Here is a 222753-nt window from a genome sequence, read left to right on the forward strand (position 1 = left end):
GTTCAGGCATTGATTACATCAAACAATGGATTTCATGGGATGCACTTTTAATGTAATTTCGACTTCAATCTGACGAACAAATAAGAAGTTATTGAGTAATTCTTCAAGCAAAGGAATCTGATCATCCATTAACATACCCAAACTAACCACCCAACAGAGTCTAATGCACCCTTTCAATGCAGTTTTAGCCTTAAATAAAATAAACGTAAACACAAAGGAAAAAGATTATTATGGGAAATATTAAACAATATGAGTTAATTTTTACAAGATATGATCAATAACAAATAGACCCAAACAGCACACAAAGCATCACATAAATGTAAGTGCTGAAGGGTATAGGTTAACTACTTAGCTAATGTTAAGGGAGAGAGAGAGAGAGAGAGAGAGAGAGAGAGAGAGAGAGGCCCAATCCAATATGAAATACCATTTCGTGCAAAACATGTGAAACGGTTATCTCAACCGTCCAATCAACAGTTATATCATATCGGATTGCTGAGATAGCCGTTTCGCATGTTTCGCACTATGTATATATTACATGGATTAGCAATACTACAACTCAAGCAGCCTAATGAAATTAGCAATATGACATGGATTCTAAACCACAAAAACTATTCATGTGCTGTTAAAATAATTATCTTTGGCCATTACTCCAACTAGTGCCTTAAAAAAACCAGTTCTAATGTAGTCCATTCATCATATAGCAATACCACAAAAGTGGAAGACAAGTAGGATTCTGTCAATTAAGAACTTGAACCCTTTTTCTTTTATAGCCTTTTGGTGCAGTGTGAACAAGCGCTGCAGTTTTTTACCTTCTCCCCACCTGTCTGTGGCATGACTAACATAATGGGTTTTGGTCAAAATCCATTCAATTTGTCACTATATTTGAAGTGGTGCCCAGGGCATTAACTGCTCCAATTGAAATTCAAAAGAAACAGAAGTGAAGATGGTTCAGTAAGGGCATATTTTGGACCCCACAGAAAAGAAAAGAAAAGAGAGAGAAAATTATTTTTTAAGTGTATCCAAATAATACAAACTATATTTCTCTTCCATTTTCTTTCTTTTCTTCTCTTCCTTTTATTTTCTCTCCATTTTCGGTGTTCCAAACACAACCTAAAGACATAAATTGAGAGACAACCGTTTCATTAGCTTTGGTGAAGAAAGAAAATTTTCCCATCTAACTCATTATTTACTGAAGTTAATATGGGGTTAAAATGTTTACTTGACACAATTAGTGAGAACATGGCTTTATTGATTTAGTGATTAGTGCTTTTGTAGCTTTAGTGGTGGCTTTTCAATTGTTCTAAATATTTTGATCATAATGAAGAAAAGTTCCATTTGCAATGAGAGGGAGCTTAAAAGGGTATTAAACAACCTTAATTGTTTGGAATTTTTTGGGCATTAAGAATAAAAGTTCCATTTGCAATGGGAGGGAGGCTAAAAAGGGTATTAATTAGTATTAATTGATCTATTAATGTTATCATTGAGAATAAGAATTCAATTAGGAATGAGAGGGAGGTTAAAAGAGTATTAATTAGGGAGTTACAAAATTAATCCAACATAAAACACCTTAAAGACACCCTAATATGAAATTTACTAGATCAGGCCAACTATCAATAATCTCCATGGACCTTGTAAGTTCTAGGGTATGTAATTGTACAAGAATAATTATTAGACAATTAGCCTTCATTTAAAAATTGATTAAAACGAGTTAATCAATAAATTGTAAGGGATAATCAATAGAAAAGTTAAAGCTATGATAGAAACATTGAATGTGTCATATAATTACCATAAATCCCACCTAAAACCCTTTGCCATGAAAGCCTGTATCAAGTTTAGAAACCAACTCCTTTCCCACCTAGTGACAGTTTTAGTGATAATGGATACTTTTTGTTTTAATTTGGCTGGTAATGAATATAATATATAAAAATAAATATAAAACTAATAATAATTGATGGGAATAATCCATATATATCAATTAAATTAACATTTAACAATAAAACCAATAATTTTTTCCTTGTTAAACTTATATACGACTTTTAAAATACACTATGCAAGTAGGCTCAACAGTTCGGTTTTAGGGCACAGATGGAAATACCTATCTCTGCGTAATAATCCATATATATCAATTAAATTAACATTTAACAATAAAACCAATAATTTTTTCCTTGTTAAACTTATATACGACTTTTAAAATATACCATGCAAGTAGGCTCAACAGTTCGATTTTAGGGCGCAGATGGAAAAACCAATCTCTGCTCTATATTAGCATCAAGTTTTTTTTCTCTCTCTCTCCATTTCCGACATATGGGGTGAAGGAAAATTCTAGTCACACAAAAATTGATTCAAAGTTCCCCATTTAACCCAATTTGGGAACTCTTACTTATTCATAATTTTTTTTTTAAATGACATAAAGAAAGAGAGCATGACTCTATAAAATGATGATATAAACCATAACAGTGACAAATTTTATCATCAAAGAAATATTCCAACAATTCTTAACATAAGAAGAAGAACGAAACATTACTATAAGAAATCTCTCATATATTGCACCTATGCTTAAAAGTGACTAATGAAATGGGATTTGTGGAGACTGGTACGTCTAACTGACTAATCAGCCTGCACAAATGGAATCGAGTACCCAAATTACTTAATTGGGTGTGGACAAAATCGATTTCCACCATATTTTCTGACTCGGTTTCGAACTTCGGAGACAGAGGGAGGGCGAGACGAGACGAGCAGGCAGGCGAAGAGGGAAGAATGAAGAAAAGGAAAACGAAAGCGGAGGTTGTTGAGGTAAAATCTTCTTCAGAGCACGAAGAAGAAGAAGAGTACGACGAAAACATTACAGCTAAGGACCACAGCAACGGTAGCCTTTCCACCACTACAAACACCATCATCAACCACCGTTCTGCTTCCCAAGGGAAAACCTCTGAGGAGTGCCTTGAATGCTTCTCCATGCCTCGGGTCAGACGACTCATGAAGACTCAAGCCGACTTGCGTACGAACCGAGAGTCGCTGTTCCTCATCTCGGCAACAACTGTAGGCTTTCGATTATCAACATTTTTATACCCAATGTTGGATGTATTTTTTTGTATCTGTTCATACTGTTGGAAACTGAAATGGGTTTCGTTTATTTGGTTGTGTTGCAGGCTATGTTTCTTCAACAACTAGTCCAGGATGCCTATGAAGAGGAACCTCGGCCTCACAAAAAGTCTGGTATTTCTTACAAAAATTTGTGTGAGTAATACCTATTCTCTTTCATGTTCGGGCCCTTCCACTATTTCTTGTTGGGTTGAATGTTTCTCATGCAAAATGTTTCTGTTTATGAGTTTATTGGCTGCATTGAAGACTCACTCAGAAGTGGTGTTTTTTTCTTAATGTAGAGTACTAATTTTGTCTTTTTTATGAAGTATTATTTTCTTTTATTCCATCTTTTTGTCTAGTTGAAAGCTAACTGAAATTCGCTGGGGATGGCTTATAGCAAAACAATCAGTTTCATTTTTAAAAAAATTAATTTTGTTTTGGTAAGGTGTTTCCGAGCACCTGGAGATCATCTCGAGATCTCTGTAGAACAACTAGAGCTGATTTGCTTTCAACCTTTATATGTTTGTATAAAAAGAAATTGAGTTAGTTTACATCTCTTGCAAATTTGTAGAAGATAGCTGAATTTTTTTTCCTCATGATATATGTATAACAAAGTTTTATTTCCGTGAAGTTTGAAAGAGTAAATTTTGAATGTATAGTTCAGCTGATACTAGTGTCCATGCAATAAGTAGTGGCAAATTGTTTGCCAAGACTAGCTTCCAGATGTCTTTGTTCCACTAGAAAAAGTAGTAATGGTAGTTGGGAATTATTGCTCAGTGAATGAGGAAAATTGATGCTGCTTGGTCATTTTTGCTGTCGTGGTTGGTTTCAAAGGACAGGATTTTGATTATGATGAGTTCATCAGATCCTAAGCTAGGTTAAGAGCTTATTTTCTCATAAATAAATGTGGTAGGCCTTTTCAGAAAAAAAAGTGATAAAAAATTATGAGTAGATATTTTACCAAGATGTTCATCATATGAACCCTTCCTATTCTGTACATATTCTCTTTTTTTTTTTTTTGTCTTCCCTTCTCCTTATCTTCCTTATGATCAAAGATTAGCATGAATCTGACATTTTGTTACACCACGAACCGGTGTAATTTTAACATACTTGATCTATTCTGTTTGAGTTGATAAACCCATATTTTTTTCATCGTTGAGGTTGCGTGAAGTAGAGCTTCTGGTGAGGAAGCTGTTCTTATGAAGTTAATAAACGTGCACAACTCTGTAATTTCAGTGGTAAATTTTGTCCTAGCGATATCCTCCTTCCCAAACATTTTTTGTCAATCAGCTTGCGCTTTCTTGTAGTGACACTGATCCAAAGATTGGAAGACTTGGACTGTGCCAGTTTGGCCTTTACAACCTAAAAAATTGAACTCTTTCTATTAGGTGGCAAGTAAATCTCAGTTAATGTATGACTTGGGGTCTTTGGCTCAATGGTCAGATGGGGGTTTTCTAGTGTGAGACCTTGGGCACAAATGGAAAATATCAGTTGATGCATCAATTGGAAGAATTTAACATCATATCCTAAGGAATCTTTAGAAATGTTATATGATAAATAAGATTTCTGTTGAATGGCATGTCTTCTAATAGCAGCTTTTGTTATATGGATGCTTAGTTATGATGATGATTTATATCATTGGTTGAAGTAGCAATTAATTAGAAATTCAGATAATTACTCATTGAGAAGAAGAAGGTTTTTCCACCATTTTCAACTGCACATTTTATGAACGACCAAAGAAGGTAGAGCCATGCTATATGGTTCTGATTTGTAAATAAAGTAAATATAACAAGGCAAAGTATTAAGTAGAAACAGAGTATGTACTACAGAAGTCTATATAAGTTAGGTGCACAAAAAATTTAATTTAGTTATTAGATTTATCTATAATTTTGTTCATTCTTATTCTCTGTTTTTTTCCTTTCCAATGTGCCATGGTTGACGTTAATTTCAAGTTTTTCCTTTATTTTCTCACTTTCTAATGAGAAAACTGATAGTCAATTACTATACTGCAGATTAAGTGGCAATAGTGTCAATACTTTAGAAGAAAAGAGTCGTTGCTGTCAACTTGAGTCCAGTCTTCTCTAAAATTAAAGCAATCATCTATTCTAGATACCAACCTTATGAAATGGACTTGAAAATCAAATCTTATATTTACAATTACAAAGCCATTATAAAAGTAAAAAAAAAAAAATTGAAAAGCAGAAAGTGATGCTGCTGGTGTCAAATAAGTTTTTAGGGCCCATTCGAACAAAAACATGGTTTTCCCCTCTTTTTCTTTTGGGTCATGATGTCTCTCTCGTTTCAGCCAAAGTGTTGGCCAAGACCTCCTGTTCATGTCTAGGTGCTACCACCCTGTCGGCTACCATGACCATCATCATCTGAATGATTGCTATACCTTGTTGATGATTCCATAGAGCTACCTTTCAAAAAAAGAAAAGCTCTCTCTTTCTCTCTCTCTCTCTCTCTCTCTCTCTCTCTCTATATATATATATATATATATATATATATTTAATGTATGTATATATGTACATACATATAGGTATTCTCTTCTTGCTTGTTTCAGAAAAAAAATGCAAAACTGAAATTGGGGGGCTAGGAATTGTCAGAGTTTACTGGACATCTGCAGCCTGATTACAGCAGGACATGCTTATGGGGATTGTTTTAAGTTGGTTCTATTTACATCTATAAACTTTTTTTCTCAAAGGCACATCTATGTACTTCCTATACTGTTTCTTTCTTGTTTTCATTTCCTTATTTCCTCAAATATGAAAATATGAGAAAGGCCACTAAAATGTCATACACACAGGAGACTTCCAGCACCAGTGACACTTGAATTCATTGATTACACTCGTACTGGGTTTTTTACTTTTGATGTGAAAACATTAGATCATGTGAATGTATAACAATAGAAAAATAAGTTTATCAATATGAGTAAATGTGAATTGTGACTAGTAATAGTAAAAAAAAATAGTTATACAATTGTAAAGATGCTTCAGAACGTGACTTCTACAATTTTTCATTGTTATGTTGCCCTGGCTAGAAAATAATTCATCCTTCACATTCTTGTGTATCTGTAGTTGATAGAGTGAGAGTAGCTACTTGACAAGTCCCACTAAGTTTCTCTATTTCATTCTGATTGTTTTAGCATCAGTTGTTTCCAAGCAGAAGAGGTACGAGTTCCTTTCAGGTAGGTTTCCCCCCCATAAACTTTTTGCTTGGAGCTAAAAGATAACGTTTATGACAATTCAGATCCTAGTGTTCTTGCTTGTTCTGTTGGCTGTTGCAGATTTTGTGCCTGAAAGACTAAAAGCCAAGGTTGCCTTATCTGAAAGAGCAGCATTGGAGGAGGAAATGGGATGAATTATCTCTCAACCTTTAAGCTTCGGATTTGAAAGACATCTTGTTCTATCATTTTGATCACCAAATGCATGATTAGGATACTCTGGTTTGAGTTCATTCATGGAAAAGCTTCACAGTTGTGAAAGTTGTTCTATGGTGATCTATGACATGCTTTTTGGTGTTAGTGTCTGTAGATGAAAAGTATAATTGTATGAACTAGGATATGAGGATAAGATTATGTGATTTCATATCACTTTAATTTTCTTTAAAGAAACGTAGCCACTGGTATCAGTAGTACTTGGGTATTGAACATAAAATTGTCCTCCTATTAATTTTTTTCCAATATTTCAAGAGAATGTTGGGAGGAGCATGTGAGTTTCAGTTATCTGCACTACCAAAGAAAAAGAAAGGGAAGGCAAACAAAGAGAAGCAAAACAAAGACCCTTCAACATTCACTTCATGATCTCTACTTTTGTCCGAACAAGTAGAGACAATATTCTTTACAAGAACTCAAACTACATCATCCTGCACATATTAAATTGAGGAAACATGAAGAACCGGTTCTGTGAGATTGCCTCTGTTGCCAAATGCAATGAAAGCCTACCCAGCATTTGCAGCTGAGTGTAAAAAAGGAGTATCATTTTACACTGAGGCTCCCACTACAGTAATAGGTCAGTCTGTGCTATCAGACGACAAAAGAATGTCCACCATGGGTTAAGAATGCAAATGATAATCCAGAACAAATCCGCGGGGATCGGATGGACTCGAGCCCAGTCTGCAAAAACAAAAACAAGGCCATTGTATAAATCTCTCAGCATGAAATAGAGCTGTTATGTACTTTTAACTAGTTGACCACTTTTGCTGGAAAGATATTTTTTCTGTGATCTAATGTCACTGAAGTAATTGATCTAGTTTTGATAACCAAAAAGATAACAAGCTCCGGGAAAAAAAACTCAAAAGAAATTAAATATTCAGAAGATCTCAGAATCATAGCAGAATGACCATTACAGTGGTAAAGATAGTATTCTGTAGTAAATCACAGATTGATGACAAAAGCTCCAACTAGTCCCTACTCAGACAGCCATTAGACTTTAGTCTCAAGAGCTCTGTTTTCTGCATCATATAATTAAATTTGAGACTGTCAACAGCACCTAAAATTATGAAGGTTAAGTTCTCCAGACAACGTTATACTACTTCTGATGTAATGATCATAATTACCCTTTATTAATGATTTTGAGGTCCTTTAGGGAATTTACACCACCTACAAGGCCCTTCCGATATTTCAAGTAAAACTATTGTATCCTATGGCGATGTCCCCTTAAACTGGGCACATTACATAATCGAATGCCCATATGGAACTTAGATCTGTTCATTGAGACAATTTAATACTAGAATTGTGGGGATGGGCAGATAACAAAAGAAAAAGGTCACCAGCTGCAAGGTGCAAAATCCATCTTGTATTTGCCTGAAACCTATTGCATCACTTCTAAATGCTTAGGCTAGATGCATGGCATTTGGTGAGGGAACGCATTTCTCCAGCACATGCTCTAGAATGCACAGGCTCAGTTTCAAAAATAAAGATGGGTCATTTCTTTTACAGAAGAACTTTAGTCAGTGGCTACCCTGCATCTTACCTCTTATTTATGGTGCAGTAGTGAAACTTAAAAACTCCAGCCTTCACATCTTCAATGTACTGCAACAAAAGAAGAAAGGAAAAGTTTATGAGGAACATGGGGGACACTCTAGGAGACACAATATCCGTTTAGATAATCCAGTGAACTATTTAACCTGTGTTTACCACAGGATGAAAAATAAGACAGTTCAAAACAACAGCAACCTCTTAATAGAAACGGAACTGATAAGCTACCATGGTCAATTTACATGAAAGCCTTGTTTGGGCAACAACATACCATCTTTAATGTAACATATATTGAAGAAAACGCCAGAGAATCAAATGGTATTTCATCCAAAGAAAACAGTGCACACTCGAGGGACTCAGGCCCAGGTGAAAATTGGGGCTTCTTTAGTTTTGCTCGAAAGATTATGTAACTCTGTACTGCATATGACATCCAAAAGAAAATGAGGATCTGTGGTAAGTCCAAATTCAGAAAAAACTCCAAAAATTTTAAATAAATTTAGATGACTCCATGCATCATCAACATCATCAAAGCCTTGTCTCGGGCATGTTGAAGTCAGTTACATAATTCCTCCTCCATTCTGCTTTGTAATTTGCTAGTCCAATGCAAGGTTGGCCTTCCTCAAGTCCATTCCTCTGCTGCCATCCATGCCTCCTGTCTTCTTCAGTTTTACACTTCCAATACCCTATCAGACATACCCAAGCCATTTCAGAGAACTCGATTTGCTTGTCTATAGGTGCCACTCAGCCTGTTCCTTTATACATACATCTTCAACTCTTTCTAGCTTTGCTACACCTCCAATGCTACATTCTCATCTCCTTCACTCATTTTCTGTAGATGTTGCTCATTTGCATTCCAACACCATGTGCCATAAAGCATGACTATTCCAGCAGTTCTCTTGTGAGTTTACCTTCTCTCGATTCAAAAGACCTATTGCATAGTCCCAGGTGCTAATCTCCACGTCAGCCAACCAGCATTTTTTCATGTGTTATTCTTTGGTCTCCCTTCTTTTGAATGATGAAGCTTGGGTAACGAAGCTACTATTTCAACACTTGAGAAGATTCTTTACACAGCTCTCACCCGGATGCAAACATTGTTCTTTACCAAGCTAAGGATCACTAGTTAAGACCAACTAACAGAGTTAATTAAATTAAGGTGCAGAAAGGAATCAGTCACATGACTGATCTAAGCCTTCTTTTTATCATTAAATAAAATTTCATCATTTTCTCAACACAGATAGGCAGAAAGGGGAAAAATAGTTAAAGAGCACATTTTTTTCCTCACTTGACCAATACGTGGAATATCTAGCTGTGCAAATGGTGACACCACCTCCACTTCTGCACAGGCTTCTTCAAAGGTTTCCCTGGTTGCCCCTTCTGCAGCTGACTCCCCAATTTCCTGGTAGCCAGCAGGCAGGGTCCTATAAAAATTCATCCATTACTAAAAAATAATTCAGCAACCAATACAATCATCAATCTAACAGGAATGTTTAAATATGCCCCTTCCAACGAAATAACAAATTAACAGAGGGGACAATGACAAATCATACCACAACCCATAAGATGGTTGAATCCTGCGTTTGCAGAGGAGGACCTTATTGTTATGTTCAACAAGGCAACCAACAACCTGGAGAAAGAGTAAAAGTCAGCAAGTCCAAATGTCCCTTGAGAATAAAAGAGAAAAACATGTAGACCACACTTGAAAGAGCATCACCAGTCTGTAATGCAAAGTTCAATCTTTCTTAAACTACCATGCTTCTGTAATAGAAATTGTAATCAACAAAAGCAATGGTAAATTATAAAAAAATTATTTTGATACAAATAGCTCAAGGTAGATTCCAACCTCAATGTATTCAGTAAAACTCAACAATAGCTTCAACAATAACAATCCATCATAGATTATAAAATTCATCATCGTTAGCTCAAAGCTGTGTCCTAACTATGCCCGCGTCAACGATATGAATCTTTTTCCTCCATTTAGACCTAGCATTTGACAACTCCTTTTGCTGTGTCCACCTACTCCAATTCTCTTTTTCACAACTTCCACTGATGCATACACTTTCTCTATAATAAACAATGCCTTACTGGTGTCATATTAGGTCACATACATTCAAAACATCTCATGTCTCTCTCTCTTACTTTCTCCTCTGGTAGTGCTCTTCTTGAGTTCATTTTATAGTTCCCTTGTTTTGTCATATTGCCTCTTACATTGAAGATAAAGTTACATCCAGTAGCCTATCTCATGTGGTGCATATCCAGCATCCCTTGTAGTGTGTCATGACAGTAACCTGATTTTGTCACCTGAATTGTTTAAAGCTAGATTGCTTTAGGTGTCACAAATTAGGCAACGTTAATCTCACTGAAACAGTTTATGAATTCAACACATGTCATCAGGTTTCTCTAACAATACCTCACTGCAAGGCTGCGAGTCTTCCAGGAACTGACAAATTGTATATGTTAACAAGGCAAAAAAATAGACAAGGAGATACTACCTAAAGAATAAAACAGGTAATAAAGTAGGTGGATTAAGCCTTTACCTCAGTGGCCACATGGGTGTGTGTGGGGGGGGGGGGGGGGGATTTGTCATCAGGAACTAAGGGTGGCATCCTCCTTGTTTAATCTGCTCCTTTTAGCCAAGGTGACATGTGACAGTGGTGGAGGGGAGGGCTCTCCTTTAGGGGGCCTCAGGCTCTATGCAAGCCACTCCTCCCTGCCCATTGCTGAAGGGGATTGTTTGGTAGTCATCAGCTAGGCTAATAGAAGCAAGAGCCCGCCAGAAAGATTTTTAAAGTACATTACTGAGTTAGAGGATATTAGTCATCTCATATTTTAGCAAAAAATGTACATAAACAACATTTATGTCCTCCCACCCTGAAGTACATTAGTGAGTTAGAGGATATTTGATGTACCCTTAGGATTACTTGGCCTCATACACCTAGGTGAACCAATGTCACTGCTGATGGATTGGCTAGAGAGGAAATCACCTGGCAAAACTTCGATGTCAGGTTCTCCCTTCCCCATTGACTTTCTGTATTTTTTTGTTTTTCCTTTGGATTTTGTTTCCCCTTCTTGTCATTCTCCTCCAAGGATCTCCTTCTTAATGAATTCTCTTTTCTCTCACTTCAGAAAAATTAGTTTGAAGGATATTGGACCAAAAACCATGAGCAGCAGTGGTGAGATAGCTCAACAATAGAGCATGAAAAATGGGACCAACACCATGTAAGTAACCGATAACATCATAAAGAAATTCAGATGTTTTAAGAGAGCAGCAGAAAGATGAATTTCATATACTAATTAAACACCTACCATTTTTGGGTTTTCATAGTAAATTTTCCCGCAAAGACTGCAAACTGCTCTCATCTTCTCCTCTCCCTCTGGCATAACATGCTTAGTAGGTCCCCCACAAGATTGGCAGAAGTTGACTTTAGACTTATGTGCCTAAAACAAAGGAGAGCAACAGTTACAACTCAAAAAGATAAAAGATCCAGAAGAAAATAGCAAAATCCACTTTATTGCCCCTTCCTGTCAGAATTGGTTAGGCTTTGACAGTAGAAGTCTGCATTTTTATGGATCACAATGGAGCCCTTTTTCTCACGTAGTTCTGACATTCAGTTGAATTTTATACAAGAAAAAATTATCCACAAAAAATGGAAGCAACTAGATCACATAGCGAACTCCAAAGAAAGTTGTTTTTGCTATAGTATCGTAGTAAACTATAAAACCATAGAGAAAAACTAGGAGATTTAGGAAAGCATAGAATTAACTAGTTTGTGAAGCAATATATCAAATTGATCAACTATTAATACAATATTAGTAATACAAGCAAACAAATCTGTGAAAGAAAAACTACAAGCCCACCATGTACATAAAAATTAATGTCACAGCAATATAAGTGCGCACAAATAGTATATGAAAATCATATCCACTATCAACTACAGAATCGAGATAATAATTCTGATCCATACTTTTTATTTTAAGGACCATGACATTATAGCAACAAATAGAGCAGAAGATATATCAGAATCATACATAGGTATGACAGTGTCTGTGTTCGGGAGAGGTTATGCAAAACCTGATCCCATCCCATCCATGTTTCCTGACAGGACATTTTTCAAAATCTATAGAATACTCGAGTCATAATGATATATGGTTATAGGGGTTTCAAGGGGCGGGTAAGCAGGCAACCGCTCTGTCCTCCCTTGTTTATTGCCCCACAAATCCTTGTCTGTAGTGCTCCCGCTCTTGCAGAAGCATCAAATAATATATTTTGTATCCAATACCCTCACAATGAAAATCAGAGAAGACTATGGGAGCAAAATTATTCTGCACGAAGTGACTCAACTTCCATGACGAGCTATAATGGTGAAAACCAAAAAGGTAGCAGGGCTACTAACAGTGAAGTCGTTTAGAGAATATAGAGCTCCCACTGCCTCCTATTGATCTGCTAAAAAATCTTGTCTTTACAATACGAGGCCGTGGGCGCACCATGGAATTCGTTCTCATATTACAACAAACAAGCAGAATGGGAAAGAAAAAAACGTCTGGAAAATAACGATTTGAGCAAACAACCAGACAGCAAAAGACGGGCAAAAGTTAAAGCAACCAAATTCATTGCAGTAGAAATCTACCGTCGACGCCAGCACTGCTGATGAAGAATTATAAGAAGAAGAAGACGCTACATCTGCATCCGGGTTGGACTCAGACCGTCCCGCGGACATCTTTAACCCTCTAAAACAATTACTTGGTTGAAGAGAAACTGCTGGAGGGGAAAATTCAGCTGGATAATTTGCCGGATTCGAGATTGGTATCAATTGTGGAAAGAAATGCAGCGAGCGGGTCTTCCATTTGCATGGAAAGACCGCAAAGCCGAGTGATTGAAATACCCTTAGCATGGTCCGATAAGGTCTGAGAGTAGGGTTGCTGTGATTAATGGAAGGAGAAATCGTGTTTGATGTTCACACAGATCGCCATCGGAACGCGTGGCTCAAAATCTGTACCCTCAGCATGGTCCTATTCAATTAATTAACTCTGAATATTAACATATTTTTCTTGCCACCTGTAATTTTTTTATTGGGAGAAATTCTGTCATATCTGTGCGCCACGTGTCAGATATTGAGACATGGGCATTATCTTCGCGCTCTTGGGCGTCCAAACGGTTGGAGCTAACGAACGGAAGTTCTCCATCGCCTCCCAGCAGAAATGGCGATTGAAGCTGCCAAGCTAGGATTTCCGTGTGGATTCCTGAATCATACAATGTCACCTCGCTCGAGTGATCAACTTAGGCTGAAGGTAGTTTTCGAATCGAATTGCAGGAAGCTGGTGTGTTGCCGCATTTCGTCGTCATTGGTGGACGAGCAGCAGCAGCTTTCTGTCACGGAACCCGAAGCGGTCCTTATTGAAGGTCTTATCGGAATTCAAGGAAGGGGTCGTTCTGCTTCTCCGCAACAACTCAAGGTCTCTAAATTGTATAGGTTATTTACTTTCCGATGTTCTTTAGGAGCTTTCATGTCGAAGTTTGGTGAAATGGTTGAAGATACATTCAAGTCTCTTCGTCTTGTATCTTTCGTACTTTAATAAGGCTTTCTCTGTGGGAAAATTGATGATTGAGGTATGTGCAGGATGTGGAACGCGCTATACGGGTACTGGAAGATCTACAAGCAGTGCCGGATCCCGTGAGTTTTCGTCTTCTGGTTATCTGAAGAACTTTTAGCGTTCTAATCCTCCGGTTTATTCAAGCTGGTGGCTGTTGAGTATCAGAATTATTCTGTGCTTGCATTAATTGTTCATCCATTCAATTCGAAAAAATAGCTTGTGTTCCTTCTGTTTTGCTCTTAAGCTGAGTTACCATTATGGGTTTTATATGTGAGGAACCCAAACTGGAGATAAGAACTTTATTTGTCTACCGCAGACAAGTTCAAGCTTGGTAGAAGGTAGCTGGCAGCTTATGTTCACGACGAGGCCTGGAACAGCGTCACCCATTCAAGTGAGATTTTTCCTTTCCTTTTCTTTGTGTTTATTAATTTTCATACATGATGGCATTAATTGATAGAGATAAAAGACAAAGATAGTGATGATATAAAGATAATGATAGAGATACAAATAATTGGTGATTGAATTAGAGATAGACTCAAATTGTAGAGTTCTACTCACCTACAGTCTTTGTGTAATTCTATAAATAGTTTACACCTGATCAATGATAATCATGACAATATTATTCTTTATTCTTATATTTTAGATAGTATCAGAGCTTCCGATCGATTAATCAGAACTAGTCTGCTATTGCTGGAAATCCTTATCAAAATCAGTCTCCGTAGCTACAACCCACTGCCGCCGCCCATACCTATTACTTTTCTCTTCCCTTCTCCGTGTAATATTACCGGAGATATTTTTGAGAAAAAAAACCCTGCCGCGAACCACCCTAGCCGTCGCTGCTGCCCCTGTCGCCACTTCGCCCGACGTCCTCGTCATCGTCCATCTTCACCATCGCTGCCGTCCGCTCTGTCGACGACCACTCTCCTCTGTTTTCAAACTTCCCTGAGTCGTCACCGTCGCCATTGCCGCCGTCTGCTCCTCTGACAACCACCCTTGCCAGCGCAGCACAAAACCCCATGCACTTCCTTGCTCTACCTTCGCTCTTCTGTGGTTGTCGATTTCCCGCCGAAATTTGTCCACCCTGCCACTATCATCTGCTTTGCCAGCAACCACCATCGTCAATGCCACAACACAGAACCCCCCACCGTCCACCCTGTTCAACATTTCGCTGAACAAGATTGCTCGTTGCCAGATTTTCACCTCCATCGCCGATCAACCATAGCCATTGTCGTTGCTCTCTCGGCAGCACCGAGATGACCTAAGTTTTGGGGGAAAATTATCCCCCCCCCCTGGATGCATGGTCCTGCGCACTTACGTGCGTAGTGTGCAAACTCGCACGTGCGACAATATTTTTTATTAAAAAAAAATAAAAACCTCACTGAAGAACCTCTTCATCCTATCTGGAAGATGTGATTCCGTCCACCCCAGCCGCTACCTTTCCACTGGACAATGCGATTCCGTCTGCCCCAACAACTGCCTTTCCACCGGACAATGCAATTCTGCCCGCCCCAGCCACTGCCCTTCATTCGGACGATGCGATTCCGTCCGCCCCAGCCACCTCTAGTGCCACTGCTCTTCCACCAGGCAATGCAATTCCGTCCGCACCAACCACCTGCAGTATTGCTGCTCTTCCACCGGACGATGCGATTCCAACCGCTCCAGCCGCTGCTCTCCTCAGCCGTTACTAGTGCCGTTGCTCTCCTCAGCTACTACCAGTGCCACTGCTCTCTCCAAACTACTTCCGAGAACACGCTTTCTCTTTTTGAAAATCAAAATTACTCTCCTCTCGAAGCTCCATCTTGCGGGGGCATGATAGAGATAAAAGATAAAGATAGTGATAGATATAATGATAATGATAGAGATAAAGGTAATTGGTGATTGAATTAGAGACAAACTCAAATTGTAGAGTTCTAATCACCTACAGTCTCTGTGTAATTCTATATATAGTTTACACTTGATCAATGATAATCACGGCAATATTATTCTTCATTCCTATATTTTACATTAGTATGCTTGGATTATCTTGCAATGTTGTTTATTTCTAGACTTTTCTTATCTTAAAAATGAACTCTTTCTGATTTGCTCGACTCTGTTCTTCCCTCTGATTCTTGATCTCCAATTTTTTAGCAACATTTTTTTTATGGTTGACGACAATCGTGTTTTATTATATTCTTCTTGTCTGTGTTGATGTGCTTATTGTCTTTTTCTCTCGCTGAGCTTTTTGTACCAAATAAAATTGATATGGATGCTTCCAGAGAACATTTGTTGGAGTTGACAAGTTTAGTGTGTTTCAAGAAGTGTACCTGAAGACAGATGATCCAAGAGTGACTAATGTTGTCAAATTTTCAGATGCTGTAGGGGAGCTACGAGTAGAGGTAGTTGGTCATTTCTATTAAGTATTCCAAAGCCAAAATATATTAGTTTTTTCTTCTTAAGTTACTTATTTGTAGAGAAGGGCCTAAATGTTTATTTCTAATCAGGCAGCTGCAACTGTTAAAGATGGAAAACGCATCCTCTTCCAGTTTGACAGAGCAGCGTTCTCCTTTAATTTTTTGCCATTTAAGGTTCCATATCCAGTACCTTTCAGACTCCTAGGAGATGAAGCAAAGGGATGGTTGGATATAACATATTTGTCTACTTCTGGAAATATTCGTATTTCGAGAGGGAATAAGGTACTGCTGTACAAGAATCTGTTTACCTTTAACTAAAACATTGTTTTTTTTTTTTTTTTCCTGAATGAATGCTTCTGAACTTCTTGGATGTGTATCTATATGTTTTACACTTGACTAAGTATATCCAGAAACTTCTCTATAGTGCAGGGCACTACATTTGTCCTACAGAAGAGAACTGAACCAAGGCAGAGATTACTTTCAGCCATTTCCACTGGGACAGGAATAACTGAGGTTAGATTGTTCATACAGAAGCTTTAACTAATCTCTCCTTTCATGTGAGGTTAAACTTTATTTTCTTTTAGTTGGGTTATGTACAGTATGTTCTGGAAGATTGTATTTGTTGTTGATGATTTACTATATATCTATACATATCTTTTAATTTATCATTTTCGTGATCGGTTGTTACTGTTATTTGAAGGTCATAGATGAGCTCATCTCCCTCAATCAGACTGAAGTAAATGGGGAAGCAGAAATTTTAGGGGACTGGCAGCTATTATGGAGCTCACAGGTTTATTTACAGAGGATAAGCTTTAAAACGCCCTTCATCTAGAAGCTTTAAAAGAAACCTGAAACATTTAATTAGAACTTAAGAATCCACTGAGTGCATCCACCCAGGAAAATTATTTTCTTGTCTTCTTTTTTGGCTCCTTAGAAATGGCTGTTTCCCATTATTAAACAATAGAAGTAACAATTTTTAATTATAATATAACAGCTTTCTGTTTTAACTTTATCTGAATGAATGTCTTACAGACTGAGGCTGAAATTTGGTTTGATCTTGTCAGTTATGGTCTTGAAGGGTCTCAGGTAAGCTTCGATTCAAAGATCTGTAGTTCTTAATTTCAACAAACCAGAAGGTGTTTTCTGATTAAGGGTTTGGTTAGTTGCTAATGCATCAAATATTGTCCTTTCAGGTTCTCAACAAATATAAACAAGTGGAGAATATGGTCAACATTTTGCCTGGTATTAAGATTCGTGCAATTGGAAACTTCGAGTAAGTTTTTTTGACTTTCAGATCATCTTGACAAAGATTATTGCTTTTCTGATTGAAAGGTTGGTTCGTTGAATGATAACACTTCAACAATCTTTCAGGTTCTTTATCTGTTGAGGCCAGCATTTTGGTTTTTTTCTTTCTAACAAGATTTATCAAGGAAAAAAGAAATGAACTCCAAGTTGATATAAGTTTGGTGCAGTTAATTTTTCATTTCAGCATGATATTTGAAGTGAATAAGTTAAAACTTGGCTTATTCTTAGTCCTACATGTATTGTTATCCCATGTATTCACAATTGATGTTAATTTTCCTATTTTTATCAATTTTTAATAATAAAATGGAGTAATGCTATTATTTTAAATATGATGAAGTACACGACATTCTTGTAAATAACATAACCTTTAAAAAAAAAAAGTTGGGTGCAGCAATAGTTGGCTGTACTTGAGTCCAACCTCCTTTCGCTCTTTTATTAACACATTTTCTTAAGATGATTTTTAAATCACCCTTTATGTCAACTTCAATGAAGAAGTTCACTGTTGCCGCATCCATATGTTATGGCAAGCTATTCTCTAATGTCCTCCTCATTAGATGTTATCCTTTTGGCTTCCAAAAGCAAGCAGCATGAAACTACATGATGACCTCGAGTTTGCCCAATGGCACTTTTACAGGACATCTGGCTCTAATATGTATAGCGTGACCATGGATTTTGTATCCATCCTGTTTGGAATTTTCGAACTTCCAGTGGAAACAACAATAAGAAGGTCCAATCTTGAAGTTCTGTAAGTCTTTCTTTTCTGATTATACTGTGACCATCTCTAACAACAATAAATACTCTCTTGAATACTTTAGTGTTTTCCAAAAGCTTCTGATCATTTGCAAGTGATTTTTATTTATTTTTGTTTCTTATGCTGGATTTTTAATTTCTTACTGAGCAGCAGGGTGAGAAAAACATTTACATAACTCTGTGTTCTCTTATAATTGCCTTAGAACTTCACGATGAGAGTTAGGTGTTTAGAGTTTTTTATTTTTTATTTGTATGTTTGTTTTTTCTTTGGGAAGAAATTTTGGAGAGGACTAGAAAATCAATCATGAATTATATATGATTTGTTATGCATTTTGAACTTGTTTCCATCTGGGCATGTCGATATTAATGAGGTTCATGTAGTTTGCAGCAGGGAATGTTTAGTTTATATCGACATTATCTATTATCTAATTCCTGATTTCAACATTTGAAGTAATTCTCACTTGGATCTTGGCTTTTACCAACACCTACAGGTATCTGGATAGCAAGATCAGAATAACCAGAGGTTTCAGAAATCTTCTATTTGTCCACCTACGCATTGAAGGCTCAAAGAAATAGAAGATACCTCGAAAATGCCAATTAAGGACACAAAAGAAACTTTTATGTCATAGTGTGGAATTTGAATCATGAACCTGAGTACCAATACTCGATTTCTCTTGGTGTATGTAAGAGGAAAAATGTAAGGGATCTCTGATTATCAAAAACCAGGTGTAGATATGGTAAGCGAAGTGCATCTGGCAGTCATTTTGATAGTGAGATTCCTGTGGACCAAAAACAATAAGCAAGACACCAAAAACTAATTCCAAAGCGTTCTGTTTCATCAATTTCAATGGATAGTCTGGAAAACAAAATCTCTCTGGTAATGAGGTTCCAGTCGTTGATGTCTTGACCATTGTAAATGAATCAAATTTTGGTGTTTGTCATGTATAGAAAGATAAACCAGAAAGAATTTGATGAATTAACACGAGCACTATAAATATGAAGTATTATTACATTCTTAAACAAAAACTATAGTGATATGGTTAAAAAGAAAAGGAGAACTATGGAAATAACACTTGCTCCATGGCCAAAGCAAAATTAAATTGTAAAGACTACAGGCAAAGCTTGTAATTCGGGCTTACTTAACAAGGTGTTGCTCTCAGACATTCTCATATGGTGAATTCAAAGCTAAGCATGGAAACAGGCCTCTGAACAGCCAGCCACACCACCTCCTTTTGGTCAAGCCACAGCTAACTTGTCACATAGAGATTTATATGCTGCACTGCAGAGCTTGAATTTTTCTTCAGCCACAGCCTGGTAACACCAGCTGAAAACATAAGAAAATCGAGGGGCAAGAATCTGGCTCAAGAATGGAAGAAAAAAATTACCTTTGCGGAACCTTGGTGCCGATCTGGATGCCATTTTAAAGCACAAGCTCGATACCTGGAGAATGAATTAATATTCTTGATAAGAGTTCAGACTCCCCTGTTCTCAGTCTACAGACAGCACTAGGAGCAAAATATTTTTAAGAGGACTTACGCGCTCTTAACTTCTTCTAGTTGAAGTGGACCAGTTGCACTTAGTCCTAGAGCCAGGCGTTCCGAAGCTGAATCTGACAATGGAGCGTAATGGTAGCCCGAACTATGATCATATTCGTCCTCAAACCTCAACCTTGAATAATCAGTCCAGGAACTTTTCCAGTGAAAATTTCCTCCACTGGAATGGGACCAGTAGTAGATATTTTCCCCTCTAAATGCAGATCGCAATATATTTTCAACGTCTTCATCATCACTGTAGCAGAACTGGGTATATCCTCTGCCTGAATTATGGACAATGATAACTCATTATGTTTAAGAATCAATAATACAACTGACTTGCTAGAGACTATTTAAATTTTTTTTCCATCAAAGTTTAGAATGATATTTGGTTATTGGTGGAAGTGCTACATCAGCTGAAACTTGATGGTTAAAGGCAACTCTGCACTGGCCTTGCTGATAATCTCGCTAAGGAGGGAAGCACTGTCCTTGTTTGCTTTCTTTAATAAATTCAACCATTAATTTTTTTTTTTTTTTTGTGTTTTCTGTTATTCATGTCCAAGCACAAAAATTAACTTCATTGGCCCGTAAAAACCACTTGTCCCAATAAGACCCCATACTGAAGTTTCAACCAAGACAAAAGAAGGACCAGGTGGTGAGTTTTGTCTACCTAATCAACCATCTGCAAGGCCCACATAAACAGATATTTAAGCACACTCATGCTTCTTGAGTCTTTCGGAATTGCAGTTCCTTTTTGGTTATTCTACCAGCTACTCAGATTGTGGCAGGTACATAAAAGGTCAGTTTTAAGCCTTAAGAGAATGCAGGCATCTGATTTCAAGTGAACATTCACTGTAACTACGTTTTATACAATGGGAATCTTTATTGATTTCTTCTTTTGTAACTCTGATTTGCTGTGAGTGGAAAGACAAGGTATCATTACCTGTACTTCTGTAGCTGCCCCACTGAGATTCCTTAGGACCACTTGAGGTCCATTTGGTTTCTCTGGCTGAGTATCGTTTTGTGAACCATGAGGGACCTCTATCAGATGACCAGTCACGTTCATCATCCCCAGCTTTCCAGTTCTGACATCAGAAAGTAGAACCAGAAAGATAATTAGCAAACAGCACAGGAACAAGCAGTTCAAGTAACTAGGTATCACCGGATATTACGATTATGTTGAAGAATGCACTGTATTGCAATTACATGTGAGAAATGAAATTGATTGCATTTTGTTCATAAAGTCTTCAAGATAGACAAAAGAATAAGCACACAGAGATCAACATCATGAAATAGCTCATACATTGCATTTCATAGGATAGAGAGAAACCTGAAATAGGCGCTCTGCATAAGCAGAGACATTACGCAATAATGTGCGTTTTGCATCCATTCTTCTTGATGTCTTTGCATGTTTATTGAAACCCTGTAAACAACAACTCTTAGCTGTCAAGACATAAGTCCTTCTGCCTTTAATTATAAGGTATATATTGTCATGACCAAGCTAAACGTAAGAATCGCTAGAGAATTCCTCCAAGAAGGTCCAATATTCAGTTCAGAGATAAAGCAGAAAGAACGATTTAAATGAGAAAATTTCATCTAATATGAGAATAACGAGAGGATATATGTGCCCTAATTGAGAGACACAGAAAACTTGGTTTCTATCAAAGGCTAGCAAGTTCAGGGGTCCATTTACAAAAAATTTCTCCCTTGTGAAAAAACTGGCCAGCTTGGGTAGGAGGGGCTAAAATAAGGTTATTAGTAAACAGAGTGGAAATTCGATAGTCATTTTGTTTTTCAGGTAAGGGCTTGAACATCAATATATGCACCCACAGAGCTACAATAAAAGTTACAGAGTTCCATCTAAAACTATCAACACTTAGTTCTTCACCACTGTGTGATGTCCATCAATATCTGCAGATTACACGTGAAACAAGAAATGCTTTTGACTCAATTGCCACATCAAGTGCTTCTTAATATGCAGCCTTGGGCTCAAGTCTCTGAGGGTTGTTTAGGGTATTCCAGAAAAGAATTAGCTTCAAGTCAAAAAGTTGAGAGAGAATCTTGTCTCTTTATTTCCGCAAACTATGATGGTAATCATCAAGAGCAGTAGAACAGCCTCGTTGCAACCGTTCTAGGGTTGGCATTTTCCTCCATTCCAGCTCCTTTTTGGTCAGTTCCATTGCTAGGTTGGCCTTCTTCAAGTATTTTTCACCACCTCCAATTTCTTAATTATTTCTTAATTTATAATATACCAATCAAAAAGTCACAGAGGTATGTGAAAAAAGAAGACATCAGAAACATAAGACTTGAATAAAATCTCCAAACCTCTAAACACTGTCCCCATTTCTGAAAGGGTAGACTAGTCAAATGGAGCATAGGGAACATATTAGAACTGTAAAGAGAGATGCAGGAGGAGACATATAGTGATAAATGAAAAAAAAAAAACCATAATTAACCGACCAGGGAGGAAAGACAAATTTCATCATTTTTTTTTTGAAAAAAAATAAAAAATGAAAACCATAAAAACTATATAGCCAATGCCCAATCCATGACCTGATACTATCATTATACTGAAATAAAGCTTATTTATCCAAAAAAAAAAAAAGAGGGACTGAAGAAATCTAGAATTTGATTGTTGTGCGGGATGAGAAGTGCAACATAGCAGTAGCATCATTTAAGAAGGCTGGTCGCCTCAGTGCACCAGTTTTTGTGAAAACCAAGGAATCTGCTCTACCACCCAGTGCAGTAAGAAGACTCAGGCCACCTCTTCAATTGAAATCTAAAGGGTGGCATCTTTCTGGAATCCGGACTTCATAGGAGTCCAATTAGCCGGCGGTGTCCAATGGCTGTAAGTATCTAACTGAACTGCTAAGAACCAGGTTTTGGCCTGATAAATGCAAGAACTTGACAAATTTGTGCACTTGCAGAAGTCGTAACATTTAGTCATGGAGTATCCACGGCAAAGTCATAATGCCTAACACCCATTTGGCAGTCTCTCTTAGTTCACGTTATGTTAACTTTTCCTATCTAACATACTAAATTTCGCCATTTTTCAGCCTCGTACCAAGCCAATCAAACATAAAAAAACATCGAGCGGGAAGAAACCCAATTGGAAAAAAAAATCCGCTGAAAAGAAAACAGAAAAAAGATAATCAAGTGTGAATTTTGGATTGAGAGGGAAACTAAACTGACCGAATCCCAACTCGTTCTCCTCCTCCTCTCCGAAACTGGGGTCGAATGAAACGAAGCCACTCTCAGTGGGGCAGAGACGAACTGACAGTTCTTCAACGAGGTCTTCACCGTAGAAGTCATGTCGTTGCAGTAAAGAAAGACGAAAACTAAACAACTTTTTTCTCATACTACAGCCATCACCGGGCCTCTAAGAAAAACCGTTAGAAGGGATTCAGACTACGATCGGCACATTCAGCAGCAAGGAACAAGGGAAATCATCTCCAGGAAATCATGTCTTCTGTTTGGAATTCTCGACAGAGAGAACGTGGAACTGAATCAAGGGGGCATTCATGTTACCAATCAACTTCACACTAAATTCTCAGCTCGACCGGGGCTTGTTAGAGAAATGAACATAGACGAGACGGGGCTTTCTCCGTTTTTTGCATATAAAAAGTAATTTGTATTTAACCTTTTTATTAATTAGTTAAGATAGATTTTAACTTGTCTAGATTAATAAATAATTAAAAATTAATTAAATTTATTTTATTTTATTAAAAATATAAAAAATAAAATACTTAAACCCAATTTACTTTTATAATATCCAAATGTTTAATCAAAATTTTATTTTTTAATACTAAATTCTCACTCTTACAATATTAATTAAATATATTATTAAAAATCATAAATTTATGTATGTAAAAAAAGGATATTTTATTATATTAGATTAAATTTTATAAGATAGTTTTATTCGACTAAAATGAATATTTTAACTTTTTAAAATTAATAAATATATAAAATAAAATCGATTAAACTAATCCTTACTTTTATATTATCCAACTGTTAATTAAATTATTACTTTTACAATATCTAAATTCTCACTCTTAAAATAGTCATTAAATATAATATTAAAAATCATAAATTTATATAAATACTATGATAGATTAAATTTATATGAAATAATTTTATTTACATATTCTGTTAATAAACTAAGATAATTTTCAACTTGTTTAAATGAATAAATAATTAAAAATTAAATTAAGAATTTTTAATTTATAAATATATAAAATCAAATATTTATATAATATAAAATAAAAACTTAAACAAATATTAATTTTATAATATCCAAAGGCAAGAATGATAGGGGCAGTACAAAAGTGAGAGGAGAGTGAACACACAAGTGAAAGTGAATTCTCTAGCTTTAAAGAGTGATTTTACTTCCCCTTACTGGTATACACTAACAAGTTTGGATCATTTTCACTAATGTGATACTTTCACTCTCACTTTCAGAGTGCATTAACAAGGCCTAAGTTTCAGAGCCTTATCTGTGTAGCGAAAAATAAGGGAGGGTAAGATCTACCACACTCCTGCCCAATGGAGGAGGAGCGAAAAACTAAGGGAGGGTAAGATCTACCACACTCCTGCCCCATGGAGGAGGATCATGTTGAGTTCCTTACAACTATGTAGCAAAACCGAAAGACCCAAAAAAGCCTCGGCTAATTCCTCCTCCCTGTGTTGGCATAGAGAAAGAGAAAAAGCCTATTACCTTCTTCTCACATTGGGCCTCTTTCTCTACAGCCAAAAACGAGGAGGGATTCACATCTCAGAAACAAAAGAGGGGCAAAGAAGAGGAGAGCACAGCTTCCACCCGCATGGCAAAAAGGATCCATCACCAAACCAACAACTCATATCGGTATTAACTACTCCATTAAGACCCCTAAATTCCAACATCAAATCAATACATACTGATCGGATATATGCATAAAAACAAAATATATCACATCGCCCAACGCGTATCAATTAATATGCCGACACACTCAACAATTCGATTAAATTTCTTTCTCCTCTTCATCGTGTAGTGGGTAACTTTTGCATCATTTTCTATAACCCAGGAGGAGTTCCTCCAACCCCTACTTGCCTCATTCACTTCAACTCGACCCTGGTAAACAACTACAATCTAGCGTGCCCTTAATGGACCCTAAACCCAAGTCCCACACAGGCTTTTTTTCTCATTTGCTTCGTTTCAAATCCGTGGAATAAAAGTGGAGAGCGATCATGGCCATCCCTTTTATTTGCTTTTTAACCAATTTTCTGGTTTCCTCCACCCACTAAAAAAAGGTCGATTCCAATTTTTTCTTTTCCCACTTTTCATGTTTCGCCCAGTTTTCCCCGAAGATTCTACAGTGATGTTAGGCCCATTTTCCCCTTTCCTGTCATGTTTAATGGTAAGAAAATTGCAGAACCACAGGAAGGCCGAGACTGATAACGATCAACATCAAGCATTCTCCTTCATACGACAAGACCTGACACCATTAATCTCAGGCAGCCCGACTCGGTGAGGTTATTTGTTCTAGTGAGTCAGCTACTGCCGAGCCGACTGTAAGCACATTTCGGGCACTCTTCTAATTCCGATTCCTGAGCAGAAGTTCAACCAGGCAGCCCAACATTATCAGGCGGAGCCTCCATAACCTTGGCTCTATTTTAAGCTCCGGCAGTAACTGACAAGGAGAGAACGACGGATCGGACCCGACCTCCGCTTTTTTCAGTCCTTGGATTCAGACACACATTGAACTGCGTGTCCTAATGCCATTGCAGCTGCTGTCTCGGCAGCAATCAAAGGAGCTCACCCCTTTCACGGCTGCCAAGAGGCAGACCTCCCAGAACAAACATTTCAACCACAAGTTCCAATCAACGCAGGTCTGAGGAGGAGAAGCCAATAGCAGCCGAGTAAAAGAAGAAAAGAAGGGTCGAGCGCCCGCTGCAAGGAGACACTCCCAAACTGCAAAATGTTCAGAATATATAAAAGACAACAGAATAGCACTCAGCTGATTCAGTTAAACATTACTACTAAAACACACCAATTTCATCAAATCTAATCTATCATCCATTACAACTAAGATTGTGCCAACAATAACAGCACGCTGACTAAAAATAAATAAATAATAAAGAACCACAAAAATCTGTAACCAAGACAAGCAAATGGAGCAGGAAAAAGAACCCATATTAAATCCAAACAAGTTAAATATATATTCGAATAAGTTTCAAGTTTGGAAAGTACATACTAACATTCAGAAGAAAAGAAAAAAAGATGAAAAAAAGAATTGTCTAGTATGTTCATATTCAGGAACACAGACAAAAGAACATATATACAAGCAAGCGAGAAAGGTTAACCACCTTGCACAGCAAAGGACCATAAACTACTCCGCGTCTCCAACTACTTCTACCCCATCACCCACACTCTTCTCATTTTCTGATCCTTCCTCTTGATTTTTTTCCTTGGCATGGTTCTCAGTCTCCAAACTCTGGCACCTCCTCCGTAAATCCGCCAATTCATTCTCCATCAAAAAGAGTCTCTCTTTCAAAGTCAGGTTCTCTTCCTCAAGTTGAGCAATATGGGTATCTTGATCATCCACACGATTCTCCAAAATATTAGCATGTTCATCAGAAAAACAAGGGTACACCATTTCAAAACGGCTCAAATCATGGTCCAACCTCCTCTCCACTTCAGCGTGCTCCTCGACATCACTTTCACTGGACCCCTCGTCTTCTTCATCGTCTTCTTCACGGTCTTCACGAATTTCATGCTCATGCCCAGGAGATCTCAAACGAATCAAACCCTTCATCGTTCCATAACCGTCAAGGCCCCATTCCTCCTTTACCATATCGGCCAAAACTTCTCGAGAAGGTGCGAGGACTGGAGTGGGAAGAATAGCCGGAGTCACTGGACACGGGGACACAAGAGAAGCGATTCCCCCAGACTTTTTGGCACGAATTATGAATGAAGTGGTATTTCTTGGTGCATAGGGGGCGAACCGGTTGAACTTCTTCTTGGGATAAAATCTCCGGGCCTTCATGCGGTTCTGCGTTTGCAGCTCGTTAAGCGTAGGAGGCTTATACCCACTCCCACCACCGTTCCCACCGATGGGTACGACAGATCCCATATCTTTCCGACGCATGTCTTTTCTCTTGTCCATACCCTTTTTCCCCTTCCAGACGCCTCGACCAGGCTTCCCAGCGACGAATCCATGCTGCGAATTCGTATACCCCATATGATTCTCCTGCATCGGCTGCTGGTGCGGTGCCGGCTGTGGCCACAATCCAAAATTCCGATTCATCATTAGTGACTGATTCATCATCTTCAACTGCTCGTTCATCGTACCAGGAAGATCCAACAAACCCTAATTAACTCCCAAACTTGAAACCCTATAAAACCCTTTTCCTCCCTCCGCAATAAAAGCGAGGAAAACCAAAATCCCTGGAAACAACAAAAGATTAACCGCGCCCAAATATCAGATCTGCGAAAAAAAAAAACCCTAAACCCGTCTTTTAGATAAAAAACGGGAAGGAAATTAGGCTCTTGTACAGAAAAAATTCTATTCCAAGAGAGAAGAGTCGGGCAGTATTTCTCTCTGTACCCCGAGAAAATCCCTTCGAGCCAAAAATCCGAAAGAAAAAAAACCCAGTTTACGATGTTAAACAGCTTCTGCCCAACGACGCCTTTATAGAGACGGAAGAGGCGACTGTACGGTCCGATCTGCTTTTGTTTTTTGACGGTCGATATTGAAAGATGCTTGTGTTGGAGGCTTCGTGTGGGTGCTACGTGTTAGAAAGTCGGTTACGAAAGAAGATATGGAAGTAGGCTTATAATACAATTTATTTACGGAAAGACCATTACTTTACGTAGAGCGATTCTGTTCCCCTTTCTAGGTCTTTTTATTTGGAATATAGGAAAGACTTTTTCATTTTTAATAAAAATTAAATAAGTATAATAAATAAATAAAAATAAAAAAATTAGCATATTTGACAGGATTTATTGTTAAATAATAAAAATTAGGTTTTTTGATAATTTTTCTTTACATTTCCTCTCAAGTTTCCCCTTTTATATTAATGATTCCGTTGATATAACCAGTGTAGAAGACTAATACCCATTTCGAAGATGAAGTTCATGTAGATGCATGAAATAAAAATGAAGATTATCTTCAAATTTTATGTTTATTGACTAACCCTCCCTTAGGGCAATCGTTGTTTCTGAGATGAAAAAGTGGATTTCTAGTAATTCAAAGCAACTTGTAGAAAGGGCAAGCCCAATCCCTTGGTTATAACCCTCCAAAATTTGATGACTTATGCCTCATATGAAACACGGCATGTGACCATTGATTTGAAAAAATAATTGATCCTAAATGGACCAAAAGTGATTGGTGTTGTGAGTCTCGCGGTATGTTTGGTTGACTTTACATATCGTGGTCAAAGGAAAGTAGTGGTTTTCTATGGTCACAAGCAGGGTTAATGGCTACAGGGTAGATTCATATAGCTACCATTGGTTACAATTCGGGGTCATAGCTCATTCCCATCTCCATTATAACCAAGTTTTTTGTTTACTTGGGATGGAGGCTCCTAGGGCTTCTTCAAAACTTGACTTGGATGGATTGAATCAGGTCGGCTCAACCTAAGTCCAAGACTGAATTGCAAGCAAGTCCGAAGAGACTCGCCCAAAATAAAAAAGGGTTTAGGGTTTAGGGTTTAAGATTTACTTGGATAAAAAATATATTTTTTTTTTACTTTATTTAGCCAACACCTAAAGGAGCAACTTTGACAAACTTTACAAAATAAAGAAATAAGAATCTTTGGTACAATAAATAATCAGACAAGAGATATCCCTTCATGTCTCAAGCAAGTAGATGGTTACAATGTAAACCCATGTTGTCAAGACCAAATTGAACCAACCGTTTCAACTATCTTGACCTATAATCTTCTTCATATTTTCTATTCAGATGAGTTGTTTCTTTCAGAAAAAAAAAAGGCTGAATGGACTGGTCCAATTTAGCGAACAACCCATAAATTGGCTTAAGCAATTCCAACTCCAAACTGAAGTTTAAAAATCCATTTGCAACTTCAACCCATACTATTTGCACTAGAATAATATAAGTAGTCTCTGTATCACATTCTGCTCTGAATTGTAACAATACCACAGATATAACTGTGGAAAATTTGAATATTAGTTTGGAAACTAAATCTCGTCGAACCAGGTTATACAGGAACTTGAGAAAGTATATCTGAGAAGTACGTCTGCTTCTAGTTCTGCAGGCAATTTTGATGACAGCTCCCCTAAGGAGATGACAACCAGCAATCCGGACTAGATATTTTCTCCTAGTGGTGTGTTTCTTTGAGGCATTTCTGATACTTGAGAAAGTATATATGAGATGTACGTCTACTTCTAGTTCTGCAGGCAATTTTGATGATGGTTCCCTAAGAAGATGACAACCAGAGGCAATTAATCAAGAAATACAAAAGAAACAACCAGACTCAAAATTAACCTCCACATAACAAAAGAAAGCAGGGTCTCTTCTGCTGATTCACCAATAATAAATGAATTATGGAACTGCTTATCCATTTTAAGTTGAAGAAGAAGGACCAAAAGAAAGGAAATTCATTGCACTCGCTTTCTTACCCTTATATTTTTGTCTGAAAGAAAAATAAATGCCTCTCATATGTTAAACTATATTAAATTAAGTATATAACAAAAGGAAGCCATCACCTCTTCCACGGCATTCACTCCTAGTGCCACGAGAGAAGACAGAGGAAAAGGCAGGCCCTTTCTCACTTCTCTTCTCTAAAGAGAAAAGTGGCTTGGGGGGAAAGCCTCCACTCTCTCTCTGATCAAACACAGCAATTTCACAAATATTTAGCACCACAATAATTTAAGGCTTTCCCTGAACCTCATATATCAGAAAGCCAGAGACTTTTGAGGAAGGAAGGAAACAAAGTGAAAATACATTAAGAAGCAAATCTTGACACCCTCAGTGCTCAGTAACAGAGTAAGTTGTGAAGAACATATAGTTAAGCTTTAGTAGAAAAGCAACCCATTCAATCCATTTCCAAACTGAATCAGCAATAGGGTTAGACAGCTATCAACCTCATGTACCAGCATGCTCACAATGTGCTTTAAAATTCACTCCTGCACTGACCAAAACCAGCTTAAAGCAAGCCAGTTTTTAACTGGTAAGGATCAGCCTGATTCAAGATATTTTCATCAAACAATCTTCATTCCTTTTAAAAAGACGCAGAGAATTCTGCTACATGTTTGTGATATTTCAAGTAGAGAAGGCTGTTGAAATTTTAAACTCAAATCACCAATGTCTCTTGTAAAGCAAGGTCTGAATCTGATCTGCTCAACCCCAGTAACTTTTAGTGGCTATTTATACTCCTAAAAATTTAGGACACTTGAAAAGCAAATCATTAGCCAAATTCAATCGCAACCATTTCAATTTTTTGGTGCTGGGAAATTCTATTCCACTCATCCATAGTTATGTCACTATTAGATAGTGGGCAGCCCATTTATCAAATCATTCTCTTAAGCAAACACAAATATCAACTGGTTAAGCACTGATGAAGTCCTAGTTCAAACACTTTGCTTCATATACTCAGATTATTATTGAAAACATGACTACTGAAAGGAAATGAACTGCAAAACAAGAAAAATACCTACTTCTCAAAGACTTTATAAGCTAGCATTAGTGACCAATCAATTCACCAATCTTCACAATCCCTGCCTGACTAAGCATTTCACTCTCTTCACCTAGGTCAGCTCCTTCATCCAAGACTGGAGAAGCAAAACAGGCAATGCAGTCAGCATACCAAGGATTATGCAATTCACAAGAAAATATTACAATTGCCTTAGGTCTTATTTTTTGCAAACAAATCCAGGCAGTGATATAGTGACAGTAAGACTTATGTGAATTTTCCAGCCAACAAAACTTTACAGCATAGTTTCTAAGTGAAGATACTATGAGGTAACAAAAATCTAGTAGTATCAAACTCCTGCTCCCTAATTAGAACAAAAAATCAAACCAAAATATAAACGCACAATGTTGCAATATTCAATAGGATTTACCAGGAGAACATTCTAATGTTAAAAAAAAAAAAAAAACTACTTATCCAACATTCAATTTTTTTGGGGAATTCTCATGTAGCTTACCGTACTTTTGAGCCATTCTCTTTCTATTTCTTAATATTTAGCAGCACATAAAAAAGTGTGAACAATATGTAAGCCACTCTAAGGACATTGCATCAGATGTTGAGGGTTTGCAAACACCCTCAAAAGCTTCCAAGCACAAATAGGTATTGTAAACCCACTTTTCATTAAAACACACAAAAACTCTAGAAAGACAATGATTTTTTTTTGGCAAAGCCAAAGACTATAATATAGTTAAGGACAAAAACTTAAACTATGTTTTTGATAAGTACAGGAACAAAACTTCTCTTTTTCTTCTTTTTTGTCTTTTAATGTAGGTGCAAACAGCATGTTGATGTGGAATTAAAAAGGTATATTTCTCTTATGCATAACAAATCTCCCGCTACTTGGAGATCCTGGTTTATTTGACAGTTTTAAACATACATACTAACTCCCACCCAAACTGCCAGATGCCAGATATTTAGATGGAATAATCTTCTCTAAGCTGTAAATTGCTCAGTGTCTTCTGACAATTCTAAGAATGTAATTGAGTTCATTGCTATTCCAGTCCGATGGAAGATGTTATCACTTACTCTCAGAATATCCCTTCAAAAAATTTCACCCTTCTATGCTCTATAAATTGAGTTCTCTTCTCTGAGCAATAAACTAATGTAGCGCCAAATGCCCTGGCTTTTCACTATGCCGAACTGTACCTTCCCTTTTCTCATCCTATACTTAGCAATCATAAACCTGACCAAAGTTCCGAGGCATAAAACAAAGAAATTTTTTCATAAAAAAATAAAACAAAGAAATCTTTCATCGGAGTAAGTTGTTTGTTCTGATTAAAATGCATCCACAAAGTTGATGGAACAATTTCTTGTTTTGAATGAAGGGTGATGGAAATGAAAATTAAACAAAGTTGACAACCACCATTATCGGATGACACGATGAGGCATGCATGGAACCCTCTTATACGCAATACAACATACTCATACCAATTAGGAGATGTGGAGAAGTAATTGAAAAAAAAAGACAATGGTTACCTTACATATTTCGAGTTTGAATGTTATCACTCTTTATGATTCAAGTTTTAAAGCTCATAAGCACCCTACTGGACTATCCACAGTAATGCATAAAAAGCTCAAAAATTTTCCATGCTGATGCAATGTAGATAACACAATATTAAGCTGCTTGTAGTCCATATGCCATCAAGAAGTACCTAGGGCTTTGTGCCTGACTCATATCTGCTTTGCCCTCATAATTCCTTGTTCCAGAAATGATAGAATATGATCATCCAAGTGGATGCCCCTAGCTCTCATTTCATTTACAAGGTCCCAAGCCTTAGCTTCATTCCCTTGCTTGCAGTATCCTGATACTAGAGCAGTATATGCAACCACATCAGGTTTCAATCCCCTACTAGTCATATCATTAAAAAGATTTACAGCATCATTAACACAATTCAATTTAAAATACCCGTCAATCAAAACTGTGAAACAAGCAACATCAGGTTCAATTTCCATTTCTATCATCTCAGTCAGCAATTCAAATATGGCACTACAAGCTTCACTACCTTTCTGCTTTGTGCCTCCATGAGTCCCACTATAATATATACCTTCTTTAAACTTTTCTTTAAACTGTGCATCAAGCAAAACAGTATAAGTGACAACATCAGGTTTTATCCCCTTGATTTTCATCTCATTAAACAAGTCAGAAGCTTCATTGAAACACTTCATTTTGCATAACCCATGTATAAGAGCTGTGTATGTTACCACATCTGGGGAAAAACCTCTTTTAACCAAATCTTCATAAATTTTCCAAGCCATACACATATTTTGTGCCCTAATGAACCCACCTAAAAGTTTACTGTATGAAAGCTCATTAGGTATCACACCCAAGGCTAACATCTTCTTAAACACTTTAAAACCTTTCTCTACATTCCCCTCCTTACAGAGGCAACTGATTAGCTTTGAACATGCAGTCTGGTCAACACATATGTTTTGCTTACACAAATTGACAAACAGTTTATAGGCTTCCGTTGTACGATCTGCTTTGCAGTAGCCCTTCACCATGGCACTAGATGTGACAACACACTGCATAAATCCCTTTTGCATCAAAGTTCTAAATAACTGTTCTGCCTCTTCAACCTTACCTCCTTCACAGAAACCCTCAATTACTGTACCGTAAGTAATAGAATTGGGATTTAAAAGGTTTACTTCATTAGTAGGCAAATGGCTTAAAACTTTGGTTTCTTTTGTGGGAAAAGAACTTAAACCGTGGTCCAACATATGGGTTAGATTCTCTAAAAGGTGCAAACTTTCTTGTCTGTAACCATTTCTACAATACAGGCCAGCAAGTACATTGCAAGTGACAATATCAGGTGTTATACCAATCTTCAACATAATGGAAAAAACTGCCAAAGCCCCAGAGAATTCACCCAAATGGAAATAACCATTCATTACACTTGTGTAGTGAATGACATCTGGAACAAGCCCCCCATCCTTCATTTTGTTAAATAACTCAATTGCTTTTCTCATATTCTTCAATCTGCAATGGGCATCTATAACAATACCATACAAAATCTTGTCAGGTAAAAGACGTGAATCCTCTGCGACTAATTTTTCATAATGGGATAAAGCTCTTGAGAGATCCCCACTCTTACAATACCCATGAATTATACAACTATAACTGAAGGCATCAGCAGCTACCCCTTGCTTTCTCATGTCCTCCAAAACAGCTTCAGCTTCTTGTAGTCTCATCTCACAACAGAATCCACTAATGACAACATTATAACTGAAAGTACCAAATTGGACCCCAGAACCTCTAATGTTCTGGAGTAGTTCATTAGCCCAACCAGATTTTCCACTTGAACACATACCCTTCATCAAAGTTGTGTAAGTATAAATGTCAGGTTTAATGTCCAGTTGTTGCATTTGTTGGAAAACATTGTTTACTTCTTCCCACTTTTTTTCTTTGCACAACAATTTAGTCAAAATTGTAAAAGAATAAATATTTGGACTCAACCCGAATCTCTTCAACTCCTGGAAAAAAGACATTGCCATTTCAGACATACCACGATCAATCAATGAGTTCAGAATAAAATTGAATGGTCGCTCATGAGGAAGAACACTTATACTTCTTGATTGAAAAAATGTGCTGATGGCCTCTTTATACATACCAAAATCAATATACACCTTAAGCAAAATTTCAAGCACCTGAATTAACACACCGGAACCCTTATATCTCCTTAAAAGACAATCAAAGACGGTAATGATTTCAAAGCCCAATTTTTCTTTAGATGAAACCATTTCTCCCAAGAAAGATTTTAGCTTCACATGCAAATTCGAACTGCATAAAATCTGTATCATTGTTGTATACGAATCAACATCAGGAAAACACCCGCTGTTCTTTGTATCATTAAAAAAGGACAAGGCTGCATTTGGCTCTTTGCTCAGTCTCCTCAGGATTTCTATGATGTTCACACTCTCAAAATTGACAAACTCCTGTACTGGAGAGTTCTGTAAGGAAATGATTTGACCCTGACTAGTAGGTTCAGGTGCATGCAGAGTTACCAGAGTTGCTAAAGGTGAAAACCATGAGAGTTTGTATGGAGCAACAGAGTTCCTACATGAAAAAAATCTAAATACTGATATCCACATGAAACAGCATACATGGCTGTGAGAAATTCAAGCATACCCTTCTAGAAGCAATAGCAAGATAATTCTAAGCTTTTGACATGTTTTTTGCAAGAAATAGAAGTGAGTATGGGAATGCCAGTCTTCTTCTTGCATTGTTTGAGAAATTCATCACATATGCTCATTGTCTCATCAAAACTGCACACCATTTTGAATATTGAAACCCCAAGCCACTGCTTTCTCATCACAACATCCTCACCGCGCAAACTGATCTTCTGGTAATAACAAACGAAGAACATAATACGTAAAAAGTAAAATAGGCAATAAAAACAAAGTTCAGAGGGAAGAGAGAGGTAACGGTGCCAGATATAAGAGTGCATAACTGAATAGGGAATACAAATAATCACAGCCTCCGATAAAGGACAAGAGACTTCAAGAAAAAAATTTAATCCTTTGGTTCAACTAGTCTCTCATCGTACGAATCATTTAACTCGTTAAAAGAGTAAAAGAACATGAGAAAGCTTCATTGACGTACTCGAGATTAAAAATAGCGAGTTTGGCCGAATCCAAACACAGTAAACAGCTTCTAAATTTCCGGCTTAACAGCAAGATTTTGACAAAATGGCCACATCAGAAATCGTGCGAGCACCTCTTGCCATCGCCAGCACCGGTGGTCTCTCATTCTCTGATCCTTCTATACGGTCGCTGCCGAAGCCTGCAACTTTCTAATCGGCTCCCGCCATCCTTGCTTCGCTTTTGTCTCGTTAGGGAAGAAAACAGCAGCGCTGGAGGGAAAACCCGACAACTAGAACCGAATGAGGTTTATCAAGCTGACCCAGAGTAGACCCGTTTGATACCCTGGTTTATCTATCACTAAGTTTTATCTTTTATCTCTATCAGTTTAATCGTCTTATACGCGTATACTAATATCAAGAGCTCAATTCATGATGAAATCGCTCTGTGAAGCAAAGTAAAACTGTATGAGATGGCCTCAATATCCCAAATGTAAAAATAATTTTGAATTTAAAGTACAACATTAACAGATCAATAGAGCTTAACAGATCAATAGAGCTGGTTCAGCCGGTCATAAAATGGGCTAAACTGGCACTTCCAAGGATTAATTAACACAAACGATTTAAAAAAAAAACAACAAAAAGGAAAGCAAGCAAGTAGCAGCAGCATCATTCCAGACGTTGTAAATAACACTCTTCACTTGATCTCCCACATTTTAACGTGATTGATTTAGAAGCATTTCCTATGAACAATAGATGGCCCGGATTCATCATACTCTGCCTTGGCAATCCACATCTGCAAAAATAATTATAATTCTCCCATCAGAACCCTCAAATCTTTAGACCTCAAAACAAAAAAAAATCATTTAAGATCAGAACTAACTGTAAGAAGAATTTGCGTTGAGCAAGTGTAAATAAGAGAGCATATGAAGTTCATAACTATGTCAAGATGAAATTTAGTAGACGGAAAATTTTATTAACATCTCACCTGCTGGAAAGTGCTAAGAGAAGCCAAAATGGATCCTCCAATCCAAACACTGTACTTCCGCTCGGGAGGTGCCACCACTTTAATTTTCATGCTGCTGGGTGCTAGGGCTGTGATCTCCTTGCTCATCCTGTCAGCAATACCAGAGAACATAGTAGACCCGCCACTGAGAACAATATTTCCATACAGATCCTTCCTAATGTCCACATCACATTTCATGATGGAGTTGTATGTGGTCTCATGGATACCTGCTGCTTCCATACCGATCATGGATGGCTGGAAGAGCACCTCTGGGCAGCGGAACCGCTCAGCTCCAATTGTAATGACCTGTCCATCAGGGAGCTCGTAGCTCTTTTCGACAGAGGAACCGGTATTAGAAGTCTCCAGCTCCTGCTCATAGTCAAGGGCAATGTAGGCCAACTTCTCCTTCATGTCTCTTACAATTTCACGCTCAGCTGTCGTAGTGAAGGAGTAGCCACGTTCAGTCAGGATCTTCATGAGGGCATCTGTTAAGTCACGACCTGCCAGATCAAGACGGAGGATGGCATGGGGCAGGGCATACCCTTCATATATAGGAACTGTGTGGCTGACACCATCACCAGAGTCCAGCACAATACCTACAAGAAAAGCACATCAACAAAGTGCAAAGAGCACAACAACAAGTACACTTCAACTGATTTTGCTTACCAGTTGTACGACCACTAGCATAGAGAGAGAGAACTGCCTGAATTGCAACATACATAGCTGGAGTGTTGAATGTTTCGAACATGATTTGGGTCATCTTCTCACGATTAGCCTTGGGGTTGAGAGGAGCTTCAGTGAGAAGAACAGGATGCTCTTCTGGAGCAACTCGGAGTTCATTGTAGAACGTGTGATGCCAAATCTTCTCCATGTCATCCCAATTGCTCACAATACCATGTTCGATAGGGTATTTCAGAGTTAGAATACCACGCTTCGATTGGGCTTCATCCCCAACATAAGCATCTTTCTGACCCATCCCAACCATGACACCAGTGTGACGTGGGCGACCCACAATGCTAGGGAACACAGCTCTTGGGGCATCATCTCCAGCAAAACCCGCCTTAAAAAAATGAAGGTGAGTAGACATACGAGCTGAAACTCTGAAATGATATAAATACCACATAATTCTGTATTTCTTACCTTGACCATTCCAGTTCCATTGTCACAAACGAGAGGTTGGATATCCTCAGTGTCTGCCATCTTCTATATAACTGCCAAAAGCAGGAACAAATGTCAAGCAGAGAGCACAGGTCAACCAATGGAAAATTCTGTGAAACGACTTCAATATCCAACATGTAAAATACCACACTGCCTTTAATAGATAGTGGGAGTCGTCGTTTCACTTGTCATAAGTGGTGCTTCACCTAGTCCTCAATTTGATAACTTTCATCTAAACAAATTTTTAATACAAAACCAACTAGCTTATTTAATTAACAAATGTAGACCACCAAGTCTTCTAGATCTCACTGCTCCTTAGTCAAGGGAATTAAGATGCATTAGATATTAGGTCTCAAGAGACCCGTTCAAACTAATAAAATATCTTTGCAAGAATATGTTTTTAGGATGTGTAAGGAACAAACTATTATAAGTAAGCAGACGTATACAATATCCAGGAAAGTTATTCTTGGAACCCAGGTTTTTGGTTGAAGACACACATTCTTGGAGACTAACACCATCTAGCGAATATCAACCCCCCAAAAAAATCACTATGGATCAAATTAGTAAAAGAATAATACATGAGATAATATAAAATAGATTAGCCACAAATCGGTTCCATTGGTGAAAACTTTTGCACATATTTTCTGGAATATTATGCATCCCACGCTCAATGATCATAAATATCATTTTTAGGACCATAACAAAAATTATAAACCAATATTTCTCCATCTAAATAGTGGACTATTATCAGAAACAGTTGCAAAGCATTACATAAAAGCATTAAAAAAGCATCAAAAGACTCACAATAGATTTGAGGGACAGAAAAAATAACCAAATATAAAAATCACACACAATCGAATCTACAAAAGAGTTGCCAATGATCAGGAAAATATGGTACCAAAACATCATGACCCACTAACTTTAAGGACACATGAAGAATGGAGAACATTTCAGAAATATATTTGGTCAGCAATTTTGATTTAGATAAAATAATTAATTTATATTTTTTATCAAGGAATACTACGGAACTGTCTCTCATCAATCATAAATATCAGTAGAGCAATGCGTTGTGCTAAATCAGATGAAAGAACCCTCAATGTCCTCCCCGTTTCCTAAAACTGGAGCAATATCGATTACTAAATGTAAACATAGCGGGGCAGAATCTAAAGTCGACTCACCATCTATAGATCCAGATAAACTCACGAGACTTCAGATTAAAGACACAAGTCAAAATGCTAAAAAAGAAGGCTTCGGCGTAAAAGCAAATTGCACAAGCTAAAGCCGACTTTCAAATCAAAACACTTCAAAAGATGATTTCGACAAAAAAGACGCACTCATCTCTCTAAAACCAAAACAAAACATAACATCACCGTAGAACAAAAATCATCATTACAGGCATTTTCCAGCAGACGATCTCAACAATTTGAAAACATATAGACACTCGAATGCAAAAAAGAAAAAAAAATACATGGTCCGAATATGATGTCCAAACACCTCAGTATTTCCACAACAGAGAATCAAAATGTGAAAAGAGTAAAATCAAAATGAAGACTTACTTAGAGGATTTAGATTTGAGAGTGAATTTTGATCGAGGAACGAGAAAGGTTTTCCTGCTCTCTCTCCCCTTTAACCACCTCCAGGCGATCATTGCAGCTATTGCCCTTGGGCGTTTATTAGAAAAAAGGCAGCCTAATTTTGGATCCGAGTAATAGTAGGAAAGATTGTTTTGACCATTTCTATCGTAACCTTTTAGGGTAAAAAGCAAAATTCATCCATCCAAAATTTCTAAAAAAAAATAAAAAAAAAATAAAAATATAATTTTATTTATATTTAATAAAATAAAAGTTATTTTCAAATATAATCTTATATTTCATTATTTGATTTTGTTTTCTTAAATAACGGTTCTTAATCATTTATTACTTTAACACAAAGAACCTAAACCCTAAACCCTAAACCTTAAACCTTAAACATTTTTATTTAAAAATTAAGAATAATTATTTCAGAAAAAAATCAAAAAAATTACTATTTTGGAAAACAAAATCTAAGAATAGTAATCTTAGGAATTGAAATATAAATTTTTCTTGAAGGCCATCTAAGTGCTAAATTTAATCCTTAAATTAAAACATGTAATTAGTTTGTCTTAACAGAAAGAAGGAATGAGTTGTGCTAGGTAAACTTACCCCGTTTCTATCCCATTTTATATCTCCACTTCTTCCCTACGGGTTGGGTTTGGGGAAACCCATCCCCAACTAGAAACCAACGGGTCTTTTTTTTTTGGCTCCTTTCCTATCCCGTAGGGTAAAATTCGTAGCCTGAACCTAGGTTTTTTGAGTCGGTTCTCTATGAAACTCGAATCGTTACCTACCCCTTGGCACAATTCATTTAAATGTGCATTACACAAAATGTAGTTAGTAGAAAATAGAAACATAAATTTAATGGGATATAAAAGTATATAATCTACTATAAAATATATATTTATGACAAAAAAATTTGTTGTTCTTCATTTTTTTATGACTTTTCTGTACAATAGTTGCAACAAATGTTATTTCTTTTGTAATGATAATAATGGTTGTTGCAAGAAGTATAATATTTGTGACAATATATAGTGTCACTAAAAGAAATTCTAACTTTTTGTGACGATCAGAAAAAGGAGTTGTAAAATGCAATTACTTTTTGTGACAACATATTTTTGGTAACGATAAAAAAACAAACTTTTTGTAACAAAATCAATAGTCAAACACAAATATTTTTTTGTAGCAAGAACAAAATTGTAAAAAATTATTCTTTTTTAAAATAATTCTAATGAGTTAATTCACAACAAATTTATTTTGTTATGAGTGTTCTTACAAAGATTTATAATGGTTCATAATCCTATATTGGATTGCTACTCAACTCCCAAGAGGTTTATACCTTACAGTTAATTCACTACAACTACATCAAATTACCAAATTGCCTCTAAGAACGATTAAAAATGCTACCCACAGAAGGATTTATACCACTTGATTGATCACAATAGTTAATCGCAATACACACCTTCAGATAAATTCTACAACAACAAAACAAGACTCTCAATCTATACCCATAAAAAGGGATTTTCTACTATCTTACTAGGCACTATTGGCTTGACCCACGAAGGTAATTGTAGTAACTTACTAGATATAATGACTTAGACTCACACATGAATTTTCAAAAACAATTGCCTTCAAAGGGACATATGATCGACAATAGGAAAAATGGTTTACTACCCTTTATTTCTTAGCCACATAGTTTTTTCTTAATAAATGAGACAAAGATGGTCAAATCTACACAAGACTTGGTCAATTTTGCAAGGAATATTTGCTTATATTTTAACCCAATACAAAAGCCTTTTAATAAGGTGGACATTTATATACTATATAAATAGCAACTTTAGTCCTTGATTGTCCAAAATTTAAAATCAAAGCTCCAAGATAAAATCAGATTGGATTTTCAAATCTGGGGGGACATTGTAATGCAACTCAAATCAAGTACGATTTAATAATTTAAGCTCTCAAGTACTCTGCCGAACAATTTTAATGATTTTAAAGTGAGATATCTTAAGTTTAGATTTATTTGACGAAGTATACTCATTTGATTTCAAAATGAAAACACATAATTGCTTAGATTTTGAAAATCAGCCCAATAAGCAATAGTCTTAACAAGTAACTTTTAATCTCAAAGTATTTACACCAAAGTTTAAAAATGCTTCACCAAGTATAATCAATGATTTTAAAATACATGCAAAATAATATTCTTGAGTTATGAGCCCTGAATCTTTAATCCTATGTAAAACCCCTACAAAATCATATATAGGAATGTTTCGATATAATATCAAAGTACAAAAATAATAATTCTAGCAAAAAAAATTTAAGCAAATAAATATTTCAAAGTAAAAACCCCAAATATTTTGTGTTTTAAGGTTTGACTTTTTGAAAGTCCAAATTCAGTCTCCAAACTTGATTTCAAAGTGTATATCTTCTTTAAAAAAAGTCGTGTAAGCCTTAAAAGTGGAAACATCATTTTGGGCACAATCAACTTAAATACTCAATTTTAAAAATCTATTTTTCTTGGAAATGAATCTTTGTTCATTTGTTAAACTTGGTGAAATCACGACTAAGAATTTTGATTGCCTAAAAAATCTAACATTAAACCAGACAATATCCAAACATCCCTTGTTTTTTTTTTTGTTTTGGGTTAGTTTCTAGGTTTGTCTGACCACCTCAAAGGCATCAATTGAATTGAGATGAATTGTATTTTACGACCTCATTCCATTTCTTCTCTTCTTCTTTCATCTTCACTATCATTTCAACCAGATTGTGCAATCTTTGTTTTCTTTGTAACCCCAACAATTGAAGATTGCTTATGTTAAAAGAAGACTACTGTCGGAGCGTTGAAAATTGAAAACTAATTGTTGCAAGGGAAGATGCTAAAGGGCATTTTTGTTATTTAGAAAAAGCTTAGCAAATCAAGGTAAATTTGTCTTACTCAACACAACGTCCTTCATTCTTTTCGTTAAGACAAGCTAATTACATGTCTTAATTTAAGGATTAAATTTAGCACTTAGATGGCCTTCAAGAAAAATTTACATTTCAATTCATAAGATTATGGATAGATTACTATTCTTAGATTTTGTTTTCTAAAATAACTCAACACAACGTCCTTCTGTCTTTCTGTTAAGACAAGCTAATTACAAACCTTAATTTAAGGATTAAATTTAGCACTTAGATGACCTTAAAAAAAATTACATTTCAATTCATAAGATTATGGATAGATTACTATTCTTAGATTTTATTTTCAGAAATAATAATTTTTTTGAGTTTTTTCAAGTTTGTTTTTTGAAATAATTAGTCTTAATTTTTGAACAAAAAATTTTAAGGTTTAGGGTCTCTGAAATAAAGAAATAAATGATTAAGAATCATTATTTAAGAAAACAAAATCAAGGAATGAAATATAAGATTATATTTGAAAATTACTTTTTATTTGATTAAATATAAGCAAAATTGTATTTTTTTATTTAGAAAAATTGGATCGATGAATTTTATTTTTTACCCTAAAAGGCTATGATAGAAATGGTCAAAACAATCTTTCCTACTATTACTCGAATCCAAAAATTAGATTACCTTTTTCTGATAAACGTTGGAAGGGCATAGCTGCAAGGATCACCTAGATGTGGTTAAAGGGGAGAGAGAGCAAGAAAACCTTTTCTCATTCCTCGATCAAAATTCACTCTTAAATCTAAATCCTCTAAGGTACGTCTTCATTTTGATATTATTCTTTTCACATTTTGATTCTCTCGTTGTGGAAATGCTAAGGTGTTTGGACATTGGATCCTAAGCAAGTTTTTTTTTTTTTTTTTTGCATTCTAGTGTCTATATATTTTCGATTTGTTGAGATCATGTGGTGGAAAATGCCTTGAATGATAGCTTTTGTTCATCAATGATGTTATGTTTTTTTTTGGTTTTAGAGGAATGAGTGGTCTTTTTTGTCGAAATCATCTTTTGAAGTGTTTTGATTTGAAAGTCAGCTTTAGCTTATGCAATTTGCTTTTACACCGAAGCCTTCTTCTTTAGCATTTTGATGTGTGTCGTTAATTTGAAGTGTCATGAGTTTATGTGGATCTATACATGGTGAGTCAACTTTAGATTATGCCCCACTATGTTTACATTTAGTAATCGATCTTGCTCCATTTTTAAGAAATGGGGAGGACATTGAGGGTTCTTTCATCTGATTGAGAATTGTGCATTGCTCTACTGATGATTATGATTGATGAAAGATAATTTCGTAGTATTCCTTGATAAAAATATAAATTAATTATTTTATCTAAGTCAAAATTGCTAACCAAATATATTTATGAAATGTTCTCCATTCTTCGGCGTCCTTAGAGTTAGTGGGTCATGATGTTTTGGTACCATGTTTTCCTTATCATTGCCAACTCTTTTGTAGATTTGATTGTGTGTGATTTTTATATTTGATTAATTTTTCTGTCCCTCAAATCTATTCTGAGTCTTTTGATACTTTTTAATGCTTTGCATCCGTTTATATTAACAATCCACTATTTGATGAAGAAATATTAGTTTCTTGGAAATGTGTATCCTAGGAAAAATATTTCTAGGTTTTCCTACAATATAAAATTCCAATTAGGGGCACTAATGAGGCAAAGTGTTGATTGAACTACTACAACTATAGTTTTTTGTTTTTTAACTTATGCAGACAAAAGAAGAATTTGGTGCTTTTCTATTCACTTCTCTAAAATCAATTAGATGAAATAATATAAATTTTATTTGAGATTCAACCATTCTAATGACAGTGGGACTCCTTCAGAACGATATGTTTAATGAAAATATATACAAAGATGAAATCATCATATATATATATATATATACAGAGAAAGAATCCATTAGAGAGTTTGATTTTTCTCTTTCTAGAACACGAAAGACATAACCATGGAAATAACTGGTTAAAGAGGCATCAACAACGTCCGAGAATTCTTTGATTGCCTAAAAAATAAAGCATGAAACCAGACAATATCTAAATGTCCCTTGTTTTTGTTTGTTTTGGGCCAGTTTTAAGGCTTGCTTGACCGCCTTAGAGGCTTGAATTGAATCGAGACGAATTGTATTTTACCATCTCGTTACAGTTCTTCTCTTCTTCTTTCATTTTCTCTATCATTTCAACTAGATTATGCAATCTTTCTTTTCTTTGCAAATCCAAAAATTGAAGATTTCTTCCGTTAAAAGAAGACTAATGCTGGAGCATTGAAAACTAAAAATCGAGTATTTTACTTATTTAGAAAAAAGCTCAACAAATTATGGATAGATTACTATTCTTAGATTTTGTTTTATGGAATAACTCAACACAACTCCTTCCTTCTTTTTGTTAAGACAAGCTAATTACATGTCTTAATTTAAGGATTAAATTTAGTACTTAGATGAACCTTCAAGAAAAATTTACATTTGAATTCCTAAGATTATGGATAGATTACTATTCTTAGATTTTTTTTTCTGGAATAACTCAACACAACTCCTTCCTTCTTTCTATTAAGACAAGCTAATTACATGTCTTAATTTTAAGGATTAAATTTAACACTTAGATGACCTTCAAGAAAAATTTACATTTGAATTCATAAGATAATGGACAAATTACTATTCTTAGATTTTGTTTTCTTAAATAACTCAACACAACGTCCTTCCTTCTTTCTGTTAAGACAAGTTAATTACATATCTTAATTTAAGGATTAAATTTAGCACTTAGATGGCCTTCAAGAAAAATTTATATTTCAATTCATAAGATTATGGATAGAGTACTATCCTTAGATTTTTTTTATGAAACAATATTTTTTTTTTGTTTTTTCTATTTTGTTTTTGAAAATAATTATTTGTAATTTTTGAACAAAAATGTTTAAGGTTTAAGGTTTAGGGTTTAGGGTCTTTGTGTTAAAGAAATAAATGATTAACGTTATTTAAGAAAACAAAATCAAGGAATAAAATATAAGATTATATTTGAAAATTACCTTTATTTTCTTGAATATAAGTAAAAATCTATTTTTTTATTTAGAAAAATTGGATGGATGAATTTTTCCTTTTACCCTAAAATGCTATGATAGAAGTGGTCAAAATAGTCTTTCCAACTATTACTCGGATCCAAAAATTAGGTTGCCATTTTTTTTTTTTGTAAACAGTGAAGGGCATAGCTGCAAGGATCCCCTAGAGGTTGTTGAAGAGGAGACAGAGATTAGGAAAACCTTTCTCATTCCTCTTTCAAAATTCACTCTCAAATCTAAATCCTCTAAGGTTCGTCTTCATTTTGCTTTTATTCTTTTCACATTTCGATTCTTTCGTTGTGGAAATCCTGGGGTGTTTGGACATCGGATTTTGAGCATGCTTTTTTTTTTTTATTTGCATTCTAGTGTCCATATATTTTTGATTTGTTTAGAACATCTAGTGGAAAACGCTTGCAATGATGGTTTTTGTTCTTCAATGATATTATTTTGTTTTGGTTTTAGAGGGATGAGTGCATCTTTTTTTTTTTTTTTGTCGAAATCATCTTTTGAACTGTTTTGATTTGAATACTTTTACGCCGAAGCTTTCTTCTTTAGCATTTTGACTTGTGTTGTTAATCTTAACTTTCATGAGATTATGATCTATAGACGGTGAGTTGACTTTAGATTCTGCCCTGCTATGTTTATAATTACTAATTGATGTTTCAGTTTTAGGAAACAAGGAGGACATTGAGGGTTCTTTCTTCTTATTGAGCACTACACATTGCTCTATTGATGTTTATGATTGATTAGAGACATTTTCGTAGTATTCCTTGAAAAAATTTAAATTAATTATTTTATCTAAGTCAAAATTGCTAACTTAATATATTTTTGAAATGTTCTCCATTCTTCATGTGTCCTTACAATTAGTGGGTCATGATGTTTTGGTACCATGTTTTTTTTATCATTGCCAACTCTTTTGCAGATTCGTTTGTGTGATTTTTATATTTGGTTAATTTTTCTGTCCCTCAAATCTATTGTGAGTCTTTTGATGCTTTTTTAATGCTTTTATGTAATGCTTTGTTAGCCGTTTCTGCGATATAAAATTTCAATTAGGGGCACTAATGAGGCTTATATGTTGATTGAACTATTACAACCATAGTTTTTGTTTTTTAACTTAAGCATATAGAAGAGGGATTTGGTGACTTTTCTATTCACTTCTCTAAAGTCAATTAGATGAAATAATATAAATTTTATTTGAGATTCAACCATTCTAATGACAGTGGGACTCCTTCAGAATGATCTATTTAATGAAAATATATACAAAGATGAAATCATCATATATAAAAAAAGAAAGAATCCATTCGAGAGTTGATTTCTCTCTTTCTAGAACACGAAAGACAAAACCATGGAGATAACTGGTTAAAGAGGCATCTACATTGCATAAGAATTCTTTGATTACCTAAAAAATCAAGCATTAAACCAAACAATATCCAAACATCCATTGTTTCTATTTGTTTTGGGCTAGTTTCAAGGTTTGTTTGACCGCCTCAAAGGGAATCTAGATGAATTATATTTTACCATCTTATTCCATTTCTTCTCTTCTTCGTTCGCATTCTCTATCATTTCAACCAGCTTATGCAATCATTCTTTTCTTTGCAAACCCAAAAATCGAAGATTTCTTCCATTTAAAAAAGACTATTGCACTGAAAATCGATTGTTGCAAGGGGAGATGCTAAAGGGTATTTTTGTTATTTAGAAAAAGCTCAACAAATAAGGTTGTGTTTGTCTTACTGAATACAATGTTCTTCCTTCTTTCTATTAAGACAATCTAATTACATGTCTTAATTTAAGGATTAAATTTAGCACTTAAATGGCCTTGAAGAAACAATTACATTTCAATTCATAAGATCATGGATAGATTACTATTCTTAGATTTTGTTTTATGAAATAATTCAACACAACGTCCTTCCTTATTTATGTTAAGACAAGCTAATTACATGTCTTAATTTAAAGATTAAATTTAGCACTTAGATGGCCTTCAAGAAAAATTTACATTTCAATTCACAAGATTATGAATAGATTACTATTTTTAGATTTTTTTATTTTTAAAATAATAATTGTTTTGAGTTTTTCAATTTTGTTTTATGAAATAATTATTCTTAATTTTCAAGCAAAAAAGTTAAGATTTAGAGTTTAGGGTCTCTGAGTTCAAGCAATAAGTGATTAAGAACCGTTATTAAAGAAAACAAAATCAAGGAATGAAATATAAGATTATATTTGAAAATTAATTTTTATTTTATTAAATATAAATAAAACTGTATTTTTTATTTAGAAAAATTGGATGGATGAATTTTGTTTTTGACCCTAAAAGGCTACGATAGGAATGGTCAAAATAGTCTTTCCTACTATTACTCGAATCCAAAAATTAGACTACCTAGCATGTTTTTTTTTTTTTTTTTTTTTGTATTCGAGTGTCTATATGTTTTCGATTTGTTGAGATTGTTTGGTAGAAAATGCCTGCAATGATAGTTTCTATTCGTCGATGATGTTATATTTTCTTTTGGTTTTAGAGGAACGAGTGTGTCTTTTTTGTCGAAATCATCTTTTGAAGTGTTATGATTTTAAAGTCGACTTTAGCTTGTGCAATTTGATTTTATGCCGAAGCCTTCTTCTTTAGCATTTTGACTTGTGTCGTTAATCTAAAGTTTCATGAGTTTATGTAGATTCTGCCCCACTATGTTTACTTTTAATAATCGATCTTGCTCCAATTTTATGTAACGGGGAGGACATTGAGGGTTCTTTAATCTGATTGAGCACTGCGCATTGCTCTACTGATGTTTATAATTGATGAGAGACATTTTCGTAATATTCCTTCATAAAATATAAATTAATTATTTTATCTAAGTCAAAATTGTTGACCAAATATATTTCTGAAATGTTAACCATTCTTCATGTGTCATTACAGTTAATGGGTTAACATGTTTTGGTACCATTGCCAACTCTTTTGTAGATTCGATTGTGCTTGATTTTTATATTTGATTAATTTTGCTGTCCCTCAAATCTACTGTGAGACTTTTGATGCTTTAATTTTTGTTATGGTCCTAAAAATGATATTTATGATCATTGAGCGTGGGATGCATAATATTCCAGAAAATATGTGCAAAAGTTTTCACCAATGGAACCGATTTCTGGCTAATTTATTTGATATTATCTCATATATTATTCTTTTACTAATTTGATCCATAGTGATTTTTTGGGGGTTGATATTCCCCGGATGGTGTTACTCCCTTGGTTGACCTGTGATCTCTGCTTGACATTTGTTCCTGCTTTTGGCAGTTTGTATAGAAGATGGCAGACACTGAGGATATCCAACCTCTCGTTTGTGACAATGGAACTGGAATGGTCAAGGTAAGAAATACAGAATTATGTGGTATTTATATCATTTCAGGGTTTCAGCTCGTATGTATACTCACCTTCATTTTTTTTTTCAGGCGGGTTTTGCTGGAGATGATGCCCCAAGAGCTGTGTTCCCTAGCATTGTGGGTCGCCCACGTCACACTGGTGTCATGGTCGGGATGGGTCAGAAAGATGCTTATGTTGGGGATGAAGCCCAATCGAAGCGTGGTATTCTAACTCTGAAATACCCTATCGAACATGGTATTGTGAGCAATTGGGATGACATGGAGAAGATTTGGCATCACACGTTCTACAATGAACTCCGAGTTGCTCCAGAAGAGCATCCTGTTCTTCTCACTGAAGCTCCTCTCAACCCCAAGGCTAATCGTGAGAAGATGACCCAAATCATGTTCGAAACATTCAACACTCCAGCTATGTATGTTGCAATTCAGGCTGTTCTCTCTCTCTATGCAAGTGGTCGTACAACTGGTAAGAAAAATCAGTTGAAGCGTACTTGTAGTCGTGCTCTTTGCACTTTGTTGATGTGCTTTTCTTGTAGGTATTGTGCTGGACTCTGGTGATGGTGTCAGCCACACAGTTCCTATTTATGAAGGGTATGCCCTGCCCCATGCCATCCTCCGTCTTGATCTGGCAGGTCGTGACTTAACAGATGCCCTCATGAAGATCCTGACTGAACGTGGCTACTCCTTCACTACCACAGCTGAGCGTGAAATTGTAAGAGACATGAAGGAGAAGTTGGCCTACATTGCCCTTGACTATGAGCAGGAGCTGGAGACTTCTAATACCGGTTCCTCTGTCGAAAAGAGCTACGAGCTCCCTGATGGACAGGTCATTACAATTGGAGCTGAGCGGTTCCGCTGCCCAGAGGTGCTCTTCCAGCCATCCATGATCGGTATGGAAGCAGCGGGTATCCATGAGACCACATACAACTCCATCATGAAATGTGATGTGGACATTAGGAAGGATCTGTATGGAAATATTGTTCTCAGTGGTGGGTCTACTATGTTCTCTGGTATCGCTGACAGGATGAGCAAGGAGATCACAGCCCTAGCACCCAGCAGCATGAAAATTAAAGTGGTGGCACCTCCAGAGCGGAAGTACAGTGTTTGGATCGGAGGATCCATTTTGGCTTCTCTTAGCACTTTCCAGCAGGTGAGATGCTAATAAAAACTTTTTTCTTATCGTTATGATGATAAATGACTTTGCCTTTGATAACTGTGTATGCAGATGTGGATTGCCAAGGCAGAGTATGATGAGTCCGGGCCATCTATTGTTCACAGGAAATGCTTCTAAAGTACTAGTGTCTTAAAAGCCGGAGAACAAGTGTTTTTTTTTTCTTTTTTTATTACATCCTGGAATGTTGCTGTTGCTTGCTTTTTTCCTTTTGGTCTCTCTCTCTCTCTCTTTTAACATTTTCGATTGGAAAAATCTTCGAGAGCCAGACTGGCAGCTTATAAATACTGCTTTGGTGTTTGGTTTACTCTGCATTCACGTCTGTTCATAAAGATGTAAAGGAAAGCAACAAGAACCTACTTTCTGTTCTAAATTCTCTCATGTATCCAGCTTTCTTTGTTAGGTCAAAAGAATGCCTGAGTTGGAGTTGGGCTCTGGGAAGTTAAATTGACGGGGTCTTTCTTGAGGTTGGAAATTAAATTAGGAAATGTTCACCTTTCTTTTATTTTATTCATATTCTTTCCTTTTGTTCCTTACCCATCAGGCAGACAGTCCTAATCCAATCAATAGTTTTTAAAATTCCACATTTTTCTCTGCTTTAGAGTTGGCCTGCCAAGGCCCTCTATTCTCTATCTAATGGTAGCCAAACCAGGTCACTGCAGCTGTCTGCTTTTTAGCTGCTCTCTTGCCCTCTAATCAGGTCCATAGTTTCTAGTCATAGGGACAAGAAGGATTAGTAAAAAAAAATGACATCAACATTACCAAATATAACTAATGATTGTTTCTGTATGGATGGTGGATAACAATTGTATTTGTAGCTAACGCCAAAACCTAAGATAGGTCCTGGTAATGTATTGCAGAAATCTTGCATTACCAGCTCTCGCACTTTTCTTGCACCCCATTAAATCAACTAAGGCACTAACAAGTCACCCTATTAATACCGATGCCACTAATTCATGTGGGAGAAGTCTTATCAATCAAAATCTTAACAAAACTATCAACAATTTATTTTTAAGAGCTCCATATGAACTTTTCTTAGTTTATTATTTAATCAAAATCTCAACAAAACTCCTCACGCTTTTGCGAAAAACTTATTTGACCATCATTAGTCATAATTGTGAAGAATTAGACGTCATAATTCCAAACTAAGGAAAATAATAATAATAATTACGGAAGAAAGAAAAAATAAGCATAAAAAACAACATGATTTATACAAGTTTGCCTCAAGGTGAGACTACAGTCTTCCGCCACTGGAGTAATCCACTATAAAGATGAAATAGTTTACAAGAGAAATTGCACACACTTATAAGTGTTTTCTCTAATCTTTCTTGGGCTACAATTCCAACTCCTTCTCGGTGATGATATAACTCTGATAGCGGGACCCCTCAATTATAAAGAGAAAATTAGGGCAACCAATTCAACTTAGGGCGTTGATTAGACTCCACAACTTAACAATCTCCTACTTGGAGACTAATCCATCATCAATATCTCCTTTGTAGCAGTAACAAGTTCTTAATCCTTAGAGAGAAATCCAACTAAAGTTGCACACAACTTCAATTTCTCAATTGTAACAATATTTGTTAATATATTATCCGGATTTTGACTTCCTTGAATCTTCTCAAGTGTTAAGACTCCATCTTCTAGAGCCGATCTGATGAAGTGATAACACACCTGTATGTGCTTTGTTCTTTCATGATAAACGGGATTTTTTGCTAAATGAATAACACTTTGATTGTCATAGTACAACACATTCTTCCCATGCTTGAGACCTAATTCTTCCCAGAAAGATTGCAACCATACCATCTCTTTGCTAGCTTCGGTCACAACAACATATTCTGCCTCAGTAGTAGAAAGAGCAACTATCTTTTGTAACTTCAAGACCCAACTAACTGTTGTATCACCCAATGTGTATACATATCTAGTGGTACTCTTCCTGCCATCAATGTCTCCAACCATATCAACATCTACATAACCCTGTAATCCCAAGTCTGACTTTCTAAAATATAAGGCTGAGTTTGCAGTACCTCTCAAATACCTGAGAATCCACTTCATTGATTGTCAATGTTGTTTACCTGGATTACTCATATATCTGGTTACAACTCTCACTTCATGAATCATGTCTGGTCTAGTGCACACCATGTCACACATGAGACTGCCAATAGAAAAAGTATAACGCACATTGGCCTCTTGCTCTGTAGAAGGTGACTATTCCTTAGATAGCCTAAAGTGACCAGCCAAATGAGTACTTACTGGTTTTGCATCATTCATGTTGAATATGCTCAACACCTTCTTCACATATTCTTCTTGTAACAGTTTCAAGACATCCCTAGTAATCCTCATCCCAAGGATTTGTTTTGCAACACCCAAATCCTTCATTGCAAACTTCATGGATAACTCTCTTTTCAACTTATTTATTTCCTGTTTGCAAGCACCTACTATCAACGTATCATCAACATATAACAATAGAATGATGTAGGATTCATCAAACTTCTTTACATAACAACTATGATTCGCCTAACACCTCAAGAAACCATTACTACTCATAAAGGTGTCAAACTTCTTATACAATTGTCTTGGAGCCCGTCTAAGACCAAACAAGCTCTTTTGAAGTTTGCACACCATTTTCTCCTTTCCCTGTACTTTGAAACCCTGTGGCTGCATCATGTAAATTTCTTCTTCCAAATCATCATGAAGAAAAACTGTTTTTATATTCAACTACTCATAAGTGCGAGTCTTCATTTGCCACTAGTCCAAGTACTGTTCTAATAGTAGTCAATTTTACTACTGGAGAGAAAATCTCAGTGTAGTCAATGCCTTCTTTTTGCTGAAAGTCTTTTACCACTAGTCTTGCCTTGTACTGCCTGCTGCCATCATGTTCGTCTTTTACTCGGTACACCTATTTATTCTGCAAGGCCTTCTTCCCTTTTGGTAGCTTGGTCAACTGCCATGTCTGATTGGATAACAGTGAATCCATCTCGTTCCTCATGGCCAACTCTCACTTGGTTGATTCATCAACTTGCACGACTTCCTCATAACTCTCTGGTTCACCTTTATCAATCAATAAAATATAATTCAGTGCAGGGGGAATACCTCTGTGGTGGTTTGCTAGTTCTGGTGATCTCCTGAGTTCAGTCATAGGATTGTCCTGATTTACTTCTGGTGGTATGTTTTCCTGGTCTTCCTGAGTGATATTCTCCATCTCAATAACAGGAAGATCTCTCAACTGAATCACTTTAGACTTCTTAGCTTCATCATTTGTGCTCTCAGACTCTGTTCTCAACCTATCTTTATACATGACACCTTCATTGAAGATCACGCCCTTGCTCCTGATAACCTTATGACTTTGGTCATCCTAGAAGCGATAACCAAACTCGGTAGCATCATAGCCAATAAAAAAACATATTTTAGATTTAGCACCAAGTTTACTTCTAACAACAGAATCGATATAAATATAAGAAACACAATAAAAAACTTTTGAAGAAATAAAGGTTTACCTCTTTGCTGCTCTAGACTTCTTCTGGTATTTTGTAATCCAATGGTGTTGAAGGACCTTTGTTGATCAAATAGGTAGATGTGCTAATAGCCTCAGAACAGAACATTTTTGGCAATCCGGCATGTAGTCTCATGCTCCTAGCACACTTATTCAAGGTCTTGTTCATCCTCTTTGCTACACCATTCTGTTGAGGTTTTCCAGGAATGGTCTTCTTTATCTTGATTCTATTATCACCACACTATCGCTTGAAATCATCTTCAAATCTGTCTCATTTTCAACCATTGCCCTCCATCTCTTGAATGTATCACAGACATCAGATTTCTTTTTCAGGAAATAAACCAATGCCTTTCTGCTTGCATCATCAATAAATATCACATAGTAGTTAGAACCACCAAGGGAAGTTAAAGTTGAGAGCCCCCACACACCTGTGTGAACCAACTCCAATTTTGCTGTCTTTTGCTCCTTTCCAGCCTTAAAAAAGCTAAACCTTTTCTACTTGCCGAAAATACAACCTTCACATAAATTGTTATTTACAGTTTCAACCCTAACAACTTCCCTTTGGAATGAAGCACTTTCATTCACTTCACACTCATGTGACTAAGCCTATAATGCCATAAATCAGAATCATTAACAGCATCAACAACTGCAACCATGTCTCTACAATTAGAAGTGATGTACAAATTTCCAGTTTTAACTCCGTGTAACAACCATGACAACCTTAGTGACTTTCCAGGCAACACCATTAAAAGTCACATTATGACCTTCATCATCGAACTGCCCTAGTGAGATCAGATTACACATCAGTTTTAGTACATGTTTCACCTTGTGAATTTTTTACATTGATCCATTTGACATCTTCAAACAGACATTACCAATACCAACAATATCCAAAGGTTCTCCATCAATAAGATTCCCATGATTTTTAACAATATAATTTTCTATAATCTCACGATGTGCGGTGGTGTGAAAAGAAGCTCCTTAATCTAACACCTAAGAGTCAATAGGGATATTAACCGACAAGAGTAAAATATCTTGTAGATCTTCAGTCACCGCATTTGCAGCATCACTTTTCCTTTCATCCTTTGGTGCTCTACAGTTATTCTTTATATAACCAGACTTGCCACAATTCTAGCATTACATATTCCTTCGGAATTTGGATTTGCTTCTACCATTCCTTGACTTCCCTATACCGTTGCCCTTGTTGGAATTCCTATTGAAGTTCATGCCCCTAGCATCGACACTTGGGCAAAATTAGATGTGGACGATTCTCCAATTCTTTCTACGAACTTCCTCAACAAGAATGATATCCCAAATATCATTAAAGATCAACTTCTCATTGCCTACAGAGTTGCTGACCGCAACCCTCATAGGCTCCCAATAATTTGGTAGAGGCACTAAAAGAATTAAAGCACGAACCTCATCATCAAATTTAATTTGAACGAAGGTCAATTGATTGATAATTGTAGTAAAGTCATTCAAATGCGATACTATTGGTATATTTTCTATCATTTTTAAATTGAAGAGTTTTTTTCATGAGATATACGTTATTATTTGCGAAAAACTTCTCATATATGTCAGACAGAATCTTCATCATCCCCACTGTGATTTTCTCTGATACCATGTTGTGAGCAACGTTCTTCGACAATGTTAACTGAACTACTCCCAACACCTGTTTATCAAGGAGATTCCACTCATGTCTTTCATACATTATGGTTTCATATCCAAAAGTGGTATGTGCAACATTTTACTGTACAAATAATTTTTTATCTGCATCCTCCAGAACGCAAAATTTATACCATCGAACTTGTTGATTCTAAGTGCCAATCATTATCCGCCAACCATTGCTCTCGATCACGAACCAAAATTCTGATACCACTTGTTAAGAATTAGACGCCCTAATTCCAAAGTAACGAGAGCAATAATAATAATCACAAAAAAAAAGAAAAAACAAGTATGAAAAATAACAAGATTTATATAAGTTCGCCTCAAAGTGAAACTACGTCCTATCTTCCGCCGCTGCAATAATTCACTATAAAGATGAAATTGTTGACAAGATAAATCTCACACTTTACATGTGTTTTTTCTAACATCTTTCGAGCTACAACTCCAACTCCTCGGTGATGATAAAACCCTAATAACAACACCTCTTAATTATAAAGAAAAAATTAAGGCAACCACGATACAAGAATAAAATTTCCAAATTACCCTTAATGAAACAACAATTAATGACTCAACATAGGACGTTGATTAAACTCCACAATTTAACAATAATGAAAGTTATTTGCGGAAGTTGTTGTACAACTCTATTCTTCCTGGTAGGCAGCAACACCCTCCAACCATGATGTCGGATCTGCTAACGTTCTTTTTGAGATACCCTTTTCTTTGTAAGGGTTTTGGAGAGAAGCAACGACAGTACTAAAGGTGAAGAATCTTAGAGCTCAATTCAGGTTTCCCTATCTAACTATAGTACAAACTGCCTGAATACAAAAAAATTACTATTTGAATGCACATTACATCCAAAAACTCCTACATTCAGTCCATAAATACATGTGGATGCATCTCTTCATAAGTCAACAGGTGTGAAATGTTACATTGGTAGGATCAGAGGTGACACTGCTAAATTTCCCACCTCGAAGGAGAAAATACAAAAAGAGAACCCTCAGATCCTAATAGAACTATTAATAAATAAATCAGAATATATCATAATCCAGTGTTGGGATTGTTTCCTGCTAGGATGAGAGAGATCTCTAGACCTCTGCTAAATGCCTGGTTGAATAAAAGACGTGTTTGGAAGGTCGATATAAAGGGGAACCATGAGCATATTGCAATGGGCACAAAAATGATAATTCCCATCCCTGCATCGTACAGGCGAGCAATTGATCGGATGGATTTCCACATCCCAAGCTTCTTTATCAGAGGCTTCCATGCTGCAGCAATCTAAACACCAAACAACACAAGTTGATGCATGGTAGCATAGTTTAAAGGGTTAAATAGTATTGACAAGCAGCAAGAAGTACTCACATAAATAATTCCCCATCCTGTAGGCACAAACGCAAGGATGCAGGCAAAGATGTCCGGTAAAGAGAGATTAGTTACCACAATTGCAACAACTATACCAGCTAATGCTAGGATGAATGAGACACCTTGGACAAAGCGCAACACTAGCTGAAAGTTAACCGATGCCTTTTGGCTGAAGGTGAACACCTGATAATTCATAACCAAGACAGAGAGGACTTACACTAAAGAACTAATCAACTCATTCCTTGAATATGCAGTTCAGAAATACTACAAACTAACCTTGAAAAGGATTATCAGTACAGCCAGGACAATCCAAGATAGTCCATATACCTTCAAAAGAAAAGTAATTCAAATGAAATCTGTTACAGAATATTACAACTGATTTACACTGCCTCACTACTACAAGCAATTCACAGTATAATATTCTTCCTTTATTTTTAATGGCAGAAAAATATTATTGAAAGGTAGTGAACAATTTTTATTTTATTTTTCAATTTTCTATATAAATAATAGTCTACTAAGTTATCAAGAATCTTTTTGGTAGTTTCTCCTGAGAGACAATAGAATTTAATACAACAGGAGGGAAGTAGTAACATTTGATTAAAATCCTTGTTTGGCTACATGAAAACTATAAGCAGAACAAATAAATAAGGAGAATCACTGGATAAATGAATCATTCCACCTGCACTTTAGTGCCACAGTTGCATCAAAAGAACCATTTTCTAAGATCAATGGTAAGGTCAATTGCATTCAAATGACAAATTATATGCATATGTCTACCAGACGAGTGAAGGGAAGAATGTTGTCATCAAAATGATCCTCTGACCATTTCAACTTACAAGGATTAGATTCCCTAAATAAAGACAAACACCTGCCACTAGATTGAATCACAGGCACCATCATATACATACGAGATATTTATGTTTTAAAGAAAAAATACGTATGTATTGATACCCCCAATTTGACATGTCTACCGCAGAAGGGGGAAAGGGAACAAGGTCGACAAGAGAAAGTGGGGCACTCAGGGGCCCACTTTAGAAGCTCCACCTCGCAACAATGAGACTGTCCTCTAGAGGACAGTTATTTACAATGTCAAGAGGCTGGCCAATACAACCTAAAAGATTAGTCGTTTAAGTGCGGAAAACCAACCTAATCATGAGAGGTGGACCGGAACCACCTCTGACACCCACCCCGCCCCTTACTGCTCCCTACAGGATTCGAAAGCGGGACGTGCCGGACTTGGATCTGATATTATGTCAAGAGGCTGACCAATACAACCTAAAAGACTAGTCGTTTAAGTGAGGAAAACCACCGCTCACAAGAGTGGACGGAACCACTCTGACACCCACCCCGCCCATTCTCTACCGCCTCTCATGGGATTCGAACGCGGGACGTGGCGTGGCCCAGAACTCAAGATGTCAAGAGGTTGGCCAATACAACCTAAACGACTAGTCGTTTAAGTACGGAAAGCCAACCTAATCAAGAGAGGTGGACCGGAACCACCTCTGACATACAAAACAAAAATAAAAGGAGTTCTGAGGGGAGCAGCAGAAGGAAGAATAGAAGATAGAGTCTAGAGGTTCTAGACCCCCAAAGTCTAGAGAGAATTGGGGTAGTTTGAGCGACTTTGTGGGTTATGGCTCTTGGACTAACAAAAGGTACACTTGCTTGTTTTCCGATTTCCATCATTTTGGTATCAGAGCAGTTCAGACTTGGGTATGGTGGAGTCGAAAATGGAAGGCATAGTAGAATTAGTGCAGAAAAAAATTTCAGGACTAAAGAATAGGGTGGAAGAACTCAAATCCAACATGATGTCGATTTGGGACCTTCTAATGGAGGTCCAAGAGGGGATGCGAACTAGAACAAAAGGGAAATTGCTGATCGGAGAGACATCGGCAAATCGCACTAGAAGGTATTACAAGGGAGGGAACAACAAGGGAACAAAACATAGAACAGAAGGGAAGAAGAATAGACTTACCGGTTTTTTCTGGAGAAGACCCGTACAGGTGGTTGTCAACAGTGGTCTATTTGGAAGGGAAAGCTCTGAATTGGTTCTCGATGGTGGAATGACGTGCCTTGATGCACACCTGGTTGCACTTTCGGGCGGTGCTCCTAGCAATTCAAACCCACCTAGACATGAGGTTTGTATGAGGTCCTTCTCACACTTCGGCAAGACGACACAGTCACGGAGAACTGGGAGCAGTTTAAACTCCTCTCCGCACCACTGGTCGACACTTCTGACGAACTCCTCATGGGAACTTTTATCAAAGGGCTTCTAGAAGACGTCCGAGCCGAATTGTGAGTCAACCAACCCGAGTCGTTACTCGCCCTCATGGAAGCCACTGATTTCATTGACCAGCTTAACTTAGTCCTAGACCGCACATGCGACTTTAAGTGGTGTAGACCTAGGATAGTGGGGTTGGGGTGGATTGCGGCATCGAATGAGATGTCATCGTCCTATATCACACTTGATGCCGAAACCAGCGTAATTTAGTCCCCCTTCCTGCACCCCCCAGCGGCGCTGTTACGAGACATGATTATCCGATGCCTCTCCGACGCAGATGCTCAAGCGAAACATGAAAAGGGCTTTGCATCTGCTGCAACGAGAAGTTCTCTCCAGGGCATCTTTGTGGACTTCACCAGATGCATGTCATGATCATCTTCGACGAAGATGACGTGCCACAAGACCACAAGGGTGCCTTAGCCACAAACATGGAGCCTCTCATGGACGATCTTGTGATTATGTCCATGAATGCTACAGTGGAGGGGTCACCTCAAGCAACACTCTCAAGTTATGTGGTTTGATTGTCCAAAGCAACATCATCATCCTCATTGACAGCGGTGCATCCCATAATTTCATCAATACGAACCTTGGCCGGGAACTGCATCTTCAAGTGGTGCACAACCAACCCTTAGGAGTTACAGTCATTGATTTGTACCGTCTTAGAGGCGAAGTTATGTCCCCAACCTTGAAATCAATATCCAAGGCCTCAAAATCAAGCAACATTTCCATCTCTTAACCATGGAAGCAACCAACATGGTCCTTGGGGTGGCCTGACTACAACTACTGGGTGATGTCAGCTTGAATTGGAGCACTCTCTCCATGACCTTTGAGGTTCAGGGAAGGAAAGTAAAGTTTCAAGGGGAACTCGCATTAGTCAAAGTCGAAGTGTCACTGAAGGTGATGACCAGAATTCTGGAATATGAGGGGCTGAGATGCCACTTGGAATTTCATGGGCTGTCAGGACTGAACGAGGGTCTCTTAGAAGAGGTTTCACCAAAGATCACTGGTCTACTCACTGAATTTCCACAAGTGTTTGAATCAATACCTAGACTGCCACCTGCACGACCCTTTGACCATTCCATTCCATTAAAGGCCGGTGAATGGGTTACCCAACATCCGACCGTACCGGTCCTTTTATCAAAATATGAAATCGAGAGGATCGTACGAGAGATGTTATCTGATGGGATTATCCAGCCCAGCAACAACCCTTTTTCTAGTCCAGTGCTTTTGGCAAAAAAAAAAAAAGGACGGGGGATGGCGGTCTTGTGTTGATTACAGAGCCCTCAACAAAATTACTGTAAAGTCAAATTCTATATCCCAACCATTTAGGAGCTCCTGGATGAACAGGAAGGAGCACAAATCTTTACAATGTTGGACCTCAAATTGGGTATCACCAAATTCAGGTGAAGGACGAAGACAAACCCAAACCAGCATTTCGCATTCATGAAGGGCACTACGAGTTCTTAATGATGTCTTTCAGCCTCACCAATGCATCCTCTACGTTTCAAGCTTTGATGGATTGAATTTTTCAGCCACACATCTGTAAGTTTATACTGGTCTTCTTTGATGACATTATGATTTACAGTCCTGATCATGTAGCACACTTGTCCCTTTTTCGGATCACTCTCCAACTACTAGGGGACAATCACCTGGTTGTTAATCCCAAGAAATGCTCCTTTGCAAGCACCAGCTGGATTACCTGAGTCATTTTATCTTGGCAAAGGTGTCTCGGTTGATCCTTCCAAAATAACTGTCACGCTCCAATGGAAACCACCACCGGATGTCAAGTGCCTCCACAACTTCCTGGACCTTACAGGATATTATTGTTGATTTGTAGAAGACTACAAAAAAATTGCTGAACCCCTCACCCCATTGCTAAAAAAAGGATGCCTTCCTCTCGACAGAAGATGCCCAGATAATGTTTAACAAGTTGAAGGACGCCATGACCACAGTGCCGGTGCTAGCTACGTCGGATTTCTCTAATCAATTCATTTTAGAGACCTGTGCCCTTGGCAAGGAATTGGAGCTGTACTCATGCAGGAAGGGCGCCCTCTAGCCTAGTTAAGCCGAGCCCTGTCATCTAGGGCCTGCTTGAAATCTGTCTATGAGCGAGAACTCATGGCTGTTGTCTTCGCTGTCCAAAAGTGGCGACACTATCTTCTCGGAAGACACTTTATCATCGGCACCAACCAGAAGAGTATGTTTCCTTATGGATCAATGTTTGATGAGAGAGGAGCAATAGACATGGGTTACAAAGCTCATGTGCTTTGATTTCGAGATACATTACAAACCAAGTGCAGATTATAGGGTTATTGATGCAAAATCTTGCAAGGAAGAATTCATCGACATCTCAGCTCTCTCTTTGGTGTGTTTCTCCAGTCTTGAAGAAATAAAGCATGAGATCCAAAAAGATGACAGCCTTCACAAAATTCAGCAAGAGTGACTGGTGACAACACCATCCACCCTCATTGCAGCATCGTCAAATGCTGCTTGATATACAAAAACAGCTTGGTGCTCCCATCTACTGCAGCTTGTATTCCTCACCTCCTCTAGGAATTCCTCTCTACCCCTTCCGGAGGATGGTACTATTGCACCTACAGGTGCATTGCCAACGTGGTGTATTGTACAAACCCAAATGAGGCATACAACGCTTTGTAGCAACCTGCAAGGTCGCCAGCAGAACAAATATAATGCCCTCACACCAGTCTGTTCCAACCACTCCCCATTTCCAGGCAGGTATGGGAGGATATCTCCCTCAATTTTCTCGGTGTCTCCCCAAGGCTCAAGGGTTCGACACAATTCCGGTGGTCGATAATAGACTAGCCAAGTACATCCATACACCACCAACCAGGTAGCATACTTGTTTATCAGTGAAATCATCTGCTTACATGGATTTCCATGGTCCATACTGTCCGATAGAGACTGGGTTTTTATTAGCACTTTTTGGAAGGAGCTCTTTAAGCAATCAGGCACTCAACTCTGCATGATCTCAGCCTATCACCCATAGACAGATGGACAGACTGTAGTCAACAGATATTTGACCACTTACCTATGTTGTTTTGTGAGCAGCCACCCTATGCACTGACCCAAATGGACAGCTTGGGCTGAATTCTGGTACAACATCACTTATCATTGAGGAGCTGGCATGACACCCTTCCAAGCTCTTTATGGAAGGGATCCACTGACACTCTTATGCTACTCTATTGGCAAATCTCCATTAGACGAGGTCAATCAGGAGCTCCAAGATCGAGATTCTATTCTGATCAAACTCAAAGACAACCTGGACAAAGCTCAAGCCCAAATGAAGGCCCATGCTGATGGCAAACACAAGGAAATGCACTTCCAAGTATGTGACTTTGTTTACCTCAATGACAAGGTTCTTTCTATCCAGCCAGACAGCATCCTCCATACCCGGCAACTGCAGGATGGTACCTATATAGTGTTAGTCAAATGGAAAGATCTCCCGAATTTGAAGCTACATGGGAACCCTGTGCTACTATCCTGTTTCAATTTCCTTCTTTCCATCTTGAGGACAAGTTGCATCTCAACTGGAGAGGGGGGGGGGGGGGGGAGGGGCCCATTGCAGAAGCTCCACCTGGCAACAGAGGGACTGTCCTCTAGAGGACAGTTAGCTACAAAACAAGAATAAAAGGGGTTGTGAGGGGAGCAGAAAGAGGAAGAACAAAAGAGAAAGAGGCTGGAGGTTCTAGACCCTCGAAGTCTAGAGAGAATTGGGGTAGTTTGAGCAGCTCTGTGGTTCTGACTCTTGGACTAACAGCAGGTACGCTCTCTTGTTTTCTGGTTTCCATCAGTATCATATTTATATTATCCTGTATTTGAAAGCATTAAGAAAAATATTGCTATAAATAATTGCATTCTTTTCAAGATTCTTTTTATACATCGATACATTAAGGGACGTTATTAATGGTTTCCCTTTTATTAAAATTGCACGGGAATCATAATTTGCATATGTTTCAATAGTATAATATTTAACCTTTTTAGAACACAAAGCTTAAGCCTCAATTAACATCATTTGTTCAAACGGTAAACATTATATTAGCAATATAACACTGCTTTGCATGTATCTTGAAATGAACAATTCAAGCATGAGAGCTTTGCTCCTCCTTATTATAAGAGAAGAACAACCACAAGTAAGCAACTGAAAGAATAATCTCATCATATACATAGTCACACAAATCATGCACTATCATTGAAGAAGACCTACCGTTAAACTAGTATCTGATCCAGTTGCATGCAGCTTGTACACAACACCGTACTGGAAGATGAAAAATCTTAAGCTCAGAAGAGTCTCTAGTATTCTTCCCCTCAATGTACGGATATGCCCCTGAACACCAATCATGTTGAGAAGGAAAAAAATGAAATGATGAACTAAACAAGAGGAGACAATTATCTTCAACAGAAAAGTTCTTCCAAAATGAACAGCAAGAACAGTATGCATTTTTTTTTTTTTTATGGAAAAGGATGAAAGAATTTGCAAAAAGAATACCAGTTCCTCATCCCACCAAGCCTCCCAGCTTTCCTCTCCCTTGACCCCAATGCCACCTCTGTATAGGAGCCAATTTGTCCAGTCCTTAAAGTCCTCTACAGTCCTGAAGAGGTACAAAAATGACACATTAATCACAACCATTACTTAAATTTAGCTTACAAACGACTCGTACAACATCTGAGCAAATGAGCACATACTTCTGCCACTCAAATCCTGAAGCATTGAACAAGTAAGGAGCAAACAACCAAGACAAAGCCATGAACCAGCTGCTGATAGTGACAAGGATATAGGACAATGCACCTCCCTCATTATATCCATATGCGAGAAAAACCACCAACAAAAGTACAATCTCTAGTCTGGAAAACAAGAAGAATTAAGTAAATAGCACTACTTGAACAATTTGCTTGAGGGATTAAGGAAAATAGAAAACCAACCCTTTAACAAAATGGCTACGGGAGTAAAGCCGGTAGTTCTCTGAAAATTTTATATGACGAACCACAAAACCCCGTCCGGTTGCTTGATACTAGAGATATGCAAGAAAAGCATTCCATTACTTAAAAATAGCTAACCAATTTTATTTTTTAAAAAACTCAAAAGGAATAAACACTTGCCCGTGCACCACCATGGAGAATTGTTCGGCCAAAATAGTGAGTCCTTGTGCCCAGAGAAAATGTGAAAAAGACTGAACAAAGCTGAAATTGCATTGTTATAAAACTGACAACTGCCTGCAAGAGGAACGATCTCATGGGTTAAATGATTCACCAGAGAAGTAATACCAGAGCAAAACATAGAGGAGTTAAAAAGAATGCTGGTTGGTTATAAAAAAGAGAAAAAAAGACAAACAAGGAGAAAACAAGGGAAAGAACGGGAAAGAGAGGAGTAGAGGGAGTAATCATCTTATTGAACAAATGACTAGTCACTTTCTGGATAACATCTTACGAAAAAGACTGCCCAAACGTTCAAGAGAGACTAATTAAGATTCCAAAGCTAATTAAACTTGATTTTGTAAAAAGATGCAGCATAGATCAAAATTACCTAAGTTACAATGCATCATGGTTTCCATGTCATTGATACACATCATATGTCATTTTCAAAAAAAAATAAAAAAATGCACCAAGCAACTGATATCATTCTAAAATTTCCCATTGGGAATTAATAAATTGTTATAGGCTGATACTCAAGTGTTATACCAGTGGTATCAACCATACATGATTTTTTTGGGAACTTGATATAGATGCAGAAACCCATCCAACATGAAATCATCAGACACAAACTCAAGATTGGAGAAGAGAGGCTCAACCTAAGTCTAATACTAACTTATGGATGACTCTAAATTGGACATAGGACTTTTCTCAACACTTGCTCACACATAGGCACACATTATGGCTGTAAACATGTGAAACATTTTGGGTCCAACTCTCAATGGAGACCCATCATACCAGCTCAAACACCATGAAGAAACACATCCAACTCATAAGCTCAATCTTACAGCAGAGACATATAACCCAAATTCTCATTGTGGATCACTCTCTGTCATGATTCTCAACATTAACCAATGATGAATATTTTAACCAATAGGTGATATTTGGTCCATCCAGATCCTCTTTACTTCATAGAAGTATGGTGATGCTTTTATAAATGCATGCAGCCTAATCTTTATTGATGGAGCTCTTTAAATTCACTTGATATGGTTTAAATCAAAGCTCCATGGAAACCACATGAGCCGCAAGTCAAAAGATTTAATGTTCAGAGCACAATGTCATTGAGTATCAGATACAGTTAGCATGCTAATAACAACCGTTCCCATCTTTTTGCTTGTTCCTATAGTGGTAATTATCACTCTTACCAGTTGATCATTTTTCCACAAAATGGACACTATTATTTTTGGCTTCCCAAACTTTTCAGTTTCATTTGCACCAAGCACAGCAAGCAAAAATGAAGCTTGTCATAACCCAAGTTCCAACTAAATATTATTTACTTTAGCAGATAACAAAGGGTCCACAGTTGTTTGAAACTAAATGAACACATTGCGATAACATTAAAATAGAATAAACATCTGAGAGAAACATGAAATGAAATAGAATTGCAGAAAGGAAAAATAAAGAGATAAAAGGAAAAAGGAGACAAGAGGTTGGTAGTTGTTGCAAAAGAAAGAGAGTCATGTTAAGGATCACTCGACCCTAATGCTCTCCTAAATCTTCATTAACTAAAGTCTTGGAAAATTACAAAAATGCCCTTCTACTCCTTTATTGTATATGTAATGTATCTCACATCTATAACAGCATTCTGAGACAGAATAACATCCTCTAAGGAGAGAAGGTTCACAAAAAAAAAAAAAAAACCTAAATTACTCATACTCAAATAACTAAACTACCTCTTGGATAGTACATTTTAACAAGAAGAAACAGGTATGAGAATGTCAAGAGTATAGATACTATTAATACATTATGCACATAGAGGCCTAGAGTCTACACTTCAAATTAAAAATATCATATCTATAGTTTTCTGAATGGCTAAGGTCACCCTTCAGCAATTTAGGTATTTTGGCAAAGTAGTATTTCAAATTTAAGTGTCTTGATTTTGAAGAAGATGATTTTTTTTTTTTTTTTGAAATGCAGTGTATATACTATAAAAGAGGGGGAAGAGAAAAAACAAACCTAGCCAGGAGGGCCTTCCTCCACAACAAGGTGTTGGAGTGAAATACTCGTCTTAGCCTGAATGTCTAATAAATGATTGGCAGAGCGAAGAATGTTCCAATTACAATTTAAAGAAGAAATTAAATTACAGATTTCTGAATACATATCCCAATGGTGCCACAGAGATCTGATAGATTTTGCACACCGGTTAATCACAGACTTTGAGTCCCCTTCGATGCAGAGGGGCCCACGAGCCGGTAAGTGATACTTTGATTCTGTTCAACAATCCAGGGAGTTCTACAGTTGTGGAATTGGAGATGCCAAGAGGGCCCACGAAGGAGAAAAGGAGATAACCATTTACATCGTGAATGACCCCTCCATAACATGCAGGTACCAGGCAACCAAGAGTGCTTCCATCAAAGTTAAGCTTGAAATGGCCCGTTGGTGGAGGGGCCCAAGTAGCCATGATCGGTGGGTAGGAAGGCAGAGACATCCCAACGACCAACTGCCAATTTCCTCTGAGGTTAGAGCTGTTGAGGTTTCTGAATTCTTTTTGGATCAGGAGCCAGATAGAAATTATCAAACAGATTTCAACGAGGGAAGATTTAAATTCGAATTTTCTCCTGTTTCTTTCTTTCCATAAACCCCATATAATATGCCCAATGCAACATGACAGAAGCATTTTTCCAAGCTTTGGGAAACTAGCACCAATGATTGAGAGGATAGTGAATGGGAGATTTTGTGCAGCGCAATATTGGAACCCAATTTTATTTAAAAGGTTGGTCCAAACAGTATGGACATAGTGGCAAGATAAAAGTATGTGATTGGCTGTTTCTGGGGCAATTTGGTAAAAAGGGCAAAAAGGATTTGGGACGGTGGTTCCCTGCCGGATTAGGGAGTCAGATGTGAGGATTTTATTTTTGTAGGCAATCAAGATAAAGTATTTAGCACGAGGTGGGGCAAGGAGGTTCTAGGTGGAGGCTGTTGGGTGGTTTGGCTGATTTGAGGTGGGGTTATTAAGGCAATTGTAGGCTGAAGCAGTTGAGAAGATGCCTTCTGTACAAGGTGTCCTGATCAGAGTATTAGGATTAAATCTAGGTTTGGCTGTGGAGATGCTCGAAAGGATACTAGATGCCAGGATGGCTTCAGAATCTGAGAGGTCTCTTCGGAGATTCAAATTCCAGCCCCCTGTTTCAGACCAAAGATCTGATATAAGAGGCATCAATATTTCTAGCCAAGACAAAGATAGACTTATAGTTAATGTTGAGGCTGGATTGGCCAGTCCACCAATCGGACCAAAATTTTGTGGAGATTTCATTGCCAACGTAGCACTTAACAACTTTCTTAAAATCTGGAAGTAGCAAGGATATTTTTTTCCAAGCTGTCAACAAACAGTAGTATCTTCCCCCCTCAGCCCACCATCCCAAAATCTTGTTGGCTTTGGCAGCAACTAGGGCTCTCCAAATTAGATCAGGAAAAAGATTGAATTTCCAGATACATTTAAGGAGGAGCAGAATTTGTAGTGGTAGTGTCTCGGACACCAAGCCCGCCACGGGATTTTGGCTTGCAAACCTTTTCCCGTTTTACCAAGTGATACTTTTTCTCACCATTCGGTCCTCAAAGAAATCTTCTTTTGATGAGCTCAATTCTGTCTCTAATAGAGGCGGGGCACCGGAACATAGAGATAAAGTAACCAAGGATTCCATGAAGGCAGGATTTAATGAGGACCAACTTACTAGCTTTAGAGAGGAATTTCACTTTCCAAGATGCCAAGCGACCCTCCAAGTGCTCAATAAAAGGGGGCCAGAGCACTTCGAGGGTAAACCAGCGGTCAGGGGAAAGCCCAAATAAGTACACAGAGTTATTTCAGTTTTACATCCAAGGTAGTTGGCCATGGAGTTTAAAAGGTGGGGTTCAATATTAAAACTAGTAATAGATGACTTTGATCAACTTACTTTCCAACAAGATGAGATTTCAAATAGATTGAGCAAGACTTTAATGTGATGAATTTGTTTCAAAGAGCCTTCACAGAAGAAGGTCTCATCCGCATATTGTAGGAGGGTGATGTCCTGAGCAAGATCTGGGGATATGGGGCTGAGCCATCCTAATCTTTTAGCAAGTCGAACCATGGTTGACAGATGTTCGCCAATAAGGATGAAGATGAGAGGTGACAAAGGGTCTCCCTGTCTGATTCCCCAGGTCTATTGAAGTACCCATAGGGCTTACCATTGACAAGACCAGAGTAAGATGCAGTGGAAATACAATTTCTCATCCAAAATCTCCACCAGGTGCCGAAACCCATGTCACCAAAAAGGTGGTCCATCAACTTCTAATTAACCCGGTCATAAGCTTTTTCGAAATCGAGTTTGAGAACAACTCTTGGTTGAATTGATTTTTTGAAGGAGTCAAGTAATTCATGGATATTGCGACCTCAAATAAAGGCACTTTGACATGGGTTAATAACACTGGGGAGGATGGCTCTAAGTCGATTGGAGAGAATACAGACTAAGATTTTGTATGCGCTGGTGGTAAGACTGATGGGTTTGAAATCTTGTGGGTGGGCTGAGTTGGCTTTTTTTGGGATTAGGGCAATGAAGGAAGCCCCAATGGATTTATGGGTGAAGCCAACTTGATGGGAGTTATTGACAAAAGCATGGACATCATTTCTGATTGTCCCCAAAGAGTTGGGATAAAATTCACCATTAAACTGTTAAGTTGTGGAGCCTAATCAACACCCTACGTAGGGTCGGTATGCGGATCGACCTTCGCGGTAAGTTCGCCGTGGGGGTTGGAAGGGGTGCGGGAAGCCCACCTCCCGGGGGTGGGGGGCAAAGCCCCCGCCCGATCCATGATATATTAACTGTTGTTTCATTAAGGGCAGTTTTGGAACTTTACTTTTGTATCGCGGTTGCCCTAATTTTCTCTTTATAATTGAGGGGCGCCGCTATTAGGGTTTTATCATCACCGAGAAGGAGCTGAAGTTGTAGCCCGAGAGAGGTTAGAGAAAACACCTATAAGTGTGTGCGATTTCTCTTGTAAACTATTTCATCTTTATAGTGGATTATTGCATCGGCGGAAAACAGGACGCAATCTCCCCCTGAGCCAAACCTGTATAAATCTTGTTGTTTTCATGTTTGCTTTTCTTTTCTTCCGCGATTATTATTATTGCTCTAGTTAGTTTGGAATTAGGGAGTCTAATTCCTAACATACACCCGTCTAGGCCTGAGGCTCGGTCCTTTAGCAAGCTAAGATCAACCTCATCAATTTCCTCAGGAGAGAAGGGGCGCTTCAGAACTTCAACTTCTAACGCAGAGATACGTTAAAACTCGAGCTGATGAAGAACAAGGCGGTTGAAAGACTCCTCTACATATAGATCTGAAAAAAAAACTTCACAAGAGCATTAGCAATGGAGACGCTATCAGTGATCTCCTCGTCTTCATTTCGAAGAGAGGAGATACGGTTAGCTTTCCGACGGGCTAAGGCAATGGCATGGAAGAATTTTGTATTTCCAACCCCATTGGTCAGCCAACCGAATCTGGCCCGCTGTTTCTAGTGAGTGGTTTTATTCTTTAAGAGATTTGTAAGATCACAATTTAAATGATTTCGGAGAAAAGTTCAGGGTGCAAAAGTGAAATTTGCTCTTCGAGGAGATCAAGCTTAGAGATGCGGTGCCGGACAGAATCTTTCCCAACTGCAACAACAGCACAGAGGCTTCGGGCCCATGTACGGATCTTACTCTTTAGGGCTTTGAGCTTGAAAGGGAAGGACCATCTTGGATTTTGGTGGTGGTTAAGATCTTGCCACCAGTCTTTCAGTTGGGGAGCAAAGGAATCATGACGGAGCCAGGAGTTTTCGAAGTGGAAAGGAGAGTGTCCCCAATTCGGGGGGTGAGTGTTAATTTGGATTGGCCAATGGTCAGAGCCAACTTTGTTGAGGACTTGGCCTGAAGTGTTGGGGAAGAGATGGAGCCAATCATTATTTGCCAGAAATCGGGCTAATTTGGATATGAGGGGGGTTCCAAATGACAAGATTGCCCATTCAGGGTCTGAGTATACCATAGACTCTGAGCAACAGATAAATGAAAATTTTGCGGCTTAGTTTCAGTAAGGATTACAATGTTAGGTTTACAGTAAAAAATAGCTGCCTTGATGATGTCGCGCTTGGAGCGCGAGCTGATTCCCCTGGCGTTCCAAGAAAGAACTATCATGGTAGGGGGATGTTAATAATATCCTCTTTCGAGTAGCAGAAGAGGCCATGGTAATATTTTGAGAACTCCCATGTTAGTTCTAGCATCTTCTACGTCTCATGTGGGGGGAATTTGTCCGCATGGAGCAGAATATGTTGCCTCATATTTTCGACCCTCCCTCCGAGAGATAACAGGGAACCTGCCCAGATATTCGGGTCGAGGAGGGGGGTCCTTCTAGAGTAAGCGAGCGGGAGGGTGGTTTTTTGGATTTTCTGCGGGAGTAGGTGGGAGGATTTGCAGGAATACTCCCCAATGGGGGCCACTAGAGGTTTGTTCAAGGTGGGATTCATTGAAGCCAATGGGGTTGGACAAAGAATGGTGGTGTATGGCATGTGGGGGGGGGGGGGGGGGGGGGGGGGGGGGGGGGGGGGGGGTGGTTGGGGGGTTTACAGAGTTATCAGATAGGCTATTAGAAAAGCTATCATTGAGAGTGTCGCAGTTAAAAGGCAGCGGCTTGGAATTGGTGAAGAGGTTGAAATGACATAGCATTAGGCGATGTGGGTTTGCCGAAGAAATTTTTGGAGGGGACCGTGTTACAATGTGGGGCCCACCATGGTGCAAGAGCTAGTGGGATCCACTATGAGAACATAGGTCATCAAGAAGAATCCTAGAGGACTTGGGACACCAAGAAGAGTCCTCTCCCAAAGCAAGCTCGAGTTGAACAATAAAGAAGCACAAGCTGAATTGATTTAGAAGACTTGAAGATCAAGTGGGACCCACAAAGATCTCATGAGTTGGGACTCTTATCAAGGTGCGCTGGAGGATCATGAGGGGCCCACAAGGATAAGGCCACGAGCTGGCTTATCCCTTAAGTTCACGTGGGTAATAAAGGACTCCTAGTTCTACTCCAATTAGTCTTCTAGGAGTCCTAGTTTGAATAGACTTACTTATATTGAAAGTTAGAGTTAGAATGTAATTAGGATTGAATGACAAGTTGAATGAGGACTCTTACCTTCTCCTCTAATATATATAGAGGTCTTGTAAGTCGAAATAAATCAAGTAACACATTCAATCCCGAGTAGGTTCTCTCTCTCTCTCTCCCTCTCCTAGCTTGACGCAGCTCACCCTTTCCTTTTTATTTTTTTCTGCTCTACCTGAGAGCTTTTCTCCCCTTTTCTCTTTTTTTCTTTCTTCTTTCTTTGATTCGTGATCATAGAAAAGGGATCCTAAATTCAACAGACTAAAAGGAGGGATCTAGAAGATCTAGATCAAGGGGGATGAGCGAGGGATCCGATAGGTTGGGGGCTGTCAGAGGGGTTAAATTGACATTGGCAGATTTGATTTCTGGAGTGTATTTTTGGAGGTTGACAGAGGTAAATTGTTTTTGAATGGGTTTGTTGTTCTCGAGGGGAGAAGGTGTCGATTGGGATAGATGGAGGGTGTGGCAAAAAGGAAGGGGTTATGATCCCTCGGGATCAGGGTGGTGATAGGTGACAAGGGTAGCGTGGGGGTAAAAAGGTGATTTTTTGGATTTGGGGATGACAATGGGGGGTTGGGATGAGATTGGGTGGGATGGGACTAGGCGGGATGTGGTTTGGCAGGATGAACTGACGAGCATTGGGCTCCAGGTAGGAAAAGGCAGACAAAATCTCAGGGGGGGAGGGGATGTTAGGGTAGGGTGAGACTGGGCGGGATGGTTTTTGACGTGATGAGCTGGCAGGCGCTAGGTTCCAGGTAGGAAGAGAGGATCTCAGGGGAGGGGGGAATTTCGGGGTGGAAGTTTTTTGGAACTTGGGCAGGGTTCGACAGCAGGCCAGGTGGCAGGTGAATGGAAGGTGTGTTGCTCGAGGTAAGGGATGGCGTGTCCATATAAGGGACTAACAAATCCGGTTCAGAGGGTGATCGTGGGCTTGGCAGAGAAAAGACTACAACAACTTTCAGGATTTCAAATTTTGAAAAAATAAAATTGGGAGGGTAACCTGGGGGAATTCCAAGGGGATTGGTCGTTGTCAAGTTGAGTCAAAATTTACTAGCTCCGGTCTTTGCTCAGTGTTGACTCGGTCACAGGTTGATTCATTTTCCGGAGCCGAGTTAGGCTGAGTTTGACTCAACACAAGAGCTTGCGAGTCAAGGAACGTGGAGTGGAGGGCAACCATCTCCTCAAACTCTAGGATTTTGATGGAGATGATGACACTATTACTGCGGAAAATAATTTAAATTTCTAATGCAAATGCTTTTCCATCACATTACTAACATCAAATAATTTGTCTATTGAAGAGAAAATATGGAAGGCATTTACATGACTTTCACAGTAAGAAGTCTCACAACACCAGAATTAATATGGTGGAGTCTTACAAGAGTTTCACAGAAAGAGGTCTCACAGAAAAATCTCAGTTTAAAGTGTTTTAGTTATGTTAGTATTTTATTTATGTTGAATTGTTTAATTATGCCAGGACTTATCTTTAAGTGTTAAACTTAGGGTATAATTGGGACAAGGGTACTTTAATTGTAAGTGGAATCTATTACTTTCCACTATTATAAATAGGGCTCATGTACTCAGATTACAATAAGTCAATGAAGTTTCCTCTTTTCTAGAAATTCCACATGTTCCATAATGAAGGTAAAAATTCACAAAGATAAGGTTATTATAAACTTTTTTAGTATATGCCACTTAAAGTACCACCTACACGAATTTGTCCATGTATGATCCATATCAAGCATTTTTTACATACATTGTAGAAAGAGGAGGAGAGAACAGTTACAAGATTTAATTATTCATGAGAGAAATAATTGATGAATATAACATGGGATGGCATTACACATCATTTATGAGCCATATTAAGAAACACAACAGGCACAACTTTTTCTAGTAACTACAATTGCAATAACTTGAGAATGACAATAATCTATTAAATCATGTAATATAAAAAGAACAATATATATTTATAAAAAAATATAATCCAAGCGACAGTCAAGGAAAGATGTGAATTACAGGACCATCTTCAATTACAGACAAGAGGTGAATAATATTTTGGTGAAATGGATACCTTGAGAAATCCTTGTTCCAAAATGAAACCTAAAATCATGGGTACTGCAGTAAACACACCAATTTGAAATAAAAATTGTGTGTTAAGAGCAGCACTGAGGGCAGTATTGTCCAATATATTAGCTCTCTCCTGGATAGCTTCACCCACACCAGATAATGCCTGAAAAGGAAAAACAGGATAGGAAGATGTGACTGACCTCTCGATAAAATGCTAAGAAGAACCAAACCTAATCGTGATCAGTTAGTTGGTGTCAACAGACACCAATACAGAAACATAATTATAAGTAGGCCTCTTTCCCCACCATTTTAATTTGTTAGTGGAAGTAGTCCAATGGGTTAACTGGAAAAGTTATGTTGTTTTTTTTTTTTTTTTTTGAATGGTGAAATTTATTAAATCATAAAAGAAAATACAGAGTTTATGGCTGAAGTGGCTGATAGTATACTAAAATAATACATCATGAATACAACAGAAACAGTATATAATTCTGTGGTATGCAACTCATAGTGGCCATCAAACTTCCCAAATTGACATTTTTTTGCTAGTGAATCAGAAATTAAATTAGATGTACATGAGTTCAAGAGACGTGTCTTGCTGAAAGCTGATCAGCAATTTGTAGAAAGTGATGATCAAAATGCTAGCAAGGGTCAGCTACTCTACCCCTAACAATGATGACCAATGACTCGTCCTAGATGATGAGTGATAATGTAAAATGTTCGGTATACAACTGTACACCTTGAAGCTTCAGCATTGTTTGAATCTGTTTGACCAATTGGTCCCGAGTATGTGAGCAATTGGACACCCTCATAATTTCGAATTATTCCACCAACTACTGTCAAAATTTAGTTTTAGGAACCGGGCAGGCAGCTCCATCCGAGTTTGCTTTCCTGGACAGGAAACAGCAAGGGCTTTCCAGTTTTGTTTCAAAGCCACTGCTGTGTAATCAATAAAGTCACTTGTTAATTGAGCCTAAGAGAGAACTTAAGTGAACTGAATTCTCAGTGACAGCCCCCAAAGAATGCTCCTGATTGTTGAATACACTGTCATTTCTTGCTAACCATAAACTCCATGTGATTGACGCCCCTACTCTTCTCCATAAGGTATCACCAAGCTTCGGTAGAGGAGAAGAAATAATTTTGGCCAGCCATTCTGACAATGACCTCGGAAGACAAATAGATAAAAACAAAACACCGCACATAAGACTACATATTTCATTTGAAAAAAGTACAATGAAGTAGAGAAATGATCAATAAATTCATCCTCCAAGTTAACAAAAGCAACATCATGTAGTGGGGGGTTGGAAACCATGCTGACACAATTGAACACATGTATAGATTCTAGTTTTAAGGACAGTCTAGAGCATTTAAAAAAAAGGACAGTCTAGAGAAATGCTTTAACCTTTGCTGAACCAAGAAACTTGCAAGCCAGAGAAGGACAGAGAGATGTAGAAAGCGTCCTCTCTATGAGCTTGCTATAAGAGAAAGAAACAGAATATTTTCAGAAGATTCCACTGCTCCTATTAATTTATCCTCACCGAGACCCTATAGTAGAATTGCTGAAGTAACGCTTTGAAATCTTGGAGTTCTATATCAATATGTTCTCTAGTCATATAAAGACTAAGTTCCCACTCACTAGAATCAAACAGTTTGAATTCTATGACTGTAGCATTTGGCATACAAGTGGCACAATACAGAGATGGAAATCCTTGTGATAGAATCAACTGTTCTTACCCCATGTAGAATATTCTGTTAGAAATTGCATAAACCAGCAAGGGGTGGCACCAAGCCAAACCGGCTCGCAAACCGTTCGAGCTAGGCTCGAAAAAAGCTTGGCTCAGTTCCGTTTTTACTTGAGCTCGGCTTGAGTTCAAACTTGAAATAAGGCTCGTTAAGTATAACAAGCCAAACTCAAGATTTTCCAAGTTTGACATGTTAGTTCGTGAGCCGATTCATTAGCATATACTTGTTTACGAAAATATCCTTTACTCTAATTGCTCTCGCCAGTTCCCTCTTTAGTTGATTGATAGTTGCTCTTATTTACCTCAAACCTCAAAGACGATCGATAGTTCAGCCCTTTTGGGTCCCTCAACATCTAATGTTGTTGTTTGTCAATAAACACTATTGATGGAAGTATTTGCTCTTTCTTTTAAGTCTATTAAGTTGATTATTATACATTAGTATGCTCCATTGCAAAATCTTGGACTTCTCTGCAACAACTTGCAATTCAGTGGTACTAAGGAATGGCTAGCCCTAAGAACATTGTCAGAATGGCTGGCCAAAATTGTCAGTTGACCTGGGAACATGAGACTGCTGATGGACACTTCCACCACAATGGTAAACTTGCAGTTGAAGCACTGATTATTTCTTCCTTTTCCAGTCCCCAAGAAATTTTCGTCCACATCATCAAACATGCGAAAAGGAGAGCCTTCCCCAAGCTCGGAATTTTAGTTCCAAGGGCCAGCTAACTAATGGCAGTAAGGTCTCGGGAGAAGCACAACTAAAGTTCAATCATGATTAGGAAATGTGTCCATTGACGCTGGACATGGCAATAAAGAGAGAATACTTTGGTAGCCCTACTAATGTCTTTTTGAAAATGGCAAATTTCATTCAAGGCAAGCCAAGAACAAAACAAACAAACAATCAAAGGAGCACCCCTTGAGAACAAATGATAGAAAAGAGGCTCCTTGTTTAGCTAGAAAGTTAGCTAAATCAGCTGACTTGGGAACATGAGACCAAGAACTAACAAACAAGGAAGCAATATCTACAATTTCATGAAAAACTGCCCAATGACACCAAGGGGGACTCGAAAAAAGAGGAACACTAGCTGATCACAGCCTTGGAATCCCCTTCAATGCGGAGAGCAAAGAGTTGTGTTGAGGTAGAGTCAAATATCCCTAACGGGCCAGAGTAAGAGATGAGAGTGGTGCACTCGTTTTCCTGAATAGCGCTTCAAAAGTCAGCCTTGCCTGAATTGCCTAGAGCACTCCCATCAAAATTGAGCTTAAGGACACCATGGGTGGGGGGCTTCCTATTTCACATGGCTTTAGGGCGAGAAGGGTCAGACATCTAGGCAATGGCATGCCAATTATCACAAAGTAAGGCTTCCAACTGACACTCAAACTCCTTCCATGTGTGAATCCAGGTAGAAATTTGGCCAATTATGTTGATGGACGCTTCCTCCACAACGGCAAACTTGCAGATGAAGCACTGATAATTTCTTTCATTTCCACTCCCTAGGGAACTTTCCTTCACATCACCAAACATGCTAAGAGGAGAGCCTTCCCCAAGCCTAGAATTTTCATCCCAAGGGCCAGCTGCATAACGGTAGTAAGGCCTCAAGGGAAGCACAACTGAAGCCCAATCATGTTCAGGAAATGTGTCCAGACAGTACGGTCTCTAGGGAAATGCTCTCAAATTCCTTTGTAGAGAAGAATAGCTCAAGGAAAGAAGATACACTTGAAGAGATCTAGATAGACGAATGTTTTGCACTTTGAGCAAGGACAAACACTCCTCACTATACAGGTCTGCAAATAAACTTATCAGGGCATTAGTAATAGAGGCTTTATACGAGGTTACTTTGTCATTGACACATAGTGATGTAACTTGGTTAGTCCTCTACTTGGCTGAGGCAAAAACGAGAATTTAGTTTTTCCATCACCTTCAACCAGCCATCTAAATCGAGTTTGTTGCTTCCATTGGACTCGCTCCCAATGGGAGATAGATTAAATTTTATTTTTGATGAAAAACGAGTGACGAATTCAGTGAAAGAGAGATCTTTGTTCTTCAGCATTTGATGGTGGCAATTTGAGATAGAAGAGACTCCTCAGCATTGACAATAGCTCGACACTCCAGGGACCAACTTATGAGATTGGTTTCAACAATTTGAGTTTGCAAGAGAGCTGCAAGCCAACAGCTCCAAGCACATGAATATTAGACCTCTATTTAGCTACTAGATTGTTAAATTCCTTCTCCAACAACCAGGAATTTTCAAATCTAAACAATCAGGTGCCCCAGCGCCTGAACTTGGTACCGAATTGGATTGACCAGTGGTCAAATCCAGCTCTGTTCAAAGAAAGTACCTGCTAGTAGCATCACCCAGTTATTAGTCTATTGAGCTTGGAGAGAATGGATCTTGTTGTTCATACAACCAAGTGAAGTTTTTGCCATAATGGTTGAATTCCTCAAGCTCACAATGTCCGATAAAATTAGCAAATCCTTGCATTGAAGAGGTGATTGTAGTAGTTGAGAGAGATTTTTCATTACCGTATTGGATTGCATTGAAGTCACCTGCAAATAGCCATGGGTGGGTAAATGTTTTTTTTTTTTTTTTTTGAAATGGTGCTGAATTTTATTATGAGACCTCAAATGAGCTGATTACACGAGGGGAAGCCTTCCCAAACAATGAGAGATTGCTAGGAGGTTCCGAATTTTGCCAATTTATCAGCCAAAGAATTGGCTGATCTAGGAACGAGGTTCCAATTACAATGGATGGATGACATAATGTCAGCAATACAATCAGTGATTGGCCAGTGGTGCCAAGGAGGGGAGCTCTCGTTTGAACACCAGTTGATGACAGTCTTTGAATTGCCTTCAGTAATCAGCTTGCCCTGAGCCGCTCCTTAAAGATTTGGAGGCTGAACAGAAGAGCACTCACTTCAGCAGTATTTGAATCAGCGATACTCACCGGCCCTACATAGGATAGAATAGAGTCTCCACTGCTATCTCTGAAAACACCACCAGCTTCAGCCGGCCCCGGACAGCCTAAAGCACTGCCATCAAAATTGAGTTTGATGCAGTCGTAAGGGGGAGGATCCTAGGTGGCGATAACCGGATGCCTACGAGGGCCTGCCATGTGCACTATCAAACCCCAATTTTCTCGAAGGGAGACACCCGATAGAGAAGCAAACTCCTTCCTACAATGTAGCCAGCTCGATATAAGGCCCACTGCTTGAGAAGCTATATTATCCGGGCTGCTAGCGTTGGAATTGAATCTCCGGTTGTTTCGCTCTAGCCATATACACCATGGGACATGCGCAAGGCATGCCAAGAGAATTATCTTGCCCAGCTTAGGAATACGCATCCCCATAACCATCTCAAAGGTGCCAAAAAGGTCCTGATGTAGCCCCACTTGGAGCCCAATCTTCTGAAATATCGTCATCCAAACTTGCCATGAAAAGTCACAATATAAGAGAACATGTTGGACTGTCTCACACCACAAAGGGGACAAGTGCATCGGGGGCGGTGTAACCTCTTTTATGGAGGTTGTCAGAGGTGACGATTTGTTCCATGATGGTCGTCCACACGAAGAATTTGATTTTATTAGGCGCTGAGAGCTTCCATGCCAGGTTTGCCTTGTGTTCATGCATGTTGTTATCTTTTGTTCTAATGTGGGAGTAGGCGGATGCAACTGTGAATCGGCCATTAATGTTGGGCTTCCATATCAGTTTATCAATTGCATGCTCTCGAATAGTAGTGTTCTTGAGTCTGGAGAGGAGAGAGCAAAAAGCAGTAGTTTCCTCGTCATTTAATCCTCGGCGAAACGTAAGACTCCATGAGCGATCTCTCCAAGAATCAGCCACTGAGCAAGAGAGATCCCTCGCCACCCTAGAGAGCCCCGGGAAATCCTCGGAGAGGGGACGGGGGCCACACCATTCATCCAACCAAAAGAGAAGGGTCCTTCCATTTCCTGTGTGAAAGGAAGTTGTCTCTCTAAATATTGGGAGGAGCTTTTGAATTGATTTCCAAATTGGGGATAGGAGCCGAGTATCACCATCCTCCCTCCACTAGGCACCCAAAGGTTGAAGATAGAACCTGACCATATCACCCCATAGGTTGTTATGCTTGATGTTGAAGTTCCAAATCCATTTGACCAAAAGGGCATTGTCCATCTCCTTCATAGGCCGTATGCCTAAACCACCCCGATTTCGAGGCATGCAAATATCTTTCCAACTCACCAAATGGTATCTGAAAGTGTCCTTTGATCCTCTCCAGAGAAAACGTCGACGGATGGCATCAATCCTATTGCAAACTGAGGCCGGACAGTGCATGAATGATAATAAATAGTTTGGCAGTCCTGCCAAACAAGACTTGAGAAGAGTGAGCCACCCAACCGTAGATAAAAGTTTGCCCCTCCAAGTAGCTAGTCTCTTCTCAAATTTCTCAATAAGGGGGGACCAAAGCGTCACCGAAGGCCGAGAGTCAAAGAGTGGTAGTCCAAGATATGTAGCTGGCAAATTTCCCACTGAGCACCCCAAATATTCAGCCATTCCCTGAAGCACAGGAGAGTCAATATAATAGCCAAGGAGGGTGGTTTTCTTCCAGTTAATGCTCTGACCAGAAGCCAATACAAATAGTCCCAATATAGCACGCAGTTTTCGAATCTAATCCATAGTACCAACCACAAAGCAAATTATATCGTCTGCAAACTGAAGGATCGGCACATCAAAGGTTCCACAATCCGTCGTGGAGAGGATCCAACCCAGGTTTTTGGCCGAATAGATCAAAGATGATAGGTATTCCGCTACAACATTGAAGAGCAAAGGGGAAAGGGGGTCTCCCTGTCTGATTCCCTTGGATCCCTTAAAATAACCACAAGCCATTCCGTTGAGAAGAATGAAGTGGCTTGCAGAGGAAATGCAACTCTGAATCAAGAAGTACCATTTTTCCCCGAATCCCATCTTCTCCAGGAGTGTGTCCAGAGACTTCCAATTAACTCTGTCAAAGGCTTTCTCAAAATCAAGCTTCAAGATGAATCTGGGAAGCTTTAAAGCCTTAAAATGGTGGATGAGCTCGTGACATGCCATGGCCTAGTCTATTATATTTCTTCCCTTGATAAAAGCACTCTGTCCATGATGGATGACAATAGGGAGAACCGCCCTGAGGCGATTGGCAAGGAGGCGTGCAAGCACCTTGTAAGCACTGGTGGTGAGGCTGATCGGCCGAAAGTTAGATGGAATTTTTGCCCCTGCTTTTTTAGGGATGAGGGCAGTAAACAAAGCTCCAATGCTCCTATATCTGATGCCATGCTGATAGAACGAGTGGACCACGCAGGCAATGTCGTCTCTGATAAAGGGCTAGCATCGACGATAGGACTCCCCATTGAAACCATTCGAACCCGAAGCACGATCCAAAGGAAGACCCAATGCTGCTTTTTCAATTTCCTTACTAGAGAAAGGGAGCTCGATGAGACTAGTTGCGGCCGAAGGGATAGCCTAGAGATGAACCCTTTCGAAGAAGGGGCGAACTAGCTGGCCATCAAAGTATAGTTCTGCAAAAAAGTTCACCAGTGAGTCTGAAATAAGGGATCAATCCGAGGTACTCTCACCATTGACGTTGAGCGCAGTGATGCGGTTAGCTCTTCTCCGAGTAGAGGCTACTGCATGGAAGAATTTAGTATTGGCATCCCCCTCAATGAGCCATTTAAATCTCGCACGCTGCTTCCAGTGCACGAGCTCACTATGAGCGAAGGACTGCATTTGCCCTTGAAGGGTGTATCTCTGAGTTACTTTTGAGGAAGAGAGGCTTCTAGATTCCTCTTCAGAGTCAAGAGTGGAAATCTGAGAAAAGACTACGGCTCTCTCGGTCGAGGAAGAGGCCTTTCTCGTAGAGGCCCATGATCGCAACAACGGCTTTAGCATCTTGAGTCCGCCATCCAAGCATTGTTGAATCTAAAAGAAGGGGGGGGGGGGGGGGGGGGGGGGGGGGGGGGGGGGCAATGATCGGAGACAACCCTATGGGTGGGTAAATGTAAGAAGCTCCTTCCAGAAATTGCTACGATCCTTGTATAAGAGTGGGCCACATACACCCACCAGGCAGCAAAGGTTACCAAAATTTCATCAAGAAGTTTTAGTCTGATAGTATAGGTTCCCAGCTCCACAAGAACATCAAGTAGATTGGAATCTCAGAGAGGAAGTATACTACTGAATGACCCACCACATTGAATTGCTATCCAATCCATGGTAGTACAATTCCACATATCTCTAAAGGTCGAAATCAACTATTTCTTGAGCTTTGGTCTCTTGGAGGATGACAATTGAAGACTTACTTAAGAGGTTTTTGATTGTGGCTCACTTCGCTAAGAGCCAACTCCGTGCACATTCCAGAAATTAATGATCATTTCTTCCAGGATTTTGGCTTTGTGACTACCAAGTCTTCCTTGACCCGGGTGATTTTCCTTTGTACACCATTCTCATAATTTCTGCCAACTCCATTTATCGCCATGTTTCTCGCAAACTTATTAATTTTTTTTTTTTGAAATAACTTAATTAATATAATTCTTCCTCCAAAAGATAGCATCTTTCCTTTCCATGATCTCAAATTTTTTAATCTTTGGATCCCACAATTTTGGTCATTCTCCTTGTAAAAAGCAGAAGCCCAAGAAAAGACAAAAGCAATGTGGCTATATGACAGCCCAGCACTGTGACAATTTTAGAAATTTTTATACTGTCCATATTAATTTCATATACTGGATTTACTCCAATTTACTCATGGTCCTGAGATAATATTCAAAAATAGCAAGAAGTGCCTTGAAATTTAACACTTTATTTAATCTTCCATCACAACAAAAGACAATTTCATTTGTGAACTGTAGTAGAGAAGTAGAGAGAGGAGAAGATTGCGTGGAAGATGTAAACCATCATTTCTCATGTGCAACAATAAAAGAATTCTGTTCAGAGCCTCACCTACCAAGTTTTTTTTTTTAAATGATGCTGAATTTTATTAAGAGAGAGTTCAAACGAGCAGATTATAAGGGGGGAAACCTTCCCAAACAATGAGAGATTGCTGGGAGGTTCCGTATTTTGCCAATTTATCAGCCAAAGAATTGGTTGATCTAGGAACGAGGTTCCAATTACAATGAATGTATGATACAATGTCAGCAATACAATCAATGATTGGTCAGTGGCGCAAGGGGGGGAGTTATCTTTTGAACACCAGCTGATGACAGTCTTTGAGTCTCCTTCGATAAGCAGCTTGTTATAGAGATACTTTTTGAAGATTTGGAGGCTGAATAGAAGAGCACTCACTTCAACAGTATTTGAGTCAGCAACACCCACCGGCCCAGCATAGGATAGAATAGGGTCTCCACTACTGTCTCTGAAAACACCACCAACTCCAACTAGCCCAAAACAACCTAAAGTACTACCATCAAAATTGAGTTTGATGTAGTCGCAAGGGGGAGGATCTCAAGTGGCCATAACCGCCTACCATATGCGCGATCGAACCCCAGTTTTCCCGAAGGGAAACACCCAATAGAGAGGCAAACGCCTAACCGACCAAGTTAAGAAGCAATAAAGATAGAGGATGACCTTGGCAAATACCATGCGTCCCCTTGAAGTATCCTTTTGCTGCCCCATTGAGAAGAATGGAATAAGACTCCAAAGAAATACCACTATAGATCCAATGCCACCACCTTGCCTAAAACCCATGTGCATCATAATATATCTAAGAAAGGCCAACTAACTATACCAAAGGCCTTTTCTAAATCTAATTTTAGCACAATTTTGCATCACCCAAATTCAAAAAATGATGTGGAAGTACATGGGCTGAGAATACAAAATTGAGAATGTTTCTGCCTTTTATAAAAGCACTTTGATGACAGTTGACCATGCTGCCTATGACTTTGTTAAGCCTCTATGCCAAAGTTCACATGAGAATTTTAGATGGATTAGAAAGTAAACTGACTGGACAAAATTCCCCTGGTTGAACAACACCATCCTTTTTTAAGAATTACACATAAGACCATTGGCTTAAAATCTTCTAAGATATTAATGATATTTTGTTAATCTCTGCTCTAATAATATATTTGCGCCTTGTTGAAGTGTGCTGAAAACCAGTTTGTTGCTTGAGACTGAACATAGCATCTTCATGGTATAAATCGGAGACGAAGGCTATAAGCTCATCTTCAATTAACTTTGGATCTACAACCTGATGGCCATTAATTTCAATAACCTTGATAAAAATTTTCACTTTCGTGCTGAAGTTATTCACAAAAAATATCTCGTAGTACCATCCTCTTCTTGTAGCCAGAGATAATGCAACCTTTGCTTCCAATACACACATTCTTGGAGCATTAAATTTTCATATTCTAGTTTAAGATTGGAATGCAAATAAAATCGAGCAACAGACAGGGCAGTAATCACCTCTTGGGCATCGAGGTCCTCAATCTGTTGCAGTAGATTATATAACCTCACCTTATAATTGCCTGAGCGCTGTTTGCTTTAGAGATCTTAATTTGGTGACAAACTTCCAAGCAGGGTGCCATCAATAACAATCTCATTCTATCACCATTCAAGAAGTCCAGCAAAAGCCTTATCGTTTGAACCAGGCTAAGGAGTAGGCCCCCATTTTGACTTGAAAAGTAAGAGTCGCATGTGATCAGAAGTAGGTCGTGGCAGAGCTTTACAAAGAACATTGGGATATCTATCTAACCACATCCGTTGGCCAGGAAATGATCAAAATTTAATAAAATAGGGGGCAATTGTCAATTTCTCCAAGTAAACTGCAATCCCATTAATGGGATTTCTGTTAAACTACATTCATCTTTAAAATCAGCAAAACCTCTCATGGATGCAGTAAAAGATGTGGATCTTGGCACTTATTAATGACAATAATGAATCACATTAAAATCCCCTCCAACCAGCCATGGTCTAGCCTGTCAATAAACACACAATTTGAGCTCATCCCAGAAAGAGGAACTTTGTCAACCCCTTGTGTGCCCATATATGCCACAGAAAGACCTATATCAAGAACCTTTGAAAATATTTTATATGCATGGTAAGACAGAACCATTCAAAATATCAGAAACACCAATCAAATGGGCATCTGAAGCAATTAACATACCTCCAGCAGACCCGTTTGCACCTATATAATCCCAATCATAATCTTCCTAGCAGACATCACCATTACTCAAACAGTAGATCACTTTGCAAGACTTCCCAGCCCTCTGATTCCACACTAATTTTTTCATTGTAAAACCCTTGCAGCACTTTGAATTTCAGTAGCAGGCAAGTGAACCCCAAATTTGCCTCAAATATCATCAACAGTTATGGCCAATTCTGCTGCAAACAGTAAAAGTTTCTGCCATGCGAAGTCCTCACGGTCAGAAGCCTCTGCTTGTCAGTGGTGATCATCATCTACAATAGTAAAGCTACTCCTTCACCTGGTGTAGGTCCTAATAATGGGTGATCTTTGAGACTGATTGATTGTCCATGCAGTTTACATTGTTATCTATTGGTAATGAAGAGTCATTGCTAATCTCCTCATGTGATTGCCCTGTATCTTCATTGCAGATATTGCTTGTGAATTAGAGATTGGTTGAATACCCATAAGTTTCTGATGTATACCATAGTGAGGACGACAAGAAAGACTTGGCCAATGAGCATACTGTTGCTCAGGATTTTGAAATAAGTCATACCTGTAGATGGTTTCCTGTAAACCAGCATTCAGTTGATTAATAATGGGAGATGACAGATACATCCGTGGGTCCAAATGAATTGGATCCACAAGAATAGCATCGAAGGACCCTACTCATTTTCTATTTGATATAACAAGCAACTGGGGGAACTTGCCCTAGGCAACTCAGCTTGTGCACTAGTCCTTCTGTCCAGATTGGTAGTCCAGCGAACTTGGTTATCTTTATTATCTCCGACCACTCCATCAACCCTCTATAAGTAAGATTCGACATGAAGAGTACCATCCAAAATGTAAATGATTTCTTAAATGTTGCAGGGACAATTCTCATTTTGATATGATCATAGCATTGACCGTACAAAGCATCAGAATCAATATCAACAATATCGCCCACAATATCATTGAGAGCCCTTATGATCTTTTCATCCCATAACTCAATAGGTAATCCCTTCATAATATACAAAACTCCTTTTAACAGTCCACTCATTGGACCCACTCTTTCAAAGATTGCAATACCACACCCAAACATCGCCCCTATCTGCCAAGACTTTCTATTTTTCCTCACTAGAATGGAAACGAAATAAGCAGGTAAAGGACTCTACAAAACCAACCTTCAAATCATGATCAATCCCCGTGACGACTTAGCCCATTGTAACAAAGCAGTTGAGGACCAATTATTCCTCATAGTTTTCCCGATCCAACAATTGGACATCTCCTATATGCGCCTCTGCAAATCTCTTATCAACAACTAGAAGTTGCACACATTGTTATTGTTTGAACACATATTAGAAGAGATTGGCCTGGTTTGCAAGACGGCATTACAGTAAGTATAATCATTTGTAACCCGATGATGCGAGAAAGGGAAGGATGGGGGACCAGTAGTTATTAGATTGAGAGTCTTATACGCCAAAGTGCCTGATTGATTGTATTAAGATAGGATAATAGTTTTTCCCGGCCTAATCCATTCGAATCCTTCTTTGGAATCAGAACATGCGCTATGATAGTCCCAACTCGAATTCCCAATAACTTTCAAACTTGTATGCCTCGACACCAATGAACATGAAACAATAAATTGCATTGGCTGACCCCAATTTCTATTCACTTTGCAGTGACAATCCTTTTTTTTTATTTCTGTAATTATTTTTGAAAAATCAAATTGGTAACCTGATAAAACTGTCAAGTGAGAGGTCTACCATGACTTTCATTGCTTACGACTCTCCCCATTTGATGGGTTCAATGTGTGATTTGCAATCGCCACTGGAGTAAGCAATTTGCGCCAATCATAGAATCATTGATGTTCACTAGAACTACAGTGAACTACAAAGTGGCCAGTGATTCCATGTATAGCAACTCCCATCAAAACGCCAATCATCATGCCGAGGAGAGCCAGCAAGTGGTTGTCGCCATGTCACCCTCATCGCACTCTTGACTTTTTACCTTCTGACTTAATATATCGTAAGACCACCATGTTTCTCTTAGTTGGGAAAAGACCTAATTTCAGCAACTCAGTTTGGGTCCATGCTGTGCTCTATTTAATTTATACCCATTTTTGTTGTTCATATCTCTGGCCTATTTCCCATTTGAGTAGGCCTACACATGAAGGGAGTGTTAGTGGGGGACTAATATCAGAAAAAGTCATGTGCTTAGTAGTTCGAAATAATCCTCTTAAGACCCAACATTAACACCATTGCACAATTTTTGGCCTTCATATCCCCCAAAACATTATGAGAATACTCAATTTGGTGGCACCACTTGAGGCAACTGATCCCTAAAAACCAGGGGTGGGTCTAAACGGAAACCTGGCACAACCTAAACTAACCTGAAAACCCTAGAGAAAGTTTTCAACTCACCCTGTGGCACAAGGATATATTGAGAGGATACCCCACACTTGACATGACCTGTGAGGTGTAATTTTTTGAAAATATTTAGAAATATAAGTAAAATAACACATTTTTATAAATTAATAAATTTATGTAAAATATGAATGAGCCTAGGATGCAGGGTTGGAGTCAGGGAGTAGGCAAGGGTGGGATGGAGTTGGGGAGTAGGGAAACAAGGTCGGGATGGGGTTGGCTTTCAGGTTTTTGTGGTGATGGTTTACGGGTAACGTTTGTAGGGTGGGGACGGGTTTTCAAAAACCCAACCCATGCCCCCCTCCCCCCCTTTATCAAGAACTATTTGGGAATGCTTTGAGAGAATCTTACTCTTTTTGTTTTTGTGAATATGCTACATTAAGTACATAACCAGACAAAGATAAGCAAGACTCACCAAGTATGCTTTGCCATAAAGGAAAATGTAGATTGTCAGAACTGTGAGCTGCATCCACAAAAGGATTGAAGATTATTAAGAGAGCAAAAACAACAAGAAAATCTGGCGTTTCAACTGTTTCAACACAAATATGTAGTTATTCTGTTAATATCAATCAAAGATAATAACAATAATAATAATAATAATAATAATAATAATAATAATAACAACAATGATAATGATACTACTACTACTACTACTACTACTAATAATAATAATAATAATAATAACAATAATAACAATAATAATAATAATAACAACAACAACAACAACAACAATAATAATAATAATAATAACAACAACAACAACAACAACAACAACAATAATAATAATAATAATAATAATAATAACAACAACAACAACAACAACAACAACAACAACAACAACAACAACAACAACAACAACAAATAAGAACAATAACATTAAATTAATCATGACAAATTTTTTGACAACTACAGTAAATTAATGGAAGGCAATGACCCACACTCCTCTAAGCTAGGAATACTAAATCAACAGATAAATATTTTAAATAAGAGCTTCTGCTTCCTTTAACCTTTATTGCTTAGGTCATTTGGCATTTGAAACTTGACCTTTGTACTAAAAGAGTTAATGGGCAGACAGTTAACCATTTATTATCGTGACAACAGAAATATCCATAACAAGTATAACACATGAGTTATTATTTCCAATCACAATATCTTAGAATTTCCACACCATTATCTGTAGCAACCCCAAGACGAAAGGAAAAGATTAAACGTGTCAATAGGGCATACCATGGTGCAGACATAGTATCCAACAGTGGTAAAGTAGAATGACAGCATACGGAAAAAGTCAAAATGCTGCCCGAGTCTGTAAACATCCCGACTAAGAACTTGTTCACCATTGCCACCAGCCACTTTCCCCTCAAACAATGCAATTTGGTTTAACCCGACATCTCTTCCTTTGCCAACCTGTTAGTAAAAAAATAAGTACTAGCTAACAAAATTTTAAATAAAATATTTAATTTAATATTCCATCATGCACTACCTGAATGTATTCGTGATGAGTAACATTACCCTGCCGTAGTGTTGAATTAAACCCTGAAAGTGACAGGCTCACATTAAAGATGGTAAAAAATTTCAGTTGGTCCAAAACCAGTTAGAAACAGTCAAAACCCCTAAAAGATCAGTCATTGTCCACACAAGCCTACAGATTAGAAGTTGTAAGAAACCCACTCAAAACACTTGTTAGATCGACTTATTATGTTCTATTTTTCACAAAGGATTTATTATGCTCTTAAGAAATTATTTGAAAGCACATTTGTTCAATTCCTGTTGAGAATAGACCCACATGTATCAAAGAGTAGAATGATTATGTGCTTTTTAGTGTGGAAGAAACCTCCTAACTTGGCTAGTCATTGTAAGATGGACCTTGGCCCAACTTTAACATAGTACCAGAGTAGGTATCTTTACGTGAGACTCCACTCAGAACTGTCTACATGTAAGAGCCACAAAGAGGATCCACATGTCAAGGAGAGTGTTAAAATTGTCCCACATGCACCAAAGAGTAAAATGATCTTGTGTTTATTACTCTTGAAGATTGCAAGTTTGATGATCTTCATTACTCTTTATAAGCACAAGTTGATAAACTCACACTAATCTTGAACAAATCCATCCCAATCTCAACAATGATCAAGGAAAGGTCTTATCGGACATTTCAAAAAAAAAAAAAAAAAAAAAAAAGAGAGAGGTCTTTGTGGCTCTACAGGTGGATACTTTAGCTGTAGGCCCACATATGAATACCTGCTTTGATACCATATAAAGTTGGGTCCAAGGCCCATCCCAAAATGACTAGTCAACTTAAGAAACCTCTTTCTCAACTAATAAACTCAAGATCATTGTACTCACTAATCCATCTGGGACTATTCCTTAACATGTTCCATTGTCCTTCCCTTCTGAGCCTTCAGTCTTCTTCGATCTCACTAATTCTCCCTCATTCCTCCATCACTACCTCGCTCTCTCACCCTCTTGCTTTTCCGTTTGCCTTCCTTCACTCTCTTGCTCTCTCACTCCATCTTTTTTTAAAATAAAAAATAAAAAATAGTGATGAGTTATACTAAAACGCTCAAAAGAGCAAAATTACAAGGAAGGGGCGCCGTCCCAAACAATGAAAGATTGCTGAGAGGTTCCAAATTTAGCTAGCCTATCAGCCACATAATTGGCTGACCTAGGAATGTGATTCCAAGTACAAGAAATGGAAGATACAATAATTGTAATAGAAGAAGTAATTGGCCAATGCCTCCAAGGGGGAGTGGCTGAATTAGAGCACCAGCTTATGACCACTTCAGAGTCTCCCTCTATTAGCAGCTTCCCTTGAAGTCTGTCATTGAAAATCTTCAACCCAAGATGATAAGCATTCACCTCCGCAGTGGTAGAGTTTGCAATGCCCACAAGCCCAACATAGGAGAAAATAGTTTCTCCACTATGATTTCTAAACCCCGCACCAGCCGAACCTGAGCAACCAAGTGCACTTCCGTTGAAATTTAGTTTAATGCAATCTCTAGGGGGATGCTCCTACTCAGCCATGATTGGAGTCCTTTGGGGGCCCGCCATGTGGGCCAGAAAACACCAATTCCATTAAAGGGAGATACCATCCTGAGGAGCAAATTCCTTCCTAGTGTGGAACCAGCTGGCAATCATACCCACAGTGCAAGAGACCGTACTCTCCAGATTGCTGAACTTGGGAGTTGAATCTCCAATTATTTCTCTCAAGCCAAAGACACCAGGGGAAGGGAACAAGGCAAGCAGAGAGCGGAATCTTGCCAACTTTGGGGAGGCGAGTCCCAAGTACCATTTGAATAGTGCCAAATAGATCCTGATGGAGGCCTACCTGAATGCCGATTTTCAGGAACACAACCATCCAAACTCTCCACGAGAAACCACAACGCAAAAAGATACGTTGTACTGACTCCTCACAAATGCCACACAGGGGGCAGGTAGCATCCAGGGCAGTGAAACCTCTCCTGTGGAGATTGTCTGCCATGAGGATTTGCTCTTTGATGGCTGTCCAAATAAAGAATTTAACTTTTTTAGGTGCTAAAAGTCTCCAGACGAGGTTTGCTTTGTGCTCTGCCTGATTGAGGACAACTTCCCTGATGTGGGAATAGGTTTAAGCCACTGTGAATGTTCCACTGATACTAAGTTTCCAAATCAGCTTATTTGACACTCTCTCCCAGAGGATCATATCACCGAGACTAGAAAGAAGCGAGTAGAAAGCAACAGCTTCATCATCATTCAAGCTCCGACGAAAGAGAAGAATCCAAGAAAGATCCAAGATTTGGCTACCGAGCATGAAAGGTCCATAGCAATCATGTACGGTCCCAGGTATACCTCAGAGTGGGGGCAGGGACCGCTCCACTCATCGGTCCAGAATCAAAGAGTCCTCCCGTTTCCTGGGTAGGAGGTCGCTCTATGGGCCTTCTAGACAAAGCGAGAGACACCTCTTTTGGGATGACCTTCTGTTGGTTTGTAAGAGATGGCATGTACCACTTTTGCTTGCCAGTGACTTTAATGTGACCCGATTCTGCCACGAGAAGTCCCTGCCATCCAGGAGGATTACTACCTCCATGAGGCTCTTTGCAGACTTAATTGGAAGTGAGGAGCTTGAAGAAATTGCTTTATCTGGGAAGACATTCACTTGGTCCAATGGAAGGCAGCCCCATGTGCTTTCAAAGCTTGATCGGTTTCTTGCCAGCGAGGATTGGATGCGGCTATATGGTGATGTTATTGGCATAGTGCTTAACCGGATTGTCTCTGATCATTGGCCAATCATGGTGGACACTCACTTCGCCAGTTGGGGCCCCTCGTCATTCCGATTCAACAATGCTTGGATCAAGGATCCTCATTTGATTATTTGATTCAGTCCTTTTGGAGGAGGAATTTTGCTATTGGGCCTAGCGGATAGTCCCTCCTGGTAAACTCAAGCTTCTCAAGCCTCTTTTGCGCTCTTGGGCCCTCGAGTGTCAGTCCTCTCCTTCGCTGGAGAAAGCTTCTGCCCTTGCTCAGGTGGCTATCATTGACGAGGGCTAGAAGGCTTGAAGCCTAACCTCTGCTGAATCGGTTCAACGCTTTGCTCTCATGAGGAAGCTGCATAACAACGATCATTGTGATCTAGTACATTGGAAGCGGTAAGCTCGGTTCAAATGGCTTTTGGAGGGGGACACCAATACAAAAAAATTTCATGTTGTTGCCACTGCCAGAAGAAGAGCCAATCGTATCACATCGCTCTGTGTCAATGGTGAGATTACGTCAAACAGAGCCCTTATTTCTAGCAATTTGATGAGCTTTTTTGCATATCTTTACACTGAAGAGCAGACAATTAGCCCCTTTTTTCAGCGGATTAATCTTATGGCCAAACCTACTGCAGCCGCTAGTCTTATTGAGCTCCCCTTTTCTAGTAGAGAAATCGAGAAAGCTGCAATTGGGCTCACTCTGGATAGTGCTCTGGGCCCAAACGGATTCGATGGCAAAATCTACCGACACTGCTGGGCCCTCATCAGTGAGGACATAGCTCGCATGGTCCACTCGTTCTACCAAAGGGGCATTGCTTTCAAGAGTATTAGGGCTTCATTCATCGCCCTTATTCCCAAAAATGTCAGGACTGAGTTTCCTTCGAAATTCTGGCCTATCAGTCTCACCACCAGCACCTATAAAATCATTGTGCGTCTTCTTGCCAATCATCTCAGAGCAGTTCTTCCTATTTCTATTCACCAAGGGTAGAGTGCCTTTATCAAAGGGAGGAACATCCTGGATTCTGCCATGGCTTGTCATGAGCTTTTGAACCACTTCAAGACCATGAAGTTCTCCAGAGTTGTTATTGGTCTATTCAAGTTGGCTTCGGGTCAGAATATCAATTGGAGGAAATCCACTCTACTGGAATATTATATAGATGGAGTTGAGCTCAGAGGTATGGCTGATTTCCTAGGATGCTCTTTGGAGAGTACGCCTGCTACATATCTGGACCTCCCCCTCTGTGATTCTCGCCCCACGGTTGGGCTTTGGTCCCCCCTTATTGAGAAATTTGAGAAGCGTCTTGCAACTTGGTAGGGCAAGCTCCTATCCACAGCGGGTAGACTTACTCTGCTAAAGTCTTGCTTGGCTGGCCTGCCAAATTATCTCCTATCTTTTATCAAGTGTCCAGTCACTATGTGCTTAAAGATATGTTATTCACCACCGCTTCCTATGGAGAGGAGAAGACACATTCATATATCATTTGGTCAGTTGGAAGGAAATTTGTAAGCCTCAAAATAAAGGTGGGTTGGGCATTCAACTTACAAAGGATATGAATAATGCCCTCATGCTTAAGTGGATCTCGACCCTCAATGCCAACCATAGAAATTTGTGGAAAAATATGGTGTGCCACTATCTTCAGATTCCAGGGCACTGGTGGAGAGAGGGAGGCGCTCCTCGCCGTCTATCCTTGATTTAGAAATCCCATTTTTTTTTCTTTTTCTTTTCTAGAAACGGTGATAATTTTATTTCAAAGAGAAAGACATCAAGGGAGGCCTCTAAGTACATGAGACCAAGTACAAGAAATAGCGGAAACAATCTCACTCCATCTTCCTACTGAAATTAAAGAAAAGTTAAATTTAATCTTGTTAAAAGAAGCTAAAACCAAGTAAAACTAGTTTTGGTAGTTAGGTTACCTAGCTTAAAACCAAATAGTGTCCATGAATGTGATCTTCTTCGATAACCCAAATAATTTACAGCAGTTTTTTATTTTTTTAGTTTAGGAATTTTTTGGATATAAGTTCAAAAAGGTTAAATCATCCCTGAAGAAGCTACTTGACATGTTTGGCTTTTCAAGTTTTCTGGAATCTCTAACTTTTTGAAGTTCACAGATAAACTAAAACCAGATTACTGCAATTGGTTTTTCTTTTTGATGTAAAGATCCCTACGATTGGTCGATTCCCTCGATTAACCTGTTTTAAACCTTCCTTAAACTTAAAGAATGCATCCACCCTGATTTAACACTTTTCTTAAACTTAACGCATCTCTCTATCCAGCACCCCCAATTGTATTAAAAACCCATCGAATAGACCCCACATTAAATAAACACAGCACATTTAAAAACAGGCAGTTGCTCCAATGTGAACCTCTTTATGTTAGTCTCCGCATGAGATGATTAGTTCCACAATGAATTAATGGCCATATGCTCACTTAAAGACAAATGTTCTTCTCTAAGTAAGTCGTCTTTTCATGTCATGGTCATATTTGAATACCAGAGAAAGATCAGAGGAAAATGGAGGGCACATGAGTAGTTTTGTTGATTTAGGAGGATGCTGTTGTAAAAACTAACTTCCCAACCAATCAACTTTACCATAAGCATGATTCACATAATTCAGTGCACAGTGAGATGCTGAAGTGAACTTTTTCTAATCGGAAAAAACCAGAGGAAAATGCAGAAAAAATATTTTAATCGATATTTTATTTTTTTTTGAAGATAATATCTGAATCAACATCTGTGAAGGATGCATTTTCTTTAAAGTGTATATGGGACAATTTTACCTGCATAGATATCTTCACTTATGTTGATGATGCGCGATGCCTTGCTGATACCACCTCTTGTTATGTGGAAAATTCGGTCAAAGACATCTGGATGTCCATAATGCATACGGACCCTATAATTAAAGATTAAATTACACTTATTAGACTACAACCAAACATATAAAATACAAAGTGAAGAGCAACCATGCACCCAAAAAGATTTACTTACTTCAGAGGATTTGCCAGAACACGTTGGCCTAATGTCACAAAGCTTGTTTCTTGGTTAGACATGAATGAAGCTAACGAAGACACACTATACATGAACCCAGCACGCAATTTCAAATGAGAATCAAATAAAAATAACTCAAAGACTTTGAAAGAGAAAACCCACATACCTTCCAGTAAAGACATGTTCTCTAACACCTAATATTGTAGGTGGACGAAGCCCATGATCCCTATGAAATTCTTCGAGAAGATTTCGCATCTTTAAGGCTTCCTCAAAGTAATTGTCCTAGATGAAGCATCAATAGGCCTAATTCAGCTACACTCCAGATGATAAATTGGTTTTAATCTTCCCTAACAAAATAGTTCTAGAAGTAAAATTCAAGTGTTCTTAGCCTTTGATTAAATACAGAAAATATTAAGCACCAAATATATTGCTGACCTGATTCATATCAATGGTTTGAACAGCATTTCCACGAGTAAATATAATTGCATGGTTTTGGTTCTCGGGCTTTCCTTCGCCCAGTTTTGGGTTTCCAGGTAATTTTATTGAGTATATTTCCTTCACAAAACAGTAGAAGATTAGGAGATTACAGACCATAGTACAACCATAGAGATTATTACTGCAGTAGGTATCATGAAATATCAACTGGAGCAACAAAAAAGGACTGGAAGTTTCTCATGCAGACATCATTACTCATACAACACTATAAATGCATCATGAACAACAACAACAACAATAATAATGTGGATATTCTCTTGGTTTGGTTTTTACCTCAATCAACACTATTTTGCATTATTCTCAAAGAAAAAGGATATACTCCACCAAAACTCTAAGACCTTAAGGTGGTTGGACGTCATAATAGTTTTCTTCAAGTTTTGTATAAATTATTGCAATGTTACTCTACTTGCACTATTAACAGCATGAAGCACATTCTTACCACTATTAATATTGCTGCTTCTAAAATTTCTCAATTTCATAAAGTAAATCTACTTGCAGCTTTAATCTTCCAACTTTCTTTACGAGCACTTCAGATTTTCAAGATTTCTCCCTTCCTCTGACAATTTTTAAAATCCTCCAACTTTTTAGATGCACTATTTACATTTAAAAGTTGCTTCTCACACCACCCCCCCCCCCCCCCCCCCCCCCAAGCAGATCCACTATTCCATACTGTAACTTCCTCTTCATTGGCGCACATTAGAAATCACAAGTTGTCTTATAGATCACTTCATTAAGGGCTCACCTGTATCATCATTTTAGAACTGTGAACCAAGATTTGTCTTACTTGGAGAACTGCAGCTGTTGGTGCAGAGGATTGTCAATGAATAATTTTTAAAAAATTTTTTAGTCTAGGAAACAGGATCTAACAGATTTTTGGTAAAATTATTCTTCAGCATCTAAAAGGTAACCATCTCAGATTAATTTCATATTCCAGATTAAGTATAACTTTGAACAACCATATTTAATTCGTTACTTTTTTTGAGAAGGATGAAGAAAAAGGATTCATGAAGAAAGCTCAAAATTGAGCAAATAGTACACTTCATTTTTAAAGTTACTAAATGCGGCCTTGAGAGAGTGATTTAGGTGATTTTATTCGCGTAACGTGTGCCGATTGCGATGGCGCTTAACATGCGCTGTAAGTGATCATATCGTGCACCGAACATTTTGAAATTGCTAACGTGTACCAAAAACCAAAATGCGAGAGAGAGCTCCCTTGACATTCATTGTCCCCACAGCTGGCGACCGGACGACTCCCGATGGCCACCGCAAACATTTCCAACACCGGTAGAGGACGTGACGATGCTGCGACAAGAAGAAATGGAAGAAATGTCTCTCCACGGCAAGCAAGAAAAACCAAAAGACGGTCGGATCCGTCCAACCACCGCTCCGGCAAGCTCTCTGAGGCTCCGACGAAGGACAACGAAGCTTGTTGGATGACGGTCTCCCGACGAAAGAAGCGGAATAATCTTCTCCGCTTCAGCTACGGAAAATGTAAAGTTACCATCGAGAGGGTCGTTCGGAAATCTGGTCCGGTGATCCATATCTCCTTAGCCGAACGGATCAAAAACTCTCATTCATCTGCGTCCCAGTAGAAGCAATCTATAGCTTCAAACTTCAGTTCCAGAGAGCAACCACAGAAGTAAGGAGCGCACTCCCCGTGCTCACAGACAAAAAAATTATCGCCCTCCCGTTGTCACCTACCAACGCTGAGATAGAGGTCAATAGAGACAGCTTCTATAGGGAGGACCCAGTGCTACCACTCGAAACCCCCGCAACCCAGGGACGGGAGATTTCATCATTCCAGAACCGAGTGAACGAGCTCAAGTGATTGTGGCAGCTCTCCAGTCAGAACAACATAAATACGACCCAAAAACCTAGGCTCAGATAGTGGAACTTGCCAAGGTGATGGGCACCATCTTCACGGTGCCTCTCCCGGGAGATAACCACCCATCTGAGAAGTCAAAGAAGATGAATAATGATCAATGATAATTCTCTCTTGGAATGTTCGTGGAATTGGGTCCTTGCGTCGTCACGCCTCCATTTGGGACCTCCTTGCCTCTACCAAGGCAAATGTTGTTGTTCTCCAAGAAACCAAGGCGGCTTCTCTTCCCCTTGGATACATCTCTGAGTTGTGGCACCTAAAGGAGCCCGGCTGGGCTTTAATGGATGCAGTGGGATCAGCTATCGGTATCCTACTGATGTGGGACACCAGTACTACTGAGGTGCTTGATCGTTGTTGTGCCTCTTACTCTCTTGACATCAAGCTGCGAGACAAAGGTTTGGGGAATATTTGGTGCCTAGTTGGTGTCTACGGCCCTACCAGACACCATAAGTGCCACCTATTTTGGGAGGATCTATTGAGGACTTGTCAGATGTGGCATATTCCTTTGATGCTTGTGGGCGACTTCAATGTTACTCGCTTTTGCCATGAGAAATCCCCGCCGTCCCGGAGAATCACAACCTCCATGAGGCAATTTGCTGACTTTATTGGCAGTTGGCACCTGGATGAGATTACCCTATCCGGGAAGACCTTTAGTTGGTCAAATGTCAGGCAGCACACTGTCCTCTCAAAGCTAGACCGATTCTTAGCTAGCAATGATTGGCTTCAGCTCTACAGCAATATCTCATTGTTTGGAAAGGCTTTCTTCCTTTGTAAATTGTTCTTTTGAGCTTGTCTTAATAAAAATTAACATCATTTAAAAAAAAAGTTACTAAATGCATTTCTGCAAATTCTGAGTTCACAGCAGTGCATAGAACAAATGCTGCTTTTTTTGCATCAGTTATTCTTGATTTTAGGTGTGAATTTAGCTAAGGATCAACTATGGACATGAAAGTATATGCAAAGAGCAATTTGTAGCATATATCCAGCAGCTTACAGAATTGAACATCTTTTTAAAAAACTTAGTGAATTTATAAGCGAATTCAGCTGAAATGACAAAGAATTCTCACATGGTCCTCAAAAGAAAAAGATTGAAAAAATACAACGGTGAAGAACATGAGACTAAGACCAAGTACCAACCTGATCTTTTCCATGGATGTCAGCTTTCACAAGTTTGGAATAGTACTCAGTTTGGACTTCCCCATCCTTTAGGGTTTCAACAACATCAATGTAGGCAACTCTAAGAGCTTCATTCCTAATAAAAACTTTGAAAGATCAGATTCATGCAAGCAATAACCAAAAAGTTTGATAAGAGTAAGTATTACAAGTTAACACACAGACCTCTGCATTAACAATGCAATATCAGCAGCTTCCGGCTTTTGTTCTTCTTTTTGTTTCCCATATATCTGACAAGTAACAACATAACTAAATTTAAGATCCGCTTGGGCTCGAGCTTCAGGAGACAACTCAAAGCCTTGCGTCTCAGTTGCAACACTGTCTGAACTTATGGGTTCCCTATCTGTCACAACAATCACAGTATTATTAACTTGTAAAGAAACAGCAACAATTAATTATAACACAATCTAAATAATAACGGAACCTCCAGCAACGATCTTTTCCAAGTAGCTCTGAAGCATAAGGGCCTTCCTATAGTACATCATGCCACGTACTGCATTAGTTCAAGAAAGTAAACAGTTACATAGAAGAAGTTAATCTGCATTTTCTAGTTACCTAAGCTAACTTCATAATAATCTTAACTATCACAATAGTGCCATATAAAAACAAAGCCATCTTATGACTTCATGATAACCTTAAGTATCTTTTTACTATTTTATTTTACTTTTTTCCTCTTGCCAAAAAACCATGAGTCATTCACGACAAAAGATGACCTCATTTGATGATTGACAATCTCCTAAAGTAAGCTCTTCCAATAGTGTAATAACAAACAACTAATAGTACAATAGAAATCCACAGGGCAAGACAAAGAATGATAGAATGTACATGAAAATTAGTTATAAAAATAACTCCAACATGAAAATCATAGGTCAACTATTTCGTACAAGCATTATACTCACAATAACGTTTTTTTCCCTTTTTAAACAAGATTACAAAAGAACATTTAGTAAATTAGGAAAGCTTCAAGAAGCGCCCAAAGGTGAAAGATTCACCAATAAAAATGAAAATTACAAGGATCTAAAAATGCTACAAAATAGAAGTGCATCAAAGAATGAAATGGTGCGAGTTCAGGAATCCAAGAGGTGGTTGGCAAACCGTGGGATATGGATTCAGGAAATGATTAACGGCCTGTCCAAATTCTTGACCCTATACAAAATCTGGAGCTTCAAGAAGGAAAACTTTATTGTCCCCCAGAAACCCAACACGAAAAGGTTTGATGAAGTGACCTAAGTAGGTTAGAAGACCATAGAGAAGATCACACAACTCAGCCTCCACTAATTCACAATGCCCAAAAATGGCAAAAGAATAGTATTCATAAATATTTTGTTTTTTGCTACTTGCTAGCAATGACAAAAACATTTTCTTATTCTATTGTATTAGCTATATATACCATCAAGTCAAAGGGAGGCTTAAGAAAGATCAACCTGATTTTAATAACGAGTACCACAAACATACAGCAAAAAAAGAGGGGTACGGTGGGAGAGGTACACATAAAACATGTCCAAATTTTCTCCTACACCTGATAATATTTTGTGAGAAAATCAGCTCAAGGGTATTTTGGTCATTTTACATGATCAGAAATTTTATATTATGGGACTATGTTGTTTAGCATGTTTGATTTAGTCAGTGTACAAATTTTTATATTTACAGGAAGAGTAGAATGGGAGTTACAAGGGAATAAATGTTTTCTATGACAGGGCAGTTTTGTCATTTATGTAACTTATGACAAAATCTAATAAATAGCATTTAGGGTAGTGCACACGACCTCCAACGCAGCTCATTCAGAGCTTGTGCCTCATTTCTCTCTTCTTTCTCTCCCTCTCTCTCTCTCCTTCTCCTCTTTCCCTCTAGATTTTTAATACTTTTCACATATTTGTTGACAAATGTCAGCGGCTTGTTTTCAGCAAAGTCAAGGCTTTGGACATGATGCATGGTATATAAATTGGATAATTACCATCAGGACAATAAGTTACATCTTATCAACTTGTTCAATAACCAATTAGGAAAAGCTCTAGGGGATTAAATCTAGCCCAAAAAATTGCACATCTAGAACCAAAAAAAGATTCAAACAAAATAAAAACATGAAATCTGAACTTAGCACTAGATTTTGAGGGAACACAAACAATTTATTATTTAAATAAAAAAAAGAGCCCTCCGAGGTATATCTTCAGTGAACATATCCCAGAAAATGCACAAATAATTTCGAATAAAACACTACTTAGATGCAAAAGAAATTTAGGATACATGATATATTACCAGTTCTTGCCAATGTTTGTCCACGGTATGAAGCCCAAAATCGAAGTTCCAAAATATCATTTTGGCTCTCAAACAGTTCAGAGTCCAGAGAGTTTTCATCTCTACCAATTCGAGCAAGAAAATTCTGCCACTCATCTGCAGAAACCAACTAAATATCAGTGTCAGTAAGGATGATAGTATTTGACCACATTTGATGATAGCTAAAAGACATAAGCATGTGCATGACATGAAAGGTGAAACGAATCCTTCTTGGTTTTAATTTTTTTAAAATTTTAAACTTTTTTTTTTAAATGATGCTGATTTTTATTAAGACAAAAGCTCAAAAGAACAATTTACAAAGGAGAGAAGTTTTCCCAAACAATGAGAGATTGCTGGGAAGTTTCGAATTTTGCCAATTTATCAGCCAAAGAGTTGGCTGATCTAGGAATGAGATTGCAATTACAATCAATAAAAAGTTTTTTAAAATTTTTAAACTTATATACATGAAGGATGCAAGAAAGCACCCAAACAAAGGGCAAGCATCATAGAAAGTGCAAAAGGTACAGAAGATCCTTGAAATGTTTATAAAGTGCATCTAGGCAATTGCTTCAGAATAATGAAATGATTCTCTCCCAAGAAAAAGAAATTCCACCAAATGCGTTGTTGTAGGTAATCTATCTTGTCGTAAATCCTCTTTTACATTCTTATGTCATGTTTCTTTCTTCAGTCTACTAAGTGTTATTTCTTCAATATGATTTTTTCCATTCAAATGAAAAATGAAATTGTATTTTTGATTGAGAATATTCTAGGACAGTTTGGCTTAGAAGCGTGAACGTTTTTTATTGCAGAAGAAGAATAGACACAAGAATTTTAAAACTATCGAATTAGGGAGAATCTGAACAAGTACAAGAACAATGGACCACTCGCAACAAAATGTTGTACGTGAACCTCATTTCTTTCAAGGGTTTCTCCACAAGAGTTTTCAAATCTTGGGTAATCAAACCATTCATGCAAAAATTAGACCAGCAGTTCTTTCTCCAAAATATCTCTCTTATAGCAAAGCGGATCTTATTTCCCTCTTACCCAATTTATGGTTTGTTGAGACTGTTTTGACAATGAACACTGTTAAATTGGGTCCAAGGCCCATCCCAAAATGACTAACCTACTTAGGAAACCTCTTTTCCAGCTAATAAACTCAAGATCTGTGTACTCACTAATCTATGTGGGACTATTCCTTAACACTCCCCCTCACATGTAGGTTCTCTTTTGTGGCTCTACAAGTGGATAATTTTGGTATAGGCCCTCTTTTGTGGCTCTACAAGTGGATAATTTAGGTGTAGGCCCTTTTTTGTAGTTCTACAAGTGGATAGTTTAGGTGTAGGCCCACATTGAGTACCTACTCTGATACCATGTTAAGTAGGGTCCAAGTGGTATCTAATCTATATTTAAGGATATATTCGCATTGGAAGAATCAAAAATCATTCTGGTTTCCTGTTGCATTGAAAAATCCGAATTTAAGCTGAATTTTTTGCTTAACTTTTTGAGTTGCTGTTATTTATCAACAATATTAGGAAAATATCACTTACCCCTTTTTTGTCAGTTACCTTTCTCCTGCCATCCTTTTCTAACTCTCACATACCCCTTTGGGCCAACCTCTTGTGTGTTGCTTCGGTTGGTTTACCTTTTTATATATATATATATGGATGTTTTTAAATCTATTGAGACTTTTATCGGGACCCTTGGGTTTTTTTCAATGTCTTGTGAATGGCAGGCATTACCCACTTTAGTGATTATTGTTACTATTTTTGCTCGAAATCCCTTGAGGTTGGTTTCGACTTTTGTTTTATCACCCATTTTTACCTTTTGAGAGTCTGTGTCCAGTTTCGTACTTATCCTTGGGACACCGTGATGGAGGAGATTATTACTACATCTATGTTATTTGTTTCAAGCTGAGATTACTACCATTACGTCCTACATTAAAGGGGAGAAGTAGAAGAAGAAGTACAAAAAAAGGTATTTTATTTGTGGTAATTTTAATGTTTTTTTTTATGAATAGTGAGTATATTGATAAGGAGATGAGAAAAATACAAACCAAGGTCCAGGGTCCTGACTCCACAACAAAGTGTTGGAGAGAAATGCCCGCCTTGACCTGGGAGTCTGCCAAGTGATTAGCAGAGCGTGGAATGTTATTCCATTTAGAGCTTAAAGGGGAAAATAAATTACATATTTCAGTGAACATATCCCAATGACGCCATGGGGGATTGACGGGGGTTGTACACCAATTGATGACCACTTTTAAGCCGCCTTCAATACAAAGGGACATAGGTGGCTAGAGAAGACTTTGAGCCCGTGCAACAGTCCTGAGAGTTCTGCTGTGGTAGAGTCTGAGTTGCAAGGGGGCTTGCATAAGAGAAGAGGAGGTCACCATTTTCAACGTAGATAACACCACCGAACCCTGCTGGACGCGGGCAACCGAGAGCACTTCCATCAAAATTGAGCTTTAAGTGCCCGGGAGGAGGGAGGGCCCATGTAGCCATGGTTGGGGGGCGAGAGGGGAGAGATAGCCCAGCGATTGCCTACCAGTTCCCCCTAAAGTTTGTATCACTGAAGTTTTTGAATTTTTTTTTATTTAGGAGCCAGACAGTAACTTGGTTAGTAATTTGCTCAATCAGAACATCAATAGGAGAGGTTTTGAATTTGAATTTTCTCCTATTACGTTCTTTCCAGATAGCCCAAATTATATGACCAATACAGCATGATATAATCATTGTACCTGTCTTTGGGAATTTGGAGCTGATGAGTGAGAGGACAGTGTCTGCTAAGTTTCCCAAGGCACAGTATTGGAAGCCAATTTTGTTTAGAAGAAATGTCCAGACCAAGTGGGCAAACTAACATGATAGGAGAATATGGGTTGCTGTTTCTGGAGCATTTTTACAAAAAATGCAGAGAGGGTCCAGGACAAGGGTGCCCCGACGGATTAAAGAATCAGAAGTTAAGATTTTGTTCCTGCATGCAGACCAGATGAAGAATTTGGCACGTGGAGTGAAAGGGAGGTCCTAGGCATAGGCTGCAGGGTGCTTTGGGTGAGCTGTGGAGAAGTTGCTTAGGAATTTGTAGGCAAAGGATGTGGAGAAGGATCCTTTTGGATAGGGAGTCCAGATTAAAGTATCACCTGAGTTATTTAGCTTTTTGACTGGGAGGTTGTGAAGGAGCTCAGAGGCAAGGAGAGCTTCAGGATCGGTGAAGCGCCTTCTAAGGTTTAAATTCCAGGTCCCATTTTCTGACTAGATCTCAGAGATAAAGACCTCCGAGTTACCCGAGAGGCCAGAGATTTCTGGGAAGCTATTTTTGAGTGGGGATTGGCCAACCCACCAATCATTCCAAAATTTTGTTGAGACTCCATTTCCAATGTAACATTTGGTGCCATTTTGAATGTGGGGAGGAGCCTAACGATTTTTTACAGCCCACTTGGGTTCCGAATTAAACCATAGACTGCATGCCATAGAGATATCAAAACATTGCAGCTTTGTTTCTGTAAGTATTACTATATCAGGTTTACATTCAAAAAGAGCTGCTCTAATAGAGTCTCGCTTAGAGGGCGAGTTGATTCCTCGAACGTTCCAGGATAGGACAATCATGGCCAAGAGATTCTATGAATATCCATCTTTGAGTAGCAAAAGAGGCCATTATAGTATTGGGAGAAGTCCCAACACAGCTCCAACATCTTCTCAAGCCGATGCGGGGAGATGTTGCCTGTCGTGTATTCAATAATTCATTTTTGCATATTTTCACATCATTCTTTTCGGGTGAGATGGAGATAGTCCTTGAGATATTCAGAGCGTGGGGGGCCTGGGGTGGAGGGCGGATCCTGATTTGGTTTGCTGGGTTCTGGGGCGGAGCCTTGGGTTTTGTTGCGGAAATTTTTTCTGGAGTAAGTTTTGGTGATAATTGTGGGTGGCTCTGATCAACTCAACTGAATTGTAATCATTTATAACTATGACAGTTGCTGCCAACGATAATCTCTTCCTACCCACTCTCAGGGCTTGCTCAAGGAGGACCAAAGAGAAGTGATTCTCATGAGAAATGAATTTCAGGGGGGACAAGCTGGTTTTTTTTGGTGATTGATGTTGGGGTTTTTTTCTGTGGCTTGTGTCTAGGAGAGGTTGTTTATCGAGGATTTGAATTGCCTACATCCCAAGCCTGAGCCTGGGCTTTGCTGAATGAAAACTGTTAAAGAATAATCCCACATAGATTAGTGAGTACAAAGATCTTGAGCTTATTAGTTGGTAAAGAGGTTTCCTAAGTTGGCTAGTCATTTTGGGATGGGCCTTGGACCCAACTTAACATGGTATTAGAGCAGGTACTCATATGTGGGCCTACACCTAAACTATCAACTTGTAGAGCCACAAAAGAGGGCCTACGCCTAAACAATCTACTTGTAGAGCCACAAAAGTGGGCATACACCTAAACTATCCCCTTGTAGAGCACAAAAGAAGCCCTACACCTAAACTGTCTGCTCCTAAATTATCCACTTGTAGAGCCACAAAAAGAGGGTCTACACGTGAGGGGGAGTGTTAAGGAATAGTCCCACATGGATTGGTGAGTACATAGATCTTGAGTTTATTAGTTGGGAAAGAGGCTTCCTAAGGTGTCTAGTCATTTTGGGATGGGCCTTAGATCCAACTTAACATGGTATCAGAGCAGGTACTCATATGTGGGCCTGCACCTAAACTATCTACTTGTAGAGCCACAAAAGAGGGCCTACACCTAAACTATCTACTTGTAGAGCCACAAAAGAGGGCCTACACCAAAACTACCTACTCCTTAATAGCCACTTGTAGAGCCACAAAAGAGGGTCTTGAGTGAGGGGGAGTGTTAAGGAATAATCTCACATAGATTAGTGAGTACAAAGATCTTGAGTTTATTAGTTGGTAAAGAGGTTTCCTAAGTTGGCTAGTCATTTTGGGATATGCCTTGGACCCAACTTAACAAAAATCATCCCCGTGATTTTATTAGCTTGTCTCTGAGTGATCGAGCACCCTAGCTTTCCTCCATGAAATTGAGTGTGCATCTAGTGATCTGCCGAAGCTTCGCCCAGTCTTCCCCTCCCATACTTTCCCCAGAATGAAGCTGAAGGTTTCCACAGCTTGGATGGGGATGGAGATGAAGGATCGCTTCGCTCCTACTCGGGAGATGACTCGCAGAACGGAAACATTTCGGTCTATCGCCTTCCCAAGGGAGATAGATCCGATGTTGTTTCTGAAGTGAAATTCTTCTGGATTTTCCACCCTGATCCATCGTCTTGATGTGCGACTCACTACGGTTTGCCATTCTTTTTCTTCGACTGACTCCTTCGGTCTGGATGTCTCCGCTTTGAAATTTTTACTTTGTTGTTGCCCCGTTTGTGTTGATTCAGCGTCCACGAAAGGGTCTGAAGGGTGTCATGGAGATGGTTCTGAAGGGGTTTTCGAGGAGAGAAAGGAGAGATGGGGAAGCCCCAAGAGGGGATCCTGGGTGTTTTCGCCTCGTATCACATCGCGATGCTTCGTATTTTCGTTCTGCTCCGCGTCGCATCACTCCGATTCGCGTTGCTTTGTATTTTCGTTTCGCTCCACATTGCATCACGTATTTTTCCCAGACGAAGTTAAGTATCATCACAGTAAATTGATTCCATCATATTCAAGAAAAGAGGAGCACAAAAGATGAAGTTTTTGCATCTACGAAGAAATTTTTGCAGCAAAAAAAATTGAAGACCAAGAATCCTTTTCATTGCAAGCGAAAGTTATAAACTCCAGCTTGAGGGGGAGTGTTGAAGAAAAGATATGGAAGCCTCTCACATGACTCTCATAGTAAGCAGTCTCACAGAGCCAAAATTAAAATGGTGGAGTCTTACAAGAGTCTCACAAAAGGAGGTCTCACAGAAGAGTTTCAGTTTAAAGGTGTTTCAGTTATGTTAGTCTTCTATTTATGTTATTTAATTATGCTAGGACTTATCTTTAAGTGTTAGAGTTTGGGTGTAATTGGGACAAGGGTAGTTTAATACTAATTGGACTACTACTTTCCTCTATTATAAATAGGGGTTCATGTACTCAAATTACATTAAGTCAATGAAGTATTTCTCTTTTCCATAAGTTTAACAAACACCATGGACAAATCCTGGGTCCCTAGTAATAAATCAACAGATCGCTCTACAAGAGTGAGAGAGAATCAATACTAACCCCATTAATGTTGCCTTGATTTTGGTGAACTGAGTTTGTTTTTATTTTTTATGAATGATGATTTTATTAAAAGAGAGAATAAAGATATCGAAGCTCAGGAGCAAACCCCTAACAACAAGGGATTGAAGGGAAGTTCCCTACTTAGCAAGTACATCGGTAACAGAATTGGCAAATCTCGGGATATGAAACCAAATACAATCATTAAGGGTTACAATATCCGATTACCACTTTGGAGTCCCCCTCAATGTGAATAGGGTCGCCGCTGCAATGATCAGAGAAGATGCAGAGTCCATTGAGGAGGCCATGGAGCTCACTCGTCGTGGAACCAACAAAACCCGATGGGCCTACAAAAGAGATTATCTGATTGCCCATGGAGTCACGAATGACTCTACCAAAACCTGCTTTCCCAGGATTGCCAAGAGAGGATCATCATTTAACTTTAAGGGCACCAGGCTGCAGCAGGGACCACTCCATGACAGTCGGGGGCTTCGAGTGCACAGGTAACTGAGCAAAGCATTGCCAGTTATCTCTAATGGAGGAGCCAGAAAAGGGGAAAAAGTCTTGGTATGAAACCAAGCAAAAAATTTCCTCGAAATGATGTCAACGACTCTCTCTGGGGATTCAAACTTAGCGTTGAAACGCCTACAGTTGAGTTCATTCCAAAGACCCCATGGAACAAAAGCAGTGCAAGCAGAGATCATCAATCTTCCAAGGCTAGGGACGGAGAAGACAAGGAGCATGCGACTAGCGGCGGAGAGGTCTGCAGGCATACAAAACTAAAGACCAATGCGGCGAAGAATCGCGATCCATACCCACCAAGAGAAAGGGCATAATAGGAGCAGGTGACTAATTGATTTCTCCGCCAAGCTGCAAAGGGGGCAAATGATGTCAACTGCAAGCTAGCCACACCTTTTAAGATTGTTCACGGAAATAATTTTGTTGAGGCAGGCACTCCACATGAAGAATTTGACTTTGGGAGGGGCACAAAGACGCCAAGTGAAAGCCACCTCGTGCCCAATACTATGCGTGAGCCACCCCTTGAGTAAGTCATAAGTGGAGGTGACCGAGAAAGATCCACTCCTATCAGGCCACCAAATTAACTTGTCCCAAGCAAGAGCTTGAATCTAGGAAGGCTGAATGGAGTCTAATAGGCAACTGACCTCCAAAGCCTAAAGATCCTATAATACCTGGAGAGGGTGAAGATTCCACCCCCTATCACAAGTGGCCTCAACAACCAAAATCCCTCTCTACAGGGAGAGATTGAAGAGAGCAAGAAAAGAGCTTTGCAAAGGTGCACCACCCGTCCTCCCAAAATCTGATTGATTGACCGTAGCCCACGTAATAACGAATACCCCCCCCCCCCCCCCCCCTTTAAGTCAACCAAGGGCTTACCGAGCTTAGCATACACCATATCCTTCCAAAGATTGGGAGCGGGCGACTTGAATCCCCATATCCATTTTAGGAGTAGAGCACGAATCATGTCCTTTGATAACCAAATTCCCAGGCCCCCAAGGGACTTGGGGAGACAGACATCATCCCAGTAGACCAAATGATACTTGAAATCAGAACTAGAGCCTCGCCACAAAAATCTCCTTTTAATCTTTTCCAACAATCGGCAAACAGAGCTAGGATAAGGCATAAAAGAAAAGAAATAATTCGAGATTCCGACAATACTGAATTTGAGGGTGAGTATTCCTGCCTTGCTGAGCAAATGCCCCTTCCAAGTGGCAAGTCTCAACTCGATCTTTTCAATCAACGACGCTCAAAGATCCTTGCAGATGTGACCCAAGAATAACAGAAGCCCGAGGTTAGTGGTGGGGGTGGATGAAACGGAGAATCCCAACACACTAGCAATCTCCGAGAGGGCCCTCGGATCAATGTTGAAACGCAGTAGAGACGTCTTCCCCCAGTTAACCTTTTGCATGTAGCTCAACTCAAAAAGCCCCAACACCGCCTTGATTTTTTTTATACCATCCATAGTCCTGTCCCTGGAGATCATAGTGTCGTCAGCATATTGGAGAACAGGAATGTCAAAAGCCGGAGTATGACTAGTCGAGCCTACCCATCCGCAATCTTTGGCTGAGTAAAACACTGCGGAAAGAAATTCTGCCACAATGTTGAATAATAGCGGGGAGAGGGAGTTGCCCTGCCTCAGCCCCCTTCAGCCCTTGAAAAACCCACAGGCCGTTTCGTTGAGGATGAACGAGTAGGAAGCCAAAGATAGACAGCTCTTGATCCAGAATCTCCACTGCTCTCCAAAACCCATAAGCCCCATGAGGTCCTCCAACAAAATCCAGTTGACACAATGAAAAACCTACTCAAGATCATGCTTCAGAGCAAAATGTGGTTCCTCCGAACGGGTGAAGTGGTCAACAAGTTCATAAGCTGCCATAGTGGAGCCCAAGATGTTTCTGCCCTTAAGGAAAGCACCTTGACCATAGTGGATCACCAAGGGGAGGATTGCCTTGAGCCGATGCACGAGAAGTCTGGCAATGATCTTATATGTGCTTGAAACAAGGTTGATTGCCCAAAAAACACCTTGAAGCTCAACATTCCTCTTTTTAGGAACCAAAATGATGAAGGAGGCGCCCATGCTATGGAAAGTAATGCCCGAAAAAACTCTGAACCATAACATACACATCCTCCTTTATGATCGGCCAAGCACAGCAGTAGAATCGTCGTTAAAACCATCAGGGTGAGGGGGCCCTTATGTTCGATGAAGTAACCAAATTGGCAAAATCTTTCCTAAAGATTTTAGGGAAATGTGAGGCTTCTAGACATATATGCTCCAACTTGAAAGGATTTTAGTCATTTAGTTATCTAGATTAGATAGTTGAGAGAAGTCTAGAGTTAAAATTACACATTATTTAGATCTATGGTTAGGCAATTATAAAGATGTGTATCTAAAGGGGTAATTATGTAATTAGACTATAAGTCACTTAAAGGAATAAAGAGAAAGGTGGAATTGTGGACAGCCCCAATCAAGTGCCTTCAACGCACTCTTCCTTCTCTTCTTGTCTCCTTCTTTCTTCCTTCTCTCTTCTTTATTCTCCAATTTCAATCTCGTTACAATTACCAAATGCTCGGGACTAGAAGATTACAACTCTTCCTTCATAATTTCTAACAAAACCTCCCCCATTTAAAACAACTCCATGATAGTAGGACCCATTGGAATAAGTTGCAACATTGTTGGAGAGAAGCATCAACACAGCTCAGTTCCTAGACGTTAGGTGGCTTATATTCATTTAACAGCTTCCCCATAAGAGTGTAGTGTATAATAGACTTGGTCAATCCCCTGTTTGATATTAACTTTCCTTGAAACGCTCTCACATTCCCCTTCCTTCTCCAGACCATAAAACATTCTGAGATATTTAACAGTAGGGAATGGGGGGTCCTCAAAATAATCACTATATTCTAAGTGGTTGATTTCACATAATATCCTGTCCAGTGCATTTGTAATAGTAGATACTGAAAGTTGGATAAGTGTCAAAGTCATGTAACATGATCATCAGTACTTTCAATCCATAATAAATTGTCGAACAGGATTTCTAATTCCTTACTTAAATTAGACGTTTTAGTCCAGCAGCTGAGTGAAAATTATGAAGTCACAGTTAACAAAGGAAGTAAGAAAGTACCTGGATAGATCTTTTGGAGGTAAAACAAAATTGATATTCCATCTTCATTTTTCTTCAGGAGTTCAGAAACGCTGTACAGCACAATCTCGGAGTAGTACGGGGTGAACACACTGGAAGAAAAAATGGTCTATATCTTAGTAGTAGTTATTAATGCATATCATAAAAGACTTTTTCTCTTAATAATGAAACTTATACAGGGTGAGACTTCAATCCGCTATCATCATCTAAATAACTATAAGAAAAAATCAAGAATGCAGGTCAAAGCATTCATATGGAATAGAAAGTGTCACCTGAAGGACAGCATCTCACGAACTGGCTTGGCAGCAGGCATTTCCATGAACAATGAATTTGTAAAGAACTCTAGTCTACGTCTGGCCTCGAGGTTCTTGGGAATATTTGCAGCTGAGTCTTTTATACTTAAGAGTGAATGCAATCTCTTCACTTGGGCTCTCTGCATTGATTAAAATCAATTATTTTCTCTAATAAGCAGCTCATGAATTAGCATTGCAGAATCTAATGGTGAATGAAGCAGCATAAGCAGTTGCAAAAATACCAACTCAACATCTTTAGGCCACTTCAATGTCGAAAAGAGGCGACCTTCAGTCCTTGCTTTTGATAACATATGCCAAGTTTCATAGTGCTCCCTTGAAAAATGAAAAGTAAAAAAGAAAATGAAAAAACTCACAGTTCACTTTTTCCTTCATAGAAAATGAAGCATTCAGTGATCATATCCACACAAAATGATGTTATTGTACCTCATATTGAGAGACAAAATATCATGACGCACAACATCATAAAGATCCTGCACAGCTTTCACCGCTCCTTTCGCAAGTTCAGGGGATTCTGGCTCTCTCTACAAGCAGTATGCCCATATCACCATAAGACCATTGCATATGCAAATTTAATCTCTCAAACAACAAATCATAAATGTAACTTCAATGTAAAGGCCCACGTTTATGTTCCCTGTGGGAAGCTATGAATATGCCGACTATTTAAATAGGTTTCATATCATGTGTAAGTGTCTTTCTGGAGAAGTGATTCAGTTATTTTAAAATGGAGCCTGTTACATTGGTCCCACATGCGATGAGCAGGCTCAAGTTGAACTGCTGGTACCATGCATATATGGAAGATACGTGATCTCTCCAAAAGAGTGGTCATGCCCTTTGATGTCATGATTACCGATAACTAACTGAGAGACGGCAGGGATACATATGCAAATAAACAATTTTCCATGTGTGTGTGGACTAACCCTGTTACATTACAAAGGCAAATTTACTAGATTATCAAAATGATACTCATATGAAGCATCAAATGATGTGATCTGAATAGAAAACCTCAGGAGATGTTTGTTAAGATACTATTTAATGAGTAATAACCATACCAAGTAGGCTAAACTTGAATCATCTATTTACAGATAGTACAATCTCTTTGTAGATCTACAGTTTGTAAGAATAACTCTATCCGAAATTGAGCTACCCCACACATTTTCCTTTTCTGTCATAGTGTATGATTCGGGTAATACAAGTTACATATCCAATGCCAAAAAAAATGCATAAAGCATCTTTTGAATAATGGATAGAATAACATTTCAACATGAAGATTCTTTATATGCATAAACAGAACATATATCAAACACAAAACATGTGAAGATATATCCCACCATCAAAGAAGTGGCTTAAAGGACCAGTGACTTCATTTTCCAAAAAAAAGGGACGTGAATTATCTCAACCAAAACTTGACATCATACAAAATAAGTTGATCTTTGATCTAAAACACAAATAAAATATTTTAGTCCAAAGTTTTACAATCATTTTCTTCAATCATGTGTCGGAAATTATAGATTTAGCCGCCTTTGCCTCCTGCTCTTGCAGTGAGTGCCACTCTTACACTGCTCTTTCATTCAAATTATTGTTAGTTGAACCCCATATAACCCACAAGGGCCCCATGAATTCAGCAAAAAAAAAAAAAAAAAATGAGGCCTAATACAAACTAACCCACTGATGTTATATACCTCCAGGTTTTTCATAATGGATCAAATCACTATACATTTACAGGAGCAATATAAGCAAGCATACAAGAACCCTAGTCTCCACGCTTGCACTTCGAGAAGCTGTCTTGCATACTCCACCAGTCATTCACACTCTCTAGTCTCGCTCTCTCGAATTGCTCTCATTAAAATCTTCAATTAGAAAGTCCCAGGCACATTGTGATATCCTGAATTAAGTTTCTAAATAGTAAAGCCTGAAAATTGTCTCTAGAAGTTAAAGTGACTTCTTTTTATAGATGACCCGTGCATCAAGTTAGACCTATATTCAGAAACTGCTAGTTCGAGCTTACTTCCTAAAATGAAGCACTAAAGTATTTTATATATTTGATACTAGAATGGAGCGCGAAGGAGAAGAAGAGCGTAGAAGGGAGAACATGAGAAAGAATCAGAGAGAGTGATGGAGAACGAAAAAAATCCACGAGATCAAGGGAAGGGAATAAAGACTGAGAAAGGAGAGGAAAACCATAGGAGACCAAGTCTACATTCCAAGATGCTATGCCGAAAAGGAGCCAAGGTTTGATTCTGCACATTTGCATCATGATGACAGCTTGAGGACCAATCGGCAAGAAGAAGACCAGTGTATTCGATGGGAAATGGTTCAGAACAAGAGACGAACGCAAAGAGAGAAAGTGATTAACCGGGGATTAATTTCGTCTACGGATGCATTGAGCTTACAATGATGGAAATTGAGGATCTTTTTGGGTCATTTACCCACATCACTATCAGGAAAGGAGAGAAATGAACCTTACTCTCCATCCCAACGGCAGCCTACTCCATCTAGTAGTTTGCCTTTGTCACCTCCAACAACCACTATGCAACCAGGTCAGAGGAGCTATGGTGGGGAAGATTGTATTCTGCTTCTCGGCGTTCAAATACAAGAATTCCTGGGAATGTAAGATAGTTCAGAGTCGCAATGACCCAGTCAAGGCTAGGAATTTCATTTTATTTTTAAATACTGCTGAATTATATTAAAATGCTCAAAAGAGCAAGATTACAAGGAGGGGGGACCGTCCCAAACAGATTGCTAGGAGGTTCCAAATTTAACTAGCCTATCAGCTACAGAATTGACCTAGGAATGTGATTCCAAGTACAAGAAATTGAAGATACAATATCTGCAATAGATGAAGTAATTGGACAATCCTCCCAAGGGGGGAGGCTAAACTAGAGCACCAACTGATGACCTTTAGAGTCCTCCTCAATCAGCAGCTTCCCTTGAAGACGGTCTTTGAAAATCTTCAACCCAAAATGAAGAGCATTCACCTCCGCAGTGTTAGAATTTGCGATGCCAACTGGTCCAGCAAAGGAAAGAATAATCTCTCCACTATGATTCCTGAATGCCCCCCATAGCGCAAGAGATCGTACTATCCAGATTGCTGAACTTGGAATTGAATCTCTGATTATTTTTCTAGAGCCAAAGACACCAACTCCTCTTTTGGATGGAGCACTTTCAAAGATAATCTTAAAGGCTTCGTGCATACGGGTCCATCTCTGCTGGCCCTCTAATCCTAGAAGGTGACTGTGCGCAAGTCATCAGCTGGGGAAGCAAAAAGAGCCCAGCTCCCTGGGCTCTTAGGATGACCTTTGATGAGATTTCAGACCTATCTGCAGAGTGGCGCATTGCCTGGAGCAAAATCCCCAGATCTGCCAACTCAATTGCAGTTAAGCTTGCAAAATCTGAAGTCTCTAATGCTACTCTTGGTTCCGGGACTTCTCTGGACCTCTAGAAAAAGTTTTATAAGGCTTGTGTCCTATCTTATACCTATGCTGTATCTTATGCTGTACTGCTATTGCTCTTGAGCAATCACAAATAAAAGCTTTGCACCATTTCAGAAAGAAAAAAAAAGCACTTTGTATTGTAGATTTAATGTGCCTAAAAAAAGGACAGTAAGTAAGATTGAAACAAAATCTAGTTTTTGTTCTCAGTAGGATAAATCTATCCAATTTCTCTGTTTGCAATTTTTCTTAATAATTGCAGAAATCTTAATTTCTGTAGGCTTACCCATCAAACTTGAGTTCAGATTGTAGGTTTTAGTTTGAAAAATTTAGGTTAGCCCAACTTTGGAGGAAGTTTTCATTTTTTTTTAATTCAAATCACCATGCTGAGAGAGAGAGAGAGAGAGAGAGAGAGAGAGAGAGAGAGAGAGAGAGAGAGAGAGAGAGAACACTTTATAAGCGGAAAGAATTAGAGTTGTCATCCATATGGAAAAAGATCCAAGGAAACAACATAACAAAAAGTATGGGCTTTGCCAAACTCTACTTACAAGAATACCAGTCAATGCAGTAACTCTGGTGATCACAAGTGGAAGCTTGCTTAACTGAAAGTCAACATGTATCTCTTTTCTCATCAGACTTCCTTTTATATCCTCAAACACCCTTTCCACCCTGCAAGAGAAGTATAGATACAGATAACAACCATTTCACTTTAACGCACGAACCTTTTGTGGCCAGAACTAAGAACTTAGATGCAAATAATACGCACCACATCTGGCCTACATCATCTAGTATTGCAGTTAAAATAAACCTAAGGCTGTGGTAACACTCCTCAACAGCATATTTCATATATTCATCTCTTGATATTCTCTCCCACAGTTCGTCTTGTGAATCTCTATTTTCAACTGCAATATCTTTGGCAAGAAAAATCTGAAAAAATAAAATAGAATCAACATCAACCATCTCTTCATTGAGTTAAAAAGGATAATGCCAATTAAACAATTGCTGATAGACATTTCCTCAAAAACAAAACAATCTTCCAGCTGATGAAAGCAAATTTAGGGTATTACCTTGCTTGCTAGAAGAAATAATGGCCACTGGACCATAGGAAGGGCACCAGTATTTCTAGGCATAAGAAGTAACTCCATTTCTCTGTCAAAGGTAATAAGAATTTAGTGTGACTAAACAGGCATCAAGAGCACAAGAAAAAGAAATAGAAAGAAGAGCTTCAGCATAGAATGCCTTGATATATTTGAGGAAGCTTGTATTACACTTACAAATTACTAATATAGTCCTCTTCCCTCAAATTTCTAATAATTTCATTCCAATAAGGAGAAAATCTAGCTGCATCAACCCTGTTCCTTTCTACAACCTTCACTTAGACAAGTCATATGGTCAACAAGTACAAAAAACTTAAAAAATAGTAGATACTGAAGAAAAATGTTCTGATAGCATTCAAAAAACAATGAAACAAAACACAGTAAGCAGTGCGTCTTCTTTACGAAAATGAGACCACTGTTTTACATAAGCCAATCAATCATTGGATCTACATATAAGAAAGAAATATCTAAAAACTACAGCTACTATAACAGGGAGCCTGAACCGACATCCTCTAGAAAATGAAGATGAACTCTTTTACCAGAATAAATGTTTAGTTTAGGAATAAGAGTTTCAGAACAAGAAGAAATAGTCCTACCTGACCAGAAGAATGAAGGAAGTCCCTGCAGACAAATATTTTACTTCAGCAGCTTATCCCCCCATACAAACAAAAATACAAAGATTCCTCAGGCCATTTCTGGGCAAATTGCCAGCCATGACCATGCTACCCATTAGCCTTAGCGGTTTGCACCCTTCCCACATGGCAAGTGGCTGGCTGTCACTCTCTGAACCGAATGACATAGAATACTTAGATATCCTTGAGGTTCTTATTCAGCTTAAAGTAACTAATACCTTCTAGGAAGAGGGGCATGAAGAGTATCCATAAACGCCTCTGGGAATCTCTCAAAAACCTTATGAACAGCTTCAACTGACCTAATCTGAATATTGCATACAGTTATTAAGTGTTATGCAGAGAAAAAACCATAGAATGCATAAGAACTAAGAAAAAAAATGAAACAAAAAAGAACTTCGGTTTAGAGAAGCAAATATCATTAACATCCCACCTAGAAGTCAAAATATCATACAAAGCAAAGAAATACAAAGACATGTGAGGACCAAATTGTGGTGTCAGAAGCCTACAAATTTTGACAAGCAAACATTTATATCACAAGCATGGCCGATATACGAAAGTAAATCTCCACACACATGCATATGTAGATGAGTAGGTTGAACTAAAGCTCTGGGGATTAATCTGATTTGCTTCTTCTCCATTCTGAGATTAAACCATACCCAAAAAACACCTGACACGCTGTTTTTACCCACCTAGATCCTAATGTCAACATATAACCCAAATAGTATAAACTACTCACCTCGCCAAGACGATCTCTGGCACCAAGCAGAAAACCCACAACAGCTGATACAAGAGTGTAAAATATTTGTGTGTCTAGCAGGTAGATCTGAAAAATATACATTAAGAGAAGATGAAATGAAGAGAACAGAACATCATAAGTAGGTAAACTACAAGGGAAATCAAGATATTAGATAAGGAAAAGAAGAATGACAAAAGAAGTTGAGAGACATTCACATAGGGAGAGGAGAAAAGGATTTAAAATAAATTAACTCAGTCCCCCAGTATGTAACAATATTAAAAGTTAAGAATACAGCAAGGTTAATCTGTGCCTCTCTTTACATAAAATTTAAGTTCAGTATGTCATCTGAGCAAAAACCTCTTCCATCTCTTCCACTTAAACTGACACAGTTTTGAATATATCTCATATAGCATAAGAAGATTAAAACTCCTGCTATCATTTTGACATCTCCTTTTGTTAACTCACTTCAGTTCCTCTTCTTTTCATTACTTCAGTTCAGTTCCTCATTACCCCTGCTGTTTTATTCTGACCCTCATCAAGTGGAAAAATTTACTTTTGATTACATTTCTTTTGTCATCTCCCTGACAGTCTTCACTTTATAAAAGTTCCCTTTTGTTTTGTAAAAAAGGACAATGTATTATGCTTTTTAGTCTCATGCGTTAAATCACTTCCCATTCTGGTTTTCAAGTGAAGGAATTTTTTGTATTTTATGTACTTAAAGCAAGTTATTAATAAAGAGAACAGAGAAAACAAGGCAATTAGAATGTGTGAACCCTGCTTTCTATTTGCCTTCAGTCATGCTTTTTCTCTGGCAATATTCCATTCTGATTCACTTCTAAATGGAAGACATCTTCACTTATCTCTTATTCTACATCATTTCAAGATATTAGTTTTATTAGAACATAGAAAGCAGAGGTATAGTAGTTCTCTAGAATGGCTAAAATGTTTATTACTGAGTCATCTTATTAGATTTTTACTTCCCGAGTTTAATTTGGTCTCCCAGTTGCATTAAGACTTGTAACTATCAATATCTACATATGAGAATCTCCAAATCATATACACAATAGAAATTCAGCTCTTAATTGAACAAAGAAAGCAGAGGTATAGTAGTTCTCTAGCCTGAGTAAAATGTTTACTACTGAGTCATCTTATTAGATTTTTAATTCCCGAGTTTAATTTGGTCTCCCAGTTGCATTAAGACTTGTAACAATCAATATCTACATAAAAGTGTCTCCAAATCATATACACAATAGAAATTCAGCTCTTAATTCCTTCCGATGGCTGCCTCAAAAGAAGGTGAGATGAAAATGACCTACAATGTGATCCACTGAATAAAACAGGGAAGAGGAAGCCCATCTACTCCCTTCTTCTCAACAGATAACTCATATAAAATTTGCAATTCATAGTCCACTGAATATAAGCAAGTAATGCAGAAATTCAAAGAAAAAAAAAAGCAAGGATAGCAGTTCTAGCAGCAAATTACAACAAGAGGAAAGGGAGCCCAGTAAAGATAGAATGAGCAAAAGAAAATGATAATTAATCAATCATACAACAAATAAAGAGTATGGTGAATGGTACTCACAGCAATAACAGGTGCCCATAGGCTAGCAACTGTGAATGCATTATGGTTATCTGTAGACATTTAGAAAGAGGGAAAAAACATACATTAATCACCAATAGCCTTTCATTACTTTTTTATTAAATCAACTGCATTTTCCTTTGCAAATGCAAATATTTCTTTACTTGTTTATACATCAATAGCTATCAGCACAAGCTTGTAAGCTATCGACTCACTGGAATCGCCAAGATTTTCAGGACTTGAGAATGGAAAAAGAGTAACAGCAAGTAAAACATTCATAAAACTATCCAATTTTCATTTCTTTTTTTTTTTTTTACAAGAAAGATGAAGGTAATTCATTTTATTTTATTTTATTTTTAAATGATGCTAAATTTTACTAAATCAAAAGCTCCGAAGAGCGAGAATATAGGGGGAAAGCCTTCCCAAACAATGAGAGATTGCTGGAAGGTTCCAAATTTAGCCAATTTATCAGCCAAGGAATTGGCAAATCTAGGAATATGATTCCATGTATAATGAATTGTGGACACAAAGTCAGCAATGCAATGATAGGTCATTGGCACCAGGGTGGTGAGGTGGCGTGCTTTTGCTGGAGCACCAACTGATGACGACTTTGGAGTCCCCTTCAATAAGAAACTTTCCTTGAAGACAACCCTTGAAAATTTGAAGAACATATAGGAGAGCACTCTTCAGCAGTGTTGGAGTCGACAATGCCAACCGGCCTCACATAAGAGAGAATAATTTTCCCACAACTGTCTTTGTAGACAACTCCCGCACCCGCCGGCCCGGGACAGCCCAATGCACTGGCATAGAAGTTGATCTTAATGCAGTCGCTAGGGTGAGGTTCCCAAACAGCTATGACGGGCATCTTGTGGGAACCCGCCATATGAGCCTGCCGACTCCAATTTCAACGAAAGGATATACCCGAAAGAGAGGCAAATTCCTTCCTGGTGTGCAACCAGCTAAAGATCAAGCCCATTATATAAGAAGTCGTGTTATCCGGGGTCGCAGAGCCTCTCGGCCTCCCACTCCCCCCCCCCCCAGTCGGCCTTCCTCTCCTCTCCCTCTCGACCTCCGTCGCAAAGCACGGGAGGCCGACCTCTCGACCTCCCTCTCGGCGTACCGCCACTTCCATCACTGAGGAAGACAACACACACTAAGGAAGACGATGGTATAATTTTTCCTAAGTTAGGAAAAATTAAACTGTCATCATAAAAATAATAATTTATAATTTTTATTTAGAAAATAATTATTTTTATTTATTTAATATATTTATATTATAATTACTATATTAAATTAGTGATTTAATGGTCATAATTAAAATATTGTTTAATTAAATATTTGATAAATTATTTTGGTTTAATTATCCCATTGCTATAATTAATTAAACCAATGGTTTTTATTTATATATATATATATATATATATTTTATTTTATTTTTTATTTATGTTATTGATAAATATATATATGTATATATATATTTATTTATTTGTTTATTTATTATATTAATTTCTTATTATTGTATTAAATTAGTGGTTTTTAATGTTAAAACATATGTTATTAAATTTATTTATTTATTATATTCGCATATGTTATTTTTTTTTTTTCAATAATTTATTCTACTCACACGTAATTATTGTATTAATTTATAATAAACTATAATCATTAAGTAATATAATATAGCTTTTTATTAATTAGAATATTAATATATTCTAATACTACACGATAAATCACTTATAAGTGTAGTAACCATGTTTATTTTGGTTAGTTATATGTTTAGGTATATGTTCTATTTAAGTATATTATAAAAGGTTACTCATTCTCTTCTTTATATCATACTTTTCATTTGGGGGCATTAACACTAGAATCTGTTTTCCAGTGCACTTGAACTCGTCTACACTAACACCCAAAGATGAGTTGCAGTTGAATCAATTCATTTAAGTTCAATTCAATTCTTCATTCTTCACTTCAATTCAAGTTCATCGGGGACTAACCCCCTCCCCCCCAATTATTTTTTATGGATGATCCCGAGAAAGTGGAGAAGGCCTTTCTAGAGTGAAGCCAAGTAGCAATATTGCCTGAGATGGTTTCAATGACTCTATCTTGAGTTTTTATTTTAAAAAGAGAAGAAAAGATAGGGCTTCTCGAATGATGGTTGGAATTTCTGTAGTATTGCAGTTTGTGTGGTCCATAGGGTAATACTACTGATTTGGGGGTATTAATATTGAATTGCTCTAACTGGAATCTCATTCCTAGATCAGCAACCTCTTTGGCTAATAAATTGGCAAAATTCGGAACTTCCCAGCAATCTCTCATTGTTTGGGAAGGCTTCCCACCATTGTAATTTGCTCTCTTGAGCTTTTGCCTTAATCAAAATCAGCATCATTTCAAAAAAAAATAAAAAATACTGAATTGCTCTATGGAGTCTTCTGGCTCATTTGACGGGTCCTCGAAAGGTGTTTGCCATGGCCGAATGGGAGCCTCCCCCTAGCGACTGCATAAAGTTAAATTTTGATAGAAATGCTTTGGGGTGCACTAGCCAGTGTGGGTGGAGTCTTCAGAAATCACAGAGGAGAGACAATCCTTTCATATGTGGGGCCAGTGGGTATTGCCGACTCCAACACCGCGCAAGTGACTGCGCTTCTCCCTGGGTTGGAAATTTTCAAGGACCGTCTTCATGGAAAGTTAATGATTGAAGAGAATTCTAAAGTTGTCATTAGTTGGTCCTCCAACACTATTTCAAAAAAAGTAATGAATTGCTCCATTTGTTTGTTCTGGCACGAGGTGTTTTGGTAGTAAGAAAAACCTTATTGAGAGAATATTGAGTGTTAGGAATGTGCTAATGCCTCAATTTATTCAATTTATTCATTCTTGTTTTTACAATGGTCGTGTTCTAGATTTGCCTATCTTCGAGAATGGTCTCCCTCTTATAGTTGTTGTTGGATGATATCAATGTAGGAAAGGTGTAAAAAAGAGGGGGAGGGGGGGAGGCCGATTTGCCCATCTCCGAGGATGGTCTCCCTCAATGTTACTTGGAATCATGTTCTGCCTTTGGCTAATTCTGCTGTGCATTTTCTTGCTAAAGGGAGGCATCAATCTCAAACACCTTGTTGTCCCTTTAGGGTCTTCCAAATTAATGCATTGTAATTTTGTTTTTCATTCTGTTTCTTTCTCTTTTTCTCTATTTTTGTTGGGTTTTTCCCCCCTTTTTTGCTTTTTTAGATCTTTTCAATAAAATTTCTTCTACTTTCAAAAAAAAAAAAATACTATGATCACTAGGAAGATCTTAAATTTCCTCAAAGAATTGCTGCCAACCCTGGGTAGATTTATCTAGCCCTAGCACCAAATACTTTTTGAGTGCCCTTCAATTTCAAGGGGACCGATAAATATAATGGCTTCTACTTTGCTCTTGCTCCAAATGACCTACAACGTTTGAGACATTCTCTTTGTATTGTCAACATGAAAGGAGTAGAAAATGTTTGTAGTTTATGTCTATAGTGGCATATCAGAGGAAGCATATATAGATTCATAAACAGCAAAATAAAAAGAAAATAAAGTTTTGCTTTTCAACAGCACATTTTTTTTCTGAAGATTCCAAAAACACGTTAAGCACATGCAAAACAATGAGTTGTCACAATTGAAACCAAGTTACGTCCACACTTACTTTTAGATACCAAATCATGCCATGAATAACTTATTTGATCAAATTTTATGATATCCCTGGTTGGTTGAACCAATGGCTTGATCTGCAGAAATCATTGACGAAACTACGTAAGGATCAACATTAAATTATTAAAATTACATCAATTGTTACTTTTATTACAATAATTAATTATTGTTTTTATAAAATAATAATAATAACTGAAATAAAAGTGGGTTAAGAACATCATTTACCAGGAGAAAATAAGCAAAACAAAACTTGGCACTCAGTACCACCAGCCAGAAAACCATGTACCTGCAATTTTATAAATTAGAGAACAAAACAATTAACTAGTATCTAAAGCAGTGCATATTTCTTTTGAAAAATAAACAATCAGGTAAAAAGATCAAGTCAAAATTACTGTGACCCAAAACAATTATACCATCTGAGGGCCAGGATTTTAAACAGAAAACGTAATGTCATCCAACAGTTAATTTTGCACATAAAATAAATGAATGTGCATTATGCTAGCATATTCCATATCTTAAAATGAGATTATCAATGAACAGTAGAGGAAAATGAGTGAGAGCGCAACCAAGCATGAAGGGGTGGCCTCGCCTGCCACTGGCGCCTCGACCGACCCCACCCTGCCCCCACCTGTCGGCCACCACATCGTCGGCAGCCCCGACGTCGTCAACTCTGACGCCAACCACTGTCACTCCGAGCCTGCGCTCTGAGCGTCTCCAAGTAACAGGAAGGCTGTCCATTCCAGCAAAGGCCAGAGCTCTGGCCGACGATCAGACAACCCTGAAAAAACATGCTGGCGAGCATCCAAAGGCCCCAACAGAACCCAACGATCCGAAATGTACCGCTCTCTCGCGTCGACGGCGACAACAACATCTTCTCCGTTTCTCATATGGGAAAAACAGAGTTATAGTCAAGCGTGTTAATAGCAACTCAGGTCTAGTCATTCGCATCAACTCGACGAGCAGACCGAAGATGTACCATATTTGCATACTAATTGTGGCCATTTAAGCCTTAGTCCAGCAATTTCTACGCTGCACCAATGGAATGACGGGAAGGTCATGCAAGCTCCGGTCGGGTAGCTCGGCCTTCACCGTCTCTGTGACCACATTCCATGGTCCTTGGGACTGCTAGATTACCCAACACCAGGGAAGCTTCAGCCTGGCTCAGCTCTTCATCCCGAAGAGCAGAAACACCTGATTTGGCTGGAAGGAACTGGCGGAAGCCCTACGGAGCTTCTCTCAAGCCCCAACTCAGGCGAGAGTGCCCTCCCACTGGCGGAAACAAACAGATGTTCTCCCCTCTCCTTCCCGAGCCCCGCCGAAACCAAATCTCCCCCCTAAATCTAATTTTTCCCCTTGTCTACCCCCTCTCGTAACCTCCCGAACCAACTCCCCCGAAATTGCCCGCACCCTCGAGCTCCCAAAAACGAATTGTCTACCCCCAAACCTTCTTCGCGACGGGCATCTTGTGCTGGCACACTCAATCATCATTCATATAAACTCCGGAACCGACAAATCCAGCATCCTCCAGTGGCATAGTGCTGAACTAAACCACACATATACACCCAGAATTTCCTATCTCGGCTCCCAAACCTGGCTCGTTCATTTTTGCACTCAGCCGGAGGCAACGACGGCCCTCACCCTCTCACCCCCTTCAAGCATCACAGGGATCTAAAAATGGCTTCCCTCGATGCCATCCAACCAATTCGGGCAATGGGCGACTATAACTGGCCTATCAGTGGAGTTATGGCAATCTTTGGTCTTCTCGAGCATCATTGCCAAGTTCGGGTCCATCATTGCTCTGGACCCACTCACTGAGCATTGGCACCAACTCGAGGAGGGCCTGAATCCTCATCATCCCACTTCGCTCCCGTGAAGGGTTGCACTTCAGCGGCATTATGGTAAACAACACCCGCTTTTGGGTCCGGATCGACAGTGGTGCTATGGCAGACTTCCGACATGTCAAATACACCCCACCCCCAGCCTGGCAATGCATTGAGAGCAACATATTCTGATTCCACTCCTCCCAGGAAATGCAGTCCTCCCCTTGCAGGCCTGACACAAACCGTGTTGCTGCCTCCGCAAGCCCCCAGGCATGCCCGCCACGCTCACCTCCCTTATCCCCCACCACATCCAACCTCCCCCCAAAATTAACCCTTCGGATTCCGTAGATTTTTGTCAACCCCCAACTACCACCCACCGACACTCACCCCATCTTTACTTTGGAAATAGCCACACCCCCATCGTCCTCCCAATTGAAGGCCGCCGCATGTCCCTCCCATCCCCCCAGCTCCTCACGCCACATACCAGCGGAGGAATAGAGGTCAACCTCAGCAATTGCTTCAGAGGGAGCCCAGTGCCCAAACCCGCTTCCCCCGGGATCCAACATCTATTCGATTTTCCGGAACCGGGTGAAAGATCCCAAGCACTTCATGGAGGCGCTTCAGTTCGAGCAACACAAGTTTGACACTGAAACCTGGGCTCAGATTGTGGAATTAGCCAAAGTGAAAGGCACTGTTTTCTCGAGGCCTCTTCCAAGGGGCAATCACCCATCAGAAAAGTCAAAGAAAAAAAGAAATAATCAATGATTTTGCTCTCATGGAATGTTCGTGGAATTGGCTCGACAAGGCATCACGCGTCTACTCGAAAGCCTCCTTGCCTCTACTAAAACAAGCATAATTGTGCTTCAAAAGACCAAGAAGACCAAGATTGCTTCTCCCCCTCGGTTTTGTTTGAGATATTTGGCCTCAAAAGGAGCCCGACTGGATCACTGTGGACGTCGTTGGCTTAGCGGGAGGCATTCTTCTTATCAATGATGTTGGCACTATTGAGGTGATTGACAGCTTTTGGGGTAGCTACTCTCTTGATGTCAAGCTGCGGGAAAAATGTTGGGGAAACATTTGGGGTCTTGTGGGAGTCTATGGGCCTACTAGACATAGCGAGAGGCATCTCTTTTGGGACGACCTTGTATCGGTCTATCAGAGGGCATGTTCCTTTGTTGCTTGTTGGGAACTTCAAAGTGACTCGGTTTTGTAATGAGAAGTCTCCGCCGTCTAGGAGGATCGTTACCTCCATAAGACTATTTTCCGACTTCATTGGGAGCTGAGATCTTGATGAAATTGCATTGTCTGGGAAGAGCTTCACTTGGTCCAACAGTAGACAACCCCTTTTACTTCAAAGCTTGCCAGATTACTCACCATCGAGGATTGGCTTCCGCTCTATAACAATGCAATCGGCAAAGTCCTTGGCCATTCATTTCAAAAAAAAAAGGTCCTTGGCCATGCAATTTCGGATCACTGACCGATCATGGGGGATACTCATATTAGCAATTGGGGGCCCTCACCATTCCGATTACACAATGCTTGGATTAATGACCCCACTTTTGACTCTTCTATCCAATCCTTTTGGAAGAAGATTGTTGTTATTGGCCCGAGTGGATGGTCCCTCCCGATAAAACTCAAGCTACTCAAGCCCTTTGCGCTCTTGAGCCTTAGAGCGCCAATCCACCCATTCGGTGGAGAAAGCCTTTGCCCTTACTCTGGTGGCTACCATTGACACTGATGAGGAGTCAAGAAGTCTAACCTCTGCTCAAATGGCTCAGCGCAATGCCCTCTAGGGGCAATTGCAAGTCTTCGCTCATTGCAAACTCGTACATTGGAATCAACAGGCTCGGTTCAAGTAGCTTTCTGAGGGAGAAGCAAACACTAAATTTTTTCACGTTGTTGCCACTCCAGGAGAAGAGCCAACCATATAACCTCACCATGTCAATGGTGAGGTTACCTCGAATAGATCCCTTATTTCTAACACTTTGGAGAGCTTTTTTGCAGGCCTTTACACAAAATGTTACACAATTCGACCTTTCTTTCAAAGGGCCAATCTTATGGATATCCCTACTGCAGTCGTCAATCTTATTGAGCACCCCTTCTCCAGCCAAGAAATTGAGAAAGCTATTATGGGTCTCTCTTTGGACCGAGCTTCGGGTCTGGACAGCTTCAAAGGGAAATTTTACCGTCAGTGTTGGCCCTTCATTGGTGAAGACACACTCGTTCTACAATCGTGACATCGCCTACAAGAGCATAGGGGCTCCTTTCATTGCACTTATTCCCAAGAAAGACGGGGCTGAGCTTCCTTTGGACTTTCGGCCTATTAGCCTCACCACCAGCACTTATAAGGCGATTGCCTATCTCCTTGCCACTTGTCTCTGAGCAGTGCTTCTGGTTGCCATTCATCAAGGGCAGAGTGCTTTCATTAAAGGGAGGAATATTCTGGATTTAGCTATGGCTTGTCATGAGCTCCTTCACTACTTCAAGACTTTGAAGTTCCCTAAGTTTATTCTCAAACTAGATCTTGAGAAGGCATTCAACGGAGTTAATTGGAAGCTATTGGATATTCTACTGGAAAACATGTGATTCGATGACAAGTGGCAGTTTAGGATTCAAAGTTGCATCTCCTCTACCAGTTATTCAATGCTTATTAAGGGAACAATGTGCGGCTATTTTAAAGGAACTTGGGGCATCCGTCAAGGGGACCCATTGTTCCCCTTGCTTTTCAACGTGGTGGCGGAATATCTTTCCTCCTTGATTTATTCAGCCAAGGGTTTAGGGTGGCTCCTCCCCACGGCTGATTCTGAGGCATTTGATATTTTGAATCTTCAATTTGCGGACAACACCATTTGCTTTGGTGTGGGCACCATAGATCAAATCAAGAAACTGAGGGTTGTTCTTGGTTTATTTGAATTGGCTTCAAGTCAGAATATAAACTGGAAGAAAACCAATCTTCTTGGATACTACATTGATGGTGCAGTGATTAGAAATATGGCTGATTTCTTGGGGTGCACTATGGAAAACACACCAACTACATTCCTCTTTTTGATTCTTGGTCCCACCTTATTGAGAAGTTCGAGAAGAGACTTGCCACTTGGCGGGGCAAGCTCGTATCCACAGCGCGTCTACTTACCCTATTAAAGTCATTCTTGGCAGGGCTGCCCAACTGCCACATGTCTTTTATTCAATGTCTGGCCTCAGTGTGCTCAAAGATTGATGCTATCCGCCGGTGCTTTCTATGGAGAGGTTCCGAAGACACCTTCAGATATCACTTGGTCAATTAGAAGGAGATTTGTCTACCTCGGATTAGGGGTGGTCTAGGTATCCGACCTATGAAGGACATGAACAATGCCCTCCTTAATTGGATTTGGAATCTCAATTTCAAACAAAGCAGTTTGTGCAGGAATATGGTGAGATACTATCTTCAGATCCCAGACCATTGGTCGAGAGAAGGTCGTGCTCCCTGTCGCTTGTCCCTGATTTAGAAATTCATATACAAGCTACATCCAACCTTCAAGGCTGCGACCTCCTTCTACCCTATGAATGGGAGGACTCTTCTTTCCTAGACCGATGAGTGGTGCGATTCCCGACCCCTTTTTGAGGTGTACCCAGGTTTTTCCATGATTTCTATGGACTCATCGTGTTCGGTGGCAGAATCATAGAGTAATCAATGTTGGAGTCTTCTCTTCTAATGAGGTTTGAATGACGATGAAGCTATAGCCTTCTGCTCGCTTCTACCCAGTCTCAATAGTACCACCATTCAGGATCGAGTGCAAGACAAGTTGAATTGGAAGCCTAGCATCAATGGTATCTAATCAATGGCCTAAGCCTATTCCCACATCAGGGAGGATGACCCCAACCTACTTGAGCACAAGGCAAATCTCGCCTAGAGCCTCTTTGTGCTCTTTGTGCCTAGCAAGATAAAATTCTTCATATAGACAACCATCAGGGAGCAAATCCTCATTGCAAACAACCTCCGCAAGAGGGGCTTTACCGCCCCTGATAATACCTGCCCTCTCTATGGCATTTGTGAGGAGTCCGTTCGGCGTGTTCTCCTGCACTACGGCTTCTCTTGGCAAGTTTGGATGGCGATCTTCCAAAAAGTTGGCATTCAAGCTTCTTCTCGCTGCATTCCTTGCTCATATCCCGTGGTGTCTTTAGCTTGAGCGCAATAACTAGAGATTCAACTCCAAATTCAGCAACCTGGAAAGTACGGTCTTCTGCACCATGGGTACGATCTCTAGTTGGCTCCACTCCAGGCAGAAATTTGCCCCTTAGGTTGGTATTTCCCTTAGCTGGAATTGGTGTTTTCTGGCCCATATTGCGGGTCCTCAGAAAATTCTGGCCATGGCTGTGTGGGAGCCTCCCCGGAGTGATTGTATTAAGTTAAACTTCGACAGGAGTGCTTTGGGTTGCCCCGGGCCGGCGGGTGCAGGTGGTGTCTTCAGAAATCACAAAGGAGAGTGTTCTTTCCTACACTCGCCGGTTGGTATTCCTGACTCCAACACTGTTGAAGTGACTGCCCTTCATCATGGATTGAAGATTTTCAAGAACAGTCTTCACGGGAAGCTACTGATTGAAGGGGACTCCAACGTTGTCATTAGTTGGTGCTCCAGTTCAGCCTCCCCCTTGGTGTCATTGGCAGACATTGTAACCTCAATTTCTTGTACATGGAATCACATTCCTAGATCAGCCAATTCCTTGGCTGATAGGTTAGTTAAATTAGGAACATCCCAGCAATCTCTCATTGTTTTGGACGATTCCTCCTCCTTGTAATCTTGTTCATTTGAGCCTGTTAATATAACTTAGCACTACTTCAAAAAAAAAAAAAAAAATGGTATGGACTAAGTGGTAATCATTTTGGGATGGACATATACATAACTTTAACATTGAACTAAGAATGGGTACCTATATATGGACCTCCACCTAAAAAATATTTTTTTATGAAACCAAGATTCATAACAAAAAGATAAAGAAGACAGAGGATCCACCACTTGTCAATGTGAAGGATCCACAAAAGACCACATGTAGGAGTGTTAGAATAATCCCATAAAAAACCACGATAAAAAAAAAATCTTGTGTTTATTATTTGGGAAGAGGCTTTCTAACTTCATGCATTCCCTCGACCCAAGTTTAAAACATCATACATCCTTGAAAGAGAGAAGCTACAGCAAGCAGATACGACTGAATCAGCTCATAAACACATATAACAGGAAGCTGAATAACTTGTAAAAAGGGCTGCACCAACTCAATCAAATGGAAACATCATCAAGGTGCACATTAACATCAAGCTAAATACCAGATAATAAAAAATAAATGATGAAAAGCTTCATGGGATACCACATAGATACCAAGCAGACGACAAGCTACCTTAGCCTTAATGCTGTAATTCATAAAAGTGCTACCCCATCCCGGTGAAAGATAGCACCTATTCTCTGGAGAGGATCAAAGGACACCTTTAGATATGATTTGGTGTATTGGAAGGATATTTGTATGCCCCGCAATCGGGGTGGTTTAGGCATCCAGCCTACGAAGGAGATGAGCAATGCCCTTATGCTCAAATGTATCTGGAACTTCAACATCAAGCATAACAACCTATGGGGAGATATGGTCAGGTTCTATCTTCAACCTTCGGGTGCCTAGTGGAGGGAGGATGGCGCTACTCGCCTCCTATCTCCGATATGGAAATCAATTCAAAAGCTCCTCCCAATATTCAGAAATGCAACTTCCTTTCACATAGGCAATGGAAGGACCCTCATCTTTTGGTCGAATGAATGGTGCGGCCCCCGCCCATTCTCCAAGGACTTCCCAGGACTTCTCTAGGGTGGCGAGGGACCTCTCTTGCTCAGTGGCTGATTCCTGGAGAGATCGCTCATGGAGTCTCACGTTTTATTGGGGATTAAATGATGAGAAAACTTCGACTTTTTGCTCTCTCCTCTCCAAACTCAGCAGCATTACTATTCATGAGCATGTAGTTGATAAGCTGTCATGAAGGCCAGCATTAATGGCCAATTCACAGTTGCATTCGCCTACTCTCACGTTAGAAAGCAAGATTACAGCATGCATGAGCACAAGGCAAACCTGGTATAAAAGCTCTCGGCGCCTAGTAAAATCAAATTCTTCATGTAGACGGCCATCAGGGAACAAATCCTCACCTCTAACAACTTCCATAAAAGAGGTTACACAACTCCCGATCGTACTTGTCCCCTTTGTGGTATGTGCGACGAGACAGTCCAGTATGTTCTCTTACATTATGATTTTTCTTGGCAAGTCTAGATGAAGATATTTCAGAAGATTGGACTCCAAATGGGGCTACATCAGGACCTTTTCGGCACCTATGAGATGGTTATGGGGATCCACCTTCCAAGGTTGGGCAAGATAATTCTCTTGGCAAGCCTTGCACATGTCTCATGGTGCCTATGGCTCGAGAAAAACAACCGGATATTCAACACCAAAGGCTAGCACCCTAGATAATACAGCTTCTCAGGCAGTGGGCCTTATCTCGAGTTGGTCACATACTAGGAAGGAGTTTGCCTCTCTATCGGGCATTTTCCTTCGGGAAAATTGGGGTTTGATCGCGCATATGGCGGGCCGCTGTAGGAATCCGGTTATGGCCACCTGGGATCCTCCCCCTTACGACTGCATCAAACTCAATTTCAATGGCAGTGTTTTCGGTTGTCCTGGGCCGGCTGGAGCTGGTGGTGTTTTCAGAGACAGCAATGGACACCCTATTCTATTTTATGCTAGGCCGGTGGGTATTGCTGATTCAAATACTGCTGAAGTGAGTGCTCTTCTATTCGGCCTCCAAATCTTTAAAAAGCGGCTTCATGGTAAGCTGCTTATCGAAGGAGACTCAAAGACTGTTATCAGCTGGTGTTCAAAAGATAACTCCCCCCTTTGGCGCCACTGGCCAATCACTGATTGTATTGCTGACATTGTGTCATTCATTCATTGTAATTGGAACCTCGTTCCTAGATCAGTCAATTATTTGGCTAATAAATTGGTAAAATTTGGAACCTCCCAACAATCCCTCATAGTTTGGGAAGACTTCCCCTATTTTAATTTGCTTGTTTGAGCTCTCTTAATAAAATTCAGCATCATTTCAAAAAAAAAAAAAAAAGCACCTATTCAGTAAATAAACAATAATTAGATGCTTACTTGATGAAATCACTTGTCCTCTCATACATTCCACGCCCAACATAGTACCTTTCCTGCATATATGAACAGAAAATGGATCAATAGAGATACCCAGAAGGCATAGTAAAGACGAAACACTTAGCAATGGAAATAAATGTCATCAATATTGATTGATAATTTTTTTTAAATAAAAATAAAATAAAAACTATTTAAAAAAAATATTGATTGATAATAACCTGATGCATCCATTTGATGAACCGCATCACAGACCAACGATCACATTGGTTTGTTAAACTGTGACAGGCTGGTATTCTCATGAGGAAACTAACAAAAAAATGAACCGCAGCATATACACCAACTATAAAGATATATATCCTGAAAACAACTGAATTAGAATTCTGTTTGTTTTCCTCCTGAAGAGCCTTCCTGGAAGTAGGAGAAATAAATACATTAATACTTGGAAAGTGGTATATAAGAAAAATCCATCTCACACACACAGAGAAAACAATTTTCACTATAAATACTCACACATAAAGATATAATAAAATCACTGAAGCAAAACCAAACCAAAGAAACCGAAGAAATATCCGTGAAACAGCAAGATGGCGTGATGCAGAATAGGCACCATACATCATCAGTATGTCCAATAAAGCTGAAATTTCAGAAAGAAAGAGGATGTGAACAACTGAGCTTTTTATAATAATAATGACATGTTTTTCTTTCATTCAATGTTATATGCAATAATGAAAGTAAAAACCCTTTGTAAATAAAGTGGCGATAGGAGAACATACTTCGAAAAAACTTCATTACGACAAATGTTGGACCCATGCTAAGTAGGAGCCGCATGGTCTTTGAATCAAAATGTCCATTATTGAAAGCAACAATAACCAGTCCCTACAGGAAAACAGTTCAGTCACGAAAGAGGACATTTACAGCATCAGCAAAAAAAACAGAAAACTGGAATTTGGAGGCTAACTTCTTCTTTGTATTTTTTTTTTTTTTTTGAAAAGTCTAACCTTTACATTTAGTAGAACATAAAAATGAAACTGCATAAATCCCACAATAACATCCAGCATAGAAGCACACATGCATGCACTCACAAAACAAAAAAGCATAAATATTTTTTCATTTTTCCTTGTCTAAGTCAAAGCAGCATGAAGCCTTGCCTCAGACTTGACTGCTCAATTCTCTAGGAGTCCTGAGTAAAATAGCTCCTGAGAGATGATGGAACTTAAGGAACCTTACTAGCTAAGACAACAACTTCATGGAAGACTTTACAATCAAACTACCAATTGTCCCAGCCTTTACCTGCCAGCTGAGTTATTTCTCCTTCCAAATTTGCCAGATAATGGGCAAAAAACATAGACACCACAAGGTTTTACTGAATTTGATAGCGGGTCACTTGAAGAGTTTTATAAGGGCATTGAACAAGATGTTCAGCAGAAAACAACTTAGGCTGAACTTTCCAAGGATCACTCACCAAATTCTAGAACTAGGGAGAACTGAGTGAAGAGATTATCCACATACTCCTCTGCATCTGCACATGCCTTAAATTGACTATTTTCCAACCTAAGAGAACACTTGTTCGATTTGGTCAGGACTAACAATTTCCCTTTTACTTGCATACCAAAAGGAAGAGGAAAGAATATACAAGCAACATGAGAAGTACACGAAGGTAGTGTAATCATACCTTAGTTTTCTGAAAATGGTTACAAATTTTAAAGAGAGGAAAGAATTGAGGAAAACCCTTAAAGAGGAAAGAGAAAAACAAATAAACAAACAAAATACAGAATAGAAAAGAAAGAAAATAAGAGCCAACACAACAGCTCTCCTAGGAAATCTACTCTTAAGAAACCATAAACGGGTAAGATGTTGAGGGACAGACATCCCAACAACAAGATGTTGAGGGAAAGACGTCCCAACAACAAGATGTTGTTGAGAGTTGTATGATGCAAGAGGATCAGTAATCTGGTTGGCCTCCATAGCTGTGTGCATCTAATCAAATCTAGCTTAAGAAACCATAAACAGGTAAGATGTCCCAACAACAAGATGTTGTTGAGAGTTGTATCATGTGAGAGGATTAGCAGTCTGGTTGGCCTCCATAGCTGTGTGCCTCTAATCATGTAGTTGTGAGTTACTGCAAATCACATAAAGTAGTCACTTACTGATTTTAGAGACCTATCTTGTGCTAATCAAAGCCTTGAGTCTCTTCTTGCAACTCTTCTGGGTCGCATCATTTGAACACATGGGGAGGCATTCAAATGATCTTCTATAATCGGTTTGGGTGTAACTTGTTTGGGTATAATTTCCCAATTAGGAATGTTTGGCAGAAATTTGTTAAAACAGTGATCAACCAAAGATAATTTGCTAAAATAAAACTTGAAGAAACATAACTTACTAAAATTATGTTTTGTTGCAATTGGATAATTGGGAAGTTTATTAGACTGTAATTAGGAAACTCTATTACAAATGTGGCATGAGGGGAGAGTACGTCGTCTGTCTTCCTCTCCCTGTGTTCACGATATTCACACCTAGTTTCTCTCACTGCCGTTTCACACTAACCATAATCATGAAAAACATTAAAGGAACTTAAGACTATCATCATATTGCTCTAGAGATCATTGTAGCACAGGTAAGTCAAAAATAAACATAAAACCAGAAAACCAAGATATAAACAAAAGGGAAGCACTAACAAGTGGAACATTTGAAAGGAACTTAGCTGTGGAAACTGGGTAAGACTTTGATAATATATGACAATATGACAGCAGGAAGTAATAGCAGATTTAAGGAGAACCTGAAGCATCATTGCAAGAAATATCCACAGGCGATCAAAGCTATGATAAATATGAAGAAATGTCCGGTGTTCCACAAAAGAACTTTTTCCCTGATGATGACTCCCGCTAGATGCAAGCAGAGCCTATTGAGTAAGAACATTGTGTTAGCCTTTTCATGAAACAGAATCCATTATCAAGGAGAGAGAAACACAAAAGAAGAATCCTAAACTAGCGGTAGGAGTCCATCCCACATAAAAGCTAAACCTTGTGGTATTCGCCTTTAACTTTCAAAAATATGAATGTGGAAGAAATCAATGACATATAAAGCAAGGAGGAAGTACCACAAACCTTGCCTTTTGTCTTAGGCTTGACAAAAAAGGATGAATTCGAACGCCAAGGCCAACCAAGTCCAAAGCAAAGATGTGACCTAAGTATGAAAGCAAAATAGCAAATATATGAGACAATATAAGGCAAACAAACAGCTCTAACTATGGTGCATAAAACCTCACCAGAAGTACTCATTGAAATCATCATAGTTTCTCCATCTAGAATGAGGAGCACGACCATTATCATTGCTTGCAGCTTCCTGCATCATCCTTCCATGTAAATGTCAAAGTTTGAAATTTTAAACAGAAATAAACCTCATTTCAAAAGACAGAAATAAACCCTAAGACAGATCAGTTTAGTGTCAGGGTTTGAGGGCTTTAACCTCACCCCTATTTAACGTCGTAATCAGTTTTATGATTTTTCTTTAATGAAACCTCGCCACTTTCAAAAACAACAAACACTAGAGATCTAATCATCAACACTTTCAATACAAATATTGTTATTTCCGAAGAAACAATTTGTGATTCAGCAAGTCCTCACATTACATGGAAAGAAAATAAGCAAATGATCATGCACTTCCAAGAAATAATTTTGAAGAATTTGCCAACTATCTGCGTAAGTTAAGCATAATGATCCAGAAACAGGAATCGTGCATACCGCAGCAATAATTTCATATAGAGGAGATACAACTTGATCAAGGAAAGACACTCCATTTGGAGAAGTGCAACTTCCAGCTGGCTGACTAATCTGCTGCCGTAAAATCTCCTCAAGCTCACGCACCATCTATACACGAGAAACATGGTAAAAATGAACATAAATGATGTGGAGCGGTAAGAGGGGGAGGGCTGTGACCACCACAAATAAAAAAATTCCTTTTTTCTTTCTCTTTCTGAAAATGCACAAATAAACATAAAGAACACAACATTATAAGAGAAAAGGATAAAAATAGAAGGGTTTGCGGCTCTAAACACTACTTCCAAGTCTTTTTCTGTTCATTTTTGCTACCACTGTTCTTTTTTGAGATTCCCTTCACTGATTTTAGTAACAAAGATAAAGATACAACGACACTAAAAAGAAAGGAGATAAATTGTCACGGATAAAATAGATAAAAGCAACAATAACAGAACCTGCCGATGACGGTCTCCCGCGACTTGTCATCAGCACGATCGCCGGATTTTCGCATGACGAGCCATCTCATGTCGAAAACCTGATCATCCCGAGTTCGGCCATCAGAAACTAGGACAACCTTGTGGCAAATGGACGCAACATCGTTTCTACTGATGCCCCAAAGACGAACGTGGAAGGAGAAGATGAATGGACCACTATGTCCAGGAGAAGAAGATCTCAAATCTGGCACGACGTTTTCCATTTCACCTATGGAAACACCTTTGTAACCATTGAAAAGATTAATCGAGCCTCTGTTACAGTTATCCGCACCACCACTGCAACAAGAACCAAGCGCTCCTTCATTAGCATTCCAATCGTTGTTGTCAACGCAATTTGCCAACAACTCCAGAGGGTGATATCTGTTATAGTCCTGGGTTAAGTACCTATGTCTTCCGCTCCTAACAGGCCGGTCTTTTGGGTAGTATTGGTTAGGTGTTTAACATTTGGTATCAGAGCTAGCGCTCGGTCGCGAGTTCGAATCCCGGCAACGGCGCAGAGGCTGGATTTAAATACTGGTAGGTCGCGCCGCTGTTGCGATGCTGCGGTTGGGCCAGTGCCGCTGCGTTGCGCGCAAAAGGCTGGATTAAAATATTGGTAGGTCGCGCCGCTGTTGCGATGCTGCGGTTGGGCCAGTGTCGTTGCGCCGCCGTGGTCGTCGGCTCGTGAAGGTGGGGTGTGATATTATGGTCCTGGGTTAAGTACCTATGTCTTCCGCTCCTAACAGGCCGGTCTTTTGGGTAGTATTGACTAGGTGCTTAACAATATCAAACACCGACTGCTACAACAAAACTTTAGAACTCTGGACATGTGGCTTCGCCTTCTATATCTCGATCATTGCTTTCCGCAATCGGAGAGAATGCAAGATAGTTCAGCATCGCGGAATCGCATTTACATACCAGAGTTAACCAACGTGGAGTTCAGCTAGCAAGTCCTCCATGATTGCCTGGCTGAGCTTTCGCCATCCTCAACGCAGACGCAAGAAATGCACTCACGGGTAAACCCAACAACAAGGGATTCTGAGCATTCCGAGTATTATCAAATGGCTCCCTTCGGCTCCCTCTACCTCCTTCGGTCAATGGCTGACCATCGATGGCGTCCCAATAGAACTATGGTAATCCAATGTATTCAAAAGCATCGCTGACGTTTTCGGCACTCTCATCTCACTAGACCATGATACTGAACAATCGCATTGTCTTGACGAGGCACATCTCCTCATCAACTAACACCGCCTTCAAAGTGAAGATCAATTTCTCTGCATTGCCATCGACAATGCCAAATTCTGGATTAGTGTCTCTTTCGACACCATGACGGACTTCCGGTAGAATGAGAAAATGAACAGTGACTCAAACTAATCAACTCACAATGCTCATGGTCAGGCTACGCACCGGGCAAGTTCAAAAGTCAACCCAGAATGCTCCACGGCGAGTGAACCCCTTCCCCAGGCACAATTGTCCTACCACCCAAATTCAAATTCCTCCCATCTGCCCCTGGATACCAGACAACGTTGACACTTTGTATGCCACCCCGACAGAGAAACAGCCTTCCTATCAGCCTTATCTTGCCTGGGCCTGCACTAACCAGCCTTCTTCCTATCCTACCCCCATCCTAGAAAACGAACACTCCCCTCCCAGTGAACATCTCAACCACCTATATCACTTATCCAATTATATCCAACCAACAAATTTGTCCTTTCCTACTACGCGCCTAGATTGGGAACCCAATTACACCCAAACTCAAACACTTAAAGATAAGTCCTAGCATAATTAAATACCCAATATAAATAGAAGACTAACATGACTAAAATACCTTTAAACTGCAACTCTTATGTGAGACTTGCTTCCATAATAATTGTGGCTCTGTTAGACTTCTTATTGTGAAAGACTTCTTATGCCACCTCACATGATCATGGTGGGTCTCATATCTTATGGGCTTGGGCCCGTCTTCTAACACTTTTGGATATGTGGGCCTTCCTTGGTCTTATGAGCTTGGGCCCATCTTCTAACACTCCACCTCAAGCTAGGGGTGAGAGAACATCATGAACTCCCAGCTTGCTGCAAATAATGTATAGGGTTAAGTGTCAAAGATATGATGACGAGACATGGTAGTAAATGATGAATCTAGCACGTCTAATGGGAGTTGTATACAGAGGTCAGCTGCCTGGGGACAGCACCATGTCTGAAGTCCAAAAGCATGGTAACAAATGATTGTATTATCCTGGAATGTTAGAAGAATTGGTGTTGCTCGGAAGCGGAGTTTGATTTCGAGCTTTCTCTCTCAATTCAAACCCTCTATTGTTATCCTCCAAGAGACGGTGTCAAGAGATGTCTGATGCCATTGTCAAGGAGCTACGGTCGAACACTTCAATAAAGTAGGTGGTTGTTAATGTTGCTGGCCACTCATGGCTTGGGATTCAACACATTTTGACTCCCTTCAAGTGTCTGAAGGTCGTTTCTCTCTGGGAATTCAACTCAGGGATCTTTCCTCCAGCAGAATATGGTGTGTGAGGGGAGTCTATGGCCCGACCAGATATCGTGAGCGCGCCCTCTTATGGGAAGAGCTCAGTGAGCTTTATCAATCTTGGAGTTTCCCAAGGCTTTTTGCAGGTGACTTCAATGCTATCTGTACTGCAATGAGAAGAAACCGCCGGCCAACCGCATATATGCCTCTATCCGTGGTTTCTCAGATTTCATTGGCGGATGTGGGCTGGATGAGATATCACTTTCGGGAAAAAATTATACATGGTCGAACAGCCAACAACAGCCAATTCTATCAAAACTGGACTGTTTCCCGACATATCCAGACTGGCTACAACTCTTTGAGAATGTCTCTGGCCGTGTTCTTAACAAGGTGGGGTCAGATCATTGGCCTATCATGTTGACCACCTCTTTCAAGAAATGGGGACCCTCTCCTTTTCGGTTCGAAAACTCATGGCTATCTTCAAAAAAATTTGATGCTCTTATTGATGGATGGTGGACTGATGGTCCAAGTTTGGGTAGACGGGAGTGGGCTTTCCCTCTGAAGCTTCGATTTTTAAAAGGGAAAATCAAAGACTAGGCCACAAGCCATCGTACCTCTTTGGTTGCCGAGAAGGCTTCTCTCCTTTCTCAGATTGCAGACCTAGACCAAGCGGAAGAACAGAGGTATTTAACTTCGGCGGAGTTTTCTTCCCAAGTTTCTCTTAACCCTAATCTCAATACTATCTTACATCAAGGGAAGATTCGTTGGAAGCAGCGCGCCAGATTTAAATGGCGAAAGGAGGGAAATGCAAACACAAAATTCTTCCATGTCGTGGCATCGGCAAAACGAAGGTCCAATCGAATTACCTCATTATGTATGAATAATGAGGTAATGTCATTTCGGACTTCGATTACTAATGTGTTGCTTAAGTTTTTTGTAGACTTATATTCGGAGGAATGCCCTAAATGGCCAAAGCTTCAACACTTCAGCCTCTCTCGTCTCTCTCCAGTAGCTGCCTCTTTTTTAGAGATGGAAAGTGATAGGGCGTCGGGCCCTGATGATTTCAATGGAGATTTTTAAAAAGATTTTGCCCTCGACTCAAGGAGGATATCATAGCAATGATTCACGGCTTCTTCAGAAATGTTATCATCTTTCGCAGTATAGGCGCATCTTTTATTGCCTTGGTTCCGAAGAAAACTAGTGTTGAGAAGCCAGAGAACTTCCAACCAATCAGTCTCGTCACAAGTGCTTACAAAATTATAGCCAGAATTTTGGCTCATCGTTTAAAGGTTCTTCTCCAAACCATCATCCACAGAAGGCAAGGTGTTTTCCTCAAAGGAAGAGATGTTTTGGATTCCACTATGGCAGCACATGAGCTTATTAATCATTTTCGTCGTAACAAAGATCCAAGAATCGCCTTGAAACTTGATCACGAAAAGGCCTTCGACAGAGTTAATTGGATCCTACTTGATGAGATAATGAAAAAATTAGGTTTTGGCGAAAAATGGAGATTTTGGATCAGAAGTTGTTTGGGCTCGACCTCTTATTCTCTCCTCCTCAATGGCTCAGTTTGTAGATATTTCAAAAGGACCAGAGGAATCAGACAGGGTGATCCGCTTTCCCCGCTCCTATTCAATATGGTTTGTGAATTCCTATCTGCTATGTTTTACTCGGCAGTCAATCTTGGGTAGCTTTTTCCTACTAGCACCCAACAGGCGTTCAATATTCTCATCCTCCAGTATGCAGATGATACCATCATATTTGGAATCAGTAACATTGAAGGTGCTAGAAAGATTAAAGCGGTTTTGGGTCTCTTCGAATTAGCCTCTGGTCAGAAAGCCAATTGGGAAAAGACCTCTTTCATGGGTTTCAATGTTAGCCCTGAGCTCCATGCAGAGATGGCAAATATATCTAATTGTACAACAAGCAACCTACCAGCAACCTATCTTGGCTTGCTATTATTCAATGATCGTATTTGCAAAAGTCTTTGGAATCCGATGGTTGAGAAAATTGAATCCCGGCTAGCAACCTGGAAGGAGCATTTACTCAGTAAGGTTGGGAGGCTCATCCTTCTCAAGTCTTGCATTGCAAGCATCCCAAATTATGCACTATCTTTTATGGCATGTCCTACATCCATATGTAAGTCTATGGATAAGCTTAAACGAAGATTTTTATGGAGGAGATCGAGTAATGCCTTTAAATATCATCTGGTCAGATGGGACGATGTTTGTTCGCCAAAAAATATGGGTGGCCTGGGGATTTGGAAATCTAAGGATATAAACCAAGCTCTACTCCTAAAATGGTAATGGAAGTTCAATACCCATTCTTCAAATCTTTGAAAGAAAATGGTTCTTGTCAAGCTTGGTGGCGACACTCATTGGTGGATGTCTGGAGGTAATCGGAGAGGTCTATCTTCAATATGGAGAGCATTATACCGATTGCTTCCAAAATTTTCCTCTGCCAGTAGATTCTATGTCGGAAACGGCAGATCCCTCAAGCTTTGGGATGATTTGTGGATAGGGCAGGCACTGCTACAGATTGCCTTCAAAAGTCTTTTTCTCTTCTCTACTCATAGAGACATATCAGTAGTCGATGCTTTTGAGGGGGGTGGTATGAGCCTACACCCTAGAAGGGGTCTTTCGGATATTAAGGCTCTAGAAGCCAGTTGTTTGATAGCTTCTGTAAGATCTGTTAAAATTCCACCTTCGGAGGTAGACAAGCTCATTTGGTGGCTGGACAAAAGAGGCACTTTCTCTGTATCGTCTGCATATGGATACATTAATGGCTGGAATCCATCTCAAAGGGAGCATGAGATATATTTTTTAAGGTGTCTTTGTGCTCCTCCAAAGATAAAATTCTTCATGAGGGGTGCCTGTCAAAGCAAGATTCTCTCGACAGTGCTTAGAAGAAGAGGTCACCCCTCAATCGACCCATTGTGCCCTTTTTACACCACTGAAGCTAAAACCACAAGCCACATTCTACTACAATGCATATTCTCATGGAAAGTGTGGACTTCCATTCTTAGTATGTTGGGGATACAATTCTGCAAGGTGGTTGATCTGATCTCATCCAGTAAGTCGCTCATTGGTACTCCCTCTGCCTAGCCTCGAAAAAGTGATGATCTCTGCTTGTGCTAGTTTCATTCCATGGGGGCTTTGGAATGAACGCAATCGAAGACGATTTGATGCAAAACGTGAATAGTCGGATAGGGTCACGGACCGAGTGGTGGGACATATTTCTACTTGGCTTCTGACTACGAAGTCTTTCTCCTCATTTGTGGGTACCCCTATTCGTGAAAACTGGAGAAATTTGGCAACGATGCACTATAGGACAAAGGTTCCGGTTTTGCAGGAAGGGATCCCTCCTGAACCCAGTTACCTCAAGTTGAACTTTGATGGCTCTTCTCTTAGTAATCCCGGGATCTCTGGTTTCGAAGGGGTTACTTCGAATCATTCCAGTAATCAGCTTTTCTCAAATGTCGGGCCTTTAAGCATATACAATTCTATGTCAGCTAAGCTTCATGGCCTCCTCTCCGGGCTCTGGGCTTTCAGAGACAAGTGCAGCGGTCCACTTCATATTGAAGGGGGCTCAAAAGTGGTCATAGGATAGTGTGAGTGTGCATCCCCTCCCCCATGACAACATTGGGATATTTTTCAGGAGATTTTAGAAATTACCTCAATTTTATCTTGTATTTAGTCTCACATTCCAAGATTCGCAAATCCGGCAATAGATGTGCTTGCCAAGCAGGAGCTACCCTACAATTGTTTGTTGCCGAGGATTTGCTCCCTCCTCATTTGTAATTCTCTTGTTAATATAAATACACCTTTATAATAAAAAATGATGTATAGGATTTTCTCGTATAAAATGGAAGTCCTCCACATCTTCCAACAGACCTGTCTTTGTTTGAAGCCCATAAGACCCCACATTGATCTTACTAACTAGAAACAGCGCGCCCGATTCAGATGGCTCTCAAAAGGCGATGCCAAATCCAAATTTTTCCACGTTGTTGCCTTTGCTAGGCGTCAGGTCAACTGAATTACTGAGCTATCTATCGAGGACAAAGTAACCTCGGACCGACCCTAAATTACTAACGCTTTAGTGAGTTTTTTTGCAGGTTTTTATTCTGAGAGCTGCCCGTCACGCCCTTTCTTCCAGAATGTTACTGCTGCTAGTCTAATTGAGCTCCCCTTTACAGCTCATGAGATTGAGAAGGGCACCCTTGGCCTACCTCTTGATTGTGCACTTGGTTCAGACAGGTACAACGGTGAATTTTATCATCGCTACTGGCCACTATCACAGAGGATGTTACCCTTATGGTTCAGGACTTCTTCCTCCGCGGCATAACCAACAGAAGCCTTGAAGCATCCTTGATTGCTTTCATTCCCAAGAAGACCATTGTAGATCAGCCATCAGACTTCCGCCCCATCAGCCTCACTACCAGCATATATAAAATTCTTGCTCGCTAGCTGGGCAGCCGTCTAAAATCGATGCTGCCCCTTATCATTTATCACGGACAAAGTGCATTCATAAAAGGGCGCCACATTCTAGATTCAGTAATGTCCTGTCATAAACTTTTATGGTATTTAAAGACCTTGAAACAGCCCTAGTATGTCCTCAAATTAGACTTCAAGAAGGCCTTTGATAAGGTCAACTGGAAGCTTCCTAACATCCTCCTTGACAAAATGGGTTTCGGTAAGAGATGGCGCTTTTGGATTTGAAGTTGTGCCTCCTCAGCCACATACTCAATCCTGATCAACGGATCTATTTGTGGGTTCTTCAAAGATTCTCGTGGCATCAGACAAGGAGACCCTCTATCTCCCATCCTCTTTAATATTATAGTTGAATACCTTTCCTCAATGGTATACTCTGCTAAAGATGTGGGATGGATCCTTCCAACTGCTGACCATGATGCCTTCGATATCCCAATATTGCAGTTCGCCGACAATACAATCTGTTTTGGTTTGGGTACATTGGAGCATGTCCACAAATTTTGAGCTCTTCTAGGCCTATTTGAACTCTCCTCTGGCCAGGAAATCAATTGGAGCAAAACTACCCTCATTGGGTATCATATTGAAGGGGACTCTTTGAGAAACATGGCGGATTTCATGGGCTGTTCTCTTGCCGGCACCCCCTCTTCCAACCTCGGACTCCACTGTTTGACAGCAGACCTCATGCAAGTCTTTGGTCCCCCTTGATTGAGAAATTTGATTTTGATTGAAAATTGGCTACTTGGCACAGAAGCCTCCTCTCCACTGCAGGCAAACTAACTCTATTGCAGTCCTGCCTAGCTGGTTTTCCCAATTACCTTCTCTCCTTCTTGCGCTGCCACCCGTCGGTCTGCAAAAGCATTGAGTCCATCAGAAAGCGCTACCTTTGGAGAGGTTCTGAAGATGCCTTCCGCTACACCTTGTTAATTGGCAAGACATTTGCCTCCCTCGCTCTATGGGGGTTCTTGGTATTTGTACCACCAGAGAGATGAATTGCGCCTTTCTCCTAAAGTGGATCTGGAATTTCAATGCTCAGCCAAGCAATATTTGAAGAAGAATGGTGGCTTTCAAGCTACAATGGTCGGGCACTTGGTGAACTGAGGGTGGCTGTAGGGGACAACTGTCCCCGATTTGGAAACCTCTTTTCCCCTTGCTGCCCATATTCAAATCAGCAACGTCCTTTTTTGCTGGCAACGGTCAAAGGCTTCTGTTGTGGCATGACGCTTGGTGTGGCAATCACCTCTTCATGGAGGAATTTAGTTCTTTTTTCACCATCTCAACAAGGCAAAACATTACGGTGGCTAATGCTTGGGAAAATAGGTCCTGGAACTTGCACTTCAGACGAGGCTTAAAAGATGATGAAGCCACTACCGTCTACACACTGCTATCTGCCGTTAACAGTATTACCCTCTGTGACCGGATCCAAGACAAGATGATTTGGAAACCTAACTCCAGTGGCCTCTTCTTTGTAGCCTCTGTCTATGAGCACGTCAAAGGATGGGCACCTAACCTCTTTTTTTTTGAGACAGAGAGAGAGAATGGTGTGAATATATTACTAAAAAAATATAAATACATACCTTACTGTACAAGGCCTTCCTCCACAACAAGATGTTGAAGGAAAACACCTAATTTAGCCTGATTATTCGCCAAGTGATTAGAAGATCTAGGAATATAATTCCAACTACATTGTTGTTAAGGAATAGTCCCACATGGATTAGTGAGTACAAATATCTTGAGTTTATTAGTTGAGAAAGAGGCTTCCTAAGGTGGCTAGTCATTTTGGGATAGGCCTTGGACCCAACTTAACATGGTATCAGAGCAACCCACAAAAGAAGGCCTACACCTAAACTATCCACTTGTAGAGCCACAAAAGAGGGCCTACACCTAAACTACCTACTCCTAAATTATCCACTAGTAGAACCACAAAAAGAGGGTCTACACATGAGGGGGAGTGTTAAGGAATAGTCCCACATGGATTAGTGAGTACAAATATCTTGAGTTTATTAGTTGAGAAAGAGGCTTCCTAAGGTGGCTAGTCATTTTGGGATGGGCCTTGGACCCAACTTAACAGCAATTGAGAAAAAAAAATTGAGAAAAAGGTGTGAATGTATTACTGAGAGAAAATATACATACCTTACTGTATAGAGCCTTCCTCCACAACAAAATGTTGAAGGAATACACCTAGTTTAGCCCGATTATCTACTAAGTGATTAGCAGATCTAGGAATATAATTCCAACTACATTGTAATTTAGAAATTAAATTACATATATCCTCAAAAAGATCCCAATGCCACCAAGGAGGTTTGCATGACTACTTGCACCAATTGATGAAACCTTTTTGAATCACCTTCAACAGAAAGAGAACCTTCCATCCATTGATGAAAAAGATTTAATCCATTATATAAACTAGATAACTCGGTAGTTATTGAATCTGATTCACCAATTGGCCCGAAAAATGAAGGGAGAAGATTTCCTTTGTCGTCATGGATAACCCCGCCATATCCAGCAAGCCCAGGACAACCCAAAGCGTTTCCATCGAAATTTAATTTGAAATGGCCAGATGAAGGAAGAGACCAAGTTTTCATGGCCGAAGGGCGAGGAAGGTGAGACATTTCCGCTACAAGTTGCCAATTTCCACGTAAGTTTGCCCCTTTGAGATTTTTAAATTCCTTCCGCATGAGAATCCAGGAGGTAACTTGCCCAACAATTCTGCTGCTTAAAATATTATTTCGAAGAGATTTTTTATTGAATTTCCTATTATTTCTTTATTTCCATAGAGCCCAAACGATGTGACCAACGCAGCATGAGATTAATAGTTTTCTGAGCTTTGGGAGGTGGGCGTTTGTGACCATGTGTATAGTAGATGTGAGATTTTGAGAGAGACAATATTGCAGACCAATTTTGCTGATGAGTCCGCTCCAAACAGAATGAGCATAGTCACAATGCAACAAAATATGGTCCGCAGTTTCAAAAGTGGTTCGGCAAAACAGGCACAGGGGGTCCAGAACATGCGTTCCCCGGCGAATTAACGAATCAAATGTCAGGATTTTGTTTTGACATATTGTTCAGATGAAGAACTCTGCTCTTGGAGGCATGAGTAAAGACCACGCAATGGCAGATGGATGTCTGGATTGAGTAGAGGGGGGAGGGAGTAGGGAGTTATAGGCAGTTGAAGTAGAAAACGCACCTTTGGGACGTGGAGTCCAGATCAGTGTGTCTGGAACATTTCTGATACTTACCGTCAATAAACTCGTGACGAGATCAGCAGCTTCAAGGGCTTCTTCATCTGACACCTAACCTCTTCTCTGTTGTCTGGAAGCTTTCAGCACCCAACAAAATTAAATTCTTCATTTGGACGGCCATTTGGGGGGAGATACTCATGACCGACAACCTTCATAGACGGGGCCACTAGTCCAGATACTATCTGCCCCCTATGCTGCTCATGCGATGAGTCCATCTAACATGTGTTCCTCCACTGCACCTTTTCTTGGCGAATCTAGATGGCCATCTTCCAGAAAATTGGTTTTCATCTCGGCCTTCAACGAGACCTCCAAACTATCCGTATGACCCTTGGAACACCCCCCTTCCCAAGCTTGGAAGGACCCTGCTTTCCGCCAGCCTTGCCCATGTCCCAAGGTGCATCTGGCTGGAACACAATAACAGAAGATTCAACCAGAAATTCAGTATTGTGGATAGCACCATTAATTCAGTCGTAGGCAACATCTCCAACTGGCTTCATTCGGGAAATAATTTACCTAGTTCGCAGGTCTCTCTCCCAGGATACAATGGAACATCATAGCCCCCTACAAGTCACCGGCCATGATCGAATGGACTCCACTGCCAGGCTTCATCAAGCTCAACTTCTACAGCAGCACAATTGGCTGCCCTGGTCCAGCAGGTTTTTGAGGCGTTTTCAGAAACTCCTTTGGCAAGGTTATTCTCTCATATGCTGGCCCTTTGGGAGTTATTGATTCAACTTCTGCTGAAGAATCTGCCCTTTTGCACGAACATTTCACTTTCAAGGATTGTCTTTCGGACCACCTTCTCATTGAGGGGGACTCCAGCATTGTCATCGGATGGGGTTCTGGCTTGCCATGTACTCCATTTTTTACACTTTCTTATATTATCTCTTGAAATCATGTAAATAGATTGGCTAACTCTTTTGCCGACAGATTTGCCAAAGCTAGGACCTCCCTCGAATCCCTCATTATTAGGGAAGCCCCTCTTTCTAATGTTACTTCCTGATGTAATTTTCTCTCCTCTTTAATAAAATCTCAGCATCATTTGAAAAAAGAAAAAGAAAAAGAGATTGAGAGGGGTGGTAGGAACCTCCCACAACGTTTAAACAGGACATCTCACTTTAGCTAATGAATTTTCCCAACCATTCATATCTCTTGGGTATGAATCTTAATTTTGCCCAGCTAAAGCAGTGTCCAACCACCAGGCAAATTGGCAGAAAATGAATCTCCAAAAAAAATAAGGCTTGCAACTCAATCTATTTGAGGTCTACTTGCTAAGACAGACAAAGTATACCAGTCAGACCTCTTTGCCATTCAGGAAGATAGTTCCTTCTCATGATGGAGTAGGATAACTTTTAAAATCCCCACCCAAAATTGAGTTTAAGCTACCCCTTAGGGCAGCAGCATTCAACAAGACATCACCTAAAACCCACGAATCCTTTTCTTAATGATGGAAGATTTCATTTAAGAGAAAAAAGAGACAATGATTAAGAGGGGTAGATGACATTTTTTTTAAAAAAAGAGAGTGAAAGGGAGGTAACATTCACAACAAGTTGTTGGAGAGATCCATCCAAGCATCCATGGAAGTAGGAACAACCTCACATCATCCACAATTACCAAACTAAGATGAGCCAGAAACTTTTAATTTTCCTAGCCCAAAAAAACACATGATGAAAGATTTACCTCTCAAATTTTCTTTTATTTTTCTCATTCCAGATGCTCAAGATTTGCCACTGGAAATTATTGTAAAATATTTATTGATTCATGGCAGGGGCCAGTAGCACTTGCAGGAGTAGATAAGAAAACCTAAATGGAAAGCAGCCGTAGCCAATTAACTTTCTAGAAGAAATCTAGGTAGAGATCACATTGGCTAAGATAGTCCAAAGTAAGAGTCCTTCTCTGCCCTGTCAAAAATTGGTGACTTTAAGAGGAAGCGGGTATCTTCCACAAAAGGCAGCATGAAGACCAAATTGAAGGACCAAACCTATACAGTATAAAGTAAAAAGATGGTACACAGAATAGACATGAGACAATCTCTGTCTAAAAGAAGATGCACCCTCCCACCTCTAGTAGATTTTATTAATATACAAAGAATAAAACAAGTGAATAAGTACGGAACATAACTGCTTAAGGTCTTTTCAAAGTAAAAGATATGAGCTATATTTAAAATGGTATAACCTAACCCAAAACTGGGGTTTTTTTTGCTTTGGTAAACACAATGTGGAGGAAATTTTCATAAAAAGTAGTAGAATATAAAGAAGTTCAGAAAGAGAGAGTTGGACAAAGAGAAAAGGAACCAAACATAACAAAATAAAATGACTAATTGTACATGGGAAACAAAATTGAACCTCACTTAAGTACAGCAATTCAACTAGAGATTAGTGAAAGAACCACAGAAAAAGAGCAGTAAGACCAATAATTTCCTAGGCACTTACATGATGAAACATATAACATAAACATTCTGGAAGAAATCTAATGTTGGCGGCTTCACCCCAGATAAGATAGAACAGTGAAACCCACAGTAGTTTTTTCTCTTTGCCAACTGCTTCCAGACTGCAAAAATAGGATCAACAAGAAAACATCTGAAGACTTAGCTGATTTTCATCAAACAAAACACCAAGTGGATATAGCACCCAACACAAAATAAACAAGATAAAATCATTTGATTATTCAATTTAAAAAAAATCAATGCAGTAGTAAACCAATTGCATACTTGCTCCAAACAGGTGGAATAACCAAGTAATTGCACCATTTGATGTAATTTCCCAGGGACTTTACGAAAACCTTCTGTACAGCAGCCTCATCCAATTTCTGCAGCAGGAGTGTCTGGTTGATCCATGACCATAACCATCACAAAACATTATGCTATTGTGTAGGAACAGAAATCAAGCAGGTTTAGAAAAGAGCAGAAAACTATTTTTTTCATTTTTTGTTTAGTACAGAAATTGATGAAATGTGATATATAAAAATACAACAAAGAGAGCACAGACAATGCATGCACCAACGGAATCAAATAATTCTCAATCAAGCTCCAGCCTGAAACAGACAAAATCATATTCCACAACTTAGGATTACATTATTGAGATCGGCAATGAATACCTAGTTCTAAACTGATCTTCTCTATTACTTAACATCATTGCAGGAGCAATGAATGTCCTTGTCCACCCCATGTCTAATGATCTTAATCTTGTATACAAACGTTTCAATTTGCGGATGACACCATAGACTTTTGCCAACAGGTAATGGAACGAGTGAAAAACTTCAAAACTTCTCCTCACCCCATTTGAATTTTTTTTACTGAACCCTGAACCCTGTGAACCATGAACCCAGAGAACCTCAGAACCCAGTGAACTATGAACCCTGAACCCTGAACCCTTTGAACCCTCTTGACCCTGAACCCTGAACCCTCAGAACCCAGTGAACTATGAACCCTGAGCTCTGAACCAGGTGAACCCTGAACCCTCAGAACCATGAACACTGAACCCTAAACCCAGAACCCTAAACCGACTGAAACGTGAACCTTGAACCCAAAACCCACTGAACCGTGAACCCAAACCCACTGAACCGTAAACCCAAAACCCTGAACCCAAACCAACTGAACCAAGAACCCTGAACGCTGAACCCAGAAACAATGAACCCCCAGTATCCTGAACCGTGAACCATGAACCCTGAACTGCAAACCCGGAACCCTGAAGCCACAAAAACAGTGAAACCTGAACCCGGAAACACGGAACCCCTGGAACAGTGGAACCTGAACCGAGAACCCAAAACAATGAACCATGAACCAAGAAGCCTAAACCCGAAAACACTGAACCCTGAACCGTGAGCCCTGAACCTGGAACCCTGAACTTTGACCCTGAACCAGGAACCCTGAACCCCCTGAACCATGACCCATAACCCAAAACCCTTAACCCCCTAAGCCCTGAACCGTGAACCCTGAACGGGGAACCCGGAACTCAGAATCCTAAATCTAGAAGCCTGAACCTTGAACCCTCAACCCAGAACGCTGAGAACCATGAACCCTGAACCTTGAACCCCAAACCCAAAACCTTGGACCCTGAACCCTTATCCTAGAACCCTGAACAACGAACCCTGAACCCTAAACTCTGAACTTTGATCCCTAAAGCACGAACCCTGAACCCACGAACCACGAACGTTGAACCCTGAACCCTGTGAACCATGTGAACCCCCGAACCCTGAACCATGAACTTTGAACCCTAAACCCTAAATCCTAAACAATGAACCCTAAACCCTAAACCCTAAACCCTAAACCCTAAAATCTGAACTCTGAACCCAGAAGCATGAACCCTAAACCACGAACGTTGAACCCTGAACCTTGAACCCAGTGAACCCTAAGACCCCTGAATCCTGAAACCTAAACCCAGTGAGCCCTGACTCCTAAACCCAGTGAACCCTAAACCCTTAGAATCCTGAACCCTGTGAACCCTGAAACCTTAGAATCCTAAACCCTGACTCATAAACCCAGTGAACCCTAAACCCATAGAATCCTGAACCCTGTGAACCCTAAAACCTTAGAATCCTGAACCCTGAGAATCCTAAACCCTGAACCTTGAACCTTGAACCCTGAACCCTGAGAACTCAGAACCCTGAACCAGAACCCTTTTTTGTTGCATGGCTCCAGGACCAATTTTAAGAACAAAAAGGAGACTCTCTTGGAAAGATAAGCTCTTCTCAATTATGGACGTCTTGACCTTCTAAAGTCAAACCCTTTTTTGTTAATTGGCTACAAAACCAATTTTAAGAATAGAAAAGAGACTCACGGAAAGGTAAGCTCTTCTCAACTATGGACAACTTGACCGTTCTAAAGTCCACTTGTCAAGAACTTTCTATCTACTCTCTCCTCCTCTCGTCAAAGGGATGTAGTCAAAAAGCTTAAAAGAGTCAAAAGAAGATTTTTTTGGGAGTGTGCCTCTACCCTATTTCATTGTCAGTTGGAACGAAAAGTGCCTTCCAAAGATGTTCAATGGATTGGGCATACAGATAATGGACTTTAACTAGAGTGTTCCTCTAAAAAAGGTACTGGAGAAATTGAGGTCCCTTGACATTCCCCTACATAGGGTCTCCTCTAATTGGAAAAAAATTTGTAGCCTAACGAACGATTATATGACAGGAAATCAATTTTGATATTGAAAAAGAATCAAAAAGTAAATTTAGGACAGTTTATCCGTATGGAAGCTCTTAGGATACAAGAAAAGATATGTTACGGTATTAAGGAATGCATGGAGTTAATTGATATTTCTGCTTTGTAAGGACATTTTTATATGTAATTTTTATACACTCCAGACTCTCCTGGAAGAGCAAGCACCAATCCAAGGCGGGACGGCTCACCTTTATCCAATCCTGCTTCATCGGCATCTTGGTGTACTTCTTGTCTTTCCTCCACTGCCCTATCAATGTTGCCAACCGCCTAGAAAAGCTCACGAGGGCTTCCTATGGTGGGGCACCTACCTTTAGGGTTTTAAACACCACCTCATTGGTTGGAAAGATGTTTGTCAACTGAAGCATCGAGGAGGATTGGGTATCAGACGCATCCAGCCAACCAATATTGCCCTCCTCACCAAATGGTGTTGGAGGCTGAATACGCGGCCTGCACTCCCTTGGTGCTGATTCGTCATCAAAAAATAGGATGGGATCAATAATAGTGTTGGATCCACTAATTGCCTCTCCTCCATCTGGCGCTACATCTCTACACCTTTTTCGATTTTCAGAGCTAATGTTTGCATTGCGGTTGGGAACAGCCAGAGAACTCTATTTCAATACAACCATTGAGCTGCCAATGCTCCTCCTCACCTGACCATCCCTTGCATCTTCCGTCTTGCAACTAGCCAAAGATGCACTATTGTCGAGATCATCGAGAACGAAAAGTTGCATTCCATTGACTAGACTACCATATTTCCAAGAGCTCCAAATGATATTGAAGCCACTGGGGTTTGCAACATGGTCAAGGAGATGCAACTCGTTTACCTTAAGCACTCGCAAAATGACAAGCTCATTTGGTGCCCCACCCCTGATGGTGCCTTCTCAGCCTCTTCCTGCTATGCCCTCCATACAACCAACTTGCAAGAGCCATCGTCCACCATTGCAAGAGCTACTCGCACTTGGTTTTTGTCTGGCCCATGTAAAATGTAATTCTTGGTGTGGCATGCTCTCCATGGAAAAATTCTAAACAGAGACACCTTTGCAGCGGCATGGTTCTCAGCTGGCCCCCCTCTCTTGTGTGGGTAGACCGATGAAAGTGTTCAACACTTGTGTGTCCACTGCCCCAACTCCCAGCACTTATGGTGCTTCTTCTTCAACCTTTTTGAGATGCCAATCTGCCTCCCCAACTCCTTCTCCAACTTGATAAATCTATTCTTGGCACTAACCTTCCATACCTCGAGAAGATCATGATGAAAGCTTGCCTTGCTCACATTCCTTGGAATATTTGGTTCGTGCTAAATTAGAGGATTTTCCAATGTAAAAGCTCTCCTTGCTTTATTGTCACAACAAAACTCTAACGCTCATCATCTCTTGGCTCCACACACTTGAGACCTTCAACAACATCACTAACAGCTCTCTAAGAAATTCTTTGTCTTCTATTGCTAGACCCTCTGCCCCCAAGCTGGGGCCTCTTGTCGAAGGAATCATCAAGCTCAATTTCAACAACTATTCCCGCGATAAACCTGGACTCACTGACTTCGAAGGTGTTTTCTTCTAGCGCCGTTCTTGCTTGATTTGTTGCCCCCCTCTGAATGATAGACTTGACGGCAGCTAAATTGCATACGCTAAAGCATGGTTTGAGGATCTTCAACAATCGCTTCCAAGGCCTGCTAGCTATTGAGGGTGATTCAGTTGTCATCATAAGTTGGTGCCTACCGAAAAAAGACCCTCCTTGGGGCCTTTGGACTTTTATTTTTTAGATTCAGGATTTAAGTTCTTTTGTCTATTCTTCAGTTCATATCCCTAAGTCAGCTAATTGCCTCGCTGATTCTTGGCCAAAAAGGGGGTTGCCCTCCAATTCCTTGCTGTATGACCCCCCTCCTAGGCCTTAGTTTTTCTTTTGCCTGAATAAAAGTGTGCTTTCTTCGAAAGAAAACTATGCAATTTGTATAAATTCTACAGCTATATATAATTCAAGTGTCCCAAAAGAGCCAACCAGAGAACAAACCCTTATTAGTGTTTTCTTTTTTTTTTAAATGATGCTGATTTTTATTAAGACAAAAGCTCAAAAGAGCAATTTACAAAAGGAGGGAAGCTTTCCCAAACAATGAGAGATTGCTGGCAGGTTCCGAATTTTGACAAATTATCAGCCAAAGAGTTGGCTGGATGAGATTCCAATTATAATGAGTAGAAGATACAATATCAGCAATACTATCAGTGATGGACCAATGGTGCCAAGGGGGAGACCTGTCTTTGGGACACCAACTAATAATAAACTTCGAGTCACCTTCAATGATTAATTGTTGGAAGCTTAAAATTAGAAGCCCCAATGTAACTTTTTTAATTGAATATAATTCAAGAACCATACTACTTGAAATCAAATGATTTTTGTGTTACCCCTGTAAACTAATCACACCTACCCTAATTCATGTTCATGAAAAGACGAGGAGAAAAAGATACACCAACTGGTACAACTCTTATGGGTCTACTGTTATCAAACAATGTAAGAACAATATAAAAAAAATGAGCATACATTTCAACAACAACAACAAAAAAAAAAAAAAAACATGTGCATGATACTTACAGGTGTCACCTGATCGGGAATTCCAAGTCGTGATTGCTCATTTGTAAGTAATAGAACTATATGCTCACGTTGGTTCCCAACATTGTCTTTCTGTTTCATAGAAAAACTTGGATGAACTAACTTTGTCACATATCAACGTTCAAGAAAAAACAAAACAAGAAAAAAAAAAGGACTTTAGAAACATGCTGGAATTATATAATCTATTTCTACATTTCACATTCCAAGGAGCAAATAAGCAGCTTCCAATGAAGGGGTGACTCTGGTTTATTAAAATCATTGGACAGTTTTCTTCCAGAAGTGAGATCCAATTCAGTTAATCTTTTAAGAGATGGAACCCTAATCTTTTTCTTGACCCTACTTCTTGTTTGGAGTGCCCCGAGAGATGACTCCTAAATTGAGGCAAGCACCAAGCACATGGAATGGATCTCCATTGCCACGTATGCAAGAATTCGGCGATCCATAAGAAAAGGCAGATCATCATCCTCTGCTTTGCCTTTTTAGCATGTTATTTCCAGTTCCCTAGTCAAAATATTTAAGGTCTAACTTTGCTTTCTCACATTCTGTGACTCCGTCTCTAACTGTTACTCCCATTGTCAAAATCAGCCATCAATTTGCCCTTTGGTGTACTGGGAAAACCTTTGATTTTTTATATGTATCATTTGTTGTTGATCTCTATACCCCCCACCTCCAGTGCTCTTGCCCTTCTTCATCCCTTGTATTTTTAATCTTTCATCTGATTTTTATTCAAAAACTATTTCCAGCAGATTCTTCAGATGGTAGAAGTCTCCAATACCCACTCAAACAGCATGGCAAAGTCTACCCCCAACCCAGCCTCCAAAGTCAATCATGGGCCTCCATCACCATATTGCATGTCCCAGGCATAAAAATTAAGCTTTTTCACTTTTGAGAACAACAAGCATTACAATAGCAACAATAGAGTTAATTCTTTTTTTGTTGGAAATTTCAATTAACTTGGGGGAAAATACTTCAAGAAAAACAATGAGTTACCTGAAATCCAAAAGTATATTGCAAAAAGTCAAGCATGTCTGGGTCCCTTGAAGCAGGAACAAGAAACTCGCCAGGAAGTTTAGGTAAACCCCTAAAGTAACCTAAAGCTGAAATGGCTGCTTTAACCTGCAATTTCAAATGACATTTAAGACAGATTAGCAAAGCTACAAAACAGATTCAGAAGGCCTTTACACGCATATGTTAACAATATATACCTCTGGAAATGAAATTATAGGATAAGTTATGGTTGGAGTATCTAGTGGCACAATGTTATATGCAACTATATCCTCTGTCATTGCTGCATCTCTCTCCATTACCCGCTTTAGCTGAAAGTTGAACAGAAAAATCAGTTAATGCAAAAATTATTAGCACTGACATAAATATAAGGTAATGTATATCCGGGGAGAATGAAGATAATATGACAACACAAAATCATATGTGACCATATTTCAGCTACACGGGCTTCCATCAGTGCCAAATGATAAGCCATCAGCAGGGACAAAAGCTAACCTCTTCCGGGATCAGTCTTTCTGCACCATCAGGGGATACCTCCTTTGTCAGCTCCTCCACCACCTGACCCAACACCTTGAGAGTTGCAAAAACTCTCTTTCTTTTCACAGTTTTACGCTCCAACCTATAGAGTCATTAAATAAGTTCATATGCTAAGAAGTTGAAACAAACAAAGAAATAATTAAGGGCCAAGCAGGTTTCCAAAACCTAAGGATGAGTAATTAAGAATTCTAATATCCACTCGTAAAATAGGCAAGGCATGTACGATTCAAAGCAAGAACATGGATAAGGCTCAGATTTTGCTACATGGTTGGTAAAATCATTAAAAAATAAATATATACAGGATATATCAAGTCTGGAGCCCAGCCCGGTCTGACTATTAATTGGATCAAGTAAACAAACTGGAACTCAACACAACTATCATTAGGGTTGGAATGGGATCAATGGAAAACGTAGGGCTTGGGTCAGGCTAGATTTTATCACCCCTAGCTAATACAGTAGAAGGTAGTATCCCACAAGGTGTTGACAGGAATTTCCTCCAAGCCAAACAATCAGCATAACTATTAGAACTTCCAGGACTGTGACTCTATATGCCAGGCAAGGATTTTCCTAGGTCCATAATCATATCAGGGAAATGCAAGAAGCAGATGGCGTGCAAGCGAGAGAGGAATGCCCATTCAAGGGTGTTAAGATCCATTGATTCTTGTCCTGGGCCGGCTAGAGCTGATGGTGTTTTCAGAGATAGCAGTGGAGACCCTATTCTATCCCGGTGGGCTGATTCAAATACTGCTGAAGTGAGTGCTCTTCTATTCGGCCTACAAATCTTTAAAGAGCGGCTATATGGCAAGCTGATTATTGAAGGCGATTCAAAGACTATCATCAACTAGTGTTCAAAAGGAAGTTCCCCTCCTTGGCACCACTAGCCAATCACTGATTGTATTGCTGACATTGTGTCATCCATTCATTGTCATTGGAACCTCGTTCCTAAATTGGCAAAATTCACAACCTTCCAACAATCTCTCATTGTTTGGGAAGGATTCCCCTCGTGTAATCTGCTCGTTTGAGCTCTCTTAATAAAATTCAGAATCATTTCAAAAAAAAAAAAAAAAAAGATCCATTGATTCTTGTGATATGCTGCCTTCCTTGGATGTGGATTAGTATTTGTCTTGGGTTGGTTTTGTTCTAGTCCTTTCTTCACTCCAGGAAGTTTATATGTTTCCTACTCTCTTAATGAAATCCTCATTTATTTTCTAAACAATAAGAGAAAATTTCAGTTATTTCACATTATGTCTCTCCTGTGAAGCAATCCACTTCGGACAGGAAAGGAATAAATCTAATCCACCAGCCACAGAGAGTAAGAAACAAATACATGGTCAGTATCTGAAAAGACCATGACTCAAAAATCTCTAGCATATTTTTTTTCAAGACTGAATTAAATAACAGAAAAGACAAATGCATTGCCAATCTAGATGTTTTTTTTTCTTTAAACAAAAAATCTATATCTACTTTTTTTTGTAAATGATGCTGCTGGATCTACTTTTGAAAATCATGCAAAGAAAATGTAAGCAAGTGCAAAGAAAAGAATGAGCGCAACAAAGTACAAGTAAAAAAATTTGCATAATAGAACTTAAAACAAAAAACAAATAAAAAAAGGTTTAAGTTGTAAATGAAGAAGAAGGAATATAGAAAAAAATTTGCTCCTACAAGCAAATAAGGTGTCTTCATGTAAAACCCACAAATCAAACCAGTAATAAAGTAATGGTTCAATGAATACGTACTCTCCGAGATTGCCACTAAAAACACCAGATTCTCTCATTCTCATTTCATCTTCCCGTAGTTCATCCACTTTATTCTTCTCCCTGTACTTCTTGTAAAATTCCTGTAAGCGAGCAATATCCTGGCTTCGATCTATGCTTCCACTGTCCCTCTTTGCAAACTTTTGCTGAAAATTTCATCAATTAAGAAATTTTAGTATTGGAATGAAAAACAACAATGTAATATGCAACCATTCTTTGCAACTTTTGAAAGCTATGACCCTTCTCTTTATTCCAAATATAGATGAGAAGTTAGAAACAAAGAAATTGACAGGTAACAGTGCCCAAAAGTCATACCTTGATGATTGACATTAAACCAGTCTTGAACTGCAACACGCCTCTGCCCTCACTATTGGGATCCAAGTTCTGAGCCAATGAATAAGCATGTTCGCATACTGTTCATAGCAGCACAAAGAGCACATTCAGACATGGAAATTGCTAAGACAATAGCAGCAGTTGAACAGAACAACTTTGTGAAGAAATATGCAGATCAAACAAAGAAAAGTGCTTCCTAAGTATGATCTTAACAGGCCATGCAAATCAAATTTGGTTCCTTTCTCACAATTCTACTCCGCTTTAGGTTAATTGGAGATTAAAATCACAACACATTAAGTGAGCAAGTCTTTGTGAAGCCAATAGCAGCACCAGCTACCAATTAAATAACAAGTGCCAGCTTTAAGTAACCAAAATTCTCCTCATGGCAGAGATCACATTGTTACTGAAATCTGCAGTGAGGAACAAGCAGAGCATTGAAGCCTCCAATGCACATGTCCTTCACATGATGTGGATTCTTTTAATGAAAACAAGCATATGTTGCAAGTAGGATCTCTTTTTTTCTTTTTTGAAATGGTGAAATCTTATTGATTGGCTAAAATGAATACAACCTAGGAGAGGTCCCTTCAATCAAATGGAAGGAGACTCCTGTTACAAAGGAGGCTCCGGAAACTCCCTCTTTGGCAAGAAATTCTGCTAAAGGGTTGACCTCCCTAAGTACATGCTTCCATGAAATATTAACAGAGCCACATAGTCTTGAATTTCCTCAAAGATGCTTCTGAATCGCCATGGAGGCTTGGCTTTTCCACTCATCCAACTACTGACCGAGGCTCAAACCCCTTCAACTATGAGAGGCCGTGAAAGTCTCAGAAAAAGCCTCCAACACCACTAGGCCCAGGGTTCCCCATGGAGATATCATCTAAGTTAAATTTGATGGAATTCGGAGCAGGGGGAACCCAAGCAATTAGAGTACTGTGCGCGACTTCCAACGGCAGACAGTTTTCAAGTGCTTATGTATCAGGGGGAAAGGAATTGGGGGGAGAGTTTTATATGCTTTGGCCCGTTTTAAAATTCTTTGCAAAATCTTTTTAGTCAAGCACCCTTTAGATGCAGCTGAGTGGTTGAAAGTTCATCATGGCACTGCTACATGGCAACTTTCCAGAGGAATAGGCTTGTTTTTGAGAATTTTTTAGATAGATTTTCTGCTCTATGAAATCCAGAAATGAGGCTGGAAAACACCCTTTCAACCCAAATTTCGGGAAAATAGCTCCCCAAATTTCATAGCTGAAGTTGCAGCGCCATAGGTAATCTACCTTCTCCTCTGCCTCAATGCAGGGCTTACACAAAGAGTTGATCATTGAGCGTCCTCTTTTTTTGTAATTCCTTGTATGTGAGCATTTCTTTATTGGCATGTGGCCCATACAAGTAGGATCTCAATTTTGTGTCCTCAATATATAAAGGTGCACTTATTTCTAAAGCACACTGTATACAATACTAAAATTGAAAAACTTACTTCATGTTCTCATCATTGAACACTCTTTCTGTGCTAAACTTACATATGACAAACCTAAAAACTGGGGAAATTATGACATCTCTACATCTCTATGCAAAAACAAAAAAAAAATCACACTGAACAGTTCCTAGAAATAAATCTTTAAGTGGTGGAAGCAATCAACAAGTGTCAAGATTTTAGATAGAAAAAGGCAATCAAAATAAGAACAATGGTCGCTTACAGATTCTAGAAACATTTGGATCTTCGTTTTGAATCTCATCTGCAGCTCTCAGAATCTCATCGATGTCCCTGTTTCTTAAACATGAAGGAACACTACCAGCAATGCCAGTAACAGGTCTCCCAAATGCATCAGCCCCAGCCCGGTCCCTACGCAAAGCCGCACGGACTAGACGATCCCAATTGACCTCCACTCGAGACATTTTCTGGTGGAAAGAAAATAAGAAACACAGTCAAAGAAATCCTACTGAAGAATGTAATAAAATAAAACAGTAATGCACCATAGAGAAACAAAACCCGTATCTAGAAGGAAAAGCAAAAAAAAAAAAATAGAATAAATAACAGTACGAGGCTTGAGAGGAAACTGTACAAACAGAATAACCGATCAAGTGGTACACTGCGCAGCAAAACAAGTAACATTTAGCTCATGCAGCCAGGTCAATAAAAACGAAACACGAGAAGAACCACTGGTGACAAGTCTTCATTCAGGAAAATCGCCATAGACGGTCTCAGTTGGCAACCGAAACCTATCAGAAACAGAGCTAAATCACTGCCATCACTGAAGTAAACAAGCAACTAAAGACGACCTATGCACTTATACCCCAACTTCCGCAAGTAAGAAACTCGTAATGGACCGAGTAAAATCCTCTAAGCAGCTGATACAACAAAGAACGAAGCAACACAGCCAGTCAGAGCGAAACCTTGTTCCGAACAAAGACCACAACTGAACGACTCAAATGAGATACAAAAAAATATAAAAAACAAAAATAAAATTCAAATCAAGCCACGAGCATTGCACAAAACAAGATGCTAACGTCTCACAACGAACACTCTACCATACTTACAAAATGTAACGCCAAAACAAATCAACCACGTCAATTTTTTAACTGATCTCCAACTCGTACAGTTCAATTTCCCACAACTAACACAAAAAACGATTCTAAAATGACAAAACAAATTGAAGTAAAGATAAATAACCTAGGCCGTTGTTCTCGAAATCATGCGACCTTGCCAGTATCGCGATGGAGAAATGGTGTACCGATTCCGAAAAGCTCTGCTCGCAAGTTCCCACTTTCCCCCCTTTCTTCGTCTCTTGACGGGAAAATGGAAAATGATGGGCGATCCAGAGGGAAATATTTCAGAATTGCTTGTATTCTGGTTACCGACTATGGCCGGTCAGTTTGCGTTGCTTAAAGTAGACGAATGAGAATTTGACGATAGGGCTCGGGAGAAACGCGTTACCTGCAAGACCTGGAAACTTTCGCTTTGCATCACCGTCGACTAATGGGCGTTTTATTTTGTAAGAAAAGTGTTTTTTTTTTCTGGTAATATTTAATTTTTTATCCTAGAAGTACATATATCCCAGGTTTAGTACTCTTTAATTGTCCCCTCGCGACCCTGGGATGGTTATCTAGATGAGATTGGACTAGAAAAAAGGCTTGGACAAACTAGGTACTTCCACTATTTGGGAGTCCATGTTGCTACTATTCTAGTCTATCGCATTATGGTAATAAGATTGGTCATCCCATCCACCGGTGGTGAATTATCAAAGTTGGAAATATTATGTGGATGAAGGAATATGTGAGATGAAGAAAACCCAAAAATTTAATAATATTTGAAAACATAGTCTAGGAAATATGACAAGCAGCTTTACCATGTTATGATTGATGCATAACAACACTATCCAATATGTGACATGGTGTAAAATTAGATACATTACCTTGTTGTTTTTTACATAAAAGTACTTTATATAGGGCCCAAAGTGTCCCAAAAGAACATTGAAAAAACAACAAACCTAGTGGATGTTTGGTTCTTGCAATACAAGATTCATAAATCAAACCATAAAAAAATAACAATGACAAAGATCAATTTAATCAAATTTCAATTAAACATAAGAATTTAGTAATAACTTCAATTTAAATCACACTTCAATTTTTCTGTAATTGACAAAAATTTAATTAAAAGGAATTCAAAGAAATTAAACTGTAAATCACACGAAAAATAAATATAATAAATCACTACAAAAATCAATATAATAATTAAATACAAAAATTCAATTCAATTAACATAAACTCTCATAATATTTTCATAAAAATTAACAAAAACCCTAAAAATTACCTTAGTTAATCGACTTTTGAAATTCGACTTTAGAGGGTGAGAGAAGTTGAATACATTTTCGGTTTTGAGAGAGGGAACAACAAGAGGACGATGTGATAAGGTTTGAGAAAGAGGTGAGAGGATGAATAGAGGGGATTAGTGAAGAAGAGTGAGAGATGCCGATTAACAACGACAAGAAAAAAGAGAAGATGTGGTTGAGATGAAGACTGGGCACTGAGAAGAAGAGAGGGCGGTTGATAGGAAGGCATCAACGGTGAGGCTAAGTAGTGGCATTTTGCTAGCAAAAAGACAAGGATAGAGCACATTTATTGTTTTTTATTACATGTTCCTATTATTTTTCATGTGATTTTTATTTTATACATCTCATCCATAGTTACTAAATGTATACACATTTTTATTTTATGAGATCTATTCATTACTTTCTCAAAATACTTAACTCACTTTACTTTTATAAAAATAAAATAAAATTAAATCTTATATGATTATAAATTACCCATGAAACTATTTTACTCGGTCTAGATATAAATTATCATAAAAAATATTATTAAACATTTAAAAGGGAATAAGGACGGGAGTACAGTTGCTACTCAATTGTATCGATAAAAAATTCCCCCTTTTTATTTTGTGGATAAGACAAAATTTCAAGTAAAACAAGTGATGGACCCTTCCCAAACATGAGTTGAAGTTGAATCAATTAATTTCACTTAAATTCAAGTTCATTGTGGACTAACCTTCCACTATCTCTAGGGTTTGTGTAGCATAGAACAACAGAGACTATGACAATAACATAATAAAGACTCAAGAAACTAAACGAAGTGCAATATAAGATTCAGAAAATTTATAACAAAATTTTCTATTGGCTCTCATTTCCAATGAAGAGAGCCAGCATTCGCTATTGCCATAGAGAATACAATCAACCAAAGTCTGGTTTCGCGACCTGTTTCTTCCACAAAAGGAGCACAGTTTAATGGATCTGAGCTTTGGTTTTTTTTCTCTGTAGTAAACTGGCTGTGAATCACTTTTAGGTGTCTATAAAAAAATTGTCTCCATGCTCTATGCTGGAATGAAGGACTCAAGCAGCAACTGTCCTGGTGAAGGTGACTTTATTTCAACAATTAAGTACGTGTACTTCCATTGCTTGTCAGCCTTATCCTTGAACATTTCAGTGTATACTTTGCCAGCACCATGGGGGCCACGAATATAAAAGTTTACCTGCATTATCATTTAGAGATTTTGTAAGTCTTTTTTCTTTTTCTTTTTAACAAAAGAAAGAAACAATCTGTAATAGAAGTTAAAGGCACTAAGTGGCAAACAGAATAGATCAAATAAGTCTTCCAGTTATTTCTAATCATGGCCAAATTCCAAATATGGCCAACACAATCTGTTAAAAAACTAGGTGTAAAATAGTCATTAGGAGGGGAAAAAGATGCATCTCTCCTTTCTTTCATTCCACTCAAAGACTGACAACTCTTCACCCTGCTCAAATATATAGTTTTCAATTTTACTCAAAATAAATAAAATATTTGAACAGAATAATTTAATCATTCATATCTATCAAAGTGTACTAGCAACCTTGCAATATTAGTTTCATATCCAACAAAATAATGGATATAGGTAGTGTCGTGCTCCATTAAAATAAAATGAGAAGTAAGAAAAGGACATTGGACACCATCGTTACTGGCAGTGCACATTGAACATAATTCATCTGTAATAATCCTATTCTAAGATATCTTCTTCTTTTTTCAAGGATTTTCGATGCATTTGTGAATTAATATGTTAAATAAAAAAATTAATAAGTAAAGGCGTCCATTTTTCAAAAAAATAAAATGTAAAAGCATGAGTCGGATAACTGTTAAGAAAATTGGAGGAAGACAAACATAAAAGGTTCACACCAAGACAAGGTATCACATACTTCTACATGCTCAATACCCTGGTCGTCCGTCCATATCTTATTGGGAATACGTTGGCGAGCAGCTCGATTTCTGCTTTCCTGACCATAGCCAGTAATAGGAGATCCAATTCTCACTCTTACCTGATTAAAAAAAAAAAAATACATAGCTCATTGTAAAGAGATGGAAGGAAAACAAAGGAAGTAGGGGAAAGTATTGCAGACCAGATTCATATAAATACATTACAAACCTGACTATCATTCTGAACCCTTAACAGAGCCTTGTTAAAAATCTTGTACCTGTGAAACCACCCAAATTCAAGGGCTAAGAACATATGTCAAGCCCATTAACATAGATGTTACATACTTGAGGTTTTAGTGTGGGATAACTTAGTAGACGAGAAATAGAATCAGAATATATAGCACGTGCATAACATTTGTGATTAACAAGAAGCTTAAGTATGGAAAACATGAATACAAAAAAGAAACGAAGCACTCACCTATTACACTATTATCAACATACGGAAAATCAATACCAACATTAAACCTTCAAGTATTAAATACTTCAAACCCATTTTAAGAATTAAGAAGGTCCACAGAGGTGACTTGGGCCTTTGGCCCAGTGGTCAAATGGGGGGGGGTGGGGGTTGGTGTTGGGGTTTAATGTGAGGTCATATAGGTTCAAGTCTCACTAGGGATAATGCAGTGTGTGTCCATGTGTAATCAACACTTATTGCTTCCTGACCAAAGCTATATACCCTGGTGGTTAATTCGCCTTCAAGCTACCTAACTTCATACATTACAGCCTATCTAGATATATCATAGAAGTGAACTTGGGTTAAGACAAAAAGGAAGTAAACTTGGACTGGATCATTTTGAAACGCACAAGCACCAAAATCCTATTTTTAACTATAATTAAAAAAAAGCACTACCCCTAAAACTGCTAGTTTCACAAGATAAAAACACTAGAATCATGTATTACCAAACTAGCCTTTTTTTTTTAAATGACCAAACTGACTAATTAAAGCCTCCAATATAAATCTTCTCTTCGATTAATTTTGATTTAAAAGTCCTCCTTTATGTACCGGACAAAGTCAAGATTGTCCAATTGACCTTGTGGTAAGTTTTAGAATGTGAAAGATATAGCTCTTAAACCAAAAAACAAAAAAAAAAAAAGTAAGGATAACAACTAGAAATAAAAAATTTGAAATTTACATTTCATTTTTCTGAATGTTTTCTTGTGCAAGAAAATAATGTAATCATAATACAGTACAGATGCACAGAAACTTACTCTCTAGGTTGAAAAATGAGTTCCTTGAAAACAGCATATGCAGCAAGACCTGCAACACCTAGCCCAGCAAGTATTACAATGGAATAGGAAGCCCCTTCTGTAAAAGTTACAGGTTTCTCAGGGATATTGTATGTGGGGGCATCAAAGGGATCTTCAATTGTTGAAATATCTTTCCTTTTCGCCTGTCAAAAGAGGAGAAAACCAACATAAAGGCCAAGATGGATGAAGCAGAAAAGAAATCGGCACCAGTTAGATTCCAAGCAAAACAGAAGTCACGTATTCCAGTCAGTCATATGTAACTCTTCTGAGGACATGCTGAGGTGTATTATACTGCACATACTGCCCATATTACTTAGAAGCACAACTCCAAATTTCAACAGTTATGCAGCACTTCAAGCACTCTCTATCACAAAGGATTGTAATGAAATGTTGAAATACTTCTCTTTATATAAGGGACTGGTTGACAAATACCCTGACCTATTAGTTTGTTCCACAACATTCGTTTCCGGTTGTTTTCTCTAAAGGTAATTTTTTATGTACTTTTCTCTTTCAAACCACAGAAGGATTTTCAAGTTCTTGCATGCATATACAGGTTGACACAGTGATGGACAAAGTGAAAGATGAGCTCATCTTTAAGCACTCGTAACAGCAATGTGCTAACTCCTTTTGATGCTTTTGTTCCTGATCAAAGAAGATTAGATATAAAATAGGTGGTCAACTGACCCTAGAGATAAGTTTGACAGTTCGTTGCTCCTCCTTGCTTCTTTAGGTCTTAGTCGTTTTTTTTTCTTTAATGGTAGAATCTCTATGTCTTAGTTTGCTCCACTTCTGACAAAATTACTACCCAAACAATCAACAAAGAATTGTAACATGAATTAATATCCAAAAGTAGAGTTTCCAATCCTTGATAATTTCTAAAAATCACCTCCAGCATGCAAAAGATTTAGATTGAACAAATAAGTTGACTATGATGACTATCTGGATTATCCTCAATAAATAAAAGCTGGAATAGTACAAGAAATTAGTCAAACCTGATCAGATCTTTGTCCTGACGATTCTGAAACCGAACTGGATGCAAGAGTTCTTGCATTGCAAAAAAGTATGGGGGCCCTTTCATTGTTTCTAGACTGCCCCGTGGAAAGCATGCGCATACCTGACAAAACCTAGAGTTTCAGTTGCTAACTTCCTATTAACTCATACAATACCATTATAAAAAAAGATTCTACAAAGTATTAAGTAATTGGAGAAGACTCAATAAAGAAAAGTTTGTCCCTTGGCCTCATGGTTATATGATTTAAGATCCTAAAAACGATTCCAAGCTCCAGGTTTGGACTAAATCTAGGATTGGTGACCCCCTTCAAGGACACTGATCATTGTGCATATGGCTGGTAGAGAAAAGATTTTACCTATATAGCATCCACCTTTCATAAAGGCCAATACCAGATCTTACTGCTGTGAGACCTTCAAAACTAGAAGGACGAACACTATCGTGTGTAACAATCATAGCAGAAAGACCTTACTCAAAAGTAGTAGATCTTTTCTCCCTTACTTTTTTTTTAAGGTGGAGAATTTTAAGACACCCAAAGAAGAGTCTAGGAAAGAAACAAAAAGAAACATGACACATGAAGAGAAAAGCACACAAAAGGAAAAGTAAAATAATTTACGACAAGGGCATCTGAGATAGGCCAATCTCTAGGTAAAGGGTCACAACATGTTCAGCAGAGAAAATGAGCAATATTTTGAATCTTTGAAAAAATGAGGAGCTGTGATGCTGTATATCATAACGTGGAAGATCTAGTTGAGGAATATCTAAGGACAAGAGATCTACCCAAAGTCACTCATATTTATGAAAGGAAGAAGGAGATTCGATTAAAAGAGACCTGAATTTCCTATTTTGGGTTTAAGTTCCAAAAATAGAAAGTCCTAAATTAGAAAGTTTCCCTATCTTGGCACAATTCGCTAGTGTAATTAGTTTGTTGTAGTACTATGGTGTTTGTGAGACGATTAGAACAACAACATTGTTCATCATTAACGCTTACATGGCTAAGAATGTTAGAGACAAGGTCATCTGTTTAGCTCACTCTTGCGAGAACACTAGAAGAGTTTGTTGGTCTTGAGAGCTCCTGAACTTAAAATGCGATTGCTTCCCTCTCTGCTCCCAAGCACAAGATCCCGCCCATCAGCTCATACTAAACTTTCACAGGGTTCAGTTGGAAAGCCTGAAGCCACTGGTTATGGACGTCTTTTTAAAATAATCAGGGCAAGATAATCTTTTCCTATGCTGGTCTATTTGCCATGACTGGTTCTAATATTTCCATGCTTTGCTACCTCCAAATGTAACCTACTTTACTCTGCTATCCTCATTAATTGGTGCAGCAAAGGCTTAGGACTGCAATGCCCACCATGGAAGAAATTAGCAATTCTGTGCATACCTTCTCTATTACTTGGCAGCGTAACTACAAGTATCCTAACATGGCTGTAGACGTGCTATGAAGATCGAGCACTCTCTTGAGGAATTGCTTGTTATCAATATATCTTTTCACCTTTCCTCTTGCCTGGCTCTTTGTTTTTTGGCTTTGTTCAATTCTGTGTGTTAATTGCTGCCTTTGTGTAGTTTTTAGCTTTGTTATGCGGTTGCTTCCCCCTGCTGTCAAGGAGAGCCGCTTGAAACTTTCTTCACTCTCAATAAAATTTTTCACTGTTCAAAAAAACCTGTCATTGTCCATGTTCGTGGAAGTTAGGTTCGTATGCTTCTGGAGGGAAGGTCTTTGTTTGTTGGTTGTCTTTGCAGGTGCTTACATATGACAAAAACTGGAAGAATTCACCATTACCACGATTTTAATCCATACCTAAAGTACAGTGCAAACTGAAGGTAAAATGCGATTACAAAAACCAAAGATAGTATAATACTCATCCAACCAACTGTAACTCATTTCTCAAACAAAAAAAAAAAAAAAAAACAAAAAAGTGTTAAGTCGATGAAAAGGGTATAACCTACCGTTGGGTCTTGCGACATCCTACAGAATAAATTCACAAAAACATGTTAGTCACTGCAATCGGCAACTCTCTACAAAACTCATGGCAGGAAAAGGGAAGCCTCCTACCAGACTTGTCCAGTTGCGAGTAGCGCCACACCGTCTCAAGAAACTCGACTGCATGACGACCTCCAGTTAGTATCAATAAAAAATTAGCAAATCAGAAAACACACCAAGCTTAACAGAAACTAATAGCCTGCAATTCCATCTCCTCATTAACAGAACCAGAATAATAGAAGCCTTTTTTTGTCGGCTTTTAGACAGATTCCGTACCTCTTCATCTAAAGCATTCCTTCCTCTAGCCACAGAAGAAAAAACCTTATTGGCATTGAACCTCTCTGGTAAAACCTCCGAATTAAAACGAAAGCTCTTATGCGATCGTAAAATGGCAAAAAGCCTGCTGCGAAAAATATTGCCAAAATCTCCGGCTTTATGCTCGAGATTGTACATAGTGGCTAACCGCCAGTACCTTGGTTAGTCTCCCCGTCAGTAACGAGAAAGGACCAAACTAGCAAAGATTATGTATAGGAGAGCGAAGAAATGAAGAAGAAAACTTCGCCTGCCACTCAATGGCGAGCGTAGCAGGGCATGTACACTGACACGACAGGGAAACAAGTTCGACGGTAAGGCTAGTGTCTGGGCCAGATCACAGCACCAAGAAGATCCAACACCTAACCTCAAACCACTAATCAGCCCATCGTGAAGGCCCACTCGCAGGAAATACCTTAAAATAAGCGTTATATGTCGGTGTAACGTATTTCATAGGTACATGCTTATCAGGTGACACGTGACAATTATGTAGCTACTAATAAGGGAACCTATATAATGCACTCAAGAGTTATTATTTAATTAAAATTTAGAAGAAAGATAGTGAGTATCATGTTATAAAACTTGATCCAGCCTATATAATTGTCAATTGATCTTGTATAATATTACTATTTCGTCAAACCCAACCTGCCGGGGCTTATAAAGTCCCTACTTAAAATTTAAATGACATATTGGTTATTAACAAAGTGACACGGTTTAATATCTTTATCAGGGGTATTTATGAAAATATATTTTATCTCTATGACTTTACTTGGACTTTAATACCACGTTATTTGAAAAGAAATACTAAGTCTCTTTTTCCCCCAAATGTCGTTGCCTTGCCCTCCCCAGTCGATTGCTTTCAAATCGATTTCCCGTCGCTCATCCCCTCCTCCCTAGCTGGTGCTGCCATCGCTGTCGTCTGCCCATGCTGGCTACCTTTGGTGTTTCCGTCCCATGCTGGCAATAGAGTCGCTACCTACCACCACCATTGCCACAAAAGCCTTCTCATTACTCCTTAAATCTCGATTTTTATCATTGATTTAACATTCATTCTAATACTTTTAAAACCTTTACCCAATTTGTATTTTCCCTTATCCTCATCCATTCTTCCTGTTGTCGCCACCAATTTGGCCTCAGGTTGGTGACAAGGCAGCGACAGGGTTGTTTTCCCCACCCCGTTCAGGTTTTTTTCAGGTTCGGATTGGGTTTAGGGAAACCTAATTCGACCCGTGCCCACCCCTAAATTTAGACCCTCACTCGGATACTTCTTAGTAGAGATGAGGAAAGCTAGAGAGACAATCGAGGGTAACAAAATGGGAAAGGAAGACTGAAACTTACTTCAAGTTTATAGATCGTCGTTGAAAAATTTGGGACGAACTCAACGCATTAGTGAATAAGTTTGTAGTTTAGTCGTTGGTTCGTATGTGGGCTGTCTTAATCATCATTGCTTAAATCTTTTCACAAACTAAGTGAGAATCAATTTTGATGTGTGTTAGCTTGCTCATGAAAAACTGGATTTGAGGTGATGTATAGAGTAGTTTGGTTGTCACAATATAACATGATTTGCCAAATTTGTATGATTTCTAAATCCTTCAAAATATTATTCAACCAGATAATTTCGCAATATATAGTAACAATCAAGGTAGTAAAAACTCTTATGTTTAGGTCTTGTCCCAATCACCTTCCTATATGATACAAAAATGGGTAAGGAACACGGTGATACAAAAAAATGAGAAAACCATCCATGTTACGAACAAAACCATGAAATTATCATGTGGTTCTCGTGCTAATGTTATCCATATTGGTCAAGTGGTTTTCTCTTTTTAGTTTGGTTTTTCATAATATTTTATTCCAATTCCATCCACCTCTCCGATCACCGAGTTACTCGATGAACACCTCCATCCACCTCTCCAATCGCCATTAAAGAAACCAGAATGCCATTCCAAGCAGCAGAAAGAAAACTTCTTAACCACGACAGAAATGTTACCGGAGCATCTGCGTTACGAGGCGTTGAATCTTAATACAAACCGTCGACTTCGAAATGCAATTTGGTGCGGAAGAAAGTGAAAATTGGGAGTTGGGGAAGGCGTAGCTCCTTGGTGCTGCCAGTCTCACGTTAATGGATAAGATTTCAGCATCGGGCATGCACTTTCACATCGTTTTATACACGAAATGCAACAATTACACCCAGACAACCAAATTCGTTTTCTTTTTTAAACTTTTTGATGAATCCTAGAATCTACAAATTCATTGCAGACAATTGAACTCTCTCGAACAAATTCTTTTCAAGAAAAAACAGTTCGTGCTGGAGTATCAAATTTCAAGAAGAGCTTGGTTGGCGTCTCTGTAATCTGTACTGTAATATAATGAAAACAAGGGAGACAACTCTAGCTGTATCCATGTCCTCTTTCCCGTGGATTAAATTTAATTCTTCATAAACAAAGTTAAGAAACAGCTTCAACTAATCATTTTCACGAATAAAACCAGGTTTGGAATCCTCATTCCTCTCCCTTCTAATGCTTTTTTAAACAATTAACAAGTGAAATATGAACTTCCTTTTTGCTTGGGTAAACAAATCTGAAAGATGTCGAGTGTCCATCAAATCAGACGCCCTCGTTTCTCAATCGTACGTGTTGGTTGCGGTGCCTCTCTAGTAACATCTTTGAAGCTCCTTCCACGGTCTTCCGCCATGTCTGCAGCATCAATCAAACGATCAGAGGTTTAATGGTAAGTAATGAAATCCTGACAGCTGTTTATGGAGTGGTTTTGCTGAAATTTCCACAGAATTGTTAGTTAATTTTCAGGCTTTCATCCGGATGATCTTTCCTCGACGTACTCCAGCTGATATCAGAAGCAGCAGCAGTATGTGCCGGATGATCCATTACAATCTGGCTAATCGATATTGGAATCTAACAATGTATAGCTGTGTGTGATAATTCTGCGTCGATTTGAATATTTCTACTTTTTCATTGCCAGGAAGATAAAAATTGCAGAGTTGAATGCGATAAAGGCGAAATTTTACCTTCTCGATATTGGTCAAGAAGAAGGCGCTGAAGAAGATCTCCCTAGCTCTAACCTCCGCCCTTTTCAACCTAAGCTGCCGCAGCAGCACCGACCGCTGATTCGCCCGCGGCAACAGACTCTTCCTCTCGACCAAACATCCCCCATTCCTCACCGGACTCTCCCGATCCTCTCTATCTCCCGCCACTTTCAACCTCTTCCTCCGGCTGTGGAGCCGTACATCCAGCTTCCTCGCCTGCTTGCCGTCGTGCTCTGCCTCCAACTCGGCGAATTTCCGGAGGAGCTCGTCGGAGGAGGCCTTGTTCACGTGCTGGACTCTGCAAGTCGTCATCGAAGGATCGAAGACTGAAGAACAGTGTTGATTGATTATCTCCGCTAATGGGGGAGTTTGGAGGTTTTAAAAGGAGGCGAAGAGGCGCCAAGCGACCGTTGAAAGGGACGTGGGGAGAGTTGAATAATGGAGAGGCAAGCATGTGGGATACGGACAGGAAGAAATATAGCCGTTAGGGAAGGAAGGAGACGAAGAACAGAGAAAAATGAAAAGCATTTCCTGCAACAAGATCATGTGAATGCTTTGAAAATGGAAACTGGTAAGTCTGCACCATGTCAGTCCTCCTTAACCACAGAGATCTCCTTGACCAGCGCAAAAAAATTACAGAAAGTTTTTCTGCAACGGACATAATAGTAATTAATCATCCTGTGTTTTCTAATGGAAAATCTACAGTCTCCTATATTTAATTTTTTTCCAATAATCAAATAACTTAAAACTTGATTTTTTCTTATTTTACGCATTTTTATTTGAGATTTTTTACTCTAAATAGTAATATTATTATTGTAGATTTAATAAAATAAATGATATTTTTAATAGTATATTTTTCTCTTATCTTTCTCATTTTAAATTCAATTGTCATATTTAAAATTTCCGCATTAAATAATTATATTCTAAAATTACAGAAAAAAAAACTGTAGGAGAAAAGGATGGCAGCCAGGTCTATTTGGAACACCAAGGAAAAAAAAATTAATTATTATTATTCAAAAAATAATTAGTAAAAAATAAAATTTAATTATATCTTATTTTTACTAACTCTTTTTTAGAATAATAATAATCAAAATTTTATTTTCTGTTTTTTCTTTTGTGGGTTCAAACAGACCATGAAAGAACAGAAAGGCAAAGGAGGGTAATAAAATTTTCGCCAGCAGTTAGACCGGCCTCCGTTGGGGGAGGCCTGTGATTCGTCCTCTTCGAAAGCCCACAGAAAATATCTTCTGCATCTCGACTTGAGGCAACTTGGACGGACGGCAAAGGAAATACGTTTGCTTAAAAGGTCTCCGAAGGTTGGAAGGACGGTGGGTATAAACTCTTCCGTTAGATCGCACATCAAAAGAAAAACATCTCTCTGTTGTCAGAAAGAAAACAAACCCACCATGGCAGAAGGAGGAAAACCAGACGCACAGCTCTTTCAGGTCCTTTCGCATCTCCTCCAACAGGTAATTCTTATTGAAATCGTTTGGTTTTAAACCTTTATTGCCGTCGATTAATTCTATTCCTCTAATGTTCGTGGAACGAATCTCTAGTGATGATGTTGATCGTTTCGTTATGGTTCTCGGCGTTTGATTCTTGCAGTTTTTTATGTTCTAAATGGAAGCTTTAGACCGGATAAACTTATTTCCTCTTTATGTTCTTACTGCGTTTTCGGAAAGTTGTGGTATGTGTATGTCTGAAATGAGGTTCTCTGGACTCATATCTAGCTGGTGATCCGATTATGTTGTGGATTATGAGGAATTTTTGCCCTAAGGCATGACTTTCAATTATGTGGCAGAGAAGTCGCCCTATGTTGTCCGAGAGCAGCTAAAAGAACATGGGCAGTATTCTTTCTCTGATGTACACCATTAGGATTGAATGCTCATTGAGTCTATGGTACCTTAACATGTCAAAATTGCTATCTCAACACCGTTCGAACCATCTGAGTGTATCGACTTTCTGTTGCCAAGCAGGATATAGCTGAAGTCCCACCTGAAAGTGTCTCATAACTAAATGTGGGAATGAATGCTCATTGAGTCTATGGTACCTTACCATGTCAAAATTGCTATCTCAACACCATGTGAACCATCTGAGTGTATTGACTTTCTGTTGCCTAGCAGGGTATATGACATTTTCTTGGAAAGCTTTACACCTCCAGACCTCAGAATGGATAGGCTGACACTGAAATGGGTCCAGAGAACCATAGTTCTAACATTATAAATTATTAAGGATTACCCCTGGAGACCTAATTTGCTAAATGAGTATGAACTTTGTCAAGATGTAGAGGTTTCCTATGATTAATATTTAATTGTTCGCCATTTGCTCAACGTTGAATGAAATTCACCCTTATTGTAAGGTGACTTTCATCTAGTGACCTATTCATCTAGTGACCTATGGGTTTGGCTGCACATTTTGAAAGCTAGATAAAAGGGTCAAATTTCCTAGAGCTGTTGCTGACTGAATATCCTTTTGACTGAATAAGAAGAGACTAACAGCTTTAATTGAGTAAGAATGCTCCACCTCAATCTACATTCATACAAAATAGGTGCAATAAAGCAAATTTCCTTGAAAGTCAATAAAATTATGTAGAAACTTTGATGTATTACCTAGAGTAAAAGTCAGGATCTGCTAAGTGCTAATACACAGGATTGTTTATTTAATTGATTAGTGTTGTGAAAACCTGAACTTTGTCTTTATTGCTTGCAATTGAGAAGTTTCCTATGGGCATTTTACTGGTTTGGGCGTCATGGGAGCTGTAAGTTACTAATGTTGCTGGTGTAGCTGCAGTTTCTGCATTGAATGATGGAGTCTAAACCAATCTATTTTGGCCCGATATGCAGAAACGTTGCACTGAACTTTTTTATTAGAACCTTCTTTTTTCCAGCTTCTATGGAAAAAGTCTTCAAAGTGTACTCCAAAATTTCAGTACTCTTAAGGTATCTGATTGTGAGGTTATCTATTTACCCGAAAGTACAATGTTCTTTAAGCTAGTGTATCTTCTATACATATTATTAGTTGATCTTAAAATTCGTTAAAAATGGGTTCTCTTGTTCAGGTTTTATGTGTGCTTGGTTGACATCCCCAAACTGATTTCTGTTAAATGCTTGCTGATGATTATGGAAAAGATTCTTTCATAAAGCTTGTCCAACTACAGTTTGTAATTGTGCAACCAATATCTATCTGTTAACAATCCTGTGTAGGTGGAATCCCTGACAAACCAGGAAGAAGTTGAACTGCGAGAAAAAATTGGAGCACTTGGACTAGAGATAACAAAAGTGCCAACCGGACCCTCCAAACAACTAGATGAGGTATTTGGCTCTACTAGCACTTGATATTCTTCTTTCTTGGGGAGGGTTAGTACCAGTTACCAGCAAGGCAAAATATTTGTCAGTAGGCAAACAATTTCCATTTACCTGATTTTCCTTGGGTTAGTGCTGTTTATAATCAGAAACTAGATCATTAATTTCCTCTGGGTGGCACTAACCAAAACTATAAATTTCTTCTTCTGGTATGCTTCTGTTCCATGAAGAGATGAATTTTTAAAGTAGTTTCTCTCTTATTGAAACGTGTAGCTGGAAATAGCCAGGGAGCTGGACAGATTATCAGCAAAGTTGGACGACGTGGATGAAATGATCTCTTCAACCATGGCTTCTGATCCAGACGTGCAGTCTCTCTTGAGCAGCACTGCGAATCTTTGGATGCCAGTCATAACAGCTACTTCAGAGGAAAGACGCAATTTCACTGCACAGTTGGAAGATAGTCATAATGAAATTAAAGGAGACAATTCTAGTTGATGCAAGACTTGTTGCAGCATTGTCTCAACTCGATAGCTGCATGAGGAGGTTTTGAGGGTGAGATCTTGGATTCTCATTTTTTACCAAGGTATTATTACGTGTGTAATCTACATTTATAAAAGAAACACTTCTGGCAGCGATAGTTTGTTGTTCTGGCAGCATCATTTTTTCATTTTTTTTTTCAGTTCTTTATTTTTATCTGTTTGTGAGAAGAAAAGAAAAACCAAGTGATGAAGATCCTGCTATAGTCCTATAAGTGTTGATAAGAAGAGTTCCACATGGATCAAATATTAGAAAGATTGTGTTTTTTAATTGGGAAGAAATTTAGCTATAAGAAGGTGTTTGACACCACTTAAAACTTAAAAATGAGGCTTGACATGGTTCAACTTCAGTTCACCATTGATCTGGATCACCACTTATCACAAGCAAATTTTGTTTGATCTTGAAATTTATTTGTTTACTTCTAAAAAATGTTTTTTATCTTTTCTAAAACAATTTAAAATGATTTTTTTTTACAAATGACTGTACAAAGCAAAAGCTGGGCAAACAAAAGTTTGTTTCCAGGCATTTATTAATCATTAAATTAATTGGAAATGAGGTCCAAATGCACCATACATTCAAGAGGTGTTAAATTTCAACTCAATTCCATGATGTGCCAATTTGCAGGCTATATCCCTCTTCCCAACCTTTCTTATCTATACAGCTCCTCACATTATTGATTGAGACCAGTAGATCCAAAACTTCCTCTTGGCATATTTATTTTATCCTCGTTTTCTTTTGATATATTATCTTTGATTTTTATTTTTTTTCAACTTCAAGAAAAGTTTGGCTTACCTTTTTTCAAAAAATTATCTGTATCACATCAATGTCTCAATCTCTCTAATGAGTCCTTTCACTAGTAACTTGATAAATAACCACAATTAGAACGGACATAAACCATCTAAGACCAAGAAAGTTTTTCTTTGGAAAAGCCAAAGGAATCTAAGATTCTCTTGTTCATTACTCTTTTATTTTAATATATAAAAAATTCTCTTCATTGATCTGTACTTAAAATTATCAGTACACACAATATAATTATTAGGAGTGGGCACGGGTCAAGTTCAGAGCAAGTTTTCTAGGACCTGAACTATCGATAATCTCGAACTCAAAATTCTTACCCTAGCCCTTCCCTCTTTCTGCCCATGGTCAATTTTTTTTATCCGCTATAGACATTGGAAAAAAATTATATATTTATAATAAAAATTAAAATCATGAAATTACATAGAAATCTAAATATAATTGTATAAAACCATATAAAATATCAAGTAATTAAAGTTAATAAAAATAAAATCATTTTTTATTAAATTCATGTAATTTATAAAATTTTAAAATGATCTATATAGCTAAATCTTATAAAATTGAGGCTTCTTCCCTTCCCAATCCCATTCAGGGGGTCGGGGAAAATAAGTTCAGATAAATTTGGGTCGGTCCAGATTCTCCGTTAAACCCGGCCCGGTCCAACCCACCCGACCTCTCTTGTTACCTTCAACGTTAGGGGTATTATCGTCAGAATAAAACTGGCTTTGAAAATGGAGACTGATGACGGAGGCGGCTCTTTCGCTTTGTGTTGTGCTGTTGTCGCCTTCCTTACATAACCAAGGAAGACGGCAGCAGAAGACCAATCGCCTGCAGGCGATGATTCGATGCCAAACGTGGGTATTTGGCAGCATTCCCTTTGTCCCTCTCCGGTTTCCTCCTTGCCCTTTTACCTCTTGGTCTCTTCTCCTTCGGTTCTTTCTCTGCAGGCCTCTGCTTAAATGGCGTCATGTCTTGGAATTGATGAGTTGATGTCTGGGAATTTCTTCCTTACTATTGGCTGGCTGAGCTACGAAGCCTTTTTGGTGTCTGAATTTGGGATTTTGAATGCTCGGGGTGAGCCGGGGAAAGCTGGATGGAAGAGGCGGAAATGGCGTCTGTTGATGGATGGCTTCTCTTGAAAATAGGAGGCTTGAATTCTGTTATAGACTGGATGATTTCAAGAGTTTTCTGCAGTGGAATCACTTATTTTTTATGACTTGGCTCTTGCTTATTTCACCCAATTGTTGGTTTCTTCTTTCATCGGAGAGTTAGCGCTAAGAAGGTGCTGCTCATCTGCTTAAGAGTGATCGCGAGAGCAGAAACCTGAACTCGCATAGTTCTGTTCTCTGAACGGCGAAGATAAAGCTGTTGGTTGGACGGACCTTTTAAGTGTTTTTTGGATTTTAATTCTGAAGTCGAGACAATTCTTGCTGAGAGTTTGAGGAAGACGAGCACAGAAGGTGCGGTAATGGCGTCTCTGGAGGACTTGCTAACGGAGGAAGGCTTCCGAGGCGGGAGAATGAAGTCCAGGTCTTCTTTTAAAGCCGAAGCTGTAAATGTGCCACGCCACCTTCGTCGTGAGCAGAGCTCCTCGGTTTCTCCATCAAATGCAAGAGCCAAAACACATCGAACAAAATCTGATATTTCTCGGCTTGTGAAAAGAACAGAACTGGAGAAAAAAGACAGAGCTAGGAAACCGAGAGATGATTTGATTAGAAGCAAGAAGCTTGTTGATGAGCCTAAAAACGAAGTTAAAGAGATTGAGATACTTGAAGAAAGAGATTTTCACGGCATTCAAGAGATGGAAAAATATGGTGTTGGGGCTTCTCAAGAACCAGATAATAACTGGAACTATGCAGAGAGATATGGAGGTGATTACCATGATGATGAAAGAGTCTACGATCATATTGAGGATGCTACGCCAGAGAAGCCCAGATATGGAAATTTCTATGATTTTCAGGCAAAGGAGACGCACAAAGAGAAAAACAGGAAGGAAAGGCAACAAGGCGAGAAGAATAGAAGCAAATACTCAAAAATTCCTCTAAGCATTAAGAATAGTTTTAGCAAGAATTTCCGGGAGTCAGGTTCTTTGTCAAAGGGAACTAGTAACAGTTCACAGCAGACCAAGAAGTTCGATGATCTTCAGACTCAGATGTGTCTGACTGTTAATGAAGTTGTCTCTGAACCTGCTATTGATGAAGCTGCAATTCAAGCCATGATTTCAATCCTTACAGGTTATATTAAGCAGTTTCTCAAATTTGAGAGTTTTCGTGAATCATTTCAGGAGAAATGTGCATCTTGCCTAGGATTTTCCAGTTTGAGAGATCAAATCCCTAGCAACAGAGGAGTTATGCTCAATCTGACACAGGCAATTGACGCAATAGAAAAGGTTGCTGAAGAGTTAGCAGATCCAAATGAACTAAAAAAAGCTTCTATACAGCTGAGCGTAGTTGCTGGCTTGAATTCAAAGGATTTGAAGGATGGGTTTACATCCGGCATTCCCAACTCACATCTAGCAGCTTGTGCTCATATGTACCTCAGTGTCATTTATAAGCTGCAGAAGAAAGAGAGAGTTTCTGCAAAGCATCTTCTGCAGGTTTTCTGCGATTCGCCATTTCAAGCTCGAAATTTTCTGTTGCCAGATCTATGGGACCATCTTTTCCTTCCACATCTGGAACACTTGAGGGTATGGTATGACCAAGAAGCTGAGGCTATAGCAAACACATCCAGCAGACTGAGGAAAATGGAACTTCTTGAGAAAGTGTACAATGAAATAGTGGATAATGGGACTCATCAGTTTGCTGTTTACTACAAGGAATGGCTTACAGATGGAGTTGAAGCTCCTTCAATTCCGTCTATTCGCATCCCTACAGTGTCCATTCATGGAATTTCACCGGGTGCTTCCAGAGGATATTCTCCAGGCCAACAATCTTCTGTAACTAATTCTGTTTCGTCCCAGCCATTGATCAGCAAAAGACTGTACGAGACTGTATTTGGCCAATCTAATTCAATGAACAACTCCGATGGAGCAAAAGTTGGAGATGGTGAGGAAAGTTTTACTGATTGTGCAAGAAGCTTAGACTGCAATATTGAAGAATCTGGAGGAAGTGGAGATGACATTCCTAAAGTGGAAGTCTGGATGGAACACCAAATGCAAGAAGACGCAGGCAAAAGTGCAACTGTTCATGAACAATCCAGTGTAAGCAGTGCTTTCTAATTTTCATCTTTCTGTGATACAAATGTAGATTTCAGGAATAACTCATTGGATCCTGAAATAACCCTAAAGAACATAATAAAAAAATAAAAAAACTACAGGCACCTACATTAACAATTCAGATGCTCAAATTAGGCATTCTTTTTTCTCTTTGTTGGCTTAAATTACAATAGCCATTTGTTTGTGTGGCCAGCAGAAACTAGTTTTGATAATTGGTTGGAGCCACCTCATTTAAATGATAGCACTCATGAATAGGCCAATTGGTTATAAGGAAGACTCTAGCATAAAACAAGTGGGTCATCATCAGCGTTCTTTGTAAATGTTCCATAATCTTAAGCAGTTAAGAGAAAAACCCAAGCAGTCTCTAGCAAAAGTCGGAGTAACTAACTTACCCACATGTTTGTGAAGAGTATTGAACCTGAAGATTTAGAGAGAATTATAATGCAGGTAAATGCCTGATCACATCTCATGGAACGATGCAGGTTAATGAGCAGTTGTTAATTCTTGGGGATTCAGTGGCTATTCAAGAGGTGAAAGAACTTGAGGAAGAAGGGGGCAGTCAACATGTATTCCAGAATATCTCAAGGAACACCAGAATGCTGCACGGACTCTCAAATACAGAAGCAAACGAGCTTACTCTGAAGGAGCTTGCCAAAGCTGTTTTCCAACTCCAGCAGGTTGGGGAGTCCATTGATTCTACCATTGTTGATAGACCTATAACCAAATATAGGTACGAACTTCTTGCTCTTTAGTTAGTATATCTGAGGAGCACTGAACCCACTCATGATAATGTAATCAGTGCAGGGCCAAAACACATTTATGACCTTTTTGAGGAAAATTCATTCTTCTCCACTGTTCTGAAGGATTTCACCTGTCCGTTAAGTGGTTGGTTGTTTGAAGACCCAGTGACTTTAGAAACTGGACAAACATTTGAGCGAGTAGCAATCCAAGAGTGGTTTAATCAAGGCAATAAAACATGTCCATTAACAGGGAGGAGACTAGCAAATGTTGCAGTTCCAGTTACCAACTTCGTTTTGAAGCACATTATTGATTGTTGGAAGTCTGAACGCTGTAAAAATCTCCTAGTCTATGCCAGCCAAATAGCTGAGAGTTCAACTGAACATGGACATAAATCCAAGGATGAAACAGCAATATTCATATTAGAGCAACTTCTAGCTGGGCTCAAACCGGAGGAAATAACGGAGAACACAAAACACCTTATTTCTCTGGGTGGTTTACAATTTCTTATTCGGAGGTTTGAATTGGGGGTACTGGATGAGAGAACTTCTGTGGCAGCTCTCCTTTCCTGCTGCATTAAGGCTGAAGGAAGTTGTAGAAATGACATAGCCAGAGCCATAAACAAGTCATGTCTGATTGAACTGCTACACAACAAGCAAGTGAAGTCAAGAACAAATGCAGTTCTTCTCCTAATCGAATTGATTTGCCTTAACAGGTGCATAAACTACCACGCCATTGAAAATCAGAAACTTATTTAGCAGATTTATTTGACAAGTCTTGATGCTTTTATGATGAATATTTTGTCATCACAGGAGAACAGCTACTACATCATTCTTGAGTGGCTTGCTGAAAGAGGGGATAATGAACACACTTCATGTTCTGCTAGTGTATCTTCAGAGTTCTCATCCTGAGCAAAAGCCCCTGGTCGCTGTTCTTATCTTGCACATAGATCTTCTGGTATGCACCTTTCTGTATTTCTTAACAATTTCTGCTGCTAGTGGAGAGTTATATTCCCACTCAGTCTGATGTGCCACTTTCAGAAGCTTTTTTTTTTTTTTTTTTTTTTGGTGATGAATAAGAGTGGAAAACGAAACTTTGATGTCACTAAATGGTTTCTGGAAATTCCACGTATCTTGTGCTGTGGGCATGCTTAGCACATTGCAATCTCCCTGTGATACCATGTCATTGTGGGTAGTCAACTTTCTTTGTCGAAACTAGATGATGATTTGTCTAAGAGAATGGGAAATACTAGACATAATTTCCTGGTGTCAAAAACCTGTTTCACTATACTGAGATATAGTATGCTTTGGTCCAGAAGATTTTTTGGCGTTATTGCCCCACCAGATCTCCTGCAACAAAAGCTTACCTTTCATATCTCATTAATCATTACCTGTAGTATCGAATTTGTCATGCAAGGTCAAACACATGCATTGTGCAATCTAATGAGCTACTTGAACTTTCTTGGGAAGTAACAGCTGTAGACCTTCTAATAACTTTGACAAGAAAAACAGTGGTTGTTCTTATGTTTTCATTTAATCTATACACCATTATGATAAACTTACAAAAACGAGGTATATTTGGGCTTTGATTAGTTTATTTACTTTATAAGCCCTTTTACTGTAATTTTTCCATTGACAGGCATTATAATAAACATACAAAAACGAGGTATATTTGGGTTTTCATTACTTTATTTACTTTCTTAGCCCTTTTATTGTAGTTTTTCCATTGACAGGTATTTGTTATTCTAGAAGCAGCCCTTAAATTTTTGCAGTACTCACATCACCATGACAACCATTTCACAGGTCGAACCCCAAAAATACAGCATATACAGGGAAGAGGCTGTTGATGCTCTTGTAGTGGCTCTAAATTGCAGTTTGACCAATGAGAAGCTTCGTCAACAGACTTCCAGAGCCCTACTTATTATTGGCGGCCATTTTTCGTCCTCCGGAGAGTTACAGATAATGACTTGGTTATTGAAGCAGGCAGGATTCTATGATAAATCAGATGCCATTTCTCCTGGAAATGATGACAAAGTCATCCAAATTGATCAAATGACTACCTGGGTATGCCAACTACAACATTCCTTGTTGGCTCTTACTGAAAGTTTTAAAGTACCTGTTTTGCTCAAAATATTTTGCGTTAGAGCTAAAATTCTTCTTCTGATGATGAACATCAGCAGCAGGACGAAGACCATGCAAGAGAAGCATGGTTGAACAATATGGCTGTGCGACTTCTTGGCAATAGAAAGAATTCAATTCTTGAGGCAATCTCCAAGTGTCTCAACTCACAAAATCCGGATTTAGTAGGGGCATGCCTCACCACTGTGGCATGGCTGAGTCGTGCACTTACTTTTAGGTCAGAAACTGAACTGCAGCTCTCTGCCTTCTCAGTCTTTGTTCCTTGGCTCAAAAACTGCCTGGATAATGACCTTCTTGAATACCGGGTACTTGCCTCCATGACCCTTCTAAATTTCAGTGAGATTCCAGGTGAGTAATCATTTCCCATCTTTGCATTGTCATTATCATTCTTAAACTTACACACAATTAACTGCAGAGCTGTTGTTTAAGCTTTGTAGAAATCTCTTTGTGCAATACATACCTTGTATGTGAGCAATCTTGGATCTACGTCTCTGATCACTTATGGTTATTGTTTGCTTTCATGTTGCAGAATGCCGAATGTTGCTTTCTGCCTTAGCAGAAGATATTGCCATTCCTCTGAGTAAACTTACTAATGTTACTTGGACAGCGAAAAAGCTCATTTTAGAAACTGGGAATAAACTTTCTGAAGTAAAACCTGTATCCCTTTAAGGAGTTCGTGAAGCTGCCCTTGAATGTGAGAACTTGTGATTTTGTAGAACACAAACTGATGAGCATGCATTCTGGATAATATAACAGTGAGAGAAGCACTGTGATACTCACTTCCGTTCTTTTTCACAGAAAATAGTGACGCTTCTGAACTGCATTGGTCCCCTAGCGCTTCAAGGTCTTGAGTTTTGCATCTTTCCAGACTATAATTGCATATAACATATTAATTTCAATTTTATCATTTAAAGATAATAATTTACAAGTTTTTATTAAAAACAATGTGAATTTACAAATGAAAGTTTCAAGTCAATGTAAGCAGCATTTGATTAGGTAACTATAAACTTCCTGCCAGATGCTATTTGTGACTTACAAATGCACGGTGTTTCTGTCTCTCATCAGTTTCCAGCATTCACAGAGAAAAAGAAAACCAGTGAGAACAATCCATAACACCATAAGTGCGCTCCATTAATTCAGATAAATAAGGATGTTCACATACAATGAGACAGAAGATAGAGAAGGAACAACAGAACCTTCAAGAGCGAGGTGGTACATTGACAATTAAACCTATGAGCCAGAGGAGAACAGAACCTACAATCCAAATGATGAAGAGGAGCACCACCACAGCTGCCAATATAGTCAGGAATGGAGGACCTTGGCCACTAGTCCCTAACTTCTTGCTAGCATCCTGCTCCTCGGGGGCTTTGGAGTCTGAAGCAAACACGATAGACAGCCTGCGTCTTGTTTTGCCCCAGTTGGCACTTTCAGCACTAGCAAACCTGCAAACAAATCCTTTCAGTAAGCAAAATTGAAGTGGAAGAAGCAGGACGCACCCTCGTCGTTCTTTCCGCATAATGCTTTATCTTTATCGCTGAACCAGCATTTCAGAAAGAAAAAGATTTATTCTTTGTCGTACAACTCTTCAACAAAAAGAGCACTACCAGTTTATATTGCAACCCAGGAGCACTGGAACCCCAAATAGATACTGATTCTCGGAGCCATGACAGCAAGCAGAACCAAGTTGACGTTACGAAAGAGAAACGGAAGAATGTTTTTGATGTACCTTATGGTAGAATCAACAAAAGGACCAAGATGGCGTTTGTGAGTAAAACCGGCCGGAATTTTCGTTCTGAAATTTAATCGTACAGCATGAAATCGGAAAAGACAGGCTGCAAAGGACACGGAAGAAAGCGTCGCCATGGAAGAGGCTGTCGACAACTGAGCATTGAGCGAGGGAAGAAGAGATATTTTGACCAAAAGGGGCATTTTCGTCATTATACGATATAGAAGGAAAAGATGTAGACCGCTGGTTAGAACAGAAGTCTGCCCAGGGCCCAAACACACACGAAAACGCAACTGCAATTCTTCCTCTGAACAAGTAGGAACTAGGAACTTCGGCTTTCTGTTTTTCTATGAATAAATTGAGCATATCTTATACATTCAAAACTCCATGAGATTTCCCTTGTCCATAATGTAAAACACAGAGCCACCCATATAGCCGACACATCACATATCTGACAATACAAATTGGACCTTGAGGTAGTCGACACAAATAAAAAATATTCAACAATTCTTGCGATAATAGCTAGTTTCACAGCAAGATTAACTACATTTTATATGTTTCGGTTCTATTTACTTGCTTTTGAAGGATATTTATGCCTTCATTGTCAAAATTACTGGTTTTAAATTTCATTATCTGTTTCACTCGACATCCGCCCAATACTGTCCTGATACATGCAATGTACCGGCGTATTCAAGGGTCTGGATAAAGTAGTCGATACCGATATCGGTACCCATTTTAGGAAGCAAAAAACATGGCCCTCTTTCCCCTCGACAGTTACCCTATTCTTGGACCTTGGTAATCACAAAATGCTAACCATTGCTCCAAGTTGACAAAGGAAGAAAATGAAGAAGAAACCAGAAGAATTTGAAGTTCAATACTTACTATAGCCTGATACCTTACTGCTATGGGTCCAAGGATGTCGAGAAACTGAGAGCATGGCATTCAAGGTTAACTATGTTTAGCTGCACAAAGAAGGAAAAAGAAACCTGACTAGTTTTAGAATAAGTTCCATGCATAAATATTTGTTTAGGAAACTAGTAACAACAGGGAGAGGAGTTATTGATGAATAAGAGGAACCAAGTTTTCCCATGCTTTTGCTGATCCAACATGTGAATGTGAAAGGATTTTATCCTTGCATGGTGGTTTTCAATAAACATATAAAGCCATTTCAATTACAAGAATCATACCGCAACAGCAACACCAGTTTCGCAAAATTTTGGGACACGGATGAGTCTCACCGATTGCCCCTCTGATCCTATGGTAAAAAGACAAGCAAATCTTCAGAAAACATACCGAGAGCTTGATTACGCACTTCAGTTCCTAATGTATAGTGTACCTTGCAGTAGACGGGTGTCATATTTATCCTGATTACCAACAAAGTAAACATGAGGACAGCTCTCAAGGAAAAAGGGATCCTTGTCGGTGAAGGGGTAACAGCCTGCAAAACAAGGAAAACCAAGAAATATCTAACAAATAAGTATGTACCAGTGCACATCGATTATCCAATAAAACCAGACTCACAGAGGGACAGAGGGAGAGAGAGAGAGGGTGGTTTTTCAACGTTACCGAGGGTGTTAGGTGCTGTAGGTGCCAGATGCCTCCACCTTAAAGTCCTTTCCATAAAATCAAGTTTACTTTTTGCATCTGAATATTTGTGCAGATCATCAACGTTCTGACCTGAAGTTCCAAGAAACCTGAAAAAGCAAGAGTTGCCTTAAAATTTCTCTTTATAACAGAAATGTGCTAACAAGAGAAGACCAACCTTACCCGACACCATCAAGTTCGAAAGAATGAGGATTTGTACATGACATAAACGTGTTATATAGAGATGCTCCGGGGAAAAGACATCTATTCAGAGGCTGAAGCAGAAACAGGCAGTAAGAAAACCAACTTGCCATCAAGAGGCTTATATTGATTATCAATGGTAGCACGGAAAAAACCTGCTGAGGTAAAGCAAAGTTTGCTGGATCCTGCTCGCCTGGCATTATATCTAAGGGCATAGCTGATGCAAGCTGCACATAAATGAAACTTAATGAAATAGGAAAAATGAACTCTAAATAGGGGGCATAGTCAAATTACTAGTTAGCACCATTTCCAAGAGAGGGGTATTCATATATAACTCTCTCAATTCAAACACCCTCAAAGAAAGTGCACTAAAAACGATCTCCAAATCTATACAGAGTAAATCACGACCTTGAAAATTAACATGCAACCAAGTTGAAAAAGCAGTAGAAAGCCAAACAACTGACCTGTGTTAACAGAATATCTAGCTCTTTGATTGGCTCTGACAACTTGGACTGCTCTTTTGGACCCAAGTACTTCATTAAGCAAAATTTACGGTTAGCGGGAGACAAGTTCTTCATTAAGTGATGCATTAGAAAGAGACATAGATGGGATATTAAACTTCAAAACACAAGCGTTTAAAACTATAATTATTACCAAGCAGGAAAGAGAAAAAACTCCTGTACCTACCTGGCCAGATAGAAGTCCTGAAGGAATCTTCATGGAGTTCCCAGCAATAACAACCCGAACTATTTGTGATGCAATAGTTTGCTCCTGTTTGATGGTTAGTAACTTAGAAAAATTTCTAGCTAATACGGATTCACACATCAAATTCAGAACTAACAATACAGAACCAGGCACCTTCTCATCGCCCAAATGTCCAGTAAGGTGGTCAAGTAGAAGCTGCAACTGGAGAGGGTTACATGTGCTGCTTCCCACACTTAGTCCTGACACAAACACCACGTACTTGTCTTCTTCTGCAATAAAATCAAAGAGAAAAAATTCAAGGGCAACTGGTAGAACAAAAAGAAAAGGATAAAAGGAAAGAAATTTTCTAAAGAAAGAAATTCAGCAAGAAATGACATTTATTCTAGTTGAGCAGTACTTGACCCAAGTTCCAAGGGTATCTGCGGTGGCAGGCCTGCTTCAAGAACATCTTGCACCAAAAAGTCTCCATTGCCTGTCTCTTTTCCATGTAGAGCCAATACATTCCCTGCTCGGTGCATGAAGTGTAACATTCAAATAAAGAACAAAGTTGTGGTCAGTCATCTGACAGGAATTTGGTTATTGCTTTGATCTCAGTGACAGATTTAAGTCATACGTATGGAAACATCTCTAACCAGTCAAATAGGGTTGTCGACTCATTTAAAAAGTTTATTGCATTAGTCATCATTGTACTGGAGACTTGAAATTTGAGTAAGGATTTCCCAAATACATAACCACCATACTTTGAGCTAGAAGACACCAGCAAATCAAGTATCGACTAGCATAGGCATGTATTGGCTGCTAAAGCAATCCACTCACATTGAACTCCATCAGACCATCAGGTCATTATGTTGGTTAAATGTACCAGGGATCTCTCTTGAGATTCAAATTGAAGAGTTGTTGGTTTATAGTGAAAGATACGAGACGTTTACCTGTCACATAGACAGATGGAGAAAGAACATCACCAGCAAGCTTTACCCTGCCACTTTCATCTTCCAGAACAAGATGGTCATCTGGGTGCACGAAATTATCTGGTCTCACAAGAGGAAGCACAGACCTCTGAAAGTATATGCAAATAAAGGCAATAGAGCAAAATGAATACATCCAAATATCCAAATCCAATCAATTGCAAGTGAAATAAGAAGTGTAACAATTAAGAAACAGAAAAGTTTACCAATGTCTACCTCCTTAGAATATTCATCCAAGATGCAAGGCTTGAGCTTCATATGCTTGTATAGAGTTCCCACGATTATGCACTCTTTGCCTTCTTCAAGCCCTAAAACTGTTTTAACTGCAGGGGAAATGAAAATCATTTTCCTACATTTCCAATGCTATTTCCATGCCAGGAAAAGTAAAGGCCTCTTTGCTACACTCTCAAAACTTTCGCTCTCATGTACCTCCACTAAGAAATAAACTTTAAGGAAGAAGAAAAGAGTCAAAGATCGATTGAAACCCTTAGTTTCATTTTCAAATCAGCTATGTGAGACTCCAAAATCCAAATACTAACCTACTATACAATGATAGAGTAAGAATCTTCCTAATAATAAATTCAACTCTATATCCAAAAGCCCTTAACCCACTCCTCATTTATGAGAACAGTCAAACTCACATTCCTAAAGCAAATTGGTATGATACACTAGAAATAAATTAAGATCGACCCACCTCAAACCGAGAAGACGACTGGAAAACTTAACATTACCCACCTGGTAAATCGGGCTTCCACTTTCCAACAAGAGAATAAAGCAGCGTTCTCATCTTGTGAAGTCTCGCGAAGTAAATCTGACTGTACTGCTGACCTTGGTATTTCTCTTTGTGAATCTCGAATATTTCATCCTAAAATGTTAGTGTAGCTAGATTAAAAACTCTCTCCTTCTGCCACTTCTGGCGGGGAAAAAAGACACTGAAAAAAAAGCAGAAAAGGGAAATAAATAACGTTTAGCTAGAAATGTACTCGAATCTGATAGCGCGATTGCTTTCGTTGGAGAGTCGGCCGTTCATCGATCTCCATGGCTTCTTCCATGGCGGGAAAAAAGTTTCTTTTACGTTCGCGCTTTACCCGGTCAGTTGGAATATTTTCGAGTTCACGGAGGGGATCCTTTGTAGTGCACTAGCTAGCGTGGCCTTAAAACTATTTAAAAGAAATTAAAGACGGGTAGACTTATAAATAGACTCGAGTCAAAGTAGAGACAAAGAGAAAAAGTTCTTTTTGTCTTGTTCCGATGCCCATGGAAAATGAGTGAGAAAATAAAAAATATATATAATTATTTTTATTTGAATATATATAAAAATAAATAAATAAAATACAAATATTTTAAATTTATGATGATTAAGATTTTATTTATTTATTAGGGGTAAAAATAAATTAGTAATTACTTATTATTTATTATATTTAATTAGGTTTTAAAATGTTTTCAATTTGTACCAATGTTTTATATTAGTTGTTGTAATATATCATTAATCAAAGAAATACGTGACAGTTACTCTCTAGACCCTTACAATGCATAGGATCAGATCTTGGTATAATTTCTTCAAGATTCTATTCTACCCACCACATGGTTAGATAATTTTTGTAACCACAATTTGGAATAGACTCGGGTCCTTAAAAACCCAGGTAGGTTAACCCCAGTCAAGAGACTTAAGAGCATGTAAGAGAGGGCTCACACCAAAATGGAAAGGGTGAATCTGACTGACTCACAAGTTAAATCCCCAGGTCTCATAGGAACGTTAATTCAATAATTGAATTTTGTGCTTTGCTATCTGAAACAAAACGTGAGTTAGTAACGTGATATTGGGGGATAAAACAATGAATGGCACAAAAAATCCAGTATTGCGACAGCTTGATTTTCCACTCAGTTGTGTTGTGTCGACCAAAGCAGGGGAAGCCTTCCTTACCACAACAGAAAAAGACAATTTTCAGCAAACCCAAATTTTAGCATTCTCTAGCTGCTGGGATTCTTTCTGGAAATATATTGTGGTGTCTTTGCTTGGTCATAAAATATGAACACTCCACAATTATTTGAAATCAGACGTTTCTGAGGATGTTGGAAACAACCCAAAAAAAGAAAAAAGAAAAAAAAAAAAGCTACAGAGGAGCTAAGATTATTCATATCCAAGTCTCTCCCAGGCTGCAGATGACACCTGCATAAACACTTATCCATTAGATCTTAGATTTACAGTCCAGGCAGACATGACCCGGAGAAAGCTGTCAAATTCAAGTCAAATTTGTGAACAAGGGCAAATAAGAGAATAGAAAATGGAGAGAACAAAAGATATTTCACACAAATACAGAAGATTTATGAGTACGTAAAAATTCACTGGTGCCACAATAAACACAGTATATCATTTACTGGTTGCAGTTCTTCCTTGACAAAGCATACATCTTGCTCAAAGAAATGTTCGAAGGAAGTAAAGTTGAAACTAAGAGAATACAAAAACGATACCAGAACTGGACAGATTGCAACTGGTGCACGATGAAACAATAAATTTTCCACAGAATGTAGTGAAAAACCAACTAAGCACCTCTTAGGGTACTCATGGCAATTTTTGACACATCAAGATAATGTAGTTTTCAAAAGTTGACATAGGGAAGCTGTCCATTACCAGGTAGAAGCCCATCCAACCCATCCAACTAACCCAACAATGATAAACTTTGCCAGGAGCGTTTGGTACAGATAAGAGCTCTGGTGTTTCAACGCCAAAATGGAAATGCACAGGTAGTCATCTGGAGAAACTTGAGATGCTCATGCTCATGCTCCATAAAAAAAGAAAGATGGTGCTATAATGCTCATCTACATCTGCTTTTCCATGATGAGTGGGATCACATATCTCTGCCTGTAGGTCGTAGGACCATGAGAAGAATTCCACACAAACACTATGAACCGCTGCGAGATCCTCCTTCAGTAACCCAGTAATCAAGTGTATTGACTTAATAAATGTTCATTCATAGTTTGTGAAAAATTTCTTAACACCTCTCCTTCAGAATTTGCTAACAAATTTAGGGGTCCTTACCTCAATCAGTGGCCAACCTTACCTAGGGGATCAAAGAATAACCACAGACCTCAAACGCTGGTTCCTCAGGTAGGATAGGACTGACCTCAATCCATGTCAAACCAACCCCAATTGCACCCTATTCTTAACCAAAGACAACACCCTTGAGCCCTTATACAATTGTACCCCGCAGAGGAATCTAGTAGATTGAATCCACAAGCTCAACCTTCGGCAGGAACATTGCTGACAGTCATTGTGGTTTAGCTTAACGATTAATCATATATATATATCAATTTTTTTACTTTTGTTTGAAAATAGTTACTCTCTATGTCTTCTTATTACTTCCCAATTATATTATTTTCAATCGTTCCGTCAAATAAGCACATGGAGGGTCCGCATCGATTGCTTCAAACTGATCCCAGAGCCCACTTTTTGTGTACCAGCCCAATAATAATAACCCAAACCTCTTCATATAATCCACATAAATTAAAACCCTAACTCCAGCAAACCCAAGATCAACAGCAGAAGTGATTTACAACATGATATTAATCAATAGCGACGAAAAAGGGAGAGAATACCATACCTTCAAAAGATAGCAGCTATGGGGAGATCTACACGGCTGGCCGCCTTGTGGGATCGTCCTCCGGGCAGTACCAGAGGGCGGCCATCATTGCCCCAGGAAAAACAACGAACTCCGAAATGTGAGCCAACTTCGTCACCGTCGGCTCTCCTTTCATCGACAATCCGCCCTTAAAGAGCTTCAACTTGTGCAGTATCTTCATCTCGTCGCCTCCGGAAATTCTCCTCTTTCTCTTCGGGCAGCTCTGCTGATGGCTCTTCTCTTCTCGTCATAGGGGTATATTACGGCCTCACAAGAACTGCTGGGCTTTTCGGCCTACTCCAATTATTTTTAATATTGGGCCTTTTACGCAACAGCCCACTCCATCTTTTGTTACGCTCCTCCGTATAATCCCAAATACACTAGTTTTATTGGTTTTGTGAGAGGAGAAAATTATATATAAATGTAGAGTTATTTTATATTTATAATTAAAATTAAATATTCTTCACTTATTTATTTTTTAATTTATATTTAAATAAAAAATACTTTAAGCCACAGAGTGTTGAATTTCTGAAATAATGAAAAACTTCATTTACTTATGTAATTTAAATAATGAAAGTGGCGTAAGATTTTTTCATATTTGCTCCTCAATACAAGAAAATAAATTTTAAAATAAATTTTTTATATATTCTATTTATTTATTTATTTTTACGCTAAAGGATTGTAACTCAACTCGAGATTGATTTAGCTGTGAAAGGAGTTCCTTTTGGTAGTTTGGAGTGAATTAGGATGGGAGTAAAATGCATTTTAATTGCTTAAAAAAAAGTTCATACTGAATCAAAAACCCCACTCCTCGTATTTCACACAGAAATCTCACTAGGTTAAACTGATTTGTTTACTTTCTGCTAGTCATGACTATTTATCTTAAACTTTCATCTAGGATTTAGTTCATTTTACATGCTTCAACCTGCATCTCCTTACCACCCAGAAAAAAAAACTGTTGTCTTGACAAATTGCTTTGATTACTTTCATTTGCAGGAAATGGCAATTGCCCATGAAGCACTAGTTTCAGAGTCGTCATTGCTGTCCTTCAAACTCTGTTTATATACTGAATAATCCCCCAGCTGCCACGAGAGTAATATGAAATTCTAGTACAATATTTAGTTGATTATCTCTAAATATATTGCTCTAAGCTCTATAGAAATAAGATCTCGAAAGAGGTAATGATCCAGCTAAATGTATAAAAAACACCAGCACCTTCATTAATTGCATAAAATGACCACAATACACTAGCAATGTTGGTGGGAAGCTACCAGCCAAACAGCTAGGACAGGAAATGTTTAAGTATAAAAGTACAACCTCACCTTCACTATGCAAATCAAACCAGTGAAAAGGGCACTTGCAGAAGGAAACGCAAGTACAATCACCCACCATATTGCCGTGGTAGTTTCACCTGACTCGACGTACACATGTTACAGAGCTTAAGCCTTGAATCCCAACATATTTTAAATTATACGGCTTGGTGAATTCTTGGCTCCAACAAGCAACCTATCACTGGAAAAAACCAGAAGGGTGTCTGAAAGCCATTGCTACCTTCTACTCCGCTGGTCTTTCACTGTACAACCTGCGATTGGAAATGCAACATAATATGAGAGAGTTAACCACCAAAAGCAAGAAAGCAGAGCAGAAAGTACATTTTCAGTGTGTTGAAACAATTTGAGAGAAACAATTTCAATGATGACACATATGCATTCATTTTCTTTTTTTTGCTTTCAAAAATTTAGGCGTGAAAGAGCGTTTTGAGTGACAAAGACTTAGACATCACAAAGACAACCTGTACAACAACATGCACGCAAAAACTCAATGGGCTCCTGGTACATCTCTCATGCTCATGTTCAGGCTGTTGCGCATGGTTCGTCTTCCAATTCCAGCATTGCCCTTTTGCATCATTGCCACAAACTCCCCGTAGTCTATCCGTCCATCCTGGAAGAAAAGAACAGTTATGGTCACTTAGAGCCAGATAATAAGAGAACAAGAGGAATATGTCGCAATAGTCATCTTTTATAAAAGAGAAAATCTCAGACAAATGCTTGAGTGATGCCCTTCTTTTTTAGAAAGAGAATTAATCAGTAAGATGCAAAATGAAAACAAGTGGGGGTTACACCGAACTGTTATAAGCAAGTTAATGTGCCAAAACTAAGATTTGAAAGTATTATCCTTACATTATCTTGATCAACCTCTCTGATGATCTCATCCAGAGGAACATCTGTCATATTATGTTCTTTGCAAGCGTGTTGAAGTTCGTCAACTGTAATATACCCACTTCCGTCCTTGTCAAAATAAGAAAATGCTGCAATCAGATGCTCCTCACGTTCTAACTTGTTTAGATGAACTGTTGCAGCAATAAATTCCCCATAGTCAATGGTGCCACTATTGTCCACATCAGCCTAAAAACAATGGAACTTGATCAGTTGGTTATCATTGGTTAGGTGTGCACATAAAAGCAGTTTAACAAAGTGGTTATAATCATACTGCATCCATTAAAGCACGAATTTCTGATTCCTTCAAAGTAGAACCATATCTTTTCAGTCCAGCTTTCAGTTCATCGAAAGTGATGGCACCACTGTTGTCAGTATCCATCGCTTGGAACATCTCTCTTAAACCAGCGATCTCCTCCTCTGATAAGCTTTCAGCAATTACCTGATAGCACCAAAGACCATCTCAGTATGAAACTCCATTTGAATCAAATAGATGGAGAAGAGCTAAAAAATAAATAAAGTTTTTAAATAAAACATGAATGCAGCAAAAGCACAGATATGGTTCTTCAAACATTAAGGAGAGCATGATACAAAGATGAAGAAAAACAAGAAGTGTATTAGGTACAAATATCTCAAAGATCTAGTCTTTTGTTTAACATAATTCTATAGGTAACTGGAAAGAACTCTCTTTACAACCATCCATCAACAATACGAAGCTTAACCATCCGTCCAGGCAATAAACAAGAATAAACTTACATATCAATGATCATCCCACTATTTCACATCAAACCACCTTACAACAAATAGAGTTCCTAATTCATTTTTCTCCATGATATGAACAGGATGGCCAAAATTCAGAACGATATACTCCCATAAACAGACATCACCAAAACTTGAAGCCTTTTGTGGCTTGGAACATGACAGGGATCCACATAAAAGGTGAAGAGCATACTACTCACTGCTCAAAGTAACCATGTGCACACAGCATCATGAATGTCCTCAGCAGACAGCCCAAAATGAATATTCAGGCATGGACTACACACTGCCACCAATTTTGCATTTTTCTGCCATTGAGTTAATACAAACAAAAATTTCTAGCATCCAAAAAAATGTGATGAATTAGGATTAAGCTCATTATGGAAGCAGTTTGTACAAAAGGCATTGGAAAAAAAAATTTGAACCCTAGCAACAGCCTAAGCAGGGAGACTTGTCATGGAGCGTAAAGGCAAATTTCACTTGAACATCAAACTGGAATTGACAATGTATAGCAACTGTGAAGTAAATACTTGTGGTTTATATCATTTCAAAAAAAAAAAAAAATACTTGTGTTTTTTTTAAGTGTAAGTCCAAGTTTCAGCTTTGAGTAGTACTAATAGGATTAATGTAGCCAATCCAATATGGTCGGGATGAAGATCCCAAGATGATGATAACCTCTGAGTACAACGAACATGAAATGCACAACGGATATGCCGAAACAACGTAATTTTCCAGGAGCGCCAGCAGCAACTCAATCAGATCAAAATTTTCATAACTGAAATTAATAAATACAGAAAAGAGTTACTCACTCGAAGAGCCATCTTTTTCAACTTATTCATAGCTGAGAACTGCTTGAGGCGAGACAATACAGCTGGATCTAGTGCTCTATCAGGAGCAACACCATTTTCACATATCCAAGGATGACCTAAACAATTAAAAAAGAAAAAGGTAAATACTGTTGCCAAGAAATAATACTTTTTAATAGTCAGTATAATAAGGTTTTACTACTAAAACATCATAAGGTATCTAATTGGAGGTTCACTTTTCTTATTGTATCCGTGACATATGGACTCATCCATTTCAGAGCAAAGCAGCCCAAAATGCACTATAAAGCATCTTAGTGGCTAAAACATCTTTAATACACTATTAAGGTGCACAAGACTTGACTTTTTACAACTTTCAAGAAGACTCCATTCGTTGCAAGCCTATAGTCACTTAAGTTAAAGAAAGAAAAAGTCTGAACTAAATTGCCAATTTTTAAGGAAAATGGCATGAGAGCCACTTTTAATGGATTATATGAAGATCCAACATACATAGTACTTCATGGGCAGTCAAGCGCTCTGATGGCTGTGAACAGAGCATCTTTGTAATGAGATCCTTCGCGCTGTCTGAGATAAGAGGCCACGGTTCTGACTCAAAATCAATATGTCCTTTCAACACCGAATCAAATATACCTTGCTGGGTTTCTGACCACAGAAAAATACCAAAAGCTTCAGTATGAAAGAAAACCCGAATTCATGACAAGTGAAGAAAGACCAAAGAAAAGGATAAAACTCGAATGCCTGCCCAGAAAGGTGGTACACCACTCAGCAATATGTACACTATAACCCCAGCAGTCCAAACATCTGCTTCAGGTCCGTAATGCTTGCAGAGCACTTCAGGAGCAACATAATAGGGACTCCCAACCACATCAGTGAAAACTTGACCTGAAAAAATGGTACAGAGTAAAGAAACACTTTATCCAGCATATTTAAAGTGCATCAACCTTAGATGAAAAATATAAAAGAAGCCAAGCGCCTGGGGGAGAAAAAAAAAAGGAAAAAAGCTAAAAATATACAAGAATGGACGATAAAACACAAGCAAATGTTAGTCACAGATGACCTTATGCAGTACTCGGAAACTATAAAACAAGAAACCATCAAACATGCTACATTATTAATTTAATTAATTTATAAAAGGAATAAAATCAAGTAACTCACTCCAAAACTTTTCCTATAAATGGAGACAGTTAAACAACAGGAAATACTTCTTCAGATAAAATTCTCTCGCATAAGAAAGCTAAAGTTGGTCATGTTAAAAGCTGACAACATAATGAAGTGAGTTCTAATTTTCAAATCTTCACTGGCAAAATAAAAACTAAGTTCTTACCTGGCTTAAAGAATACGGAGAGTCCAAAGTCAATAGCTTTGAGAGAAGAATCATCATCTTTATTAACCAACAAGAAGTTCTCGGGCTTCAAATCCCTATGCATGACTCCAAGAGAATGACAAGCCTCAACAACCCCCACAATGATTCTCGTCAACTCAGCCGCCTTCCTCTCACTGTAATGACCTCTTTGAATGATCCGGTCAAACAACTCACCTCCGGCACACAATTCCATCACGATATGGACATACAATGGATCTTCATAAGCTCCCTTAATCGTCACGACATTTTTGTGACCTGAAAGATGGTGCATTATCTGAATCTCCCTCCGAACATCTTCCACATCTTCCTTGGCGATTAATTTCCTCTTCGAGATGGATTTGCAAGCATACTCTATCCCTGTGGAAATATCTGTGCACAAATAAGTTGTTCCGAACTGGCCCTGTCCCAGCTTCCTACCCAAGGTGTAGAGATCTCGTATGTTGGGAGTCTTGTGGCCGAGTACGTAATAAGCCTGGTTATCTCCTCCACGCCTCATGCTGATTTCTTTTGGAAAAGGGTTGACAAGAGAAGAGTGTTGATCTTTCTTAGCTGTATCTTTTGGAGTATTTTGCAGGGAACCTGTGCTATGACTGTGGTTGGAATAATCAGAATTCGAGTGGTCGGAAGTATTTCGCCTAGATACCGTGCGATCGACAGGCTCGGCGTAGCCTTGAAAGTACTTTCCTCTGAAAGATCCCCGGCATGTGTTGCCCATGAAACAACTTCCCCGACTCTACAAACTTTTACTCATTCAAGAAGACCCAGTCAACAAAATATCCTCTAATCTCACGCAAAAAATCTCAGCTGAAATCCACAAATCCACAAATAAGGTTTCTTTGTGAATAAATGCTTCGGCTTCGAGAATCAACATACGAATCTCAACCACATGAAGCAAAGTATATTCAAATAAAACCACAAAGTGGACACGAATCTTAAAAATTCAACGATTCCAAAACACTAGAAAATTAATAAAATAAACTAAAACTCGATCTAGATCGTAACCCGCAAAAAAGTTCCTCGCAAACTTCGCAACAATTCAGCCGATTCCAAGCTACCTTCCGAGAAGACGGTAAAACCCGATGCCTTTCGCGAAACAAATAAAGAGGTATAAAAAAGCAGACACAGAAAGGCGCCAATCAGTGTGATTTTCTCACCGGCGAGAACACGGAAAAAGAAACGGAAGATGCATTTAAAGGTTGAAGACTTTGTCGGACGCGATGCTTCATGGCGGTTTTGGGATCACGTTTCCACATCGAAAGACACCATTTTGGGATTTCTTTTTCTCTCTCGTTTGTTTTTCTGTTCCTTTTTTCTCTCCTTGGTCGGATGCGGCCACATACAGAGCGGGGTAGGAGAGACTACTGACCAGTTTCCCAACATTATATACGACGCGGTTTCTGAATTTTTTATTTTACTATATTTAAATAAGCCATAAAACCAAAAACAGTATACTCATTTTACTAACTTACCCCTGTATTTTCTAAATGATTTGATATTCCAAAAAAGTAAAAAAAATATATATCCGTGTCTAAAGACGGAATTTCCTATTTTTATTTTTAAATAAAATTAATATTTCGGGGTATCGGGATATTTGGACACGGTTTTTGAGGGGTGGAAAAGGACGGACCAAAATCTGCCCATTGACCAGCAAGGTGAGGGAGAGAGAAGATCTCGCTCCCCCTTTGGACCGGGAATTTGAGGCGGGAACTGGGGGTAATTTCGGAAGGCTGACATCACATGGAATTTAGAAGGTCCGGATAAGTAGTCTAATCCGTTCGGAGTTCCGATTTGTGGAGAGATTCGCATGTGTTCGGATGTTACTGGTTGGATAGTTAAAATCATAAATAAATTAAAAATAAATTTAATAATTTTAAAATCGTTATAATATTTTTTTATTTTCTTACGCTTGTTAAATCGTCTTAACACTTTAGGGATGTCATGGCTTACCTAATCAAAATTATATTAAATTATTTAATTATCTTCAAATTAACTCGTCCAATCCAAACTCAGTACCCGACTTGTATTCAACTCTAGTGAGTTAAAAAACCATGAGTGGAAAACAAATTGAAGGTGTCTATTGAAAAAACTTCCATTAAGTTAAAAATAAAACCTCTATTTTATTTATTATTAAAAATAAATTATGAATAAAAATAAAAAAAAGGCCCAGTTTGAATAGCTTGAATATAAAAAGGGTTTCACATTTAGTGGTCTGAAAGGTTGACCGGGCTGGCATGCAGACCCTCCACGACGTGACTGCATGTTGATGGTCCTCGCTTGCTTCTTTACAGCTGGCTCGGTGGGGACCCAGAACCCTCAGGTCTCCGACCGGTCGGTTGAATTGGGTCGGAATCCGATTGATGAATTGATTTTGTGAACCATGTGACTCGAACCGGAGGGAGCTTTTAATTAAATTCCTTCAAATTCATGGTTCAGCTATTTGGCCAGCCTCACGTCCGGGTTCCTGATCGGCTTAAGCCACAAGTCCGCCATCACACGTGCGGAGACGCTCCACAGCGCCGGCATGTCGCCCCCCTTTCTTTGCACGTGCTTCCCCTTCTTCCCCGCCTTCCCCAAGCCGTACGCCACCAGCCACTGCATCGCCGTGAGCCGCCGCCGCTCCCCGTCGAGCACGTGCCTTCCCTTCGCGCCTCCCACGCTTAAACTTCCGACCTTAACCATCTCCCCTTCCGCACGTGCCGCCTGCAGAAGCACCACCATGGGCCCGCCCACGGCCTCGTATCGCCTTAGTGGATCCCTTAGCTGGACCACTACCATCATTGTCACCGACTCCGGCGCATCTGCGCCGTCCTTCAGCCAGTCATGAAACGGTCGCACCGAGTCCAGCGGGCCTGGAGGGCCCGCGGCTGGAGATACATCGAAGGGCGGATCTCGGTCCGACATGTCGGCTTGGATCTTGAGACCTTCTAGAACCGTCGATTCGATTTTCTGCAGGGAGAATGATAAGATCTCATCGAGTGGGACCTGGTTCTCGCTGACGTTCCAGATTCCCGTGTCGAGTCTTTCTTTTCGGCCTGCGGAGAGGGCGGCCACCATGCCTCGCACGGCGGCGATCGACCGCGCGGCACTGGAACTTGCCACCTCCTTGTTCCTTCCATGGATGATGGCGGAGGCGATGCCTTCGAATGCGACCTGTTCCGCGGTCTTCCCTGTCAGGTCGTCCATAGCGGCCAAGGAGAGAATCCTGGAGCTCAGTTCTTCGGTTCCGACTCCCGCCATTTTCTGAAATAGTTCGAACCCAGAACCCGAATCGGTTGTCGAAAGTAGCAGAGGTTTGGAGATCTGCATGGCGAGTTTGGGTGTTTCTTTTCTCGGGACTTCGATGTTGAGGGGGTTCATGGAGGCTAGGTAGCCTCCATCTCTGGTTTGGACGACGGAGCCGATACCCTTTCCGAGGTCGGGAACGAAGACTTTGGATTCGGATTCGGATCCTCGGGCGATTACTTCTTCGGCTCCTTCTAGTTTGAATGGAGGGATTTCGGGTAGGGTGAGTTTGAATTGATCAATGATTTCTTCTTCTTCGAGCATTTGGAGAAACTCCCGGGTTACTGTCTCCTCTTCCGCGTCTAAACGTTGAACGTCGGTGTCCTGTTCGTTTTTTACCAGATTATCGATTTGGATCATGGATTCCAAGGCTTTGATCTGCTTTGCGATTGAATCTAGCTCCGTCAATCTTCTTTGGTGCCCCTGATCGAGGACGACTTCTTTTACGACCTCGCTGGAGATAAATTGTTCGTCAATGGCTTCTTTGGGTTCGGCGTCGCTGTCGACGTCTGTCTTTCCTTCTTCTTCTCCTTCTTGAAATTCCACTCCCTTATCAACCACGTCAAATTCTGGCAACTCCAGCTCTTCGGCCTTGGCCTGTTGTTCGGATTTCTGATCAACATAGGAAGAAGGAATCAGAGCCGGAGCCGGTTCGTCGAGATTCAACTCGTCCATGCCTTGAAGATTAGTGCTCCTTCCACTCTTTGAAGGTGTATGAGCTTCTGATGATCTGCTCGTAATTCTTGGGCTCGTAACGCTAAATGAAGTCTTTGATTGCTTCCGAGCATACGACGAAGAAGACGAATCCTTCGTCTTGCTGGATTTTAAGCTCTCCCCCTGCCTGTAGATTCCGACTCCTTTATCTTCTATGATCTGAAAACCCAGTTTCAGAACCAGTTCACCACCTTTGGCCTTCCCGATGAGATCGAAACTGGTATCCCACTGCCGAATTCTTGTGCCCTCCAGATTTTTCTCCATAGATTCCTGCACCAACGCGCTCAAATCCACCAAAGACCTCCCGAAATCGAGCTCCACGGCGTCCACCGCTTTAACGAAGATCAAAAACGGCCTGGGATCGAACTTGATCACTTTCTCCGCTCTGCCGCCGGAGCAGTAAACATGGCAATTGATGAACAGCGTCTCTTCGAAGTCCGCCGCGCCCTGCAACACCCTCGATGGCATGGTCTGTACAGCCCCTTCTTTCGTCTCTTTCTTCCGCACACAGACGGCGAGACGGAGACCGTTCATGGACGATGGCAGGCCCTGAACTGCAACCACTTCCACAGAGAAAAGACAGCTCATCCTGTGCATTCCAATATGCGACAACGCACGGATGGGCTTCCAATTCCATATCCCTTTCTTCTCCGTCGCCGACGACGCATCAAACTTCTTTCCGGCAGGCTTCTGCGGTACCGCACGGTCGTCTGGTTTCTGGGTCTCGGGGCGTGACCTCCATGGAGATAATGACAGTCGCCGGAGCAGCGGTTTTGCTTCGGGCTTAGCTCCAGCCGACGCATCAGAGATTTCGACCGCAGCGGAGCGAGGGAGGACGAGAGACGCTGTCCGGCGAGCGGTGTGAGTCTGGTAAAGAGACTGGGAGAGAGCCTCAAGTTCTTCGAGGACTTGGGTGTTTGAGTTTCGTCTCTCCTGATTCGGATTCGCCATTGATGGAGGTGAGAGTTACAGATAGAGAAGGAAAAGGAAGGGAACAATTAGGAGGAGAAGATAAGGGCGGGGTTTTGGTCGTTGGGATGATTTGAGGAGGAGTAGCCATTGTGGACAGCCTTGGATCGTATGGAGGATAGGATATCAACGTCAGTGTCTTCGCCATGAAAGAGATAGCAAAGGGTAAAAAGGAAGCGGGACCGGAGCATTAATGGAGCATTTTGATCTGGAATTGCAGCGACTGGTTAGAGCTTCTTCTCTGAGAAACGCCAGAAAACAAGATGGTAACGTATGCGGTATCCATTTTTGCTGTTCTTTCTTTCAGCTAAGAGCCATGAATAAGGTGAGGTGTACTGAGAAGTGATTGTCGCGCAGTCGGAATTTGTCTTGTCCGTATGCATTACAAATTCTCCCATTTGATCCCATTTGTCTTAGAGATTTGACTGATCAGAAAGAAAACTCGAGTTAATTACAAGTTTACTCTCCCTACAACCGGGGAGAAAAAAAAATGTATTATAAAATTTGTTTTTCTACATAAAGTAAAAATGTAAATAATGTAAGACTATAGTTAAAGGGAACTTGAAGTTTGAGAAATAGGATTTGGCCATAAAAAAATTTATTTGTTATGTATTTATGAAAATTTGAGCAAAGTTACCTAGGGGGGGGGGGGGGGGGGGGGGGTTAGTCAACTTGAAGGACAAGATGATCTTCAACCACATAACGCCCTTCTCCACTTGAAGTCGTTAGTGGAGCGCAGATGAAGCATCATCTCGATGCAGGGGATGAAGGGGCCCTTCATCTCCACGGTTTAATTTCAATCATGTGGAAGAAGGCCCTTTTTGATCTTCTTCGAATTGAAGGACGGGCGACGCCCTCGGCCTCGCTCTCTCTCCTCGCACCCCCCCCCCCCCCCCCCCCATCGCGCGTCGTTTTTTCTTTTTTCTTTCTCTCTCCCGCACTCCCTTCCCCACCGCCTTTCGCCGGACCAATAGCTTTCGCCGCGCCACCGTCGTCCACCGCCGTCCAGCAACCAAGAACAAACCCGAGGAGAGCTCAAGAGAGTCTCCGTCGAGGTGAGTTCGATAGTAGTCGCTCGCCAGGCCGAGAAGAGATCCGAGAGGGCTTCTCCGGTGCAACTTCCGCTTTCCGACCATCCTCCGGCGTCGGTTACGTATTTTCGACCAGTCCCGGAGCTATTCCGACTCCAACCGAGACTCGAGAGAGCCGGTTGGAGAACGTCAGCTCTGTTTCGCTCTTCGCTGGACGTTACCTCCGTCCGTCGGCTTCTAACCGTCGTCGCCGACGTCGTCTCTACCTCCGGCCACTCACTATTGCTACCCGACGCCACCAATTTCCAGAAATTGCAGCACCCGTGAGAACGAGTTGCTGCCCGAGCGAGAGGAGGAAGAAGGGGAGTAATTCGTCATTATTGAATTTAATTTTTCATATAGTTTGAACTTAGGTTTTGAATGTTAATTGAATCTGATTTGATAATTAAGGTTTATTTAAGATTTGTTTTCTTGATATTTGATTAAATTAGCTAATTAGGGTAAGATTATAATTGAGGTTGGATTTTGGTATTTTAATCCGATTTCTGTCTTTAACTCTAGGCGCCCGAGAGGGGCTAGACGCAAGGATCGAGAATCCGGATTCGTGGTTACGTGGTGCTCGAGAGAGGTACAAATCACGGTAAAATCCAAAGTTGATAATTTTAGCATCATCACAATAGGAAATTGATTCTCTGCATTCTATTGTAATCCGATCTTTGTCATTAACTCTAGGCGCCCGAGAGGGGCTAGATGTAAGGATTGAGAATCCGGATTCGTGGTTATGTGGCGCTCGAGAGAGGCACGAATCACGGTAAAATCCAGAGTTGACGTTTCCTGTTGTGCAAGTAATTAATTAAATTATTGCTTGACAATTTAGGAAGTAGTTAATTAAATTATTGCTTGATAATTTAGGATATAATTAGTGTTTAGTTCAGATTAATTCATCATATTTGGTTAGGCTAGTTGACTGAAGAATACACAAAATTCAATCCTCCCTGGTAAATAAAATATAATTAAAGTATGCATTTGATTAATATATCATCATTAATTATGTCAAAATATATTATTAATTAATACAATACAAATCTATCTTATGTTATTAATATAATATTTTTTATTCATTAATCAGAATTTTTTTATTCACTCTATTGTATTAATGATTTAATAGTGGTAATTAAAATATTGTTAACTCAGATACTTTGGTTTAATTAATTCATTTTTATAATTATTAAAATCAATAATTTTAAATTTCTATAAGATGAAGAAGAAGATGAAGTTATCTTGACTAACACCCTATTTCAAAGATTTCGAAGATGAAGTTGTCTTGACTAACACCCATTTCGAATATGAAGATCATGTAGATACATAAGATGAAGATGAAGATGAAAATCAAATTTTCATTTTGTTGACTAACCCCCCCTATGTGCTACCTCTTTCTAAAAACATTCATTCATTGAAGAGAGTCCTCCTCGAAGAGGTAATCTTCCTTCTGCTGCATGCTCTGGTGGGAAAGGAGATCTCTTGGTTGAGATTTGCTGAAATGAAAAACGAAAGAGTTTCTGAAACAAACAACTCTCCAATGGCCTTCAACGGTGCATCCAACGGGCAGATAGAGATTTACAAATGCAGCAGTAAATGGGAACTATGCCCATTCTCCCACTCAACGCTGTTAAATGATATAATTCAGCAACATTGAAGAGGGCCTTTTCAGTTAACAGAAACCCGGACTGCCCTGCTTCAACTGAGTCAGGACGACCTCAAGATGAGGCTCCCACTCCTGTGTTTCCTTCCAAAAGGAGTGAAACGAAGGTTTTTCCAATTTAATCTGCAGGCTGCCTGCTGCCTTGTGCCTGAGCTATGTAGTATGGTAACAGCACAACTTCGACTTGCATCCTCCACTGGGGGGCTCTAAGTTGCTCTTCATTGGAGCCATCATTGTCGATATTACTCCACAAATTTGAAGTTCTCAGGGTAACTGTTCAAACCCCCACTTTTGTTGGCCTGAGATATCATATCCAAACTTTGGAGTTCAATTGCAGGAAGATAAAAGTATTGTGGATAATAAATCCCCAGTTATCATTTTCATTTAGCAAGTCCATAGCAATGTAAAGATCACAAAGTGCTTGGGATTGAGATCTGCTGAAACTGATAAGTGCATATCCCTGGGAACAACACACTTTTTTGTTTCAGTAGATCCAATTTCTTCGTGTCGAGCTTCTCTGTTAGTGTCACCACCTTATCCTGTCATGTGAAAACACAAAACCCTCCAAGAGCTAGTAATCTGATAAACTCTCCCCTCAGGTGAACTTCGTCACATATTTAACATGCAAAAAGGAACTTGACAAACCCAGAGCAGGGAGGAGTTACAATCATCCTACTTCAGATTTGATGGTAAACCAGTGAGATTGTATCCTCATTCCTCAAAAATATATCTCCGGTATCATCGGACCATTTTCTACCGAGAGTGGCACAATGCCCAGAGTTCAGTTCATGTACACAAGTGACTGAATGCAGAATAGGCAGCAAAACGAACAGCTAAGAAATATGCCAGAGAGGAGGCTGCCAAGCAGAGTTCACTTACAGCCCAGTTAGCACTTTGATGGAATCATAGAATAACCATTGCATGGTCACAACGGGACCCAAAAGATTGAGACGAAGAGGAAGACTTCCGAGTAAACAGATTGACCAGCTCAATGCTTCTCACCGCCTGCACATAGAAAGAACGATTCAGGTCAAGTTCTCCAACTTATTATGGTTGTTATCCGAAAAAAGTAAAATAAAGCTGAAGTTTAACCTATAAATCATGATTACCTACAAAACATTGTTGGCTTTCTTGTCATAAAGAGAAGCGACTATATATTATCTGCTGTGTTTGATACCATAGTTCCAATGGCACCAGAGCTCTTGAGCAGTCCTTTCTTCTTTGAACAATATTTGGTAAATAAAGTCCACAGAATGCACAAAGGTGGAGAACATTAGGAAAGAAACTGCCAAAGTGCAACTCTCTACGGATTAGTATGCCCAAATGTAAACGGTAAAGAATGTATTGCGGTTGTATCATCTAACAAGGTCCCAAAACAGATATGCTTAAGAAACAAAGGGGTTTGGCTTCTGTAAAAGAACTAGCACATGGAGCCTGGACCTACAGATTGAAGGGTCCTACTTCAAATCACTCATGGTTAAGAGAAAAGGAAAATTGAAAAGAATTGAGCTATTGAACCAAACAGAATTTCCTATCAGCCTCCTATAAAATTAACCATCCAGCTCCAAGGACTGGGATTTTCAAATTCATATTTTTTGCACCACAACCCATTGTGTTGCTGATTAATTGGTCACTGTTTCATTTGCACGAATTTAAGGATCCCCTTCTCATTATACTAAATCATTGCTAGATTATTAGAGGACCACACCTCTTAACAGACCTAAACATATTTTCTTTTTCAAATGGCAATCTCTTGAAAAGAAAAAGAAAAAAAAACTGCTATCTAGAAACAGAGTGAAAATAGTTTTCTAGAAAGAAAGAATGCCTCTGTACAACCTGCAAGCACGGAAATGGGTCCTCATGAGACACCTCCAAAATTTTTCCAGTTGAAAAGAATACAGATTGATTAGTTCTATACCCAGAAAGTCCTTCAGTTGCATAGAACTTTGGGAAGCCATCAATCAACCCTTTTGCAAACTTGGGTTGTGTTTGCACACGGACTTTAATGGCCTCAAAAGGGCAAAGAGCAACATCTGCTACAACTTGTGCAGATGCATTACTGAGAAAGAAGATGACACTTCTATGCTGTACTATCAATATGTCTGTGTAAAACTTTTTGAAATACTCATATAGGCCAAATTTGCGATCACCTTGGACACCATAACCAAAGAACTTGCCTTCCCGACCTCTCCAGAGTGCAGATCGGCCATGTTCTTTCACAAGATCATTCAAACCTGAGAACATGCTGTTATATTTGGTAGGATTTACCTACAAATATAAGAACCATCAGCGATAAAAGGATACCCAAGATAATAATAATAATAATAATATACAAGAAACTAAGACATGTTTTTCATCCTCATTTTTGGGTTGATGCCTTTAGCATTGCAACTTACATCATCAACTATTTGCCCATATCACTTCTTGGAGGTAAATCACCGTTTGAACTTTTATATGGTTCCTTTCCGAACTATGAAATTGGCTATCGTGTTTATCCTTGCTTAAGTGATTATATGTTAAATAAATTTTAGCCTCGGAGCATTTCATGCATTTGTTTGGTCTATAGTCCCTCTTATAAAGAGTTTCGTTGCCTTGATCCCATCACTTCTACATTACCCACCATGCTCAATATGATGAACACAATTTTCCTTTCCTCAAAACCTCTCAGGCTTAACTCCCTTCCTCTCTCAATTTTTCCAAATTTCTAGAACTTAGTCTTCTCCATACAGAACTCCCTCCTTCCACTGCACACTATTCTCCAACCATTACTTAATCCCAATTTAATCTGTGTGCTATTTGTACTGATCCGGTCTATGAGTCCTTGCAGGCCACTGATTCTTTTGCAAGTCCATCCTCGCTCTCGACCTGCCAACACCAACATTGTGGGCTCCAAATGGGTGTTTCGGACCAAATATCTACCTAATGGATCCATTGAGCCTCTCAAAGCACGCCTTGTTGCCAAAGACTACACTCAGGTACCTGGTCTTGACTACACTGAAACCTGTTGTAAAGGCTACCATTGTCCGAGTTATGTTCTCTATTACTGTGACCAGCAAATGGCCTCTTCACCAACTTGACATCAAGAATGTGTTCCTCAACGATACTCTCACTAAAAATGTTTATATGGAACAACCTCCTAGGTACATTGACTCCCATTTCCCTCATCACGTCTGTCAGTCGCAAAAAGTTCTCTATGGTCTCAAGCAAGCTCCTCATGCCTGGTTCTAGCACTTCAGCTCTTTTATCATTCAACTTGTTTGCTCCTACAGTCATGCTATCACTTCTCTGTTTGTCTTTCATAAGCACTCTGACATTATCTATCTACTCCTTTATGTTGATGACATCATTGTTACTAGCAACAACTCAGCTCTTATAACCAGCTTTACTCGTAAATTCAATTCCGATTTTGCCACTAAGGATTTGGGTCCTCTCAGTTACTTTCTTGGCCCTGAGGCTTCGCTAACTGTTGATGGACTATTTATCAGCCAACTCAAATATGCACTGGATATTGCTACTTGAACTTAGCTAATTGACAACAAACTTGTCCATACGTCTATGGTCATTTCCCAACATTTGTCCTTTGATGGTTCTTTATTTTTGGATCCCACCCTTTACAGGTCTCTGCGCTTCAATACTTGACCATCACGCGCCCTGACATTGCCCTAGCGGTCAACTCTGTTAGCTAATTCCTGCATGCTCCCACTGAAGATCATTTTCTTGTTGTTAAGCGTATTCTTCACTATGTCAAAGGCACCATTCAGTTTGGCCATACATTTCGCCCATCAGCTACTCTTGGTGCTCTAGTTGCTTACTTTGATGCTGATTGGGCAAGTTGTCCTGACACTCGTCGTTCTACCTCTGGCTATTCTGTTTATCTTGGCGACGATTTTATTTCTTGGAGTGCTAAAAAACAACCTACGATATCACGCTCTAGTTGTGCTCTTGCACACATTGCAACTGAACTTTTTTAGCTTACGCATCTCCTTTGTTATCTTCATGTTCCTAGTCCATAGCAACCTCCTTTTTTATGTGACAACAAAAGTGCAATCTTCCTGAACTTATATCTAGTTTCTCACAAGTGAACCAAGCATGTTGAATTAGATTATTATTTTCTTCGAGAACTTGTTGTTGATGACAAACTTCACAGGTAGTATGTGCCATCTCACCTGCAGGTTGCCGAAATTTTCACCAAAAGTATTCTACACCATTTTTTGAATTTTTTTGCTCCAAGCTTCACGTCTATTCCAATTCGACGCTTAGCTTGTGGGGGACTGTGGAATATATCACTCCGTAATAGAAGCTTGAAGACTAGGTTTCTATTACCGGAATCAGAGGCAGAAGATTAATTAGCCGAGAGGCAAAAAACCAATTTGCCGTTGTAATTTTCTGTTGTAAATTAGTAAAAATTAAATGCAAATCCTCACCATCAACGTGTGATGATTACAAAGATTTAATTAAATCTAACATGTGAAGTTAGGTCTAAGAGTCATCCCACAATGACTAGCTAATTTAGGAAGCCTCTTTTCCTACTAATAAATCCAAGACCTTTCTATTTACTAATCCATGTGAGACTATTCCTTAACACTCCCCCTCACGTGTAGGCCCTTTTTTCTAGTTCAACAAGTGGATAATATGGATAGAGGCCTGCATATGAATACCTGCTTTGATACCATGAAAGATTTAATCAAATCCTTGTAATCATACGAATTGATGATGAGGATTTACATTTATTTATATTGATCTTACAACAGAAAAATGCAACAGTAATCGATTTTTCTGCCTCTCAGCTAATTGGTCTTCTGCCTCTGATTCCGATAATAGAAAACCGGTCTTCATGCTTCTATTAAAACGTGATATCCTTCACACACACACCCGCAAGCTGAGCACCGAATTGGAGCTAATGTGAAGCTTGGAGCAAAAAAATTCAAAAAGAGGGTGTGAAATACTTTTGGTAAAAATGTTGGCAACTTGCTGGTGAGATAGCACATAATGCGTGTGAAGTTTGTCATCAACAACAAGTTCTCGAAGGAAATGATAAACTAATTCAACATGTTTGACTTGCTTGTGATAAACTGGATTGGAGCTAAGGAAGATTGCATTTTTTTTGTCAAATAAGAGAAGAGGTCATTGTGGAATAGGAACGTGAAGATCGCAAAGGAGATACGTAAGCCAAAAAAGTTCAGGTGCAATGTGCACAAGAGCATGATACTCAGATTCATAAATGGAACATAATATCATAGGTTGATTTTTAGCACTCTAAGAAATCAAATTGTTGTCAAGATAAATGGAGTAACCAGAGGTAGAGCGACGAGTATCAAGACAAACTGCCCAATTAGTATCAGAGTAAGCAACTAGAGCACCAGGAGTAGCAAATGGGCAAAAGGTAAGACCAAAGTGAATGGTGTCTTTGACATAGCGAAGAATACGTTTAATAGCAAGAAAATGATCTTCAGTGGGAGCAAGTAGGAATTTTTTTTTTTTTATAACATGTGATTTTATTAAGAGAACAAAAAGGAGGAGCTAACTCCCAACAACAAGAGATTGCAAGGAGGCTCCTTGCTTGGCTAAAGCATCAGCCATAGAATTTGCTGACCTTGGAATGAGAGACCAAAAATAGTCAAATAAATTGACAATATCCATAATTTCAAAAAAGGTGTCGGCGTCCCAATGGCCCCATCGAGGCGCAGAGGAGTTCTCACACCAACCAATCACCACCTTGGAGTCTCCCTCAATCAGGATGGGCCCAGAGCAATGATCGCAAAAAACACGAAGCCCATTAAGTAGACTTTGAAGCTCGGCTGTCGAGAGGGCCGGAGAAGGAGACGATCTAGTTCTCACAAGAGTCACGAATCACGCCACCAAAACCCGCTAAGCCAGGCTACCGAAAGAAGGCCAACAGAGTTGACATGATGGGCAATGTCAAAGACCTGTAAAGAGTGGGATCCGAAAATAGAGAACCATCATCGAATATATGTTGGGAAATAACCATAGGCGTACGGATAATTTGCTATCAAGTAACTGAGCTCGAGTAAGAATATCCTCTAAATATTTGAGCTAACTAATAAATAGTCCATCGACAAGTGGTGAAGCCTCAAAGCCAAGAAAATAATTGAGAGGACCCAAATTCTTAATGGCAAACTCAGAATTGAGCTTACGAGTGAAGCTGGTTATAAGAGCTGAGTTGTTGCAAGTAACAATGATGTCATCAATATAAAAGAGTAGATAGATAATGTCAGAGTGCTTATGAAAGACCATAGAGAGTTTTCTGCAACTGACAAACGTGATGAGGAAAACGATGGTCAACGTACCCAGGAGGTTGTTTCACATAAACATTTTCAGTGAGAGAGAACCGTTGAGGAACGCATTTTCAACGTCAAGTTGGTGAAGAGGCCATTTTGTTGGTCACAATAATAGAGAGCACAACTCGGACAGTGATAGCCTTTACAATAAGACTAAAGGTGTCAATGTAATCAAGATCAGGTACCAAAGGGTAGCCCTTGGAAACAAAGCGTGTTTTTTTTCTTTTTTTTTAAAATGATGTATATTACAACAACAACAACAACAAGGCGTGCTTTGAAACGCTCAATGGATCCACTACGTAGATAATTGGTCTGAAACACACATCCTTGTCTATGTAAGTTATGGACTGGAAACCTGGTGAGGCAAGGGACTTGCAAAAGAATCAGTGGTCTGTAAGGACTCATCAACCGGATCAGTACAAATAGCAAACGGGTTAAATCCGGATTGAGTAATGGGCAGAGAATGGTGTGCAGAGGAAGGAGGGGGTTCTATATAGAGAAGACTAGGTTTCAGAAAGTGGGAAAAATGGAGAGAGGAAGGGGGTTGAGCCTAAGAGGTTTTGATGAAAAGAAAATTGTGTTCATCAAATTGAGTATGGCGGGTGATGTAGAGAGGAGAGGTGATAGGATCAAGGCGATGAAACCCTTTATAAGAGGGACTATAACCCAAAAAAATACAAAAAATACTGTGAGGCAAAAATTTATTAGACATATAATCATGTAAGCAAGGATAAACACAACAACCAAAGGGATGAAAATTTCCATAGTTCGGAAAGTAACCATATAAAAATTCAAACGGTGATTTACCTTTAAGAATTGATGTGGGCAAACGGTTGATGATATAAGCTGCAATGTTGAAGGCGTCAACCCAAAAACAAGGAGAGAGATGAGAATGAAAAAGAATTGTCAGATCGGTCTCAATCACATGACGATGTGTGCATTCAACACGACCATTTTGGGCAAGAGTATATGGACAGGAAAGTTAATCATGAATGCCAGAAATACGAAGATGAGTTTGAAAGCAAGTGCTAGTAAATTCACCTCCGCCATCATTTTGAAAATTTTCAATACGGGTAAAATATTGATTTTCCACAAATTTTTGAAAAACAACATAAAAATCGGATTTAAATTTCAAAGGATAAAGCCAGTGAATCGTGAAAAATCATCAATGAAGAGAACATAATAGGCAAATCCTAAATTGGATTTGACGGGTGAAGGGTCCCATATGTCACAATGAATAAGATCTAACACAATAGACGACCTATGTTTATGACATGAATATGGCAAACGATGATTATTCGCAAGTTAACATGGATTACATAATGATGGAGAGGGCAATAAAGATGTCTTTGTTCATATAAGGAAGAAATTACATAATGATTTACATGTCCAAGCCGGGCATGTCATAAATCATTGAAAACATGTAAAGATTTATTCTTAAGGATAGAAATAAGGGCAGAGTTGCCACGCTTCATTTAGTAAATATAACGGATAAAAGAAAATCAAAAGTTAATTTACTAATGGAGAGAAGATTTTTGGTGAGATGAGGAACAACTAAAACGTCTAACAATTAAATATTTGGGGTAGGAGAGAGAATACTAGTGTATGAGATAGGTAAGGAGGCACCATTCCCAACAAACTGAGTGGACTGATTTAGGATGGATGGGTCATTGGACATATGGGCCGAAGCTCCAGTATCCAAGAACCAGTCAAAGGGTGCAGATCAATTTAGAGAGCAAGATCTAGTGAAAGCCTCAACAAGATGGACGCAAAACTCACAGGACTCGCTGCAGGCATAACGTTGGTTGCAACGATCAGCATAATGATCGTCAAGGCAACATATCGAGCAGCAAGGAGGGCGACGCCCTTGCCCAGAATGGGTTCAGCCTCGGTTGGCATAATGGTAGCCAGAACCATTGGGTCGACCAAAGAGGGAGGAACAAGGCTCTCAAGCGATTTCTGGAAGAGCTCAAAGCTCTCGACTTTGGAGATGATATCGGAGAAACAAGGGAGAAGCGTGAAGGCCATTTGTGTGATGGAGAAGGTGGAGAAATCGACGCCGAGTCCACAAAGAAACCGGTGGAGTGTGTTAGTGTTGTCGATAGGTCTACCGATCTCATGAAGCTGGTAGACCCTTGAAAACACAGGTGTAGGTGGCAATGGATTGATTGTTGCGCTTCGGCTATTGGAGATCGTCCTTGAGACAGATTTCACGAGCCTTCGACCAGTGGCTGAAGGCATTTTCCAATGCGAGCCAGACCTCGCGTGCATTGGAGAGGTCAACAGCTTCGGCCATTGCCTCCTCGGTAAGGGAGGAAAGGAGAAGGCTGAGAAAACATTGATCTATTTCTTTCCATGCCAAATATTCAGCAGTGGGGATGGTAGAATGCATGGCGGCAAGCTGAGGTGATGGCACTAGGGTTCTGTCCACATAGTTGAGGAGATTTTGACTCTCAAGGGAAAAAACTAGCTTTTCCAGAGGAGGTAGATCGTGAAGGAAAGTTTAATGGTAATCACATGGATTACAATATGAAAGGGGAGAAGAAGAGGAAGGGATTCAGTGACCATTGAGGTTTGACCCAACATATTAGCGTTTTTGACCTTCGAGATCAATGTCTTGGATAGGACGAAGAGACGAGGGAGTTGGGCAGAAAACTTTTGAAGAGAGGTGAAAACTTTCTTGACTTGTCGAAGTTTAGTTGACCTTTTTTTTACTGCCTGAACTGTGAAGGAGGATAAGGAGCCGTTCGGGTCAATGTTGTTTGACCGTAGTGTTCACGGCACGATCGAGTGGAAACTACTGACAGCATGAACCCGTGGAGGTCTGACTCAGCTTGCTCAGAAATGGTGCTGAAGCTGATCCACAGAACCCAGTGCTGAAGCCGATCCGTAAGGCACAGCTCACTCAGAAACGAAGATGGAGGTCTTCCCCCAATGAAGATTTACCGCAACTCCTTTCGTCTCTACCAAATCAGATCAAGAAGCATGACCAGCAAGCAACCTACATTTGCCTACACCATGGTTTATGTCAAATACGTCACCAAAGCTTTCTACGCGCAGGCCTTTGGCTGCAAAGTCCGTCGTTTGGATGATTCTCGCAGATGGGGGGAGCTTGAAAGCGGTCAGACGACAATTGCTTTCACCCAAGTGCATCAGCACGAGACAGAAGACATTACCGGTACCGTTCAAATGCCGGAATCGAAGAACCAGAGAGTTCCACTCGAAATCTGCGGCATGCTCCTTCACAGTTTTCGCCAAATTGGTTGAAAGTATAGTACTTATCAAACAGTTAATAAGATAGAGGACAAGGAAAAAACAAACCACAAAATTCTCAATAGGCTAAAATTTGGAACATCTTGACCCACAAAAGGAACAAGTAAAAAATAAAACTAAATCATCTTCTTGTTGAACTCCTTTTCAGTGCATAACAGTATTTGCTCACATCTTGTGTATTAACAGTATTTATTTATTTTCCTGGAAGTCAAGACTCAAGAATAAAAGTTTTCCCTTGTAAAACAAGGATGAAGATTGCAGATTCTCGTTAAATGAACCAAAAAGCAGCTAATTTATAAAAATCTTTAAGGACTTCAATCAAGTCATTACAGGGTGAGCAATGCACACATCGAACCACGGCAACTCACAGAACTAAGATAAAATTAATAAACCCAATGAATTGCAAAATGATCTGATAAAAAAAAAAAAAAAAAGGCAAATGCACCATAAACATCTTTTCCCTGTTCAAAACATATTTGTGCAATGACACGTGAATCTCTATATTTACAGAAACTACAAGAAATCTTCAAATGGTTAAATAAGAAACAGAAAACAGATCCCAGAGTACTCTTTCTCTGGCAAAGTGACCTCACTAACATCTTTCAAGTATACGATAGACCGTCTAAACATGCAAAATGTGTTTAAAACTCACATGCTAACAGTTACCTAAGAAGAAAGACTTTTGTTCTTCTTGGAGAAAGCCATTGTCACAGAAGATGCATCAAGGAACAAGTAAAACGATACCAGTATCAGAACTATGCAAATGGAAGTAGCAGAAAAACAAAACCTAGTGTATGGCAATCGCTGATCTGCATATTTACTTTGAGAACATCCAGAGGGGTAATCGCGAGATGGGTTGTTCCAGCACTGAGCATTCCTGCAACTGTACAAACGGCATAATATTAAGGAGAGAAGATTCTCGATCCATCCTCGCGTTTACCATGTCCCCATATCATTTTCCCAGAAAAAAAATGGTTTCCTTCTTCGCCGCAGACACCCAACACGAACAGAGATCCTCTTATTCTCCACAAATTCAGCTCATTCAAAAGTTGTAAAAAGAACTCCAGATATACAACTAGAAGAGTAGTCCGTTCTCGTACCTTCAAAACTTCACCCTCATTTTTCTATTAAAAACGACTCCTTTCAATTTCTCACAATCAAGTCTGATATCAGAAACTTACAAAAAAATGAGGAAGAAGGGAAAAAGTTGAATTTCTCCTGTTTAGTGTCATTCCACCCCCACCTCGGCTCCTGTCAAGCGACACTTTCTTCATCCTCGAAGCAAAACTTAAACAAAAGTATAGCAAAAAATCCACCAAGTTCTCACCCTTTTTCCAGAAAAGAAAAGAACAAACCAAAAAGCAAATGTCACCACCCAGATTCACCTCATTTGCTTCTTCACCGCACTCAAACCAAATAACAAAGTCCCACTTCTTCGCGGGATCCGCTATCTGCAGAACACCCAATTTTGTGGGAACTCCCCCGTATCCGGCAACGACCCAAAAAGAGATTAAATTTGAATGTCAACTTCGCCAACGTGATCGTCGATTCGAGTTTCGAATCGCAGAAAATCGCACGGGCCATGAATCGAATTCATCGCCCAGAGCATTTCCACGTCTGCTGTATTCAAACGCAAGGCCAAGAACCGTACTCTAGTCGATACTCGACTCGGTGCTTAAACCCTGACGTCTTAAATCCTTGGCCATTGAGTTTACTATTTTAACCTTGCATTTCGCATATTAAAGGAGTACTGTTATGTGATTATGGGACAAGATTGAGAGTAAAATAGGAATTAAGTCAATACTGGTTTATTATTGTAGTGTTTGATTGACAATTCTAGGATTGTCACAGTCGCGTCCAGATTCGATAGAATAAATAGGGTTTAAGATTTTAGGTTTAGGCTTTAGATGTAACTTCCATTACGAAACATGCAGCTATCTCAGCCATCCTTTCATCAAGGTTTCTCCATTGTTTTGTAATTTTCTTGAATCTTTACAATGAAATTCTTTCATCATCTCCCCGGAGTTCTCCCTTCCAACACAGAAAGCTCACACACGCAAGGCAGCCGCAGTGAACAGTAAACAAGCCACTCGGATGCAGCGCACTGAGCAAAAAAATACATTTGATGAAGACTCACGAAGAAAGAAGAAAGAAAACACTTCAATAGCGAAGAGAAACAGGTCTTCCAGCTGTACAGGACCCTCCCCCCTTTCGTTACTGCATCCCCATTGTCGAGTTCCGCGCATAGGAGACATAAGCCGGCGCCACCGTCCAGTTACTCGACGTAAAAGCTCCAAATCCTCCGGCGGACGTCGCCGGCGGTGGGTAGCTCCCGGGCGCCCCCATCAAATCGTTGATGGAGTAACTGCTCATTCCTTCGTTGCGGGCCCCTGTTATCGGCGGCAGGCTGGAGGAGTGCAGCGAGGAGGCGATGTAAGAGGCGAAATTCGAGCAGGGGGAGCCGTGGGGGAGTGGGTTCATAGAGATTACGACGTCGGAGCTTCCGACGCTTCTGATGTCGTGGATGCTCGGCCGCCGCCGTTCCTTTGTCTGGGCACTGTTCAGGCGATTGAAGTACTTCTGGGCATGGCTGGCCACTTGGGTCGGTGTTCGGCTGATCACGAAGTTCCTGGAAATGCTCCTCCAGTCGCCCTTCCCGTAGGTGTTGAGACCCATTAGAAATAACCTGAGAGTGAGCACGAAAGATTGAAATTTTGGCAAAACTTCTTCTGGTTTATTTATTTTTTTATTTCTCCATTAATTCCTCTTAAAATGCTGTTGCTGTTTGATGTTTGTTCTTGAGCTTCATTCATATTCTTGGACGATTACAGCACAAAAATGGAGTACAAAACAGAGAAATATGACAAAAGAAAACAAGGATTTGATAAGAAAAACGGAAGGGAAGAGAAGAGGGTGGATTATTAATCTGAAATTGTTTTCTTGTCAGAGCAATTTATGGCTGCAGGATTATTTATTTGCTCCAGATATAATTGTGTACCCGATTAAAGGAGGCTTGGGACCAGAATTTGCATCTTTAGAAGGATTCCAGCAAATATTTTGGTTTTAATCATTAAAAAGAAGTTTAATAACACTCAGGCATTCAACCAATACAAAAGTACTCAACAATTTTTTTCATTTTGGTATGATAAGAAACGTAAAGCAACGACGAGAAACGGATTAAAACATCACTTTCAGAAGAGAAATACATCCCTGAAACTATATAAAATTGCACAGAAATCTGGAAGGTTGTTTGGACAGGGGGAAAAAAACCAAAACTTTCCAATTCAAGCATAATCTTTGAAACTCCAGCGGATTAAATTAAACAAAAGCAAACAGAGGGACAGAGAAGCTGAACCCAGAAACTCACGGATGGATAAAATGAAATGCCCACCACATTACAATGGAAAAACAACGAAAAGTAAAACTAAAATAAAGAAGAAAACAAAACAATTTCCTGAGAGATGAATAAAAAAAAAGGAACATGCAGAACATAATAAAGGATAAAACGACGAAAACTCTTCAAAATCGAGTAGTTGAAAACACCTGTGTTCATCTTCAGTCCACGGAATCCCTCTCCTCCTCTCTTGCTCCCGAACCACATGCTTCGATTTCTTCAACCCTCTAAACCCGGAGTACTCATCCGAATCCTCCTCGTCGTTCGCATACTGCGGGATCGGTATCCTCCCCGCGTCAATAAAATCCAAGTCTTCGACGAGGGATTCGTAATGCTTCTTAATCTGTTCAGGGGTCTTCCCCGGCAGCTGCTCGGAGATCCTCTCCCACCGGTCTGGCATCTCCTCGCCATACGTCGCCAACGAGTTCTCGAACACCTTGTTCTCCCGTGTCGACCAATCACCGCATTCGTCCGGAGATGAAGAAGACGCGTTTCCTTTGGAGGTTTCACCCGAGGGAGAGGACGACGTCGGCATTGAAGATGACGATCGAAGAAGGAGAATAAGCTGCCTGCGATGACGTTTGTGGAAATGAAGATAAAGGGAAAAGAGAGGGGAAAGCAGATTTCTGCAAGTGGGTGTCCTTCTCTTTTCTCCCTTTCTCCCTTCCAATGGAGATTCGGGCAGCTGCTCCTTCTTCTTCCTCTCTGGGATCGAGTGCCCCCCCGTCTCTGAAATTGAGCTCAGCGATTTTTTGCTTTTTATAGTTTTTGGGATATTGGGGAAAATGTCTGTTTTACCCTTACCCACACGTGATATGTGACAGGAGATTTGGTTTTTTCTATTTTGAGCACGTTGGGGAGATTTTGACTCGGGAGTTGACCTTGGGTTTCAAGTTGTTAGAGGAATGACAAAAATGCCCTTATTTTTAAATCTAATCGATTTAACCTTTTTAATAAGTTCACTAAACAAATGTTAAATTAATTCTAAATCCCTTTGAGATTTTTTTAATTTTTGTTTCATGTGAAACATTATCAGGTCATTCATTTAGGCTTTATACAAATTGATGAAAGAAAATCTATTCAAATTTGAATTAATGCATCCGTTCTTTGCCAAAAAGTCGGTACCTTGAGCCCATCAAATTGTAACGAATAACTTATGACTTAGATCGTATCAAAATTAATTAAAATTAAGTTATAATGTGTATTATTATTAAACAGTGACTTCATATAAGGCCCAAAGCAAAACTTATTTCAAAATTCTCATATAATAAATCGGTATTTATACAGGTGAAGTTAGGTTGTTAGTTGACATAAGAGTTGTATCATGGTGTTATGACCTGAGTCAACACAAATTTAAGTTTCAATAGATTGGGTCTGACTATGGTCGAGTCAAAGTTGACCATTCTAACAGGAGTCGTATCGAGCTGAGCCAAGTTCAAATCTACATATGTTCGATACTTCGAACTAGAACTCGAGCCTAAAATTGGAATCTAGCTCGAGTCGGGTTTAGGCTCCAACTTATATTTAAATATAAAAAAATAAAAAATAAAATAAATAAAGAGAATAATATGATGAATTTAGTATCATTGAACTGTAAGCTACCATACAGGAATCCAAGATTTTCTAATGGAACATATACTTATAATAACAAGTTTAATATACCTAAAAGAAAAGGCAAACACCTCCATCAATGGTGTTTATCCAATTGGTATTGAAGGATCCAAAAGGGCAGAAGGATCAACTGTCTTTAAGGTTTGAGGTAAATAAGAGAAACTATCAACCAAATATAGAGGAAATTAACGAAATTAATTAGAGTAAAAAATATTTTCGTAAAAAATCTATGCTAACAAGCCAAGCTTGGAAAAAATGTTCAAGTCGATTAGGCTTGATGCCACCCCCTATCCCAACCCACCCACTGTCTAAGTTAGATCTAAGGCTTGGAATTTTTAGGTTTGAGTTGGGTCCCGATTCGGAATAATAATATGTAATTTCTATAATGAGTCAATTATGATTCAATGTAATGAGTAAATATTTAAAAAATTGCAAAGGTTGATTTTCTTAATTCAAGATACAATTAGAAAAAAAAAAAAAAAAACTCACGAGTTAATCATGAAACAACCGAATTACTCTAATTAAAATACTTAATATGCTTAAACACTTCCGGAGGGCAAAATGGTAAATTGGGTTTCAACCAGAAAAAAAAAAGTGGGAGATGATATAGGAAGAGAAACAGGCATCGCCACTCGGAGACTAATATCGCGACGCCAACATCCCGAAAAATTGGCCAACATCTCGGCACGTGACGGCAACAACCGAATCGCCTCGGAGATGACGACAAACCACAGTTGTGAGCGCGATAAAAACTCCGTTACAACGAGGGTGCCGCCGCCATTGTTTTGCTCCCCCAGGGGTATTTTAGTCATATTATTTTAAAACTCGGTGAGGTCTCCGAGGCGGAATTGACACTAGGAAATCCCGTAGATTTGCTATTTTTGGCAAAAAGAAGAGATTTCCGTTGTAGCGGAGCGGTCTCGATGGGCCGGTCTTCTTATGTTTGGGTTTGACTTTGGATCCTGTCCCAACCCACATTGGGTTTGGAATCAGTTCGTCCGGTCCGATTATCTGGCCCGGTTTAATTCCTTGGGTTTGACATCTTTAAGCCAGACCAAATGGGCGATTAGTATTTAAAGACAAATAAACAATGGCACTACCATAGGTATTCTTATATACAAACCAATGTTATAAAATTGATTGGATTTCAAATGAATATAGGTCAAGTACTAGATGGTTCAATTGTCGATTAACATAGCTTTTGTTCTACATAAACTACTCTGGGGACTCCCTTGGTCGTAAGGTGAGGAAACTCATTTTTAAGGTAGTTCAATTAGTTAAATAACCTGTAGAATGTAGTTGACCGATCAAGTGTTCGTTGGTTGCTTCTATTTTTGTTCATTCTTCATATTCAAATAAATAAACAAAATTCTCTCGATCATTCTATCTAAAATTAAATAGACTCATTCGACTCTCTCATCTTCTTCATATATTTCTCTATGAAAATTTTCTTTGTATCAAATTTACTCAATCGGATCTTTCTTACTCTCAATTTCCTCTGATTGGAGATTGGAGCCTTTGACCATGGTCGGAGGTCCTTTTTTTTTTTAAATATAACAATTTATTTTGCATAAATTTTTATCCTACCAAAACTATGATTTTTATTATTGATTATTTTTAATACGTAATACTAAAATTAATTTAGTATTTGTATAATGGGTTAATATTTTTTTATTTACCTAAATAATATAACTAATCATCAATTAAGTATTTTAATACGCTATTTAATTGTTTTAGATTGAACTTCATGGGGCCAACCAAGGGAAATTGCATTTTGTGGCTTTATCCAAATGCTGTCTAAATCGGTCTAACAAAACCCAGATCGGATCCAAACCAGGTCCCTTGTAACAGACCCTGGGAAAAATAACCCACAAAAAAGTAGCCTTATCTTTCTGGTTTTCATCCTTGCTATACCATTCACTCTCACTTGCTTCATCCGGAAAGCCTAAAACCTTATGTAGAAAGTTTCTTGGGTTAAAATGGCTAACCTAATTTTGCAAATATTGTTCTATGAACTGATCCAGACCGGCCTGGGTTAGGTTCCGTCCACCCTTGGTCCACCTGGGTTATGTAATTGGTTTTCCGCACTTAACAGACCGGTCTCTTGGGTTGTATTGGCTAGGTGTTTGACAGAAACTTCAGAGAAACACTTGGGTGTGAGTTACCTGCAAGCTACTTTGTATCAATGAACCGTTCCAAAAATCTGCTTGTTTTAACCCGGAAAAAGGATCAAATGATTAACATCCAATCAACTTCACCCCAAAGGGTACAAAGAGGGATTTCTTGTTGGAATCATTGCTGAACCGCAGATATGAACACTATTGTGCCCGTTCCCAAATTGATTGTCAAGAGTCAAGGGTAGGGGTGGCATCGAGCCGAGCCGAGCCCGAACCTGCTTATGTTCGAGTCGAGCTTGGTTTAAATATTTCGAGCCGAGCCTCGTCTCGAGCCTAAAATTGTTATCGAGCTCGAGCCCAACGAGTTCGAGTCGAGCTCGAACCTCAACATACATTTAAAACTTTTCAAAAAATATATATCGAATAAAATGTATATAAAATTATGCATACATTTTACATAAAATTGGGCATAACTTACATATATATAATATGTGTATAAGATTGGGCATAACCTCTACTTAAAATTAAGCATAATCTATATATATAATACTTGTATAAAATTCGGCATGACCTCTACTTAAAATTGGGCATAATCAATATACATAATACCTGCATAAACACTCCATAAAATTGTCTATACATTCCATAAACACTTCATGAAATTGTTTATACACTCTATAAAATAATCTAAACACTCCAGACACTGCATAACATTATAAATAAACTCCATACAATAATCAAACACAACAAAATTAAATAAAATATCACTATCAATTTACAATCATCCAAATAAAAACTATAAATCCTTTAAATAAAATCCTATTACTATTACAGACTTACTAGAAAATTACAAGAAATATTTTAAATTTTCTTAGGAAAGTTAAATGGACCTCTTATTGCCTTTTCTAAGGAAATAAATAAAAATTAATAATTAATCTAATATATTATTATACTTATCGATAAATTTTTAATCACATAAAATGTAAAACACAAAATTGCTATGAAAATTGCCTCATGCTCAAAGTATTATCTCATCAACTGTCAAATACTTATTCAAAATTTTTCTATATGGTTTTCTAACCCATCTTGCCAAGAAAATCTTACTTGAAAAATTATATGATTTTTTAAAAAGAATTTATAATTAAAAAAATATTTTGAAAAAATATGAGGCACTAATGGTCCCTATATTTCTATTAAAAATGTCTTTTCAACATTTATTGAAAAAACCGCTAATAGTCTCTAGAAACGTATTTCTACTAAAATATCTTTTCAATTTATTTAAGAGCCATGAGGAAGGGACAAAGAGTTTTTTTTTCCTTGTTTATGATCTCGCACGTAGGGGTGGCTTTGAATAAATTATATATAAAATTATGCATACATTTTTAAAAAATATAATGATAGGGGAGGTTTAGGATTGAATTTCAATAATGGATTAAAATGCACCAATATTAATATTTTTTACTCCAATTGTTGTCTAGCTTGTTTTGTAATTTTTGAATCTGGCCAAAATTTATTATGGCCTCCTTAGTGCCCCTAGATAAAAATTTATATTCTAGGAAAAACTAAAAATATTTTTCCTATGATACATATTCCAAAAAAAACCTTTAAATAAAATCTTATTACTATTAGTTACTTATTAGAAAATAACAAGAAATATTTTAAAATTTTCTTAGGAAAGTTAAATGGACCTTTTATTGTCTCTTCTAGGGAAATAAATAAAAATTAATAATCAATCTAATATATTATTATACTTATCGATAAATTTTTAATTGAATAAAATATCAAACACAAAATTGCAATGAAAATTACTTCATGCTAAAAGTATTACAACATCAACTGTTAAATACTTATTTAAAAAATTTCTATACAATTTTCTACCCCATCTTGGTACGAAAAATCTTACTTAGAAAATTATATGATTTTTAATAAAAAAATTCAATTAGAAATATGTTTAAAAAAACATGAGACACTAATAGTTTATAGAAAATTATTTCTGTAAAATTTATTTTTAATTTTTTCCAGAGGAAAAAGTTTTTTATTTTATTTTATTTTATGATCTCGCACGTGCGAGATCATCTTCTCGCGAGGAAGGGGGAGATTATTTCTCCCCTGTTCTGGTTTTCCGCCGAGACAACGCGGAGGGAAGGGGATTACGGCATCGGGGAGGACCTATTGTCGGGGATGACGGCCACGACGGAGTTGGCGGGGACGGAAACAAAGGCGACGGCGAGGAGAGGAAGAAATCGAACGGACGGCCACAGAGGTGGCTGCGTGAGCAGCTGTGACGGCGGTATAGACGACGGCGAATAGCTACGACGGCGGTAGAGGCGGCGACAACAACCGATGGGAGGGGTTGTCGGTGACGAGGAGGGAGGAAAAATTTTTCCCCCCTTCGCTCTCGCTCCCACTCCCCCGCTCTCTCGCGATCCCGTAACTGATTCATACCGATCCAACTCATTTTGAGCGGGCTCGCGAGCCGACAAAATGAACCTAGCTTTGGTCGAGCTCGGCTCGTTAAGGTAAACGAGCCGATTTGCGTGCTCGATCTCGGCTCGAGCTCAATAAATGACGAATCGAACCGAGCCGATATTGAGCCGAACCGAGCTGGCTCTCAAACCGGCTCGGTTCAAAGCACCCTAGTCAAGGGTGTGTGTCTCTAATTTTTTAGGGGTATAGGTGGTCTTTTCATTAATGGGTTTTAGGATCTACTCGTAGAGGGTGTATTTAAGGGTGTCATCAAGTCAAAAAGGCTAACAAACCGTTCAAGTTTAACTAAGTTCAGTTTTTTACGTAGCTTGGTTGGAGTTCAAACTTGAAATAAGGTTCTTTAAGTATAACAAGCCAAACTAGAGATTTTCCAAGCTCGGCTTGTTAGTTTGGGAGCCGACTTGTTAGCATAGATTTTTTTTATGAAAATACCCTTTACTCTAATTACTTTTGTTAATTTCCTCTTTAGTTGGTTGATAGTTTATCTTAATTACCTCAAACTTCAAGACGATCGATCGATTGTTCAGCTTTTTGGGTCTCTCAACATCTAATATTGTTGTTTGACAATATAATAAATACTTAGAGGTGTTTGTTTTTCTTTTAGGTCTATTGAAAGTATTAAACTTGCATTTGAATGGTACTAAGTTCATCATAATATTCTATTTATTTATTTTATTTTTGTTTTGTTTTTGTAGTTTTAAATGTAGGTTGAAGTTTGAATCGTGGTTGAGCTCTAGCTCAATTTTGGTTAAAATTTTTGGGTTTGGGCTCGATTCCAATTTTAAGCTCGAGGATGAGTTCTAGTTCAAGCTCGAGTTCAAAGAATCTAGATCAAACCAAGTTTGAACTTATGCAGGTTTGAGCTTGGCTCAACTCGATGCCCCCCCTAGGTGTATTGCAAATCAGATTTGGACTCAGAGACACTCGACTCGGACATAAAAACCCAATGCCCTATTGGCTGAATCAAATCGGGATTCACCAATTTGATGGCCGGACTTGGGCCGAGTGGGAAACGACTTAACTAGGTGAGTGACACCTAGTAACGTTCATGGATGTACTATGTCACTCCAAAAATATTGAGACATTTGGCTACATATGCCAAATGTTCCCCCGTTATTACACATGATTATAACATTTTTTCTCATGCTTTGTGGTTAAGTATTTGCATTAGAGACCGAGGGACCTCAGTCTTACGTGAGCCAATTGAAAAAGTTGGAACCGATTTAGGTAACCTAACCTAGATTTCATTAGGGTCAAATCAGGACACCTTTAAGATAGAATCACCATGTTATGTAAGAATCTTCTTTGTTCGAACAAACTCCTTTCTAGGGTTGACTTATTTTTTTCCAAATTTACCTGTCAATTATGGGTTTTGAGGGAATTGATCTTGATCGACCAAATTCGACAAGATTTTTAAGATATTGCTCTAATTTTAACTTCCATGTTTATCGAATTACGCAATTTATTCATTAGGCCTTTGGTTCAATAACCACATTAAGGGTCCTCAGTCATGCACACCTAGTGATGTGTCTCTAAAGCCCTATGTCAATTGCACTAGGTCATGAGTCATGGCCATGCACTAAGAACTTATGATAGTCGTTCTAGTTTGAATGTTGTCTAAAAAAATAAAGCTTTTTATTATTATTATTATTATTATTATTATGATTAAGGATAACCATTTTACACATAATTTTCTTTATGTATCTACTCGTATATTGGTATTTACTGAAACAAAAAAAATATAGAGCATCTAATATGAAATTGTGATTCATCCTATGAATCGAAGGACTCGTTCAAGTTGGATGAAGGGTTTTACTCAAAATACTAATCATTTTATTTTATTTTCATTTTAATTAACTTATTCCACAACCCCATCTCTAGTATAACATTAAATAATTTTTTTATTTTCAAAGTTAGATTGGAATATCTTCGTTTTTCTTTTTAATGACACAATGTGTTACATATAGTTTTCTCATAAAAATACACACTTCAGTTCTTTTCCCGATCGACTTCGGCCTTAGTGTGTTTTTATATTATAGTGGCGATTGATGTATTTTCTAAAAAATCGATCGATAAGACCATCAATAGATTCATCGGACTTGGGTCGAGTCATAAATAATTTTTTTAAAATTTAAAATTATTTATTTATAATTTATTTATGGTGCTTAAGGGGTTTAGAGAAGTTGAATGATTTAAAAAATTGAAAGAACTAATAAAAATGTTATAGTAGGGTTGATGTAATCAATGCAGGTGTTTGAGAGTACTTAGGACATAACATATTTTAAAATTTGTGTCTAATTTACTAATAAATTAATATAATATAATTTAATAATTTTATGAGTTATTTTTTCGTTTAATAGTTATAAATACTTAATTTAATTTTAAGATAAGCATTAAATTTGAATTAGATGACTTAAAATTTATTTTTTATGATCTATATTTATTTTTTATCCCTTGAAATTATGTTGATATTCATTCAAGATTTTTTATTTTTTTCTTATTTTTCATAAAAATAAAAATAATATTATTATTGTATAATAGTTTGCATTCTCGTAAATATTTAAGTCCAATCTCCTTTAAATAAATAAAATTAACTAATATATATATACAATATAAGTTATTTTTATTTATTTCTTTTATTTTCAAACAATAACTGATTAATTAAAAATAAAACCATATAAGGGGGAAATTCATTTAAAAATCCAAGAACCATCATTTTGAGATTTTCTAATCAAAGAATCATAATTTATGCATATGTTTATTCATAATTAATAAAAATATTAATATGATATAATGTAACATGGTACATAATAAATTAAATTTTATATTCATATACAATACCGTTACAAATACATGTTACATGGGTAATTAAATTATGGGTTTAATAATGTAAAATTTTAATCAAGTTAAAAATTGTAGAAATAATTAATTTTTGAATATCAAGTAGTTGTGAAGGAAAGACTGAGGTATAAGTGAAATAATATGAAAATAACTTTGTTATCACATTAAAAAATATAAAGCAATATGTTTTAAATATATATATATATATATTATTTATTAAAAATTGTATTTATTTTATTTTCTATGGTGTAGGTAGGGGTGGCATCGAGTTGAGCCGAACTGAGCCTGAACCTGC

The 222753-nt window shown here is 39.0% G+C and overlaps 17 protein-coding genes and 1 long non-coding RNA gene across 22 annotated transcripts; 5 read left to right on the plus strand and 13 right to left on the minus strand.

Annotated features, from left to right (window-relative positions):
• Nucleotides 1-2574: 2574 nt before the first annotated feature.
• Nucleotides 2575-6720, plus strand: LOC137939490 (DNA polymerase II subunit B3-1-like). Of its 2 annotated transcripts, none has more exons than XM_068784771.1 (4): nucleotides 2575-3039; nucleotides 3150-3237; nucleotides 6230-6271; nucleotides 6371-6720. In XM_068784771.1, exons 1-4 carry the CDS (start codon nucleotides 2758-2760, stop codon nucleotides 6442-6444), a joined length of 486 nt encoding a protein of 161 aa, XP_068640872.1. In that variant the 5' UTR covers nucleotides 2575-2757; the 3' UTR covers nucleotides 6445-6720. The 2 variants fall into 2 exon arrangements, with proteins under 2 accessions (XP_068640872.1, XP_068640873.1); XM_068784772.1 differs by having other exon boundaries at nucleotides 3150-3216.
• Nucleotides 6721-6870: 150 nt separating this feature from the next.
• Nucleotides 6871-13006, minus strand: LOC137938953 (nudix hydrolase 23, chloroplastic-like). The gene is made up of 7 exons (XM_068784080.1): nucleotides 12688-13006; nucleotides 11366-11497; nucleotides 9610-9686; nucleotides 9345-9480; nucleotides 8334-8474; nucleotides 8058-8116; nucleotides 6871-7198 (listed from the first exon to the last, which is right to left on the minus strand). The coding sequence occupies exons 1-7, from the start codon at nucleotides 12949-12951 to the stop codon at nucleotides 7138-7140; spliced, it is 870 nt and encodes a 289-aa protein (XP_068640181.1). The 5' UTR covers nucleotides 12952-13006; the 3' UTR covers nucleotides 6871-7137.
• A 236-nt stretch (nucleotides 13007-13242) lies between these two features.
• On the plus strand, nucleotides 13243-18951 carry LOC137938948 (probable plastid-lipid-associated protein 12, chloroplastic). Its single transcript, XM_068784074.1, has 11 exons — nucleotides 13243-13513; nucleotides 13678-13731; nucleotides 13968-14042; nucleotides 15907-16026; nucleotides 16132-16323; nucleotides 16471-16554; nucleotides 16742-16831; nucleotides 17074-17127; nucleotides 17235-17314; nucleotides 17981-18091; nucleotides 18588-18951. Exons 1-11 carry the CDS (start codon nucleotides 13259-13261, stop codon nucleotides 18670-18672), a joined length of 1200 nt encoding a protein of 399 aa, XP_068640175.1. The 5' UTR covers nucleotides 13243-13258; the 3' UTR covers nucleotides 18673-18951.
• A 118-nt stretch (nucleotides 18952-19069) lies between these two features.
• On the minus strand, nucleotides 19070-23191 carry LOC137938950 (uncharacterized). Its single transcript, XM_068784075.1, has 6 exons — nucleotides 22821-23191; nucleotides 20959-21051; nucleotides 20572-20713; nucleotides 19633-19912; nucleotides 19482-19536; nucleotides 19070-19407 (listed from the first exon to the last, which is right to left on the minus strand). Exons 1-6 carry the CDS (start codon nucleotides 22938-22940, stop codon nucleotides 19333-19335), a joined length of 765 nt encoding a protein of 254 aa, XP_068640176.1. The 5' UTR covers nucleotides 22941-23191; the 3' UTR covers nucleotides 19070-19332.
• Nucleotides 23192-24528: 1337 nt separating this feature from the next.
• On the minus strand, nucleotides 24529-27253 carry LOC137939547 (uncharacterized). The gene is made up of 2 exons (XM_068784825.1): nucleotides 25971-27253; nucleotides 24529-25575 (listed from the first exon to the last, which is right to left on the minus strand). Exon 1 carries the CDS (start codon nucleotides 26948-26950, stop codon nucleotides 25994-25996), a length of 957 nt encoding a protein of 318 aa, XP_068640926.1. The 5' UTR covers nucleotides 26951-27253; the 3' UTR covers nucleotides 24529-25575; nucleotides 25971-25993.
• Nucleotides 27254-28696: 1443 nt separating this feature from the next.
• On the minus strand, nucleotides 28697-35150 carry LOC137939236 (pentatricopeptide repeat-containing protein At2g26790, mitochondrial-like). Of its 2 annotated transcripts, none has more exons than XM_068784466.1 (4): nucleotides 34915-35150; nucleotides 31967-34654; nucleotides 30283-30396; nucleotides 28697-29042 (listed from the first exon to the last, which is right to left on the minus strand). In XM_068784466.1, exon 2 carries the CDS (start codon nucleotides 34401-34403, stop codon nucleotides 31986-31988), a length of 2418 nt encoding a protein of 805 aa, XP_068640567.1. In that variant the 5' UTR covers nucleotides 34404-34654; nucleotides 34915-35150; the 3' UTR covers nucleotides 28697-29042; nucleotides 30283-30396; nucleotides 31967-31985. The 2 variants fall into 2 exon arrangements, with proteins under 2 accessions (XP_068640567.1, XP_068640568.1); XM_068784467.1 differs by having other exon boundaries at nucleotides 30279-30396.
• Nucleotides 35151-35353: 203 nt separating this feature from the next.
• LOC137938178 (actin-like) lies at nucleotides 35354-38711 on the minus strand. Its single transcript, XM_068783167.1, has 5 exons — nucleotides 38612-38711; nucleotides 37038-37108; nucleotides 36564-36957; nucleotides 35880-36493; nucleotides 35354-35687 (listed from the first exon to the last, which is right to left on the minus strand). The coding sequence occupies exons 2-5, from the start codon at nucleotides 37095-37097 to the stop codon at nucleotides 35622-35624; spliced, it is 1134 nt and encodes a 377-aa protein (XP_068639268.1). The 5' UTR covers nucleotides 37098-37108; nucleotides 38612-38711; the 3' UTR covers nucleotides 35354-35621.
• A 9190-nt stretch (nucleotides 38712-47901) lies between these two features.
• LOC137938633 (actin-like) lies at nucleotides 47902-49263 on the plus strand. Its single transcript, XM_068783602.1, has 4 exons — nucleotides 47902-47961; nucleotides 48045-48438; nucleotides 48509-49122; nucleotides 49198-49263. The coding sequence occupies exons 1-4, from the start codon at nucleotides 47902-47904 to the stop codon at nucleotides 49261-49263; spliced, it is 1134 nt and encodes a 377-aa protein (XP_068639703.1).
• Nucleotides 49264-55114: 5851 nt separating this feature from the next.
• LOC137938628 (callose synthase 9) lies at nucleotides 55115-157618 on the minus strand. 2 transcript variants are annotated; one of them, XM_068783597.1, is made up of 52 exons: nucleotides 157352-157618; nucleotides 156378-156579; nucleotides 154669-154766; nucleotides 154336-154499; nucleotides 152558-152681; nucleotides 152263-152373; nucleotides 152048-152173; nucleotides 151040-151129; nucleotides 146009-146106; nucleotides 145731-145848; nucleotides 132603-132728; nucleotides 132128-132204; nucleotides 131967-132045; nucleotides 131639-131761; nucleotides 129636-129738; nucleotides 129373-129496; nucleotides 129081-129270; nucleotides 128866-128918; nucleotides 120113-120173; nucleotides 119883-119964; nucleotides 116225-116274; nucleotides 114643-114729; nucleotides 114125-114210; nucleotides 113871-113895; nucleotides 113452-113546; nucleotides 113245-113326; nucleotides 112944-113104; nucleotides 112726-112846; nucleotides 109173-109270; nucleotides 108971-109061; nucleotides 108708-108868; nucleotides 108418-108527; nucleotides 98586-98720; nucleotides 96754-96822; nucleotides 96495-96672; nucleotides 96294-96408; nucleotides 93215-93334; nucleotides 92946-93061; nucleotides 92780-92863; nucleotides 92572-92684; nucleotides 87053-87105; nucleotides 86800-86976; nucleotides 85988-86035; nucleotides 72315-72473; nucleotides 63057-63170; nucleotides 62880-62968; nucleotides 62643-62801; nucleotides 62446-62548; nucleotides 62164-62283; nucleotides 55934-55984; nucleotides 55658-55840; nucleotides 55115-55573 (listed from the first exon to the last, which is right to left on the minus strand). In XM_068783597.1, the coding sequence occupies exons 2-52, from the start codon at nucleotides 156574-156576 to the stop codon at nucleotides 55337-55339; spliced, it is 5736 nt and encodes a 1911-aa protein (XP_068639698.1). In that variant the 5' UTR covers nucleotides 156577-156579; nucleotides 157352-157618; the 3' UTR covers nucleotides 55115-55336. The 2 variants fall into 2 exon arrangements, with proteins under 2 accessions (XP_068639698.1, XP_068639697.1); XM_068783596.1 differs by having other exon boundaries at nucleotides 146009-146121.
• A 1664-nt stretch (nucleotides 157619-159282) lies between these two features.
• On the minus strand, nucleotides 159283-165264 carry LOC137939267 (probable mitochondrial import inner membrane translocase subunit TIM21). The gene is made up of 8 exons (XM_068784500.1): nucleotides 164979-165264; nucleotides 164775-164822; nucleotides 164669-164687; nucleotides 162702-162823; nucleotides 161671-161852; nucleotides 160631-160679; nucleotides 160404-160523; nucleotides 159283-159703 (listed from the first exon to the last, which is right to left on the minus strand). The coding sequence occupies exons 1-8, from the start codon at nucleotides 165153-165155 to the stop codon at nucleotides 159545-159547; spliced, it is 876 nt and encodes a 291-aa protein (XP_068640601.1). The 5' UTR covers nucleotides 165156-165264; the 3' UTR covers nucleotides 159283-159544.
• A 2131-nt stretch (nucleotides 165265-167395) lies between these two features.
• On the minus strand, nucleotides 167396-168470 carry LOC137939564 (uncharacterized). Its single transcript, XM_068784844.1, has 2 exons — nucleotides 168037-168470; nucleotides 167396-167707 (listed from the first exon to the last, which is right to left on the minus strand). Exons 1-2 carry the CDS (start codon nucleotides 168364-168366, stop codon nucleotides 167618-167620), a joined length of 420 nt encoding a protein of 139 aa, XP_068640945.1. The 5' UTR covers nucleotides 168367-168470; the 3' UTR covers nucleotides 167396-167617.
• A 770-nt stretch (nucleotides 168471-169240) lies between these two features.
• On the plus strand, nucleotides 169241-172111 carry LOC137939461 (uncharacterized). Its single transcript, XM_068784729.1, has 3 exons — nucleotides 169241-169523; nucleotides 171258-171365; nucleotides 171630-172111. Exons 1-3 carry the CDS (start codon nucleotides 169461-169463, stop codon nucleotides 171849-171851), a joined length of 393 nt encoding a protein of 130 aa, XP_068640830.1. The 5' UTR covers nucleotides 169241-169460; the 3' UTR covers nucleotides 171852-172111.
• Nucleotides 172112-174008: 1897 nt separating this feature from the next.
• LOC137939221 (putative E3 ubiquitin-protein ligase LIN-1) lies at nucleotides 174009-179532 on the plus strand. The gene is made up of 7 exons (XM_068784449.1): nucleotides 174009-175887; nucleotides 176385-176632; nucleotides 176702-177355; nucleotides 177453-177597; nucleotides 178443-178703; nucleotides 178817-179126; nucleotides 179308-179532. Exons 1-7 carry the CDS (start codon nucleotides 174157-174159, stop codon nucleotides 179445-179447), a joined length of 3489 nt encoding a protein of 1162 aa, XP_068640550.1. The 5' UTR covers nucleotides 174009-174156; the 3' UTR covers nucleotides 179448-179532.
• Nucleotides 179533-179794: 262 nt separating this feature from the next.
• Nucleotides 179795-185072, minus strand: LOC137938841 (DNA polymerase delta small subunit). 2 transcript variants are annotated; one of them, XM_068783907.1, is made up of 15 exons: nucleotides 184943-185072; nucleotides 184695-184824; nucleotides 184176-184282; nucleotides 183924-184050; nucleotides 183392-183499; nucleotides 183148-183263; nucleotides 182977-183060; nucleotides 182754-182822; nucleotides 182445-182516; nucleotides 182272-182363; nucleotides 182071-182198; nucleotides 181841-181942; nucleotides 181692-181759; nucleotides 181400-181466; nucleotides 179795-180220 (listed from the first exon to the last, which is right to left on the minus strand). In XM_068783907.1, the coding sequence occupies exons 1-14, from the start codon at nucleotides 185009-185011 to the stop codon at nucleotides 181407-181409; spliced, it is 1332 nt and encodes a 443-aa protein (XP_068640008.1). In that variant the 5' UTR covers nucleotides 185012-185072; the 3' UTR covers nucleotides 179795-180220; nucleotides 181400-181406. The 2 variants fall into 2 exon arrangements, with proteins under 2 accessions (XP_068640008.1, XP_068640007.1); XM_068783906.1 differs by having other exon boundaries at nucleotides 181387-181466.
• Nucleotides 185073-185901: 829 nt separating this feature from the next.
• Nucleotides 185902-187813, minus strand: LOC137939286 (uncharacterized). Its single transcript, XR_011109936.1, has 2 exons — nucleotides 187562-187813; nucleotides 185902-186129 (listed from the first exon to the last, which is right to left on the minus strand). It is a non-coding gene; the product is annotated as an uncharacterized lncRNA (long non-coding RNA).
• Nucleotides 187814-188756: 943 nt separating this feature from the next.
• Nucleotides 188757-194074, minus strand: LOC137939001 (calcium-dependent protein kinase 26). The gene is made up of 9 exons (XM_068784155.1): nucleotides 193893-194074; nucleotides 192700-193542; nucleotides 192114-192257; nucleotides 191865-192017; nucleotides 191361-191476; nucleotides 190070-190237; nucleotides 189760-189984; nucleotides 189372-189520; nucleotides 188757-189161 (listed from the first exon to the last, which is right to left on the minus strand). Exons 2-8 carry the CDS (start codon nucleotides 193451-193453, stop codon nucleotides 189398-189400), a joined length of 1683 nt encoding a protein of 560 aa, XP_068640256.1. The 5' UTR covers nucleotides 193454-193542; nucleotides 193893-194074; the 3' UTR covers nucleotides 188757-189161; nucleotides 189372-189397.
• A 756-nt stretch (nucleotides 194075-194830) lies between these two features.
• LOC137939000 (protein PLASTID MOVEMENT IMPAIRED 1-like) lies at nucleotides 194831-197810 on the minus strand. Its single transcript, XM_068784154.1, has one exon. It carries the CDS (start codon nucleotides 197683-197685, stop codon nucleotides 195172-195174), a length of 2514 nt encoding a protein of 837 aa, XP_068640255.1. The 5' UTR covers nucleotides 197686-197810; the 3' UTR covers nucleotides 194831-195171.
• Nucleotides 197811-212071: 14261 nt separating this feature from the next.
• On the minus strand, nucleotides 212072-214092 carry LOC137939412 (transcription factor SRM1-like). The gene is made up of 2 exons (XM_068784682.1): nucleotides 213552-214092; nucleotides 212072-212694 (listed from the first exon to the last, which is right to left on the minus strand). The coding sequence occupies exons 1-2, from the start codon at nucleotides 213935-213937 to the stop codon at nucleotides 212223-212225; spliced, it is 858 nt and encodes a 285-aa protein (XP_068640783.1). The 5' UTR covers nucleotides 213938-214092; the 3' UTR covers nucleotides 212072-212222.
• Between the last annotated feature and the right edge of the window lie 8661 nt (nucleotides 214093-222753).

This window comes from Aristolochia californica, unplaced genomic scaffold, assembly GCF_029961685.1.
Source record: "Aristolochia californica isolate CCGP_79_NKW_82.1479 unplaced genomic scaffold, dmAriCali1.0.hap1 SCAF_8, whole genome shotgun sequence".
Classification (NCBI taxonomy): Eukaryota; Viridiplantae; Streptophyta; class Magnoliopsida; order Piperales; family Aristolochiaceae; genus Aristolochia; species Aristolochia californica.

What these genes read in the sequence shown, in the direction of transcription:
- LOC137939490 (XM_068784771.1), top strand. Translation starts at nt 2,758, where the DNA reads ATGAAGAAAAGGAAAACGAAAGCGGAGGTTGTTGAGGTAAAATCTTCT. An exon ending in TATTTCTTACAAAAATTTGT is followed by an intron (nt 3,238 to 6,229) that starts GTGAGTAATACC and finishes TGATTGTTTTAG; the next exon opens with CATCAGTTGTTTCCAAGCAG. An exon ending in GAGGTACGAGTTCCTTTCAG is followed by an intron (nt 6,272 to 6,370) that starts GTAGGTTTCCCC and finishes TGGCTGTTGCAG; the next exon opens with ATTTTGTGCCTGAAAGACTA.
- LOC137939001 (XM_068784155.1), bottom strand. Translation starts at nt 193,453, where the DNA reads ATGGGCAACACATGCCGGGGATCTTTCAGAGGAAAGTACTTTCAAGGC. An exon ending in CTCCGTATTCTTTAAGCCAG is followed by an intron (nt 192,258 to 192,699) that starts GTAAGAACTTAG and finishes CCATTTTTTCAG; the next exon opens with GTCAAGTTTTCACTGATGTG. An exon ending in TTCGTGCTTTAATGGATGCA is followed by an intron (nt 189,985 to 190,069) that starts GTATGATTATAA and finishes CATTGTTTTTAG; the next exon opens with GCTGATGTGGACAATAGTGG.
- LOC137939564 (XM_068784844.1), bottom strand. Translation starts at nt 168,366, where the DNA reads ATGACGACTTGCAGAGTCCAGCACGTGAACAAGGCCTCCTCCGACGAG. An exon ending in TCTTGACCAATATCGAGAAG is followed by an intron (nt 167,708 to 168,036) that starts GTAAAATTTCGC and finishes TTGATGCTGCAG; the next exon opens with ACATGGCGGAAGACCGTGGA.
- LOC137938948 (XM_068784074.1), top strand. Translation starts at nt 13,259, where the DNA reads ATGGCGATTGAAGCTGCCAAGCTAGGATTTCCGTGTGGATTCCTGAAT. An exon ending in GAACAGCGTCACCCATTCAA is followed by an intron (nt 14,043 to 15,906) that starts GTGAGATTTTTC and finishes GGATGCTTCCAG; the next exon opens with AGAACATTTGTTGGAGTTGA. An exon ending in AGGTCCAATCTTGAAGTTCT is followed by an intron (nt 18,092 to 18,587) that starts GTAAGTCTTTCT and finishes CAACACCTACAG; the next exon opens with GTATCTGGATAGCAAGATCA.
- LOC137938628 (XM_068783596.1), bottom strand. Translation starts at nt 156,576, where the DNA reads ATGTCTCGAGTGGAGGTCAATTGGGATCGTCTAGTCCGTGCGGCTTTG. An exon ending in CTTGGTGGGATGAGGAACTG is followed by an intron (nt 62,284 to 62,445) that starts GTATTCTTTTTG and finishes ATTGGTGTTCAG; the next exon opens with GGGCATATCCGTACATTGAG. An exon ending in CAGGATGGGGAATTATTTAT is followed by an intron (nt 55,574 to 55,657) that starts GTGAGTACTTCT and finishes TTTGGTGTTTAG; the next exon opens with ATTGCTGCAGCATGGAAGCC.
- LOC137939236 (XM_068784466.1), bottom strand. Translation starts at nt 34,403, where the DNA reads ATGTGGATATCAGTATTTAGATTTTTTTCATGTAGGAACTCTGTTGCT.
- LOC137938953 (XM_068784080.1), bottom strand. Translation starts at nt 12,951, where the DNA reads ATGCTAAGGGTATTTCAATCACTCGGCTTTGCGGTCTTTCCATGCAAA. An exon ending in CAGCAGTGCTGGCGTCGACG is followed by an intron (nt 11,498 to 12,687) that starts GTAGATTTCTAC and finishes CCTTTGTTTTAG; the next exon opens with GCACATAAGTCTAAAGTCAA. An exon ending in ACTATGAAAACCCAAAAATG is followed by an intron (nt 9,687 to 11,365) that starts GTAGGTGTTTAA and finishes CTCTTTCTCCAG; the next exon opens with GTTGTTGGTTGCCTTGTTGA.
- LOC137939267 (XM_068784500.1), bottom strand. Translation starts at nt 165,155, where the DNA reads ATGTACAATCTCGAGCATAAAGCCGGAGATTTTGGCAATATTTTTCGC. An exon ending in GGAATGCTTTAGATGAAGAG is followed by an intron (nt 164,823 to 164,978) that starts GTACGGAATCTG and finishes GTCGTCATGCAG; the next exon opens with TCGAGTTTCTTGAGACGGTG. An exon ending in AGGGTATTGAGCATGTAGAA is followed by an intron (nt 159,704 to 160,403) that starts GTATGTGATACC and finishes ATGATAATGCAG; the next exon opens with GTAAACTTTTATATTCGTGG.
- LOC137939000 (XM_068784154.1), bottom strand. Translation starts at nt 197,685, where the DNA reads ATGGCGAATCCGAATCAGGAGAGACGAAACTCAAACACCCAAGTCCTC.
- LOC137939221 (XM_068784449.1), top strand. Translation starts at nt 174,157, where the DNA reads ATGGCGTCTCTGGAGGACTTGCTAACGGAGGAAGGCTTCCGAGGCGGG. An exon ending in CTGTTCATGAACAATCCAGT is followed by an intron (nt 175,888 to 176,384) that starts GTAAGCAGTGCT and finishes GGAACGATGCAG; the next exon opens with GTTAATGAGCAGTTGTTAAT. An exon ending in AGACCTATAACCAAATATAG is followed by an intron (nt 176,633 to 176,701) that starts GTACGAACTTCT and finishes TAATGTAATCAG; the next exon opens with TGCAGGGCCAAAACACATTT.
- LOC137938950 (XM_068784075.1), bottom strand. Translation starts at nt 22,940, where the DNA reads ATGACTTCTACGGTGAAGACCTCGTTGAAGAACTGTCAGTTCGTCTCT. An exon ending in ATGCAGAGCGCCTATTTCAG is followed by an intron (nt 20,714 to 20,958) that starts GTTTCTCTCTAT and finishes TTCTGATGTCAG; the next exon opens with AACTGGAAAGCTGGGGATGA. An exon ending in CTAGAAGAAGTTAAGAGCGC is followed by an intron (nt 19,537 to 19,632) that starts GTAAGTCCTCTT and finishes TTCATTCTCCAG; the next exon opens with GTATCGAGCTTGTGCTTTAA.
- LOC137938178 (XM_068783167.1), bottom strand. Translation starts at nt 37,097, where the DNA reads ATGGCAGACACTGAGGATATCCAACCTCTCGTTTGTGACAATGGAACT. An exon ending in ATGGAACTGGAATGGTCAAG is followed by an intron (nt 36,958 to 37,037) that starts GTAAGAAATACA and finishes CATTTTTTTAAG; the next exon opens with GCGGGTTTTGCTGGAGATGA. An exon ending in CTCTTAGCACTTTCCAGCAG is followed by an intron (nt 35,688 to 35,879) that starts GTGAGATGTTAA and finishes TTATTTTTGCAG; the next exon opens with ATGTGGATTGCCAAGGCAGA.
- LOC137938633 (XM_068783602.1), top strand. Translation starts at nt 47,902, where the DNA reads ATGGCAGACACTGAGGATATCCAACCTCTCGTTTGTGACAATGGAACT. An exon ending in TGCAAGTGGTCGTACAACTG is followed by an intron (nt 48,439 to 48,508) that starts GTAAGAAAAATC and finishes CTTTTCTTGTAG; the next exon opens with GTATTGTGCTGGACTCTGGT. An exon ending in CTCTTAGCACTTTCCAGCAG is followed by an intron (nt 49,123 to 49,197) that starts GTGAGATGCTAA and finishes CTGTGTATGCAG; the next exon opens with ATGTGGATTGCCAAGGCAGA.
- LOC137939461 (XM_068784729.1), top strand. Translation starts at nt 169,461, where the DNA reads ATGGCAGAAGGAGGAAAACCAGACGCACAGCTCTTTCAGGTCCTTTCG. An exon ending in TTTCGCATCTCCTCCAACAG is followed by an intron (nt 169,524 to 171,257) that starts GTAATTCTTATT and finishes AATCCTGTGTAG; the next exon opens with GTGGAATCCCTGACAAACCA. An exon ending in CCTCCAAACAACTAGATGAG is followed by an intron (nt 171,366 to 171,629) that starts GTATTTGGCTCT and finishes TGAAACGTGTAG; the next exon opens with CTGGAAATAGCCAGGGAGCT.
- LOC137939547 (XM_068784825.1), bottom strand. Translation starts at nt 26,950, where the DNA reads ATGAACGAGCAGTTGAAGATGATGAATCAGTCACTAATGATGAATCGG.
- LOC137939412 (XM_068784682.1), bottom strand. Translation starts at nt 213,937, where the DNA reads ATGCCGACGTCGTCCTCTCCCTCGGGTGAAACCTCCAAAGGAAACGCG. An exon ending in TGGACTGAAGATGAACACAG is followed by an intron (nt 212,695 to 213,551) that starts GTGTTTTCAACT and finishes GCTCACTCTCAG; the next exon opens with GTTATTTCTAATGGGTCTCA.
- LOC137938841 (XM_068783907.1), bottom strand. Translation starts at nt 185,011, where the DNA reads ATGGAAGAAGCCATGGAGATCGATGAACGGCCGACTCTCCAACGAAAG. An exon ending in TAGATATTCTGTTAACACAG is followed by an intron (nt 182,517 to 182,753) that starts GTCAGTTGTTTG and finishes ATTTATGTGCAG; the next exon opens with CTTGCATCAGCTATGCCCTT. An exon ending in TACAGCACCTAACACCCTCG is followed by an intron (nt 181,943 to 182,070) that starts GTAACGTTGAAA and finishes CTTGTTTTGCAG; the next exon opens with GCTGTTACCCCTTCACCGAC.